This window comes from Megascapheus bottae, chromosome 15 (assembly GCF_031878675.1).
Source record: "Megascapheus bottae isolate mThoBot1 chromosome 15, mThoBot2.hap1, whole genome shotgun sequence".
NCBI lineage: Eukaryota > Metazoa > Chordata > Mammalia > Rodentia > Geomyidae > Megascapheus > Megascapheus bottae.
The window spans coordinates 43,719,690-44,008,047 of record NC_143523.1 but is presented as its reverse complement, the minus strand read 5'-3'; the positions used below and the strand labels follow the sequence as shown (position 1 = coordinate 44,008,047).

At 46.1% G+C, this 288,358-nt stretch overlaps 6 protein-coding genes and 3 pseudogenes across 11 annotated transcripts in view; 6 read left to right on the top strand and 3 right to left on the bottom strand.

The window, feature by feature from the left end:
- The first annotated feature begins 50,998 nt into the window (after window positions 1-50,998).
- LOC150054253 (splicing factor YJU2 pseudogene) lies at window positions 50,999-51,916 on the top strand (annotated as a pseudogene).
- A 15,722-nt stretch (window positions 51,917-67,638) lies between these two features.
- On the bottom strand, window positions 67,639-93,913 carry LOC150054252 (sphingosine-1-phosphate lyase 1-like). The gene is given in 16 exon segments (XM_090346495.1): window positions 67,639-68,098; window positions 68,101-68,200; window positions 69,226-69,346; window positions 70,293-70,442; window positions 71,145-71,383; window positions 72,684-72,833; window positions 73,874-73,972; window positions 75,386-75,491; window positions 77,667-77,755; window positions 80,630-80,758; window positions 81,657-81,733; window positions 83,361-83,508; window positions 87,218-87,285; window positions 90,816-90,981; window positions 92,966-93,037; window positions 93,806-93,913. Coding segments are annotated over 15 exon segments (1,707 nt in total). The 5' UTR covers window positions 92,993-93,037; window positions 93,806-93,913; the 3' UTR covers window positions 67,639-68,060.
- A 550-nt stretch (window positions 93,914-94,463) lies between these two features.
- On the top strand, window positions 94,464-96,188 carry LOC150054251 (crooked neck-like protein 1 pseudogene; annotated as a pseudogene).
- A 3,747-nt stretch (window positions 96,189-99,935) lies between these two features.
- On the top strand, window positions 99,936-104,566 carry Pcbd1 (pterin-4 alpha-carbinolamine dehydratase 1). Its single transcript, XM_090346494.1, has 4 exons — window positions 99,936-100,005; window positions 102,291-102,422; window positions 102,890-102,970; window positions 104,054-104,566. Exons 1-4 carry the CDS (start codon window positions 100,003-100,005, stop codon window positions 104,150-104,152), a joined length of 315 nt encoding a protein of 104 aa, XP_090202620.1. The 5' UTR covers window positions 99,936-100,002; the 3' UTR covers window positions 104,153-104,566.
- A 3,976-nt stretch (window positions 104,567-108,542) lies between these two features.
- Sgpl1 (sphingosine-1-phosphate lyase 1) lies at window positions 108,543-164,185 on the bottom strand. The gene is made up of 14 exons (XM_090346493.1): window positions 164,092-164,185; window positions 137,424-137,589; window positions 134,153-134,220; window positions 131,303-131,450; window positions 129,880-129,956; window positions 127,371-127,499; window positions 119,584-119,672; window positions 117,445-117,550; window positions 116,794-116,892; window positions 115,930-116,079; window positions 113,681-113,919; window positions 113,085-113,231; window positions 111,809-111,929; window positions 108,543-111,175 (listed from the first exon to the last, which is right to left on the bottom strand). Exons 1-14 carry the CDS (start codon window positions 164,173-164,175, stop codon window positions 111,035-111,037), a joined length of 1,764 nt encoding a protein of 587 aa, XP_090202619.1. The 5' UTR covers window positions 164,176-164,185; the 3' UTR covers window positions 108,543-111,034.
- A 7,731-nt stretch (window positions 164,186-171,916) lies between these two features.
- Window positions 171,917-172,372, top strand: LOC150054248 (small ribosomal subunit protein uS13 pseudogene; annotated as a pseudogene).
- Window positions 172,373-180,014: 7,642 nt separating this feature from the next.
- Tbata (thymus, brain and testes associated) lies at window positions 180,015-195,422 on the top strand. Of its 6 annotated transcripts, none has more exons than XM_090346486.1 (12): window positions 180,015-180,118; window positions 180,981-181,126; window positions 182,462-182,551; window positions 183,819-184,048; window positions 185,912-186,067; window positions 186,871-186,950; window positions 189,034-189,207; window positions 189,293-189,419; window positions 190,492-190,573; window positions 191,450-191,591; window positions 194,264-194,310; window positions 195,214-195,422. In XM_090346486.1, the coding sequence occupies exons 3-12, from the start codon at window positions 182,505-182,507 to the stop codon at window positions 195,251-195,253; spliced, it is 1,125 nt and encodes a 374-aa protein (XP_090202612.1). In that variant the 5' UTR covers window positions 180,015-180,118; window positions 180,981-181,126; window positions 182,462-182,504; the 3' UTR covers window positions 195,254-195,422. The 6 variants fall into 6 exon arrangements, with proteins under 6 accessions (XP_090202612.1, XP_090202616.1, XP_090202618.1 ...); XM_090346490.1 differs by lacking the exon at window positions 195,214-195,422 and adding an exon at window positions 194,520-194,549; XM_090346488.1 differs by having other exon boundaries at window positions 180,018-180,118; window positions 180,985-181,126.
- A 9,145-nt stretch (window positions 195,423-204,567) lies between these two features.
- On the bottom strand, window positions 204,568-263,419 carry Adamts14 (ADAM metallopeptidase with thrombospondin type 1 motif 14). The gene is made up of 22 exons (XM_090345535.1): window positions 263,341-263,419; window positions 261,281-261,720; window positions 244,294-244,450; window positions 240,370-240,560; window positions 230,678-230,761; window positions 229,917-230,073; window positions 227,533-227,638; window positions 225,846-225,989; window positions 225,230-225,362; window positions 224,036-224,149; window positions 221,624-221,772; window positions 219,239-219,414; window positions 216,907-217,040; window positions 216,417-216,540; window positions 215,649-215,726; window positions 214,046-214,209; window positions 212,505-212,673; window positions 211,966-212,098; window positions 210,173-210,380; window positions 207,655-207,784; window positions 207,197-207,247; window positions 204,568-205,441 (listed from the first exon to the last, which is right to left on the bottom strand). The coding sequence occupies exons 1-22, from the start codon at window positions 263,417-263,419 to the stop codon at window positions 204,945-204,947; spliced, it is 3,618 nt and encodes a 1,205-aa protein (XP_090201661.1). The 3' UTR covers window positions 204,568-204,944.
- Window positions 263,420-288,328: 24,909 nt separating this feature from the next.
- Prf1 (perforin 1) overlaps window positions 288,329-288,358 on the top strand; it is a 2,332-nt gene continuing 2,302 nt past the window's right edge. Inside the window, exon 1 of the mRNA XM_090346975.1 lies at window positions 288,329-288,358. This exon is cut by the window's right edge and continues 526 nt beyond it. Coding sequence (XP_090203101.1) covers window positions 288,349-288,358 — 10 coding nt within the window. The 5' untranslated portion in view covers window positions 288,329-288,348.

The following is a 288,358-nucleotide window of genomic DNA, read 5'->3' as shown; positions in this document are numbered from 1 at the left end:
GGCAGTGGCTGAACCAGAGGAAATGTCCACCTTGGGCAAGCTTCTTCTGGCCTCTATTTTACTCATCTGTAAAATGGATGTCATCTCTTGTCATGCCCATTTCTCAGGGCTGTGGAGAGGATTTGATACAAGAAAAAAATCATTAGAGTTTGAATATAGGGCCTCATGCTTGCTGGGCTTGCTTGAATATGTCTCTAGGCTGGTTTTCCCCACTCCCCCCACAACTCCCAGATAATTGAATAGAAGTTTCAGGGAATTTTCTGCCTTGTCTGGCTTTGAACTTCAATCCTCCAGGTTTTATGCCTGTAATCCTAGCTATTAAGGAGATTAAGCCACTGGTGCCCAGCTTAGAAAGGTGTTTTGTATGTAGTAGAGAGTTGGGCATGTGTGGGAAACCAATTAAAGGAGACCCCTGCCCCCTCTGCTGACTGCCACTCTTAGGAACCCTCTAGTACCCTTCCACTCAGCTGACTGGCACTTATAGTGAACAGGCCCACACAGCAGAGCCTTTCCCAGCCACTCTGCCCTGCCCCAGGCTGAGCCTGGCACTGAACTGGAGGAACCTGAGAGCCAGCCTAGCCTTGCTGAGCTCTCCATTTAGGACCACTGAGTTCAAATCACCTACGCCAGTGCCCCTCAGTTCCAATGGCAGTCCATATGCAGAAATCGCCCTGAGAGAGGCAGAGGTACTCATACCACAGGGGCCTTCCCCAAACAAAGCACCTGCCCTCTCCCTCCCTCCTTCACTTAGCTGTCACTAACCATTCTTTCTACTTAGTTCCATTCTCAGGGATCTGCACCCAGAGACATTCAGCAACTCACCACAGGCCATACAGCATGGTGAGCCATCCAAAAGTGCTGTCTCCCTTTACTTTCCTGAGCTGAAGGAGCAGCCGTTCCCAACTCATCCTCTCAGTTATTCAGTCACTCGACATTTACTGAATACCCCACACATGTCAGGCACTCACGGGGCTCACAGACTAGGAAAAGATAAACTGAAGCAAATATTTACAGTGGTTGCTTCCCATACACTCTCCTCAGCAACACATACCAGGCTGGACAGAGGCATCATGGGTGGGCTGTGGGAACAGGGAGTGTTGGCTTCGAGTCTTGGTGAGCCAGAGGGTACAGTACATCATCATGTCCCCAAGCACATGGCTGACCCACAGCGACCCACACAGCTCACATCTCTACAACCTCATTGGAATGGCTTCAGACAAAGCCAGGTTGGTCAGAAGCAGAACTACCCACCTGCTCCCACACACGTGGGCAACCTAGAAGAGCCCCCCACATTATCTGTGGCATGTGGCAGCAGCAGATCAGAAGACCCTGTGCCTTTGCTTCTTGAAGGATGGAGTATTTAACCTCACGTTGCAGCTCCCCACACTCCCCCAGAAGTCCAGTCAGCCCCTAGTTGGCGGATTCCCTGACCTCAGGGCCCTCAGAATCCCCACAAAGCAGCAGCACTGTCTGCTAGCACCTCACCCACAAAACTGTGGCACCCTTGGCCCTTCCTGGGCTTGGCTTGCAGACCAGTACAAACCACTAGGCGCTTTCTCCATTTTCTCTCCCTACTACAGAGCCAGTGCACCAGCACAAGAGGCCCAAGGACACAACCCCTAAAATTCCTGTTCCCAAAACTGCTCTTAAAGTGCTCTTCTGATTTCCCTTTATAAGCCTCAGAGGACACAATCCTTGACTTTCTGAGGCGGGATTCTGAGGCAGTTCTGTGCCTCCCTAGGCCAGCCTCATGTCAGGTAACCTGCACCCTTCCTGCCTCTAGCCCTTGGGACTCCCACACCTGTGGCTGGCACCTACACTCCAGGTCTGAGTCCTGATTTCGCTGGGATTTTCACCAGAGGGAAAAAGCTTAAGTCAACTCAGTTTCTCCCCTTCCCTATACCCTGCTATCTGCCCAGCCATCCCCATCCCTGGCCCAGAACTCTTGCTGCATGGGGGCCTGTGCTGCACTCCCAGAGAACCAGAATATTGCAGCCCTAACCAGCATTCCTAGTCTTGCAACTCTGTATTTTGGAAGCTGGAACTATTGACCTGAATTCATCTGAAAGAATGACCTCCTAATGGTGGAATTATGGACAGCAGGAAATCATAGCCACAGTGAGATTTGGGGGTGAAAACCTTCTTCTCATTTTCCAATCAGCCTCCCCAGGTGTGAAATGAAAACTTTTTCTATCCAAAGCTAAGAGATCTTGAGGGGGCCACTCATCAGCCCCACACGAGCTGAGCTTCTCAGCCTGCTCTTCAATAGGAGGGCTGAGCCAAGCAGTCGGGAGAGCTGCCACTTTAAGAATACAGAGGATTGATTTTTGGGTCTTCCTGGAGAATGGAATCCAAAATCAATGGGGGCAATTACCAGACAAGGTGTGAAGTGGCTGCCTAGCTCAGCCCTTGCCCCCAGAGTCCTCTGCTTTCCTGGAGGGGGCTGCCTCTGGGCAAACCACTCTTCACCAAGCCCCAGCTTAAGCTACAACTCCTACGGATGCAAGGCTTTGCCACCTGGATACCACCACAGAAAAGATGCATTCAGCTACAAAAAGCCCACACCCCAGGCCCATAGTTCAGCTGGGTCCCATGGCTGAGGCTTCTAAGCCTGGTAGATGGGGCAAGTGGGACCATTTAGTTTAGTACCCCCCGCCTTGAAGGGGTCCTCATCTCATCTCACACACATGCTTGGGGGAAGCCTGAGAAAGAAGAGGCTGTAGAGATGGAGGAGCTATTCTTGGACACTTTTCAGGAGGCTCAGGAGAATGGAGCTCTGATTTGGGTTTTCATTGTTGTGGTTCCTCTACGGGTTCCGTATGCTGTTGGGTTGCTACCTTTCCCTTCCCTGGCCTCCAAGTCTCTTGTATACTATGAGGATTCCCAGCGAATGGGAGCGTCTTTGAGGCCTTGCTTCGCTCCAGTTCTTGGGCTCCATCTCTCTCTGAGCTGGGGCATGGGCCAGTACCTGGAGCAGCAGTTCAGTTTCGTCCAGTGCTGCTGCACACCAGGACCCAAGGGCACTGTACTGAGTCTGCTTTGGGCCCAGAGCAGGGTGGCTAGACCTGGAGACTCCACTCCCCAGCCTTCACTGAAGTAGTTCAGCAGGAACAGCCCGAGGAACCCAGCCCTCCCCAAGGCCATGTAGTTAGGGGGTAATCATTGCTTAATACTGTTAGGAATGTTAATTTCCTAGGCTTTTCTTGTCGACACCTTTTAATGTTTTAAATGGGTGAAAGCTGTCAGGAGCAAATCAGTTGGCTGGTCAATTGACAACCGACAGATTTCTTTCCTTCTGCCCTGGTTCCTTGAGCTGGGTGCCCTCAACCAAGTCACCACTTCTTTGGTACCTATTCCCACTGTTGTCATGGAAGCACAGCTGCTTTGAGCATCTCAGTAGGTCTGAGGAAGCTTCACCTCCACTGCCACAGCAACCACAGCTGCTATGGAAGCCATGACTCCCGTTTCAGGAGGTCCTGCTCCAGTCACGACTGCTCCATGACAGGCAACAGGCCTCACTGAACTCTAGACGACCCTGCCTGTCCTGCAAATAATCACACTTGTCACTTCCTTGGTGACGCAGCAAACAGCTTGCGGCTAATGATTGGTGCTAGGTATGGTTTGTGATTGGTAGAACTAGATGACATGCACATCTGAGATTGGTAGAATTACCATCCACGCACGAGTATGACATGGCCTTCTGATATATGAGCAGGCTGTTTTCCATTCTTCTTGCTTGAATCCGAGAGGTCTCCTTCCTGTACTACTTCTAGTGTGGCAACATTAGGCCTACTAAAGACTTCTGAGTGGTTTGCTTTGTCTACTTGTGGTCATAATCATGGGTCTTACAGGTTGCTCTTTATGGTTGCATAAAGAGCAGACAGCTTCTAGCCCCAGTTCTAACCACAGAAGCAGTAGCAGCAACAGCAAGGAAATTGTTCCTGGGCCTTCCTCTCTGGAAGCCTTCAACCGAGATGATAGCCAAAAGTATGGAAAGCAAGGGACTTCAAAAGAACTCAAACAGCCCAGTAACTAGAAGAGGTTCATACTGCAGCCTGGGGTCAAGAGCCAAGGGACATGACACATAAAGCCTGGGAGCTGTAACACTAGCAGCTGCTAATAATCAAGTATTCTCAGGCCCAGTGTTCAAGGGTTTTAACACTTGCTGCTGAGTTCTGGGTGGCCTGAGCACTTACACTTATAACAGTCTGGCTTTAAGAGCATGGAACCCTAAGCCTCTAGTTCAAGATCTAGAGCTGTAAGCCTCTGAGTTTTAAGGCCCAGAACTTGCTCAAACATAAACACGTAGGTCTATAAGTCTCTGATCTTTGACGCTTGGACATACAAACTCTTAAGTGCAGAGTTAGGCCCATAGAGCTAAGGATTTATAAGCCCAGCTTGTAAGTCACCTTGCAAACTTGTGACTGCCATCTGCACAGAGCAGTGTGCACATCTCGTCATTCGTGGCACTTCTGCTGGAGGACTGGTGGTAGCACTCCCCAGACACGTCAACTTCAGGCTCCTGCTTGGCTTCAAGTACAGACCCTCTTCAAGTGCCTTTGACATACTCTTTGAACTAACTCCCAAATCTAACCTCTGGATGAGAGCCAAGAGCTAAGGAGCCTTACCTTGAGAAGAATTAGAACGGGAGCTGTCCTTTGCTTCAGGGACAGCTCAATTCTGAGCAAGAAACATCCCCACACAGATGGCATGAAAGTGCACAGATGGATGTCCATCCACACAGTGTGCCCTCTACTCACAGTGCCAGATCAGGGACTGAGGTAGAACAGAAAAGAATCTGCTGGAGCTCCTGGGGTAGAGAAAGAACATTAAGACACTCAGGCATCCATCAGCTTCTCTTTCCAAAGAGGTAAGAGTAAGATTGCTGGACACCAATGACTCATGCCTGTCATCCTAGCTGGTTCAAAGCTAGCCCTGGGCAGGAAAATCCATAAGACTCATCTCCAATTAAGCACCAAAAAAAAAAAAGCAGGAAATGGAGCTGTGGTTCAAGTGGGAGAGCACTACTCTTGAGCAAAAATCTCTCAACAGCACCCAGGCCCCGAATTCATGTCCCAGAACCAGAGTGAAAGCCACTAGTCACTCAGTGGTGGAGGTGGGACCAGCAAGAGAATTCTTTGTGGCCTGTCAATAGGGGTGGATCACCTTAGATGGCTCAAATTCCTGAGAACAGGTAGTTACGCTGAGCGTCAAATGGGTAGCACAAACTCCAGCTGCTCAGAACTGTGTGTGAACTTTCAAGGCATGCAGCAGGAGACGGTGGCTCTAAGTGCTGCCATCGGCATCGTGTTAGCCAACCCCATCTGTCCTGCTTGCAATCCGGGGTCACCCCACACTCACCTATCTGGATCTTGCTCTGTCCTCTGAAAGGCTAGGTGGCCCCACTATTGATACTTTCACAATCCCCATTGCCCAAACTTCTTTCCCCTGTTTTTCTTGAGACTCCCTGAGCTCAGCCTTTTCTCCAGCCTCGTTAATTCTGTGCCCCAACCCATTTGTTCTGAGGGCCTACTTTCCCCCTCCCTGCTGCTGCCTTTCCTCCCGCCGGCTATATTCGGGTTTCAGCTCCGTCCTCAGTAACCTTGTGTGCCACTTAGAGTTCTGCGGGTGTTATTCTCTGCCACGGATCTCTGGATGCAAAGGAACCACAGGTCATCTACTCACATCCAACCCCTTCTTCATTCCCAAACCTGCGATCCCTTTTCCTAATCCCAGGCCTAAGGTGACTGGGCCTCCGTGGCATTTCTCCAGGGCCAGGCTGCTCGCTGTCCATATGCAGCCGAGACTGGTTTCTTCTAGACAGGTGGGACCAACCTGAACCTCTTGGTTCTCTTGGTGTCTGAAAGATGGGCTTTGGATAAAACACATTAAAAAACTTTCTGGGAAGCCTTTGGACCCAGTATTCTTTTAGATGAGCAAGATATGTGACAAAGCTCTATCCTTTGATCCTAGGATGCTAAGACCTTTAGTTCCCCTTCTGATCCCTCTAGTAGCCAGCAAGGGACCGTGAGAATTAGAAACTTCTTCCCCATTGAGCTGGAACTTGCCTCTGGGTTATCCCCACCTCAGCAACTAGCACTGTCTCAGGAACCGCCTGGAAGCATCAGGCTTTCTCCTCCCTAGGCCAAACCCCAGACAGAACAGCCGGTGTGTTGGTGGCCCCTCACCATCCTGCGCTCCCCTCCCCAGCTCTGCCCAGTGGCCCACACATCATCCACTTCTCTTCAGGAGACAGTTGGCCTTTTGTTTGGGAGTAAGGTCCTTGAGTGTGGTCTCCACACAGCAGGACAGCTGTCATTGTGAATGCAGCACAAGCTGGCACCAGAGCCCTGGCAGTTATGAACCAATGGTAGGAGCACATGAAGTCAACAAGAGTCCCCAAGTTGATTTGCATACATGCAAATTAGCTCTATTCCCTGGACAACAGACTGAACCATGCATCTGTGGAAGCCCAGGTCTTCATTTTATCCAGGTGTCTCCATCTGTAGAAATTCTTGGGGATTCTCTTAGAAGGGCTGTCTTCACAGTCTGCTGATTAACCCAAAGCTCTGTAATTCAGAGGCTGTCTCAAGGAGAGCTGTGGAACGGAGTGGGCCCTCAGAGATAAATTAATATTCTCACCCTACTGCCCTGGCTTGCATGGGGAAGGACTCTTCTGTCTTGTCTTTTTGTGGCAGTAGTGGGGTTAGAGCACCTGCCTAGACTGCACAGTCCTGAGTTCAACCACTTGAGTAGGGTCTTGCCTTTATGGCTGGGTTGGACCATGGCCCTGCTATTTGGACTCCCCATATAACGTGAGAACTCAAAAGGCTGAGGCCTTTTATATACTCGTGCTATTTCACGCACTTTTTGCCAAGGCTGGCCTCAAATTAAGCCTCCTAATCTCAACCTCCAAGTGGCTTAGACTATAGGCCTGGTCCTCCATATCTGGCTCAAGTTTTCTGATTTTTCCGTCATTTCAAACGCCGTGGTTCAGAGAAGAGGAGACCCAAACAAGGATCCATAAACCTCACTACTGCTACAAAATGAGCCGAGCTCTCTAGGTCTGATGCCGTCCCACTTTGGTTCTCCCACGCTCAGCGGGCAGATGGGGGTTGAATCTGAGCCTTGTTCCTTACCACCTAATGACTCCACAAGACCTTTTTGTTTGCCGTGGCATTTCTAGCTGCAATGTACCCACCTATGTCCGCCAGCTAGTGAGCAAACTATAGTGGTAAGGGGGAGACACAGGTTGTCTGTGCCCCATCACGTGGCTGGTACCCCATGTTCTACCCTGTAGGGTGGTAGACCATCAGACAGGGCCTGAAGGATTGCACTGAGTATGTGTACAGAACTAGTGCAAGTGTGCATAGTGGGAAGGGTGGATGACAAGCAAAGGAAGGCCCAGACCCTGGAGAGGGAAGGAGGAGATCATTTACCACCAGAGAGACACAGTCCAGAACTGCCTGGTTCCTAGTTCTCTCACTTTCCTCTTAAGATTTCTAAGAGGATCCTCAGGTCTTCCTGAGAAAAATGTTCCTGTGCTCTGGGCAGAAGGCCTCCTGTGGGCTCCTCCACAGTCTAGTTGTCCTAAGGGAGCTGGCTGGTGGGGACATCTGCACTCTTCATGGGACTCCTGCCCCAAGGGCCTTCTGTGCAGCCAGGCCCCCCTGCAGCACACAGCCTGGGAGAGTGACCGCCCATGAGCACCCGGCAGAACCACTGAGGAGGGTCACATCTGGCTTTGTCCCAGAACTCAGTTTTTCTGACCTTGAAGTCCCTCCCCTCCACCACATACCCAAGGACACACAGGAGTCCTGGCCAGAGAAGACTCTACAAGAACGGAGGCAGGTGGAGGTCGGAGAAAAGGTTTGAGACGTGTAGCTGGACCAAACTCCATCATTGACAAAGGAGGAAACTGCGGCCCAGGGAAAGGGCTGGAGCCAGAGGTGGAAAAACCAGGGCATGGCAGATATACGATTGCCCTCCTGACGGACACTCTTCCTTGCTAGTGCATCTGGAAGCCTCTCTGGGGAGATCTGGTTTCCTTCCAGGTTTCTATGTGACCTTGAGCCAGTCACCTTCACGCTTCCACCTCAATTCCTCGTGCATTTTAAAGAGGCTAGCAGCTGTGCTCTGCCAGTGCAGGCCTGTGTGTGAGCACAGCCACTGTGCAGAGCCAGGCTTTGGGCGGGGGAACAGGGTCAGGAGGCCTTTCAAGACAGATGCGTCCTCACTGGGCAGGCCGGACTGGTTAGAGGGAGACCAGGTCACTGGCCAGGTCAGAAGTAGGAAATGGGAACTCAGTTCTCCTCACTCACCAAGCAAGGGTCCTGCCTTCTCCCCAGAGTCTCTAAACCCCACTGCCACTCCCTAGCCAAGCTCTCCAGCAATCCCTCATCCCGACATGTCACCTCTTCTTGTCACTGAATGGTTGTCCTGGGGGTGAGGGTTGTGAGTGTCTGGAGGTGTAAGTGAAGGTGGGCGGGGGTGTGAAGGCGAGTGTGGGTGTCAGAAGGTACGTGTATGGTTGTGGGTGTATGTGATTGTGTTTCTAGGAGCATCCATCCTGGGTATCTCTCACCCCAGGTACCAGGCATTCATCTGCAGGAGCACAGCTTCAGATGAGACACCTAGCCGTATGATGTGAGGGCAGAGCTGCTCACAGAGCTACCACAGCCTGGGTACTGGGCTGCCCCTCAGCTTCCTCCTGGTCTGTACCCCATCCTTTCTGGACATGAGAAATGCTCAGCTATGGGGGGTTTTAAGCCCCTCTGTCCAGCAACCCTCTTGAGGATAGATGCTGGGAGCCATGAGCAGAGAGGGGCCCCATGGTAGCCCAGCCCTCTCCTACTCCTGCTGGCTGAGGCACAGCCCCCGGGATAGCAGTGGCAGAGTGTTCCTGGGTCTGGCTGAAGATGGCCTGATGGACACCTGGGGCAAGCAAGCCAGGGTGATGGTAGAAGCACACAGAAGCCATCTCTCCAGTTACCAGCCATGGACCATCACCGTAGAGTCCCAGAGTGTAGATGAAGGTGATGGGAAGGCCAGGGGAGGAGCCTCCAGAGGCCTGGCTCACCACCCCCCAGGATTCCAGCCCCCAGATTCCATCTATTCACACTGCCCATCCCCCACGCCCCACAAGATCAGCTACATTCCTGGCAGGTGAGGCTGGGGAGAAAAGCCCAGAGGCCTTCTGCCCACCTTGAAGTTCACTGTAAGGGCCACAGCCACGTAGCTTGGGAGGGGTGCACCCTGCCAGATGTTCTTAGGTAGGGTAACTGACTCATCCCTAATACATGCCTGGCTTCAGTCCTAAAAATTCCATATTCCTAGAAACTTTTAGTGCCGCGCCCCACCCCAGGAACCTCTGAAGGCTCACTCCCCCTCCCAGCCACTCTCCACCATCCCTTCCTCACCTCTGCCCCACTCCAAGAGCTCCTGGCACACTGCCCACCTACTTCTTTATCACTGTTCTCCTACCATGAAGGCCGTGAAGACTGAGATCGCACTTCCTAGGGGCAGTTTGGGTAAGTCTTTTCTAAGAAGTAATGTCCCCTCTGCATGTGCTGGTGACAAGCAAGAGAGTGGACATCAGGGGACATGTCACAGCCCCACTTCCCTGCTGCATGCCTGGAGCCTCTGTCAGAAAGCAGCAAGCCTGGTGCCCCTTCCTGAAGAGGAACAAATCGAAGGCCCTATGAAGGAGGATGGTAGGAGAAGTGTCTGAAGTGCAATGGCAGCCTTTAGGGTGCTATGAGGCCTAGTTTTTGCTGGTGTTTACTGTGGCCAGACTAAACATCAGCAAAGGCCAGACTAGAGAAAACATTAACAGGGAGAAGGGTGGGAACAGGGACAAGGGACAATTGTCTAACAGGGAGAAGCCGAGGTGGCTGGCAGGAATGATAGAAAGGAAGAGGCACAGGCCTAGACACACCTAGAGGGTGGCTCTATGGGGCTTGCAAGATTAAACAAGGAGGTAAATGCAGTATGGTGGAGGTGGTAGGGAGGAGGGAGGCCCCTGGCCTCCAGGTGCCACTGGACACTTCCAGCTGAGGCTGTTTGGTATTGGGTCTGACACAGATGGAGACCGGGCTGGATATGCTCGCTGTCCTTCTCTACTTCTGGGCAAGATGACTCTGTCCCCAACACAGCTTCAGGCATGAGGGCAGGACCCCAGGTGGCACCTGGCGCTCGGAGGTCCTCTGTCCGCAGAAGTGAACCTCAGCCCAGGCTGCCCACCTCAGGGGACCCTGTCCTGAATGCCACTGTCCCAGAGCTACCGAGTCAGAAGCTCTGCCCTGGCCCCATGGCAGGAACCTGTTTGGGGACTGGTGGTTTAGGGTGGTGCTTGGCAGGAGTTGAGAAGGATTACATTAGACCCAGAGAAACTGAAGGTCTAAGAAGAAAATGGAGCCACTCGCTATGGCCAGGATTCAAGACAGAGGCTCCAAGACACACCCTGAAGACACTTCTGATCCCTAGGAAGCTCTGGGCTAGTGGGGGTGGGCAGAAAGGCTCTGAGAGGAATAAGCTGCCCCCAACTTCTCGCACCAGTCTATCATTGAGCCCCAAAGGGAGACTGCCCTCCCCTTCTCCCTGTGTCCTGGTCTCCTCCACACTGTAAACCTGTCATAAATGCTGGTGAAAGGCCTGGCTGTCAGCCACAAAAGCCTTCTCAGGCCTCCACTCTGTCTGCATGTGGCTCCTAGAGCAACCAGGAGGGAGGAGATGCTGGCATTCGGCTGCCTGGTGAAATCAGCAATTTTTATTGCTTCCCGACATCCCTCTGTAAAAGCCACTGCATATACAAACCATGGCCCTCACTGGATCCTGGAGACCTGACTAGCAGCCTAGGTACATCTTGTAGGAGTGCAGGGGTCCACCCTCCTAGCTCGCCCCATCTAACTAGGCAACCTTCAACCACCAAGTCATGGAATTTCAACCTCTGCCTCCCGTCTGTAAAGATGGAGTGCAGGGCAGCCGGGAGGACTGATGAGATGCTGAAGGCTGTGGGTGTGATTCGAGCAGTAGATCAGGCAGTGGAGGCCTTGAGTTCTTAGCCAAATACCACCAAAAAAAAAGAGTGCGGGGTGATTCCGAGTCTACTCCTCAGTGCTATCAGCTCCAAGAACAGCCTCACATCTCCTTACTGGGCAGACAGACAGCAGGACAGCCATCTTTTATTCCTCAGTATAGAAGGGCATGGCGCTGGACAAAGTACCTGCTGTGGGCTCTTCCAGCTGTTGCCCGCCTCTACCATCTCAGTCAAGGGCCTTCCACCAATGCCACTGACAGATGAGGCTTTGGGCTCTGAGTTCTCACTCAGACTTCTGGGAGCCAAGCAGCAACCAAGCACCCAAGAGCAGGTCCTGGGGCAGCATGGGCTGGAGGCCCCAGAGGCAGGGGTGTTATCAGCTGGCAGGAGGCTGAGGGGGCCTCACAAGAGGAGTGGGCAGCTCTAGCAGGGATGGCTATAAATGGAAGATTCCTTTCACACCTTCTTTCTACCCTCTGAGAGAAGACAGAGCACAGGGCCCAGCACTGGTGGCTCACACCTGCCATCCTAGCTACTCAGTTCAAAGCCAGCCTGGGCTGAAAGTATGTGAGACTCATCTCCAATTAACCACCAAGAAGCTGGAAGTGGAGCTGTGGTTTGAGTGGTAGAGTGCTAACCTTGAGTCAAAACACTCAGGGCCAGGATCCAGGCCCACAGTTCAAGCCCTAGGAGGGGTATGCGTGCATGCACACATGCGACACACACGAGCTGGGCAGTGTAGTCCAGATGTCCTCTGCCCAAGCAGAGCCAGGAGCTCTCAGTCCCATGACTCTGGGAAGCTCTAGGAAAGTGGGTGTGGTAGATGTGCCTGTCCCATTCTATAAAGTAAGAAGTGGAGACTCTGGGAGCAGCAGCCTTGGCCTAAGGCCATCACCCAGCTCCCTAGCTCCTGGAAGAGCTTGTGGTGATCCAGGCTCCCTTTCCTGTGAGGTGAGGAAAGACAGAACCATAGTCGGCACTTCTCTGCTGCTTTCCTCTAGAGTCCCCCCAGCTGCCCCCTCTTTTCAGATGAGGGACCGCTTCATCTGACCTACTATGTGCCCGCAAAATGCCAGGGCTTTCTGTGCCATCGTCTCACTGAAGTCTTTTGTGGGGAGGAGGGGAAGGCCGGGGGAAGCACTCAGAAATGGAGGACCAGAGCCTTGAGGGTTCCATGCCAAGAATGCACCTCCAAAAGCTACCTTGAGCTTCCAACTGCCTGTGTTCAGCCACAGATGCACCTGCTGTGACCAGTGACCAGTGTCCCTGGGGCATTGTGAGCCAGTTTCTTCCACTGAAAGTGGAGGTGCTGGTGAGAGCCCCTCCCTCCTGGAAAGCAGAGTGACTTGGGGCATGAATGGACGCCCAGCCTGACAGGCAGATCCACGCTCTACTAGCTTCGTATTCAAGATGCTGCCAGGGGGCTGGAGCGCATCCGCCTGCTATAGCCAACACAGGAATGAAGAGCCTGGGCTGTTGCTATGTAGATTTGAGGGATCAAGGGCCCAGGGGAGGCAGGAACATAGAGGTGGCTAAGATTTTCTGTTTTCAAGCAGACTTTGGTGACAGAGCCTGGGAGGCATATGGCTCTGAACTAAATTCCAAATATCAGAAAGGCCAGGTTCAGTGGCTCTGCCTCCCACCCCAGATCCAGCCCAGCCACCCAGGAGCCCATCTCTCAACAGCATAAAACAAAAGAACCCAAGGAGACAGTGTGAAAGAGGGTCTTGCTATGTAGCCCAGACTGTGACCTTGAAGTCATGATCTTCTCAGAAAACCGAGGTTATAGGTGCACTGGGACTTAAAAATCCAAATGGGAGTGTGAGTCTGAGTTTAAGGCTGGCACTCTGCCACAAACCACAGCTCTACTTATGGCTTTTTGCTGGTTAATTGAGTATAGAGTCTTACAGACTTTTCTGTTGCCATCAAATGGCGATCCTCAGATCTCAGCCTCCGGATAGGCTAGGATTACAGGCATGCTCTTGGCTTCCCTTAGCAAGACTCCAAAAGCTGACTGGATTAAGAATCTAAGTACAATGTCCACTCTGCAAGGGCTGCAGGCTGTCCTCTGCCTACATGGCTGCTGCTCAGAGGATTAGACTGGCCCTTATTTGACTAGAAGCTTAGCTCCTTCCTCTCCCATCATGGTCCTGCATAGAATGGGTTCATATCAGCTCCTTCCCCCGCCCCCAGCATGGTCAAGCATGGCGTGGATTCATAGTAAAAACTGGAAGATTCTTGTCCAGCACACAATGGGTTCATAATAAAGATGGGAGGACTCACGACTGACTGCTGGGAGTTTCAGAGTCTGCCTGTAGTACATCCAGCACCAAGCATGCTGGGTGCAGTGTGCGCCGATAAGCAGGAGCTCTTAGTGTACGCAAAAGCCTTTGCCCTTCAAGAATCATGAGCTAATTGCCTCTCCATGGTCGGCCCTCACCCTCAACTCCTGCGTGAACCATAGGTCAGTCTCCAGCCCCCAGAACTCAATCACTGTCTAATAAAATCCCAACACACACACACACACACACACACACACACACACACACACACACACACATACCCCTTTGGGAGCAGATGTTATGGGAAATCAGCATGCCTTGGATTTGAAAAATCCTGCATATATTTCAGAGCTCGAAATCCTGCATATATTTCAGAGCTCGATTTCAACCAATGAAGTCATCCTGGGTGACACAAATCGCTATCAGCATAAATGTCTGCCATACTGGCCAGTAGTATGAGAGGTCATCTTGCCATCTCCAAAGTCCCTCCAGTAGGCCTGCCATTCCACTCCTGGTGAATGTTTAATAAAGGCCTATTATGTACAGAGGGCCTCTGTCTGGTACAGCCACAGGCTTGAAGGGAGCAGACCTCTCCGATTCATGATGAAATCAGTCTGGAGAAGGATGTTGAGCCAGGGGCACACCTCTCAGGGGCCTGACCTCACTGGAGTAGGATAGCTCATGCAGAGATTGATGGATGACTCCAGGGGATACAGAAGTAAGCAGGAGGCAGAGGAACAGCATGTGCAAATGCAAAGTTCCAGAGATCTGGGACAACAGGAAGAAGCATTATGCTAGAGTGCAGAGGATCAGACACAGACCCCTCCGCAAGAACCTCAATCCCTCAACTCATCTGTGTACCTCTACTATGCTCAGAATTTCACGTGCATACTTCCCTTACAGGTCAGTTCTTGAACACGGGACCAGAAGCAGCCTTGGGGCACCCATCTAGTAAGTCCCTGGTCACATTCACCTCAGCTGGGACTTTCCCCCAGGTACAAAGCCTGTCAGCCTCACACACACAGCATTCATACTTGGGGTACTCATACCAGCTCCACCAGCAACTCTCACTCCAGGCCATATTGCCCAAGTGCAGTAATGACTCCAAAGCCATGTATGCCTTGCAATTAATGAACTTGGCAGTGGGCACAGGGCTCCCCTGGGGAAAAGGAGTTGTCAAAAGCTAAGCCCCTGCAGCTCAGATTTCCTACCAAAAGGAGATGCTTCAAGTCTATGGGTTAGAATCCATTGTCCCATTCTAGAACCAGGGAAGGGTGAATACAGCTTGGGTCCAGACACTATGGATTGACTTGAAGCCCACTGCTACCTCCTCCTCCTCCGCTTCTGTCCCCCTTCCCCTCCATGGCCATGACTGCCAATTCAAGATGAGCTCAGAGGCCTTCCTATCTCCTATCAGGAAAGAAAGGCTTAAGAGAAAGTGATGGAGGAAATATCTACATCCCAAAAGGCATTTGTCCCCCTCAGCCCAGAACAAGAAATGACCCAAGGGGTGGAGAATGTGTGGTAAGTGAAGGAAGGAAGCCAATGATGTAGAGAGATTCTCACTGGCCTCCACTACCCATGTGCAGAAAAACAAAGTGCCCATGTAGGTGTGTATGACTTATGGCTTTAATCTCCCTGATAGAACCCTTTAAAGATTATTTCAGGGATGAAAAAAAATAATCCTGGGTAATGAATCACAGCCTTAAGAAGCTGATAAGCAGCCTGGAAGGTGGCAGGGCCCGAGTTCCTGATTTAATTAAAGTCTTACAGATACTCCCTGAAACAAAATCCATCGTGGCCATCAAGGTGATAAAAGGGCTGCAGGTCTCTTTAAACCAACTCCCCTGCCTCGTGAATCTCCCTCCAATTGAACAAGGTGAGAAGAGGCTGAGGCTCCACCACCCAGGGCAGTGATTCTGCAGGTAGCCTGGCTTAGGGCCAGTGTGGACCCTCTAGCGGACAGGTACTGCATGGAGCCTGCAGACTGGAGGCAGATGAAAGTCTAGACTTAAAGGCAAGAGCAGGGAACCGGATCCTGTGCATTCATGGCATGTCATCCTTCTTACTCCTTGGATTATAAATGGGGAAACTGAGTCCCAGAGAGAAACTGTTCTCCCAAGGGCATCCATGGCTGGACTCTCCAGTATTCTGTATCCCATATGACCAGAGTCCTGTGCGGGGCCTCCCCTCCTCCCTGCTATATTCTCAGGGCATTGCCCCCAGCACCAGCTGGTGTCCTTCCTGTTCCCACCCAGGCCCACACTGATGTGCTTCCCATCCCCTCAGACCTTGGCTTGCCCATGCCCTCTGAACTCGGGGCATAGTTTATGGAGAATATAATGTCCAACCAGAGTGCACCATGTGAGTATGTAAGGGGCAGGCAGAGCTGTGAGTGACATCAGCTTTGACACCCAGCTCTGTACAGGCTCCAGAGTGAACAAAGGTCTCTATCTTCAGATCCTTGCTCATCCTTAGGCAGGATGGACAGATAGGAGGACAGTGTCTAAGGGAGGTGACCATGAGCTGACCAGCCTTCAGCCCTATCAACCTGGGTGCTCCATAGAGGGGTATTGGGAACTCGCCTTATCCCCCACCATGAGGGCCAGCACCTCACGAGTAGGGTTGATATATAAATTTGAATTTCCAAGTGATGAATAACTTTCAGTGTAATTATGTCCCCAAGAGTGCATGTATTACCTACATGGACCCACCCTATACAGGTACAGAGAGAAATGCCATGAAGGCTGTGGGGACAAAGTATGCCACCCTCATGGTCCACTCCTCCTGATTTCTGAGGGTACAAATAAGATGGTAAAGAGAAGATTCTATCCAGAGAAACTGGGGCTGGAATAGGCCAGTCCTGAGCTGGTTTCTGCACACACACAAAAAAACCCCAGTCCTCCTGACCCAGCCCCAGAGTAGCAGTCATGAAGCCTGGTACTGACTGCCACCTAGTGGTTAAGAACCAGAATAGCAGGGAGTTGTCTACCTGGTCCTTACATACCAGGAGCATTTTGAGTTTTTTAACTTCACTTGAAGAAAAAAGAAACAGAAAAGGAAACTAAAACTTCAAGGCAATCTCACAAACATAGCACAGAACAGGCAAGTCCTATTCAGGCACTCATGTGCCTCTGAAAGACAGACAGAAAGCCTAGAAAGTCAAGTTTGGACTAACTTCCTAAGCCCTGAAGCCCCTGCCTCATCTTCTGGAAAATTCCATCCCTCCTCCCCTCCAGGTGTCCTGTTGCTTCTCCAGGCCTGAGCTCTTACTAAAGCATGCTCAAGTGTCCTTCTGAACTCATCTGACTTCATGGCTTCAGAGTCTGGTACTCAGCTTCCAAGATCCCTGCATGGCTGGTTCCAGCCACACACCTTCCCATCTTTACCTAGGAAGAGATATATAAGGACGACTTGATCCCTGATGGTCTTTCCCAAGACTCGGAAGACCTCCAAGCTTGGGAACCTAAGGCCCAGAGATCAGCCTGAGTCAGAGGTATCCAGCACAGCTGCAGGTTTGGAAACCTGAGGTCAAGCCAAGAAATGCTTACCACGCTCACATCCTCATACCCACGGTGCAGGCTGAGCAGGAAATGAAGTCTGTATGAGGATTTGCCACCTGAGTCTGACCAAGTATTTTGTGTCTTCTCAGTCTCCATCTCCCACTAAGACAGAAGGCAGTGACTTCTAAGGGCCTTCCCCTCTGATCAGCAACTCTGACCGTAGTCACCTGGTTTTCAGATTCCTCCCCTGCACACTTTTCCTCAACCAGCTTTTGTCCCAGGGCATCTTTGAACTTCATTCCCAGGGAAGAATCCTCATACCCTCATGCCTGCCCACCCACCAAGGAGCAGAGTCCTGAAGGTGTATTCAGGTGGCATTCTGCACAGGGAGCCCACTAGGGTTTAAAGCTAAACCCAGATGCAGGTGAAAGGGACAAACTTTCACTCAGACACCAGATCCGTTACAGCACCGGTGTCTGATATATACCAAGCTTCAAAATTGTTGAAAGGAGATCTGAAATATTCTCTTTACAAAAAGAAACACTAGCTGGACAGTAGTGGCTCATGCCTATAAGTCCCAGAGAATGTAATTAGAGATTTCCTCCTTGAACATTGTTTGTTAAACTTGTTATTTAAAATATGATGTAAACGTAAGCCATATAATCATTGTTGTTCTTAAGGTACTATGTTATCTCTCATCACTTCTACTGTCCCTTGGTTATCTCATATTGTTACACTATCTCACTTTGTTATCTGATATATCGGATATAATTGGTTATCTGAAATTGGATAGGGAACGGGGAAAACAAGATGAGGGGTGGGGGAGGGGGAAGGGAAATGGGGACCATGACATGTGAAAGGGTATCAATATGTGGGAATTAAGGCACCATTTATCTGGCAAATATCATGTAACCCTTCTATTAATTACAATAAAAAATATATTAAAAAGCAGATACACTGAAAACTTTACAAGAATAGGAGATACACTAGGTCTCCTTGGCACAGGTCAAAATTTTCTTAATAAGGACCAAGAAAAACAAAGAGAAAGTCTGGATAAGTGGGACTGCATTAGACTACAGAGCTTCTGCATGTCAAAGGACATAGGCAGCAAATTAATTAGAAACCCTACAGAGTCGGAGAAGATCTTCACTAACCATACAGCGGACAAAGGCCTCATATCTAAAATAACAGCTCAAAAACTTGAATCACTCCAAAACTAATCTCCAAAGTAAGAACCATCCCATTAAAAGATGGGCCAAAGGCTTAAAGAGTCTTCTCTGAAGAAATAATAGCCTATAGACACATGAAGAAATGCTCAACATCTCTGGCCATAAAAGAAATGCAAATCAAAACAACTCTAAGATTCCAACTCATTCCAGTTAGAATGGCCAGGATCAGGAAAACGAATGACAACAGGTGCTGGAGGGGATGTGGCCAGGAGGGATCACTACTACACTGTTGGTGGGAGTACAACTGTTCAACCACTATGGAAAGCAGTATGGCAGTTCCTCAAAAGACTAAACATAGAGCTCCCCTATGACCCAGCAATTCCACTACTTGGCATTTACCCAACCATCCAGAAACAGGGACATACTAAATCCACTAGCACAACAATGTTCATTGCAGCACTATTTACCATAGCAAAGATATGGAACCCAGATACCACATCTTGCTGATCCACTCATCAACTGAGGGGCATTTATACACAGTGGAATTCTATGCTGATGTCAGGAAGAATGACATCGCCACATTTGTAAGGAAATGGAAAGACTTAGAAAAAATCCTATTAAGTGAAGTAAGCCAGACTCAAAGGCACATAGGTTCAATGGTTTCCCTCATTTGTCATAATCAGTAGAAACCTTGGGCTCTCCTAGCAGAGATTTGCAATAGAGCAAAACCTTGATACAAAAGGCCATATAGTAGGACGCTAAATGAAAGGACCTCCAGGATATAGAAACAAAAGCCATATAATGAATGATTGTTGTCCTTAATGTACTATGTTATCTCTCATCTCTTTTGCTGTCCCTTGCTTCTCATATATTTACAGTATTTTACCTTATTATCTGATATATTGTTATATTATATATTGTATATATGCTTATTTGAAATAGAATAGGGAAAGGGGGAAAACAGGATGAGGGACAGGGAACCAAGACATGAGAAAGGGTATCAATGTTTGTAAAGTAATGCATCTTCTATCTGGTGAATATAATGTAACCCTTCTATTAATTACAATAAAAATATATGGAAAGAAAATAACAAGTGCCTGGCTCTCTACACTCTGGTATAAGCTGTGGCTACCACCTTCTGGTGGAAAGGGGATTTACAGCTTTCTTAAAGCAACAAGCTACTGCCACTGTGTGCGTGGTGGTACACACCCTGTGTGCTGGCCTGGAGAGACACGGCTGTGTTCAGCCATCCAGCTGCAGCCACTCAGAGAGAAGCTGGCTTCCATCACTGTCCATCAGGACCCAGTGCAGAAGGACAAAGACACTGGCATTGGCCTGAGATTTCTCTCTCCCTCCTCTCTTCTGTTCTGTCACTTTTTGTCCCTTTCTAAACTATGGGGGAATTTCCTTCCATCTTCATCTTATTCTCACTCTGCTCTCCCCTGGATCTCTATCCTCCATCCCTGCTTGCCCTCTATTTCTTCCTTCCCTCACCCCCCCCCCCAAGCTGGTTTCCTCCCTCTTTCTCCTTCCCCTTTTCTCCTGCTTTACACCCATCCCCTCAGCCTGCACATTCTCTGGGAAGTGAATGCTGAAAGGTGGAGGTAAGCCGACAGCCACTGTCCCTGTCTCTCTCCCAGCTGTTTCCTTGCATTTCTACCTCTGGGTTTTAACCTCTCCTAGGCATGTTCAGCCCTAAGCCTGAGCCCAAGGTGGGGAGGGGGAAGGGAGAAGCCACTCAGCCAGAGAGAGCAGCTAAGCTGCCATCAGTCTGCCTTAAGGCCTTTCTACATGTTGTCCTGGTCATCTTTGATCATCCAAAGTGGATTTGAAACCCTCTGATGCTACATATAAGGAAACTGAAGCAGAGACAGGGAGCGGCTGATCCCACGAGGCTGTGGCCCCCACCCAGGGCTGTCAGACTCCTCTGTCCACTTTGGAGCTCAGAGTGGACAGGTAGGATTTGACCCTGGCCTTCAAGCTGCACATGGGCTCATTCTGAGCCTGCTCTCCTGCCACTGTGCCATTGTGTGCCACATTCAGACAGGAAGCTGAGGCTGCACGCCTGGGAAGAGCCATTTTCACCAAGACCCAGTCCACCCCCAAAGCCAAGGCCTACTTCCTCTGTTGCCCTTGCCTAGGCAAGGAGCCATGTGCATCAGCCACCTGGAATGGAAGGACAACACAGCATCCCCCTGTCTTCCCTGGCCCTGAAATTCTCCATCCTGGAGGGATTCAGACTGGCTCAGGGTGGGGACCAAGAGAGTGAGCTGAGCAAAGGCCCTGGGGCATTTGGCTGTCTGATACGTTTCCCTCCCCCCCCCCCCGCCCCCGCCCTCCAACAAGAATTCCCTCTATAGACAGAAGGGGTTATCTAGAATGGCCCCCATGTCTAAAGACACAGTAAGCACTAGAGAGGGTGCTGCCCTTTCTAGGGGAGCTGGCCACATCAGGACCCTGATTGTTTCAAGAGATCTCTTAGTATCTCTCTTTGTTTCAAGAGATCTCTTAGTAAATGTTGCACAAAGAGAGATACTGAGTCTGGGTTGAGAGGGTGAGAAACCAATCACAGCCTTGGCCCCGTATTTGCGGACACCATCTCAAGAGACCTGCCCAAGGCCTGCCTGCCCACCAGGCCCTGCATGCTCATGCAGGGTTCCCTAGCAGGGGCCCACTGAGAGGACAGGGGAATAGGCCTCAGACTGCTACTGTGAGCTCAGAAAGATGTGGGGCACCCTACATTAGGTCAAGTAAGAGAGCCAGGCCAATTTGGAAATGACTTGTAGAGCTAAAGTCCACCAGAGGAGGTGACAGGGAGACCAGAAGTGTGAGAACAGGAGGATGACTCCCACATCTGCGGCCCGAGCAGCAACTGATTCTGCCTTTTCACTCACTGCATTATCAACTCTTGTCTGAGGGAGGGCTGCCAATGCTGCCAATTGTACAGGTTTGTTTTGAGAGTTAAAAAGAATTCAGACATGTAGCCAGATGTCACACATAGTGGCTCACACCTATGATCCTAGCTACCCAGGAGGCAGAGATAGGAGGATCACAGTTCAAAGCTATCTTGCACAAATAAAGACTCTTAATTCCAACTCACCAGCAAAAAAGCCAGAAGTGGAAGTGTGACTGAAGTGGCAGAGCACCATCTTTAAAAAAAAAAAACAAAACACCTAAGTATCATCAGGAAGCTCTGAGTTCAAGCCCCAGGAGTTAGGACAGTAGCTGTCCTACGAAACCCTCAATACATGTGGGCACCCTCGTTATATGGAAAAGAAAAATGATGGATGATTGGAGGGGGTGTAAGGGTGATAAGGGACAAGAACAGAGGAGTCTCAGAGGCAAGAGAGGAGAGGCAGGCAGGACAGGAGGGCCATCAAGGGCTGTCCCTGGGGAGGATGGGACAGAGCCCAGGAGCCCACCAAGAAGAGTAGAGAAAAGGGAAAAGAAAGTGGCAGGGGAGAGGGAAAACTCACTGCTGGCCACCCTCCCTCCCTCTCTCCCTCTCCCCCCCCCCCCACCCAGGCTGAAAGTTAAAAATAGGCTTCTGGTGAAAGGAAGACAGAATGGGAGCAGTTGTTTAAAGAGGGGTGAAGAGGCCAGGCCAGAGGAAAATCCCCATAGCAAGCACACTAGGCCAGGATGGAAAATGCACAGGCAGCAGCTTTCCCTGCCTGGGGGTTCAGGGTATCCTGCACCCCAGGCTGGGCCCTGCAGTGTAATAAGGTGACTTCATACAAAGCCTGTGGAGCCCAGTACCAGCCCAGTAAGAGCTGCAACTCCACCACGCAAGGGAAACAGACTCAGTCACTCAACATCACTGACTCCAACACACAGAACCCTGGGGGTCCCCAGGCTTAGAATTCATGATCCTGAGGTAGTGTTGGCTTCCATTGCCACAGGGCCTGGCATCTAGAGACACCAAGGAGAAAGGGTGGGAAAGCTAGTGATCCTGCTTGCATCCCATGATGCCTTGCTGCCTCCCTTCAGGGGAAACTGAGGCAACCCACCCACAAAGGAGTCCTAGCTGCTAGGAGCAGGGGGAGAAATGGGTGCGGAGAACCCAAGAAACATTCTATTCCCATCCCTGCCCCACCCTGCCCCCTTCCTCTGCCCACCTCCCTGGCCGGGGTGGAAGAGCTAATTAGAGATCAGTTCACAGAGGGGAAACCCACATAGTGCCAGAGTTATTAGCCTCAGCCTGTGAGGAAGTCCAGCTAGGAGCTGGCCGTGCTGGAAGGCGGCTCACCCCACCCAACCTCAAGGCAACATTACATTTGTCAGCAGAGAGCCTGGTTATTGGATATTGTTATCATGTCCATTTATGGATTACTTTTCTCCCAAGGACCATAAAGCTCTTCTGCATTTTGCCTGTTTTGTTGTCTATGCTCTAGTACCCATTTTCTGGCAAGGGGTTCTCTCCATGAGTCCCCCATGAGACTGATTTTCCAGTTAACCACCAGAAGTAGAACTGTGGCTCAAAGTGGCAGAGTGCTAGCCTTGAGGAAAGAGCTCAAGGGCAGTACCCAGGCCCTGAATTTTGGCCCTACACCAAACTCCCAAAGAAAAATTCACACAGCTTAAAAGTTTTGTACCAACTGTTTGGAAACCCATTTTGTGTTTATTTTTTATGGTTTTGGTTCTGGGTTTTTTTTTTTGGCAGTACTATGGCTGTAACTCAAGGCCTTAGCTGATTCTCTGGCTGTAACTCAAGGCCTTAGCTGATTCTCTGCCATTTGATCTAGAACACCAGCCTGACTTTCAGTCTTATGCTTGTTTTATGTTTGTTTTCTAGGGCTTGGGTGCTCTCCCTGAGCCTCTTCGTGTTCAAGGTCAGGCTCTACTACTTGAGCCACAGAGCCAATTCTAGTTGTTGTAGTTTTTCAGAGATGGCAGTCTTAGACTGGTGTCAACCCATGATTCTCAGATCAACTGACCAAGTAGCTAGATTTACAAGGCATGATCCAACAGCTCCAGGATCCACAGCCTTTTTTAGTAAGGACTTAAGTAACCTAGGATTCTGGTGCCAAGTGGCCTTGGAGATAATCCCTTGTGGCCACCAGGAGACAGACTTTGCTCATTGTTCCTCTAGCTATGAGCTTTTTCCAGTTTTATATCTTCTAGGTAGAACCAGGACTCTTGGATATATTTGATTTTTTTTTTCCCTTCTTATTTCAGTACCAGGGCTTGAACTCAGGGCCAGGAAGCTGTCCCTGAAATTTTTTGCTCAAGCCTAGGCTTCTACCTCTTAGCCACAGCTCCTACTTTGTCTTTTTTTGGCCAGTCTTCAGGCTTGAACTAAGGGCCTGGGCACTGTCCTTGGGCTTTCTCAAAGCTCGTACTCTACCACTTGAGTCACAGCATCACTTCTGGCCTTTTCTGTGTAGGTACCAAGGAATCAAACCCTGGGCTATAATGCTAGCAGGCACTCTACCACTAGGTCATACTCCCAGCCCTGTCCAGCGTTTTCGGAGTAGTTTTAGAGATAAGAATCTCATGAACTTCCCTAGTCAGCTTTGACCTCAATCCACAGACCTCAGCCTGCTTAATAGCTTGGATTACAGGCATGAGCCACCAGTGCCCAGCTACCTAGCTGATTTGAAATCCTTCCTTCCTTCTCCTGCCACTTATCCAGAAACTAATACAATGCACCAAGTCACCAGGAAATGATTTGACAGGTTCTTATGACCACATTGTCTAAGTTATGGGGTTCAGGCTGGCCTCAAACTCTCACTCCTCCTACATCAGTCTCACAAATGCTAGGATTACAAGCGACAGCACAGCTTATAACAAAAATTACTGTTCCTGGGCCAGGCGTTTGGCCTAGTGGTAGAGTGCTTGCCTAGCATGCACGAAGACCCGGGTTCGATTCCTTGGTACCACATACTTAGAAAAAGCTGGAAGTGGTGCTGAGGCTCAAGTGGTAGAGCTCTAGCCTTGAGAAAAGTCCAAGGACAGTGCTCAGGCCCTGAGCTCAAGCCCAGGACTGGCAAAAAAAAAAAAAGATTACTGTTCCTCATGGTTCCACGAGCTGACTGGTCTCCCTTGGGACTTGCTGCGGGGTGGCAGTCAGGTGCCTGCTGGGGCTGAAGGGTTGGCAGGTCAGGACATGCACATGGCTGGCCAGTGATAAGCAGAAGCCTTGTTTGGGTCACAGCTCCTTAGTCAAGCCAACCAGGCATAGGACAAGGATGCTAGATGTGACATTGAAAGAAAACCAGAGGTGCTTACAATGAAGGCCTATGATGAATAATGTCCCTAATTCTTACATGCCTATTCTCTAGTTGGTCAGAGCTGTTTCCTCCAATTATCTTCTCTACCACTGGGTGAAAGAACCGTGGCATTTTCCTAGTAGTTTCTAAATACACACCTGCATAGGACCAGGAAATCCCTTCCTAGGTATCCAACCAAGTAAAATGAAAACATGTGGCCATCCAAAGTTGTTCCTAACAGCCTCAGGTGTCCCAGCCCAAATGTCCATCCATCCAGAGTGAACTGTTAAACACTATGCTATCACATAATTGATTGCATTGCTACCATTTCCATATGAAACTATTTTGATATCTTCTATTATGAAAACATACTTTTGACTGAGCCTATAGATATGCTGGGCCATCTTTATTTCCACTTGGGACTGTTTCCACAGCTTCCCAAGTCTTCTGATCATCAAGGTAGTTCTAGAAAACTTCGCCAAACTAGTTGAAGCTCTCATTGATGCGGACTGTCTGCAGTCCTCTCCTGTCAGTGGCCAGGCATTTGTCTAGTGGAATTGTGTGCCCCTTTGCATTTTTCCCATTGGAAATACAAGGAGGAATCTTACTCTTGCTCCATCAGTCATCCTTTGCTCCTGAACCTGTCATGTACCTTCCAAGCCAGAAGGTGATCCCCAAGGAATCTTCTGGTTGATCCTCAATCTTGAGGGCATCATTGGATCTTTCTTCATCTCTATCAGCTGAATCACCCTCTGTGACTCGAGTTAAATGCCACTCTTTGGCAGAAGGTTACTGTGGCCATGCCAGTTCGGGCAGCTGAGAAACTGGCTCCTGCTCAGTAAATATAATATACTCCTTTTCAGACACTTCTCAGGCTATTGTCTTTTCTGTGATCTCTTCGTCATGTCTCTGCAGGTCTGGATTATTGGCATTCAGCCATTCAGCACCTCCTTTGGAATATTTGCAGCAAATTTGCTGTAAATGACTGGCTTTGGCCTGTCCTCGTGGAACAATTGTGTTGTACTTGATTCTTCCTTCAGGATCTGCCTGAATGACCAGGGCATTTGACCTGGTTTTCTCTGGTCTCATGTTCATTGGATACTGGGCCACAAGCACCTTTGGAGAAGTACCTCCATCTCCAAAATCCTCCTGCAAGCGAGGAATCCTGCCTTACTGGTACTTTCTGGCATGAGGGAGGTTTTCTGCGGGAGGAGGCCAGGGAGGTCTGGCAGGATCTGGAAGATCTGTCCTCTCCAGCCTCAAGCTGGTCCCGAGTTAGCCGAGTAGGTACAGATAAAAAAGCTGGTGAGCACAATCTTTGTAGAGAGGTTGTATGGGGAGGGCAAGAGCAAACTGCACACCTCCAGCTTGGGCAGGCTGGCAGAGAGAAAGCTTAGGGTGGAGGAGTGGAGAGAGATTCTATAGGGGAGGGCAAGGAGGAGGTGTGTTACAGCAGATGATAAGACCTCCGAGCCCAGGGACCCTCTTACTGGGATGAGGGCGAAGCAGGGTATGAACTCAGAGGATGAGTAGTGACCTCAGAGCCTAGAGCCCTTTGTGACTCCCAGTCAGGGGATTGCCACTTAGATGAGATTGGTTGCAGGAAGGCGATTTGTGATAAGATCACTCAGCTTTGCCTGAAACCCTGAGCCCTCCACTGAGATTCTCCCACTAGGGGTTCTAGACATTTCTACACTAACTCCAACTCGCTATAGATACTTGGGACTCCAACATCCTGCTAGAAGAAGGGAGCTGAGAAGCAGTGTTGTTATATTCCAACCATTGCTGTCCTCAGCCTCCCTGGATGGCTTGGCCAGAGACCCATCTTCTGAGACCCAGGTCCTGCCTAAACTAAGTGTCACTAAAGGGAATGCTGGCTTTCCTGGAAGGCACCCAGACCTTCTAAAGTCACAACTGCTTTTTCTTCACAAGTAGAGCAGCTTATTTTTATTCCTTCATACAATGGGCGGGTCCATGAGATTGGCAGATTTTAAGAACATGACATCATGTGTAGGGCGCCATCTTGTGGTTCTCAAAGAGGAGTCCCGAGGTCTGGGCAGATGTGGCTTACAAGGGGACTCTTATGGCTGAGCTAATCAGCAGAAATCAGACCGAGAACCACTGGGGAGATTTTACGAATAGCATTGGTGACATAGCTGGGGCCTAGGCACTGGGCTAGGCACTGGCTACAGAGAGAATATCATACCAAACATGGCCGAGAGAACTCAGGAGTTCAAGAGGCATGTGGAAGTGAAGAAGAGGTCCTTGGGATTATGGAAATATACTCCAAGATGAAGGTACTAGACTATAGAAAGAAAAACCACACACAATATAAGAAAACTGAACACATGATCCCTGGACCAGAGTGCTGCCTAGCGGAAGCAGGCAAGCCAGTTACCAACAGTGGCACTCACTCATATACCCCAGCTTCCTGCTCTCCTGGAGTCTGCTTCACATGGCCCACAGGATGAACAGCAGCCCATCCATCTAGTCTCACTCCCCACCAATAGAATCCCAAACATTTTCCATGGAGCAGGTAGGTTCACAGTCACCTATGTAGGCCATGGAGACAAAGGTTTGTTGAAGCAGGCGTCCAATGACAAGTCAGAAGAGTTATTCAGACCTTTGTCTCTGTTAAGGCACTAATTCAAGTGGGCATCATCTGGTTGACTTTTTCCAAGCTTGTAGACCAGTCATTGAATAAATATAAAAGCCGTATAACCAATGACCATCTGACTAAACAAAGGCCAGAAGAAGCTCTATCAACATCACTGATTTTTTTGGTACTTTTTTCTTTGATTAAAGTTTTTATTAGCCAGGCACAAGAGCTCATGCCTGTAATCCTAGATCTTGGGCTCCTAAGTAGCTGAGGATTGTGGTTCAAAGCCAGCATAAGCACTAAATTCTGTGAGACTCTTATTTCCAATTCACCAGCAGAAAATTAAGTGACACTGCAGCTCAAGGCTACCACCCTATTCCTTGAGTCAAAGGGCTCAGGGACAGTGCCCAGGCCCAGAGTCCAGGACTGACCAAAAGAAGTTTTTATTAACACTGAGTTTTTACATCGTATTTCAAATGTCATGTTATACAAACAAGTATTCAAGAAGGGAATCTCTATATGTAAACACTGGTACATAAATTTAAGAACAAAATTAAAATTAAGCTCAGTCTTTGTCATTCATATTTATATATCAGTATATGTCTGGAGAATATATCCCATCCTAGACTTATATGTCTATATAGATACATTTATATCTCCAAGTTCATGTCAATGACCTTGAGTACCCAAATATTGAGTCATCGCTCTTGTACTGTTTGGATCTAATATATCAAGGAGACCATGTGCCTTTTGTTCCTTTGGTCTTGGTTTATCTCACTCAACATGATTTGCTCTAGTTCCATCCACTTCCCAGCGAATGCCATTATTTTAGCTTCTCTGGTGACTATGTAGAATTCGATTTTATATATGTACCACATTTTTTTTGTAACCATTCGTCTGTAGTGGGGCATCAGGGTTGTTTCCATTGCCTGGCTATTGTGAATAGCAACGAACATGGCTGTGCAGGTATCCTTATCATATTCTGGGTTATGATGCTCAGGGTAGATACTTAGGAGTGGTATGGCCAGGTCATAGGGAAGGTCTATCTTTAGTTTGAGGAACCTCCAAACTTCCTTCCAGAGTGGTTTATATTCCCACTAGCAGTGCGGTAGGGTTCTTCTTTCTCCACATCCATGCCAGCATTTGTCCGAATTCAGAATACTGGCCATTCTGAGTAGGTTAAGGTGGTATCTCAGGGTTTTTATTTGTATTTCTTTTATGGCCATGGATGACAAGTATTCTTATGTTTCTTTGCCATTTTTACCTCTTTCTCTGATAAGTCTCTTCAGTTCCCTTGTCCATTTAGCAATTGGTTTGTTGGGTCTGGGGGGATTAGTTTCTTAAATTCCCTGTAGATATTGGATATTAAGCCTTTGATGTATTTACCAACAATACCTTTTCCCAGTTGGTTGGCTGTCTTTATTTTTAGGTAGTCCCATTTGTCAAGTCTCCAATCTGTTGTGACCCTGGGATTCTGTTCAGGAAGTGTCTCTCCTACTCTGTTGCCAACATCACTGATTCTTAATGATGCATGCTTTCCTATAAAGAAAACTCAATGGAAATACTTGACTACTCTGCCAATCACTGAATGTTACTAATGAAAAATGTTTGGCATGGTCCCTCGGAGGGCAGCCTCCGTGAGTCAAATCAAAATGCTAAAGGTAACCCCAGATGCATGGTTGCTTTTATGTTTCACCTCAAATGCTAGAGATTTAGCACAGAACTTCAGAGCTAGCATGTTCCATGTAGATGATCACAGGGTAAGATGGTACTCTGGACACAGGAAAGTCAATCCAGCCAGGGTTAAGTCTTTCAGTGTGCTGAGCCTCATCCAGCAAGAACTTTTGATATGGAGGCGTGCAGAGGCAGAATTTAAATCCAGTATCAGGACAGCCTCAAAAGTCCTACAGCCTGGAAAGCTACCAAGAAATGGGCTTTTAAGTCACATCTGTCCATTAAGTTTACAATATCCTCAGCTTCATCCATCTAAGAAACAGACCTATCCTGCATCTCTGCCGTGTCCATTGCTGCAGACATGTCAGTGTAGACCTGACACATAGCAGTCAGCTGTGAGCTCTATCTAGGCCAAGCAGCCTTCTCCCCAGGAGAATGCTCTTGGGACTGCCAATAGAAATATAACTTTAATACATGGGAGCTACTGAGTATTAACCAGAGCCCCTTGAGCAGGACCCTGACAACAAACATACAATCTGAGCAAACTCCCGAGTATTACTTCAGTATCACCAAGTGAAGTGGCTTCTGCTCACTCAGGAGGCATGGAAGAAAATACCCCAAACTAGAAGCTACTTCTCACTGCTTTGCCTCTAAGAGACTCTGCGTTCTACATGTGGACAGCAAGGATTGTTAATCTTCAGAAATTATCTTGAATCATAATTTACTAGCTAATATCCAAGGGGTACTTTGACTTTTTCCTTGTGAGTGGCAAGAAGAGAAAGAAACAAACTGCCATTGAAATGTCATGGAAATACTATCACTAATAGTAACATTTGCTATTATTCAACATGGAACATTATCAACTTGACAATTTCTTTGGCTAGAATAGGTCAAGCATTTAGGTGCTTCCAGATACTAAAGACGGAGGCTTACTCAGAAATGGAAGCCAAACCATCCTAGAAAACAAGGCATCTGTAAAAACAGATGAAGAAAGGCTATACTAAGAGTAGACTTAACCAGATACAAGGCTTGTCACTAAGTTTGTAAACTTGGTAAACTATGAAGACTACTTTGGGGTGGATAGGACAAACTCTAAGATAGCAACACACATTGGCTTGAGGAGATGGAGCTAAGGAAAGAGGTTATAAATCAGTATGTGGAATCTGAGCTCATTTTCCTCTGTAGAGGAAACTAGAAGCATAAATAATCTTGGTAACCATCTCCAGAGATCAAACCATGAAGTCACTCATTGCTCCCCTGCTTTCCTTAGTGGCAGGATACTGCTCTGTTCAAAGAGAAAACCTGAAAGCAAAGAAGAATCTGAAGTGCACTATGACTTAACTAAAGCCAAAAACTTCATAGACATGCACTTCTTAGGAATGGTCCTCACAGACTCTGCTGCTCTGTAGGGAATGAGTGCTTGCAGTGCTTGCTCAGGCCCCAGAGATGCTTCAGAAGACACCCCCATAGTCTCCAAAGGGATAGGAGGAATGGATGCAGTGCTCCATAGCCAGACTTGGTTACACTTCTGCTGACAGGAAGCCAATCATGACTGCCAAAAAATCTGCCTAGAGTGCATGTGCAGAAACCGGAAAGCATACACTTCTTTTCAAGTTTGGTTATGTCAAGACATTCCACAAGTGTATCCTATGGCCATACTTTGTGACAGAATGATTGTTGTGATGGAAAGCCCTAGCCTAAAAAGGCACAGGCCCATTCTAATTATGTATACAAACCATTAAAAAGTTAAGGGAATTACAATTCTATCACGGTGGAGTAGTTTTTACTTAAGGTGTGTGTTGGGCAATCAGTTCAACTTTGGAGGGAGGAAAATCACATATCACATTTTACTGTGTAATATTTTGATAAACTTGACTATCAAATAGTCTGCCCATTTAGGATTTAATAAATTAGACATTGCTTTTCCTGGCCTGTTAGCTATGAAGTTTCTAGAGATTAGTTTACAGATCTATAAGGGTCTCAATGAACTTGTTCCTTCAGGAGCAGGAATTCCAGATCTTTGAATTTCTTTAAAAATTCATGAATTCAAAGTAATTCACATGTTTCTTTCCCTTAAACTGGAACATAACTTACTGTAAACATTTATGTGGAAGTTAAAAAATTATCAGTAGTAAATCAAGCTAAAACCCGGGCTTATACTTTCAAGAGGCCCTATGTTACATCTTCTGGATCCAGTAGTATTCAAATCAAGTACACCTTCATTTTCTCCCATCCCTAGAACTTTCTTGGTATTTATAACCAACAAACAAGGAAGGCAAGTGTGTCTGTGTGCCTTTGTTTTTATAGATCACTGATTTTAAGGCAGCAGTAGAACTTCTGTCACCAAGCCTACATGCTTCAAGCAACATTGAGGTAAAAGAAATGCGAATTATCCAATCGTGCATCTTTTTACTAAAAAGGTGGTACATTGCTTCCATTAGTAACTAATGAGGCTGAGGCAGAAGGGTCACAGATTCAAGGTTACCCCATTTCCAAAATGAAGGGCTAGAATTGTAGTTCATCTAGCATTTTCCATCTCCAGAACTGGAGGAAAAGTATCTAAAGGAAGATCATTTTATACCTTTATAATAGGTCACGGGATGAATGGCCAGTAGAACTTTCAGGTCAAGTGATCCTTCCATTCTACCGAGTTAAGGTAGGAAGTTTTGTCACTCCTTTTCCATGTCTTCTGCAGTTCACAGTATCTTCATTAGTTGTTGTATTTCAGTTTTACAAAATACTAAAATACACCTAAGTAGAGCATTCTTGATTGGCTTCAATGGAGAAGAGCTTCTGCAGTTATGGAGTTCTCAGGTGTACAGTTTCTCGATAATTCATACTAGCTACACATGGTTGGGGCTCATAAAGGTGTGGCATGGAGTCCAGAGGAGAAGACTAGTACTCCTGGTTATAGACGGGTAATTTGTTTTGAGAATGGAAATGTTTGAACGAGAAGGGAATGAGCCATGACCAGGTTGGGCCAAGATTCACCAGCACATTAGCATAGCATATGTCTGAGAAAAGTTTGGACAGGAAGATAATTCAATGTTGCTTGGATATCATGTCTTTCTCAAAACCCTGGACCCTCTGGATTACATCCTAAGTGCACAGGTCCTCACAAGCTCCTGCTGACCACTCCCACAGCACTTGAGCTCAATTGACAGTGAATGATCGATGGTCAGTGAATGCTTTCATCTATGAAGGATAAAAAAAGACTGGGGGTCAGGGGAGAGGACTAGTGGTAGAGTGCTCACTTAGAAGGCACAGAGCCATGGGTTTCTAGGTTCTACATACACAAAAAGCCAGGAGTTACACAGTGGCTCAAGTGGCAGAGTACTAGTCCAAAGCAAAGAGTGTCCAAAGACAGTCCCCAGGCCCTCAGTTCTAGCCCCAGGATTGGAAAAAATAAGTACTCCTGCTCCTCTCAGACCTACTTCGGTAAAACATTCACCCATCCCTGCAGATGAGTGTAACACTGAGCTGACTACTCTCCTCTGCTTCCCCCTTCACCTTGTTCCTTTGTCATCTAAAAAAAATTCTGCCCTTGATGGAGGGCTGCCTTTCCTTCTGCCATTTGTGTGCCATCTAATAACTTATTGTTCAAAGAAGATTTATGAGTCAGGGGATTGACAGACACATGCATATTGACAACCAGAGTGGTTGCTGCTGCATTGTCTAGGATCAAATGACATGTTGGCCTTCTACACCTAAAATTGACACCCATGTCTCAGTGGACACAGCCAGAAAGAATGGACACCCTTCAGAACTATTAGAAGGCTGGAAGATTAACTCTGCTTGGAAGAACAGCCACACATACAGACCCTTCCTGGAAGGTCAACACCATTGCCTGACCAGAAACCATCTGCCATAAGCCAGTAATCACCTATGTCACTCAAACCATTGATTCAGCAAAGAGCTGCAGGCCCTGAGGAGTCTTCCTCATCCTCAGAGGTGGCACTAAACACGAACAAATGTGTCCAAGACAATTAGAGTTCAAGAGGGATGTGAAAATGAAGAGATCCTTGGGACATACCTTAAGAAATATATAGAGGAAAGCATACAACATAGGATGAAAAAAAGGCATGATTTCAGGACCAGAGTGCCACCTATCTGAAGCAGGGAAGCCAGCCAGTAACAAAGAGGAAGACTGGAGCACATAGGGTCAAGCCAGAGTCCCTAAGCCACAGGACCCCAGCCCCCATTCGACCACTGCCATCTGCAGTGTACTGATGAGAACATGTGGTCCTGGGTCCAATAGAGATAGTGTTTCTACTTCTAAAGAGGACCCCAGCAGGGTAGACCAAGCATTAAGCAACTATACATGGGGCAAATACATGCTTTTGCAAAGACTTAGTCCTAACACCAGGGCTCTCAAGGCAGCTGTGTGGACACCAGGCAGTCCACTGTGCCCTTTAGGCCTCTCTGAAGACCAGCAACTGAGCTCAGGTTCAAAGGCAAAGGAAAGCTTCCAGGCCACTTTAGGCTTCAATCCAGTCTGTGCCACTGCAAGGCCCTGGGCAGTCACAGATCACCTGACTTGTTAAGTCCTACCCTGAGCAACAAATACTAACTTCTCTTTATCCCATGTCTCAGCAGAGAGTATACACTATCCTCCTAAGAAGTTACTAGAGCAAGCGAACCTCCACATACACTTTGGACTGGAGGTCAGCACACCCGTAGGGGACATGACATGTTCCAAGGCGACCATCACAGTAGGCTTACGGACCTCTTAAGTCATCTTCCTAAGTGGCCTTGACTATTCATTGTGAACAGTGCATCAAGGCTTAACACCTATGAGGAATAACTATGGCTGAATAGCAGTGACCCAAGACATGGGCCAATTCTCATCTGTACTCAAGGGCAAATGCTCCTCTTAGGACCTCCTAGAAACCTCAAGGGGATGCCCAAGTAATGCCGTGAACTTTGAAAGGCTTTGGCCTCTTCACACTTTCCAGTACCTTTAATCCATGCCATATAAAAATTGGATTGTTTGGTGTACACACATATAAGGTTTTGTGACAAATGCTGGGTCTTTCTACATAAGGATTCTGGAGAATCTATTGCTCCAATTTTTTGAGTTGTAAAGATTTAGGAAGACAGGAAGGAAAGACACTTGGATAAATGAGTCAGTCACATTTGACTAAGATAGCCATGACAAGGTCAAGTCACTATACTTCTGTGGGCCAGAACAGAACACATTTAACTATAGTGAACAGGAAAAAGGCCAAGTTTGACTAGATAAGATGCTGGTGCCTCAGTCCCAGGCTTGGGAGGAAGAACATCCAGAGGGACAGGAAGCCAGACACTGAGTTTGGAAGACAAGAAACCAGGCCACTTGGAATAAGAACAAATCTGAGGAAAGCCAGTCTAAATCAAAGCTATCACCATCCTGGTTTCCATGGTTGGCAGGAATGGAGGAACCAGGTGGAAGACAGTTTGACAAACTAGGAAATAAGGTTCTCAAGCTTTAAGTCCCCAAACAAAACACTGAGCATGTCAAAAAGCCAGGATGGGCACAGAAAGAGCCACAAGATGGTACCACCTGCTATGGCTACTGCCCCTGAAGATGAGAAAAGGCATTGGGTCAAATCCTGAGAACCACAGCCAGAAATGAGAGCATGCTTTCCAGCTAGATCCTATGACAGTGTGACTTTCTAGTACCTCACTTTTCAGGGCACTCACTTTCTACCTGGGAGGTGAGTCAGGAATGGGGAAGAAGACTTTTCATTCTACAAACGTACAAACATTGGTCTTAACTTTTATTGCCATCCCCAGAGATCATGGGTTCTCAGGTACAGATGGTACTGAAGCATCCTACTGAATCATCCTACTGGATCTTTATCAGACATCAGTAACCGCTTTCCATCCCTTCTATCTGACATTGACCCAGTGATTGGAGAGGTGAGAAAAGAGCAGGGAGGCTCGTATAACTCCTCCAGATATCCCCTAGAGGATGCCTTTCCGTACTTCCTTCAGTTTTCATGCCACAGGTGCCTTCCCTCTCTGCTCTTTGACCTTTTTATATTTCTTTACATCAAAACATTATCCACTTTACCTACCTCACACTGACAGCCCAACTTTACCCACATCTTACCAACAGTGGGTCTCCGAAGAGTACATTCCTCATCTTCCTAAGACTGTTTTGCTGCCCATCATAACTCACCATGTTCTAGAAAACTCTTTCCTCCACAATGTCATCCTTCCAGCTCTGGAGCTCAACCTCATGACAATCTTGAGCAGAAAGGACACAGTCTGCAGCCCACAATCCTTAGCTTACTTCTCAGCACAGGGTCACCAGATCTGCAGTTCTCTAGATCTACAGCTATCAACAATGACTAACAAGGTCATCGGTTGGCACTTGGTTGATCTCTTCTCACCAGCCAGCCACCAGAGGCCATTGAGTCATTCATACCAAGATCAGGACTCTAGAGGTAAAACTTCTCTGCTAATACCAAGTGGTTGTCTCAGTCAACAACATGACAACTAAAAGCTTCCACTTCTCTTCCATGTAGCTAACCCTGTTCAGTTCCATCTCCCCACTATCTTTTGAGCTCATCCATTTCAAATCTCCCTTAATCCTGAGCTGTGTCTTTTGACTAATGAGCTGAAGACTTTCTGACCACTCACTCACCAGTAGCCCTTCTCTTCCATGATTTCTAAGCCTTCTAAGGCCTCAAAGCCAATCTTAACTTGACCCAAGTAGCCTTAAGTGGTTTGATCAGTCATCTCATGGAAGTCTCCAGAGTAAACCTCTTGCCAAGTAATCTTTACACCTGAGACATCTGTTCACCCAGCATCATAAATATTTTAACATTGAGATCAATGATTAGCAATTCACTTCCCAGGCAGTCTGACAAGTCATGGAATTAGAAACATCCAGAAAGCTGGAATAATGAAGTTGCCATAGAGCATTCATTTAGAAGCTCTCAAGGAACACCATGTACTTGAGCAACAAGGTCAATCTCCTTGAGGGTCATGTGCACTGAAAAATACAGCAGTCTCTCTCTAATCCCATTCCCAATTTTTCTTTCTGTATCTGCTAGGCCTACTTTTACTACAGAGCTTCTCCAGCCCTGCCATCTACATCTGATAAAACCCTCCTGGACCCTAGAAGAGAACTTTGATGCCTCTTAGGTGAACTGGGGCCTAAGTGCTTATGGGGTCCCCTGGGTGCTTGGCCTACAATAGCCATGTGTCAGCTTCTAGGATATATGTATAATACCTTACCTAGTTGACTGGGCCATCCACAAGGACAGGTAAGACTCTACCTCCTTTCAGCTCAGCCCATTATTCCCCAATCCATACCCATCTTATGAGAAGCCCAGAAGTATATGGCAGAACAGGCTAGATCTCTAGGCACAAAGTATCCTATGCAGATGTTTGGAAGAAGGTGGGATAACATCAATCCTTCCTGACTACAGCTATTCATTTACCACCGTCACACAGCACAGGTTATGTCATCTGACCCATAAAAAGTAGGCCATACAAGTTATATAGGATACACAGCACAGACCGACCAAATACATTGAAATCAGTTGTCTACTGACCTTTAGTATGGCTATTTGTTAGATCCAAAGAAACCCCACAATCTTTCTGTACCTGTCAATGAAGCTCTGAGTTACTTAGGTTTACCCTACAGTCTTGGGCTTAAGATAGACACTGTCATTTAAAGGGTAGAACTCTCCCTCAAACCTTTTGAAATCATAAGCCAACCGTAGCCAAGAAGAGTGAATTTAAAGACAGCCTTTTCAGAAGTAATTCAAGTTACAATGGGGTCATTATGAACAGCTATCATCCAGTGGAACCCCCAGAGCAATCTTGAGGAAAAGCATAAAACTAGAGGTATGCGTGATCTCAAAATATACTACATGATCACAAAATATACTACCAAGTTATCAGAACACAAACAGTATTGTCCTGACAGCAGAACAGGATCAAGACCAGAAATACAAATATTTATAGGTAACTAATTTTCAGAAGTAAGAACACAAGAGAAGGCTCTCTTTAATAAATGGTTCTGGGAAATCTAGTCATACTTAGAAGCCAGACCTCTTAACATATGAAAATGTAAAACCCAAACACTGGGCTCAAAACCATAAGATTCCTACAGGTCGAGTCATCCTTCTCCAAAAGCCTTGAGTCAGAAATTTTAGATGTCAGAGAGCAAGGTATTGGAAATGATCCAAATCTTAAGGGAAAAATGAAGTTCTTGTATGTTGTGTATGTGTAAGATACATATACCTAAAGCTAATCTTGTACAGTTTGTAGGCCTTCATTTTGACTACCTCTCATCTATGCTCAAATTTTCCATTTCTGGCACTGGGTGGGCACTCAAAATTTGAGGTTCAGGAGCATTTGAATTTTCTGGATTATACTTAAGGGATAATCTATATCACTGGTCCAAATAAGGATTTTTAAAAATAGGATCTCCAAGGCAAAAATAGATGAATGGGCTTACATCTAATTGAAACATTTATGCATGGAAAAAAACCCTAGAGAGAAAAATATATGTAAACTTCCTAATAAGGGCCCAGTACCAAGAATATATAACCTTGACATTAGTCAGGCGTCAGTGGCTCACACCTGGAATCCTATTCAGGAGGCTGAGATCTGAGACTCATCTCCAATTAACCACCAGAAAAACAGAAATGATCTGTGGCTCAGTTGGTAGAGTGCCAGCCTTGAGCTGAAGAGCTCAGGGCAATACCCAGCCCCAGAGTTCAAGTCCCACGACCACCACCACCACCACCAAAAACCTTGATAGTAAGAAAATATACAATTATAAGTGGACAAAAGATTTGAATTGACATTAAGAGATAGGCAATACAAATTACCTAACTGGCCTATGAAAAAAATACTTCTATTTAGCATGATGTAACTCTAAGAGCAACAATTAGGTATCACTTTACCTCAATTAGGAGAGTGCTTTAAAGGTTTTTTATGATGTATATAGTATATACTGTTGGTACACTAACAAGCATTATGGAAAGCTGTATAGAGGTTTCCTAAAAGACAACTACCACGGGACCCACCACTGGGTACATGAAATCCACTACTGGGTATATAGTCAGAACAAAGTCCTGCCTGCACTCCTGTGTTTTACTGCATCATTACTCTTAGCGAGAGTAACTCACAAGCTATGGAATCAATTTAGGCATCAACTGACAAGTGAATACCAAAAATAAAGTTTGCATACACAATTGAATACAATTTTTCATCTATAATGAATTCCTGTCATTCATGGCAATGTGCATGAATCTGGAAGTGCAATTAAGTGCCAAGGCACTGAGTAATATGTGGTCTCCATGATGAAGCAGGTTACCTTAGAAGATTAGTACTAAGAAGCTAGGAAGCAAAGAAAGAAAATAGAGGGACCGGGAGCTTGGCCTAGTGGTAGAATGCTTGCCTGGCATGCATTGATACCCAGGTTTGATTCCTCAGTACCACAAACATGGATAAAAACCAGAAGTGGTGCTGAAGCTCAAGTGGTAGAGCTCTAGCCTTAAAAAAAGTCTGAGGACATTGCTCAGACCCTGAGGTCAAGCCCAAGACTGGCAAGAAAAAGAAAAAAAAATAGCCAAAAAAGTACTGAGTCAGTAGAATGGGTCAATTCTAGTGTTCTGATATCTGGGAGAGAATTCATATTGCACAGTTCCAAAGTTTAGGAGAATTTGTGGGGGGGGGGTTGTTTTGGTCGGTGGTAGGGCTTGAACTCTGGGCCTAGGTGCTGTACTTTGAGTTCTTCGGCTTAAGGCTAGCGCTCTACCACTTTGATCCACAGCACCAGTTCAGGTTTTCTGGTGGTTAGAGATCAAGGGTCAAATGTATTTTCCTGCCCAGGCTGACTTTGAACCACGATCCTTAGATCCCAGCCTTCTGAGTGGCAAGGATTATCCGCATGATCCATTACTGCCCAGCTATTTTTAGGGTTCTTAAAGAATTATGAAGTATTCGACATGTTACTAAGCATGATAGCATGCATATATGTATCAAACCCTACCCCATAGGTATGCAGTTATGTCAATGAAAGTTTTGAACAATGTTTCATTAAGAGCAGTAATTTGAGAAAAAATTGAATTACACTCAATAGTTTTCATCATGGTGCATCAATATATGATTGAGATCGTTTTAAGGTGTTAGAAGTCCACTCCGGTTTATGCCTCTCTGCTGGGAGTCCTCTATGATAGCATCCGACTACAGGTACTACTCCACCAGCCCTCCTTTCCTCCCATATTAGGAAGGTTGCCAGCTATATCCAAGGCTGTCCTTTTACAACTGACAACCGGAAGAACAAGGGAAAAGAATGGGAGGCTAAATGATTGGAATTTACAGGGTAGAAAGGGGAAACCATCTATATTATTGGACCAGAGACAAAGAATTTCACGATGGATTTTTAGCCTCCAGAGTAGCTTAGGCCCATAATTAGCCAAGAGAATCTATTATATGCCTGTATATTCCAAGACAAATAGAATTAAGACACATCAACTGGCAACTTGAGAGGCTAATAGAACCCAAGAATGTGACAAACCTTAGCTGCAACATGAGAACAGTGCTTGACCACCCTGCAGCAGAAGACTTGCTGCAGGACCCTCTTGGTCCTGAGACTTTCTAAGGACTCCACGAGGACCCCATCCAAGCTACTGCAGTTTTAGGAAGCACACCATCCTTGTGTTCACCTATACCAGACTTCAGCCTGTTTTTGATCATGTAGATAAAGGGGGAGGTAAGAAGTGGGACAAACACAGCGGGTATCCATGTCCAGTAACATACTACCTTATGTACCTCACCCTGACAAAGTTAAAAGTAAAAGGTTTCTCTATAGACATGTTTTTTTTATAGACATGTTTTATCACAAGCATTCATAGGTATCTACGACATATAAAGCCTCAGTTTAATTTTAATAAAGTTCTAAAATCGATGTGCCAGTGATTGTATGGAGATTCTCTTCTTGAATACTTGTTTAACATGACATTTGAAATACGTAATTCAACATTAATAAATTCAATAAAAAAGGTTTCTCTCCAAAGAATGACATTGGAATGGGGTGAGGAAATGATCCGTGAGGGCAGGGAGCTGCCGAGTATCAGAAGCCACCACTTGGAGTTTGTTCTGTAGACCAGGGCATACTGGTCATAGACTGTAGGCGCAGTGCAGTCTGTCAACGATTTGTTTTTTAGGGGGGTGAGGGGGATGAGCCAATGGTTTGAACTCAGAACTTGGATGCTGTCCCTGAGCTGTTGTGCTCCAGGCTAGAGCTCTACCACTTAGTGGCACAGCAATCAACTTCTGGCTTGCTGGTGGTTGCTGGTGGTTCCTGGGACATAAGAGTCTCATGGACTTTCCTGGACTTTCCTTCCCTGGCTGTCTTTGAACACCGATCCCCATACCTTAGACTTCCGAGTAGCTAGGATTACAGGTGTGAGCCATCAGTGCCCAGCTTCTACAGCGTATTATTCCTAATGAAGTCTCCCTGGCACAGTCATACCCATTCTAAAACAACCACTCAAAGAAGTGCTTACCAGTATCCTAGCCCCCAGCACCAGAACCAGGACTAAAGAAAGTGAAGGGGAAAGACAAAGCCTCCCGAGGAGGCCCTGCTTGGACCTGGTACAAGAGGGTGGCTCTAGCCAAAGCTGGAGGTAGCTTGGTACAGCAGAGAAGGGAGCAAGGCAACTTCTACTTCTCCCCAGATAGATTAGGACATAGCTTCCTTCCTACCCGCCTAGCTGAACCGATACCTCTGGGTGTGGTTTCTTTAGGAAGGCGGCAATGTAGAAATGTTAGGAAGGCGGCAATGTAGAAATGTCAGAAAGCCTTCAGCTGAAGAAAACCCAGGTGAGAAATTCCCACGTCTTTACTGGAGGAGGAACCTGCCCCAGCCACTTCACCCTCCTGTTAACATTCACTTCCAAGGCCAGCGACTTCCCATCCCATCCTGGCCGGCAAGGGAGGCTCTGCCCAAGAAGTCCTTTAACCTGTTTTCAGGATGCTCTGACACAAAACTGCTCATCCCTTTCTACTTCCATTCCCTGGGGACCAGGGTTGAGGTCTGGCCCTCCTCAGAGACATAGCTCGACTGGAGAAAAGTTCTGCAGGAGAAAATGAGCTCAACCAAATTCAGACTCCCTTGGGATAGTTAACTAGACCAGCCACTGGAGGAGAAGCATTGGAGATATGTTAAGGGCCTCAGGGCTGCAAGCCAATACTAAATAAGGCCTGAAAAGCCATTCTAAGATAGCCTACGGAGACTCTGCGAGTAGACTTGATCCAATGGGAAAACAACCGAGTTTCACTGAAATCTGGTTGAGCAGAAAAGAATCCCAGATGAGTTGAGAGGAAGAGGTGGAGGTCTGTCTGGAGGGACCCTTTTAAATGGAAACCTCTAAAGAGAGCACAAAGGGCCACACCCTGGGTCAGCTAGCTGACTCTGGTATGCACTTCACTGTGAAGGAAGATCAGAAGTTGGAAGGCTGACTGACACGAGAAGGGCCCTGGAGAGTGGAGACCAGGCTCTTTGGAGGCAGTGCCCTTTCAGAGAAGCAAGGCCCTCCTGCCAGGACCACACAGGAAGTTGCTTCAGGATGGGGAAGCGACTTCCTGAGGAGGCAAATCACCTCCCCCTCAGAATGACAGAGTGAGGAAGTCAGCTCCCATCCAGCTCCCATCGGGCTTCAATTGAGCCAGGACTTTAGGGATCACCAACAGCTTAGCTCAGTTGAAGAGTCAGAGGAAAAAAAAAAATCAAATCCAAAGTTTGGATTCTGATCTCTCCAGTAAGGCAGTGGAAAGTTAAGGAAGAGAGCTAGATGTCAGTACAGAACAGCTGCATAAGTTTGTGCACTTAAAATGGGGGTTTTCATCTTTAATACGAAGTATTAGACGTGCTTTTCTTTACTGGTACTTAGCAAAGACTGCAAAGTCTTAGCTCAGCAAGTCAGTACTTTCTTTTATCTCTTCAGTCCAAGGTTAGACCAGAGAAGCAAGTCCCTACTGCTAGTGTCATGCAGAAGTTGCCCTAACCTAGTGATACTACATCCTGAAGAGACCATAGAGAACAGAATGGGTTAGGACAAATACCGTGATGTGTTCTCTGGAACAGGGCAGGCTGCTCCACAAGCCCTAGCTCCTTGGGAGACACCCAGGAGGGCCATGGCAACCCACCTGGATCGCCACATCCACTGGGTATTTACACAGTGCCTGCTTCCAATTTTATGTACGCAGCTGCCTACACTTAGCTTGGTGCTACTTAGCGCTTTTGGTAACTTGGTAACCCATTCTCCCTCCCTTGGTTTCTTGTTCCTCAGGAGCCTCAACCTGGTCACCACTTTCCGGCACATCTACTCCACACCTGATTGGTATTCTTCCCTTGGAGGCAGATATTCTTCACCTGAGCTAGAAAGGGGCCCATCATGCTCTTCTCCCTCCTTGCTGTGCCATCTGAAGCCACTTGTGCCTTTTCTCCATGAGTACTCATCCAGTGTTAGGTCTCCCTCTTCACCAGAGCCAGAAACCTGTCATGTTACCATGGAGGCCTCAAATTAGGGCCCTGTCCATGCTTGTATCAGGAGACCGGTCATGAGCTCCAGTTATCTACACTGGACTTCTGAGGTCCAGCTTAGGTGGATTCCTCCCCTCCTGTTTCCTAGCATGAAGCCCTTTAACACATGGGCTCTGGCCTATCCCTGTCACTGGTGGGTAATGGCCCACACATGCTAGGTGACATAGCAAACAGCAAATTGTCCACACTCAAGCCATGGGCTCTCACTGCTTCCCTGAGCCAGCAGGCAAGCCAGACTCCAGCACTGGAGCTGAATGTCCCCAAAGTTTCACAAGCAAGCAAGGTTATTTCCTAGCACCTGATAGCCAGGTCCCTGATTAGTCAAGTCACTGTTTAAGAACCCTGAACTCCTTTCTAGAGCCCAGCCCTCATTAACAAAAAAAGCCTGGGTTTCAAGCCGAAAGTACCCAGGCATGGATTAGGAGAGGCCGTTTTTGGGGTCCTGCCTATGAGATATTTGCAGTAACTAGGTGGCATTCAGCATTTCTGGGAGCTACACAGAGGACCACTCTTCACTTTAGGAATTGAGGCCAACTTTCTCCCCTCCAAACTCCCAACCCCCACAGCATACAACACAGACCAGGGAGCCTCAGGAAGGACCCAGTCCCAGTTGCTTGGAGTCAGGTCTCACCAGGAGCAGTATTGGCAGTCCCTCCCTGGGCTCCCTTGCCAGCTAACCCAGTAGCCAACATTAGGCTCCCTCCAGGCCAGAAGCTGCTAGAATCCCAACTTCCTTCTCCCTCTCCTTCCACCTTTCTCTAAGAGAAAGCCTACAGTACACCACCCAGTCTGAAGATGTCTTGATTCCTCTGCCCCCCTCAATTCTTTTTCTGCAAGTGTCAGCTTGGCTGAGGACCCCCCACACCTCCGCTTCAGGCCTGTGCCCATAACTCCATGCTGAAGTCAGTCTGAGCATTCCCCACCACAAAAGGCACAATTGGTCCATCGAGTAATTTGTCTTTTCCCTGTTTGAGAAAGTCCATCTCCTGGGGGGGAGGACCAGCCGCTGTGGAGGAGACGGGCCCCACTGACCATCAGCATTCGCATGTTCATAGCTTCCCTGCAAGCCAGGAGTCCTCCCACAGCCAAGTCTATTCCTTCCCAGCCCAATCACTTCCTCTAGTCCAGCAGAAAAGGTTCAAGAGACCCAGTGCCCCAGTGAGAGAAAAAGAATTTCAGCTTCTTCCTGAGATTTGCCCGGACCTACAGAACGGCTGGCTGGATAGAGCTGCGTCCCTAAAGGGCAGCAGTCGGCCCTGTGGGCGGGTTTTTATAGACCGGATTGGGTCTTCTTCTAGATCAGCTGATCTCAAGCCGGCAGCCTACATTAGAATCACTTGGACAGCTTGTTGAACACTCAGGGGCCCCATCTCCGGAGGCCTGGATTTGTTAGGCCTGGGCTAGAACTGGAGGATTTGCCTACAAATGTGGCTGCTTCCCAGGTGGCACTGGTTTTACTAATCTATTGCCCCCACATTGAGTCCCACTGTTCTCAAGTCTCCAGAGCCACCGAGTCAGTGGAGGATTATCAGCCAGGAGCTGAATGGGTGGAATAGCTTCTGGATTTGGGGACTGGTTCCTCAGGCATGGGTTAGAATTGTCCACTTCATTTTCTGGGTTTCTTAATGATTCTCTGTGTGTGTGTGTGTGTGTGTGTGTGTGTGTGTGTGTGTGTGTGTGTGTGTGTGTGTGTATGTGTGTATGCATGAAGATTCTGGGGCTTGAACTCAGGGCCTGGAATTGTTCCAGAGCTTTTTTGCTGAAGGCTAGAGTCCTATTCCACTTCCAGCTTTTTAGCAGTTAATTACAGATAGAGTCTGACAGATTTTTGTGCCTGGGCTAGCTTCAAATTGTGATCCTCAGAGTTCAGCCTTCTGAGTAGAATTACAGGTGTTAGCCACAGTGCCTAGCTAGGTTTTAGTTTTGATTAACAGCAATTATACCTATTTATTGTATACAGCAGCTGTTTACTCCATTATATAGATTTTACATATAGATTATTCAATACATACATCACATAGTTTGATGCTATATTTTTTTTTTGCCAGTCCTGGGCTTGAGCTCAGGGCCTGAGCACTGTCCTTGGACTTTCTCAAGGCTAGAGATCTACCACTTGAGCCTCAGCACCACTTCCGGCTTTTTTCTATGTATGTGGTACCAAGGAATCGAACCCAGGTCTTCATGCATGCTAGGCAAGCACTTTAACCACTAGGCCAAACTCCCGGCCCCTTGATGCTATATTTATATAGTAATGAACAAATTAAAATATTTAGCATACCTGTTACTTAAGATAGATGTACCATTTCTTATTAGTAAGAACTCTCAGAATAATTTCTAGTTTTTTGAAACTGTCATCTCCCTTTCATGCAATAGAACACAGAACTGATTTTGGAACCATAGTAATTTTGAACTCATTGATAGATAATCTTTCTGGTCTCAGGGGTATTGCTGGGGAATGGGAAGATAATGTGTGCTTCCTGGGACGGGATACAGCCTGGACTGCAGGGAAGGAAAGCAGCCAGTAGGGTAGGCTGCTGCAGCCATTATGAGTCAGGTCCACCCAGCTTTCAGAGACCACACTCGGGCTCTCAAAGGACAGAAGTGATGCTTAGATTGAACGCAAAATCAACCTTTGAAAATGTCTGTCTCTGGCACACCAAGCTCACTCTGAAGCAGACTGGGAGCCTGAGACAGCCCCACTGTTTCTGTGTGTGTGTGTGTGTGTGTGTGTGTGTGTGTGTGTGTGTGTGTGTGTGTGTGTGTGTGTGTGCGTGCTGTTTTGGATTTTTTTCGCCTATTGCTCAGCATGGCATTGGAGAAAACACAGGATACATCCCAAGCAGTTAAGCAGAAAGAATCTCTGGGAGGGGACTCAGGCAGCAGGAAGTTTGGTGCATAATCTTTAGATGAAAGAGAAATAGCTGATACAGTTCAGAAAGGAATCTTTTCAACAGAGCAACATCAGAGGGGTCCTGGGAAGCAGAGCATGTCATGAGACTGCTGGAGAGGAAGCAGTAAGAGTCAGGATGGGAAGCTGCGATGAGCTAGACTTGCAAGGGAACTTCCTTATAAAGCTGAAGGAATAGTTAGACTCTTCATCATGGGCAAGGGGGAACATGGAAGGTCTGGGAAGGGAGGCATGGTGTATAACAGTTGGTAACAACTACAACAGCCTTTGACTCCTCCTGCTGTCTCTTTGACTTTTAGAATTTATTATTTATTTTTGTGTCTGTCCTGGGGCTTGAACTCAGGGAATGGGTACTGTCCCTGAGCTTTTTTGCTCAAGGCTGGCATCTCCACCTCCAGGTCACTGGAGGTAAGAATGTCATAGACTTTCTGAACTGTCTTTGAACCATGATACCCAGTTCTCAGCCTCCTTAGTATCTAGGTTTTCAGGCATGAGTACAGACACCCCACCTAGACTTTATTTCTATCATGTGATATGAAGGAGGAGACTGTGGCCTCAGGACCCATTGCAGGAGAAGGCAACGTTAGACAAAAGTAGAGATGGAGACTACAGATAACCTGAGCTAGGAGATTAGGGACTTGTCAGAGCCAACTCCTGCTCCTGCATAACATTGGCCTTTTCATTGTGGCCTCCCAACAAGTAGGTTAGCCCCAGAGGTCAAGCAAGGCTCTTGCCTGTGGAGGAATACACAGAGTATGTTAAAGTGTGCTTGGAATGAATGAAAGGCCGACCTAGAAGGAAGGTGCATCTTAGCATCCTTTGCTGAGCCCAGCAGGCAGTGCTGAGGGGGGCAGAGAATTGGATAATTGGAAGAACATTTGAACAAGACACTTCCTGTTAAGTCCCAAACCTGAACAAAAGCACCAAGGCAGGAGGAGTAAACCCATGTATTTTTTCATGCTCCTGATCTCAAACCCAAGAAGTCAGTAGCAGGGGTAATGTAGAATAGAAAATGGATAAAACATTGATAAGAACTGGATTAATATTGCAGGAGGGGCCAGGCCACGAGTGAGTGTTGGAAGAAAGAAAGGGCTTCTTGGGCAGCTCTTCCATGTGTGTCTAAGAAAGAATGGAATGGGCACACAGGTTTTAAGGGGTGGGCAGGGCTGTGGGTGGGGCTCTGAGGGGGGGCTCTGGGACTGCCTGGGAACTAAGGAGCAGGATGGGGGAGAAGGTTAAGAGGAGATTTCTCCTCTGAATTCAGGCCCCAGTTTTGCTGTGTGACCTGGAAACCTTCTGCTGATTCTCCAGGCCTCATAAGTGCTCAGGCACCCGTTCTTCCATGTTAGGCTAAGACCTGGACCTTTGTTCAGGTCATTAACACCTTGGTATGGTCAGGTTGGAATGAAAAGCTGGGAGGCAAGCTTTGGAGAGGTGAGACCTAAAAGGAGTTGAAATAACAAGAACCGTCCAGTCCTGGCTCACTTTAGCCCCTGATTTGCCCCTCCTCCTCTTTTATTCCTTGACCCTTCCTCAAGCAGTGGTTGGTTGGCCCTGTCTTACCTGCTCCATTCCAGTCCCCCTGGGGCCCATGTTCTGAAAACTAATTGTCCCCTAGGGACATCCATGGGTTGGGAAGAGGTCACTAGAGTCTGCAAGCTCAGGAGAGAAGCTGCAGCTATACTAGAGTGTCCATCTACAAGGCTTATGTCTCCAACCCTTGTGTCCACACCTCAGGGCTCTGGCAGTGAATCTGGGAACTCAGGCCTCCACTCAGTTCTTGCTGCTCTTTCCTTGTTAAGCTTGATTTGCAAACAGCATCTCCCACAAAAATGTAATTGAATGCAGTGCCTGCAGGCAGTTCCTTCATTTGAACAATTGCTAACCAAGAGCCAGGGCGATGGAGTGGTGATGGAGAAGTTTTCTCTTTTTCACACATGTACTTTTTGAGGGTACAGGCGCCAGGCCTGCTACACAAGCCATGGTGAAGCAGGAGCACCAGACCTGGAAGTGGCTTCCCTAAGGCCTCCAGGCTACAGGAGCTCAGCATCACCAGGGCTAAGCCAGGCTTGGGCCCCAAACCTCCTGAACAGTGGGTGGCTTTTGCCCTGCTCTATTCTCATGTGTTGGTGGTGAGCTCAGGATTGAACCCTAAGACTTTTACTGGGTTCCTTATGCTTCTAACTCAACTCTGCAGAAGGCACAGATGTCCCCTGTGTCATGGGACAAGTGCTACAGCCTGTAGAGAGTCACATGCCAGAACTTTGTACAACCCACTTTGGGGCAGAGTTTCTGTGAGGCATTTGTGATTTGAAGTACCACAAGCTTAGGTTTGAATTGGTATTCCCACATTCATTAACTGGATGACTTCAGGCAAGGTACTTAACCTTTCTGAATCCTTGTGGGTTTTTTTCTTTTCTCTCAAAGGAGGCTAATGCTATCTTCTGGAGTTGCTGAGAGGCTTTAGTATGATGGTAAAATAACAAATTCACCAAGTTGGAATCCTGCTGCCCCTGCCCACAGCAAGTCTTTGCCGGGGATCGAATTCAGCTGTAGAAGTCTGGCTTAGGCTTCCACAGAGGGCCATAGTGTTTAAGGCTAAGAGACTCTTGGCTCCAAGGGTCTCACTGTGAGAAGCTTTCATAGAATGACCACAGGGCTGTGTCCTGTAGACCTGTAGGGCCCCGTCTTTTAGTTCTGAGGGTGGCCTGATTTAGGCTACCTATTCTTTTCATGTCCCAAGCAGCCTGGCCTGCATCTTAGGCTGAAAGCCTACCCTTGCCTGGAGCTGACAGGAGGCTTCCTGTCCACCGAAGATCCAACACTCAAGCTGCCAGGAGGCAGCCTCACTCCACAGCTGCATGTAGATGGACCACGCCCACATCTTGTATGGGGCAATCGAGGCCTGACTCCAGGCCAAACCTCCTGCTGCCTGGAAATGTCCTTTCTTAGAGAACCACTGAAAAAAGGAATCTGATTATGAGTCAAATTCATGGCTGAGTCTAATGACCCATCAATGGAATGTTTTGCCTTCACTCAAAAGAGACATGCTTGCACTATTTCTTTCTCTTTTTCTTTCTTTTCTTTTTTCCCCCACTTGTATGTGTTATACTCATGAGCATGGGCAATGTCCCCGAGCGTCTTTTGCTCAAGACTAGCACTCTACCACTTGAGCCCCAGCATCACTTCTGGCTTTTTCTCTAGATGTAGTACTGAGGAATTGTCTCCAGTGCATGCTGGACAAGCATTCTACCCCTAAGCCACATGCCCAGTCCACTATTTCAATTTTTACCTCATGTTTAAACATCAGCTTTTAACTGCGATCTGGTGGCTCACACCTGTAATCCTAGCTACTCAGGAAGCTGAGATCTCAAGATTGTGGTTTGAAGCCAGCCTGGGCAGAAAAGCCTGAGAAACTCTTATCTCCAATTAACTATGGGGGAAAAATAAACAACAACAACAAAACAGCGGTAGAGCAGTGGCTCAAGTGGTAGAGTGGTAGCCAGGATCTGTGTGACACTCACACTCATCCTACATATAAACAAATAAATAAGTAAACAAATAAATACATAACAGAGTATTCTGAATAAAAAGGCACTTTCTAGTTCTTGAGAGGCAAGTGAGTGCAGCAGGTATCCACTTGGTGATGTCTGCTAATGTCCAGTGCCATCCCCTATTCTAGGTAGGATACAGTCCCTATCACCCCCACAGCCTCCCCTCCCACTGTCTCAATCCACAGTGGATCACTGACCTGTCTACACAAGCCTTTCTAGCACAGATCTGTGTACCTCTGCTTTCTGCCTGCTTAGACACTGCTTGAAAGGGATTAATGACCCTTCTCCAGGCCCCAGCCCTTTGTCTCATCTCTGAAGGCCTCGAAGACCCTCTGTCAGCTTCCTAGACAGGCTCCTACCTGCTTCCTGGCAGCTGTCGTGAGGCTTGGCATGGATACTGTTGGTCACTTTGGAGGTGGAATTGGGACTAAGCACCTAGAAAGCTGCTTCTGGGTTAGGCTTTCAGATAGAATTGCGCTTGGATCTAGGCCTATTCCAGCCCTTGGGATGGACAGAAGCAACCAGGCAAGAAGAGCAGATCCAGTGACTCTATACACTCCCTCCGTGGCCCGCCAGGGCTTCTCCTAAGCCTTCGGAATCCTGTTTTGGGAAATTGACTTTACTGGGAAAGGGATGTGAGAAGGATCCAGCCTTGCACACATGAGGTGCAACGTAATTGTGTGGAAAGTTGTAGAACATGATTGGCTGTACATTCTTCATAGTTATTATACCTGAAGTCCATAAATTATTGAGAGGACTGAGAGGATGACAAGGTGAGCCAAGACTGGGCCTAAGGACAATGGCAGAGGGGTAGGGTAGGGGACTGATGTGGGCAGGTGGACTCAGGGCAGGGAGGAGGGTAGACATCAGTATTCTCTCCCCTACCTGCAAATCCTCCACTTTTCACCCACTTCCACTCTCTTGTCATGGTCACTTCCCTGCCCTTACTTTCTCTTTCCCTCAACTCCCCTATTTTTCCTCCTCATAATGTCAGATTTGGAAGAGAAATTCAATGAACTGGTGGGCAGCCAATAAAAGCCCAAATGGTAACTCCATGTGCTTGGATATTAAAGGAGAGGCATTTTTTTTTAATGAGACATGAGACTAGTAGATAACCATTTACATGGGAGCAGTCGGACTACGACTCCTGCTCAGGCAAATTAAGCGTGAGGCCACTATCACACACCCAGGGGCCAGGTGGTCAAGAGGTCACTTGACACTCCTGTTAACTTTCACTCCCAAGGCCAGCGACTTCCCATCCCATCTTGGCTGGCAAGAGAGGCTCTGCCCAAGAAGTCCTTTAACCTGTTTTCAGGATGCTCTGACACAAATCTGCTCATCCCTTTCTACTTCTGTTCCCTGGGGATCAGAGTTGAGGTCTGGCCCTCCTCAGAGACATAGCTGGACTGGAGAAAATTCTCCAGGAGAGATGAGCTCAACCAAAGGCAAACAGACTCCCTTGGGATAGTTAACTAGACCAGCCACTGGAGGAGACGCATTGGGAATAGGCCAAGGGACTCAGGGTTGCAAGCCAATCCTAAAGGAGGCCTGAAAAGCCATTCTAAGATAGCCTATGGAGACTCTGCGAGTAGAACAGATCCCATGGGAAGACAACCGAGTTTCACTGAAATCTGGTTGAGCAGAAAAGAATCCCAGATGAGTTGAGAGTAAGAGGTGGAGGTCTGTCTGGAGGGACCCTTTTAAATGGAAACCTCTAAAGAGCACAAAGGGCCACACCCTGGGTCAGCTAGCTGACTCTGGTATGCACTTCACTGTGAAGGAAGATCAGAAGTTGGAAGGCTGACTGACACGAGAAGGGCCCTGGAGAGTGGAGACCAGGCTCTTTGGAGGCAGTGCCCTTTCAGAGAACCAAGGCCCCCCTGCCAGGACCACACAGGAAGTTGCTTCAGGATGGGGAAGCGACTTCCTGAGGAGGCAAATCACCTCCCCCTCAGAATGACAGAGTGAGGAAGTCAGCTCCCATCCGGCTCCCATCGGGCTTCTTGAAGTGAGCCAGGACTTTGGGGATCACCAACAGCTTAGCTCAGTTGAAGAGTCCGAGGGAAGAAAGCAACTCCACAGTTTGCATTCTCTGATCTTCTTCTTTCTCCAGTAAGTAAGGCACTGAAATGTGTCCAGGCAAGAGGCGGTACAGAAGAGCTGCAAAGGTTTGTGCACTTGACAGTGGGTCTTTTCATCCATCTTCCTTTGGGATGTGCTTCTGTTCACCGGGATTTCCAAAGACAGGGCAAAGTCCTAGCTCTAGCCACTGTCTAATCCTTCCTGGAATCTCTTGTGCTCCAGGGGAGACTTGGTTCTAGCCTTTCCTTCAGATGCTTGGAGCAAATAGGAGAGGCGGACGGGCGGGCGGGCGGGCGGGCAGGCAGAAGTGATTGGTGTGTGCGCCAGAGCGCGCGTGCCGGCCCTGGCATAAAAGGCTTCCCAAAGCGGGCACCTCACCACTTCTCTGAAGGTTGGCGCAGCAGCGGGAGGACGCGAAGATGGCAGAGCGCAGAGTTGTCAACAAATACTACCCGCCAGACTTGGACCCTTCCAAGATCCCCAAGCTCAGGCTGCCGAAGGACCGGCAATACGTGGCGCGGCTCATGGCTCCCTTCCACACGAGGTGTCAGACCTGCGCAGAGCACATCTCCAAGGGGAGGAAGTTCAACGCGCGCAAGGAGACCGTGCAGAGCCAGGCCTACCTGGGGCTGCCCGTCTTCCGCTTCTACATCAGGTGCACGCGCTGCCTGGCCGAGATCGCCTTCCAGACCGACCCCAGGAACACAGACTATGCCACGGAGCACGGGGCCACGAGGAGCTTCCAGGCGGAGAAGCTCCTGGAGGTGCAGCGCCAGGAGGAGGAGGAACAGGAGGAGGAGAAGGAGCTGAACAACCCCATGAAGGGGCTGGAGAAGCGCACGAGGGACTCGAAGCTGGAGATGGAGGTGCTGGAGAACCTGCAGGAGCCGCAGGAGCTGCAGGCGCACGTGGACTTGGAGGCCCTGCTGCACCAGCACCGCCTGTGCCAGGAGCAGCTGGGACGGCAGCAACAGGAGGAGGACAAGCGGCAGGTGGTGGCCCTGCTGCGGGAGGCAAGGCGAGGCCACTTGCTGCCTGACTCGGACTCACAGGACCGGGCTGGTCCTGCTGCCTGTGACGCCATGCCCTACCCCAGGGCCACCCAGCACCACCGGCTTCCTAAGGCCAAAAGGAAGGCACATGGCTGGATGCAGTTGGCGGGCCTCGTGGGAAAGAAGCCCAAGGTGCAAGCAGAGGGTGACTTGGACCACACCAGGGCTCCAGGTGCCCCACCGAGCTGCACAGAGGCTGACCCTCTACCCCAGACGCCCGGCACCTCTGCCTTGAGCCAGCTGGGTGCCTACGGGGACAGTGAGGATAGTGAGGGCAGCATCTGAGCCTCACCCATGCCGAGACCCATCACAGGTGTAGCCCTGGACAGAGCAGAAGCCCCAGGAGCAAAAGCTCAGCACTAGATCCCTGGCACCAGCCAGAGTCACACAAGACGCCTAGAAATCCTGGCTGCACCTGCCCTTTGGGCCCCCCTGACTGCCCTCCCAAGCGCTCCACATCCCCAGCGCCACCTGTGCTAGCTGTGAAAGGGCCCAGCCAGGCGGCAGAAGTCTTGCTGCAGGACCTTCTGGTTCCGGAGACTTCCTGTGGACCCCACCCAGGCTACTGCGGGCTTGGGAAGCACCCCATCCTTGTGTTCACATATATCACACTTCAGCCCGTTTCTGTTCATGTCAATGAAGGGGGAGGTGAGACGTGGGACACACACAGAGGGGGTATCCATGTCCAATAATATACTACCTCAGGTTCTCACCGTTCTGTACATCACCCCGACAATAAATTTAACATTTAAGGAAAACTGATTTCTCTGTAGACGTGTTTTATCACATGTATCGACGACATACAACCCCTCAGCTTATTTTTAACGATGTTCTATGTGCCAGTGTTTGTATATGGAGATTCCCATCTTGAATCCTTGTTTGTTTAACATGACATTTGAAATACATAACTCATCGTGAATAAAATCTTGAATAATAAAAAAGTGGTTTCTCTACAAAGAGTGGCATTGCAATGGGGTGAGGGCAGGGAGCTGCTGAGTGGCAGAAGCTGCCATTTGGAGTTTGTTCTGTAGACCAGGACATGCTGGTCATAGACTGTAGGCTCAGTGCAGTCTGTCAACGATTTTTTTTTTTTTGGAGGGGTGGGGAGGGCGTGTGAGGGGGATGAGCTCTATGGTGTGAACTCAGGACTTGGGTGCTGTCCCTGAGCTGTTGTGCTCCAAGCTAGTGGTGAGGCTCCTGGCTCCCTTCCACATGAGGTATCAAACCTCTCTTATCCGTTATTCGTCAAATGTCTAGTCGGGAAGAAGAATAAAGTTATGAGGGAAAGGCGGAAATAAGGTAGGAAGGAAAGAAGGAATGAGAAAAGAAAGACAGAAGAGGAAAGAAAGCCCAGGCTCCACCATTAAAGCACAGGAGGCTCAATGCTGGTGGCTGTAACACAGACCCTGCAAGGAGAAGGCTCTTGTGTGGGATTTCATTTGCACATCCAGTTCAAGCAAAGGCCATCAGGTAAAAGTCTCCTGCTTCCTATTTCCTGTTTGTAATTTCTCCATTCAATAAACATTTATCATTAAAGATGCTTGGCACAAAGCCTGAAACACACTAAAATGTTTCCTTCTCTTCATCCTTTGATACAGATACTTAGCATGTTCTGCCATTTGGAACCAAATCCTTTCGTAGGATGAACCCTCAGTACTCCCTCCCTGGACCCTATTGACTTGGGGATGAGGGGCTTCTCTCTGTTGCCTCCTCCACCTCTCCAATGTATGAGCAAAGTGTTCCCACATTTAAGGGAAACCTCTGTAAATCTCACCTTCATCCAGTGACAGTACCACAGGCAATTGAGGCCTGAGAGGCAAAGAGCAACTTGGTCACTAAAGCTAACCTCAGGAAGGACACCTCAGAGCCACCCAAATTTTTCCTATCTGGTGTCTCATCTCTACTCACCCAGCCACTCCACTGAGATTCAACCCATCTACATCCAGCCACATCCAGCTCTATGCTAGACACAACTGGAGGAAAAAGACAAGAAAAATGTTTGCAAGCAAGCAAATTTTTTGCTGACTGAGGGTGACACTTTTAAGTGTCACTGGTCACTGGGTGGAGAGGAGATGTTAAGGATAGTAAAGGAGGCAGAGCCATGCCAGTTCTGAGCATTCTGTTTATGCCTCCCGAATAGCTGGGTTACAGGCCTGAGCCACCAGTGTCTGGCTTCTCTTTGGTTTCTTAGACAGACTGTCATTATTTAGTCTAGCTTCCAGCTTGTGGTGATTTTCTTGCTTTAGCCTCCCAAGGGCTGAGATTGCAGGTGTTTGCATCTGGCTCCATTATCTCTGATTTTTGGTTTAAGGAAATGACTATAACTTCAGGCATGAGACTGCTGTCTAAATGAAACCTTTACAGAATTATAATTCAAGATAGAGTTTTGTAAATAAAGTTGATTTAAAAATGCAATCTCCTTGGGGCCGGGAGTTTGGCCTAGTGGTAGAGTGTTTGTCCAGCATGCACGAAGACCTGGGTTCAATTCCTCGGTACCACATGCATAGAAAAAAGCTGGAAGTAGTGCTGAGGCTCAAGTGGTAGTAGAGCTGTAGCCTTGAGAAAGTCCAAGGACAGTGCTCAGGCCCTGAGCTCAAGCCCAGGACTGGCAAAAAAATGCAATATCCTGAACCATATTGCATGCTTTAACTATCACTCACTGGACAACTATTAACAGTCATTATCACAAGAACAATATTGGAAGCATCACATTATGTAACCTCAAAATTTGGTGTGTTTGGAATGTTTTTCTGTAAAGCCAAAATCATTATCATATTAAAATATACTTTTGTAAATTAACATCAATTTTGAGCCAGTCATAGTGGCTCAAGCTTATAATTCCAGCTATTGTGAGGCAGAGGCAAGTTTGGGCAACTTTGTGTGTGTGTGTGTGTGTGTGTGTGTGTGTGTGTGTGTGTGTGTGTTTATACTGGGGTCTGGGCCTGTCTTTTTTTTTTTTTCTCGTCTAGTGCTCCATCACTTGAGCCAAAACTCCACTTCCCCCTCATTGGTTCTTAGTTGGAGCAAAGATCTCAAGGATTTTCCTCCTTGGACTGGCTTCACTGTACACAACCTTCCACAAATCTCAGCCTTCTAAGCCACTGACACCAGGCTTCAGTCTGGACAACTTAGTGTAGCGAGTCTCCTCATCTATAAGGGAAAAAAGAATAAAATGGAATTTTGAGAGGCAACAGCAGATACAATGAGTAAATTGTCCAAGACAGAGTCAGGTTTGAACCTGGATACGGCTGACCACAAGGCTTCTGTGACTGTTTACATTGTACAGTACAAGGCACTCTCTCCGGGGGGGGGGGGACAGGGGGAAGGTGGGAGAGGGGGTAAAAAGATGATAGAGTAGGATGAAGGTGGAAGGTTGTCCAAAACCTTAGCAGAAGTGAAGAATCCAGGTTTAATGACTCAGGCCACATGCTGTATAATTCCATTTCTATGAGATGTCCAGAACAGACAAATCCATGGAGACTCAAAGTAGTTTAACTGTTGCCAGGAGCTGGGGGAGGGGAAGGGAGTTATAACTGCTGAAAGGTACAGGGTTTCTTTTGGGGGTGATGAAAATATTTTCAGATTAAATAGTAGTGATGGCTGCCCCACATCGTGAATATGCTCAAAACTTTCAAGTGGTTAAGAATCAGATGGTACATTTTATATTATGTACATTCTGTCTCTGGGTGGTGAACACTGCTTTGCGCCCCCTGGTGGCACCAGGCAGGACCCACGAAGGAGACGCTAAGTGGAAGACCCTGCAGCTGCTTTTAATCTTAACTGTTGTAAGTAAGAGAAGATGGGTACACATTCCTCTAGTCCTTGTGAGGTAGTTATTTGTGCCATGTCCAGGAGTGGCTCAAGATCTTCCAGCAGGCTAAGAGCCACTGCCTTCCCCCTCGTCCTAGCCTAGGACCATATCTGTTAGCTGGAAGCCAGCATCAAGCTCTTCACGCTGCACTCTAAGGAGAAATGAGGATGATCTGCAGACGCCTGTGCTTTGCTGGCCAGCAACAGCTCTGAGATTGATTTCAAAGCAGCAATATCATGCAAGAGGCTGCATGGACCCCGAAGAAATTGAGAAGTCTTTTTAAGGCTCCTCACTTGGCCAAGCTGTGTCTCCAGTTGACCAATAATCTCTTTTTCTAACTCACCAGGACTACGGGGGTGGGTGGGGGGGGCTTTTCCCGGCCTTCTGTCTCTGGGGACCCACTTCCTGGCCCCAGCTGAGTACCTGGGCTCAAGTGTCTGGACAGGGAAGAACCATAGCTGCCTATTGCAGAGGGTTGCTTAGCTGCAGGTGTCTGGGGGAGGGTCTGTGTTTGAGACTGGGTACAGGAGAATCACAAGGGGATTATGGGAGATTCCTAAAGGGATAAGGGCCCTACCCTAGTGCTGAAATCCCAGGAAAGCAGGACCTAGAACCTTCCACAAGTAGATGGCAAGGACAGGAGAGTTTTCAGGCTGAGAGAAGTGGGGTAGGAATTAGCCACAGATGGGGAAAATCTCTATCTTCCTTTTGTCTGTCCTCCCCTCCTCCCCAGGTTGGAATTAAACGAAGTCCTGAACCCTGATACTTGGGCTAGCTGGGACTGCTGGGTAGCCAGGTTCCTAGAGCTGGAATCTTTTTTCTTTTTCTGTCTTCCTTCCTTCCTTCCTTCCTTCCTTCCTTCCTTCCTTCCTTTCTTCCTCTCTTTCTTTCTTTCTCTCTCTCTTTTTCTTTCTTTCTTTCTTTCTTTATCTTTCTTTCTAAAAAAAGTTTCCTAGATAGCACTGGGGGGAGGGTGGGGAGCAGGGGTAAGGATGACTAAGACTGGAGTCCCCCCAAAGTCAGGTCTCTGTGAGGTCCATGATGAACTCTTCAGCATAGTGACCTCTCTAGGGACACCAGGCCTGTTCTGCTTCTCTGCCTTCACCCTTCTGGTCCCTTTCTAGCCAGTGGTGGCAGTAGGCCTGCCCCCCACAACCCTTTCTCTCTTGGTCTTGGCTGGGGGTGCCTGATCCTATGACAGGCCCCTTCCCACTCCACCGCCTCTCCTCCCTGGCCCTCTTTTGGATTTCCCTTACCTAAAAAGCAGCAGGCTTCTCCTAGTACTTGAGAAGTGACTTGAGATCCCAGCTGCAGAAACAAGGAAAATCCTAGGTACTCAACAAGAGAGGTGAGGTGAGAAGGAGCAAGGTGGTCTAGATATTCTTGCTGGTCAAACTAATCTCACAGCCAATCCAGCCCCAGGGAAACTGTCCCAGAACAGCTCCCCCTTCCCCATCTCAGGGAGTATCTGTAATTCTTTTTTTCTGGCCCCTCCACTCTTACATCTGTGCCTTCGTTCTCACATCTGTAAAATGGGGATAATAAACGGTCAGAGAGAGGTGGAAAGGAGCTAAGACAATGAAGTCAAATTGCTTAAATATGGGACCAGCACACTGGAGCTCTCTATCTGTCCATGTGAGCAGATCCACTCTAGTTTTCTCTGGATTTCGGGGGGAGCCACTGCCCATCCTTCCAGCGTCTCCTAGCTCCACTTTTGGGTGGTCAGAATTTTCTGCCTGAAACTGGCTAGGAAGGAAGAACTGAAGAAATAGGGACTACTGGCATTCATGTTATGGCTTCCAAGTATATTTTCCCCCACTCGATGCTACATTCTCTTATGAAGCCATTAATATTAACTGTTAAATGATTCTCCATTTTGAGATGAGACAGTTAAGTAAGTCATCCAAAGACACAGAAAAGGAACACAGCCTATGTTTACAGTGAGCCAAACAGGAATGTTTAGCCCCACTATGATCTGGGGTTGGGATGGCCACATCCTACGCTCTGCTATGGGAGAGGCTCCAAGGGCCTGGCAAACTCCTCCCTCCAGGGATCTACAGACAAGTAGAAGCCAACAGGAAGACCATAATCCAATTGATACCCATATGCACACACTGTAAAATTCGTGTGTGTGTGTCTGTGTGTGTGTGTGTGTGTGTGTGTGTGTGTGTGTGTGTGCGCGCGCGCGCGTGATGGGGCTTGAACTCTGGGCTTAAACTTTGTCCCTGAGCTCTTCAGCTCTACCCCTTAAGATACAGCACCACTTCTTATTTTCTAGTGGTTAATTGGAGATAAGAGCCTCAAGTTCATTAGTGCCCAGGCTGGCTTTGAACGCAAATCCTCAGATCTCAGCCTCCTGAGTAACTAGGATTACAGGTGTAAGCCACCCGCCGCACCAAGCTATAAACCCTTTCCAAAACAAAGGGCTATAATTGTAGTTCATCTAGCATTTTCATCCCCAGGATTGAAGGTGGGAAAGAATCTAAAGGAAGATCATTTTATACCTTTATGATAGATCACAGGATGGATAGCCAGTAGAACTTTCAGGTCAAGTGATCCTACCTTAACAACTCGGTAGAATGGAAGGAAGCTCTTTGTCAAAAAGCCATCTACACTCCATTTCCATGTCTTCTGCACTTCACAGTATCTTCATAGTTAAGTTATATTTCAGTTTTAGAAAATACTAAAATACACCGAAGTAGAGCATTCTTGATTGGCTTCAATGGAGAAGAGCTTCCGCAGTTATGGAGTTCTCAGGTGTACAGTTTCCTGTTAATTCATGCTAGCTACACATGGTTGGGGCTCATAAAGGTGTGACACGGAGTCCAGAGGAAAAGACTAGCATTCCTGGTCATAGACAGGTAATTTGTTTTGAGAATGGAAATGTCTGAATTATCTTCCTGTCCTAACTTTTCTTAGACATATGCTATGCTAATGTGCTGATGAATGCTGGCCCGGCCTACACAGGACCCATTCTCTTCTCTTTCAATGTTTCCTGGATATCAAATCTTTCTCAAAACCCTGAACCCTCTGGTTTACATCCTATGTACACAGGTCTTCACTTACTCCCACGGCACTTGAGCTCAGTGGTCACTGAATGCTTTCATCTGTGAAGAATAAAACAAGATTGGGGGCCAGGAGAGAAGACTAGTGGTAGAGTGCTCACTTAGCATGCACAGAGCCCTGGGTTCGATTTCTCGGTACTACATACACAGAAAACAGCCGGAAGTTGTGCTGTGGCAAAAGTGGCAGAGTATTAGTCCAGAGCAAAAAGTGTCCAAGGACAGTCCCCAGGCCATGAGTTCAAGCCCCAGAACTGGCAAAAAAAAAATACTCCTGCTCCTCTCTCAGACTTACTACGGTAAAACATTCACCCATCCCTGCAGATGAGTGTAACACTGAGCTGACTGCTCTCCTCTGCTTCCCCCTTCACCTTGTTCCTTCGTCACCTCTAAATCAACCCATTTTAAAATATCTGCCCTTAATGGAGGGCTGCCCTTCCTTCTGCCATTTGTGTGCCCCCTAGTAACTTTTCTTATTGTTCATCCCCTGCCTCATAAGTCTCCTTTGGACAGACATATGTACACATTCACAACCAGAGAGTGGCTGCGGCTGCATGGTCTAGGATCAAATGACATGTTGGCCTTCTACACGTAAAATCAACACCCATGTCTCAGTGGACACAGCCAGAGAATAGACACCCTTCAGAACTATTAAAAGGCTGGAAGATTAACTCTTCTTGGAAGAACAGCCATGCTCCCCTCCCCAGGCCCTTCCTGGAAGGTCAACACCATTGCCTGACCAGAAACCACATGTCATAAACCAGTAATCACCTATGTCACTCAAACCATTGATTCAGCAAAGAGCTGCAGGCCCCGAGGAGTCTTCCTCATCTCTAAGGTGGCTTTGCCAAATACCAATCCGCCCTCATCCACTCTGGGAGGCCCGGTTCATGCCCATCAGATGCACTGTGTCCCCAGAAATCCTGGCTGCAGCCGACTTCCAGGCCCTGCCAGGCCTCCCTGACTGCCCTCGGAGTGCCCCACCTCCCCTACACTACCTGTGTGACCCATGAAGTGACCCTGCCAGGTGGCAGAGGCCTTGCTGGGGGACTCTCTTGTTCCAGAGACTTCCTGTGGCCCCCATGTGTACCCTACCCATGGTCTCTGGGCTTGGGAGCCTCACCATCTTTGTGTTCATTTACACCAGAGTTCAGCCTCTATAACGGTCACTTTTATGTTACTGTGTCAAAAAAAAAAATGCGTGTGTGTGTGTGTGTGTGTGTGTGTGAACAATGTCCCAAGGAAATGTACTCACTACCCTACTTATGGCACTGTAACCCTTCTGTGCATCACTGTGACAATAAAATTAAATTAAAGACAAAAACAAAAAAGTTTCAGGGCCAGGAGTTTGGCCTCAGGGCCAGGAGTTTGGCCTAGTCGTAGAGTGCTTGCCTAGCATGCACGAAGACCTGGGTTTGATTCCTCAGTACCACATACATAGAAAAAAGCCAGAAGTGGTGCTGAGGCTCAAGTGGTAGAGCTCTAGCCTTGAGAAAGTCCAAGGACAGTGCTCAGGCCCTGAGCTCAAGCACAGGACTGGCCAAAAAAAAAAAAAAGTTTCTCCCCAGAGAATGAAACTGGAATGGGGAAACTTATCAGGTTGAATGAAGGCAGCCATCTAGGGTCTGTTCTATAGATCAGGAAATGCTGGGCCACAGCCTGTAGGCTCAAGGCAGCCTGCAACGTGTTGTTGTTGCAGTTGATGCTTTGATGGGTCCCATGGTTTGAAGTCAGGGCTCGGGCTAGAACTCTACCACTTGGGGCCACAGTTCCACCTCTGGTTTTCTGATGGTTGCTTGGACATAAGACTCTCATGGACTTTTCTTTCCTGGCTGGCTTTGAACTGTGATCCTCACAACTCAGCCTCCCCAGTAGCTGGGAGTATTAATGTGAACCATCAACTCCCTACTTCTGCCACCAGTTTTGGCTATCAAGTCTTTTTAGCAAGCAGCTATGTCCATTGCGATAAAAACCAAATCATTCTCTTGGCACAGTGGCCTAGCCTCCACCAGTAGGATCAGGACTAAAGAGAAACTGGAAGGGAAAAGGCAAAAAGCCTTCTCTGGAGACGAGGCCTTGCTTTCACCTGGTACAAGGCGGGTGGCTTTCCCTCCGCCAATGCTGGAGGTAGCTGGGTACAGCAGGGGACCCGGGCGACTTCAACTCCCGCTCATCCCCATCTGGACATAGCTTGCTTCCTACCCGCCTATCTGAACTGCTACCCCTGGGTGAGGCTTCTCTAGGAAGGCAATGTAGTCAGAAAGCCTTCAGCTGAAGAAAACACAGGTGAGAAAGTCCCACATCTGTCCTTGAGGAGGAACCTGCGCTGCCCCTCCTTCAACCACTCTGCCCCGCCCTGGTCCTCCCCGCCCCGCCCTCGTCTTCCTCCGCCACACCTCCTTCCAACCACAGGCCCCGAGTTCGTTCCCACGTCTGCTGTGGCCACACCTCCTGGCCCTCCCCTATATAAACCCCGTGTCCCCGCTCGAAGCCTCACGACTCCACCAGCCTCCGACGCCTGCCTGCAGGTGGTTCCGAGCTCTTTCGGAAGAAAACAAGGCAAGAACCAGAGGAGGGAGCCAGGAGAAAACGCGTAAACACGCGTAAGGACAGAGACCGCCGGACGGGCTTCCCTTGAGCAAAGGAGGTGGAGGGACGGGAGAATGGAGCAGGCCGCCCGCCGCGGGGCTCCCGGGGCGGAGGGGCCCCCGCCGTCCCGCGCACGTCTGGGGGCCTGCTGCAGCGCGGGGATCGCGCGCCCTCCTTCCAGACGCCGGCGTGGGAGCCTCAGACCCCCGAATAATTCGGCCCAGAAGCTCCGCGAGGATATGGCCCGCGATGCCCTCCAACGCCGCAGGATGAGGGGCGCGGCCTCTGCCGGCTGGGGAAGCCCGGGGGAGGCGCGCGCGCGCCCTCACCGCGGCGCGCGCCCTCACCGCGCAGCGCTGGATCCCTGTCCTCACCGGGCACGGCATCCGCGTGGAGAAGCCACGTCCCTGCCCCCCGAGCCGCCCCGCCGACGTGTACCCACGTGTCCCCTGGTCCCCACACCAGCCCGATTTCAGAATAAACCGGAGTGTGAAATCAAATGTGAATAATTCCAGCCTATGGTTGGAAGGTGGTGTGGCTGAGGAGGATGAGGGCGGGGCGGGGCGGACAGGGGTGGAGCGGGGAGGGGGGGCCCAGGGCGGGGCAGAGTGGTTAAAGGAGGGGCAGCGCAGGTTCCTCCTCGAGGACAGATGTGGGCTGCAGGCTGCACTGAGCCTACAGGCTGTGGTGGGACATTTCCCATCACAGACTCTAGATGGCTTCTTCTGATCTTCAGCCGCGCCTGCCCTTATTCAGTCTGTAAGCAAGCCTCTTCCCAGGAGAGGAGAGGGGAGTTCTGGGATGACCCGGCCCCCGCCCAGGTCCACTGCTCTGTGGCTACTCCATGAGTATTGGTTCATCCCTGTAGCCCCCAGTACCCACGAAGTCTTATTAGATAGTTTAACGCTGCCAGGTTTCAGGAGCACTGAATGGTGAGCACCTGTATCCACGAGGAACTCGACTGGAGTCTCCTTCACTTTGAGGGTTACCCTGGGTTCAGTGAGGGGGGCCGAACCCCACCCCCACCCCCAATTACTGAGGTTTCCTGCTTCTGTGACTAGCACATGACAAGGGTCCTGCCCTTTCTCACATGATTTCAGTTTAGGGTTTTTAGGGTAATCTTTAGCCCAGTGTCCTATTCCCTTTACTGATTTCCACATTCAAATCATGAGCCTTTTCCTTCAGGTCCCTAAAGTTACCAATCCTCAGAAGGGAAAGAGGACTAGTCTGAGTCTGTCCCATTTCGTCCGTCTCAAAACAAAATATGCACACAAACAGGGTCAGCAGCCACAGAGACACACAGGAAGACAAAGAAAATCCCTCTTGTCAACCAGAGGCAAAGCTGAAAATAGGAGCTGGCTATGGCCTTCTGTGAGAACAACCCGCCTCTGTTGTCCTGTCAAAATATCCAAAAGAATGAGGGGATTCCACGTTCCTCCAAAGAGGTCTGGAACATCTTCCAGGACCCCTGGTTGACAACCCACCAGCGAGTCTGCTTAGGTCTTATGCCAACCTTTACAAATCTGACACCCCCTGGCTACTGATGGGATTCCACATCCACCAGTGGGACTAGAACCCATACAGCATACAAATATTAGGCCTCAGAGACAAAGCAACAAAAACGAAAGAAAGGAGACAACGAGGCTCACCCATCAGTAGCCGACTCTCCAGTTCAGGGGTCTTGGGGCCTGGGGGGGATTGCAGATGAGCCCCCAAATGTTGTGCCCAAAATTCGGGGTCCCCAAAGACCACGAAGGAGCCGAAACTGTTGTGAAAACAAAAGTCTTTATTACAAGCTCAAGCCTGGGCTCACAGCAGGTCTGAGTTGAGAGCCCCTGACTCTCCTGTCAGCAGGCTTTCTATACAAAGTCAGGTCTTGGGGGTTTCCAGCTGAGTCACTTCATGATGGGTTCAAATCACGAAAGGCACAGTTTAAACAATTACTATGCTCGCTCGCTTACGTCCAGGATTCTGATGTTTATCACACGGTGACTAGTCAAAACGGCTTCACTGTGGTTAGGGCTCTACACTGCCTTCCTTCTAGTTCTTCCTTCTTGTGCTGGTACTGGGGTTTGAGCTCAGCTTGCTTACTCACAAGTACTACTTTACCACTTGAACCATGCCTCTAGTCTAACACTTTGCTGATTAATTGGAGGGAGAGTCCCTTAGTCTTTTCTGCCCAGGCTGGCTCTGAAGCTCAGTCTTCAAAGTCTCAGTTAGGATTACAGGTGTGAACCATGAGACTTTGCCCACACCATTTTTTCTTTCTGTGAGTCACGGGGCTTAAACTCTGAATCTGGGCATTGTCCCTGAGCTCTTCAGCTCAAGGCTACCACCCTACCCTTGAGCCAAGCTCCACTTCTTATTTTTTAGAGGTTAACTGGAGATAAGAGTCTCAGGTCCTTTTTGTGCCTGGACTGGCTTTGAACCTTGATCCTCAGAGCTCAGCCTCCTGAGTAGCTAGGATTAGCCATAGTGCACAGCGTGCCCACACCATAGAAGAAAACGCCCTCAGATTTTAGTAGCCAAAGTGGTCCTGAAGCCAATCCCTTGTGATCATCAGCAGGCAGTCTTTGCTTGTTGTTACTGTGGGAATAACCATTTCCAGTTTTCCACCTTGTAGGTAGGTGGTTTTTGGTTTGATTTTTGTTTTTCTTGTTCCAGTTTTGACACTTGACTTCAGGGCCTACGTGCTGTTCCCGAGCATCTCTTTGCTCAAAGCTAGTGTTCTACCGCTGGGTCACAGCTCCATTTTCTCTGAGTAGTTTAATAGAGATTAGAGTCTCACAAACTTTCCTGCCCAGGCTGGCTTTCAACCTCAGTCCTCAGATCTTAGCTTCCTGAGGAGCTAAACTAACAGGAGGCTTATCCAGGGCCAGCTCTGGAAAGGAGACCTGCTATTGGGCCATGGAGGATCCCTGTCTCTGCTGTGTACTCTGTAGTTTTCCACAGCCAGTGCAGGAGAGGGACCAAAGTTCAGGAAGAAGAGGGAAAGAAGGGGCCCCAAGAGCACAAGCATCTGTGCTCATCTAGGCCTCCTTGCCCTAGAAAGGAGTTGTTTTTTTTTTTTTAATTAAAGGATTTTTATTAACACTGATTTTTTACATCATATTTCAAATATCAAGTTTAACAAACCAGTATTCAAGAATGGAATTTCTATATGCAATCACTGGCACATAAGTTTAAGAACAAAATTTAAACTAAGCTGAGACTTTGTATGTCATAGATATGTGATATGTATCGATCTATATATCAGCCTGTAGAATGCATATCCCATCATGGATTTATATGTCTATATTGTTATATGTATATTTCCAAGTTCATGTCAGTGACCTGGAGTACCGAGTACTGAGTTATCGCTCTTGTACTGTTTGGATCTAATATCCACATATCAAGGTGCCCATGTGTCTTTTGTTCTTTGGTCTTGACTTATCTCACTCAACATGATTTGCTCTAGTTCTATCCACTTCCCAGAGAGTGCCATTATTTTATCTTGTCTGGTGGCTATGTAGAATTCCATTGTACAATACCACATTTTTTGTATCCATTCATCTGTAGTAGGGCATCTGGGTGGTTTCTATCGCTTGGTTATTGTGAATAGTGCAGAAATGAACATGGCTGAGCAGGTGTCCTTACCATATCCTGGTTCATGATACTCAGGGTAGATGCCTAGCAGTGGTATGGCGGGATCATAGGGAAGGTCTATTTTTAATTTTTTTTTATTTTATTGTCAAGATAATGTATAGAGAGGTTACAGTTAATTCATCAGGTAGTAGGTGCATTACTTCTCGCACACTGATAACTCTTCTCATGTTTTTGTCCCCATTTCCCCCCCACCCCTATTTTTAGTTTTTTGATGAACCTCCAAACTGCCTTCCAGAGTGGCTGCACTAGTTTACATTTCCAACAGCAGTGCAGTGGGGTTCCTTTCTCCACGTCCCTGCCAGCATTTGTTGTTGTCTGACTTCAGAATATTGGCCATTCTGATAGAAGGTAGTGGTTTCTTGAGTTTCCTGTAGATATTGAATATTGAGCCTTTGTCTGATGTATTATTGGTAAATATCTTTTCCAAGTTGGTTGGTTGTCTTTCTACTTTAGTAGGTATGTCTTTGTCTGTGCAGAAACTTTTTATTTTTAGGTAGTCCCATTTGTCCAGTCTCTTTCCAATCTATTGTGACCCTGGGACTCTGTTCAATAAGTTTCTGCCTGTACCTATGAGTTCCAGTATCTCTCCTACTTTGTTATGTAGCAGTTTCGGAGTTTAAAGTCTGATATTGAGATCTTTGATCCATTTTGAGTTAGTTCTTGTTTTCTAATCAATTCTGCAATTCTTCTTTGATTGGAGAGTTGAGTCCATTAATATTTAAGATAATTATGGAAAAGTGATTAGTGTCTTTTGTCATTATTTATTTATTCCTTCTGTATTTCTTTTCTTTTCCTTTATGATTACTACTTTGGTCTGTAGGTGATAGCTTTTTGATGTGATTCCCTGCTGTTCTGCTCTTTGTTCTTGATTACTTAATGTTTTTTGTAATGCTGACTTAGTGTGCATGAATTCATATATTTTTCTAGTTATGGAATATTTTTGTTTCGCCATCAAATGTAAATGCTAATTTAGCTGGATATATCAGTCTAGGTTGGAACTCGTTGATTTTCAAACCTTGCATGATATTTCTCCATGCTCTTCTTGCATTAAGGGTTTGCATGGAGAGCTCAGTGGTGATTCTAATTTTCTTTCCTTTGTAGTATAGCTCTCTTTTTAGTTTTTGCAGCATTTAGAATCATCCCTTAACTATCCAGGCCCTTTGTTTTTACTATAATATGTCTGGAAGAGTTCCTTCTGGGGTCTTGTTTATTAGGTGTTCTATAGGCTTCTGCTATATGGGTGAGATTTTCTCTTTTGAGACGGGGCAAGTTTTCTGCTTGAATACCAGTGAAGTGTTGCATTCCCTTTGTAACTCCTCCCCTTTATTGATTCCAGGTGCTTAACTCGTGGTTTTGTTTCAGGTCCACATCACCTTGAGCACCCATGAGTGTGCGGGCCTTTCAGAAAGGGACATAAACCTGGCCAGCTTCATCGAACAAGTAGCAGTGTCCATGACGTAGACGTGGCTCCACTCTGCAGGCCTCAAGGGAAGAGAGTGACTCAACAAGGCAGCCCATGTTCCCCAGTGGTTGCTACAGTCAGATGGCCATGTTGACCCTGCTGCCCCTGTTTAGGAGTGTCCTTGCTGCCAAAAGATGCCAGCATTACTGCCAGCTCCTCTTCTCACCCTCACCCCCTCTCCATCCTTGGAGCTCTGCTATACCACACCAATTCAACAAGTGATTCCTTTATTTCCAACTTCCCAACAACAGTAGTGGTGTCCTGTCCGGGCTGTGTCCTGTTAGCTAGCTAATTCATTTCCACGGCTAAAGGTGAAATAAAGTCCCATTTCAGAAGCCAGGATCTTAACAAATCCCATCCTGTGTGACAGAAAGCTTCTAATAAAACTACTGTATCACTTTAACTGTGGCTCCAGAACCTGCTTTTCTTTCTACCCATATTTGGTTAGTAGACATGGAACTGAAACAGTGGATAGAATATCCACCTTCAAGCTCATTATCATGCATCATGCGGGGGAATCAAACACTAAAACCACTGAGTTGTTAGACAGGATGGATCAAGCCAATGTCAGATGGTATGAAAACAAATGAACCAAGAGCTAACCTAGCTACTCAGGAAGCTGATATCTGAAGATCTCAATTCAAGGAAATCCAGCCAGAAAAGTCCTTGATGCTCTTTCTCTGATTTACACCCAGAAAACTAGAAATGGCACAGTGGCTCCAGGACCAAAAAAAAAAAGATCTAAGGAAAATCAGAAAGCACTGGTGACAAGGGTGCATCTGAGATCCAAGGATTTAGCGGGGAGGCATAGCGACACAAGGAATGGTGTGTATTGGGACCTATGTGTAGAAAGAAAGGTCATCAGGATCATATTTTCTTCTTTCTATTCTGATGACTGATGGCTGGGACATGGAAAGCATCATTCTGGATGCTGTCTGTGAAGGTATTTCTCAAGGTCAGGCCCCTAACCAGGAACAGAATATACCTAGGTTATACCAGACTGGGAAGAAGTGCATTGGGTACAATCTCTCACACAAGCCACAGCACACAAACAGAGGGCCACTTGTGTCTTGAGGCAGTCAGGCTTTTCCCAGAAGTCCTCACTAATGACCTAAGATGTGGTCCACTGTCTGGGGGCTGTGTAGACTGGCAACTGCCATGATCATTGAAAAATAAAACAAGTCAGGGCCGGGAGTTTGATCTAGTGGTTCAGTGCTTACCTAGCATGCACAAAGACCCGGGTTTAGTTCCTCAGTACCACATACACAGAAAAAAGCCAGAAATGCTGAGGTTCAAGTGGTAGAGCTCTAACCTTGAGAAAAAGACCAAGGACAATGCTCAGGCCCTGAGTCCAACCCCAGGACTGGCAAAAAATAAATAAAATAAAACAAGTGGCTATGAAAGAGATTCCAAGAGACATAAACAATACTCATAAAATGGTCTTTTTCTCTGTACACACCTAACACCCATCTGGAGGGTGGCCACCATAACATCTGCCTGAGTAGCAAAGATTCCTTATGCTATCTCCTGGCTTCCCTAAGGAATCAGGACAGGACAGAATGGCCTTGGACTAGAGGTGAAAGCTAGAAAAGTCAGAGAAGGAAATGGCTCAAACAATCCCTAATGCAACATTTACATAACAAGGGCAAATTCATTATACCACAAAGAATCCATTTGGGTCTTCAAACTGAAAATCCACAAAGGTAACAAAAAAGGAACCAAATCCTGAGGCTGAAACTGTTTTATGATCTATGATGCCCTGCGGAGCAGGGCCAAATGTCAAAGTTGTGTGTGGCCTGCTGCACATCCTGTGAACCTTCGGAAGGCCAGAAACCCCTTGGGACCAAAAAGGGCCCAAGTTCAGTGGGGTTTCGGAGAGCCATTTATATGGTTGCCTGGGTTACAGTGTCCGTACTGTACAGGCTGTCCAAGAAGACGGAGGAAAGTTCTGCAACCAACTTCCTGTCAACAGTTGCCTGGGCCATGCCATAGATGGCACCCTGCGAATCCAAACAAACATGGGTCATTAGTGAGGTGGGCACTGGAGCAAGGACAAAGCTGGGAAGGGGATCCCCTTCTCCCACTAGTCTTAGCTCCACACCTGTAAACCACGGCCCTTGCCCTGCCCATTTCCTGCCCAGACATCATTTCATCAGAAAAACAGCTGGCATGATTTATTTTTACAGCTACTTTCCAGCTACTTCCTGCATAAAGGTACTAGCTATGGGGTTTACTCTGTGTGTGTGTGTGTGTGTGTGTGTGAGAGAGAGAGAGAGAGAGAGAGAGAGAGAGAGAGAGAGAGAGAGAGAGAGAGGGAGGGAGGGAGGGAGGGAGGGAGGGAGGGAGGGAGGGAGGGAGGGAGGGAGGGAGGGAGGGAGGGAGAGAGAGAGAGAGAGAGAGAGAGAGAGAGAGAGAGAGAGAGAGAGAGAGAGAGAGAAGCTTCTTAAGCCTTTCCTGTGTCAAAATTTTCTTGGCAAATGGACAAAACCACCTCCTGCCATGTATATTAATGCGTGTATGTGTATACATTTATGAGTGTGTGTGTGTACGTGTATCTCCAGAGGAAAATGAATATTGACTTTCCTGTGTCAAAATTCCTTGCAATAACTGGGCACAGTGGCTCACGCCTATAATCCTAGCTACTCAGGAGGCTGAGGGTCAGGCTTCAAAGCCAGCCCGGGCCCTAATGTCCATGAGACTCTTATCTCCAATTAACCATTAGAAAATGGGAAATGGCACTGTGGCTTAAGGGGTAGGGTGGTAGCCTTGAGCTAAAGAGCTCAGGGACAGTGCCTAGGCTCAGAGTTCAAGCCCCACAACCCACCAAAAAAAAAAACATTATTTTCAAATGGACAAAACCATCTTCTCTTTTATTATTGTTGTTATTTTTTAGAGCAGTTTCTAATTCACAAGGTACATCTCATCTGAGATGCTAGACAACCCCAGAAGAACCAACATTCACAGCAACATCTAACCCCCATGCCAGCCCCTAATTTCTATGGGAAAGTTCTCCAGGTGTTCTTACCATTCCTTTTACCATGGCTTTAGGGTTCTTCATGATTTGGGTAACAGATTCCCGGATGTCTTTTAAGAACTGGACAGCAACTTGCTTTTGGGTATGCACCAATGTGATACAGAAATTAATGCTGCAGAAGAAGAAATAGACAAAACAACACTCTAAAATGAAACAACCCTGGGTACAGGAGTTTGTCAACTGTCTCTTCACATTATTTTTGCTGTTCCCAGTCCTGGTCATCAATGTTTTCATATACTTGCATTAGTAAGTCTGAGTGGTCTTAAGGTTTCTCAGCATGATCAAAAACCACCCTCTGTTTTGCCTATCCCAACTGTCAACCACGATTCCTTCAGCCATGACCTCCAAGTCCCTGGTTTTGTTTTAGGCAAGTACTAGGATTTCAACTCAGGGCCTGCATGTTGTCCTTGGATTTTAATGCTCAAGGCTAGCATTCTAATATTTAAACCACAGTGCCACTTCTGACTCTTTTGGTTATTAATTAAAGAAAAAAGTCTCATGGACTTAGGGGCCTGGGCTGGCTTCAAAGCATGATCTTCAGATTTCAGCCTCCGGAATATCTAGAATTAAGGTGTGAGCCAAAAGCACCTGGCTTTATGAGATACTTTTAACTCTGAGGACATGCTTTCATGGGAAAAGGACCATAACCCCTGGAGTCTCAAAGAACTGAGACTTTTGGGCTATAAAAAGAACTTAAGTAACCTGGAGTGAAGGTAGGGTATAGAAAATTGTGAAGAGGAAAAGAGAGTTCAAATGGAGCTGGCAATGACAGCAATCTTTGAAGAGAAAGTTGTACATAAAGGACATGGGACAGACCCAATGGCATCATGGCAGGTTAGATGAGAAAAGCATACTGAAGAACATAGGAACATGCCTGAGTGATCAGACACCTCTGACAGAGGTTGCTCTTTCATTAACAATTTCCTGGCTACGTACAAGAAGGATCAGAGTGTGAGGTTGGGTGGGAAAACCTGCATGACCAATCACTTGTCACAAGATGCTGACACCATGTTATACCAGTCTGAGGTTAGAATCTTGTTCCTTATAGGTAATGTCACAGGATGGCAAAGAATTGCAGCAAGTTCAATTTCCACCCCTTATTAGTCATCATATTAAACAGATGGCCGATGTCAAATTCACAGGAGCCCAGAGCAATGACTGAGAGCTGGGGATCGCCCAGAACGAAGATGCCATTGATATTTTCCAACCTAAACACAAAAGTCAAATAAAGAGAAAATTCAACAACGTTGATTCTATGATCTCTCTTTTTTTCCTTTTCTCTCTTGCTTTTCTTTACTTTTATCTTTTGCCCAGTCCTTGGCTTGAACCCTGGGCCTGGGTGCTATCCCAGAGGCTAGCACTCTACCATTTGAGCCACAGTGCCACTACTGGCTTTTTTTTTTTTGAGCAATTTATTGGAGATGAGAATTTCACAGACTTCCTTCCCCAGGCTAGCTTTGAATCCTGATCCTCAGATCCCAGCTTCTTGAATAGCTAGGATTATCAGAGAGAGCCTGCGGTCCACATTGGCCTTATCTTGTAACCACCCAGTTTTTATTTTACCACAGTCTAACCTTCTTGAGCTTGGTGTTCTCATCTACACTAAGATGGACAGGCTGGGAGCTGCAGTCTTTACAAAGAACAAAGTCACACAAAGAACCCTAGAAAAACCCCATAGCCCAAATGTATCAAAAACTAACCAATGAAAACCACTGGCTCATACATCTCTTCATCCCTCCCAAGCCAGAGCAGAGAAAAAAAGCCCATCTCCTTCCCCAGCACCAATTCCTGAACTGCTGGCCTCAGCCTCAGGCACTCAGAAGGTGGCAAATAGGTTAGGGCTAGTACACAGTCAAGCTGACTAGCTGACAAAGCAAGAGACAAGACAGATCCCCATCTTCCACACATACTCTGACTTGAGGAAGCGAGTGGTTTTGATGATCTGTTTGGTAGCTTCAACATAGCCGTTCTCCCCGAAGTACATCAAGGCGGCCCAACAGGCTGCAACAATGCCACCAGGTCGTGAGCCTGCAATGGTTGGGGAAGCATAGATGCCACCCTGCCAATAGATGTCAATGAAGAACTGGTATCTCCTATACTTCTTGTCACTGTACAGCAGCACTGAAGAGCCTTTGGGGGCGTAGCCATACTGAGGGGGAAGCAGATGGATGAGAGTGTGGCTGTTCCTGGAAAGCCCAGTCACCCTCCCTTTCAAATGTACAGGTGCATGTATATGTACGCACACCCACACCCACCCACACACCCACATACACACAAACACACCCACACCCACCCACACCCACACCCCCAAGCCTCCCCCCCCACACACATCAGAATCTCCTAGATGCTTCCCACTAAATGAAAAGTTCAAGCTAGAGTGTTGATGGGGAGAAGGAAACTGGGGAACAAAGTTCAGATTCTCAGTGTTAGGAGCTAAGAATCTAATGTTAGGGAAGAACAGTCTGTTCACTTGATGGAATTTCTTGACTACTGCCCAGCTTGTGGCCCTCCTTATTTAAATTTTTTCCCTGAGATAATGGGTTAGGATAGAACTAAGGACAGGTATCTACTGGAAGCCAAGAAGAACAGGCACCAAATCACTGGGAGAAACTAGAATCACAATCTGGCTTTCATCTCATTTTTTTTTTGCTTAATATTACACTTCCTTTTGAGAACAAAAGGGTACTCAGAGTCTACCCAGAAATCACACTATCTAGTTGGTTTCCTCCCAGCAAACATGGCCTCCTAGATAACTCTTGCTGAGCTAACTATGTAGAGCTAACGCACTCCCAAGTCTATACAGAACTAGATGGTTAAGGAAAAGGGCATGAGAGCTGACTGGGCAGGACAGATTCTGATTACAAGTTTATTGTAAATAACTGGGGAGGCTGAAGAATAATCTTGACTATGCTCTACTTCATAACAGTTGCGAAAATGTGACCAGAACCAAGTGCACAGTCTGAGCCGCTGACACGTCTTCCACTGCTGGAATATTTAAAACGGAGCTGCTAAATGATCCAGACTTCTACCTCCTAAATCAAGGGTGGTGAACACAGACCTTTCAAACTTTGTGAGCCAACTGTCCTAAGTGCATGGGTGTCCTTTCCCCAAAGGCCTCTCCCATTAGCACTGTCACTCAGGTTCCCGGCCCCAGCAGCACAGGAGCTGAAGCACCAGCAGCCACCCTCTTTCTCACAGACTCCAGAGGACTGGAGGGACCTTTGTGAAAAAGGCCCCTTACTTACAGTCAGCTTGACTCTCAGTCACTATGAGGTAAAGGCTCTTTTCACTATTGCTGTTGATCATGTGTCACCTAGATCCTGTCATCTAAATGCCTGGCCTACTAAGAACAAAGATCCTGATTTACTTTTATAGACGGTCCATTTATTTTATGGCAAGCAACCCAGTACACACGCACAAGCATTTAATTTACCTCCTCCTCAGCTCACCTTATGGGTGTCTGCTGAAATGCTGGTCACACCTTTCACCCGGAAGTCAAACGGCTTCTCCAGCGGGTATCCTGCTTTCTCCATAAAGACGATGAGGAAGCCTCCCAGACAAGCATCCACGTGAAGGGGTATTTTGTATTTGACAGCCAGCTAGTTCCCGAAAACAAAGAACATAAAAGAATATAAAATAATACTTAAGCTTTTACAGGACATGGATTGCACAGGTATGCTATCAACACAAGGCTATTCTGAATCATGTCCCTCTATGTTAAAAACTCATCTCTGACATTCCTAAAAATGTTTTCTTTCCATCATATTTAGCCTTCAAAACAACCCAACTGAAATGTGACATTTACTGTATATTAAAAAGGCACCATCTCAAGCTCCCAGCACCACCAAGCAGCAATGAGCAGGGCTGTGACTTAGGGAGAGTCCTCCTTTGCTGCCTTAGATGAAAAGTGTGTGAAATGCCACCTGCTGGTGGGAATATTCCTAAATGCCAATTCTTCCTGATGAGACTATCCAAGTCAACACTATTTCAGAACACCATCTCCTGGGCAGGCCTGCCCCAAGCAGTTGCAGTGACTTCAGAATCTCCAAACAGAGCTGCAGGGCTTACTCTAACCATTCATCACTGCTGTAGTCAAATCTAAAATCAAAACTGCCTCTAATCTGGTGTAGTGGCTCATACCTGTAACCCTAGCTACTCAGGAGGCTGAGATCTGATGATCAAGGTTCAAAGCCAGCAAGGCACAAACGAACAAAAAAATCTGAGACTCTTATCTCCAAATAACCTCTGAAAAATGGGAAGTGGGGCTTGGCTCAAGGTAGGGCCGCATCCTTGAGCTGAAGAGCTCAGGGACAACACCCAGGCCCTGGGGTAGGGTGGTAGCCTTGAGCTGAAGAGCTCCTGGACAGCACCCAAGCCAGAGTTCAAGCCCCATGACCCACAAAAAATAAAATAAAAAAATAAGAAATAAATTTAAAAAAAAAACTTCCTCCAAGGGCTGCATGTGTGGCTCAAGTGGTAGAGCCTAGCAAGTAAAAACCTGGAGAGTTCAGACTGCAGTACTGCAAACAAACAAACAAAACCCAACCAACCAAACCACTTCTGTGTGCCAACTGCTGTGCCATTAGATTCTATTGTAAATTTCAATCTGAATGCCATGGTAGCTTAGTTCTCTCATCACCTTGGCCACTTCGCAGACAGGATCTATCACACCATGAGGAAACTGTGGGGTGGAGCAGACAAGCATAGCAGTGTTCCTGGAGATGGCTCTTCTCATCGCCTAGGGATTTAAGTTGAAGGGAAAATGAGAGGCCATGTCACAGATGTTCTTCTCTTTTCTGCCCCAAGAGCAGAGTCACTGATACTCTTGGTCCACTAGTGGCTGATAGTAGCCTGTCAATTACTGCCACCTAGAGGAAGTCACCTGTAGCTGTAGGGCAGGAGATCAAGACACAGACACTGTACATAGGTGCATGAGGGAAATTTGGGATTGCAAAATGAGGACAATGAAAACACTGTGGAGACCAATACTATACTGAGATAAGGTCCATAAATCCAAATGTGAGCCTCTGCCCCACAAGCTACTAACAATCTAACTCTGACCTAGTAAGGACTCACCCTCATCTGTACACTAGACTAACATAATAGCTTTAGCATCTTTCCAAAATATGAGGCACACAAACTGTAGGGAAAGCCAGGCGTGGTGGCTCATGCCTGTATTCCTAGCTTCTCAGGAGACTGACATCAGAGGATTGAGGTTCAAAACCAGCCTGGGAACTGAAGAACTTGAGACTCTTATCTCCAATTAACCACTAGAAAATGGGAAGTGGGGCTGTGGCTCCGCGGTAGTGTAGAAGAGCTTAGGGACAGCACCCAGGTCCAGAGTTCAAGCCCTATGACCCCCCAAAAACAAACAAACAAACACAGTAGGGAACTCTGAAACTGAGTTTTAAGACCAGGAAAGGGTTAAGAGGTTGGAAGACTGAGAAATAGATCCTGGGAAGGTCAAAACAAATAAAAGTAGGATAGACATCTAACTAATGTCTAAATTGCAGTCTTCATCCCCCCAAAAAACAAAACGGGAGGTAATTGTTCAATATGTGTACAAACTGCTTCATGTCAGAGATTGTAATAGCAAAACAGGTTGATGTCTTGTTTTCTACGTACTTCTGGTAACATTCTCTGTACTAAACTAAATAAATAGGCTTGCTTATGGGAATATGGTGTTCAAGAGCCCGCAAGCCTTGAATCCCCTACTTCCCCACTTGCTTAACTCTTATCATCCTGTCCCTGGTTGTAGAGAGCAACAAAGAACACTTGCTGTTAAGATGACAATGAGGATGTGAGGGTGATCTGGCCGAGATATCTGTCACCCCCATTGATCGCCAGGGTTGATTTGGCTGATCTGATCGGCTAGGCAGGTGTCCCCTTCCTCCCTTCTTGCTCCATGTGTCCCTCCTGAAGCTGCGCCCTGCCAGAACTTCCAAACAAGCTCTCAAGATGACAATGAGTCGTGTAGCTAGTTCATTCATACCCATTTTTACAAAATCTAAACGAGTGCACTCCATCAGTACAGCCAGTGATAGTTTTACTGCTTCAGCTGTTATACCCCTCAGAGGCATGGAGGTGGAGGTAGGTTGGCTGCCTGTCCATGTTACCAGAGAGCAGTCAGTGTGGCAGAGAAGAGACTCACCCGCACATCCACCTCCATCAACTTGTTCAGCGGGACCCGTACGATCTTCATCCCGAAGTAACTGGCTGCTTTGTCAAAAGCAGCGTGGGCACTCTGGGGAGCCACACTAGAGGATGAGGAATAATGAAACGCAGAGCCAAACAGGACTCAAGTGAGGACGCGTTAATCTAAGTCACTAGGAGGAAGTTCTGATTATTTCCCCTCAAATATAGATATATATATAGTGTATATATTTTGTGTCATTTGTATAAATATATTGTTCCTATGTTGCTTTCTAAGTATAAACAAAAAGAGGTCAACTGAGTTTCCACAGAAAGCTTCTTCTCCTACTTAGAAAACTGTTTTGACAACAAGAGAAAGAACTTTAAAAAGCAATTCCACATAGATGGGATGCCAGGTATGAATTAAGACTGGCAGGAGAAAGTCCAGGGCCAGCAGGTTCAGACCAGGGTGGAGAAGGGTTGGCTGCCCAGTGTACAGTAAGAAGCACGCTCCTGACCCGTGCACTAGTAGACCCACGAAACTGTTTGCAGGGATATGAGAGCAGGAGTCGTGCATAATCAGACCAGTGGGTCCTTCCCAGTCAGAGGCCATAGCCCTACAAGAAATTGAAAGCCCCAGCAGGGTGCAGGTGACTCACACCTGTAATCCTAGCTACTCAGGAGGCTGGAATCTGAGGAATGTGGTTCAAAGTCAGCTTGACATCGAAAGTCCCTTGTTGGGGGCCAAGTAACACCATGTCTAATAACTTTCTGCTGAGGCTTATAGGCCCCTTCCTCTCACGGCTTGGCCTGGTCGGGGTGTGTTTTTCCCCATCCCCCCTACTAGTAGAGAGGGACCAGGGACGAAGGACCCCCGACAGTCCCTTTGACTCTTATCTCCAATTAACCCCCAGAAAACTAGAAGTGGAGCTATGACTCAAAATGAGAGAGCACTAGCCTTGAATGCAAAAGCCCAGGCTCTGAGGTCAAGCCCCATGAATGCTAAAATAACAGTAGTAGTAGCAATAATAATAAAAAGGAATCGAAATTCTCATTTTCCTACAGGTTCAAAGTACTATTGTGAGTACTGTTGAAAGAGAAACACAGTCACAGGTACATATTTACTTTCTGACCTCCCTTAGTTATTCCACTCCTATCATTACTCTTTTCTCTTAAAGGGAGCAATTACTCTTCACGGATAAGTACCATCATCAAAAACTCACATGCAGGGCCGGGAGTTTGGCCTAGTGGTAGAGTGCTTGCCTAGCATGCACGAAGACCCAGGATTGATTCCATGGTACAACATACATAGAAAAAAGCCAGAAGTGGTGCTGAGGCTCAAGTGGTAGAGAGCTAGCCTTAAGAAAGTCCAAGGACAGTAATCAGGCCCTGAGTTCAAGCCCAGGACTGGCAAAAAAAAAAAAGAAAGAAAGAAAGAAAGAAAGAAAGAAAGAAAGAAAAAAAAACCTCACATACAATGCAAATGGCAGCCTAGTATATTTTCTTAGGATAAATATGAGCCATACACTGGAACCATGAACTATCTTAGGAATTGATGCTTGCAGTAAAAACATTAACCCTAGCTGGGTGCAGTGGCTCACACATGTAATCCTAGCTACTCAGGAGACTGAGATCTGAAAACCAAGGTTCAAAGCTAGCCCAGGCACTAAAGACCATGAAACTCTCCAATTAACCTCTAGAAAATGGGAAGTGGGGCTCGGCTCTAGGGTAGGGGGGTAGCCTTGAGCTGAAGAGCTCAGGCCAAGTTCAAGCCCTAAGACCTATCAAAAAGAATTTAACTCAAAATGTGCACACTTTACAGGAGACAATCTAGTGAAGAAAAATGTAACCAAATATCTAAATTATGTCCACAAGTAGCAACATGAATAAAATACTTGCTTCCAGAAATAGTTCTCTACAGTGTTCCCTAGGGAGCACCTAAGGCAACTTATAGCACTTAAGAAATATTCAGTGAACTAAAAATAAGTGAACAGTTTTCCTTGGGCTCCAGATAACTTAAAACACAGGATTCAAAGTTGTGGCTCCTAAGCCTGTCCCTCTGGAAGGAGGATCTCATTCTCAGTCTGGCATATACACCATGAGTACAGGGCTAGGCATGGTCTGTAATAGCAACCTAAGGCTCCATTTAGAATTCTGCTAGATGTGAAAGCATTGAGCAGAGGGCCAAGGCAGAGGGAAGAAGACTAGAGGGGCTGGAGGAAGAGAAGCAGCACAGAAACATGCACAGGCTATTTCATACAGCAGTACTGCATGAAGGAGAAACAGCCACATGTACATACATTTCTGGAGTCTTGATCCCTTTCTCGTAGGCCAGGTCCCGATAAGCTTTGCAGGCCATCAGGATGCTTTCTGTTCCCCCAGAGGTGACCTACAAGAAGACATGCACTTTCTGCCACCTTGACCATCTCTGATGAGGAGACAGACCAGGGGGTTAGGTGCATGCAGCAGAGCAGATGCTTTCTCTTTCAGAAAAGGGAAACTTGACTTTGTTGCTAAGCCCAATTTTGATTCAGAAGAACGAAGACTACTAAACGAGTGGGTGCTCAGTGCTGTCTAAAAACACCTACATTTGCCCACATACAACCTGTTCACCATCCACTTATATTTTTGCATTGAATCATTTCCTTTCAGATAGGATAGGGCATTTTATGTAATTCAAAAATATCACAATTAAGCCGAGTGCTAGTGGCTCACACCTGTAATCCTAGCTACTCAGGAGGCTGAGATCTGAGGATCATGGTTCAAAGTCAACCCAGGCACAAAACAAGTCCAAATTATCTCAAATTAACCGCCAGAAAACCAGAAGTGGAGCTGTAACTCAAGTGGTAGAGAGGTAGCATTTTGCTGAAAAGCTCAGGGACAGTGCCCAGACCCAGAGTTCAAGATGCAGGACCGACAAAAAAAGGCGGGGGGGGGGGGAATCACAATTACAATTTCTCTCCCACTTTTGAGGATCAAACCTAAGGCCTGTACATAATAAGTACAGGCTTTACCACTTAAGCCCCAACCCTAGTCCAGGATTATTCATTGTAAGTATTTGAATGGGGTGATACTGGGGTTCACACTCAGGGCTAGGCCGTAGCTGGAGTGACTGGCAAGTACAACCACACTCATCTTTTTAATAGTTGAGCCACATCTTACAAACATTTTCCCTATAAAATGTTGATAGCCTAGAACTTTTATCTTCCTATTGCCACCTCAGAAGCTGCTAGAAGTAAAGCATGAGCAACTTCATTTAGCCTTCTTCTTTTTTTTTTTTTTTTCAGTTGGTTGTGGGTCTTGAACTCTGGGCCTGGATGCTATCCCTGAGCTCTTCAGCTCAAGGCTACCACTCTGCCACTTGAGCCACAGTGCCATTTCTGGTGGTTATTGGAGGTAAGATTCTCATGGATTTTTGTATCCTGGATGGCTTTGAACCACAATCCTCAGGCGTCAACCTCCTGAGTAGGTAGGATTATAGGCATGAGCCACCTGGCTTAGCCTTCATTTAAATTTAGATCTCTATGACAGCCCTACCCGTGAGACTAGTTCCTCGTAGTTTGACATTTAAATATATACATACATATATATATATATATATATATATATATATATATATATATAGCCTTTGCTCCTTTCTGTGCCTAGATAGCAACCAAAATAATGGCTTATGAAATGATCCAAGCCACAATAGCCCAATAGCGTGAGGCTCATCTCTCAATATTAAGCATATTTGACAAAAATCCATCAAGTCCTAAATCATTCTAGCCCAAGCCTAGGTCAAGACTTTTGGTTGAGTTTGGATCTGCAAACTTCCTACTACATAGGGGTCAGGACTAACCAGACCCTCATTCCTCTTGAAAATCAATCAGCTTGTAATTGTGACCATCTCTGTCCATAAGTTACCACATGCATAAAGGAATCCATTGCTAGATTAATGTTGACTCAGTTTCCCACAATTTTGGAACTGTGTTTTGAAAATAAATGCCGGAAATACCACTGTGAGAAAACCCGACTTTTCTATCCAAGTATATTGCTTGAAAGTTTCTGCTTTAGCCTTGTGACTTGACTCTTGTTAAGGAAGAGAGGACCTGCTTTGGGATGAAAAAGAATTTTTGAAATGTATGGAGAGGTCTTAAAGTAGTTTCTTTTCCAGATGGAATTAAAGCATTGCCCCAAACCTATTGTGAAATAGCAAAGAGTGTAGGTATATTTTTGGATGATTTGTGAACTGTTAATCTTATTTTAAAATCATCTTATGTAAACACATTCTATGTCTTATTCAGACTCTCCAATTAAGAACATACTGTGAGCCTGGGCCTAGGGTGGCACCTGCTGCCTAACCTGTGTGCTTGCCTGCCAGATTTTTTGGCTGATAACATACCCTTTTGCACAGAAGTCAGTTTGGACTTGCTGAGACAATGCTTTATTTGTGACTCCACTGGTACTTAGAGAGCATGTTTGTAACATCATTTTTGTTAGGTACTGAATATTTCAACATGTTGATTTCCATAGTGAAATGTAATAGTAAAATGAAAAACATTACTTGCTGTAAAATACAACAAAGAAATTTAAAAAGAGAAGCTAATGAGCCCACCCATAAGTAAATATGCAGACTTTTTAATGACTGTCAAGTGTAAGATAGGATCTCTAGGTGACCATACTCAGCATACTGAGTCAAATATGAAGTTCACTTTGTTCTACAGGCAATCATGTAGCAATGACAAATGTAAGCAGAAGCTCATCCATCATAGTTTAGGAAAACTAACCATGTCTACTCGAAAGAACAGGGAGCACTAACTCCTGTGTGTGTCGCGAGACAGGATGATAACTAAATCAGAATCCCTTTATAGCAAAATACTGAACGTCTGGCTCAGGAAGAGTGAGAGGACATCAGAAAGACTACTAGGCGTTTCAACAGAGCTACAAGTAAACACAGGCATGGGAGGAATAGGTGTGTAGATGGGAGCGAAAGAAGTAAATAGACAAAGCAAAATGCTGACATTGTTCTCTATGCTCTCTTTACAGAGGTTTTAACATTATAAAATAAAGACGTGAAGAGGGGGGGGAAAAATGTCTAGAAGAATCTACACCCAAATGTTGGTGTTCTAGACTACAAAATGGTAAGTAATATTTTTCAACTGTACTTCATCTAAATTTTTCTACAATAACTATGAATTACTTGTAATAAAGTAGTTTTAATAGTCTTCTATTTTAAGGCTTAAAAATGTCCTAACATTTGCTGGCACCTGTGCATACTTACACAACCACAGCAATCTGGTCCCCCATTGAATAGGGAGCAACTCATTCTTACAACTTCTGCTTCTAGCTTACGTAGTCCTGGGAAGACGTCTGGATGCAGTGGGTTACTCCATGCAAAATTTCCATAAGCCTGAAAAAATGCAAGGAGATGCAAGATAAGATTATTACCTTGCACAGAACAAAGAGTTAAACACTAAAAGTTTCCAGATATTAAGCCCAATGTTAGAAACTAGACAAAAATAGAAGATAACATTTAAAGATTAAAATGTAATAAGCCGAATCCCCAGTGGGCAAAATCCTGCTAAAGAGTGCGGCAGCAGCCATAGATCATACTCAGAGGAAGGGAGCCAGGCCGGTTACTTCTTCTTTTTTTTTTTTTAATTTAAACTTCCTGCCTGCCCCATCCATGTTCTGAGGGGTTTGTTGTCATTATTGTTATGGAAATTTTTTTTTTTTGCCAGTCTGGGCTTGAGCTCAGGGCCTGAGCACTGTCCTTGGACTTTCTCAAGGCTAGAGCTCTACCACTTGAGCCTCAGCACCACTTCCACCTTTTTTTTCTATGTATGTGGTACCCAGGAATGGAACCCGGGTCTTCGTGCATGCTACACAAGCACTCTACCACTAGGCCAAACTCCCGGCCCACTAAAAAATACTTTAAAAAAATGTTTGACTAGAATAAGCTAAAGACACTCAGTTCATGAAAGAATAAGAGCACTCAAACATCTAAGAGAAGCCACTGCTTGAGTTCTAATTTGAGGCTCTCCTATAAATGTCTTTATCAAACAAAATTTGTCCTACCATCCAAAATCTCAAATGACAGGATCCCCCTTATAGGCATCTGCCTTCCACATGGGGCTTTATAAAACCAAGGAGCATAAATTTTATTTATATGCTGAGAGAAGCCATCTTTCACAGTATTATGTATATCTGCTACATCTGGTCCATGAGAAATCTTCTAAAACTGTTTTCTATCAGCAATAAGAAGTAAACTGGCACAGAGCTCAAGCATGCACCAGCATGACCCTCACCTGCACCAGCAGCTCTGTGAGCTTCTGCTCCCCACTGTACACTGTTCCCGAGGCTTTCCCTTCTTGCCAGAGGACATCTGCAGAGAAAGTCAAGGTCATTTGGTCAGCAAGCAGGTGCCTCCACAGTTAAGTTCTAATAAAGAAGATAAAAGAAGAAATCTTCTGGACACAGAAGTTGAACAGAAACCTAATGCCATTCTTTTGTTTGTTTTTGGTTTGGGGTTTGGGGTTTTGTTTGTTTCTTTGTTTGCCAGTCCTGGGGCTTGAACTCGGGGCCTGGGCACTTGTTTGAGCTTTATCAAGGCTAGTGTTCTACCACTTAAGCCACAGCACCACTTCAGGCTTTTTTTCTGTGTATATGGTGTTGAGGACTCAAACCTAGGGCTTCATGCATGCTAGGCAAGCACTCTACTATTAGGCCATGCTCCTGGCTTTCAATGTCAATCTTACATTAAATCAAGAAAGAAAAGTATTTTAATAAAGTTCTATTCCTGAAAAATAAAGACTAGATCATGAACAAGTGTCAACAACAACATGAAAAGTTTAACAGCATTATACATCCCTTAATAATGATAAAAGTTAATTTACTAAAAACTAGGTATCTCAAGCAGTAGAGTACCTGCCTAATAAGCATAACACCCTCTCAAACCAATACTACAAAAAATGAAAAGAAGTACTTAATATAATTTTAAAAACTATAATAAGCACATGTGTGATTGTGTTCATAAACAAAGTAAGAATAGGTAACATTATTTAAATGCCTACTATATGTCAGATACTGTACATTTCCATGTATGGTCTCTTTTAATCTCTATAATCATTCTCCTGAGGAAGTCAATGTTATAGAAGGTAAATATTCTCCCTAAAATCATAATTTAAGTTGAAAAACTAGGCTATGGTCTCAGGCTGATTCCATGGGTTAAGTATAAGCTATCTAGTATACTTCTCCTTCTAGTATTTGTTCATGTACACCACACAATACCCTATTAACCTTTTGATATAGATAGTAGGGGGTAGGTGGCAGGTAGGTAAGCTGGTAGATATCTCTCTGTAGTTATAGTTATTGACCTGTACAGGCTTATCTGCCTACACCTATCTAGATATATGCCATCTGTTTTCCTCTATTGATGATAGAATTGATGAGTTTTTATTTTGTGCCTTCAACAAATTTTACAAATACTGGCATTAAATCTATATCACACTTCTATTACATAAGTACTCTTTTTTTAATTTTTATTTTATTTTATTTTTTTTGCCAGTAATAAGCTTGAGCTCAAGGCCTGAGCACTGTCCTTGGACTTTCTCAAGGCTAGAGCTCTACCACTTGAGCCTCAGCACCAGCTTTTTTTTTTTTTTTCTATGTATATGATACCGAGGAAACAAACCCAGGGCTTCATGTATGCTAGGCAAGCACTCAACCACTAGGCCAAACTCCTGGCCCCATAAGAACTCTTTTAAAAACACAAATTTATTGGTTTTATTCATTCTGACAAAACGAAATGGAATCAAGTTCCACTGTCTATGAGATTTGCTTGCTCCATGGGTAAAAGGTAAGTCAAAAAGTATGAGATTCAGCCTTGGAAAGCTGGATAGATAAGACCTCCTGAACACCTCCTCAGCACCAGGGATGAGTCACTCTTCCCCTATGGGAAACACTGAATGATGACCGAGAAGAGACAAGAGTGCCTACACCAAGCATCTTACCCATGGAGCTGTATTCCTTGAGTTTCTCCAGAACTTCAGGTGCGCTCAGACCCCGAGAGGGCAGAGCTTTCACATACTCTTTGTCCACTTTGAAGAACAAAAAGGTTTTGTTCATATCTTCCTTAGCCTTATTCAGCTTTTCTTGGCTCTTCAAAGGAAAAAACAACAAGAAAGCAACAACAATGACAAAATTAGCCGAGCACTGCTGGCTCATGGCTGTAATTCTAACTACTCAGGAGGTTGAGATATTAAGATGAAAGTTCAAAGCCAGCCCATGCAGCAAAGTCTATGAGATTCTCACCTCCAATTAACCACCGAATACCAGAACAACAGCTGGTTCAAAGTGGTAGTCAAGAGCAAAAAAGGTCAAAGACACCGCCCAAACCTGAATTCCAGTCCATGACTACCAACCACCACCAACAAAAGACCGAATTTACAAGAAGAAAATGAAATGTGGGCGCAGAAAAGGCAGCTAGGATGCCCAATGAACTGCTCAACAGTTAGGCACAAGAGCTACTAAGCAAGAACCTCTTTTTCTTTTTTTTTTTTTTTTTTTTTTACCAGTCCTGGGCTTGAGCACAGGGCCTGAGCACTGTCCTTGGACTTTCTCAAGGCTAGAGCTCTACCACTTGAGCCTCAGCACCACTTCCGGCTTTTTTCTATGTATGTGGTACCGAGGAATCGAACCCGGGTCTTCATGCATGCTAGGCAAGCACTTTAACTACTAGGCCAAACTCCCGGCCAAGAACCTCTTTTTCTTTCTTTTTTTTTTTTTTGCCAGTCCTGGGCTTGAGCTCAGGGCCTGAGCACTGTCCTTGGACTTTCTCAAGGCTAGAGCTCTACCACTTGAGCCTCAGCACCACTTCCGGCTTTTTTCTATGTATGTGGTACCGAGGAATCGAACCCGGGTCTTCATGCATGCTAGGCAAGCACTTTAACCACTAGGCCAAACTCCCGGCCAAGAACCTCTTTTTCTTAAAGAGATGTGACAGATATCAGAGACCATGCCCCTTTTTTGCTGAGATCACCATGGTTTTAGTTAGTTTTCATTTTCTGATATAAGTGTTGATCTGATTGCAATATTTGGCCTCGCTATTGCCTAAGCAGAAGCTGTAGGTGTCAGAGAAACAAAAGATAAAGCCATGAAACCAGCCAAGCCACAGGAAAGGGGGTCCTGGTCAATGTACAAGCAATGAGCAATTTCAATCAACAAGCAGGGCAGTCTCACACAACTCCCTCTGAACAAGCAGAGATGTTAGGATTATTTCCTTTCCATTCTCATAGCCACAACTTTTGAGTCATCCATTCTCTCTTTTTCAACAAGTATTTGCTGAACAATTGCTGCAGACCACAGATACAAGTAAGCTTAGGCAATGGAATACATGATGTAAAACCCCTCCTGTTCCCATGTAGCTTATATGTAACAGGAGAGACACACACAGTCAGATGATCAAAAATGCTAGGAGATAAAAACAATGAGATGTGTAGGCAGAATTGTAGAGCTGCTATTACAAGAAGCTTGAGTGGCAAGTGTAGAGAGAAAGGCCATATGTCATAATTGGTGCACAGCATAGTACTGGGGCTTTAGCAACATATGTGGTAATATCTGATGTCCAAGATTTTATTGCAAACAATAAATATGATTAGGATACAGGAGGATCTTCTTAGATGTGGCCTTCAGTGAGACTACAGAAAACCACACTGGCCCTGGCAGATAGCAGAGTCCATGCTATTAAGCAATGCTGAGGCATACTACAGACATGTAAATTAAAAATTATTCAGGGCTGGGAGTTTGGCCTAGTGGTAGAGTGCTTGCTTAGCATGCATGAAGACCCAGGTTCAATTCCTCAGTACCACATACATAGAAAAAAGCTGGAAGTGGTACTGAGGCTCAAGTGGTAGAGCTCTAGCCTTGAGAAATCCCAAGGACAGTGCTCAGGCCCTGAGCTCAAGCCCAGGACTGGCAAAAAAAAAAAAAAAACCCAAAAAACAATTATTCTGCACTGTGACAACCGTACAATAGGAACACACTGTGAAAACTGAGTTTCCATGCATAGAACAGGCTGTCCTAAATAAAACACAAAAATTAAATAAATTATGAAGTGTAATAAAAAGCACAGCAAGTGCTTTCTCACCTCTGATTATTTCCTTCACATTACCTAATTTCAATTTCTTCATAGTACCTATAAATTATATTCATATGCATTGGTTTACTGATGTGTTTTCTGTGATTTCTACTCTCAATCATGAGAGCAAGGATATGGTACTATTGACTATTTTCTTTCTAGCACCCAGGAAAGTATCTTACATTGAACAAATGCTCAATAAATATGTTCTCTGGGTAACTGAGATGTGTGAATACAGAGAAAGAGAGAGGAAGAAAGAGAGAGAAAGAGAGAGAGAGAGAGAGAGAGAGAGAGAGAGAGAGAGAGAGAGAGAAAGAGAGAGAGAGAGAGAGCGCACAAATAACATTGTCTCTAAACCTAAGAATCTACTGAAAAATGAAGGTTATATAACCACTAAAGATTTTTTTTTCCAGTTCTGTTCTCTTACAAATTGTATTTCAGAAGGAGTAAAGTGTGAAGGACAAGATGAAGAAAAATACAAGGAAAGCTAGGGGAAATCCTATTTTCCTTTCTCATAGTGTGTCCACACTTTATCTTCAATCACCTCCAAGTAACTGAAGGCAAAGTAAAAAAATACTTGAAGGCAGCTGAAGTGAAGTTAAGCGCTGGGGGCAGTAGGATACCAACCTAGCCAGGCAAGGAACCTGCTCATATCCCTACCAGTGATTTTAAAAAGCCAGAGTGTTGAGGTGGCTCGTTTTATGTAGGGAAATGGTGGCCCGAACCTGCTTCCTATTTTGATTTATTAAAAAAAAACTGATGGATGCGGCAGCATGTGTACATGGTTGTTTGTTGGTAAACTATATAATGTGTGGTTTTAATTCAGCTTCAAAAATAATCTCACTCCATGTAACAGTACATTATATGTTCATTATGTGTAACGTTAGTATTTCTACTTTGAATTCTTGGTATTGCAATGGAATTTCTACTTTATTAAATGTATTTGATATGCTAGTTATTGTGTGTGGTTTAAACTTCTTTTGCTTTCTCCCTTTTCTGGTGTGTATTTCCTTTTACAACAAGCCTCTAGAAACAGATAGTTTCTGAGAATGACGGAGCTATGTTTCTAATGCAGATGTACTTAGGGAGTATGTAAAATAATCATTTTAACAAAAGAAATAAATATTTAAATTTAATACTAACTACGGGGGAGAGGGTCCATTGTGTAAAACATAGTATATCTTTGGATTCAATGTTTGTCTTTGTTTTACAAAGTAACTTGTATTTTTAGTATTTTCTACATAATGTGGTAAAATGCATCAATAAAATGGGTAAATTTTCTGAAAAAAAAAAAAAGCCAAAGAGGCACGATAACTTAGCCAGGTATGAGAGAGGGCAGAGGAGAAACTCTGTCAAAATAGATACAGAGAACAAGAGAGATCTCTTCATCTCTTTATCTTTCTGTGATCAAGAGGTAGCCAGGAACCAAAGTTGTCTTCCTGCTGTGTTTGTAATTGTTTACCTGCAACACAGCCAGGCTCACTCCTTAATCTGTCCATTTCTCCCTACAACATACACAGTATAAATATTGCCTTTACACAAACTTCACTAGCCCCCACAGGCCCCACTCCACACCAATTAGAGTCAACCATAATTGTCTCCAAACATTGCTAATGTATACTGGAGGTGGAAGACAAAAATCACCCTTCCTCTTGAGGACATCAGGCTTAGCAAACAGAAGGAAAGAGGCCTGACTCCCAGGGGAAAAAAACCTTTGCAGACCCCACCTACCTTGCGACCAATAATCGGCATCTTCCTGATGAGTTTAAAGCATTTCCTTTTAAGCCTTGACCACAAACCTGTAAGAAATAAGTTTCTATTAGTCCCATGAACTTTCAGGAATGGGAGCTGCTCATCAATAGTGAACAGACTACATTATAAATACAACACTGTGAAGAAAATCTATTTTGAGTTGTTCTCACCTCTGGGGGGAAAAGGAAAAAAAAAGGTGTGTAAGCTAATGAATATGCTACTTAGTCTGCTTCAGCCAACCCATTCCATACGCATCCTTCCAACATCATGTCATACGTCATAAGTATGACCATTGTCAGTTAAATTTTTAAAATTTAAAACAGCACTAAATGCCGCCATAAAAACAGTTCATGGGTCTTCACAGTTCACAAATGCCTCTCACAGACCAATGCTCATGTTACCACTGTGATTATTGTGACTGAGATTCCTATGTCTGCCCGTTCCATTGTGGGGGAGCAGGCTAAGAGAGATTAGGGTCCTGCCCACGGCCCCCACACAATTTAGAGTTTATCCTCCCCTGACGTATCAAGCTAAGTTCTGATGATACACTACGGACAACCTCACAGTTAAAACCAGCACCCAAGCGTTCAGGAGCAAACCTTGAGCCCGTGATCAGAGTGCAACCAAGGAAGACAGTGCCTCATCTGCTGCCAGACCTCCTCTAGCTCTGGGATCTAGCTCAGCCACTTCTCCCCGACTTTCACCTTTTGTTCCAGAACTACCCTCTCCACCTCAGGAAGGGATTCAGAGGTGAAAGCCAAATTTAACACTAGTCTAGATTTCAGCCTCCTCTAGTAAGATATACTAAGCACAACTGGGTTGTTCATTAATTCACAGATTACTACTAGTTGAGTAAGATACTGGAAAATACGCAAGTTTATTGAAATGATCCCTAATCTTGGGAGAAACGACAACTTCACATATGTCTGAAATTCAATTCTGAAGTTACAAACTAGAGACTTTTTATATGCATGTGTAAAGCTGAAGGAAATTGTTAATATTCAACAACTTTTGTTGGGAAGAGGCAGTACCGGAGTTTGATCTTACAGTCTCCAACTTTCTAGCTGACATGTTACTACTTGACTTCCAGACCTGAATTGTGTTGCTGTTGTTTTTGAGATAAGATCTCAGAACTGGCTGTCATTGTACACCAATCCTCTAGGTCTCTCACACACTTACCCCAAACAAGCTAGGATTATAGGTGTGAGTCACCATTACCAGCAAGCATTCAACAGTCCTTGGCTTTTAGAAACTACACTCATCATATAGGCACCAGTGGCTCATACCTATAATCCTATTTATTCAGGAGGCTAAGATTAGAAAATTGAGGTTTATATCCAGCCTAGGAAGGCAAATCAAGAGACTCTAATCTCCAAATAACCAGCAAAAAGCTAGAAATGGAGATGTGGTCCAAGTGGTAGATTACTAGTCATGAGTGAAAAAATTATGGAAGAGCACAAGGTCTTGAGTTCAAGCCCCAGCACTAGCAACAAAAAAGGAAAATAAAAGCAAATTGTATATTCACATTTGGACTAGACATAGATACAAATTCACAATCAGTAGTGCCAAGTGGCAAAAAGATCATTTGGTAAATATGTACTGTTTACTAGCAAAGAATCCGTATTATTAAAAACAAACCAACAGAAATGGCTTATGTTTCATCCCAAATAGATTAAGATGGCACACCTCATTAGAATACTGCTGCTAACAGTTTTCTCCTAGAATGCTGGGGGCAGCAGATAAGTAAGCACCAGGACACAAGACAGCCACACTTCAGCTAGCAGTTAACACAATGAGCTGTGCAAGTAAAGACAAGGAAATTCCTAACCCAACACCTGTAGAAACTCACTCGAGCAGTTTCACAAGATATATGTATTCCAAAACATCAGGTTCTACACACTAAGGACAACTGTCACTTGTCAATTAAATAAAAAGAAGTGCCAGGCTCAGTGGCTCACACCTGTAAGCCCAGCTACTCAGGAGACTGAGTAGCACAAAAGAACCTGAGACTTTTTCTTATCCCCAATTAACCTATAGAAAATGGGAAGTGGAGCTTGGCTAAGGGGTAGGGTGGTAGCCTTGAGCTGAAGAGTTCAGGGGCAGTGCCCAGGCTGAGTTCAAGCCACATGACCCACCCCAAAAAAGAAAATCTTCAAGAAGTAAATACTTGGGTCCAGGAGTTTGGCCTAGAGGTAGAGTGTTGTCTAGCATGCACGAAGGTTCGATTCCTCAGTACCACATACATAGAAAAAAGCTGGAAGCAGTGCTAAGGCTCAATTGGTAGAGCTCTGGCCTTGAGAAAGCCCAAGGACAGTGCTCAGGCCCTGAGTTCAAGCCAGAATTAGAAAAAAAAAGTAAATACTTAGAAGAAATGCTAATCATAACAAATGAATACAAATCTCAACAGCACTAACTTCAATGACTTGGTTTCATAAATTTATCATACTACACAGAATGGCTGTTTCTAGGGGTTAGGAAAGAAAGGGGGATGGGAAGAGTTTGGTTTTTTTTTCTCTCTTGGCTTCCTTTACAGTTGTCATACTAGGCAGGGTTTCACTATGTAGCTCAGACTGGTGTTCACAGCCTCCAGAGTGCTGAGACTGAAGGCCTACACAGATCATGATGCCCGGCTCAGGAGTTTTTGTTTAATGAAACACAGTTTCAGTTTGAGATAAGAAAAAAAATATCTAAGAGGAATGGTAGTGCTGATTGCAAAACAATGGGAACTGACTTAATGCCACTGAACTGTGCACTTAAACTAGGGCTAGAGACATGGGTCAAGGGTCAGTGGTAGAATACATGTTGAGAAAGTCCAAGTGCAAGGCCCAGAGTTCAAATGACAAATGTCTAAATCCTCTGTAATGTTATTAGTTTGTCATACCAAGGAAGTAAGCCCTGACCCACTAGTGAAAGTAGGCAAGGAGTAGAACAGGGTTACAGAACACCCACCCCAACTTCTACTACTGAATGTAGGGGTAATCAAACAAAACTTACCCAAACAAAGACAGTCCCGGCAAAATAATTCACAAGGTCACATTCTGTCAGGTTTCCTGGTGAGGAGGAGATAAGGAGCCAGAGAAGAGCTTAGACCTTAGGAAGGGTGCTGGATTTACAAGTAGATCATTAAGACACTTGAACAGGGACCCTGTCCTGTTTATGCAAATGTCCCAGAGCCCAGTGCATGTATGTACACAGCAAACGGGGCAGACGGAGTGCTGGGCCAATGTCACCTAATCATTACTAAAAAGGATGGCCCAAAATGAAAGCAATGAATTCCTGCCCCATAAACAACTGCTACATTCTACCTAGGACACTGGTACTGATGAGGCTTCACACACACTGAAACATGCAAAAGACTGAAAATGCAAAAGAAAAAACTCAATGTAAATAATAATCAAGACACATGAGGGCTATTATAATTCATCAACATGAAGACAAAGTACCACTGCCATTTAAACTATATTTAAAACAGAACCAAATCAAAAGGCAAGAAATTAGTCCAAACCCATCAGTCATGAGATCCAAGGCCAAGAGCATCCACTCCACTGTACTTTCAGAGAAGAGACAGCATACTTACTCTCTGGTTGGAAAATAAACTCATACATCCAGACTACCAACAGGGTCCACGTGACACTCCATGCAATTAGCTGCCAGGGCTCGTATTTGGTGCAGTGTCCATTGATATAATTCTTGGCTTTGGTGGAGTATGCTTCCAAAATCTCAAAGTAAGGCTCAAAGGCCTTCTAGAAACACAGGAGAAAAAAGAACAGAAACATTACACTCAGAGAGGAAAAACAAATCAACTTTTAGTTTTTCAACTCTCAGTTTCAAAGGCAAGGCCATTTCACAATATGGTGTCACATCAGCAATAATCTTATCAAATCTCTGTGCCAGTTGCTTCCATATTATACCACCACTTATGGCTCATGAGGACTTTGATATGCTTTTTGATCTTCTGCTTATTTTGTAAAATAAAAAGGGCTATACTTATTCACATCAGCCTAAAGCTTTTATACAGCTGTCAGTTTACTCTGTGTTGTATAAACATATACAGGCACCTCAAACACAAATAACTAATCAGTCCCTCAATTATGAATGTCATTTCTCTTATTCATTTAGGTTTTTCTGTTACATACAGTCAAGCCTAATTCTAATTGATATAGTCAGTGATCTGGAAAAACAGGAAACTTTGTAAGGGACTCTGCAAACAATTCCTATCAGCAAGAAAGTTGGGACTTCAGGCTTCTAAAGGCCCTTTAGGAAAGCAATGAAGATTCTAAAGATACTTCTGGGACAAAGCAACTCTGGGCTGTGCCCAGAGCTCTGGCAACAAATACTTTAGGCTCCCCTAAAATTTCATATCAAAAACCCTATGTGGAATACTATATGGGCCAAGAATAAAAAAGCATTCTAGTAGACATGAATTTGGCGAGCTAGCTGGAAAAACAGAACAAAACAAAAACAAAAACAAAAAAAGACCACGAATATTTCAAAAGCACCTTGGGCACTATAGCTCAGGTTTGTGTGCTTCTAGCTGCTTAGGAGGTAAAGATAAGGAAGTTGTCAATTTGAGGCCAGTCTGGGTAAAATGTTTAAGAGACCCCACCTCAACCAATAAGAAAAAAAAAAAAAAAAAAGGAAATGTAGGCCAGTCCCAAGTGGCTTACCTCTGTCATCCTACATACTTAGGAGGCCAAGATAAAAGAAAGATAGTGGTTCTATAGCAGCCATAGCACAAAAGCTTTTCCACAAAAAGAAACTGCGCATACTAATACAAAACTATTACAACCGCTTTGAAATGGGAAGAGAAAAAATAGGAAGGTCAAGGTTTCAGCATATGCCTGAGCAGAAAGAGAGACCCTATCTCAAGAAAAAAAATAATAATAAAAATGTAAAATGGCTAGAGGTGGGGCTCAGTGGCAGAGGGCCTGCCTAGCAAACATGAAGCCTTGAGTTTAAATTGCAGTACAGTCAAAGATGTCAAAAGGAGAGAAAACCAACTTCCAACAAAGCAGGAAGCAAAAGCACTTAAATTCTCACTATCTGAGACCTATATTAAAGTTACTATATTCAGAGCACCATAAAAAGTGTCTACTCAAGTAAGGTAAACTATTTGCCTTCCAAAATTCCTAACTGTAGTCTAAAAGGTAGTATATTAAAAACTAATACATGGTAGGCCCTGATAAAAAGTGATAATACAAGTTTTAAAACTGTTCTAGTAGTATAAAAGATTAAAGCCCCCCCTGCAATAATTTTGGGGAAAAAAAGGTTTCAAGAACAATTATTTGTGTGTATGAAGAGGAGAAGTAGAGAGGTCCTGGGGTTTGAACTCAGGATCTATACACTGTCTCTTAGCTTTTTTGCTCAATGCTACCACTTGAGCCACAGCTCTACTTCTGGCTTCTTGGTGGTTAGAGATAAAGAGTTTTCTAGACTTTCCTGCCTGGGCTGGCTTCGAACTGTGATCCTTAGATCTCAGCCTCTTGAGTAGCTAGGATTACAGGCTTGAGATATGTGCCAGGCGTTGATTTCAGAATTTTTAAGTTCTACAGATAATCTATTCACATAATTAATCCAGCCATCTATTCATCTGGTCATTATCCCCAAATAAAAGGTGGCAGAAATGCTCAGCCACCAGAAGCAAATATCAGAGGGTGAAACGGTCACCATCAGAGCCTCTGGACTAAAAAAAATCCAACTTAAGAACAAGGGCCTTCTGAGACTCACCAGCATCGCAAGGTCTGTTTCTGGCATCTTCCTCTCCAATGTCCCAATCCTGAGCCTCTCCTTGGACGGTGTCTGTAAAAGGGGAACAGGTCTGTTTACTTCTGGAGTTTTAAAGAGTCTCAAGAGTCTCCCCGGCCTGCCTCCATACCCAAAGCAGCCAAAAAAAAGGTTGTTTTCCCTCCTTGAACACTTTATTACTTCTAGATACCACACTCCACCCCAAATCAGAAAGTCAGAGTTCTGCTGCTTACTTGCTTCTTTCTCATGCCAGAGGATACCAACCCAAACCCAGATGCCCACAACATCAGGGAGCATCCCAAACCCTGGTCCCCCTCAAGCTGGGCATCTCACACCGTGGGCTAAGGGAGCAGGTCCTTAGTCTCAAGAGCTCTAACCAGCCTGTTCCTTTGACACCGCCAAAGAGCACCAGTGAGCCTAGTGGTCCAGCACACCTACTTTACCGCACAGCCAGTATGGGGCTCTCTAGAAGCTCTATTCATAGTGGCCTCTCACCACCCAGACCGGGTACCCCAATCCACCAGACATGAACCACCTTCCCACCTCACCCAGCCACCCACCTCCACCTTCTCAGGACAGGAGCCACTGGCCTGCCTCAATCACCTAGCAAACTGACCTCCAGTGTGGCTCCTATTAGTCCTATTGAACCCAGAGGTGCATGGCACAGGCTCTGCCCACTGCCTCAGACATTGAGGGTGGCCCAAATCCTACCATGCCACACTCTACCGTTGATGGCCACACCCACATACCAAAGCTTGTGCCAGGCACTCCCTTCACTTCCCGTTCCCACAAAACAGCCCTCTGTATTCCCCTGAGGGTTACCTGCTTCTCTTCCAGTCAACCATGTTGAAAGCTGACTTTCTGGATGCAGATTCAGGATCAATCGAGGATTCCTTGGGGACCTCCTTCTCCTGCACCTGTCATGCAGTCTCCAGTTTGAAGGATCAGTGTAAAGGAACAACAAGAGCAGAAGACTCTTCCTTGTATTTCCAACTGGAAAAATGCAGAGGGGTAGACCATTCCATTAGACAAGCACCTGACTGCAGACCATCCACATCAGTGAAACATGGGCCATAGAAACATGGCCAAAGTGGAGAGAAAGATGGCTCAAAAAGAAAAGCAAAACCATGAAGACAAATGTAGAGAGCTGACCCAAAGGCAAGAGAGAGGAGAGTTGGAATCCAAACCCAGGTAGACAAAGAGGATGGGGAGGTACTTGAGAAGGATGAGAGACAAACAGAGAGAAGGCATGACCGGACTCTCTCCAGGGCAGCTCCTGAGAAGAGATGGAAACTGCAGAGAAAGGCACAGCAAGATATCACCGTAGTCATGGCTCTTGGTGTCTCCAATCCTTGAACATCAAATGAAGTTCAGTGTGACCCAAGGCTCTTCAAGCAGCCCAAGGATATGGACTGGATTTGCAGGTGGAGAAGATGAACTTTACAACAATTAGGATCATGCCATGACAGGAGGAGGAACCATGGCCCAGTGTATCTCTAGGCCTAGTCAAAATCTGAACAAGGACATGTTTGGTGATGACCTAGAAGCCCAAATAATTGCCAACAGGATTCTCCAGACAGAGAGTTTTCTGGTTTGGAACATAGGCAGACAGGAGGAGAAGGACCAGTTGAGTTTGAGGAAGATCATTTTGGTTTAGACCAGTTTATGCAAGAAGCTAAACAGCATGGTGCTTCTAAAAGACCCTCAGAGAGCAGCTGACTCAAGGAACTTGAGCAGGAAGGCAAGAAGAGGAGGAAGGAGTAATTACTCCTCTCTTCCCACTCAATGAGTTTTGTCCAAAACCCTAAGGATGCAACTCATAGGGTATGCCTTGTAAATGGCCAGGATGAAATTTAAATCTGGGTGCCAGATCCCAGTGCTAGTTTTATAATGAGATATAGGGGAATTGAAAACGCAATTTTGAATTACTTCCTTTTTTTTTCAAGAGTGGGCTGTGTTTGTGTTTCTCCCAACTTGTGGAGAAACATAACTGCCCCCTATAACTCCAGACACAGTCAAAGCCACTTCTTCTGTGGGACATTGGTAATCAAGGACTAATATTTTAGGTAAGAATTCCTGTTTCTCAATTATGTTTCCCCAATCACAATGAGGAGGACGTTCACAATTTGGAAATGTGCTAGCAAGTGAAGTTTTCCTTTATCTGCTGCTTGACGTTGGAGAGCCATGCAGAAGCTGAAACAGTGGGAGAGGTTCATGAGAGAGCCACTGCCAGCACCTCCCCCATTCAGCAGAAGAGGCACTTGAAATGCCACATCTACCTCTGGATCAGTTATGCACTCTATGAAAAATTAGAAACAAAGAATACCAAAATGACAGGGTAGGTGTATCAAGACTCTTTGGGATTACTTCCTCACCCAAAATTCACATTTGCCAAAACATGGCCCTTTTGTGCACAATTTGAAATAAGACAGAAAAATGTACCAATTGCCAGAAGAGCTCTGGGGACTTCCACAGGCAAATATCAAAGAATATATTACTTAAAGGATATATAGAAGAGGGACTTCAGCTTTGAGAATTTGACAGATGCTGGAAGTTGTATGACAAGGTGTTAGAATTTACCTGAAAATTGTACCTCCCGGATTAAATTTTCAGAATTTAGAGACAATCCTTGAGAGAGCCCAGGTGCTTTATGAGTTAGCCATCAGCCAGCAATGCTTAGACATGCCAGAGCTGCTTTGGAAATCATACATCAACTTGGAAACGGAGCAGCAACAAACTGAAAGAACACAAAATCTTTACCAGCAATCTCTCAAAAGCACACAACATATCAAGGTATGGATCAGTTTGGCTCAGTTTGAGCTGCCTGCAGCAGAAGAAGGACGTATGTCCACATGCAGACAGATTTGAGAGATGAACGAAACTATGAAGAACTGTCAAGAAAAGCACCAGAGGCTTACGCTGCTGGGATCCTGAAGCTTTGAAGATGAATTTGGAACAGTATCAGATCAGAAAAGAGTAGACAAACTCATTCCAGAGAAAGCCAAGAAGAGAAGGAAGGTACAGACTGGTGCTGAATCTGATGCAACATGGGAAGAGTACTTTGATTAAATCTTTCCAGAAGATGCAACTTCCAGCCAGCCTCAGCTCAATCGATGGCTAAACTCTAGAATAAACAAATAACAACAGGCAAAAAGAGGCTGCTGAGCAAGATGATGATAAGGACACTGATGAGAGTGAAGCTTGAACATTGGGTCCATTTAAGAGGTGTTTGATGTTTTTGTTTGTTTCGGGTTTTTTTCCTATAAGCTTAGCTTGACTTTTATATATTTCACTAGAAAGGGTTTAAACTCTTGACAGACAAACTTATAAATTCTTTCAAAAACATTTTGAGTTAGTCAGGGGTATGGAGTTGCAAGTAAAGTAATTTTTAACTGCTACAAGAAAATAAATGGAAAGAAACAACTCTTTCCAAAGATGGCGGTCACTCCCTTCTTACCTGCACTTACGCTGCTTTCTCAGAACCAATTTGAAGCTGAAGAGGAGGCAATATCTCAGAGATCATGGCAAACCTCCCTTGCCTCCTACTGTAGAGTAGCTCCCTGATACAGGGACCTGAAAGGTAAGACACCTCCCTTGTTGGACGATTTTTCCTGATGGAGGTGCTTTTCCAGACATCCATGTGGCCCAGTGTTCACTGGCTGTGGGAGGACAGAATGCAATGTCAGATGTGCTGGGAATTCGGGTAGATGTTGAAGGAAGAAGCAAATAGAATGCAGTTGCTCAGGAAGGACACTCAAAAGGCGAGATAGTTTATAGCTAATGCTGAGCAACAAGCGATTCAAGAGATCACAAGAAAGACAAAGGTATCCTTAAGAGAAATCAGTATGGAAGAATTTTGTTGCCAACATGCCAGCTGGAGGAGCTGATGAAGTGACCCCTGACACCCTCTCTCTCAACAAGGAGTGCGTTTCATGCTGAAGGTACACAGATGGTTATTGAGCTGATCGAGATACAGAAAGATCCAATGGAGCCTCCAAAATTCAGAATCAATCAGAGGATTTCCCAGGTACCCCCTTTTCCTCCTGCAACGGTTGTAGTGGGTTCCAGAGGTGGACAAACTATGAAACCACTTCAGAACACAATTGAGATGTTAGAAGTTTATTGAGCAGGGGAGGAGCTGACATGCCAGGACTACACCCCAAGGTCTTGGGATCTTGGAGTGCAAAAGCAAGCAGTTTTTAAAGAAGGCCAGCCAACATGCTGGGAGGGTTCACACCATAAATCTCCTTCTTTATCTATACAGTCAAGATGCATCTGGTTGTGGGGCAATTCCATTAGATAAGTTCATATGTACAGAGCCAGCATCCTTGGAGACTCTCCAGGCAGCAAGCCAGTAAAGTTTGTTACCAGGATCTTTCTTATCCTTCCTTCCTCCATCCTTTCCTTTCTCCCAGTCTTCTTTTTTCCTCCCCCCTTTTATCTTTTCCTCATTCCTTTCTATGTCCTTTCCTTTCTTCCTTTTTTTCTATCTTTTCTTCATTTCTTTGAAACAAGAAACTAGAGCAACTACGACTTCCCCTCAAATTTGTGATCCTCCAGTCTCCACCTCCCAGGATGTTGGAAATATAGACCTATACCATTATACCTGGCTGATAGCTTTCATTTTCTTTTTTCCATTCTGTCGTTTTATTATGATTATTAGTATTTTGGTGGCACTCACTGAGATTTTTTTTTTTGCCAGTCCTGGGGCTTGAACTCAGGGCCTAGGCCTGGACTTGGGCTTTCTCAAGACTAGACCTCTACCAGTTGAGCCACAGCATAACTTCTGGCTATTACTGTGCATGTGGTACTGAGGAATCCAACCCAGAGTTTCGGATATGCTCGGCAAGCATTCTAACACTAGGCCACGCTCCCAGCCAGGCACTGGGGTTTTTAGTCAGCCCTGAACCCTGTTTTAATTTCACAACTAGTAGGTTACTCTTGACTCTTTTTTTTTTTTGTGGTCACAGGGCTTGAACTCAGGATCTAGATACCATCCCTGCGCTTTTGCACTTAAGGTTACTGCTCTACCGCTTAGAGCCACAGTACCACTTACTGTTTTCTGGTGGTTAACTGGAGATAAGAATCTCATGAACTTTGCTGCCCTGGCTGGCTTCACACCATGATTCTCAGATCTCAGCACCCTGGGTAGCTAGGATTACAGTGGAAGCCACCACCACCTACCTTCCTGTTTCTTTTCATTTTCATTTCATTCTTTGGACATAGGGCATAAAACTATCCATTCTCCTGCCTCTGCCTACTGAATGCTAGGATTACAACACTGCACAACCATACTTGCCAAGCATAATGCTTTTGAGAATCTCTCATGGGTTGAAGGTGACAGTGCCATGATCCTTTATATTATTGAGTGCTTGCCAGCAGGTTAAAGTGCCACCCTTTGTTTATTCCTTTCCCTGTTGAGGACATTTGGGATGTTTTCAGATATAGCTGTAGCACATAGGCTGTTGGTGGACTTGTGTTTGCCAACTTGAGTTGGAGGTTGAAGCTCCATGAAGTGTGTACTTAGCTTTACATTATTCTCCAAAGTATCTAAGCCAAACTTTGTTCTTGCTGTATATAAAATACCAAGAATGTGGTGACTTAAACAATAACACCAAACACATACCTTGGTTTCTTTCTTTTTGTCAGTTGTGGGGCCTGGGCATTGTCCCTGAGCTCTTCAGCTCAAGGCTAGCACTCTAGCACTTGAGTCATAGCACCACTTCTGGTTTTCTGATGCTTAATTGGAGATAAACGACTTACAGACTTTAGTCCCTGGGCTGGCTTTGAACTGCTATCCTCAGATCTCAGCCTCACGAGCAGCTAGGATTACAGACCTGAGCCACTGGCGGCCAACTCAAAACAATATTTTTTAAGCTGGGCCTGGTGGCTCATGCCTATAATCCTAACTACTCAGGAGGCTCAGATCTGAGGATCAAGGTTCAAAGCCAGTCTGGGCACAAAAGGACCTGAGACTCTTATCTCCAATTAAATGGGGAAAAAATGGGAAATGGGACTTGGCTTAAGGGTAGGGTGGTAACCTTAAGCTAAAGAGCTCAGGAACAGAACCCAGGCAGAGTTCAAGCCCCATGACCCATACACACACACACACACACACACACACACACACACACACACACACACACACACATATATATTAAAACAAGGTCTAGCTATGTGGCCCAAGCTGGCCTCAAACTCTTACACCTTAGTCTCACAAGTGCTAGGATCACAAACAATCACCATCACAACTTAGAACCAAAAATTATTCCTCAGGGTTCCATGTGTTGACTGGTCTCCCTTGGGACCTGCTGCGGGGTGGCGGTCAGGTGCCTGCGGAGGCTGAAGGGTTGGCAGGTCAGAACATACATATGACTGGCCAGTGATGAGCAGAAGCTTTGTTTGGGTCACAGCTCCTCACTCAAGCCAACCAGGCATAGGGAAAGAATCTCTCAGAGGTGACATTTAAAGAAGAAAACCTGAGAGGTGCTTACAAGGAAGACCTATCCTATGATGGAATCCACGTGGTTAACCTGTTCCCTCTGATGAAAGCACTGTGGCGTGTTTCTGATGGCTTCTAAATAAATACACACCTGCTATAGGACTCAGCAATCCTGTCTTAGGTATTAAACGGAATACAATAAAAGTGTGTGTGTATCCGAAGTCTGTTATGCAGTTGATCCTAACAGCTTCAGGTGTCCCAGCCCGAATCTCCAGCCACAGTGACTTGTTAAACACTATACATGTAGTAAGGAATGCTGGTTTAAAGAAAAGGTGGGGTGGCTTTGCCCCCTACCTCTATCGGCAAACAGAGCTGAGCATGGGTTGGGGGGCGGGGGAGGCAGTGCACCTCTGCCCTGCTTGGCGCTTAATGGGCTGCGCAGCAGCGGCCGAGTGATGTAAGGATTCCTGGCTAGGTCCACCCGCGGTTAATCATTAAGGGGCGCCTAGCTCCGCCCCGGGGCGGCCGCCCAGCGCGCTTGCGCCTCCGCTCTGCCACCTGCTGCCGGTGTGCCAACATGGTGAGTTGCTGCCTGTTGGGCGCGGGCGACTGGGCCTGGGGAGCGTGGGGCGCGGTGGAGGGAGGCAGGGGGGGAATCCCTGCGAACTCCCTGCGGAGCGCGGTGCCGGGGGTGTGCGGGCTTGTAGAGTCCGAGCCTTCACCGCTGGCTCTGGGGCTCTCCAGGAAGCTGGGCCTCAGAAAGGGGCGGTGGCGGGTGGGGCGGGCCCTGCGGGACAGGCAGGCACCCAGGCCCGAACTGGCAGGGCCCTGCGGGCCCCGTGCGGGCACATTGCCTGGAAAGATGGATGTGCGCGTCCTCTATGTCTTCTACGTGCCTGCTCGCTGCTTCCCCCACCACTGGCCCTTCGGGTGCCAAGTTTGGAGAGACTTGGGGCTCTTTGCTCACCTGGGACACACTCTGCAGTGTCTGCACCCCTCTGGGAGGCCGTGGTGGCTCCGGATTGAGGTGTTCAGGGCCTTTCCACTGCGCATGCAGGAGACCCCTAGACCCACAGCTTTACCAAAACAGCCCTGTATTTCTGGCCTACCAGGAGAAAGCAGCAAGGGCTTCAAGGGTGACCTGGATGGCTGAGGCTTGGGAAAGGGCTCCAAGGTCTCCATGATGCAGGTTTTGGGTAATCAGTAACCCCTCTGCACACATGGCTGGAAGCTGACCTGACTTACTGAACAAACAGTCGCTTCCCCCTCTAACTCTGGAGCTGAGATCATCAGTCAGCTGTGAGATTTGGAGGCTTTAGAAGAGTCCAAAGAGAAACCACCCCTCCCTCCTCCCATTCCCCACCCTCCTTCAAGCCAATCTGAAGCCTTGGCTGAGGTCTGGTTGCCCTGGATACAAAGGACTTATCAAGGGCCAGCTCTGGAAAAGAGACCTGCTATTGGGCTATGGATGATGCTTGTCTCTGCTGTGTACTCTGTAGCTTTCCACAGCCAGTGCAGGAGAGGGATCAAAGCTCAGGAAGGAGAGGGGGAAAGAAGGGGCCCCAAGATGATAAGCATCTGTCACAGCAATGCTAACCCTAACTACCCCACTGCCATCCTAGGCCTTCTCGCCCTAAGAAGGGCTTTTAAGATGCAAGTGACATGAACTTGATAGCCATTGCCCCAGTGGCCCCCCCTGATCTGAGAGGTAGAGGTTCTTATGCTTCACCCATGAAAGCAGATGTGGATGCCACACGAATGGTAAATAGCCAAACTAGGGCCTAAGCCTGTCCTGCAGTCTTGCTCTGTTTGTGAGTTGCTTACAAAAGCTCAGCTCCCTCCCTAGACCCAGCTGATATATGTGGAGTTTGGTATTGTTTGGGGTACATGGGTGGGGATGTGTGCCTAATTTTGGAAGCCTGAGTTCCTAGGGCCTCTAAATCTGGATAGCGTGAGAGGCAAGCACTGACCACTGCTTCTGTGTCTTCTTTTCTGGTCCACCGTGGCCTGAATTCGGCCATGCAGGGGCTATCGTGAGCACTTTCCACAGTGGGAAGATAGGATAGGCAGCTGGGTGAGCTGCCAGCCACCTCTGGACAAGCTATCCTCAGTTTGGGACAGAGCCCTATGGCTTTGCTTCCTACACTGTGGCAAAAGACAGAAAACCTGAGTCTGGCAGCAAGGGAAAGAGGGGATGCATGGGGTGTGATCAGATACCTGTGGAGATATGCTTGTGGCAGCCAACTCCAGGGTGGCTAAGATATTGTAATGGCCCTGTGAATGCCCCAGGCCTGTGGAGGCACAGATCATATGTTGACACACGGCCTGTGCTGACATGGACTAGGGGTTGGGAGCGAACCCTGTACACAGTATGTTCCCTCCTCTGCCCACTTCCTCTCCAGTAAACCTGAAAGCTCTGGGTCAGGGAATGGAAATGGACAGGAGGATGATTATAGAAGGCAGGCCAATGTGTCTTCCTGACAGGTCTTCATAGCAAGCTGGATCTGGGACAGATTTGTTTTAGGCCATCTTACTATAGCAGAGCTTATTTGGGGAGTCAGTCTAGTGGTGGGGAGAATGTGGTTGCGGTTTATCTATTGAGTGATTGGCACTTGGGGAGGGGATCTTCTCTAAGGGAAGTATGAAACCCAAGTTCTACAGCCTTACAGTCCACCACCACCTGAGCAGAAGAGCACCTCCCTAGAGACCTCTCCATTTGCCAATGGCCCCTGTACTGTTTGAAGACCAGAGCAGCTATAAGAGGCTGACAAAATTCCCCCAAAGGTGTGCAGTGATCTCCTTTACTAGCCCAGACCTAATTCCCTATACAAAGGAATGCCCTTGGGCCTCCGTTTTGTCCTCTAGGCTGGCAAAGCACACAGGCTAAGTGCTGAAGAGCGGGACCAGCTGCTGCCAAACCTGAGGGCTGTAGGGTGGAATGAGCTGGAAGGCCGAGATGCCATCTTCAAGCAGTTCCACTTCAAAGACTTCAACAGGGTATGTGGGCTAGGAGGCAGCCTGCCTAGTGTGGAGCCACACTCCAGGCTTCTTCCTCCCTTCCCAGTGGGGGAAAATCACTTGGCGATCACTGGGCAAGGACCGTTCTCTGGTAGTGGAGAGCTGGAGGATGGGCCCTCCTTGCATGCAACTTTTAGAAATAATTCTTAGTGGAGATAGTTCAGGCAGCAAATGGATGTATATACCCCTGAAGACATTTTACTAGCTAGCCAAATGACTGGCCAAGACTAACCCTCTTGTGCATCTGCTGTGGTAGTAAGACTAGCTTCTCTTCCTGCTTCAGAGACAACCTCTAAGTCATCCTCAGAACCAGGTGACAACTCTGGATGTCACTCAGGAAATGACTTAGGTTCAAGTCATAGAAAGCAAGGCCTTAATTGGCCATGAATAAGGTACCAGGAGTCCTTGTCTCAGGACACTTAAAGGGTCTCTCTTTCCTGAGATAGGCGTTTGGCTTCATGACAAGAGTGGCCCTGCAGGCTGAGAAGTTGGACCACCATCCTGAATGGTTTAATGTGTACAACAAGGTGAGCGGTCATGTGCCTCTAATGTGTTTTTCCTGTCCAATTCTGAAAATTCTCAACTCATTGTGAAGGCTCTCCATTGGACTTGAGCTGAGCTCTCTCCGCCCACAGGCAGACTGTCCCCTCATTCTGTTCATCTCTTCCCTAGAACAAACAAACATCTCTGGAAATGGCCAGTCACTCTACAAATTAAGGAAATGCAAATTAACACACTGAGATGCAGAAAGGACTGTGGGATTGGGGCTTACGTGGGCATTGTTGATAGCTCTAAGTAATATTTCTGGAATGAAAAAGCTATTTACCTTTGCCTACTAAACCTATGCACATCCTACAGATCAGACTACTTAATGAATTGAAACCATCATTAAATGGTTGCCATGTGCCAAGAGCTCTCTGCTGGACTCTATAAAAAAAAAACAAAAAATTCAAAAGGGGGAGGTGCAAGTGGTTCATGCCTGTAATTCCAGAAACTCAAAAAGCTGATATCAAAAGAGAGCAGTTCAAAGCCAGCCTGGGCAGGAAAGTCTCTGAGACGCTCATCTCTAACAGCAAAGAGCTACAAGTAGAGTTGGGGCTCTAGTAGCACCAGCCTTAATTGAAAAAGCTAAGGTACAGCGCCCAGACCTTACCAGTACCAGTACAAACAATAGCAACAACAACAATCTCATACGTTACGGGAGAAGAGGCTATGTGTAGGTGGGGAGTGTTTAGGAATCTGTGACAGATTTTGCTCTTGCCCTTAACAGTGAGGTTACCCTTGACATCTATGTGTTAAGGTTTTATTTTCATAGCTGACATTCCCATTATTTTTGTGGAAATCATCTAAGGGGAGACAGAGGATAAGTTTTGCATTGTTGTTACAGGGAAGTGGTCCTTAAGAGGGACAGCATTGCCTGGCTACCTCCCCCAGGTTAGACCAGTGACCAGCTACTATCCCCCAAAGTGATTTTAGTGACTGGCTGCTATCCCCAGAGTTAATGGCAGTAACTAGCTACTGTGCCCTGACTAGACTGGAGCAGCTGGAGGCTGATCTGCTCTTCAGAGACTCAGTGGGTTAGAGGTGCTTAACTCGTGGTTTTGTTTCAGGTCCACATCACCTTGAGCACCCATGAGTGTGCGGGCCTTTCAGAAAGGGACATAAACCTGGCCAGCTTCATCGAACAAGTAGCAGTGTCCATGACGTAGACGTGGCTCCACTCTGCAGGCCTCAAGGGAAGAGAATGACTCAACAAGGCAGCCCCTGTTCCCCAGTGGTTGCTACAGTCAGATGGCCATGTTGACCCTGCTGCCCCTGTTTAGGAGTGTCCTTGCTGCCAAAAGATGCCAGCATTACTGCCAGCTCCTCTTCTCACCCTCACCCCCTCTCCATCCTTGGAGCTCTGCTATACCACACCAATTCAACAAGTGATTCCTTTATTTCCAACTTCCCAACAACAGTAGTGGTGTCCTGTCTGGGCTGTGTCCTGTTAGCCAATTCATTTCCATGACTAAATGTGAAATAAAGTCCCAACCCAGAAGCCAGGATCTTAACAAATCCCATCCTATGTGACAGAAACCCCTGTGCTTTCATGCTTCTAATAAAACTACTGTATCACTTCATCTCTGGCTCTAGAACCTTCTTTCCTTTGCACATGTCAACCCAAATTTGTTCAGTAGCCATTAGTCGGCTTTTCAGGTTGGTTTGTTCTTGTAGCTCTGAGGATAGGACTTGCTAGATGAGTTCTGTACCCTGAGCTACACCTTAACCAAAAGGCATTAAATGGAAAAGTACTTGCTATGTGTAAACCATATTCAGGGCACTCAGAGTAGACAGAACACCTACCTGATATGTAAGGCAATCAAAACACTAAACCCACTAACTCATTAGACAGGGTTGACCAGAGCAACGCCAGATGGTATGAAAACAAATGAACCAAGATCTGGCCTAGCTATTCAGTAAGCTGAGATCTCAAGATCTCAATTCAAAGCCACCCAGGCAGGAAAGTCCATGAGGCTCTTGTCTCTGATTAACAACCAAAACACCAGAAATGGCACTGTGGCTCAACTGTTAAAGAGTGCTAGTCTTGAACAACAACAAAAAAGACCTCAAAGACACAGCCCAAGTCCTGAATTCAAGCCCCAGGAACAAGAAAAAAAATATGAACCAAGGAAAACCAGAAAGTAATGGTGACAAGTGTGAATCTGAGGCTCAGGGGTTCCCAGGCCACAGCCGGGAGGCATGGGAACGCAAGGAAAGGTGTGTATTGGGACCTTTGTGTAGAAAGAAAGGTCCTCAGGGTCATGTTTTCTTCTCTCTATTCTGATGGCTGAATTTACCTGTCAGCATTGCTGGGTCATGGAAAGCCCAAACATCATTCTGGATGCTGTCTGTGAAGGGATTTCTAGATGGGATCCACATTTTAATCAGTCCCTAGGAAGGCCCCCTGCTCTCCCTAATAGGGGTGGTCCTCTCTCAGTCAGGTGAAGCCCTTTATAGAGCAAAAGGACAAATCTTCCTTCAAATAGCAGTGAACTCCTGTGTACCCTGAGCTGGGTCATTGGTCTCTGCTTCCACGCTCAGAGGGGAACACCCTGACTTGCTGCAGCACTCTGGACTGACAAATCAGCTCTCCAGGGGCTCCTGCTGCTGTAGTCATGGAAGCTCACTTCTTTAGAAGTTTCCTTCCTTCTGTGTAAATAGGTTGCTTCCCTAGAGAACCTTGACTGATACTGGCTCTGGTGTCAGAGGGGGCAATTTCTAATCCATATGGATTTCTGTTCTGCTTCTCAGGGTAGGTCTTTACAGAGAGGACACAGTAGTCCATCACACAGGCCAGGTGCTATCCAGGCAGCTAGGTACTGTTCTCAAAGTCAGGCCCCTAGCCAGGAGCAGAATATACCCAGGATGTACCAGGCTGGGGAGAAGGGTGTTAGGTGCAGTCTCTCACATAAGTATACAGCACACAAGCAGGGTGCCACTTGTTTCATGAGGCAGGCACTCACTAGTGAGGTAGTCCTCACTAATGACCTAAGATGTGGCCCACTGCCTGGGGGCTGTGTGGAGTGGAAAGCGCCAGGATCACTGTGGGAGCCATTTAGCAATGAATGTCACAACCAGGTTGACTTGGGTTAAAATGGAAGCAGCGTACTGTCAAGCATCGTAGCTGGGCCTGTTCTAGTTATTTGCTAATCAAATCATCAATATCCCACTGACAACAACTCCTCGGCAAAGGTGAACAGACACAAAAATGTGGACATTGACTTCCTCTGTGCCATTTCTGACAAGATTTCTAAGTGTGTTCTGATGGGATGGCTGAGAGTTAAGGACAGTCACATGGAAGTATAAACTACACTGTCACATAACCTTCTGCTCAAAAATATACCCTAGATCAACAAACAACAAAAAGAAACAGGCAGTACTACTCAGAAACAACTTTAAATCCAAATACTGATAATCCTAAAGGAGGACTTATAACAAAGTGAAAGTAGGGGCATTCAAATTCCAAGTCAAGAAAAAAAGACTGTGAATACCTGACTGCTGTGGCTGTTACATTAGGCCACTGTTGCAGCTAACCAAATCCCAAGGAAAGCAAGCAGTGTACAGCCAACAGGGAAGCCAGCAGCATCCTTATCACTGTGAGAGATAGGCCATGCAAGCACACCCTAGCCTCTCAGGCTGTACAGGAATGCAGGGAACTAGGCCTTTTGGTAGGAAGTATGGCCAAATAAAGCATTCCTTGCCTTCATTCTGGCAGTTGGAATACACTGAGAGCTAGAACAAAAACTGCATTACCTAAATGACAGCTTGCTGATGGAGCCTAATCTTTCTTCAGGAAAATTTCTCTTATCAAAATGGACCAAGGTGCATGTGAGGATCATCCACACAGTTCCATCAGCCCCTAAACAAAATGTCAGGTTTGAAGTCAGTATGCTTTGGTCAGAGAGCCACACTGCCCAGCTGGTGAGAACCACTAAAACCAGGCTAATCTATCAGCAAGATGTAAGCAGAAGTGGATGATAAAGATGGCAGAAAGCATAAGAATAATGGGTCCTAGACCACAGAATGTAAGGCCCTAAATTCCAAACCTCCACAGAGGTCTGCCATCACTCCTGGTATAGAAGACTAGCCTCTTGAAAACAAATCTGCAAAAAAACCAACCATCCCATTAAAAGATGGACCAAAGACTTAAAAGAGTTTTCTCTGAAGTACTAGTATGAATTGCCTGTCAACACATGAAGAAATGCTCCATATGTCTGGCCATAAAAGAAATGCAAATCCAAACAACTTTGAGATTCCACCTCACTCCAGTTAGAATGGCCATGATCAAGAAATCTAATAACAAGGCCGGGAGTTTAGCCTAGTGATAGAGTGTTTGCCTAGCATGAATGAAGACCCAGGTTCAATTCCTCATTACCACATACATAGAAAAAAGCCAGAAATGGTGATGTGGCTTAAGTAGTAGGGCTCTAGCCTTGAGAAAGCCCAAGGACAGTGCCCAGGCCCTGAGTTCAAGGCCCAGGACTGACAAAAAAAAATGAAAAAAGAAAAGAAATCTAACAATAGATGCTGACAGGAATGTGTCCAGGAGGGATCACTACACTGTTGGTGGGGGTGTAAACTCGTTCAACCACTATGGAAAGCAGTATGGCGGTTACTCAAAAGACTAAATATAGAGCTCCCCTATAACTCAGCAATTCCACTCCTTGGCATTTACCCAATCGTCCAGAAACAAAGACATACTAAACCCACTAGCAAACGATGTTCACTGCAGCACTATTTACCATAGCAAAGATATGGAACCAACTCAAATACCCCTCAGTAGATGACTGGATCAAGAAAATGTAGTATTTATATACAATGGAATTCTATGCTGCCAATAGAAAGAATGACATCGCCCCAATTTGTAAGGAAATGGAAAGACTTGGGAAAAATCATATTAAGTGAGGTAAGCCAGACCAAAGGTACATAGGCTCAATGGTTTCCCTCATTTGTAATAATTAGTACACACCTAGGACTCTCCTAGCAGAGGATTACAATAGCACAAAACCTAGATACATAAGGCCATATAGGGTAAGGCTAAATGAAAGGATCTCCAGGATATGGAAACAAGAGCTTTATCTTGTGTGATTATTGTTCTTAATGTACTATGTTATCTCTCTTCTCTTTTGTTGCCCTTTGATTAATCTCAAACTGTTACAGTATCTGACTTTGTTACCTGTCATATTGTATATATTGTTTATTTGAAATAGGAAAGGGAAGGGGGAAAACAAGATGATTAGGAAGGGGTGAGGGGAGGGTAATGAGGACAAAAAATATGAAAAGGGGTATCAATATGTGAGAAGTAATGCATCTACTATCTGGAGAATATAACTGTACCCCCTCTATACATTATCATTTAAAAAAAAAAAAGACTAATGGAAAGACCTATGAAAGCATGGGTTCCTGCTATGCCCATTAGCGGCAGTGTCAGGGACACACACAATTCGCCACTAGGGGGAGATCCTGCACCAGCAGTCCATTCAAAGGCCACCACTATGTTTGTTACCTCATGTGTACACCTAAGTAAACAACAAAGAAATGCACCATCCACAGTGGTTACAGTGTGGGACATTTAATTATTTAATTGCTTCTTAAGAAATTATTGCCGTAATTAGAAAGGGGGCATAGGGAACAGGAGGTTAGAGAAGACAAAACAGATTTAAAAGACGCAAGTACCATTTTCTAAGTATAAAACTGGTAATAGTAAAAGTGACATGGTAGTACATTCACAGGACTACTACTCTGCTGTTCTGCCTGGGGATGGTACCCATGGTCTGGCACATGCCAGGCAACCACTCCACCAATGAGCCACATCCCGCAGGAACGACTTCCTTCTAATGCAGTAAAAAGACAGTAAAGACTTTTACAGACTTTGCAGAAGCTAACGTGACTTCTGCTAACATGATATCATAAAGTTACTCTACCCACTTCTGCCACAGACTAGATTTATGTGCACACATAAAATCACATACATAAAATAAAGAGCCCACAAAACTGTTTAGTCAAACTAAGGCTCTGAATAACAATTAAAAGTGGCTATGGTAGGTCCCTCTGAAAAACACCATCATCATCCCCCTCCCTCCCTTCCCCTCCCCCACAACTGCACCAGTGCTGTCACAGCCACAGCATAGAGGAAATGAGTGGCTCAGGAAATTGAAGGAGAGGTGATTCTCTGGGTTAGCTGCTGGTAAGCCACAGTGGTGCCTTCTGGGTGGCTCTGGGTTCTTGGGCCTATTCTAACATGATGCACTGGAGACCCGAGACAACCACCACACAGTTCTGACCACAGCAATTCTCTCAAGGCTCTCTTCTTGAAGGAAGTAGGTAAGCTACAGATTTCAGCTTCTCCCTGACACCTGTACATAAGAAGAGCCATCACTCCTGAACCCCACAGTATACTGTAAGGCAAACAGGAGGTAAACAGACAAAATAGACACACAATACACACCCACACGAAGCCATGGTCAGCTAGTCACAGTTCTTGGTGAGAATTACAATGCTAAAAAAAAAGACTGCTTGTAACAGATGTGCCAGAGGGAAAGCCTGGTATAGGGTCCTCTTGCCTATATTCCCAGTAAGCACACCTAGAGAACAGAAGCCAGGTGAGGATAAGCATTCAGGAGCCCTGGGCAGGGGAAGGGAACTCAACACAGTTCTCCAAATGAGTGGCAAGTTCTCTCCTACCCAGACAGAAACCTCAAGACTGGCTTATCCCCAAGGGCCTGGGTCAGAAACAGCTCACTGCTGAAGGAAAAGGCACATGGTATGATGTCATGAGATCAGGACAGTAGCTCCACTTGGATCAAGCCCACCAAACAGAGTAGGAAGTGGACCCAGGATTTAGGACTGTCCTGTACCACCCTGAGCAACATTCTTCCTTCCAATTCCAGGCTGTGGCATGGCCAGGCCCTCCTACAGCTACCTGTGGCCATATTCTTGTAGTGCAAAAGGGTTATCCCATCCTACACAGCTCCATCAGCCAGGGCGGAGGAAGGAACAGTACCTTAGGTAACTTGTAATGGTACCTCTGGAAGCTGAATGGAGGGTGAAAGCAAGAAGACTGTACTATGGGAGAGAAAAGTGTCTCCTGCACCCTCCTCATTTTCACCTAAGGTAAGTCAAGGCAACTTATAGAGGTGCTTCAAGCCTTTCCTTCAAGCAAACATGATGGCTTAAGGCAATGGGAGGAGGCCCACCACTGACACACACATGAACCTGGGTACTCAGCTATGCCACTATTCAGTAAGGCATGGCAGAGTCTGACTCATCACCCTCCTGGAGGAGACCCATCACCACTGCCACTACTGAGCCAGCATATCCTTAATTCTCTGGAACCGATGTTCCTTTCCCATTCCATGACAAGAAGAACAGCAATGAGCTTATCTGCGAACAAGCATCTACAAAGATGGTGGCAACCAAGGAAAAGCAGGGCTGGAAGCACTCCCAGCTGTGCCATAGGAGACTGAGCCATGTGCTCTGTTGCTCATCCTGTACCACAGGGAACACACACTTTGCCTACTTGGGCCCTGGAAAAATAAAACAAGTGGCAACAAAAGAGATTCTAAGAGACAACTGACCTACTCATAAACAGAGGGCTAAAAAGGCCTCCTTCCAGAGCATACCTAACACTCACCTGGGAGGTGGGGTGTTAAAAAAAAGCCTCCCATCTGACCACCAAAACATCTGCCTGAGTAGCAAAGATTCCTTATGCTATCTCCTGGCTTCCCTAAGGAATCAGGACAGGACAGAATGGCCAAGCAGCCATGGAACAGAGGTGAAAGCTAGAAAAGTCAGAGAAGGAAATGGCTCAAACAATCCCTAGTGCAACATTTACATAACAAGGGCAAATTCATTATACCATGAAGAATCATTCTCGGTCTTCAAATTGAAAACCCACAAAGAGGAACCAAATCCTGAGGCTGAAACTGTTTTATGATCTATGATGCCCTGTGGAGCAGGGCCAGATGTCAAAGTTGTGTGTGGCCTGCTGCACATCCCGTGAACCTTCGGAAGGCCAGAAATCCCTTGGGACCAAAAAGAGCCCAAGTTCAGTGGGGTTTCGGAGAGCCATTCATATGGTTGCCCTGGGTTACAGTATCCGTACTGTACAGGCTGTCCAAGAAGACGGAGGAAAGTTCTGCAACCAACTTCCTGTCAACAGTTGCCTGGGCCATGCCATAGATGGCACCCTGCGAATCCAAACAAACATGGGTCATTAGTGAGGTGGGCACTGGAGCAAGGACAAAGCTGGGAAGGGGATCCCCTTCTCCCACTAGTCTTAGCTCCACACCTGTAAACCACGGCCCCTGCCCTGCCCATTTCCTGCCCAGACATCATTTCATCAGAAAAATAGCAGACGTGATTTATTTTTACAGCTACTGTCTAGCTTGTCTTCCTGCATAAAGGTACTAGCTATGGGGTTTACATTGTGTGTGTGTGTGTGTGTGTGTGTGTGTGTGTGTGTGTGTGTGTATCTAGAGAAAAACTCCTTAAGCCTTTCCTGTGACAAAATTTTCTTGGCAAATTGATAAAAACCACCTCCTGCTTCATATATTAATACATATATGTGTATACATACACACGTGTGTATGTGTGTGTGTGTGTGTGTATACATATAAATCCAGAGGAAAAATGCGTATTGACTTTCCTGTGTCAAAAATTCTTTGCAAATGGAGAAAAACTGCTGTTTTAGAGCAGTTTCTAATTCACAAGGTACATCTCATCTGAGATGCCAGTCAACCAGGAGAGCCAACATTCACAGCAACTTCTAACCCCTACGCCAGCCCCTAGTTTCTACGGGAAATTTCTCCAGGTGATCTTACCATTCCTGTGGTCTTGGCTTTAGGGTTCTTCATGATTTGGGTGACAGATTCCCGGATGTCTTTTAAGAACTGGATTGCTACTCGCTTCTGGGTATGCACTAATGTGATGCAGAAATGAATGCTGTGGAAGAAGAAACAGGCAGAGACAACATTCTGAAATAGAACAGACCTGAACATAGGAGTTTGCCGACTATCCCTTTACTTTATTTCTGCTGTTCCCAGTCCTGGTCATAGTGTTTTCAAATACTTGAATTAGTAAGTCTGAGTGGTCTTAAGGTTTCTCACCATGATCAAAAACCATCCTCTTGTTCTGCCTGCCCCAACCGTTAATCACGATTCCTTCAGCCATGACCACTGAGACTTTGGTTTGTTTTATACAAGAACTAGGACTTGAACTCAGGGCCTGGGTGCTATCCTTGAGCTTCATTGCTCAAGGCTAGCACTTTACCACTTGAGCCACAGCTCCACTTATGAGTAAAAGTCTCTTATCTACCTGGGCTGCCTTCAAACCATGATCCTCAGATCTCAGCCTCCTGAGTAGCTAGGATTACAGGCATAAGCTACCAGCACCTGGCTTTAGGAGATGCTTTTACTTTTAAGAGAAAAGGACCATGCTGAGATCTCAAAGAACTGAGACTTTAGGGCTATGAAGAAAACTTAAGTCACCTGGAGAGAAGACAGGGTACAGAAAATTGTGAAGAGGAAATGAGACTCTAAAATAGAGCTGGCAATAGCAGCAAACCTTCAAAGATTAAGCTGTACATAAAGGACACAGGACAGACCTGTTTAGCCTGAGAGGAGGATTTCATGGCATCATGGAAGGTTAGGTTAGGTTAGAAAAGCATACTGACAAACATAAAAGCATGCCTGAGTAATCAGACACCTCTGAAAGAGTTTGGGCTAAATACTGCTCAGGTAACATGTATCTTACATGAATAATTTTATGGCTGTGTACAAGAAGGATCAGAGTGTGAGTGAGGTTGTGTGTGTGTGTGGGGGGGGGTATTTAATGGCACGTGGAAGCCTACATGACCAACCACCTGTCTCAAGATGCCAGCACCTAATTATACCAGTCAAAGGCTAGGGTCCTGTTTCTTATATCTAATGACACCAGGTGGCAAGACAGCAATCCTACACACCATATTGCTGCTCTTGCAACTGCTACTTAAGTGCTGGAGCTGAGTGGCTGAACTCTGGCGTGTCAGCTCTTCTCACTCCTCAAACCTCCAAATGTTCAGGAGCAAAGGGTGAGGGAAAAAGACTTCCTCACACATACCTGGGGGGGAACTGCAACTGGTTCAGGTTCCACCCCTTAGCAGTCATCAAATTAGACAGTCGGTAGATATCAAAGTCCCGGGAGCCCAGTGCAATGACTGATAGTTGGGGATTCCCAAAAACAAAGATGCCCTTAATATTTTCCAGTCTGAAAACAAACAAAAAGAAAATTCAGCTACATAGATTTTAATCACTCACAATCATATATTTTAATTACCCAGTCTTTCTTATAATACAATCTGACTTTCGGGTACAGAACCTTCTCATCTTATAACTAAAGAGAGACAGGATGGGATCAGTGGAAATTATGATGATCAGAGTTACAATCAGAAACTAAGAAACATCCAATGGCTCAAACTCGTCAAGATCTAATTAATCAGAACCACTGGCTCCCACCTGTCTATATCTCTCCCAAGCTAGAGCAGAGAAAAAAACTCCCATTCCTCCCCCTGGCACCAACTCCTGAACTGCTAGCCTCAGCCCTGGGCCCTCAGAAGGTAGCAAATAGGTTAGGGCTAGTACACAGTCAAGCTGAAACCTTGAGCTGACTAGCAGATAAAACAAGAGACAAGACAGATCCCCATCTTCCACACATACTCTGACTTGAGGAAGCGAGTGGTTTTGATGATCTGCTTGGTAGCTTCAACATAGCCGTTCTCCCCGAAGTACATCAAGGCGGCCCAACAGGCTGCAACAATGCCACCAGGTCGTGAGCCTGCAATGGTTGGGGAAGCATAGATGCCACCCTGCCAATCGGTGCCAACGAAGAACTGATAGCTCCTATACTTCTTGTCACTATACAACAGCACTGAAGAACCTTTGGGGGCGTAGCCATACTGAGGGGAGAAGCAGATGGATGAGAGTGTGGTTGTTCCTGGAAGGCCCAGTCACCCTCCCTTCACTCATGCACACAGACACACAGATGGACAGATGGATGGACAGAGAGACAGACAGACACACAGACACACACACACACGATGCTTCCCACTAAGTGAAGAGTTCAACCTAGAGTGTTGATGGAACCAGGAATCTGATATCAGTCAGGAAGAGTAGTCTGTTCAGTTAATGGGATTGATCCTACTCTTGACTACCATATGGATCTTATTTAACAATTTTTCTGGGTCAATGAGTTAGGGTAGAAATAAGGACAGGTGTCTATTGCAAGTCACAACGAAAATCACAATCAGCCTACATGCCAATTCTTTTTTTGTTTGTTTAATGTTAAAATTCCTTTTAAGAATATAATGGTGGAAGTAGCACTGTGGCTCAAATGGCAGGGTGGTAGCCTTCAGCTGAAGAGCTCAGGGATAACTCCCTGGCCGAGTTCAAGCCCCACGACTGACCAGAAAAAGAAAAAAATGATTTTGGTACTTGATATGTTGTATCTATGTTTATTTGTATATTTCAAAATAGGAAAGAAAGGGAACCAAAAGACAATTGGGAGGGAGTGGGGAGAGAGAAAGTGGGAGAAAAACATGGGAAGGAGTAACAATGTTCAAGAAATAATGTACCCATTACCTGCTGAGTGTAACTATACATTTCCTAGATGCTTCCCACTAAATGAAAAGTTCAAGCTAGAGTACAGATGGGGAGAAGGAAACTGGGGAACAAAGTTCAGATTCTCAGTGTCAGGAGCTAGGAATCTAATGTTAGGGAAGAACAGTCTGTTCACTTGATGGAATTTCTTGACTACTACCCAGCTTGTGGTTCTCATTTAAAATTTTTCTCTGGGATAATGGGTTAGGATAGAACTAAGGACAGGTATCTACTGGAAGCCAAGAAGAATGGGCACCAAGTCACTGGGAGAAACTAGAATCACAATCTGGCTTTCATCTCATCTTTTTTTTTGCCAGTCCTGGGCTCCAGCTCAGGGCATGAGCACTGTCCTTGGGCTTTCTCAAAGTCAGAGCTCTACCACTTGAGCCACAGCACCACTTCTGGCTTTTTTCTATGTATGTGGGACTGAGGAATCGAACCGGGCTTTTAGTGCATGCTAGGCAAGCACTCTACCACTAGGCCAAACTCTGGTCCTCCCCCCCTTTTTTTTGCTTAATATTACACTTCCTTTGGGAACAAAAGGGTGATCAGAGTCTACCCAGAAATCACACTATCTAGTTGGTTTCCTCCCAGCAAACATGGCCTCCTAGATAACTCTTGCTGAGCGAACTATGTAGAGCTAATGCACTCCCAAGTCTATACAGAACTAGATGGTTAAGGAAAAGGGCATGAGAGCTGACTGGGCAGGACAGATTCTGATTACAAGTTTATTGTAAATAACTGGGGAGGCTGAAGAATAATCTTGACTATGCTCTACTTCAGAACAGTTGTGAAAATGTGACCAGAACCAAGTGCACAGTCTGAGCCGCTGACACGTCTTCCACTGCTGGAATATTTAAAACGGAGCTGCTCAATGATCCAGACTTCTACCTCCTAAATCAAGGGTGGTGAACACAGACCTTTCAAACTTTGTGAGCCAACTGTCCTAAGTGCATGGGTGTCCTTTCCCCAAAGGCCTCTCCCATTAGCACTGTCACTCAGATTCCTGGCCCCAGCAGCACAGGAGCTGAAGCACCAGCAGCCACCTTCTTTCTCACAGACTCCAGAGGACTGGAGGGACCTTTGTGAAAAAGGCCCCTTACTTACAGTCAGCTTGACTCTCAGTCACTATGAGTAAAGGCTCTTTTCACTATTGCTGTTGATCATGTGTCACCTAGATCCTGTCATCTAAATGCCTGGCCTACTAAGAACAAAGATCCTGATTTACTTTTATAGACGGTCCATTTATTTTATGGCAAACAACCCAGTACACACGCACAAGCATTTAATTTACCTCCTCCTCAGCTCACCTTATGGGTGTCTGCTGAAATGCTGGTCACACCTTTCACCCGGAAGTCAAACGGCTTCTCCAGCGGGTATCCTGCTTTCTCCATAAAGACGATGAGGAAGCCTCCCAGACAAGCATCCACGTGAAGGGGTATTTTGTATTTGACAGCCAGCTAGTTCCAGAAAACAAAGAACATAAGAGAATATAAAATAATACTTAAGCTTTTACAGGACATGGATTGCACAGGTATGCTATCAACACAAGGCTATTCTGAATCATGTCCCTCTATGTTAAAAACTCATCTCTGACATTCCTAAAAATGTTTTCTTTCCATCATATTTAGCCTTCAAAACAACCCAACTGAAATGTGACATTTACTGTATATTAAAAAGGCACCATCTCAAGCTCCCAGCACCACCAAGCAGGCAATGAGCAGGGCTGTGACTTAGGGAGAGTCCTCCTTTGCTGCCTTAGATGAGAAGTGTGGGAAATGCCACCTGCTGGTGGGAATATTCCTAAATGCCAATTCTTCCTGATGAGACTATCCAAGTCAACACTATTTCAGAACACCATCTCCTGGGCAGGCCTGCCTCAAGCAGATGCAGTGACTTCAGAATCTCCAAACAGACCTGCAGGGCTTACTCTAACCATTCATCACTGCTGTAGTTAAATCTAAAATCAAAACTGCTTCTAAGAGCTGCATGTGTAGCTCAAGTGGAGCTTAGCAAGTAAAATCCGGGAAAGTTCAAACCCCAGTACTGCAAACAAACGAACAAACAAATAAAACCCAATCAAATAAAACCACTTCTGTGTGCCAACTTCTGTACCATTAGATTCTATTGTAAATTTCAATCTGAATGCCATGGTAGCTTAGTTCTCTCATCACCTTGGCCACTTCGCAGACAGGATCTATCACACCATGAGGAAACTGTGGCGTGGAGCAGACAAGCATAGCAGTGTTCCTGGAGATGGCTCTTCTCATCGCCTAGGGATTTAAATTGAAGGGAAAAATGAGGGGCCATGTCACGGCCATGAGAGGAAATGTAGGCAACTGACAGAGTCTGGTCCGCTAGTGGTCGTTAGTGTCCTGTCCATCACTGACACCTTTAAGACGTAGGTAGGTATATGACACGGAAAACTGGCTAGGAGCACAATGCAACCATTGTGGAGCTAAGGTTCATAAATCCAAATGTGAGTCCTGCCCCACAGGACAACAAACTAAGAAACTCTGACCCAGTAAGGACTCACCCTCATCTGTGCACTACACACTAATACAAAATAGCTCTAGCAAATGTGGTTCTGAAGGCATTCTAAAAAATGCTTTTCTAAACTATGAGGTATAAAAACAATTACTATTAAGATGACAGTGAATCCTGTAACAAGTTCAGCCACGCACATTTTACAAAATCTAAACAAGTGCACTCCATCAGCACAGCCAGTGACAGTTTGACTGCTCCTGCCTCTGTACTTCTCAGGGGTAGGGGTGGGAACTGCCTGTGTAACCACAGAGGCTGCAGTCAATGTGGCAGAGACTCACCCGCACATCCACCTCCATCAACTTGTTCAGCGGGACCCGTACGATCTTCATCCCGAAGTAACTGGCTGCTTTGTCAAAAGCGGCGTGGGCACTCTGGGGAGCCACACTAGAGGATGAAGGAATAATGAAACGCAGAGCCAAACAGGACTCAAGTGAGGACGCGTTAATCTAAGTCACTAGGAGGAAGTTCTGATTATTTCCCCTCAAATATATATTGTGTATTTTGTATATTGTTTATATATTGTTTTCTAAGTGTAAACAAAAAGAGATGAACTAAACTTCCATAGAAACCTTGTCTTTCTATTTAGGAAACTGTTTTGGCAATAAAAGTGAAAACTTATAACGTAATTCCAGGGCTGGGAGTTTGGCCTAGTGGTAGAGTGCTTGCCTAGCAGGAAGACCCAGGTTCAAGTCCTCAGTACCACATATATAGAAAAGTCCAGAAGTCGTCTGTGGCTCAAGTGGTGGAGTTCTAGCCTTGAGAAAGCCCTAAGACAGTGCTCAGGTCCCTGAGTTAAAGTGCCAGAACTGGCAAAAAAAAAAAAAAAAAAAAAAGACAACAACAATAAAAACCCAAAGCAGTAATTCCAGATGAAGGGGATCCAAGGTATGAATTAGATGTGACAGGAGAAAAGTCCAAGGCTAGCAGGTACAGATCAGGGTAAAGAAGAATTAGTTGTTTAGTGCACTTCAGTAAGAAAAATGCTTCTTGATCCATGCTCTAACGTACATGTGAACCTGCCTGACAGAGATGAGAGAACAGGAGTCAAACACAATCAGGCCAGTGAGTCCTTCCAAGCCAAAGACCACAATCCTCCAAGAAATTGAAATCCCCATTTTCTACAGGTTCAAAGTAGTATTGTAAACAGTGTTGAAAAAGAAACACAGTCAAAGGTGCATATTTGCTTTCTGGCCTCCCTCAGTTACTCTACTCCTACAATTACTCTTTTCTCCTAAAGGGAGAAATCACTGTATCATGAATAATCAAGAACTTACAAGGGTACAAATGGCAGCCTGGTATGTTCTCTTAGGGTAAATATAAGCCATACCCTGGGACCACATGCTACCTCATAGTCATTGACACTTGTAGTTAAAAAACAAAACAAGGGGGGGAAAACCAAGATGGGAGGGGGGGTGGGGGGGAGGGTAATGGGTACCAAGACATGTGAAAGGGTATCAATGTATGTGAATTAATGCACCTTCTATCTGGCAAATGTCATGTAACCCTTTTATTAATTACAATAAAAAATTAAAACAAAACAATACAAAAAAACCAACAGTAACCCAAAATATGTAGTGTGAGTACACTGTACGGAAACAATCTAGGTGAAAAAATGTAGCCAAATACCCAAATTATGTCCATTGGTAGTTAAGGAGACTAGATAGATTTATGCTTCCCCTAGATAATTAGCCATTGATTTCCCCTGATTGTTTCCCTAGGTGGTTTGCTCTTCTATTAGGTTTAAGTGTCCTTATCTGGTCTGCTCGATCATGTCTGAACACTTTTGCTGGGTTTAATTCCACACACTTTGTGTGGTTTTGATCTATATAATATTTGTGCTGGTTACATTCAGGGCTGCTGGTATTTGAGACATAAGTCTACCAGCAGTCCTTCTGCTCTCCAATAAAGACTCACAATTTGGCCTCTTTAAAGGGGTCACTTCTCTGTTTCTCATGTCTGAATTCCCTTAGAACAGAGGCAATGTGAGTAAATCACAAAAAGAGCATTAAAATATTTTCTCCCAGAAACAGTTCTCTGACAGTGTCCCCTATGGCAACCTACAACATTTAAGAAATTTATAGTGTTATAATGAACTGAAATAAGTAAACAATTTTCCTTGGGCTCCAGATAACTTAAAAGCACAGGATTCAAAGTTGTGGCTCCTAAGCCTGTCCCTCTGGAAGGAGGATCTCATTCTCAGTCTGGCATATACACCATGAGTACAGAGCTAGGCATGGTCTGTAATAGCAACCTAAGGCTCCATTTAGAATTCTGCTAGATGTGAAAGCATTGAGCAGAGGGCCAAGGCAGAGGGAAGAAGACTAGAGGGGCTGGAGGAAGAGAAGCAGCACAGAAACATGCACAGGCTATTTCATACAGCAGTACTGCATGAAGGAGAAACAGCCACATGTACATACATTTCTGGAGTCTTGATCCCTTTCTCGTAGGCCAGGTCCCGATAAGCTTTGCAGGCCATCAGGATGCTTTCTGTTCCCCCAGAGGTGACCTACAAGAAGAAGACATGCAGTTTTGAGCACTTTCTGACACCTTGACCATCTCTGATGATGATGAGACAGACCAGGGGGTTAGGTGCATGCAGCAGAGCAGATGCTTTCTCTTTCAGAAAAGGGAAACTTGACTTTGTTGCTAAGCCCAATTTTGATTCAGAAGAACGAAAACTACTAAACGAGTGGGTGCTCAGCGCTGTCTAAAAACACCTACATTTGCCCACATACAACCTGTTCACCATCCACTTATGTTTCTGCATTGAATCATTTCCTTTCAGATAGGATAGGGCATTTTATGCTATTCAAAAATATCACAATTACAATTTTCTCCCCAGTGTTGAGGAGCAAATCCAAGGCCTATGCATACTAAGGTACAGGCCTAACCATGAAAATCCCAATTCTAGCCCAGGATTATTAATTATAATTATTTGAGGGTGGAGGGAAGTACTGAGGGCCTTCTGCTTGCCAGATAGGTGCTCTACCACTTGAGCCATACCTATTTTTCGAATAAGGCTCACATTAATGCTGAGGCCATATCTAGGATGACTGTCAAGTACAACCATAGTCATCTTTTTATTGGTTGAGATGGATTCTTACACTTTCCCTGCACTGCCCTAAACCTTTATCTTCCTGATCTCCACCTCTTCAGTCGCTACAATTAAAGCATGAGCTTCATCCAGCCTTCATTTTAATTCAGATTTCTACAAGTGAACTAGGTAAAGTGAGCATGACCATAAGTGTCTGTGTATATAGTCCCATCTACATGGAAGACTAAGGCAGGAAGATCACTTGGACCAGGAAAAGCCGAGTCCACAGTAGACCACACTGTAAGACCCCCATCTCAAAAAAAATTTTTTAATTCAATAAATGCAGAAGAATGTCCAATTCTAAAGAATGTCCAATTCCCAAAATGAACTTGTAGCTTCAATAAGTTTGAAGAGAGAAAAAAGCAGAAGTTAGTACTCAGTTTGTTGCCTTATATATTTAAAAGAAAATTCCTAATGTTTTAAGTGTTTAAGTTTTCCTAAAGCTAGGACTAATCTTCTGACGGAGTCTGAATTCCACTAGAGCTGAGACATTAAGATGCTTTCCTAACTAGATAACAGACTTAGGCAGGCAGGTAGAGGCCAATCTGTTCCTGACAACATTCCTTATACTTCCCTAGCAGCTGACATCTAACAAAATCTCAATCAACACTCCTTTTTGTTTCTTTGAGAGAGAGCCTTGAAATATGTAGCTCCAGATTGGCCTCAAACTCAAGATGTTCCTGCATCTGCCTCAGCAATGCTAAGATTATAGACATGCTTTATCATTCAGACTAGCAACAGAAAGTATTCCTATGTAGCCCAGGCTAGCCTGGAACTCATTATGCAGTTAGGAATAGTTTTGAACTTATGATGCCTTCCTTGTCTCAGCTTCTCTAGTTTAAGAATTACAGGTATGTACCACCAGGCTAAAATCAGCATTTTTTTCCCTAGCCATGGTTCCTGAACACAGGACCTGGATACTGACTCTGAGCTTCTTCACTCAAGGCTAGCACCCTCTACCACTTTAAGCCACAATACCACTTCCAGTTTTTTGCTGGTTAACTGGTGATAAGAATCTTAGACTTTCCTGTCTGGGCTGCCTTTGAGCCACAAATCTCAGATCTCAGCCTCCAGTAGCTAGGATTACAGGCATAAGCCACCGGCACCCAGTTAAATCAACACTCCTAAAAGCCTACTTTACTTTCAATAAATCGTGACTCATACAGGCATGTCATAGCTAACTGGCTAGCTTTTGGTAATATCTGAGAGCAAATAATTCTAAAATAAATAAAAATCTATAGCACTGAGTTACATTACCATGTATTCATAAGAAGTGAATTTTCTTATGTTCTAGTTTCTTGTGTAGCTTAATATGAGATGGATTGGGAAAGAGTGATTATGAAGCTTTTCTACTATCTACATATAAGACAAAAATAGCATTGGATACAGAATCCCAGTGGCCAGCAATTGTATGGGAGCTTAGCTCAGTAAAGTTGACTCATTTTCTTTTGTTTTTTAACCTATGTAGACTTCATGAAACTTGTGACCATGCTAGAATGGGACCCTTGTTTGTAGATCTCTGCATTTCTATGTTGGTGAAGACGATGTGCTTACAGCTAAGATGAGCTCTGTAAGTCATGCATATGTCCTGTGTTCAAAACCACAGGGTGTCACATGAGAAGCTGTCTTCACAAGACAGATGTTAAGAAAATTAGGGAAGACCCAAAAAAGTCAAATCTCTAGCATATCAATCTCTTACTAATAACCTAAGCAAAATATTCCCCACCACAGGGTTTTCTTACCTTCTTGTGGCTAGTTAGTTGGGTGAAATAAGCAATAGGTCTGACTCTGTATATTAGAATTACTTCAGGAGTAGAATGCAGATGAATACAATAGTTAAAGCTTGAAGTATGTATTACTTTCTTCCAACTGGGAAAAAAGAACTTTTAATTGACTCTCAGAACAGACCCAGAAATTCTAACATAGAACACAGATTTCGAGAAGCCTTGCCTCCAACTAAACTGGGATAGAGAAATGACCCAACAAGTATGTCAGAACATATTAACTATCTGGAAAGAGCCACTTCAGGATACATACCAAGGTAAAGAAAATGGCAACCATGTAAATGTGGGAAGAGGGTAGGGGGTTGTACACAAATGAAATAAAATCTCAACTCATAAGGAAATGTGCTGAGGGACAGAATGCATTTCTTCTTAACTGTTCTTTACTCTAGGACACAGCCTACAAATCATCCTTCAAGAGTTCAGACTGGACAACAAAGCAACAAAATGAGACCAAAAAAAGAAAAGTAGCAAACAGAACTTCAATCATAGCAGAAATAGCAAGAAGCATAATAAACATGGCTAAGAATGAAAAAGTCTTGACTTGAGGGGGGAAAAGTCTTGAGATAAATTTAGAGAACCCAGATTAGAAAAAGAACAAGCCTGAAAGACCAATGGCATTCCCCACGTGGAGAGCTTTGTTCATCTGTCCAGAGATGAGCACGGGCACTCAAAAATGACTGGGATAGCTGCACACTCATGAAATCATACTAGCATCTGCACGTAGAGAAGATGTGGGGAATGAGAAAATCTGAGGCACAGAAAGACCTTTCATATGAGGGGAAAAAACAAACAAACAAAAAATCACTACCATGGCTAGGTGAGGCGGCTCACACTTATAATCCAAGCTACTCAGGAGGCTGAGATCTGAGGATTATGATTCAAAGCCAGCCATGGTACTACAAACCGGTACTACAAAGCCCGTGAGACTCTTATCTTCAATTAATCACCAGAAAACTGGAAGCGGCGCTTTGGTATTGTGGTTCCCTGAGCTGAAGAGCTCAGGGACAGTGCCCATGCCCAGAGTTCAAGCCTCATGACCAACAAAAACAAAAAACAAAACACTACCATGGAACTTATACATCCAGCAATATAGATTAATGCTGCAGCAACTGTTCCAAGTGAAATAACAAAGAGCTTGTCAAACAGTAAACTGTTACCAAAGGAACAAAAAGCACATGATCTCCTTGATATATGGATATTAGATCTAAACAATACAAGAGCAATTACTCAATACTCAGGTACTCCAGATCATTGACACGAATTTGGAGATACAAATATATCTATATAGACATATAAGTCTATGATATATATCTTCTATAGACATATTGATATGTTATATAGAGTGATATGTATCTAAGACTCAATTTTAATTATGCTTTTAAATTCATGTGCCAGTGATTGCATAGAGATTTTTTCTTGAATAGTTGTTTGTAGAACATGACACTTGAAATATGATGAAAAACCTCAGTGTTAATAAAAAACTTTTAATAGAAAAAGCAGTAAATTGTTATAGCCATCACTGAGCTGGAACAAAGAAATATACCAAATGCTAGAACAGAGCTAAATCCTACCAGATAAAGTGTCTGCCAAAGCTAAATGTTTCCCTGAGGGGCACCAAGCCTAAAGACACCTGACCCAAGACAGAAGGGACAATGAGGATCTGCTCAAAGTCAAAGTCTAATGAGGGATGGCTAATATCCCACACTCTTCCAGGTGCAAGAAATAAACCACAAGAAATGCAAAGTTTATTTTCTCAGCCTGACACTCAGATGAAAAAGTCTCTCAAAAATGTACAAAATAATAGCACATAATGTGAGTGTGGTATCTGAATTCACAGTGCCTCCATGGTACAACATGGCAAATGAAGAATTGGGCTTCAACCAGTTCCCATGTGGTAGCAATTTCCAGTAACTTCCCAGCAACTGGAAAAAGTAATAAAAAAGAAAAAAAGAAAAAAAAACAAATGTGCCTTGTAACTTCAGTCTTGGCTCAAAGAATTCCTTTAAGGTGAGTTCTCAAAAAAGGAGTGGCTTATATTGCAATAAATTAATAGCATAAATGTAAGGAAACCCACCCCAAGTGAAAAGTAACAAATCAGACAGGTAAGGCCCACGGACATTGGAATTATCATACACTGAATATAAAGTATGTGCAATATAGTAATATAAATAAAATATAACCCAAAGAAAGGGGTTATAACCAATCAAGCCAAAAGATATTTTATTATTATTTATTTTTTGCCAGTTCTGGGGCACTGTCCTTGGGTTTTCTCAAGGCTAGAGCTCTACCACTTGAGCCACAGCACTACTTCCGACTTTTTTCTATGTATGTGGTACCGAGGAATTGAACTCGGGTCTTTGTGCATGCTAGGCAAGCACTCTACCACTAGGCCAAACTCCCGGCCCTTAAAATATATTTTAAAGGTGCGTTCTCACAAAAAGCATAGCACATGAAATTTTTTTTTTTTTTGGTGAGTCATGGGGCTTGAACTTGGCCTGGGTGCTATCCCTGGGCCTGAGGGTTGTCCCTGAGCTCTGCAGCTCAAGGGTACCACCCTACCCTTGAGCCAAGCCCCACTTCCCATTTTCTAAAGGTTAATTGGAGATAAGAGTCTCAGATTCTTTTGTGCCCGGCTGGCTTTGAACCTTGATCCTCAGATCTCAGCTTCCTTAGTGGCTAGGATTATAGGCGTGAGCCACCTGCTGGCTAGCACATGAAAAACCTTGGTGAATGGAACCTTGGGATTTGAAGTTGGCAGAAGGTTACAGGCCCCCTGGTCCCCCAAACCCTAATTTCATGGTCCCAACTCCGTTATTGCCTTGCTCCCAGTCTCTGATTAAGGAGCAGGGGAGCAAAGCAGTGGGATGCAATAGATACTGCAATAGATAACTCATAAAATCATCTATGTGTTATCCAGCTGAGATGCTTCAAGTCAAAAGCAAATCTTTTATTTAAGTCATGCCTTCCTCAGCATCTGCTGCTAAAGAATATCTGTGCTTCTGCCAGTCATCGCCTTCATATTATCCATTTTCTCTGGCCATTGTCAAATACAATGGGCTGGCTCTTATGAGGTACCTCTGAGCCTCTCTTTCGTACTTTTATCTCTCTGGATTGTTAAGTGTTTTCTTCTTCTTCCTCTTCCTCTTCCTCTTCCCCTTCCTCTTCCTCCTCCTCCTCCTTCTCCTCTTCTTTTTCTCCTTCTTCTTCTTCTTTGGGGGGGGCAGAGGGGTAGGTATGAGGAAAGAGTCTGTCTTGTTCCAAAAATATGACTTTGAAACCATATAAATATTTTATAGAATTTTAACTCAATCAGAGCTTCTTAGAAAAAGGGGTGACTAGTTCTGGAGTAAAATAACCCTGGAATATTTTGTCCAAAAGAAAAAGAAACTTTCCAAGACTATTTGCATAGTTGGGACATGAAAAAGTACCTGGAAAGCAAAATGAAGGCAGTCCTAGTGGCCAAAAATGGAATAATTTGAGCATCATGCAGACTGATCACTGCAATGGCCTGAAGTGCATGGTGTCTATGATTTTTCTCTGGATACATATGTAAATTATTTCCAGTTCTGGCTCTCATAAATTAATGCTACTATAAGCTCTCATGTATATACATCCTGATGGACACATCTTAATTTTTCTATAGCTTATTTGTAGTAAAATTTCTAGGTAATAATTTACTAGGTATCTTCCATTTACTAGGGAAGGCCAAATTGTTTTGTGGCGATTTAATCTGTGACCTCTTTGCTAGGCCCGCCTGGAAGAAATGACTTCTTCCCTTGGCTTTCTCCCCCTGCACCATGGAAATCCCCACCCAGCACCTGTAACCCTGGCAACTGGCATGCCTAGGGGCAGTGGGAGGTCCCCACTGAGGTATTTTCCCATCCTCTGAGATCACATCTACTTCCACTGTGGCTATACCCCTCCCCCTATATAATCTCTCACTTCCCACCATAAGCTCTCTTACTTGCCCGACTCCATCTTGGGTGGCAGGAGTCTGCTCTTTCCTCACGCAATAAACCCACTTCTCCTGAATTGTGTGGAGTTTCCTTTTGGCAGACCTTACACATTTAAAGTTTATAAAGACCGACAAAGAAAAAACCATGTGCAATGTAAGCCTATCACCATCTCTGTTGCCACGGGCATAGGGGAAGTCATTGTCAGATTAGTGTTGGCTCAGTTTCTCACAATTTTGGAATTTGGTTTTGAAAATAAGTGCCAGAAATACAACTTCTGTTAGGTACTGAATTTTGGAATGTTAATTTTCATGGTGAAATATAGTAAAAAAAATTGTTTTTAATTACTTGCTGTAAAAAAAAGACAGCCAGGGGTTTGGGCCAGTGGTACAGTGCTTGCCTAGCATGCACGAAGACCCAAGTTTGATTCCTCAGTACCACATACATAGAAAAAAGTCGGAAGTGGTGCTGTGACTCAAGTGATAGAGTGCTAGCTTTAAGGAAAAGCCCAAGGACAGTGCTCAGGCCCTGTGTTTAAGGACCAGGACTGGTCTTCTAATGGGCTCACCATAATTAACTCTGAAAACTTCATAATTACTGTAAAGTGTAAGGATCTCCAAGCTACCATACTCAGCATGCTGAGTCAAATCTGAAGTTCACTTTGTTCTAGAGAAGGCAAACCTAGGCGGAAATTCCTCCATCATGGTTTAAGGAAAACTAACACGTCTACTTGAAAGAACAGGGAGCACAAACTCATGCATATCCGAGACAGGATGATAACTAAATCAGAATCCCTTTACAGCAAAATAATAAACTTCTGGCTCAGGAAAAGTGAGGGGACATCAAAAGGACTACTAGGTGTTTCAACAGAGCTATAAGTAAACATATTCATGGGGGAATAGGAGTATAGGTGAGAATGAGGGAGGGAGCAAAAGAAGTGAATAGACAAAGCAAAATGCTGACATTATTCTCTATACTATCCAGGCATCTTTATAGAGGTTTAAATATTATAATATAAAGAAATGAAGAGGGGAGGGAGGATGGAAATGGGGACAAAAACATGAGAAGGGGCATCAAGGGTGAGAATTAATACACCTACTACCTGGTGAATATAGCTGTAATCCTTCTATACATTATCCCAACAATAAAAAAGAAAAAAAAAAAAGAAATGAAGAGGGGAAAAAATGTCTAGAAGAATCTACACCAAAATATTGGTGTTCTAGACTACAAAATTATAAGTAATATTTTCAACTGTTCTTCACCTAAATTTTTCTACAATAACTATGAATTACTTGTAATAAAGTAGTTTTAATAGTCTTCTATTTTAAGGCTTAAAAATGTTCTAGCATTTGCTGGCACCTGTGCATACTTACACAACCACAGCAATCTGGTCCCCCATTGAATAGGGAGCAACTCATTCTTACAACTTCTGCTTCTAGCTTACGTAGTCCTGGGAAGACATCTGGATGCAGTGGGTTACTCCATGCAAAATTTCCATAAGCCTGTAAAAAATACAAGGAGATGCAAGATAAGATTATTACCTTGGGGCCAGGAGTGTGGCTTAGTGCTAGAGTGCTTGTCTAGCATGCACAAAGCCCTGGGATCAATTCCTTGGTATCACATACACAGAAAAAGCTGAAGTGAGGGCCGGGAGTTTGGCCTAGTGGTTAAAGTGCTTGCCTAGCATGCATGAAGACCCGGGTTCGATTCCTCGGTACCACATATAGAAAAAAAGCCAGAAGTGGTGCTGAGGCTCAAGTGGTAGAGCTCTAGCCTTGAGAAAGTCCAAGGACAGTGCTCAGGCCCTGAGCTCAAGCCCAGGACTGGCAAAAAAAAAAAAAAAAAAAAGCTGAAGTAGTGCTGTGGTTCAACTGGCAGAGTGCTAGCTTTGAGCAAAAGTGCTCAAGGACAGTGCTCAGGCCCTGAGTTCAAGCCCCAGGACAGGCCAAAATAAATAAATAAATAATTACTTTGCACAGAATAAAGCATCATGCACTAAAATGAAGCTTTTATGCATTAAGCCCAATGTTAGGAACTAGAAAGAAAAAAAATATTATTTCCCTGTACTTAAAGCTGGGCATCAGTGACTCACACTTGTAATCCTAGCTACTCAGGAGGCTAAGATCTGAGGACTGTGGTTTGAAGCCATCCCTGGCATGAAAGTCTGTGAAACTTATCTCTAATTAATCACAGAAAAAAAACAGAAGTAGCACTGTGGTTCAAATGATAGAGCATTAGCTTTGGGCAAAAAGGAAACTCAGGGTCAGTGCCCAAACCCAGAGTTCAAGCCCCAGGACTAGTGCGTGCGCGCACGTGCACACACACACGATTAAAATATGATGGAAGAGACAACATGAAATTTTATGATGTGGTAAGAGGAGTATAAATATAAAGGCAGACTATAAAAATGGATCAATGGGCCACTTTGCCTATTATATCCAACTAAACTATCCAAGGCTCATTCCTAATATGCAAAACGGTAGCTACTTTATAGGATTCTAATGATAAAAATTAAACACACTGAATAGAAAACACAGCACAGGGCAGGGAGTTTGGCCTAGTGGTAGCGTGCTTGCCTAGCATGCATGAAGACCTGGGTTGGATTCCTCAGTAGCATATACATAGAAGAAAAAAAAAGCTGGCAGTGGTGCTGTGGCTCCAGTGGTAGAGTACTATGACAAAGCCCAATGATAGTGCCCTGAGTTTTAAGGCCCAGGACTGGCAAAAAAAAAAAAAAAAAAAAAAAAGTAACAGTGAAGCTAGTATGGAGTACAATACAAGATAGAGATGCATAGTGTTAAAGGATCCAGCAAAGAAATAGCTAATACCCTGAGTACTTCAGGGGGTGTTTGTTTAGTAGAAATTGAGAAATGGGTTCAAATTTATCATCTAGAACAAGAAGACCAACAAGATTGAGCAGAAGTACTTAAGTTAAAAAAAATGGGAGCCAGGAGTTTGGCCTAGTGGTTAAAGTGCTTGCTTAGCGTGCATGAAGACCAGGGTTCGATTCCTCGGTACCACATACATAGAAAAAAGCCGGAAGTGGTGCTCAGGCCCTGAGCTCAAGCCCAGTACTGGCAAAAAAAAAAAAAAAATGGCAGAATACTTCATCTATGGATGATGGAAATTTGTGAAAGACTTCAAGATAGAAAAATACAGCCAAGCAAAATCACTAACACTGAGTAAGGTACATGCAGTTTTATAAATATCGCCACAAAGACTTTAAAAATCATTACTTAAATCCTTGATTTTATAGGATGATCAAATGCTTTTTTTAAATTTAACTATAAATAAGCTAAAGACCATTCTAAGGTCACCAAAGAATAATACATAAGAAAAACACTGCTTATCATGACCTGTCTGATTTGAGTCTCTCCCCTGAAGCTCCTTATCAAACAAAAATTTATCCTAGCATCAAAAATCTCAAATAAGGGGCCAAGAGTTTGGTTTAGTGGTAGAGTGCTTGCCTAGCATGCACAGACCCAGGTTCAATTCCTCAGTACCACATACATAGAAAAAGCCAGAAGTGGTGCTGTGACTCAAGTGGTAGAGCTCTACCCTTAAAAAAGCCCAAGGACAGTGCTCAGGCCCTGAGTTCAAGCCCTAGGCAAAACAACAACAACAAAAAAACCCTCAAATGACAGGACTTTCTTATCTAGGAATCTGCCTTCTAGATGGGGCCTTGTAAAGCCAAGAAGCTATTTTTAAAAGCATTATATATATTTACTGTGTCTGCAGAAGGAGAAATCTTCTAAACCTATTTCATATCAACAATAAGATTCCCTGAGGTAAAAAAAGAAATATTAATTACAGAAGGAAAGAAGAAAAGTAAGGGCAAGTAAACTGGCACAGAGCTCAAGCATGCACCAGCATGACCCTCACCTGTACCAACAGCTCTGTGAGCTTCTGCTCCCCACTGTACACTGTTCCCGAAGCTTTCCCTTCTTGCCAGAGGACATCTGCAGAGAAAGTCAAGGTCATTTGGTCAGCAAGCAGGTGCCTCCACAGTTAAGTTCTAATAAAGAAGATAAAAGAAGAAACCTTCTGGACACAGAAACTGAGTAAAAACCAATGTCATTCTTATATTACATCTAGAAATAAAAATATTTCAATAATGCATTACGCAGCAAAACAAAGGCAAAAAATCATGAACTAATGTCAACAACAGCATGAAATGTTTAGCTGCATTATAGTGCAATAAAGATAAAATCTCAGTTAATAAAAACATTGTGGCTTAAACAGTAGAGTACCTGCCTAGCAAGCATAAAACCCTGATTCCAGACTCTAATACTATCAAAAAAAAACCCCAAATAAGTATTTTAGTAAGATGTTAAACAAGCATGTGTTTGTTCATAACATCAATAATAATTAATATTCATCAAATGCCTACTATATACCAGATACTATACATTCCCATATATGATTTCAATCACTATAATCATTCTGAGGAGGTACAAGTTACAAAAAATATTCTTCCTAACATCATAATTTAAGTGGCAAAACCCAGCTATGAACCCAGGCTGACTCCATAGGCTGTGCTCTTCAACAGTCAGCTATCTGGTATACTTCTTTTTTTGCATGTGCTTGTGTACCTAGGTGCATATACTATACAAAACACTTTAGCATTTTGAGATAGACGGTAGGTAGGTAGGTAGGTAGGTAGGTTAGTAGTTGGTTGGTAGATAGACAGATATATCTATATGCATAGTTATTGACCCATACCAACGTATCCATCTAGATATTCCTGTTTATGACTATTTTCTTTGTGCTTCATAAAAATTTGCAATATTGATATAAATCTATACTTTACTGTATTACATATGTACTCTTTTTATTTTCTTTTTTTTTGTTGTTGTTTGCCAGTACTAGGGCTTGAACTCAGGGCCTGAGCACTGACCTTGGGCTTTCTCAAGGCCACTTAAGCCACAGTACCACTTTTGGCTTTATATATGTGGTACCAAGGAATCGAACCCTGGTCTTCGTGAAGGCTAGGCAAGCTCTCTACCACTGGGTCAAACTCCTGGCCTCCACACATGCACTCTTTTTAAATCACAAATTTATCTGTTTTATTTACACTGACAAAAAGAAATGGAACCAAGTTCCACTGTCTATGAGATTTGCTTGCTCCATGGGTAAAAGGTAAGTCAAAAAGCAATTTTTAAAGTATGAGATTCAGCCTTGGAAAGCTGGATAGATAAGACCTCCTGAACACATCCTCAGCACCAGGGATGAGTTACTCTTCCCCTATGGGAAACACTGAATGATGACCGAGAAGAGACAAGAGTGCCTACACCAAGCATCTTACCCATGGAGCTGTATTCCTTGAGTTTCTCCAGAACTTCAGGTGCGCTCAGACCCTGGGAGGGCAGAACTTTCACATACTCTTTGTCCACTTTCAAGAATGACATATTCTTGTTGATATCCTCCTTGGCCTTATTCAACATTTCTTGAATCTTGGAAGATATAAAAAAAGAAAGGCATTCTCACTTTGATTTTTAAAATTTATTATTGTTTATTTATTTTGCTAATTCTGAAGCTTGATTCCTAAGCTTCTTTTGCCAAAGGCTAATGTTCTACCACTTGAACCACAGTGTCACTTCTGGCTTTTCTTGAGTCCTGCCTGGGCTGGCTTCAAACAACAATCCTCAGATTTCAGCCTCCTGAGTAGCTAGAATTATAGGCATGAGCTGCCAGTGCCCGATTCCATTTGATCTTTTTTTTTTTTAACATGATGAACATGAAATGCAGGAAAGAAAAAAACAAACAAAATCAGATATAAAATGTTCTACTGAATTAGGACTTTTTTTCTTAAAGAGATGTGACAGTTATCAGAGATACATTCCATTTTCTCCATGCCCTTTCCTGGTGACATCACAATGGTTTTAGCTGGTTTGCATTTTCTGATATAAGTGCTGATCTGAGTGCAATGTCTGGTCCCCGCCATTGCCTAAGCAGCAGCTGTATGTGTCAGAGATAAAAGGTAGAGTCATGAAACCAGCCATGCTGCAGTAAAAGGGATCCTTCCTGGTCAATGTGCAAGAAATGAGCAACTTCAATCAACATGCAAGAAGGTCCCACACAACTCCTTCTGGACAAGCAGAGATGTTAGGAACTGCCAGTGTAATGGTACTGTCTGAACCTGAAATGCAAGGGGGAACTAAGGTTCTTTCTGCTATGTAAGTTATTAGTTAGGATTATTTTCTATTTTCCTCGGTATTCATATTCATTCTCTCTCTCTCTCTCTCTCTCTCTCTCTCTCTCTCTCTCTCTCTCTCTCTCTCTCTCTCTCTCTCTCTCTCTCCCTCCCTCCCTCCCTCCCTCCCTCTCTCCCTCCCTCCTTCCCTCTCCCCCCTCCCTTCCCCCCCCCTTTATATCCCTACCTCCCTCTCTCACTCTTTCTCAACAAGTATTTGCTAAGTAATCGCTATATGCCAGGCCACAGATATATGGTAAATAAGCTTAGGCAGTGAAGTACATGATGAAAAACCCCCCTCTTGGTCTCATGAAGCACAGCAAGAGAGACAGAGAGGAAGGCAGGTAATCAAAAATGCTAGGAGAAAGACAACAAATGTGTAGGTAAAATAGCTGCAATTATAAAAAGCTTAAGTGTAAAGTGTAAGGAGGAAGGATATGTGTCATAATTAGTGCATGGCATGGTTCAGCAATATATGTGGGTACTGTCTGATGTCCAACATCTTATTCTAAAAAATGTCTGATTAGAATACAGGAGGATCTTCTTAGACGTGGCCTGAAGTACGATTACAGGAAAGAAACTCCTGGAAGGCACATCACCCCTGGAAGGAGCAATGCTGAAGCATGCTATGAACATGGGTATATTTCTTAAGTTGTAAATTAAAAATTATGCTGTACTGTGACAATTATGCAACGGGAGCAAACTATAAGAGCTGAATTTCTATGTAAACACTGGACATTCTAAATTTGTTTTAAATACATGAAAAGTATTAAAAAACACAGTAAATATTTTCTTACCCCTTAATTCTTACCTCTATATTACCCAATTTTAATTTATTCATAGTAATTTATTCATTTAAACATATGTACATGCATTTGTTTACTTGTTTACTTTGTCCCTTCTATCAAGTCCACAAGAAAAAAAAAAACAAACATGGAACTGTTCACTATTTTCTCTCCAACACCCAGAAAAGTACCTGATAATTGATCAAGGGCTCAAGAAATGTTCACTGAGTAATTGAGCAAGTGATCAAGAAATGATCACTGAGTAATTTAGATGTGAGTTTACAGACAGACAGACAGAAATACACACAGAGACAAAACAATACTATTTTGTCTCTAAACTTAAGGATCTGCTTTTGAAAAATGGAGACTGAATAATCTTAAAGATTTTCCAATTTTATTATCTTACAGACTTTATCCCAAAAATGTTGAAACTAAAGAAAAGTGAGAAGAACAAGATGAGGAGGAAAAAGCAGGGAAGGATAAGGGAGATTCCGTTTTCTTCAGTTTGTCCTCCATATTATCTTCCCTTCACCCCAAGACACTGAAGGCAAAGTAAAAGAATACTTGAAAGCAAGTGATGCTGAGGGGCAGGGCAGAACACTGGGGAAGGCAGGACACTTCCCTAGCCTGGCAAGGAAGCCTGCTCAGTGTTATCGCCACCTGTGATTTGAAGGGGGGGGAAAAAAAAAAAAATGCCCAGGAGGACACAGAGGAGAAAATCTGAGTATAAGAGAGGGCAAAGAGGACACCATGGCAAAACAGGCATAAAGAGCAAGCTGTAATCAGGAACCAAAGCTGCCTGCCTGCTATGTATATGACTTTTCCAGTAGAACAGTCCAGGCTCACTCTTTTTTTTTTTTTTGCCAGTCCTGGGCTTAAGTTCAGGGCCTGAGCACTGTCCCTGGACTTTCTCAAGGCTAGAACTCAGGCTCACTCTTTAACCTGCGCGCTTTTCACATAACATCTCCAGTATATTGCCTTTACACAAACTTCACTATCCCTCACAGGCCCCACTCCACACCAATTAGGGTCAACCATAATTGTCTCCAAACATTGCTAATGTATACTGGAGGTGGAAGACAAAAATCACCCTTCCTCTTGAGGACATCAGGCTTAGCAAACAGAAGGAAAGAGGCCTGACTCCCAGGGGAAAAAAACCTTTGCAGACCCCACCTACCTTGCGACCAATAATCGGCATCTTCCTGATGAGTTTAAAGCATTTCCTTTTAAGCCTTGACCACAAACCTGTAAGAAATAAGTTTCTATTAGTCCCATGAACTTTCAGGAATGGGAGCTGCTCATCAATAGTGAACAGACTACATTATAAATACAACACTGTGAAGAAAATCTATTTTGAGTTGTTCTCACCTCTGGGGGGAAAAGGAAAAAAAAAAGGTGTGTAAGCTAATGAATATGCTACTTAGTCTGCTTCAGCCAACCCATTTCATACGCATCCTTCCAACATCATGTCATACGTCATAAGTATGACCATTGTCAGTTAAATTTTTAAAATTTAAAACAGCACTAAATGCCGCCATAAAAACAGTTCGTGGGTCTTCACAGTTCACAAATGCCTCTCACAGACCAATGCTCATGTTACGACTGTGATTATTGTGACTGAGATTCCTATGTATGCCAGTTCCATTGTGGGGGAGCAGGCTAAGAGAGATTAGGGTCCTGCCCACGGCCCCCACACAATTTAGAGTTTATCCTCCCCTGACGTATCAAGCTAAGTTCTGATGATACACTACGGACAACCTCACAGTTAAAACCAGAACCCAAGCGTTCAGGAGCAAACCTTGAGCCCGTGATCAGAGTGCAACCAAGGAAGACAGTGCCTCACCTGCTGCCAGACCTCCTCTAGCTCTGGGATCTAGCTCAGCCACTTCTCCCCGACTTTCACCTTTTGTTCCAGAACTACCCTCTCCACCTCAGGAAGGGATTCAGAGGTGAAAGCCAAATTTAACACTAGTCTAGATTTCAGCCTTTTCTAATAAAATATAAGCACTACTGGGTTGTTCAGTTACTCACAGTTGTGGGGCTTGAACTCAGTACCTAGGCATTGTCCTTGGGATTTCTTAAGGCTAGCCCTCTACCACTTGAGCCACAGCACCACTTCCAGCTTTTACTTACAGAATATTTTTACTTGAGTAAGATGGAGGAAAAGGGTGAGGTTAAAAAAGCTAACACTAATCTTTGGAGAAAAAATATCCCTACATATGTGTGGATTCAATTCAAAAGTTAATATTTTGTTTGCATGTATGAAGCTGAAGGAAATTGTTAATATTCAACAACTTTTGTTGAGAAGAGGCAGTACCAGAGTTTGAACTCAGGGTCTCCAGCTTGCTAGGCTAGAATGCTACTACTATTTAAAGCTCCAGACCTGACTTTTGCTGCTGTTGTTTTGAGATAAAATCTCAGAACTGGGTGGAGCTATACAGCAATCCTCCATTTCTCACACTGCCACCCAAACTAGCTAGAATTACAGGTGTGAGTCACTATTACTACCCAGTATTCAACAGACTTTGACCTTTAGAAACTACACTCATAAATCAGGCATTAGTAGCTCATACCTATAACCCTAGCTACTTAGGAGACTTAGAACTGAAGACTGATAGCCTAGGAAAACAAACCAAGGGATTCTAATCTAAAAAGAAACCAATAGCAAAAAGCTAGAAATGGAGGTGTGGCCCAAGTGGTAGAATGACAAAATCAAGGCACAAGGACCTAAGTTCAAGCCCTAGCAATAACAACAAAAAAGGAAAATAAAAGCAAAGAATTTTGTATCTAGGTTCAGACTATACACAGATATAAATACACAATCAGTAGTGTCATACAGCAAAAAGATGATTCGGTAAGCATGTACTGTTTACTTGCAAGAATACATATTATTAAAAACAAACCAACAGAAATGGCTTATGTTTCATCCCAAATAGATTAAGATGGCACACCTCATTAGAATACTGCTGCTAACAGTTTTCTCCTGGAATGCTAGGGGCAGCAGATAAGTAAGCACCAGGACACAAGACAGTCACACTTCAGCTAGCAGTTAACACAATGAGCTGTGCAAGTAAAGACAAGGAAATTCCTAACCCAACACCTGTAGAAACTCCCTTGAGCAGTTTCACAAGATATATGTATTCCAAAACATCAGGTTCTACACACTAAGGACAACTGTCACTTGTCAATTAAATAAGAATATTTAAGAAGTAAATACTTAGAAGTAATGCTAATCATAACAAATGAATACAAATCTCAACAGCACTAACTTCAATGACTTGGTTTCATAAATTTATCATACTACACAGAATGGCTGTTTCTAGGGGTTAGGAAAGAACGGGAGATGGGAAGGGTTTGGTTTTTTCCCCTTGGCTCCCTTTACAGTTGTCATACTAGGCAGGGTTTCACTATGTAGTTCAGACTGGTGTTCAACTTCTGAACTTCCTGCCTCAGCCTCCAGAGTGCTGAGACTGAAGGCCTACACAGATCAGGATGCCCGGCTCAGGAGTTTTTGTTTAATGAAACACAGTTTCAGTTTGAGATAAGAAAAAAAATATCTAAGAGGAATGGTAGTGCTGATTGCAAAACAATGGGAATTGACTTAATGCCACTGAACTGTGCACTTAAACTAGGGCTAGAGACATGGGTCAAGGGTCAGTGGTAGAATACATGTTGAGAAAGTCCAAGTGCAAGGCCCAGAGTTCAAATGACAAATGTCTAAATCCTCTGTAATGTTATTAGTTTGTCATACCAAGGAAGTAAGCCCTGACCCACTAGTGAAAGTAGGCAAAGAGTAGAACAGGGTTACAGAACACCCACCCCAACTTCTACTACTGAATGTAGGGGTAATCAAACAAAACTTAACCAAACAAAGACAGTCCCGGCAAAATAATTCACAAGGTCACATTCTGTCAGGTTTCCTGGTGAGGAGGAGATAAGGAGCCAGAGAAGAGCTTAGACCTTAGGAAGGGTGCTGGATTTACAAGTAGATCATTAAGACACTTGAACAGGGACCCTGTCCTGTTTATGCAAATGTCCCAGAGCCCAGTGCATGTATGTACACAGCAAACAGGGCAGACGGAGTGCTGGGCCAATGTCACCTGATCATTACTAAAAAGGATGGCCCAAAATGAAAGCAATGAATTCCTGCCCCATAAACAACTGCTACATTCTACCTAGGACACTGGTACTGACGAGGCTTCACACACACTGAAACATGCAAAAGACTGAAAATGCAAAAAGAAAAAACTCAATGTAAATAATAATCAAGACACATGAGGCCTATTATAATTCATCAACATGAAGACAAAGTACCACTGCCATTTAAACTATATTTAAAACAGAACCAAATCAAAAGGCAAGAAATTAATCCAAACCCATCAGTCATGAGATCCAAGGCCAAGAGCATCCACTCCACTGTACTTTCAGAGAAGAGACAGCATACTTACTCTCTGGTTGGAAAATAAACTCATACATCCAGACTACCAACAGGGTCCACGTGACACTCCATGCAATTAGCTGCCAGGGCTCGTATTTGGTGCAGTGTCCATTGATATAATTCTTGGCTTTGGTGGAGTATGCTTCCAAAATCTCAAAGTAAGGCTCAAAGGCCTTCTAGAAACACAGGAGAAAAAAGAACAGAAACATTACACTCAGAGAGGAAAAACAAATCAACTTTTAGTTTTTCAACTCTCAGTTTCAAAGGCAAGGCCATTTCACAATATGGTGTCACATCAGCAATAATCTTATCAAATCTCTGTACCAGTTGCTTCCATATTATACCACCACTTATGGCTCATGAGGACTTTGATATGCTTTTTGATCTTCTGCTTATTTTGTAAAATAAAGAAGGCTATGCATGTTCATATCAGCCCTAAAGCTTTTATACAACTGTCAGTTTACTGGAGTGTCTGTATAAACATATACAGGCACCTCAAACACAAATGACTAATCAGTCCCTCAATTATGAATGCCACTTCTCTTCTTTATTTGAATGTTCCATTCTCTGAAACAGACATCTGCAGACTACTTCTGTATAAGTAGTGAATATTTCAGATGATACAAACAAAACATTTTTATATCTACTCACCTCTCTTGCAAAATAGTGCAAAGTAGTCATAAACATACTTATTTTGTGCAAATGAAGTACAGCTGCATTCCTGCAAAATTTATGCTCACGGGCCAGGAGTTTGGCCTAGTGGTTAAAGTGCTTGCCTAGCATGCATGAGGACCCGGGTTCGATTCCTCGGTACCACATACATAGAAAAAAGCCGGAAGTGGTGCTGAGGCTCAAGTGGTAGAGCTCTAGCCTTGAGAAAGTCCAAGGACAGTGCTCAGGCCCTGAGCTCAAGCCCAGGACTGGCAAAAAAAAAAAAAAAAAAAAAAAAAATTTATGCTCACTAAAATCAGATGATTATGAAGTTCTCCGATGTCATAGAATTACCTTTTTTTGTTCTTTTTGGCCATTCCTGAGGTTTGAACTCAAAGCCTTGGCTCTGTCCTGAGCTTTCTCAAGGCTAGTACTCTACCAGTTAAGCCACAGCACCACTTCCAACTTTTTCTGTGTATATAGTACCAAGGATTCAAAGCCAGGGCTTAGTGCATGCAAATCAAGCACTCTACCACTAGGCCACACTCCTGGCCCAGAATTTTCTTTTTTTAAACTATATGTATGTATGTATATATATATATATATATATCTCCTATATATTATATATTTTATATATTTATATATATATATGTATTTTTTAAATCTAGAAACCAGTCAACGGCCAGTGGCTCTCACTTGTAATCTTCTCACATAGGAGGCTAAGATCCAGACAGTCTAAAGCCATCCAAAGCAGAGAAATCCACAAGACTCCATCTTAAAAAAAAAGGAAAAAAGCCGGGTACTGGTAGCTCACACCTATAATCCTAGCTACTCAGGAGGTTGAGATCTGAGGACCACAGTTCAAAGTCAGTCAGGCAGAAAAGTCCCCAGGAGGCTGTTATCTTCAATTAACCACTCGAAAACCAGAACTGGAGCTACAGCTCAAAGTAGCAGGCCCTGAGTTAAGCCCCATGATTAAAAAACAAGCAAGCAAGTAACAACAACAAAAATTCAGCAAAATGTAGGGCTGAAAATGTGATTCATGTGATGGAATACCAGACAAGCAAGCAAGCATCAGGCTCTGAGTTCAAACCCCAGAAACACCAAATTGATGATGATGATGATGATGATGATGATGATGTAGAAGTGGAAAGCATTCTTATTTTCTAGGCCATACAAAAAAAAAAAAAAAAAAAAAAAAGCAGAGGACTCATTCGGCCCTCAGGCTAAAGTCTTGACGATCCTTACTCTAAGAATCAACTTAACTACAAAAGTCAGGGGCATTATTTATCATCATTGCATAACTCACAACTCCTCACACAAAGGAGATAAGCAACCTCACATCTGTAAAATTACTAATTACAAGAACTCATCTTTCCCTGTAAAGTCTCAAGTACGCACTTGTGATAAGCTTTATATGGAACAAAGCTTATCATGATGTCCTATAGTCTACTCATCCATTTCTTTTTTTTTTTTTTTTTTTTGCCAGTCCTGGGCTTGAGCTCAGGGCCTGAGCACTGTCCTTGGACTTTCTCAAGGCTAGAGCTCTACCACTTGAGTCTTAGCACCACTTCCAGCTTTTTTCTATGTATGTGGTACCTAGGAATCGAACCCAGGTCTTCATGCATGCTAGGCAAGCACTTTAACCACTAGGCCAAACTCCCGGCCCTACTCATCCATTTCTTATCTCTCTGACTATATAGTAAGATCCTTCTATTTACTACACCCATAGAACTGTGCAAAACTAGCTTCATCTGACAGCTTGGTATTCAATTCACTTTTTAATTTTTTTCAGTGCATTCTCAGCCCATGCTGCTTTATTGCTAAAGGTATATACACACAGGTGCAGAGTTTCCAAACTCATACAACAGTTCCTTTTTACATGAAGGTCAATTCACTTTTTCAACATTTTTAAGGCACTAAGTTGGGAAGCACTCAGGTAAATATCATAGGTCCCTGTCCTTACTGAGTGTGTGAGTATACACATACACAGGTGCATCATACACAAATGACTAGTCAGAACTCTTCAGGGAGAGACTATAGGAGAAGGCCAGTACATACTAAGAGACTTCTGAGGGAAGCTCTAAAATTTAAGCTAAAGGGAAAAAAGAAATTCTCTAGGCAAGAAGCAAAAAGCACAGCAGGATGTCAGAACAGCATATTGCAAATTCACAAAAGGGATGCAAATGTGCGAAGTTCAGTAAAGCTACATGGGGCAGGGAGGGACCATTTCTACCTTATTCAATGCTAAGTCCCCATCACTTAGCAGAGTACCTGCAACACAACTTATTACTCAACATAAAGCTGGGCAGTGGCTGATGAGTGCCCAAGTAAATGAGGAAACAAGTCAGAGAACTGCCTGTAAAAAGGATACTAGATATACATTAAAACTGGGCTTGGTAGGAATGGGGAGTAGAGTGCCGTCTAGCAAGTGTGAGGTCCTAAGTTCAAACTTCAGCAACTGCCAAAAAGAAAAGAAAAAAAAGGCAGAGAGGGAAGAGTTGGGAACGCAACTCAGTGGTAGAATGTTTGCCCACAAGCAAAAAGCCCAGGGTTCAATCCACAGAACCACACAAAAAAATAAACTATATAAAGTGAGAATGTAGGGGAAAACTTAAAACTATGAGGTATAAATTTGGTGGAACTTTTTGTGAAGCAATGTACTGGCATCTACCAGTATTTTAAATGAATGTTCATTTTGACACAGAAATGCTCATTTGTCAAGCACCTACATGTGCATGGAGACATATCAACTAGTTCCTTCAGTATTCTCTGTAACAGCAAAACAAAATTTTTTTAAATCAATGTCTATCCATAGGGGAAGGGCTAAACGCTAATACACATAGTATTTTATGTACCTTGCACTATGAACCACTAAAAAGAGAGAGGATAGGCTATTTTACATAGAACATTTTCCATAACATAAAACTGAACAAAAGGAAGCAAACCTCACAATAAAAAGATATAGATTATTAAGCATAACTTTTTTCCTTGAAGATAATTTCATAGAAGATGATGACAGGGACACAGATTACAGACAAAAATTTTGGTTGCAAGATTGGCTGGCAAGAAAGTCCACGGAGAAATAAACTAGAGATTTTAGAGTAATAAGAATTTCCAAGACATTTGTGGAGGCAAATAGAATTTAAAAATTTATTAGACATGGAATTAACATAATACAGATAACGCCACATTTTTAAGCTTAAGTTCAAAAAACTAGTAATGGTAGCACCATTAACTATGGTAAGACTGGAACAGAAACGCAAGCTGAGAAGAGATAATATGGTTTGGATTATGCTGTCTTAGCTATCCATCTGTACTGCAGGAGTATGAATGCAAAAACTTAGGAGGAAGACAGGTGCTAAACAAATGCATTTTGAGTCTTCCATGGATTGAATGTTGGTAGTCCCCCAAAACTTCTCTGGTAACATCTATCTTGCAAGCTTATGCTATTAGAAGGTGGAACCTCTGGGAAGTCAACAGATCATGAAGATGCAGCCCCCATGAATAGGATTAGCACCTTTATAAGACACCTCAATTTGGTAAGAATAATTTGTTGTTGTTATTTTGGCATTTTGTTATGGCAGTCCAAATGGACTACAACAATACCCATAGTAATTAGACTAAGGTAAAACATAATTAACACAAGAACTGGGATCCCATGAGGGCTGCCCATGGAAACAGCTTATCTGTAGCACCTCTGCCACCACCAAAAGTTCTTTAGACCATTCCCAAGAGCCCACTGTTGCCATCAGCAACTTCAATTTTGCAAAGCAGTGGTAGTTCCAAATGGAAACCTGGCCAAGACCAGAGACAAAGTCTGCCATCATCAAAGGTATGCCCCAACTTCCATTAACTAAAAAGTCACCTGGTGTAACAGCTGTGGTCATACTCTATAGTTAAGCAGTATGTATGCATGGAAAGAATCATCACTCCAATCAGTTTTCCTTCTGCAAGTATTAATTTCTAATTCACACAGATTAAAAAGTAACCATGTCAATAAATACCTGAAGATATCAGAAACTTTTTATGGCACTGACTGAAAAATAATAGAAATAGTATTACAGTTAGCAAAGGATCAAAAAATACCTTTTTTGGGGGGGGGTCATAGGCCTTGAACTCGGCCTGGGCACTGTCCCTGAGCTCTTCAACTCAAGGCTACCATCCTACCCTTGAGCCAAGCCCCATTTCCTGTTTTTTTAGAGGTTAACTGGAGATAAGAGTCTCAGGTCCTTTTGTGCCTGGGCTGGCTTTGAACTTGATCCTCAGATTTCAGCCTCCTGAGTAGCTAGGATTACAGGTGTGAGCAACCAATTGTTAAAGGCCGTTAGCGTATATGAAGACATTCTTCATTAGGATTATAAAATTAAATTCAGCGAGAATTTTTTCATCATTGGTTTGACTCCTAATAGAGGAGCCCTGGGATTCAAAAAATATTTTAAGAAGAGATAGATCTCTAGGTGTTCTAACTCAGGGGCAGAATAATACATCCAATGTAGGTGATGGGCCTTTTGAGTCAATATCTAATGGATCACAGAAATTTCATCTGCTGGCATCATTCTAAATCCTTCTAGGTTACTACAAACAACCTAGGCTCAGTCCCCAAAGAAAAAGCACCTCACCACACCAACAGCTCATTGTACTCACTGGGCTCTGAGGGTGATGCAGCCTTTCTCCTTGGGAAAAAAAAAAAAAGGATGGGGCACATATTGGGGCCTGGTATTGCAAACAGCACAAACCCCAAATTGGGCCCTGATGCAATTCTCAGCCCATGGGAAGGACAGAATGTAGCTGCTGAACAGAACCTTAAATATCAAGTGCAACATTTTCTCTTTTTTCCTCTCACATTTTTTACTTCTAACACAAATGACTTAACCCCCAACTTTTTTTCTAGAAAAGCAGAAGTCTAAACTTTAAAGCAGGAATGGGGGTAGGCAGGGAGGGGAAATTGATGAAAAGCAGTTTTACCCAGTTCTTAGAAGACTCAAGATTAGTTAAAATAGATGAGAATCAGTCACAATATTTATCCTGATACTACTTCTGCAACAAAACACAAAAACCAAAGACTGTGGTTTTCTTTCATAAAGGACATCAGTACAGAGTCACTACTGTCTTTGGTGACTCAAACAACTTTAGAGTTATCAGCAAAAACAGATCACAAGCCCAAAGGGAAAATTCCCTTGGGTCATTAAAGAAGAAGTGACAATTGAGCAACAAAGCCAAACAACTATTCCAAGCAACCAGTAATGATTATGACAGAAAAATGTTTGAAGCCACAGACTCATCATACTTCCCTCTAAAATTTCACTATGTGGATCAAAATGCCCAGTATCTAAGAGTTCAAATCAAAAAGCTTAATGATCAACAGGTTCCCTTCCAAATGCACTTGGTCAAAATCAAAGCTGTCACTCAGTACTATTCCACAAGCACTTCCAGCTTCACCTGCTCAACACCTAGCATTGGAGTACTGGAACAATTCACCTTTCACCACTAACAGGAACCCATCTGCCTCAGAAAGAAGGAATACCATGTTTTAGGTCATCAGGCGTATACTCACGGAAAATCAAAGCGTTTACATGAATAAAAGCGGATGGGAACAAACTTTGTATCAGGGCAAGGCATCAAGTAAGGGCAGACGCTGATTCCTTTAACAATTCTAAGTACTTGTAGAATACATCAAACAAGTATTGGAGGGCTCTTAAACAAGATGAGAGTAAAATGCATAAAACCAAGTTCAATAAGTGGAATTGCTATGAGCTGTAGAAGTTAACAGGAACTATAGGGTTTTCAGATAAATACACTCTTTACCTAGCCAAGTAGGCAAGAAAAAAGGTTCCTTAGATAATAAGCAACATCTACTGAAAAACTCACCTATTCCTCCAAAGGAAAAGTTTATTCCTCTGAGCAATTGGAGAAGTAAGCTTAAGCTTCTCCTTCATACCCTTACCTTGCAGACAGGATTATGTATCTTTTCAGAGTTTAGAAACTTAGCCTTCCCAAATTTGTAATTTTTTATACAAATCCCTTCCCTTTAATAGTCAATCTGCTATCAGATATAGGAGATAGATATTGACAGAGATAGGTACTGAAAATATATAAAACCTAACTAAGATTTCTGACAAGTAATCCTGTTCAAAAGAATAAAACGGACCCATTCATTTCTCTGAAAGAGTTCAAAGACCTCAATATCCTTTGGAAATTCTGCCTTCCAAATCCAGACAGCAGCAAATGACTTTCAGAAACTGAAGTAAGCAAAGGAGAAATGTAAACATTGGAAGGTTTCAGAGTTTTTTCTCCATGTTTATTTTTTTTAATTGTCTAGGTAATGTATAAAGGGGTTAGAGTTACATTCGCCAGGTAGTAGGTGCATTACTTCTCACACATTGATACCCCTTCTCAGGGTTTTTGTCCCCATTACCCTCCCCCTACTCCCTCCCGATCACCTTGTTTTCCCCCCTTTCCCAGATGTTTTGATAACATGTTGAGAGTGAAAGGCAAGTGTGTACCACCAATGGGAGAGTAGCTTTATCTAGGACACCCAGTGGGTTATCTGATTCTGACCTGTTGCTAACTCTCCTAAAGAGTTTACAAGTTGAAGATAATTGATGGAAATGCTAACAAATTTTCATCTGTAAATAAGCCAATCCTTCAAATCTAACAGTCCAGCTGATTCCTTCCTCAGTAAGGAAGAAACTAGTTTTGTTGACATTCATGAATTTATTTCAATATTCCTTACATAAAAACCTTTTTATGGACTTCTTTCAAAAAGTTTATACTATCTGCCTGAGGAAATTCAAATCTTTAACATGATGATTTTTATCTATCTAGGAGTCATATTTTGACCTTATTAAAATTATCTTTTAACAAAAGCTTGAAATCTTCGCAATCCCTAAGTTCCCATCAGCAAATACTCCTGAGCAAAAAAATCTTGAAAACGGAGCCAGGATTTTGGCCTAGTGACAGAGTGCTTATTTAGCATGCACAAAGACCCAGGTTCCATCCCTGGGTACCACATACATAGAAAAGCCAGAAGTGGTACTGTGGCTCAAGTGGTAGAGCACTAGCCTTGAGAAAGCCCAAGGACAGTGCTCAGGCCCTGAGTTCAAGCCCCAGGACTGGCACCAAAAAAAAAAAAAAAAAAAAAATCTTGAAAATGAATCACAAAGAGTTCAGGACATCTGGGTACACGTTTGCCAGTCAATAAGCCCTCTCCACTGAAGCCTTAGTAGGTAAAAAGGTCCTATTACATGGAAACACAATAGGCTACAGGAACTACTGAAATTCCTCTAGGAAAGCTCTGCAATTACAAGACTACGAAGCACAAAGATCCACACTACAAAAGGATGCACACTGAAAACATTACAATGAGGAAGAGGAAAAACCACGAGACCACATAAGCTCATGTGAAATTATCAAACACTTGCATGAAAAGCACAAACATCTATAGGCAGAAAGGAAACTGGTAGTCTCCCGGACTGAGGAGCTAAGGAGAAACAGAAAAGTGACTGCTGAGTACAGGTTCCTTTGGAAAATATTCCAAACCTGGCTGCAGTAAATTGAGCACAGTGGTGCAAGTTTGTAATCCCAGACCTTAGGAGGCAAGAGGTAGAGAGGCAGACAGATGGACTAGGAGTTGAAGCCAACCATACACAGCAAGTTTCAGGACAGCCTTGGACTACACAGAGATCTTGCTTCAAAAAAGTTTTTTTTGATTGTGGTGCTAGCCAACACAGCTCTGTAAATATACAAAAATCACTCAGTTACACATTTCAGAAAACATTAGCCTAGCAACCCCATTTGTGGTCACCAAATCTTTTCTCAGTTAAAACTAACCATCTAAGATGCTTTCTTTGTATGCACGGATAATCTCATTATTGAGATTCTCTCTCCCTCTCTCTCTCTCTCTTTCCCCTTCCCTCCCTCCCTCCCTCTCTTTCTCTCTCCTTCTCTCTCACTGAAAAAAAGGTCTGATTTTTTTAAGTTCTAAAAAAAAAAAAAATGAGCCAAAGACAATAGAAACTGAAATCCCAAAAATACAGAGTAAAATACTGAACATATAAAGGCAACAATAAGTATCTAGACACAAAAAGAGTTTATAAACAGAATTACTAACTGCTACAAGGATGAAACTTTGTAAAAACACATTTGCATGGGCAATTACTGAGTACAGGAACTGAGAGGGGCAGTGACCTCTAAATCCTCTCTCAGCACAAAGGCAGCTGTGTGGTCACAGAAAGTCACCACTGGTAATAAAAAGCTTTCACTCTAACTCAAACCCTCAACTACAGGCTGTGACTATTAACACATTAATGAACTTCAGTGTGACTGGATTTTGCTCATTTGTAAAAAAGAAAGAATTAAAAAGAAAAGAAGGCTGCTGTGAAATATTAAAGTGAAAAAATGACTGTAGATAATAAGCTCTTATTAAGTACTTGGTGAATCTGAAATTTCTGATGATAAATATTCTTCTTCATAAGAGAAAGCAATTTTAACAGAGTCCAAGCCAAGTCACAAAATGGCTGGAAAAGGCCTTAAGCAACTGACTTCAATGTTTATGTTGTATCTTGTTGTATCTTCTTGCAAATGGCAGAATGAACTCTTTTCAGTTTGGTAAGAAGTGTGCAAAAACAACACAACCTTCACCAATCTACTAAAGCAGAAGTGCCCTCTTACCTACACAAGAAAACAAAACTAATCATCTGCTATGTTTGGGGATCATAAATTTGTATATTTCAGTCATCCAAATAGATTGCTTTTGACTACTACGATCAAGACTCTCGAGAACATCAGAAAATGCATGTAGAAAGGGCTGGCTAAGGGCTAGGAGATGTGGATGAACAGTGAAACACACCTAGCATAAGACCCTTTGTTCAAACCCCAGCAGAGGAAAAGGAAAAGATGGGAAATAATAAACTGTCCCATTTTAGACCTATCTACCAAAATACACTTTAAAATAGTAAAGTGAATTGTTTCAGAAAGTATCCAGAAAATATACCTCTCTAATGCTGGATGTAAAATATAAATAGACCACAAGTGTCACTAAGATTCTAAAGTGTCCCAGAGGGATAATGACTATGAATGGTATTTCGCAACTCTAAATTCACTCAATAGAGCCTAACAACAGAATAAGAACCAAAGGTGATGAAGATCCCTAGTACTTATAAAGTGACATGTTTAATTGACACCCCTCTGCACAACTATTTAAAGATAATTAAAATAAATTAAGTTGAAACTATGATGTCTCAAAAAAAGAATAAAGGGGGCCTAGTGGTAGAGTACTTGCCTAGCATAGACAAAGACCGGGTATGATTCCTCAGTACCACATACATAGAAAAAAGCTGGAAGTGGTGCCGTGGCTCAAGTGGTAGAGCTCTAGCTTTGAGAAAAAAGTCCAAGGACAGAGTTGAGGCCCTGAGTTCAAGCCTCATGACTGGCAAAAAAAAAGGTTACTTTGTTCCCACCAAATGTGTATAGAGACTAGATAAACAAGAATATGGTAAATGTTGCTCTCTGAGAGAACTACAGAAAAGAAAGGGCCATTTCACACAACATGCCTATACTCCTTCACAAAGAGTCATCAATGCTCTCTTCAATATTTGGTGTATAAACATCATAAAATATTAATAACATTTATTGCGCAAAGCAAAATCCAAAAGTTGGGCACCAGTAACTCACCCTGTAATCCTAGCTACCCAAGGAGGCTGAGATTCAGAAGATCACAGTTCAAAGCCGGCAAAAAGTCAGAAAAGGAGCTGTGGTTCAAGTAATAGAGCACCATCAAAAAGCCTTGGGCAGGGGCCGGGAGTTTGGCCTAGCGGTTAAAGTGCTTGCCTAGCATGCATAAAGACCCGGGTTCGATTCCTCGGTACCACATATAGAAAAAAGCCGGAAGTGGTACTGATGCTCAAGTGGTAGAGCTCTAGCCTTGAGAAAGTCCAAGGACAGTGCTCAGGCCCTGAGCTCATGCCCAGGACTGGCAAAAAAAAAAAAAAGGCTTGGGCAAAAAAACTAAGGGACAGCACCCAGGTTCTATAAATGACATTGGCAAGAGTGCATACACACAATCTTTACTACTTAAGGTTTCTCTGTTACACATAGTCAAATCTAATCCTAACTGATACTGTCAGTGATTTGGAAAAACAAGAAACTTCTTAACAATACCATGCAATAGGAGGAAGTACCTCCCTGAGAAGGGATTCAGTGCTCATTCCTGCCAGGGCACTGTGCAAATGATTCCTATCAGCAAGAAACTTGAGATTTCAGGCTTCTAAAGAAGATCCTTCAGGAAAGTAATTAAGAGTCTAAGGATACTTCTAGAACAAAGCAGCTCTGGGCTCTACCTTTGGCAGAGCACACTTTGTCTTGTGGACCTATGCTTCTGGTATGATCTTTTCTGTAAGAATTCCATTCTATTCATTTTCAAGATTCTGTTCAGACACCAACTTATCATTGTGCCTTTAAAAACTAACTGTTGCTGGGAGTTTGGTAGAGTGCTTGCCTAACATGCACAAAGACCCAGGTTTGATTCCGCATACATATTTAAAAAAAAAAAAAAGTTACATAAATTGGGTAAAGAGTGCATTTCGAGAGATTGGCAGAAGATGGCGGCAGTTCAGTGTGAGTCTTTCTGAGCTTCACCAAGAGACCAGGTCTAGCATCGTAAAGGAAAGTTTATACCCAAAGATAGATTCTAAATAAGTTTTAGCACCAGAGAGATCTCAATCAGAGAGCAAAAAGGCAGGAAACCGGCGTAAGGACACAGCGTGGAGACAAAGTCTCCCTTTGGCTCCTGAGCAAATGGAGCTTCTCAGACCTACGGGCTCCATACAGAGCCAGACAGAGCCTGCCCAAGCTCAGAGTCATCATTCGGCCAGGGTGCAGACCTGCCAGCTTCATGGAACCAGAAAACCCTGCAATTTGTGAGTAAACTCCGTGGAGACTTTCCACATCTGCTCTCGGAATGGCACTGGGAAGGAATCCCCTCCCCCACCAGCTGAGAGCAGCGCCATTTTGACTGCTGGCAAAGACCCTGCCAAACCAACTGGAGACTGAGAAGTGGTGCTGGCAGTGCCATCATTCAAAAGGGCAAAGGTTTTCCCAGAGGCAGTTTAGCCAGACATCTGCCACCAGTGCTAAAAGAAGTTCCTCCTCCTGGGTGGGGCCTCGCTCCTGGTAAACAAATCTGCTGGCGGCTCTACCAGCTCTTCTTTCTGCCCAATCAATCAGACTGATCAGAAAAACCGCAAAGCCAAATTGGAGGAGAAAAAGACGTTTTAAAGACTTTTTTTGGATCCCGAATTTAGTGGAGATATAAGTTTCTTACCCTGCCCCCCCCAAAAAAGTAAAGCTGCTGAGCTAACCACTCAAATGGAAAACAAAGAGTTAAAGAAGTCCATACATGATCTAAAACAAGAAATGCAAGGCATCAAAAATTAGCAATTGGAAGGGAGGGAGATGAAGAATAAAGTAGAAAGTATTGACAGCAGGTTAGACAATGCAGAAGAGAGAATCTCCGGGGTTGAAGATAATCTAGTTGTTATAAAGAACAGAAAATGAGTCCAACCAAATCTAGGAAATATGAGAGAATGCTTCAGGAGGTCCAAGATATAATTAGGAAGCCTAATTTAAGGCTAATTGGTATTGAGGAGGGCCTGGAGAAAGAGGCCAATGGTACTGGAAATATACTTCAGGGAATGATCTCAGAGAACTCCCCAAATATCCAGAAGGGCAGGCCCATCCAGATACAAGAAGCTCTTAGAAACCCAAACAGACCTGACCAGAAAAGAACATCCTACCGCCACATAATCTATACAGGACCAAAGAAAGGATCCTAAAAGCAGCCAGGGAGAAGAGAACAATCATCAACAAGGGAAAACCAATCAGAATAACCACAGATTTCTCAGCACAGACCATGCAAGAAAGAGATTGGAAGGATATATGTCATGCCCTAAAGACAAATAACTACCAACCAAGAATACTGTACCCAGCTAAGCTCTCATTCATAACTGTGGAACAATCAAAACTTTCCATTCCAAGGAAAAGTTGCAACCATGTAGCAACCAAACCAGCCTTACAGAAAATTCTCAAAGATGTTCTACACACTGAAAACAAACACAAACGTGGTACTGACAAAGAAATGGCACCTAAAAAATCATAGCAGCTAATTACCACAAGAACTGTCAAACAACAGGCCCTAATGAAAGCTTTTAAAAATGGCAGAAACTAGTAAATATTTTTCAATCCTAACCATCAACATCAATGGACTTAACTCTCCAATTAAACGGCACAGACTGTCTAGTTGGATTAAAAAGCAAGATCCATCGTTCTGCTGTCTTCAAGAGACACATCTTGCCTCAAAAAACAAACATTTTTTGAAAGTGAGAGGTTGGAATAAAATTTATCAAGCTAACGGCCCCCATAAACAGGCTGAAGAGGCCATGCCATCCTCATATCAGATAACTTAGGCTTCAAACTAAAATTAGTGAGAAGAGACAAAGAAAGTTATTATATACTAATAAAGGGATCTCTCCTCCAAGAGGACATAACCATCCTAAATATCTACACAACTAATCCCGGAGCTCCGAACTTCATCAAGCAAACTTTACTTTCACTAAAACCATACATACATCAAAACACAGTGATTGTTGGTGACTTTAACACACCACTCTCACCTATGGACAGATCAACCAGGCAAAAACTCAATGGAGAAACCTCAGAACTGAACAACTGTATAGATCAACTATATCTAACAGACATCTGCAGATTATTCCACCCAGCAACATCACAATATATGTGTTTTTTTAACAGCACATGGAATAGTTTCCAAAATAGAGCACATTTTAGGGCATAAAACAAACCTGTACAGATTCAGAAACACTGAAAATATTCCCTGCATTCTCTCAGACCACAAGAGCATCAAATTGGAACTGAACACCCATCTCCACCAATGAAAACCTTGTAAATCATGGAGATTGAACAATACATTGTTGAATCACCAATGGGTCATCGAGGAGATCAAAACAGAAATCCAACAGTTTATGAAATTTAACAAAAAGGAGCACACAAAATACTAGCTCCTTTGGGACACAGCAAAGGCAGTACTCAGAGGAAAATTTATAGCTCTAAGTGCCTACATTAACAAATTGGAAAAATCACAAACCAACAATTTCATGTCACACTCTAAGCTATGGGAAAAAGAGCAACAAACCAACCCTAATTCCAGTAGAAGGAAGAAATTATTAAAATCAAAGCAGAATTAAATGAATTGGAATCCCCAAAAAAATGATAGAAAGAATCAACAAAACAAGGAGTTAGTTCTTTGAAAAAATTAACAAAATTGACAGAGCCTTAGCAAATCTTACCAAAAAAAAAAGAAGGGAGCACACCCAAATAAACAAAATCACAGATGAGAATGGTAATATCATGACAGAAATTACCAAGATCCAGAGCATCATGAGGGAATACTTTTCAAACCTTTATGCCAACTAATTTGAGAATCTAGAAGAAATGGATGAACTTCTAGCCAATATTAACATACTCACACTGAACCAATTAGACCTAATCCAACTTAACAGACCTATTTCAAGCACTGAAATAGAACTGGCAATGAGACACCTTTCATCCAAGAAAAGCCCACCGCCAGATGGATTCATAGTTGAATTCTATAAGGTCTTCAAAGCAGAGCTCACACCAATATTCCTCAAACTCTTCAACGAAATTGAAAACGAAGGCTCTTTGCCAAACTCATTCTACGAAGCCACTATAACCCTCATCCCAAAACCAGACAGAGATTCAACTTCTCAACAAAATACTGGCCAACCATCTTCAGCAATTCATCAAAAAAAATTTACACTATGATCAAACAGGATTCATCACAGGGATGCAAAGCTGGTACAACATACGCAAGTCAATTAATATAATTCAACACATCAATAGGAGCAAGGACAAGAATCACATAATTGTCTCAACAGATGCAGAAAAGGCATTTGACAAGATCCAACACCCTTTTATGCTAAAAGCTCTGGAGAAACTAGGAATCCATGGAACATTCCTCAGTATAATAAACGCTATGTACGACAAAACCACAGCTAGTATTATACTTAAGGGCAAAAGCCATTTCCTCTAAAATCAGGAACAAGACAAGGATGCCCACTCTCTCCACACCTCTTTAACATAGTATTAGAATTCCTAGCCAGAGCAATAAGGCAAGAAGCAAGCATAAAGGGGATCCAAATAGGGAAAGAGGAAGTGAAACTTTCCCTCTTCGCAGATGACATGATTCTGTATTTAAAGAACCCTACAGACTCCACTCCCAAGCTGTGTGAGCTGATTCAAAACTTTGGCAAGGTAGCAGGGTATAAAATTAACCCTCAAAAATCAACTGCCTTCCTATATGCCAACAACAAGAGGAATGAGACAACAATCAGGAAAGCAGCTCCTTTTACAACAGCCTCAAAGAAAATAAAGTCCTAGGAATTAACTTAAATAAGAATGTAAAGGACCTTTTTGATGAAAATTTTAAAACTCTGAAAAAGGAAATTAAAGCAGAACTGAAGAAATGGAAAAACCTCCCATGCTCCTGGATTGGAAGAATCAATATCGTGAAAATGACAATCTTGCCAAGAGCTACCTACAAATTCAATGCAATATCCATCAATATCCCAATGTCATTCTTTAAAGAAATAGAAGAGGCAACCCAAAATTTCATATGAAATGATAAAAGACCCCATATAGCAAAAACAATTCTTAGCAGAAAGAACAGTGCAGGAGGAATTTATATACCAAACTTTAGACTCTATTACAGAGCTATAGTGACCAAAACAGCTTGGTACTGGCACAAGAACAGGCCTGAAGACCAATGGAATAGAACTGAGGACCCAGATATTAACCCATAGACCTATGGCCTCCGAATCTTTGATAAAGGAGCAAAAAAAAAAATAGAATGGAAGAAAGATAGCCTCTTCAACAAGTGGTGCTGGCAGAACTGATAAAGCACCTGCAGAAAACTCAAGTTGGATCCTTCTTTGTCACCCTGCACCAGGGTTAACTCCAAATGGATCAAAGACCTTGAAGTAAAAGCAGATACACTGAAAACTTTACAAGAAGGAATAGGAGATACACTAGGTCTCCTTGGCACAAGTCAAAACTTTCTTAATAAGGACCAAGAAACACAACAAAGTCTGGATAAGTGGGACTGCATTAAACTGCAGAGCTTCTGTATGGCAAAAGACATAGCTAGCAAACTAACTAGAAAGCCTACAGAGTGGGAGAAGGTCTTCACTACCCATACAACAGACAAAGGCCTCATATCTAAAATATACAACAGCTCCAAAACTAATCTCCAAAGTAACAACCATTCCATTAAAAAATGGGCCAAAGACTTAAAGAGAGTCTTCTCTGAAGAAGAAATAAAAATGTCCTATAGACACATGAAGAAATGCTCGACATCTCTGGTCATAAAAGAAATGCAAATCAAAACAACTCTGAGATTCCACCTCACTCCAGTTACAATGGTCAGGATCAAGAAAACTAGTAACAACAGATGCTGGAGGGGATGTGGCCAGGAGGGAATCACTACTACACTGTTGGTGGGAGTGCAAACTCATTCAATCACTATGGAAAGCAGTGTGGCAGTGCCTCAAAAGACTAAACATAGAGCTCCCCTATGACCCAGCAATTCCACTACTTGGCATTTACCCAACCATCCAGAAACAAGGACATACTAAATCCACTAGCACAATGATGTTCATTGCAGCACTATTTACCATAGCAAAGATATGGAACCAACCTAGATGTCCCTCAGTTGATGAGTGGATCAACAAGATGTGGTATTTATACACAATGGAATTCTATGCTGCCAATAGAAAGAATGACATCACCCCAATTTGTAAGGAAATGGAAAGACTTGGGAAAAATCATATTAAGTGAGGTAAGCCAGACTCAAAGGAGCATAGGCTCAATAGTTTCCCTCATTTGTCATAATCAGTAGAAACCTTGGGCTCTCCTAGCAGAGATTTACAATAGAGCAAAACCTAGATACATAAGGCCATATAGGATGACCCTAAATGAAAGGACCTCCAGGATATAGAAACAAAAGCCATGTAATGAGTGATTGCTGTCCTTAATGTACTGTTATCTCTCATCTCTTTTGCTGTCCCTTAGTTATCTCTTATTGTTACAGTATTTCACTTTGTTATCTGATATATTGGATATATGCGTATTTGGTTATTTGAAATCAGATAGGGAAGGGGAGAAAACAAGATGAGGAGCAGGGATGGAGGAAGAAAATGGGGACCAAGACATGAGAAAGGGTATCAATGTTTCTGAAGTAATGCGCCTTCTCTCTGGTGAATATAATGTAACCCTTCTATTAATTACAATAAAAAATATATGAAAAAAAAAAAAGCTGGAAGTGGCACTGTGGCTCAAGTGTTAGAGTGCTAGTCTTAAGGAAGCCCAAGGAGAGTACTCAGGCCCTGAGTTCAAGCCCCAGGACTGGAAGAAAAAAAAAAAAAAAACAGGCTAGACATTCTCCCTTCTCTTGTAGATCCTCTACCCATCTTTTTCCATCTCTGCCAAGTGTCTCCTGAGACTAACCTGTAAGAATTAATCTCTCTCTGGTTTCTAGCTCCAGTAAGAAATGAGAGGGTGGAAAAGGTCTGATTCCCTTCCAGCTGGGTCACTGCTCCCAGTGGCTACAATTCTCCAGGAGCTTCACCCCACATTTAGCTAAGCTTTCAAGGTTCCAGATAGTATTCCTTCCTTGCCCTCTCAAGCCTAAGTGATAAAGGCTTGCTGGCTGATGGATGTCCTGCCACCCTTCAGTGTTCTTCAGGGCCTTGAACAGGCCTTTAATACCCCTGTCACACTGCTAGAGTGTGCCAGATGACTGACACAAACCTTCCCTACTCCTTCCCAGATGGTGCCTCTCTCCCCTCACCCCCACAGCAGTTTTCTCTCAGTAATTGGGCCCTGGTATGTTTATACAGACTCACTACAAATCAATCCCCTATGGGAAATTTTAACCCCAAGCTACCTCTCAATTCTGCCACCCCTGTGTGCAAACTGTATGTAATATTAGATTGAACAAAGAAAGCCCAATTAAGAAAGCAAATGTTACTAAAAATTCCTGACACACAAGATTGCAAAGCTAAGTCAAATAATGGGGTTTGCAGTTTTATATATTTCTAACTCTCCTTTAGCCTAAAGGCTGGATATGCTGATAGTTTCACTTCATTTATGCCATGTTCCCTCTCTAATGGCCACTCAAATGAGAACAAACCATGTCCCAACGTATTTTCCCTTTTCCTTAATCTTTTTTTTTTTCTTTTTGCCAGTCCTGGGGCCTGAACTCAGGGCCTGAGCACTGTCCTTGGGCTCTCTCAAGACTAGAAGTCTACCTCTTGAGCCACAGCACTCCTTTCATTCATATATGTATGTATGTATATACACACATATATATGTGGTACTGAGCAATCAAACCCGGGTCTTCGTGCATGCTAAGCAAGCACTCTACCACTAAGCCAAATTCCCCACCCAAACTCTTAATCTTACAAACAAGAAACCAGGCTCAAATAGTAGAAATGAGTTTTCAATGTTCATCTTCCTGTTGGCTGTTTAAATCCCACTTAATAGTCAGAAAGAAAGCATTCCTGATCTGGAAAGATTAGAGTTTTAGTCAAAACCCCAAACTAAGTGAGGTTTGCTGTTTTCAAATCATGGAAAGAGTATTGGAAAAAAATGTTGAAAAGCATTTAAGAATTTTTCACTGGTTTTGTTTTCTTTTTGTCTTGTTCTTTTATGTCTTTGGGGAGACAAGGGAGCACAGAAACGGAGGGACCAAGGATGAACCAATGCAGCAGTGGTACTCAGTATACACTATGTTGAAAATGAACTGTACAACTTGTAAGTGGAGATGGGTGGGAAAAAACATCAGAGAGCAGGGGGAGAGATACTGTGCAAAAAGAAATATATTCATTACCTGACTTATGTAACTGTAACTTCCTGTCTATCATCTTTACAGTAACAAAAAAAAATTAAGGCTCACACCTGTAATTCTATCTCAGGAGTCTGCCAACCCAGGCAGGAAAGTCCATTAAGATTCTTATTTACCACTAACCATTCAAAAACCCAAAATGGAGCTGTGGCTCAAAGTGGTAAAGCACTAGCCTTGAGCAAAAGAGCTTGGGAACAGGACAAAGGCCTAGAATTCCAGACCCATGATTGACAAAAAAAATTGTTTTAAGAATCTTGCACTGCCACTAAAGGAGAAACTCAAAGGTGTAACTTTTCTAACATTTATTAAAACAAACTCCAAGAAACGCAAGCATGTTTTTTTTTTTCCTTGTTGTGGTTATTGCTGGTAGGAGAGTTTGTCTTTTGTTTTGTTTTCCTTTGGGAGGGGGGAGACAAAGGAAAGCACAGAAAAGGAAGAGGGGTAGCAAATGTGATCATGCTATTCAGTATACATTACAAGGAAAACGACTTCTAGACCAGGATAGAAGGGAGAAACTGGAGAATAGCAGAAAAAGAGATGATGTTGGTCCAGAAAAAGAAATGTACTCTTACTTGACTTATGAAATGGTAACCCTTCTGTGCAACACATTAATAATAATAAAATTATACTTTTTAAAAAAGAATTTGGGGCCAGGATTTGGCTTAGTGGTAAAGTGCTTGCCTAGCATGCATGAAGACCCAGTTTCGATTTGTTACCACATACGTAAAAAAGTGGCTCAAGTATTGGAGTGCTAGCCTTGAGAATGCCCAAGGACAGTGCTCAGGCCCTGAGTTCAAGCCAGGACTGCTAGAGAAGATTGTGCTGTATACTCTCTGACATACATTTGCAAAGTAGCAGGACTTGATCTGTGGGCATAACCTTAAGTAATACTGAAAGAGGCCCATTAAACATTGACTCATTCTCCCGGCCAGAGGAAAAGAGGACCCTCAGATACCCAGTATCTATGTTACAGACTTTGGACTAAAGTTTCTCAATCTTGGCAGTACTGACATTCTAAGAAGCCAGATCACTGTTGGCTACGGAGGACTGTGTGCACTACAGGATCTTTAGTTGCATCCCTGACTGCTCATAGCATTTCTCAGGTGTGTCAACCAAAAATGTCTCCAGAGATTTTTTACAAGTCTCTGGAGAATAACACTGCCCTTGGTCAAGAACAACTGCCCTAGATAAACAATTATTCTCAATTCCAACCAGTAATATTAAGGCCCAACACTAACTATGATTCATCTACGAACTCTAGCCAACTCATTTATCTACCATCTTCAAATGGGAAAAGTACCTTTTCTGTCTTATAAAAATGAGTATTGGGCAACTTGCAAAGTGATACCTCTCCACAGAACTGAAAATATGGATGAAGAGAATGGCTGCCAAAGTAGAGAAAAGCTGCCACACAAATGCCTGCTTTGATTCCACTGTGGAAGCATCCCACTCTCAGTTGGTGAACATAGTCATGAATGACAGTCTCCCTAAGACGTAAATGGAAATATCACACACCATGACATGTCACATACGCACACAAACAGGTAAATCACCTAAAATAAACAAGGCCAAAACTCAGCAGTAGGAAACAACCCAAGCTCCTTGGACTCGATGGACGCTGTTACACGTGGACTCCAGGTCGTCTTCATGTTCTGCAATAGGCAGTGTAAACACGGTGGTTTTTGGGCCGGGAGTTTGACCTAGTGGTAGAATGCTTGCCTAGCATGCACGAAGACCCGGGTTCAATTCCTCGGTACCCCACATACATAGCAAAAAGCCAGAAGTGGTGCTGAGGTTCAAGTGGTAGAGTGCTAGCCTTGAGAAAGTGCTCCGGCCCTGAGCCCAAGCCCAGGACTGGCAAAAAAAAAAAAAAAAAAAACACGGTGGTTTTGAGCCCTATCAGACACAGTGACTTTTTTTTTTTGGGGGGGGGGGGGCGCCAGTTCTGGGCTTGACCTCAGGGCCTGAGCACTGTCCTTGGACTTTCTCAAGGCTAGAGCTCTACCACTTGAGCCTCAGCACCACTTCAGCTTTTTTCTATGTATGTGGTACCGAGGAATTGAACCTGGGTCTTCATGCACTAGGCCAAACTCCCAGCCCCCAGACACAGTGACTTTTAAAAACATAAATAAATATCAAATGCCCTTCAAAGACTATATCTAGCTATAGACACAAATTATTAAATTTTGATATAGAACCCTAGTTTCACATAAAAGAAAATAGACAAGATTTTATAACAAAATATGCCCTTTTCAGAAAAGACTAAACTATGGTGAAGAAAAGAATCTTTTTCAAACCAAAACTCATTTTTCCAAATTGATCTAGGGAAAAACAATTCTACCCCTCTGTTCTATCCAAACCCTGTCCTATTAGTCACAATATTCAGCAATCCCTGACACCTACCAGAAATTTGGCCCAGGGGCAGTGCCACAAGGTAGATGGTAGAAAGGTGGGAAGGATCTGAAGTCAGACAACTTCAAGATAACTCCTCCACTTAACTGCAACAAGTCACTATAAATCTAGTTTTTCATCTATTAAAAGGGGATACCAGCAAACTTCTCAAGAGTTTTATTTTTATAAAAGTTAAACGAGAATGTAGAGCAGCTACTGCTGCACCTAATGTGCATACACTTGATAAATGTTAGCTAGGAGTTATATTATTACTCCTGAATCCATATTGTTCTCTGACTTTTGCTCATCATATTCTGCTAAAAGAAAAGATGGGTGACTGAATATCTATCAGAGGCAGTTTTCATTTGACTTCTAAGACTGTTATCAATATTAATTATTCTATAAGACACTTTCCTGCACATGCCCATATGAACTTTCTTCCCAATTGGAGAGCCAATCTGTTTTACACATCATAAAAGAGTAGTTAGATAATCTTGAGCTCAGATTATGGTAGTTTCCTGTACAACTCAATACCCAGCTATGGTCACTGTCTCTATGCAATTTAGGCCCATAAAGCACATTAGCCAAGAAAAGATGGAAGCCCTTCTAGTAAAAGTATTTCATGCAACCTGAATGTTGTCTCAGGAAATGACTTGGCAGGTGTAGGTGGCTCACACCTGTAATCTTAGCTATTCAAGAGGATGAGATCAAGGATCACAGTTCAAAGCCAGCCGGGCACTTATCTCCAATTAACCACTAGAAAACAGGAAGTGGCTCTGTGGTTCAAGGGGTAGGGTGGTAGCCTTGAGCCTAAGAGCTCAGCAACAACACCCAGGCCCAGAGTTCAAGCCCCACAACGGGAAAGAAATAAAGAAGGAAGGAAGGAAAGAAAGAAGAGAAAGGGGGGAGGGAGGAAGAGAGACTACTCATATCTGTGATTTAATTTCTTACAGTAATAAACAGAACCCCTAAACATCCTAGATAATGAAGTGAGAAAGTTTACAAAATACGGCAACAAATAAATACTTTAAAATAAAACTGAATCCCAAGTTAAATACTCTGAATAAATATAATTATGGCACAGACTTAAAGTAAGTTCATGGGCCTCCTAACTATATATAGAAATGGAAGCTGTAATTTACATAAACACCAATCTATAAGAAGAAAACCAGAAACTTCCAATTGTTACCAGTCATCCTATATTAACCCTTCAAGATGCTAACAACTTCTGCTGAGATTACTGAGGGATTCATGAGAGGTGGGCAATGAGATGGGATGACTTGATTCCTTTGCTTATTTACAGTTTCCAGTGTTCCTAACAGTGCTCTTGTAAATAAAATTATTAGCTTCATGAAATTTGGGACAAGAATCTATTTTAGGTGAACTTTTCCTTAAGCTCTGAAGGATAAACCAAGTTATCTCTGTCTCTCATTCATGGCCTAAGATTATTCTTGCTCCTCTCCTTAAACCAAAAGAGCCCACAACTTAGCTTCTTTCTTCTTTATCCTTCTGCAGACCTCACAGGTTTGCTACTAAAAGAAATCAGAAATCAGGGGAAGTGGCTCATGTCTGTAATCCTAGCCACTCAGGAAGCTGAGATCTGAGGATCGTGGTTCAAAGCCAGTCCAGGCACTAAAGTTCATGAGACTCATCTCTAATTCACCACCAGAAAACCAGAAGTGGCATTGTGGCTCAAGAAGTAGGGTGGTGGCCTTAAACTAAAGAGCTCAGGAACAGAACCCAGGCCTAGAGTTCAAGCCTCAGGACTAACAAGAAAGAAAGAAAGAAAGAAATCAGAATGGGATACAAGAAAATCTCACCACTAGTTCTGCTAATTCCCCAGGAACAACAGACAACTTTCTGTAGTTAGATAAACAGAATTATTTGCTAAAACACTACATAAGGGGATACAACCTCAGAGAACTATTAAATAAAAACAAACCCAGAAATTTTTTCTATTTGAAACCTATAGAGTCCCCTAAATTTTCATACCAGGAGCTTATGTGGAATAGGATATGTGCAAAGAATAAAAATCCATTCTGGTAGACATGCATTTGGTCAGCTGGAAAAAAAAAAAAACAAAACACCATGAAGATGTCAAGAACAAGCTGGGCACCATGGCTCAGGTTTGTAATCCCAGCTGCCAAGGAGGTGAAGATAGGGCAGAAAAGCTTCTCAACAAAAAGAAGCTGGGCATAGTAGTACACAGCTATTACACTAACTACAGGGCAAGAAGAGAAAAATAGGAAAGTCAAGGTTCCAGGACATGCCTGAGCAGAAAGAGAGCCTATCTTAAAATAATAATAATAATAATTTATAATTAAAAATAAAAAAAGGCTGAGCTGGGTGTGGTGGCTCACGCCTGTAATCCTAGATACTCAGGAGGCTGAGATCTGAGGATCACAGTTCAAAACCAGCCTGGCACAAAAGAACCTGAGACTTCTCTCCAATTAACCTCCAGAAAACAGAAGTGGGGCTTGGCTCAAGGGTAGGATGGTAGCTCAAGAACTCAGGGTCAATGCCCAGGCCCAGGGGTAAGGTGGTAACCTTGAGCTAAAGAACTCAGGGACAGAGCCCAGGACGAGTTTAAGCCCCATAACCCACAAAATAAATAAATACAATTAAAAAATAAAAAAGGCTGGAGTCATGGCTCAGTGGTAGAAGGCCTGCCTAGAAATCTTGAGGTGCTGAGTTCAAACCTCAGAACTGTCCAAATAAAGATGAAGAGGAGACAAAACTGACCTCCACCAAAGCAGGGAGCAAAAGAACTTAAGTTCAGACTATCTGAAGCCTTCATTACAGAGGTCTTATATTTAAGAGCATCATAAAAGCTTATCTATTCAAGTAAGATATACTATTTGCCTTCCAAAGAAGCCTGACTGTGGTCTAAGGATGACTATATTCAAAACGAATACACGGCAGACCCTGACAAAAAGCAATAATACTAGTTTTTAAAACTGTTCTAATAGTATAAGAGATTTTGAAAAAAAAATCAAGAAATATTATTTGTAGGTGGGGAAAGGAGTGGTAGAGAGGTCCTGGGGTTTGAACTCAGGATCTGTACACTGTCCCTGAGCTTTTTTGCTCAAATTTAGCACTGTACTACTTGAGTCACAGCTCTACTTCCGCCTTCTTGGTGGTTAGAGATTAAGTTTCCTGGACTTTCTTGCCTGGGTTAGCTTTGAAAAGTGATCCTCATATCTCAGCCTCCTGAATAGCTAGGATTACATAGGCTTGAGACACGTGCCAGGCTTTGATTCCAGAATTTTTCAAGTTCTCCAGATAACCTATTCATATAATTAATCCAGATGAATTCATCCGGTCATTCTCCCCAAAATAAAAGGTGGCAAAAATGCTCAGCCACCAAAAGCAAACATCAGAGGGTGAAAAAAAAACCAAAACCCAACTTAAGGAACAAGGGCCTTCTGAGCCTCACCAACATCACAAGGTCTGTGGCTGGCATCTTCCTCTCCGGGTGTCCAGCCCCGAGGCCCCCGCTTGGACGGCGTCTGTAAAAGGGGAACAGGTCTGTTTACTTGTGTTTTCAGGAGTCTCCGGAGTCTCCCGGGCCCGCCTCCATACCCCAGGTTCTCTCCCCTCCTCCAAGGCTCCCGTCTCCTCCGCCCCAGAGAATCACAGTCCTCCCGCTGGCTGGCTTCTTTCCCACGCCAACCCAGACCCGGACGCCCACAGGGTCGGGAGGGCAGGTCCGGAACCATGGTCCCCGCCCCCCCCACTGCCCCAGGCCGGGCATCTCCCACCGCGGGTCCTCCAGAGCTCGGGGCCACCCCGCTCCTTTCACACCGCCCACGAGCACCGGCGAGCCCAGCCGACCCGGCGCACTCCTCCACCCCTCCGCGAGCGTGGAGCTCCCGGAAAGCTCGCTCCTGCCCATCGCGCCCCCCCCCCCCGGTGCCCCCTCACCCCGTCCACCAGGCCTCGACCACCCATCGCACCTCGCGCCCCAGCCGCCCCGGCCCTCCCAGAGCCCCGAGCCGCGCCTCCACCTCCGCGAGGCAGCCGCCGCGGGCCCGCTCCTCCCTCCCGGGAAACTCACCTCCCGCGCCGCTCCCCTCAGCACGACTGACCCCCCCTCCCCGCACGCTCCGCCCGCCTCCCGCCGTGATTGAGGGCGGGCCGAACGCAGGCCCCGCCCCGTCCCTCCCGGAAATGGCACCGCACGGCCGACCCGGACTCCCTCCCTGCGTGCGCGGCCCCGCCGCTGACGGGCACGCGCACGTCAGGACGCTAGTGGTGGCCACGCCTTCTCCGTCCAGCCCCCGCAGCGCGTGTGCGCCGCCTGCTGGCGGGGCTGGAGCTCTCTGGTCCGCCCGGGAAGGTCTCTGGTGGTTTGCTTCCCTTCTCTCAGCACATCATGTTGAAAACTGACTTTCTGGGTGAGCCCCTGGCCTACAGAAAAACGGACCCCACCAGCTGCTGAACCCGGTGTATCTAGAAGAGGGCTTTGAGAGGCTCAGGGTCTATGGGCCGGGAGTTTGGCCTAGTGGTTAAGGTGCTTGCCTAGCATGCATGAAGACCCGGGTTCGATTCCTCAGTACCACGTGCATAGAAAAAAAAAAAAAAAAAAAAAAAAAAAAAAAAAAAAAGCTGGAAGTGGTGCTGAGGCTCAAGTGGTAGAGCTCTATCCTTGAGAAGGCCCAAGGACAGTGCTCAGGCCCTGAGCTCAAGGCCCAGGGTTGCCCCCCCCAGAAAAGGAGGGGGTCCATGAGGATCACAGAAATCACCTTTCATTTCCAGGTGAAAAGCAAAAAACAACTATCAAATAGGTTTACCACCACTGGTTCAGGTTGTCATGCCATAATTTAATTACTTTAATTTTAGGCGAAACAGAAGGCAGTTATCTTTGTATCAGTGACCTGCTTACAGTATGTTTTATCATAGATTATAAAAAGGCTAGATGAAATCTTAGAATCCAAACAAGAATTAGCTACCTGGTTCCATCCCCTTATGAAAATTGTTGACACCCAAATAAGGGCCTTAATCATCACTACTTTCATGTTTGTCTGGTGCTTTTAGGATGAAATTCCTTGTTATCGCACCTGCTCTCCTCTGTACATTGCGCCAGCACTTTTATTTCCCAGACAGAAGTGTCAAAGCAGAAGGACCCAAGAAAATCAGGTAAGGCATCACTGGTCTTCCTCATCTGCTTATTCCACCGGAAATTCCAGATATCTGTACCCTCCAGATCTTCCTGAAGTCAACACTAACACACCATACACTTGCCCCTCTCACTGCTGTTTCTCCACAAACTTGGAACCTCAGTATTACACAATCAGAAAATGTTCAGAGTCCTCCTACAATGCCTGCTCATCCGGAGGTACATTCAACATGCCTTCCCTTCCCCACCCCAACATTTTATTTCTTTTCCTGATTATAGGAAACCCCTCCTAGTCTCCTTTGCTTCCACTTCCTATTGTTTGATCTAGAATACACCCACCCTGATTGGCAGCATGAAATCTGGTTCCTTTCTGACATAGGACAGGCAATCTAATTCTTCCAGAAGTGCAAACCATAACAAACATATTGATTGATCATGACTTTGCCAAGAGCTATGTGAGGCAGGTTTAGGTGCAAGGTTCTATTTATACTTAGTTTGTCCAGATGAGGTGACTCTCCTTACCCTGGAACTGGTCAATAAGGGCATCAAGACCTGAGAAGGTAATGATCTTCTGAAGTCACACGGTAAGATGGGATTGGGTTTCATGCAGGAAGCTGAGGCCTCAGACTTGATATGGCAGTCTTCAAATATCCTGGTTGATAAATTAGAAACAAGGAATAAGAGAGATAGAGAGATCTTCAACTATTTGTCAGATCAGCAACAGAGGGGACGCATAAAGACACTGGAGTCCAGGGAGGGAGGCAGGTCCCAGAAGAGCTCAGACTGCATATAAGTCAGAGATTGCTTCTCTGTCTCTGAAGTATAGATGAGAGGGAGAGAGACAGAGAGAAGGAGAGATACACAAACAAACAGACAGACAGAGATCCCACCATCCTTCTTTCTGCAGAAGACTATCCAGAGGACTTCACTGCTAGTCTCAGGCAGAGGTGGGGCTGCCTAGTGCTTCCATAAACAGAATCAGCTTCCCAGGAGTAACTTTGTCATAATATGTGAGCTTATGATAAATGTTTGTTTTGGGAGTCCTGACCTAGACCTCCTGAGTGGGAATCTGTATTTCAACAAGATCCTCAAGTGATGTATGTACACAGTAAAAGTTGAGAAGTACTTCCCTAAATTCCCTATTGGCTAAGGCAGTGCAATGTTCTTATGACAGTGCGTGTTCAAGGAGGCTCATGAAGGAAACATACATGTGTGAGAGGGGAACTAGTGCTCCCCAAGCTGAACTTTGTACCGTCATGTGCCTTCCAAGATAACACGAGTGGAAGAGATTGCAAGTGACTGTGGGGAACAGTAAAGAGCTAAAACTCCTCCAGATGCAGAGGGCTGGTGAGCAGGTGTGTGGAGAAAGATGCTCTGGGGAATCTTTCCCTATGTGAATTCTTTCATTGAGGCTGGGAGCATCTCAACACAGTGTCTGAATCAATCAATTAAAGAAATACTCAACCAGGCCTATAATCCTAGCTACTCAGAAGGCCAGGTATGAGGATGTTGGTTCACAGAAGACAAATCAGAAAAGTCCTGAGACTCTTATCTCCAATTACCCACCAAAAAGCCAGAAGTAGAGGTGTAACTTAAGAAGTATAGAGATTCTGCCTGGATTGAAAAAAAAAGCCAAGCAACAGCAAAAAGCCCTGAGTTCAATCCCAGCACACACATACACACATACACACACACACACATACACACGTCACATCAGTAAATCTGGCTTTAATTAAAATGACAGTTACCTATGACCAAGTTAGTGACATCCTACACCTCATATATAGGCACAAACTTCCACTTTACAAAGTGTGTACCCTTCCCATGCCTCTACTCCTGTTCTTGACACCCCTGGCTTAGCTGGGGTCCTTCTTGGGTGGCTTATCTCAGGTCAGGATGGTAGGCAGATCTGAGGAGGTTTGAAGTCTAATTCCTGTGCTACAAAGGCTCAGCCCCCAAGAGAATCCTTTGCAGGAAACCAATGAACAGACAGTTCACAGAATATCAGAGCAGGTGCAGGAAAGCAGCAAACAGCTCCAGTTATGACCTGGGTGTATCACAACAGAGCTAGTCATTAGTGGGGAATGAAGCAAAGGGAACATCCACAGCAGGAAACAAATGCCCAGAAATTGCCATCGGGCAAGCAGTAGCAAGACTTGAGTCTCTGTATACGGATAGCTTGCATGAAACCCTTGACCTTCCCAGATATATGTTCCAGGTGCCAGTTCACCAAGTCACTATGACCAAGCTCTTACAGAACCAAAAAGTATCTCCCCAGGAACTATTTCCCAAAGACTCTCACCTTTGACTGCTCTACCATGCTAGCAAGACATCAAAAACAGAGGATGACTTTATCAAAAAGCAAACCAACACAAACTTCCTTTGGCAGAAGGAAACCAGCAGGAACCACAGGGCAGCTTTGAAGGTGAGCAGACAAGTCTCTACTCAAACAGTATTGTCTTGGACTCATTTTCATCCAGATTTGTTTGGGTGGTACTGGGGATTGAACTCAAGTACTCTCTCTCTTTAAGCCACACCCCTAGCCCCAAATTTTCACTTATGTACATACTGAAAAAATTAAAAATGATTTGAATATAAAGCTGGCACTCAAATTAAAGTGTATTGCAGCCTGCAGGACATCTTGTGTAGCTTGAGTTTTAGGTTTCATTCACAGCCCTCTGACCAGCTCTTCCTTTATTGACATACAAGGTTTTTTTCTCTGTTGCCAACCAGCCCAGGAGGTGGGAGGAGGTGAGTGCTGTGTTCTGAGGTTCATGAGTCTTCAAGATCAAAGGGGAAATGTGTCATTTCAGCTAGATGCAAGCTGGGTATCCTGTGAAGGTAGACAGCTGACAGAAATCAAATAAAGCAGTGTTTGCCTCATTCTCCTGATTCCTACCGCTTGCTTCTTCTGTTCCCTTATTTTCTTTTGAAGGCAGTGAATTTTCCTCCTGTTTCTATTGTCTTCAGTTTCAACTTACTGGATTGCCCCGGGTAATCAGACATGGCTAAGGGGGAAGCAGAGCAAAGTAAAGGTGTTTGGGTTTTGCTTAGGTGCTGGTTCAGGGGCTTGAAGTTAAGATCAAGGCTGATGCACTACCACTTGACACACATGTCCTCTTCCAGCGTTCCGTTGGTTAATAAGAAATAAATGTCTATTGGATTTGTCTTCCTAGGCTGGCTTCAAACCTGGATCATCAGATTTCAGCATTCTGAGCAGCTGGGGTTGCAGGCAGAGACACTGATTACCAGCATCAAGTTCTTTTGTCTGAGGTGGCCCACTGGCTGCCAAGTAAGGGGTAATAATATCTCCCTTGGTACCAACTGTTGTGACAACTGTACTCATATGCATGTGTTTGTGTGGCCTGCCCCACAATTAAGTTCCTTGTCAGATTGTCTATCTTTAAGAAAATCCTAAAGAGAGTCCTTTTTTTTCCCCTTTGTCTCAGAGAGGAAAGAGGGGCAAGAGACTGGAGAGAAGTTCAGAGAGACCTTAGTTCTTTATTTCAGAGCCCACATTCAAACATGCCAAGGCAGTAAGGACTCAATTAGAATTGCTCCATAGCCATGCACAATCACACAATGAGTAAGAGAGCTACAGGCACAGATCTGTCAATGAGCGTGGCTTGGCTGACAGTGGGCACAGAAACCTGAAATAAGTCAGGATCTTTCTCCTTTCCTGCTTTGCAGGGTACATCCCAGCAACCAAGAAAACCAGCCATTGTTAAAAATCAGCTTGACCAGGACAAGCTGATTGAACTTTAGCTTCTATAACCACCCTTGCTTTCTGCGTTATTTCCTACACACCCTATAATTTCTGAGAAACTGACATATGTATATCTGCAATTTTCTAAAATTGCAACTTTTGGGGGAAGACTGAAACACACAGCAACCAAAATTTCTGTGTTCTACTCCTAAACCTACATCTACCCTTTGCAACACAAGTTCTTCTGAGGAACTCACTCCCTATGTACATTCCTTTCCCAACCTAAACCTGCTTACAAATACTCTGTAAGCCCTGCACTCAGGGCTTAGACATTGAGGCTAGCCTAATAAATCTAAGTTATTTCCACTGTCTATTCATTTTTCTGTAACACTTCAAGACAGAGGTGTTGTCTTGGTGACACAGTCTATGAGCAGTCTTCCACAAGGAATGCAATTTTCCAGAACTATAGGTAAAGAGTTGACAGTTTCAAATACAGCAACCATGGCAACTACATGCAACCATACTCTCCTTTACTCTAGGAAGAGTGTACAATAAAACCTGGACTAACAAAAGGAAAATTTCACTTGTCAAATTGTGTGCCTAGAGACATGTTTTGGTGGGATGGAAGACGCTGTGTCTTGAGACAATTCTTCACTGTGAGTGTCTGCACTCCACGGAATACTGGAACTTGTTTATGTCAGGTACTGGAGATTTGCACCAGTAATCCTACCTACTCAGGTGGCTGAGATCTGAGGAGCATAATTCCAAAGCCAGCCTGAGCAGGAAAGTCTGTGCCCAATTAACCACCAGTACCTTGAGCTGTGGCTCAAGTGGTAGAGTGCTAGCCTTGAGCAATAAAGCCAAGGAAAAGTCCCCAGACCCTGAGTTCCAGTTCAATATTCGCACATAATAAAATACTAAATAACAATAACATAATAATATTAATAATTCCACCTGTCTCCATTTTCCAGGAAGGGCTGTTTGTCACTTGGTTATTTGGTTGGGGAAGTGTCTGTCCTGGTTTGCTGTTGGGGCCAAGCATTGTTACTGGAATGCCCTGGGATGCCAGGCCTACTTGTTGACACAGATGGGACCTACCTAATACAGAGGCTCAGAGAAACCTAAATCCCAGGTAAACAGAGGACTGTGGAGTAATTACAAACCTGGTAGGTCTCTCCTTGCCTCATCCTGTAAAACCGGTTCCCAGATTGAGTTAGAGGGGCTGGGCTTGGAAAGGCTGAGCAGACAGCATCTCTATCCCCAGTTGAGATCACGGGAGTCAAGAAGTGTCCATTGCCATATCTTTAAAAAACAAAAAAGAATTTTGCCTAATAGGCTTTTGGAAGTCTAAGGGCACAGTTCTTCTGGTACATTGACCTAGGCAGAGGGGTCAAGGATGGCCTGAGCCAAGAGCAAATTAGTCAACTGCACAAGCTCCAGCCAATGAGACAGGGAGAGGCAAGAGGAAGGGAGGATGTTCTCAGCGGCTGTAGGTGGATGGGGACAGGTGTGGTAGATGCACGTGCCTTCTAGCCCTAGGAAACTCATGTGACTTACCACCACCTGGGAATCTAAGTCTCCAGTTCAATTCATACGCTCACTCAAGTCTAGATTACAATATCCTGGATGTACGATGAATCACTAAGCAAAACAAAAATCTCAGCCCTTGTTCAACAAAGCAAACATAATAAATAAGTGAATTATAGAGCAAGAAGGGGCTAGGGCTAAGAAAAAGGAAGTCAAACCAGAGTACAAGGAGTAAAGAGGCTAGATCACAGGTCATGGATGCTGCAGTTTTAAACAGAATGATAGGAAGACCCTCGATATTCTCTCCTCCTCCTCCTCCTCTTCCTCCTCCTCCTTTCTTCCCTTCTCCCCTTCTCTACCCTCCCTTCCTTCCTCCTACCTACCCTCACTTTTTCCCTCCCTCCTTTCTTCCTTCCTTCCTTCCTTCCTTCCTTCCTTCTTTCCTTCCTCTTTTTGAGACAAGATCTCACTATGTAGCCCAGGCTGACTTCAAACTAATAATCCTCCTGCTTCATCCTTCCAAGTGCTAGCATTACTGTTGCATGTCACCATACCTAGCTTGAAATTTTCCAAGAACCAAATCTATTTTTCTCCATAAGTTTTCTCTTTGGGCCTGGGCACTGTCCCTGAGCTCTTCAGCTCAAGGCTAGCACTTTACCACTTTGAGCTGCTGCAGCACCACTTCTGGTTTTCTGGTGGTTAATTGGAGAAGAGTCTTGAAACTTTCCTGCCTGGTATGGCTTTAAGATTCTCAGATCTCAGCCCCCCATGTGGCTGGGATTACAGGCATGAACCACCAGAACCCAAGTTTTCTCCATTTTATTTTTTCTTCTTGTTTTTAGAGATGCTGAGGATCAAATTACATATGCACTCCACCATTGAGCTTCAAATTACAAGCACTGAACCACAGAGATACATGCCCTAGCCATGTCTCAATCTAAAATGCTCATTGTACTGGGAGCTTGTTAGCATTAAGAGCTAATCTCACTGTTTTTGCTAGACTTACTTTGGGCTCTTTATGTTAAGCAATGGGAATGGTTTAGACACTCCAAAACAGAGCCCAGGTAAAAGGCTATTCCCACCCCACCCCCATAAACACTTTTCAGATATTACCACTGATGCTTCTTCAGCCTATTGTAGAGGGGACTTCCTTTTTCCCTAGATGTTCAGAACTCCTGTTTTCTATTGTCTCATTTTGTTTAGGCAGGGCCTCACTCTGTAGCCCAGGCTGGCTCATACTCTCTCAACTGTTTGATTGCGGGCATGTATACTGCACCTGGGTTTGAACTTCCATTTTTCTCATAGCAGACAGAGAAGTTTCCTTCAGCTCCCCTGCTTTCTCAAGCACCAGATCTCATCTTCTTCAAGTGCTGGGAGCAGAGTCAACATACAGGCCATACTTGGTCAGCAACTGGAAATGGCAAGTCAGCACTGTTTCTGGGCAAAAGAGAGAGATTTTGGTAGGTCTGTGTTATTTTCTTATTGCAATCTGCATAGTGCAACTTGTGACCATGACGTATTGCCAGAATTACATCTGTTTGTTAAGTCCCCTTAAAATGAGGAAAGAGGGGAAAGGCACTCTATAAATGTGGTCAGTAGATCTAAATAGTCATAGAGGAGAAAATGACCAGTGAAGTTCCGGAACTTTGGGCAACTCAAGCCAACAGTTTTAAACAGTGTTTTGTTGTTGTAACACAGGGCCTTGTGCATACTAGGTAAGTATTTTCTCATTGAACTCTATCCCCATCCCTGAAAGAGGTGGTTTCTTTTTTTGTTTTGTTGTTTTTGTTTTTGCCAATGCTGGGCTTGAACTCAGGGCCTGAGCACTGTCCTTGAGCTTTCTTAAGGCTAGTGCTCTATCACTTGAGCCTCAGCACCATTTCCGGCTTTTTTCTATGTATGTGGTGCCGAGGAATGGAACCCAGGTCTTCGTGCATGCTAGGCAAGCACTCTACCACTAGGCCAAACTCCTGGCCCAAAAGAGGTTTTTATTTAAGTTGTTTTTGTGCCACTCCTAGAGCCTGAAGTTAGAGCCTGGATACTGTCCTGTATTTTTGTGCTCAAGCTAGCACTCTACCACAAGTCACAACTCCACTTCTGGCTTTTTGGAGATAAGAGTCTTGTGGACTTTCCTTCCCAGGCTGGTTTTGAACTGTGATCTCCAAATCTCAGTCTCCTGAGTAGCTAGGGTTACAAACTTGAGCCAGTGGAGCCCTGTAGAGTTTGTTTTTAATTGCAAGTCTACTCCTTGTACAGGTAAGTTCACACATCAAAGGAGGGCTAGATGAGTATTCAAAGTGATTACCTTTGCTCAGCACAACCCAGATCAAGAATCAGAGTATCATCCCAGATGTGGTGGCTCATGCCTATAACTACAGCAAAGATAGGGAGGACTGAAGTTCAAGGCTAGCCTAGGCAAAACATTCTTAAGACTTAAAAAAAAAATCTGGGCATGTTGACACATACCTATCATCCCAACTATACAGGAAGCATAAATATGGAAATCACAGTCCAGGCCAACCCAAAAGTTGACACTAGATCCTACCTAAAAAGTAACTAAAACAAGAGAGCCTAGGCCTGTGTCTCAAGTGGGAGTGCTTGTCTAACAAGTGTAGGCGACGTTAACAACCAACTTCCACCAACCAACCAAGAAACAAAAGTGAAATACCACCAGTTAACTTGCTTTTAAATAAGCACAAATGAAGCAGACGTGGTGGCAACCTTCCTGTCTGCGACCTCAGGGTCCACACGTAAGGATATAGTTTGATGATCTTCAGCCAGTCACAAGCAGCCATTAAGGTCATTTGTATCAAGGGGCTACAGTACCAATATTCAGTCAAGAGTGGCGAGTGGGGAATCACATAACTCAGAGCAAAGGAACCCTATCTATTGCATTACATACCTTCAGCTTGTTATAGAGTTAGGGAGCATCTCCATTCACCATCAGGTTTCTTTTGACCTCATGGTGTCCTATTAAACATTAATGTTGGTTACTATTGGTTACTACCAATAGAGATGGTTGTTCTTACTGATGCTGTGTCAAGCTAAGTGTCCTGGGATCGATTCATGTGTTAAAAAAAAAAAAAAACTCCCCAAGTGGCTGGTGCTGCCACCATGTCTCTAGTGATTCCTGAGAAGTTCCAGCACATTTTACAAGTATTCAACACCAACATCGATGGGTGGTGGAAAATAGCCTTTGCCATCACTCCATTAAGGGTGTGGGACGAAGACATGCTCATGTAGTGTTGACAAAAGCAGACACTGACCTCACCAAGAGGGCTGGAGAACTCAGAGGACAAGGTAGAACATGTAATCACCATTATGTAGAATCCACGTCAGTGCAAAATTCCAGACTGGTTCCTAAACAGGCAGAAAGATGTAAAGGATGCAAAATTCAGCCAGGTTCTGGCCAACTGCCTGGATAATAAGCTCTGTGAAGAGCTGGAGCCGCTGAGGAAGATCCGAGCTCATAGAGGGCTGCGCCACTTCTAGGGCCTATGAATCAGAGGCCAGCACACTAAGACTACTGGATGCCGCGGTCGCACTGTGGGTATGTCCAAGAAGAAATGAGTCTGTAGGCCTTTTCTGATAATAAATAGTTTATATACTGAAAAAAAGCTCCCCAAGTCCTAGTTCCACAGAATGTAATTTTTTGGGGAAATAAGGTCACTGTAGATATAATTACTGGAGTAGGATGGTCTCTTCCCCAAACAACAGATGTCCTTACATGAAGGGGAAATTTGTAAATAGAGATTGTCAAGATTAATATATGTGTGTTTGTGTGTGATGATGATAATATACATATATATACACATATATACATATATACACATATATACACACACACATATATATATATCGTCAGTGGTAGGGCTTGAACTCCGGGCCTGGGCATTGTCCCTGAGCTCTTCAGCTCAAGGCTAGCCCTTGAGCTATACCACTTGAAACACGGCACCACTTCTGGTTTTCTGGTGGTTAATTGGAGATAAGGGTGCTATCCTCAGATCCCAGCCTCTTCAGTAGCTAGGATTACAGGTGTGAACTACTAGCATCCTCAATGATGATAATTTTAAAAGTCAAAGGACACTAGATCATCAGCAAGCCACCAATAGCTAGGGAGTGACATGGAAGATGTGTTTCTCAGTCCTCACAGAGAACTTCCCTTGTAAACATCTTGATCTCAGTCTTCTATCCTCCACAGCTGCTAATCAGCTTCTGTTGTTTATACCTTGTGGTATTTCATTGCAACAGCCTAATTAGCAGACATCTAGATTTCCAAACCAGTCTACTATGTCTGAATACTTCCCCTATAAATGATGTGCTGGAAATTTGATCTGTGACATTATGGTGTTGGGAGATGGGAACAAAGATACTTTAGTCAGGAAGTCCTGTCCTATGAATAAATTAATACTGCTCTTTTTAAACTGGATCTCCTCTTGGACTCTTTTATTCTCTTTCCCTTATGCTTTAGTAGGAAAGAGCAAGAAGGGCCTCAAAAGATAGTAGTCCCTCAGTCTTGGACCTCTCTGCTTCTATGAGCCAATAGATTTCTGGTCATTATGAATTATGCAGCCTGTAGGATTCCATTAAGGCAGCACAGAAAGGACCGAGACTTAGCCTAAACCTCAGTAGGCAGGCAGAGGAGATAGAGAAAATCTATCACTTTGAGCATCAGTAGTGGGTTGAGATGGGGTTAGGAGGCATCCAGAGTCCAGTCTAGTAGCAGCATGAAGCAACCTGAAGGCCATCGGGTAAATTGGCTACTTTGAACTATTGGAAGAAAACCAACAGCTGCTGCTTGGAGACAGATGTCACAGGAGTCTCTAAGAAAAATACTGTCTCAGACATATTTCAAATGTTCAGTCTTTCTACTCTTATCTGCCACCCTTTCCATCAAGTATTTCAAATGTTCAAATCATCCCCACTGACTGCCCATTCAAACATCTCAGTTAGCACCCCTAAGTGACACACCACCTTATAACCAATTAATCATTCCCTTTGTCAGTTCATCCAAGTCTCCACAATGCACAAGTCATACCAGGGTTAGAAAACAAATCATTTGCAGCTAGTAGGCCTGTTCTGGCCTCCGACGACCCCCTCCACGGAAGACTTTCAGAATTTCTGGTTTAAATGGAAGTTCCTGTGGGAATTGCCTAATATTATCACTGTATGCAACCACGCAACCATAAACACAAGCCTAAACCCTGGGCCTTTTGGCAGATTCAGTTACATTGGCAAAGGTGGGCAGAGGTTGTCTGAGTCTCACCCTGGGCCCTCTTGCCTGATAATACTCTCTACTAAGTGTTAACTCACAGCAAAAATCATCTGTCAGTGGGGTACAGATCTGACTATGAATTGGATCATTTTGGAGACGACAAAAGGAAAGATACCACATTAAGCTCAGCTCATTGAATGTTCTGCCTGAGCTTGGTAGCCAAAGCCCTTATGATCAGGCTCTCTCTCCCCTCCCCAGGTCCACCTCTCATCCTTTGACTTCAGCCATACTTGAATATGTCATGCAATTTATCATCCCACTAAAGAAATGTGGAGGCTGAGGACAGGTTATTAATTATTATGGGATAGTAAGATGTAAAGTGGGCTATACTTCTATCAATAACTATATGGAACCACCTTCCCCCTTCCCCGGCCCAAACCTGCCATGGGCTATTCCCTCCCTTCTTGGTCTTCTTGGAACAAATGCTGCAATGCTTTCTCTTGTAGAGACTTTCTTTTTTTTGGGGGGGTGGTGGTTGTCATGAGGCTTGAACTCTGGCCTAAGCATTGTCCCTGAGCTCTTCAACTAAAGGCTACTGCCTTAACCTTGAGCCACAGCCCCACTTCCTGTTTTCTGGTGATTTATTGGAGATAAGAGTCTCTCTGCTTTGTATTGCCCGGGATGGCTTTGAACCTTAATCCTCAGATCTCAGCCTCCTGAATAGCTAGGCTTATAGGCATGAGCCACTGCGTCCGGCTTCCTGTGGAGACTTTCCAGGTAGATAGGTTTGGACTTAATACTTATCACTCTTAGATTCCCTGGCTCCCAGTAGATCAGTAACCATTAGATTAGTGATTATGTTTTTTTACCTTTAATTCTCTAGCTTATTCCAGGTTACAGATGCTCAGCAACTGTATGTCTAGGAAATTATTTTTAATTATGCGGGAGAAGAAATGGATATGAGAACAAACTTCAAATATCTGAAGGATTGTCATAGTAAAGATGATTTTTCAGTTTCATGCATATGGCCATAAAGATTAGAATGGAATATTAATTGAAAGCCCAAAATACTTCAGCTCAGTGCGAAGAACTTTCTCATGGGTAGCATTCTTCCAGATCAGCCATATCTCCAGTTTGTCAATGTAAAGAACTTTCTAGCCAACAGAACTACATAGAAAATAAACTACATAGAAATGGCACTGTGGCTCAAAGTGGTAGGGCACTAGCCTTGAGAAAAAGAGCTCAGGCATAGCACCCAGGCCCTGAGTGCAAGCCCCACAACCAACAAAAAGAAAAAAGAAAAAGAAAGGAAGGAAGGAAGGGAGGGAGGGAGGGAGGAGGGAGAGAGGGAGGGAGGGAAGGAAGATAGAAAATGAACAGGAGACCTGAGCTACACAGAGCTTCTTATCATTAAGATATGATTGGTTGGCAAACACTAGCAACATTTGGAAATGAGACAAGGATCCAAGCATGCAGTTAGTGAATAGTCTAGGTTAATATCCTTGACTTTATGGCTGACTCATTCATTCCATTGATTTAACAAATACCAGATGTCAAGGACTCTACTGAGAGCTTTATCAATTAGCACAAAATAAACATACCATGTAAGCACTATACAGATCAACACTTTTTTTGAATTGCCTTTCAGTAGTTGTACAAAGGAGTTGCCATTTAACAAAGCAGTTTATGAATTTATCTATCACTGTTACCCATTTCAACATTCCCCTTAACCATTACTTCCCTCATTATTATTATTTTTTTTTTTAATTTCCAGTCCTGGGGCTTGAACTCAAGGCCTGGGCACTGCCCTTGGGCTTTCTCAAGGCTAGCACTCTACCACTTAAGCCACAAAAACCACTTCCGGCCTTTTTTCTGTATGTGGTACTAAAGAATCGAACCCTGGGCTTTTTGCATGCTAGGCAAGCACTCTACCACTAGGTCACACTTCTGGCTCCATACTTTTTTTTCTTTTTTCTTTTTTTTGGTCAGTCGAGAGGGCTTAAACTCTGGGCCTGGGCATTGTCCCTGAGCTCTTCAGCTTAAGGCTAGTACTCTACCAGTTGAGTCACAGCCCCACTTCCACTCTTCTTAAATTAGTAGGATATTCACTGGATTCTTGACCGCATTCTCCCACTTCTCTTCATTTGTCTTCCCCTTTACCCTTGACCCCACCCCATTCCTTTTGAGGACCCACTTTCTGATTTTCTTTTGCTGAACTTTGACTTAGTCTTTCTAAGGAATTACACTATCTGAGTTCTCCCTCGAATCTACTATATTTCAGTTAATACATCTGTAAATACTTGCATACCACTCCACGTATTTATTTACAAATTTATTAGCTAAATGTAGCTTCCACATATAAAGGAAACATGCATCCTGAACCAACATTTTATGCTTGGTAACAAACAAGACAATGTGGTCTTTGAATTCTTAGAACTTATGAGTTTGTGAAGAGAGAATGTGACGGGAGACAGTCAGAAGAGACATTTAAGTTGAAAGGTGTTCATTGGCCTTTTTAAGCACTGACTCAGATTAGTGTGTACCTGTTAGTCCCAGAGCTGTGGGTGCTGCTCAGATGACAGAAAAGTAGGCAACTTTGGTCATTCCAGGTGCTAAGGCATGTGGGACCTTTCGTCACGCTGCTTTCTTTGCTCCACACTTCTTTCTCTGCTACTCACAGAGTCCTCAGAGACAACAAAAGTGTGGTAGTGATATCACAAGACTCTGGCAAAGACTCAACTCTCGAAGCAGCCAGTCCTCACCAAAGCAGGCAACAGTACTGGCCACAGTCCAGTACAAGCAGAGAAGACATTGCAGTTAGGCAGGGAACATAGTCCCAAGATTTTTTTTTCCTTACTCACTAATAGGGAATAATATCTCAAATATATTCATACATAAGATTTGAAAGCAAAAGAATGGGCAAAGCTCAATCATATAAAATTAATTAAAAGAAAGAAGGAGTGTGAATACACAATCCTTCCAAGGGCCTATAGAATCTATGACAATATAGATCAGATCCTGGAGTATGAAACAAACCAGCAAACTATAAAGAATTTCAATAACTCAGAAGAATCAAACTAGAAATCAATAGCAGAATGATAACCAAGGGAGATGTGAACATTTGGAAACTAAATCATAACTTCTCAAACAATCTACCCGTCAAAGAGAAAGCATCAAGGGAGATGAGGGAACTAAGCTGAACAGAATGGGAGGAAGATGTAGCATATAGAAATTTGTGAGGCACTACAAAATAGTGCCACTATTTAGAAATTTAGAGAAGTTAGGGAAATTTAGACTACTAAATGCATATATCAACAAAGAAGAAAAGTCTCAACCATGAATCTAAGTGATGTGAGCATCAACAACCTAAAGAAAAACAAGAAACAAATAGAGAAGCAACAGAAAAAAAAAAGTGAATGCAACAAATAACCAATTCCTTGAAAAAAATCTATAAAATTGACAATTCAGACTGACAAGAAAATCCACGTATGACAAATGAGCAATATCAAGAATAAAGCAAGGACTATTACTACAGACTGTACAGGCATTTAGACACAGCAACGAAGCATTATAAACAACTCTGCACAAATGTATTTGACAGTTCAGGAAGAATAGACCACCTCTATAAAAACACAAACCATTAGAACTCTCAACATGAAGTAAACTGTTAGAATAGCAGTATTACTATCAAGAAATTGAACTTGTAAGTCAGGCACTGGTTACTCAGATCTCACTTCAGAAGGCCGAGATCTGAGGATTGTGGTTTAAAGCCAACCAGAACAGGAAAGTCCATGACCCTCTTATCTCCAATCAAGGCCAGAAGTGGAGCTGTGGCCCCAGTAGTAGAGTGCTGGCCTTGATGGCAAAGAAGTCCAGGGACAGTACCTAGGCCCAGAGTTTAAGCCCCAGGACTGGTGACAGTGGAGGTAGGGCGTGGGAAGAAAGGAAGTCCCATAGTTTTCCAACTCCAAACCAGCTGCAATCTACATGCAGACCCCGTGCTCAGCTCTAAATACAATGTAAGCACTAAAAGGCATCACAGGGAGAGGGTCAGCGTGGGTTTTCCTCTCAGCTGTGTCAGCTCACATGATGGGAAAGTCCCCTAGAGAGCTGAAAGCCATCAGAGGAGCTGGTCATGGGGAAGAAAGCCTTCTCTTCTTTCAAACACAATACAATTCATCTCAGTCATCACCAAGCTACCAGCAAGAGGGGATTTCACAATCGTTTCTAAGACTCACATCAGTCATGCACAGACAGGCCCTGACCTCAGGCAGGGAAAATCGTGAGTGAAGGGATGGACAAGTATCTGGAGCTAGGCCAAGATGGGAGGCCATCCCCATGGGCTGCCACAGTGGTGTGAATTGCCACCATAGGTGGGAGAGGCAGAACTTTAGAACGATTTGAGATTTCCTCTAGCTTGCCACTGTCCTATTTTCCTTTTCTTGTTCCCCAGGGGCTAGTCACCAAGTCTAGAGGCATTAGAGCACTTACAGGAAGCCAGGATGCTGAGGAATAAGACCCTGAGGACCATGAGGTCCAGAAATCTCATTCCCAGGATAGCATGCAGACAGCATGTCTCTGTGGCATGTGGTGTGTGTGTGTGTGTGTGTGTGTGTGTGTGTGTGTGTGTGTGTGTGTGTACCAATAATGCCAATAATGATGGGGAGGATCACCAGCACTTTGTCATTTTGCTTTTTTCCCCTTTTCCTTTCCTTTTCTTTTCTTTCCTTATTTTAATTTTTTTTTCATGGGGTTTGAACTCAGGATCTGGGCACTGTCCCTGAGCTTATTTTGCTCAAGTCTAATACTCTACTACTTTAGGCTACAGAAGTACTTCCAGTTTTTGAGTGGTTGAGAGTTAAATGAGAGTCTTATGGGAACTTTTCCGCCCTGGGATGGCTTTGAACTGTGATCCTCAGATCTCAGCCTCCTGAGTAGCTAGGGTTACAGGTGTGAGCCACCGGTACCTGGCTTTTGTTGGTGGTGGTAGTGGTTTTTGTTTTTGCTAAAGTATGCACTCAGAGCCCAGCATTCTGCTGCTGATCCATATTGCCAGCCCTGTTGTGTATTGGTTGTTTTTTTAGAGAAGGTCTTTCTTTCTGCCCAGGTACATGCCGGGACCATACTTGACTATTTAGGCTTCGTGTGGTAGCTGGGGATGACAGGTATATACTACCATATTTAGTTTCTGTTGAAATGGAATCTCATGGACTTTTCTGCCTGGGGTTGGCCTTGGAATCACAATCCTGTTGTCAGACTCCTGAGTAGCTAGGTATGAGCTGCCATACCTGGCTTGTTCTAAATATTTGAATATGTATTAACTCACCCAGTTTTAAGGAAGAATAAATGAGCGTATCATCTCTGTTTCAGAGACATAGGACTGAGGTTCAGAGGCATCTGAGTTAATTGTCTGAGGCTACCGAGCTAAGAAGTAGCAGAACAGATATTTGAACAGAGGATTCTTACCACTATTTTGCATCGTGGCAGTACAGGCAGCTTACCCAAGGTGACACATGGAGGAGGTATCAATTTGATTGGGATTCCTGCCCAGGTGAAAATCCCACCAAAGCAAGGCTAGAAGGACATTGTAGACATTCTTGTTTCCTCTGAGAGACATCCCTGTGAACACGACAGAAGCAGAATGTATGGCGGCAGACTCCTCCATGGTGGCATCTGGCTGACTTGGGTTGAAAAAGACTGGTGCAGGGAGGGCTAGCTCCACTGGCATTCTTCATCAGCTTTTCTCTTTCTGCCTGCTGTTGGCTGGCAGGAGCAGATATTCAACCTTTTCTCCTTTAGTCCTTATTGGAAGTGCTGAATAGCAAGTGGAGGTGATGGAGCTTGGAAGAACAGGAAGAGACCCTTAGTGATCTGTCTGACTGGGAGGGAGTAAGGGGAGCTGGGTTTGGGGGGAGGGGTACTGGGGAGCAGTTCTGGAGTTGTGGGGAAGGAGTAACCTAGCAACCACAGGCTCTATGCAGTCACAAAGTGGCTGGCTTGTCCACAGTTTCTTCAAGCCTTCCCCTTGGTTGGTCCTTTCCGTGCTCGCCTGCCCAAACAGCTGGGATTCTTCCCCTATGCTGTAGTGGACCTCTTCCTCGGTGAGTCCAGGGACTTTCTGGGGGTGACAAATTAACACTGGAAGCAGTTTCTTACCAGGAGAGGGCCCTGAGGGTCAGAGGTAGAAAAAAAAGACCTATGACTGGACTGGCTGCTACCTATGGACCTCTTGTGCTTGGCTTCTGGGGCCCAGGTACAGAGAGAGATAGGGCAGGGAAGGAACAGGCTGCAAGAGTCCCAACCTGCCTCACACTAGAAAAATGGACACCTAAGCCTGGTACAGTGGCTTACAACTGAGATCCCAGATCCTCAGGAGGTGGAGGTTGGGGAGACCACAGTTCAAAGCCAGCCTCATGATTCCTTCTCAACAGATAATCCAGATGTGGTGCTATTTGTGTTATCCCAGAGAAAGGAGAGATGTTAATAGGAGAATTTTGATCCAGGCCAGCCAGGGCAAAACAAATGAAAACCCTGTTTGAAATATAACTAGAGCCAAAGGATAAATGATAAATGGATCAAATGATAAAGTGTCTGCCTTGCAAATATGAAGACCTGAATTCAAACCCTAGTTCCACTAAAAAAGAAGACAAAAAGAAGGAACGAGAAGGAAAGAAAGAAAGAAAGAGTAAGAAACAAAGAAAGAAAGCCCCTGCTACTATGGTTCATGACTCATAAACAGATTAATGAGACACATCAAATGTTCACAAAATGACAACAAAATTTAGCATGAATGCTAGGTTTATTACATGTAATGCAGGTGAATACTGCTGTTGAAATTTGTTTCCATTGCACAATACATGCATGTGCAAGTGCACACGTATGGGAACTGGGTCCTGATGGAACAATGAATTTCTTACAGGCATCATGATCAAAGCCTGTTCTAAAGACTGCCTTTTCCTGTAGGTAGGTGGACTTCAGTCTTCCAAATGCCCAGTTGCCAATAGAGTGGCATCTAAGAATCCAGAGCCCGGTCCCTGCCGTTGAGGATGCTCCCAAGAAGTTTCCTGAAAAGGAATCTCAGCTCATTGTTAGAAAAAGACCAGGAGTCTGTGAGTTGGTTGTCTGGGCTCTGGTCCCTGATGTGTATTTGTCCTCAGCGAGTCACTCCCCTTCCCGATCATGGTGGTGGTGGTGGTGGTGGTGGAGTGTGTGTACTGGTCTTGGGACTTGAAATTAGGGCTTGAGTACTTTCCTTGTGCTTTTTAGCTAGTTGTGGTTTTGTTTTGTTTTTAGCTAGCTTTTTAGGCTAGTGTTTTCTACCACTTGAATGACTTTCAATTTGATTTCTTTCCTTCTCTCTCTTCCTTCTTTCCTTCCTTCCTTCCTTCTCTCTCTCTCTCTTTCTCTCTCTCTCTCTCTCTCTCTCTCTCTCTCTCTCTCTCTCCCTCTCTCTCTCTCTCTCTCCCTCCCTCCCTCTCTCTCTTTTTCTTTTTGGTGTTTAATTGGAGATACAGAGTCATAGACTTTTTTTTTTGGCCTGGCTTTGAACATTTATCCTCAGATTTCAGCCTCCTGCATAGCTAGGACTACAGACATAGCAACTGTTCTTGGTTTTCACACCTTCAATTATTCATTGTTTCCTTAATTATTTTATTTATGAGTATAATGAACCCTAGTAAGTATATTGCCCACACCAAGAGCTAGAATGGCCTCTACCACATCTCCTGTGTGCTCTTCTGTTCCTCCCCCATTTGGAAATATCCACCTTGTTTTGGAATCAAATGTCCTTGCTTTTTGTTGCTGCTGTTGTTTTTGATCCTGTTTGTGCTGATTTTGCTTACCTTGGGACTGACTCTCTCTCTCTCTCTCTCTCTCTCTCTCTCTCTCTCTCTCTCTCTCTCTCTCTCTCTCTCTCTCTCTCTCTCTCTCTCTCTCTCTCTTGCCAGTTCTGGGATTGAGCTCAGGGCCTGAGCCCTGTCCTTAGACTTTTCTCAAAGCTAGAGTTCTACCACTTGAGCCTCGGCACCATTTCCAGCTTTCTTCTATGTATGTAGTACAGAGGAATCGAACCTGGGTCTTCGTGTATGCTAGGCAAGCACTCTACCACTAGGCCAAACTCCCGGCCCCGGGACTTCTCTTTTTTAAGAAGCAGTTCATGCTAGGTGATTTTCTGCAACATGCTTTCCTTGACCCAGTATTATATTTTAGAGAGACATACACGTTAGACATCATATATTTTCATAGCAGCAAAATGTCCCACTGCCTGAATGTAACACAGTTGAACATTCTGTCACCGGAAATGTGACATCTACATCTACAAGACTTTCACTTACATCTGGGACAGAAGTTGCTGGGTGATATAGCACACGAGGCTTCATTGTTAATGTTGTCTCTTTTTTTCCCCTTTAAAATGTCTGCTTCCACCACCAATCCGTCGTGAGCAGAAGCATCATATGTGCTGGTCTTCATCCTGTTAGACACTCTTCAATGGCTACAGAGGCAAAGACTCAATTGACTGGCCATTCACTGATGAGGTAAGGCCCTAAGTCCCCCTTGCTGACCAGCTGGCGGCCAGGGTAGGAGACAAAGGCGGCCTTGACCGTGAGCAGTAGACTGACAGGCAGCCCCTCCTCACCTGTCCTCATCATCCAGGACCCCACAGCTCTCAGGCTGTTAGCACAGTCTGTGGGCTGGGCCCCTCTCTGGGTATGGAGAGAAAAGAAATGGAGGGGATGGGTAGGAAAAGCCTGGAGCACAGGCTGAGAAGGGGGGAGTTTCAGGTGACTGCCTATTAGTTGGAGACAGAAGAGGTAGCTAACTGTTACTTTCAGGGAAGATTTGCTTTATTTCTTTAAGTCCCAGATTTCCTAGAGGTGAATGCAGAATGGAACAGGAAGTTCAGGGGTCTGATTAGGGAAGTTCTCACAGGGCCCAGGGGCAGCATGACTTGCTTAGCATATCCAGAGTTCACCTGTACTCCTCCAGAGGGAGTCCCTTCAGCCAGGGCCACCTGGAAAAGGGAATGCAGACAGCCACCAGGCAGGTGGTTGCATCAGACCCCCCCAGTGGCCCATGTTTGGATCCATACTGGTTCAACATCTTCCATCTCTTCTTCCAGGGGCACAGGCACAGCAACAGGGTGCAGGGAACCTGAGACAGCCTGTCTCCAGGGAAGCTCAGTGAGACAAAGCTTGATGCTTCCTGCAGCAAGCGTGGCATCCCACAGCTTTGCGTCTCCCAGGGGCGGGACTTTACCAGAAAGGACTTGCTTACATGGCTTGATCTGGCCTTAGCTCCAGCTCTGCCTCTTGGGGCCCTGAGGGCACAGGGGAGGGTGATAACCCACAGCTGGCTTCTCAGGGTTGCCAAAGTTTGGCTTAGGGAGAAGCCCCTGCTGGGGCCAGCCTTGTGCCCTTAGGGGAATGTATATAAGGGACCTTTGCTCTATCTCAGGTATGTGAAGGACTAGGTAAGTTTGAGGCTTCTTTTTTTGGTTTTAGATTTGATTCAGGGGAGAAAACACAGGTCTTGGAGAATCCATCTGAGCTCTCACACATGAATCCTAGCCAAGACATCTCAGGAAAACAGAGGCTCTCTGGGACTGGATTGCACCATTGGGAAAGGAGTGGGGGAGCTGAGCACTGGGTGTCATTGGTTGGGGTTTGAAATCCAGAAAGCTGGATTCCAGTGCTTGGGAATAGGCTCTAGGATAGGGATTGAGCTTCAGTTTGGGTGGGCATCGCTGGTGGTTCCTATGCCAGAGAAGACTCCGTCTGCCTTTCTTTAAACCCTCTCCTTCAGTCCAAAGGCTGAGCTGAAACCGGAGAAGAAACCAGGGCATGGGCCACGGAGCCATGGGGATGGTGGGGCACAGAAAGAAAAAGTAATCCCACGCATTGTGGATTTTGAGGTGATCCGAGATGCACTGAAGTCCCCCAAGCCACTTGGCACCTACCGCTTTGGCCGTCTCAGCCACCATTCTTTCTTCTCCCGGCACCATCCCCACCCTCAACGTGTGACCCACATCCAAGGTAGGCTCAGGTCTGCAAGGTCCAGCTGGGGGTGAAGGGAGGGTGAGGAGGTCCAGGGAGGGCCCAGAGAAGATGGGACCTGGCCAGGGTCCCAAGGCTGCCAAGTGACTATACCAGGATTGATGTGGGGGACAGAAGGAAAACACAGGCTCCAAAGGTGATCAGGGCACCTTAAATGATTCCCTTCTCTGCCTGATCCTCCTACTCTATAAAGGAATAGACAGTGTGTCCCCAGACTGTGCTCATCCTCTCAGCCATTGATCCACTTACTGCAGCAGGTGCTTATGGAGTGTGAACAGTTGCTGAGGGCCTGGAGCTCATACCCAGCAGGGAACGGTGTGATAGGCCTGGTGTCTGGGCTACAGAGGGAAGATGCTGGCATTTCAAACAAAGATCATGCAAAGACCTAGCCAGTAATGTGACATCAGAGCAAAGAACTAGCAAGGGCAGAAACATGTAGATACCAGGGACAAGGATATCCCAGGCACAGGATCAGCCAATAGAAAGGGTGGATGTGTTGGAGGGACACCAAAGAAGCCTGTGGATGGCTGGAGAAGAGTGAGGAGAGAGAGACAAGATTGGATGCCAGATCAGGACGCTGGTGTCACCATTATGTTCATCGAAAAGTTGAGAATATGGAAAGGATAGGTGTGATAAATTTGAACACAATCACCCTAGCCTTTATCTTTCTGGTGGCTGTTACTGAAGCAGCAGAAAAGCCGATAGCCCAAGTCTAGAGTCACACAGAACAAAAAGCCCACCTACTGACTGATTGGAAGTGGATCATGAAGGCACAGAGATGTCATGGCTCACTCTGAGTCACTAGAGAACCACAGGGCCCTGATTGAGACTAAGAAGCTACCAATGACCAACAAGGAAAGGAGGAGCCAACAGAGCCAGTCCTGGAAGTGGGAGAGATAGAATGCAAGCTAACCCTTAGAGGACAGGAGGACAGACATTTGAGGAGAGATGGGTGCTCCTGGGCAGATATAAGAAAAAAGAACCTGGGGGCTATGCCCTAGATCCCCAAGATTAAGAGGATGAGAGGATAGAAAGAAATCTGCAGGGGAGACAGAAAGACCAGTGAGCTAGGAAAGCCAGCAGGGTGAGAGTCCTGTGATCAAAAGGGCTGTTTTCAGGAAAGAGACAGCAGACATAGCGAGATAAATTCTGAACGACTGAATCACAATTACCCACACTCTGGATGGAAGGAGTCTTCATGTGGAAACTACTTTCCTTTGCCTCCAGAATGCCAAACAGCAGAAAGGCCTGTCACAGTGTACAGTTCAGTCTCTCCCACTGTGACCCCTCCCATCTTGGACCCTCACCTTTAAGGCAACAGCCATTGCCCTCTCATAGGATGCCAGAGGACCTGAAAACTTGTTTTTTGTCAGTCATAGGACTTGAACTCTAGGCCTGGGCATTGTCAAGGCATAGCTCAAGCCTATCGCCCTACCTCTTGAGCCACAGCACCACTTCTGGTTTTCTGGTGCTTAATTGGAGATGAGTCTCACGGACTTTAATGCCCCAGGTTAATTTTAACTGCGATCCTCAGATCTCAGCCTCCTGAGTAGCTAGGACTACAGGTATGAGCCACCAGCACATGGCTTGAGACTAGGGGTTTTGTCTCATCTCTGTTCAACTTACTGGGGACCCTGAGCTGGTATCCTTCCCCTGCTCATCCTCAGTGCCTGTGGATTAGATGATTGCTGCTCTGGGAGGTTACAGAAGCCTCTTTGGCTCTGATGAACCATGGTGCTTCTTGGAACTAAAGGACCCAGAATTCTCCCTGCCTCCCCCTCTCCCCCCTCCCCTGCTTCTGGGATTCACCATTCCCTGCCTCACAGCCTCTGCTCTCCACAGATCTCACTGGAAAACCTGTCTGCTTCGTCAAGGACGAGTTCTCTCTGGCTCCCTTTTCTCGGTCTGCACTCTTATCCAGATATCTGATGGGAATGCCCACATTCCCTGTCCCCGTTGGGGACCCACAATCCAATCGGGATCCCCAGCTTTCTAGTGGTGAGTACTGGGACCACACCCTTCTGCAGGGCCCACACCTGTCCCCAAGGGCTACATGTGAGATACCTAAGAAAAAAGGGCTCACTGTTCTTAGATTGTGGGTTCCCTAGGCTGTCCCAGGGCACCTCATCTCTGTATTACTCCCTACTTTGTTTTCAGGTTCTAACCCTTAGAAATGTGCCCTTTCTTGGATTCAAGTGGATTTTTGGCAAGTCCTGTGACTGACAGTTACACAGGAATGACACTTATAATGTTTAGTGACCTGTAGGTTCTAGCACCTGCCCGTTAGACCATGAGCCATGATGCTCAGAGTGGTCAATGAAGGCCTCTGCTCTGCAAAGTACTGCCTCTCTGCTAGTGGGGAATGGGAGAGTCAAGTTGGTGAGGGGCAGCCAGTATAGGGCAGAAAGATTTGGCTGGCTGGCTGGCTGGCTGGCTGCAGAATGTTTGGGGGTAGCAGGGGGAGTCTTAAAAAAAAACAACCCTCTTTATCTCATGAATTTCAGGCCTGGTTCCAGGTACCTAAAAGGAGGTGATCAAACCACATCCAAGTAGATACAAGCAGCCCAGCAGTCTTCATCATCTCCCAGAAATACCATAGGCAGAATAGCAACATCCCCAGTATCAATGCCATTCCTAATCTTTGTCCCTCCAAGACACCCTTCCTGCTTTTCCCTAAGACTGGGACAGAAAGACATGAAAAGAGGAGGGCATTTTCTACCTAGAGCCTTCCCTGCCTTCCCAACCCTGGTGCCGTAGGGAGAGTAAGCAGGTTCCTTCACAACCTTGTACTATCCTCCCAGAGGCCTGGAGAAAGGAGCTGAAGGAGCTGACTTCCCGAGTAAGTTGTTTCACCAAGGAGACTGAGCAGAAAAATGAAGAGGTAGGTACAGAACAAAGGAGTCTGGAGGCAACCCGAGTGGAGAAACAGGCCTGGTTTCTCATTTCACTTTTCATTCTTCAATGCTCAGAGCTACTTAAATAAAACTATGTGGTTATGGATTTCTTTTTTTTTTTTTTTGCCAGTCCTGGGCTTGAGCTCAGGGCCTGAGCACTGTCCTTGGACTTTCTCAAGGCTAGAGCTCTACCACTTGAGCCTCAGCACCACTTCCGGCTTTTTTCTATGTATGTGGTACCAAGGAATCGAACCCGGGTCTTCATGCATGCTAGGCAAGCACTTTAACCACTAGGCCAAACTCCCGGCCCCTGTCGTTATGGATTTCTTAACTTTAAAACAAGGAGAAGTGGATCACACCTGTAATCCCACCTTCTCATAAGGTAGAGATTGGTAAGAATGAGTGTAGGTTCAAGGTTAGGCTTGATAAAAAAAAATTGACAGCCTATCTCAACAAATAAGCCAGGCATATTGATAATGTAATTAATCCCCCCAGCTATATGGGAAACTATAGGTAAGAGGATCAAAGCCAGTCCCAGGCAAAACCTCAATGTCTTATCTAAAAAAAAAAAAAACTAACAACAACAAAAAATATGGTAGAGTACCTGTCTAGCAAGCAAGAGGCGCCGAGTTCAAACTCTCGTACCGAAAACACAGAGAGGGCCGGGAGTTTGGCCTAGTGGTTGAGTGCTTGCCTAGTATGCACAAAGACCCAGGTGTGATTCCTCAGTACCACATACATAGAAAAAAGCCAGGTGTGGTGCTGTGGCTCAAGTGGTAGAGCTCTAGACTTGAGAAAACCCAAGGACAGTGCTCAGGCCCTGAGTTCAAGCCCAGGACTGGCAGAGAGAAGGGGGGGGGAGAGAGAGAGAGAAAACAGGGAAGCAGAGAAGGGAGAGAAAAGGTTAGGACTTAAACTTAATCTTAACTGGAATTGAAGGGCAGGAAGCCTAGTTTCTCAGAGCAAAGAAAGAATGCCAAGCAGTAAGGGACAGATTTGTGGGCAGCAGCACTGGAATGAAGGAAGCAGTGGGACCTTGGTACAGGACACTGTTTCAGATCTCTGATAACAAGCTGGGTGCCAATGGCTTGTGCTTGCCATCCGAGCTACTCAGGAAGCTGAGATCTAGAGAGCTGAGGTTTGAAATCAGCCTGTACAGAAAAGGACATGAGACTCCATCTCCAAAATAACTGACAAGAAGCTAGGCTAGAGGCATGGCTCAAGTGGTAAGAGTTCCAGCCCTGAAAGCAAGGTAAGCAAATGCAAGGCTCTGAGTTCAAACTCCAGTTTGATCGACCTGCCTACCTACCTACCTATCTGTTATCTGTCAGTTATACATGTCTGATAGCCTGAGGGGAGCCTGGGAAGAAAAGCTCAAGATACTCAAAGACACTCATCCACATTCAACCCTGAGAAGCTGAGTTGGACGAGGAGGAACAAGGAAAAGGAGGAGGGACAAATTGATGGGTGTGACCTAGCTTCCTCTTCCTCTTTTCCCTTTTGCTTTCCCCCTTTCTTTTCACTGGTTCCTGAGGTCTGTGCTCCTTTTTTTTTTTTAATTTAATTTTTTTGTGGGGAAGGGGCGTTGGTCGTGGGGCTTGAACTCTGGGCCTGGGTGCTATCACTGAACCTTCTGCTCAAGGCTAGTGCTCTACCACTTTGAGCCACAGCACCACTTCTGGCTTTCTGGTGGTTAACTGGACATAAGAGTCTCAGGGACTTTAGTGCCCAAGCTGGCTTTGAATCATGATCCTCAGATCTCAGCCTTCTAAGAAGCTAGGATCACAGGTGTGTGCCACTAGCACCAGGCTTAACCTTCCTTTTTTTTTTTTTTTTTTTTTTTTTTTTTTTTTTGCCAGTCTTGGGCTTGGACTCAGGGCCTGAGCACTGTCCTTGGGTTTTTTTTTCTTCTCAAAGTTAGAGCTCTACCACTTGAGCCTCAGCACCATTTCTGGCTTTTTAAACTATGTGGTACCGAGGAATTGAACCCGGGTCTTTGTGCATGCTAGGCAAGCACTCTACCACTAGGCCAAACTCCTGGTCCCATCTATGCCACTTTTATCCCAACAGAAACAAGAGCCTCCTCTGAGGGATCATGGAGCAAAGTACTCAGCTGAGACCGGTCGACTCATTCCTGCTTCCACTCAAGCTCTCCAGCGCCGCAGCTACCACCAGGGGCAGCGGAGCCATCTTTTGAACAATGATGGACTCCATGCCTCTGTCTTTCGTGACCAGGAGCTACTGGTAAGATCTGAGGTCAGAGGCTGTAGTAGTCACTGTCCCTCTGGCTCCTAGCTCTCCCAACTATCACCCTTCCCAATGGCTTTAGGGTATGGCCTCTCCAGGTACACTGGGACCTGTGACTATAAGACAGGAAGACCCTGGCCTTCGAGTCAGCACTGGACTCCAGTCCTCTCTGCCTCTAAAGGAGCCTGTGACCTCCGGTCCCTTTCTATGTAAGTCCTTCCTCAATGGGCCTTAGTTCCATGATCTGTCCTAACTGTGCATATAAGCACATTACCATGGAGACCCATCCCAGCTAAAGCATCCAATATTAATCATGGGGCGTGATGGAGGAGGATTGAGATGCCCAGAAGTGAAGGCTTGCCCAGTGACCTCTCACACTGCACCCCCAGGAGGCCGCACCAAGCAGCCCACCAGGCCAGTCCTAGCCTGGTTTTTTTCCACGTTTGCCAGTAGACTAGGGATTGACATTTCCTAAGCCAGTATCCCACTGCCTCCCTAAAAGGTCCAATGATGTGGATAGAGCAGACAGGGACCAGGAGGTCCATCCTACTCATGGATGGGGAGATTGAAAACCTGCCCAGGGATCCCTAGATGAGAAGCAACATAGCCGGGACTAGGACCAATACTTTCTCCACTGTCAGGTAGTCTTACTACACCTGGAATTAGGTTCTCAGGTCCTGTGGGGAGGGCCACCCAGGGCAGGTAAGTTGGACATTAAGAATAGACAAAGGGCCTAGGGGGCATGTCACTGTGGGTCGGGGTTGACGGTGAGGGTTGTCACCCGAGCAAGTGCTGGGGAGAGCTCAACCCAGTTCCCACTCTACCAAGGATAAGTTCCTAAGGTAGTTTCCACTCTACCTAGCCTGCCAGGTTCTGACAGGCTCCTTCAAGTCCTGGGAAGAATAACTGCTCAATGCTGAAGGAACCCTGCTTTTCTAGGACTCCAGGGGTTCTACCTTCCCACATGGGCTCCAGTTCCAGTCCTTCTAGCTTGCCTTTGCCTTTAAGTTCCTGCTACTAGGGCTCTTTCCCACTCAAGTGCTTAGATTCATTACCTAGCTGGAAAGGAAGTCTAGACTTCCTGTAGGACCATTGTGGGAGTAAGCTCTTCAATAGAATGCAAGCACCCACACAGAGTGGAGACTTGGCCAGTTTGGCCAAGCAGATGGCTCTGGGAGCTCACTTTCAGGGGATGAGCCCTTGGTGTCCGTAGACCTTGGTGTCTACAGCCCTGGCAGGTGCCAGACATGGTCACACTGACTCCAGATGTTCTGCCCACAGATCCTGGAGCTTCTTTGTCAGATTCTGCAGACAGATTCTCTAAGTGCCATTCAGTTCTGGCTGCTTCATGCTCCCTCGAAGGGTAAGGACATTGATTGGCTCCTTCCCCAGGTAGAGGCTGCTAAGATCCGGCCCTTGTTTTCTGGTTCTCAAGGTCTCAGATTTCTCTTGGCTTTTATACCAGGACCTATCTCTCTTCTCTGTTTTTTGGATGTCTTTTGTCCAGCTGGACAACTTCCCTGCTCTCTCAATCCCACTGCCACCTCAATCCCATGGAGGGATTTCTCTGGCCCTGCTCCTTGGAGGGAACCCCTTCTCCATGTGGACATGAGAACTAGCCATTGGAAAAGAAGAAAGCCACAATTCATCTTCCGCTGCTACCGTGGGAAACACACACATACACACACACACACATACACACACACACACACACACACACACACACACACACACACACACACACACACACCACGTGCATAAACCCAAGTGCAAATTGGAGATCATGAGTGCTTGTGTAAGAATACACACAGACACACAGTGGACAACGGACAGAGTATATCAATGGGAGATTAAGTAATGATGAGAGCTGGAAGATAAAGATTTCATTTTTGTTGAGAGAGTAGTGGCCATGGAGGACGAAGGGAGAAGAAGGGGAGGAAAGGATAAGAGGGAACAAAAGAGGAAGTTCTCCAAAGGCTCCAGTGGGCAAGATGAGGCCTGAACAAGGTGGGCATGTTCTTGGGTGGTGGGAAGAGTGTGGAAAGGCTTGGTGCCGTCTACACGGTGACCAGGAACACTCTGGGACCCTCCTGAGAGGATCTGTGGGCAAAATGTGGGATGGATGGAGAGCGCTGCCCTTGAGCTGGTTTGGGGAGAGCTGGAGGCCCTGTTTGGACTGAAGTCTAACTTATGGTCGGGAAGTAAGTAGATGCTGAGGATTTCTGTGCTGTGCTTTCAGAAAAAGACGTTGCTCTGGGGCTCCTACAAACTGCAGTAGCCCAACTCCTCCCACAACCCCTAAAATCCCTTCCAGAAGAAAAGCTCCTAAATCATCTCCAAGAAGTTCAAGAGCCTCAAAAGAACCTGCAGGCATCATACAGGTGAGATCTGCACCCCTCACCTGCCTTTCTATTCCCAGGACCATTCTCCCAGGATCAGGCATCTGTCCTCAGGTGAATGAGGAGGGGGTGCTAGTCTGAGCCGGACAGGTCTGTACTGACCAAGCCTGCCCTAGATGGAGCAAGAAGCTCAGGACTGTCTCCTCACCTCCCCAGAGACCTACCATCCCAGGTGTAGGTATGCTTGCTGAAGGTCCACATTGCCAGATGAGACCCCTGCCTGATGGAGGGGAGGGTGTTAAGTTGTAACAAGACAGGGCTGGATATGTTCATCTAGGAATCCACAAGTTTTTGGTGCATGGACACAGGAAGGAGCAGCCAGCACAAGCTAGGAAAGCTAAAGGAGTTCATGTGTGCCCCAGATGGCCAGAGGGAAAACACAGTGGTTCTATGAAAAGCCTTTGAGGCATGTAGATAGAGCCTGCCTGATGCCAAGAGAGCCAGTGCTTAACAGATAACATGCTACACTTGTCTGAAACTGCTGGGCAGCTCACATATTTTTAGACTAACAGCCCCACTGAGGCAATACTATTTTTTTTTTTTGCCAGTCCTGGGCTTGAGCTCAGGGCCTGAGCACTGTCCTTGGACTTTCTCAAGGCTAGAGCTCTACCACTTGAGCCTCAGCACCACTTCTGGCTTTTTTCTATGTATGTGGTACCGAGGAATCGAACCCGGGTCTTCATGCATGCTAGGCAAGCACTTTAACCACTAGGTCAAACTCCCGGCCCAGCAATACTATTTTTTTACCAGTCCTAGGGCTTAGACTCAGGACCTTGGCACTGTCCTTGTGCTTTCTCAAGGCTGGTGCTCCTCTACCACTTGAGCCACAGCACCACTTTTTTTTTTTTTTTTTTTTTGCCAGTCCTGGGCTTGAGCTCAGGACCTGAGCACTGTCCTTGGATTTTCTCAAGGCTAGAGCTCTATCACTTGAGCCTCAGCACCACTTCTGGCTTTTTTTTTTCTATGTATGTGGTACCGAGGAATCGAATCCGGGCCTTCATGCATGCTACCACTAGGCCAAACTCCCAGCCCCACAGCACCACTTTTTCTGTGTATGTGGTACCAAGGAATCGAACCAGGGCTTGGTGCAGGCCCTGTAACACTAGGCCACACTCCTGGCCCTAACTCCATCTTACAGATGAGAAACCTGAGGCTCAGGAATGAGACTCAGAAATGATCAAATGATTTGCTCTTAATCACCTGACTGGCCAGTGGGGAAGCTGGGATTTGGCCTGTCCAACCCTCAGTCAAGCAGCACTTAAGCTCATTCAGAGAACTAACTAGTTAAAAGAGCAACTGCTCAGGAGGTACAATGTAATCTGAGCATGTACAAGGTCGTCAGTCATGAGGCTGAGGATCTGCCTTTCTAACAACCACCCCAGTATTTCTGGCAGTGTTTTGGAAACACTGATAAAGTATGTGTGCGCGCGTGTGGGGGGGTGTTATTGGTCCTTTTTGTTGGTAGTATATTTTTTCTCTTTCTTTCTTTCTTTCGAATGTGCCCATTCTAAAGCTTGAACTCAGGACTTGGTCACTGTCCCCTAGTTTTTGCTCTCAAGGCTAATGCTCTACCACTTGAGTCACAGTTCCACTTCTGGCTTTTTGGTGATTAATTGGCGATAAGAGTCTTATGGACTTTCCTGTCTAGGCTGGCTTTGAACCACGATACTTAGATCACAGCCTTCTGAATAGCTAGGATTACAGGCATGAGCCACCAGTGCCTAGCAACTGATAAGGTTTTTATGAGCAAGTGTGAAGATGAAAAAAGTCCTGGAAGTAGTAGGAAGTGGGAATTCTTCAGGTAACAAGGATTCTAGGAATTAATACCCAATAAGCAATGAAAAGTTTGAGGTAGCTAGGGAGGCATGGGTTTGAGGAGCAGAGTAGGAGTATGGAAAATGGCTAAAGGTTGTTATTCTATTTGTTGTTTTTTTTTTCAGTACTAGGGGCTTGAACTCTAGGAATCAGCCTTTGTTGTTGTTTTTTTGCTTTTTGGTTTATGACTATTGCTCTACAATTTACAATACACCACTTGTGGCATTTTATTGGTTCATTTAAGACAAGTCTTTCAAATTTATCTGCCTGGCTGTCTTTGAACAGCAGTCATCAAGCAACTCCTCAAGTGGCTAGGATGGCAGATATGAGCCCCCAGCACCTAATGTGACTTAGGTTTTGGAAGATGTAGTCTTGACTCTCTCTTCTTCCTGGAGAGACCAGCCAGGATGGACACAGTGATGAAGGCAGTTATCATTGTCACCTTTGACAAAACATCCCTGTGGCAGGGCCTCCGGGCTTCCTTATAGGAAGTGCCTATAAGTATGACAGGACTGGGCCATGTAATATCCCGGACACTCACTCACACTTACCTGTGACCCTCTACCAGAGGCAAGGGCTCTGTCTTCCTTCATGCAGATGGAAGGCTTTCCCCTCCTGACAGGAGGGCACGAGAGACAAGCAAGTATCTGTGGGGGAAGGCTGTAACAGTCATGGTCCCTCACAGCATCAAGGGCAGGGGGAGGGCTTTGCTTCCCCATATCCTGGGGCGACCCATCACCCCTCCCTGGAGAGGTCACACTTGTCCCACTCTACCACCCCCTAGTTACATTTATATGCACCCCTGGTGTCACCAGCTTCTCTTTTGTATCTGATTATAGTCATTCCCAGAAGAAGATACCATCTACTTTCAAAAGCAAAAGTCCAGGTAAGCCCCTGTGCCTGGGCTATTCTGAAGCTCACTGGGGAGTAGGCCAGCTTGGGACCCTCAAGGCAGCTTAGAGATAGGTTCTCAACTGAGGACGCTGGTCCATTCACTCATTCATTCATTCATTCATTCATTCATTCAACAAATGCTTACTGAGTACCTAATGTGTGCTGGGCTCTGGGAAGGACTGACACAGTCTCTGTATCAAGGAACTAACAGGAAGCCACATAGAATCACCCCTGAGGAGCTGTAGGAAAAGTGAGGTAGGTGGATATGGTGAGTGGAGAGGGCTCCCAATGAACTGAATCACAGGGAGGTACCAGCCCTAGGTGTATCCAGGAAGAGCCCAGAAGCAGAGCTCCTAACAGGCAAGAGTGGGCAAGACCCTGTGGGTTAGAGACAGTAATAAGAGGTGACACGATACAGGTATATAAGGGCCAGCCAGCCTGTGGGGAAAGGGAAGTGGGTGGGATACAAAGAGGACCTGGGGTGCACTGGAGGATTCTCTGTGGCCACTGTGTGGAGCGTGGGATGGAAGGGGGACAAAAAGGGATGAGGAAGCTGAGAGGAGGCCCCTGCAGTCATCCTGGTGCCTTAGACCAGAGTGGATATGGGTGAGGGGAATAGTATAGGGAAGAGACGAGGGCAAACTGGCAGTAGACATACAGGGTCCTGAGTACCTGTGGAACATCTGGCTTGGCGTAGACATTTTATTGATCTTCATGACCTGGATGAGAAGGAAGGAGGGCACTAGGGGCAGAGAAGGGAATCAGCTGGTTTCCAGGACCTCAGAACAGCAGAAGGTTGAAGCTGACCTTGTTCTCACAATATTCCAGGAGGAGAGGTCAGCAGGGAGCTGAGCTAGCTCCTCCTCTCCTGCCCACCATCTCTACCTCCTTCCAGAGTGCATTGGAAAAGCTCAAGTCCTCAAGGTACATCATGAAAACACAGTGTCCAAGGCAGCTAAGCCAAAGGCAGAGAAGAGCAAGAAAGTCTAGCCTGCCTGATTCAGAAGCTGTCCCTGAACTACGTGGGCTCCTGACCCACCACCTCCACAACAAATAATGCTAAATAAAATCCTTCCCTTTCAGAGGACAATTCACACTCCAGAAGCAGTGGCTTTGCTTGTGTTGTTTGTTCTGGAAGGAGGGAGGGGCTGAAATCTTGAAGCAAGTCCTGGTGTATCCCTCTCAATGAGTCCATGTCTGGCTCCAGAATCTGCTTAAAGCCATGCATTCTACTGCCTTAAAAACAGCCACTTTCACGCCTGTAATCCTAGCTACTCAGGAAGCTGAGATCTGAAGATCATGGTTCAAAGCCAGACTAGACAGAAAAGTCTATGACAGGGACAGTACCCAGGCCCAGAGTTCAACCCCCAGGACTGGAGGGGGAGAAAACCCCCAGCAAGTCCCAGCCAAAGTTATAGTTACATGTCTGAAAATGGCAAAACAGTGATGAGCATAGTGAAGGAGGCTGAGGACATCATATAAATGTGACCCCAGGGGAAGTTGGGGTGTGTCTGGTCTTAAGATCTAGAGAAGATGGTCTTGATCGTTGGGGAAGTCTAATGTCTACCTGGAGACTTCTAAAAATTCCCTGGAAATCTGGGGTAGGAGATCTGTGCACTTGTGGCTCTCAGCTCCTCCTCTGAAGGCATGGTTGATGGGCCTGATTGATGTGGTTCCTTGGGGTTGGCTCCATTCTACTCTTGCAACACCGTGCCCCACCTCACGTTCAATCATAGGAATGCTGCCTCTGCTTTTCCCAGCTACTAACCTTTCCAATGTAACAACATTCCAAGACCACTGGCGTGGCAAGGCCATGGTGGCACATGCCTGTAATCCTAGCTCCTCAGAAGAGTGAGTTCTGAGGATCATGGTTGGAAGCCAACCCAGGCAGAAAAGTCTGTGAGGTGATCATCGCCAATTAATCACCAAATAGCCAGAAGAGGAGCTGTGGCTCAAATGATAGAATACTAGTTTTGAACAAAAAGAACTTAGGGACAGTGTCCAGGCCCTGGTCCAGGCCCTGAGTTCAAGTCCCAGAACTGGGACACACACACACACACACACACACACACACACACACACACACACACACACAGCATCCTTCCATTCTTCAGTGTTTTAATTCACACACAGGTCTTAGGAGGTAAATACTATTGTAATTAAAAGAAGTCACACGATAATACAAGTAATAGATTCAGGATTCGTACTCTGGCTAGGGCATTAAATGGGCAGAGCACATCCTTAGGCCTGTACATCCCATAATAACCACAAGTCATAGGTCCATTCATGACACAATGCTATAAAAGAACAGAAGTGTCTGAGCCATCTGTTGGGGATGAACATCTGGGAAGCACATCCATCTTTTGGGAAGGTGGTCTACTGGTCCACTGCCACTACATTTTTTTCATGTCTTCTGCATCCTATGGGATGTGCATTCCCATGCTTTGGATTTCAGCTACTTTAATTGAACCTTTTTTAATATCTCTACAGTGGTGGTATTTTTACCCTTTTTTAGTCCCTATTCAATCTCTTGTTTCAGAGTTCAAGGTATATTTAATTTCTTGACAATACAAAGTATTTTCTATTTACTGGCTATGTCTCCTTCCAAAATGTATACTTTCTCTTTCCTTTGCATGCAATCCATCTCTCTCTTTCCTGTACAGTCTGTTTGTGCAGCTATAAAAGAATAGCTGACAATGGGTAATTTGTAAAAAGTGGATATTTCTTAACATTCTGGAGAGTGGGAATTCCACAACCTGGGGGTCTTAGAGCTGTGTCACCCCATGGTAGATAGGGAAGAGTAATAGTGCACAAGTGAAAGAGAGGAGGGGAAGAACCTGTCTCATTCAGGAGCCCAGAAGCCACTCCTGTGTTAAAGGCATTAATGCAGTCTTGAGGGGAAAACCTTCACAATCTAAATCCTTGCTTGAGTCCTATCCCCTGAGTACTGGTGGCATTGGAACTAAGCATTGGTTGACATGTTCAAACCATAGTGTATTTCTTTGCTTCTTCCTCTGTAGTTTGTGTAAGCTTGCCACACAAGAGTATGCCTTCCCACTGCACTTCTTTTATGTGGCCATGTGTTCTCCCTCAGCATCTCCTTGGGGATCAGAAGTTCTGTTTCACCCTCCAGATCCGGGGTCTGAGGAAACACTGAGTGAACTAGGTTTCCATACTCTCACCTTGCAATTCCTTTTAAAGAAACCTTGACTCTTAGAACTGTTTCAGGATCATAGAAAACCTCTGAAAATAGCACAGAGTTCATGCATTCTTCTACACCCAATTTCCCCTGTTTTTAAAATATATGACAGCTTTTATGGAGACCTAATCAATACCCGATAAAAATCTAGCCATTTAATGGGTACAGTTCAATGGCGGTTAGTATTTAGTGGGCAACACAAGCAGTTTCCATTCCATCATTCCAAAAAGAGATACCCATGCCCATTAGCCAGCACTCCCCTTTCCCTCCACTAAACCACCCATCCATTTTCTGTCTCTATAGCTTTCTTGTTCTGGTCTTTCTACATTGGGTTCTTTCATTTCATGTACGAAATGAAACATTTACCAGAAGCTCAAATCCACAGTCCTCGTTTCTTTCTCCACCAAACCAAGAGGACTATGATGTGTGTAGACGTCTTTTTGCTGTTTTCTATCCTTGCACCATTTGGGGGGAATAAGGCACACTTTCATTTCTACAGCCTTTATCAGTTGTCCCCAAATGGCTAATTCCATCTCTAGTGAGTCTCTTCCAAAGCAGGTGCTTTGATTGAGACCTTTCCTGGTTTTCATGTAAGTGACCCCTTCTTTGGCATTGTATTTCCTCTGGGTCAATTTAGTATGAGAAAGGAAAGAAAGCTAGCCACAAAAATGCTATAACAGTCATTGTGGGTTGTTGCTGGTGGTGGTGATGGTAACTCTGTGTGTGTGTGTGTGTGTGTGTGTGTGTGTGTGTGTTGATACTAGGGCTTGAACTTAGGGTCTGAATTTTATCACTTAGCTTTTCCGTTCAAGGATGGCACTCTGCAACTTGAACCACTGCTCAACTTTTGGCTTTTGAGCGGCTAATCAGAGATACAACTCTCATGGACTTTCCTGTCCAGGCTGGGTTTGAACATTGATCCTCAGATCTAGCCTCCTAAGTAACAAGGATGACAGGGGTAAGCCATCAGCATCAGGCAGTAATTATGTTGTGGCTATAACTTGGTTGTAAAGAAGCAAAAATCAACCCAGACTGCTCTCCCTCAAGCTGGAAGATAGCCAAGGTCAAAGCCAGCTATAAAATGCACAAAGCAGATCACAAAGACAATAACAAAGTAAAGTAGTAATAAAACACCAGTCATCAGCTTTTTTTTTTTTTTTTGCCAGTCCTGGGGCTTGAACTCAGGGGCTGAGCACTGTCTCTGGGCTTTCTCAAAGCTAGTGCTCCACCACTTGAGCCACTGCATCACTTCAAGCTTTTTCTATGTATGTGGTACCATGGACTCAAACCCAGGTCTTTGTGCATGCTAGGCAAGCACTCTGTCACTAGGCCAAACGCCCGGCCCCCACCACCTCTTTTTGTGACCATTAACTTTCTTACCAATGGGATCCCAGGGCCATAGCTATTTTAACTTGTTCCGGGGGCTATCCAATTGCTTAGTCACCTTGGCTTTTGGCAGCACCAACTCCTACTTCATCCCTGCTTTGCTTCTGCAAAATTGATCCTTCCTGCCTTGACCCTCCCCAGACCACACCAATGAGACTAAAAGACTTGCACCCTATTCCTCTTATCTACCATATGCCACAGCATCAATACATTCCATCAAACATCAGGCTCTGTATCTGATACCTTGAGCTTGTTAGACTTGAATAGGTGGCATTAGATGGGCATATCTTGCTGCTCAGGTTTTGTCCATTTGGGTAGGTGTTTGTTTGCTGTCAGAGATGAATCAAGGGCTGGGGAAAGTTCTTCGAGCAGAAAGGGGAAGGAAGATAGCAGTAGTTGTCTGAGTCCTGGTCATCTCCTTTACCTCAGAGTAGATGTTAACATTGCCAGTATTGGACAGTTTTGCTGCCCAGGGGGAATCATAGATAGCTATCCAGCCCAGGCCTTGAATGAAGGGCTGGTAAGTTGTATGAGCATGTCAGGCTTCCTCCCAAAGCCTGCCATGGAAAAACCTCCAGGAACCCATTCTCTCTCCAGCTAGCTATCTGTCCCTGGGCAAGCCCTCTCTCTTTTGGGAGCTCAGTCTACTGCTCAGTTCAGTGGCATGCTTTTTCTTTCCCTCCTTCCCACCTCATCTCCCCTCTTCCCTTCCTTTCCTCCTTCCCTCCCTCCCTCCCTTTCTTCCTTCCTTCCTTCTTAAACATTTTCAGTGTTAAGGACTTAACCTAGGTCCTCATGCCTATGAGGCAAGTGCTCTATCTCTTTGTTACACTTCCAGATCTCAGGCCACTTTTTAGTGATCTATGATTCTAAGTTCAAACTATAGAGTCATGTTGGGTTCCAGTAATGAAGTCACTATGTAGGTATTACCCTTTCCATCGCCATGCCAGTAAGATGATATTTCATTATCATGCCCATTTTAGACAAGAAAATTGGAGCAGAGAGAGGTCAAATGATGCCAGCTAGTAAGTGACCCATGTATCTAATAAACACAGCACACCACGTGCTCAAGTGTCATTATGAAATCAAAAAGAAACAGGCACAGAGGGAGATATGACTCCTCTCAGATGTATTGGCAAAACCTAGGTCTCTTGGCTCCCTAGTCCAGCTGCTCTATTTCCCGAGCTGTGCACATCCCCCTTTCCTGTTGGTCCAGGCAGAGCCAGAGAGAATTCTCTTTCCACATCCTGGCCCATTAAGGTCATTCCACCTGGACTTGAAAGTCAAGGAGAAGGCCAAGGATGAGAGGTTGATGTGCTCTCTTGGATAGGAGAATCCTTTACTGTGCACGCCCAGCAGACCAATGGTCACATACAGTGGCCACAGGCCAAACCTACTGAGTTGATAGGTTTCAGTTGACTTTTGGAGTACTTATTCAAACCTGTGAAAATCAATACTGAGTGATCTCTCAAAGCAACAGAGAAACCAAATCTTTGGTCCACTTGACTACAGCAATGTGTCTGTAGTTCCCGCCCTCATTTCCAGGGTTGCCTGGAGTTGGTCAGCCTTACATTGTGCACCTGTAATCCCTTTATATATGCTGTGACTTCCTCTGCTTATTCAGCTGTCCCCTACCCTATACCCTGATGATTTTCATCCATGCACCAGTAGCCTCCGGGCCAAGACCAACTGAACTGCTTCCCTTTCCCTTAGTTGGACTATTGCCCAGTAAGTCTTGAGCTCAATTGCCTGTTTAGTAAACCAAGTGGAGCTCCAGAGGGGGAGGGACTTGTCCAGTCATGGAGTAAGAAAAGTTCTGTGTTAAGTGTATTTTATTACATTATAAGCTGCAGACACTTAATGGTAGGGGGTGTCCTGTTCCATCCACTACAAAAAGTGTTTTCTGACTGCTTAGTTTTTTCTAGTGGTCAGTTCCATAGTTCCTTGGCTAGGGCAGGGGCTGGGGGATGGGAGAGAGGAAGACAAGGGAAGAGCAGACATATGACTTGTGACAAGACTTTTCTGAGTCTTGGCTTCTTCATCCAGTTAGGAACTGTTCCTAATCAGAACTCTAGCTTGGTCAATAAACAGATAGAATAGTGGACACTGATTTTAATAGGCAGGGCCTAAGCCCTCTCCAGCTTCTCATCCCCTTTTATAAATGCTATCCAACACTGATCTCATGGCATGACTAGAGAGACTTCAAAGATAAACAATCTTTTGGGAAGTATTTGGGAAATGTGTATCCAGTGTCTTTAGGACACAGTTTTATTTTTCTTTGTGTCAGTACTAGGGCTTGAACTCTGGGACTGGGCGCCATCTGATAGCTTTTCCGCTTAATGCTGACACTGTACTACTTGGGCCACAGTTCCAGTTCTAGCTCTTAGTTAATCAGAGGTAGGAGTCTCATGGACTTTTCTGTCCAGGCTGGCTTCAAACTACCATCCTCAGATCTCAGCCTCCTGAGTAATGGGATTACAGGTATGACTCTGGTACAGAAAGATTTCCAAAGTGTAGTTCATAACAAAATTAAAGTACAGAGATGTGTATTATTCTTCCTTTACCTTTATGTGTGGGAACAAAATTGAGGAACTAAAAAAATTGAAAAGAGGGGCCGGGAGTTTGGCCTAGTGGTAGACTGCTTGCCTAGCATGCACAAAGACCTAGGTTCAATTCCTTGGTACCACATACATAGAAAAAAGCCGGAAGTGGTGCTGTGGCTCAAGTGGCAGAGCTCTAGCCTTGAGAAAGCCCAAGGACAGTGCTCAGGCCCTGAATTCAAGCCCAGGACTGGCAAAAAAAAAATTGAAAAGAGAAAAAGGAAAACAGTGGATCTAGGCTGATAAGATGGAAAAAAAGCAGAAAGAAGATACAGAGAAAAGCTGTTCATTATGCACTTATTTTTGCGTGTGTGTGCTGGTCCTGGGTCTTGAACTCAGCCTGGGTGCTGTCCTTTACCTTTTATGCTCAAGCTAGCACTCTACCATTTAAATCGCTGTTCTACTTCTGGCTTTCTGGTGTTTCACTGGAGGTAAGTCTACCAGACTTTCCTTTCCTGGCTAGCTTTGAACTGCAATCCTCAGATCTCAGCCTCTGGAGCAGCTTGATTATAGGCATGAGCCACTGGTGCCAGTGGGTTAGTTTTTGTTTTCACAGACAAGCAAGGCAAATATATAAATGCTTTTCCTTCCCATTTCTGAGATGAACAGGTAGGCTCAGGATACTGAAGCCTGGAGGCTCCCCAGAGGTATCTGACGCATTCTCCATGGAGGGTCCTTGGGCTGGTGTCCACATCTTCCTTCTTCCATTCAAGTACTAGGATCATTCCTGCTTATGGATGTTGCCCTACTTCCTGCTCAAGACAGTGCCTGAACAAAGGTTCTAGAGTTATAAGACGTTATCATCTTCAATACAGCCACTCCTCCTTGTCTCCATGGTGGTACTACCCAGAGCACTATGGGAAAAGATTCACAGGGAGAAGCAGGGCTCAAGGGGAGAGAGCAGAGATGCACTGGCAATGCCTGCCATGGGTACAAGATAGGGAGGACACATCAGCATGTGTTTGCCATGTGCTATTCCTGCTCCATACAATGGGCCGGGACTGCTGGGAGAGCTGGGGTGCTGGGGCTCTTCAAGGGCCCCACTCTACGCTTATTGCCTAGGCCAAGGGAAAAGTATCTGCCCAGGGTCTACCTAAGATCCTCTCTGTAGGCTCTGGAACCAGGATCCACAGGATTTCCTGCCTGACTTCTAATTCTACTGCTGGGGCCTGTGCTAGCATCTCCCTGGTCAGTCTTCAGTGGTGTGGCAGGATTCTTATGTGTGCACTCCTAGGGCCATCTGGCAACTGTTTGCAAAAGGGGGCTATGTGAATTAGAGTGGAGGAGGGCAAGATGGAGCTTGACCTGACAGGGCTGCTCCGTCCACACACAGGCTAGTAAGGACCTTGCAGGAAGGAAGAGAAGTAGTCTCCATACTCCTTCCCATGACACAGATGCTAGGGGAAGACCTGGATATGCACACTGAAACTGCAGACATAGATTAGTGATATCTGATACAGGCAAAGAATGAGGAGTGGATCTGATCTTTGTCTTAGGTTAAGATAATCTCATGATGTAGCCATGCACTTGCTATGTAGACTAGTCTGGAAACAAACAAACAATTTTACTGCCTCTACCTGGTGACTACTGGGATTGCAGGTGTTTGTATCACACCTGGCACACATGGATCAATAGGCAGTCTTAAATTGCATTCTGTGATTTTGTATCAGCCTTCCTTATTCAAAGACACATCCAGTCTTACCTGGGATCCAGGTTCTGTTTAGTGTCTTCCTCGGAAGGAACTCACCACCTTCCAAAAAAAACACCTCTAGGAAGCTCTGATCTCTAACAAGCCTTTCAGGAATCCCAAAGCTACTTCCTATGTGTCTCCAAGACCATACAACCTCTGTGTCCCCTCTCTGCCAGCTCCTACCCCCAATCATCTTGCTAGTATAGCCCAGTGCAGTACCTTAGTGCTCTGGCTTCATTGTCTTCTTCCTCTGAAAAAGAGACAGGAAATGCATGGGAGTGTGTGAGCACACGTGCGCGCATACACACACACACACACACACACACACACACACACACACATCACTTTGGAGATTCAAAACAAAATATCAAGGATAATGTGAATAAATACATAACATTTAAAATACCAAGATTTCCAATTCACAATATGTGTATTCTTATCCCAAGCCAGGCTGTTCCCATAGGAACCTGCACAGTAGAGAGATCCCAGAACCCTCAGCCTCCATATTCCCTCAAGGAGGCTGCAGGCCTGTGGTCTATTGCACCAAACCTCCAGCCTGGGGAAGGAAGAACTGATAGCACCTCTTCCACACCACAAGTGTGACCCGGGTCACTTCCTGAGAGCCAGAGGGATGAGGACTGCTCCTTGGCAGTGACAGGAAGAGCTAATGAGCCCGACTTAACTCAAGCCCAGCAGTGGGGCAGAGGCTGATATCCTGCCCTTGACCTCTCTGGTCCTCAGCCCTGTGCCCCAACACCCGTCACAGGACCCCATACCTCAAACCCAGCTCCAGCTCCAGCTTGCTGTGAGGGCCCTGACTCTAGCAGGAGTGGGATTTGGTAAAAGGGGGTGGCAGAGGGGCACAGCTTGAGAAATCACATCTCCTCTGAGCCCCTATCACCTTCCAGGGAGCCCCTCTTCCAGCCCAAGTGACAACAAAAGCTGCAGTTCCTGGAGCAAGCGGGGGTCAAGCACCAGTCTAGAAACTCCTGCATGACAAGAACGTGGGGTCCAGAGTGTCTGGGTCCCCTCCTCTGGTAGCCTCCTCTGGGAGGCTAGCCTGTAACCTGCAATAACTAGAAGTGACAAAGGTGACATGTTAAAAGGGCAGGTGGAGTTGTGGGCACAAGCTCTGCTAGTCAACAAAGGAGAGGTGGCCTCTGGCCTGGCGCTAGCCAGCAGAGCTGTGTGGGGATCTGTATGGAGTTTACAGCTAAGGAGATCTGGGCCTGAGAGGTTCTTACCTCCTCCCAGCTCTGTAGCAGGGAAGCCTCACCTCCACATTCATCTCAGCTCCACTTCTGGACCTGCCCTGTAAGCAGCCCCCCACCTCCCAGCTCTACCTCTGAGCCCGCCCAGCCCTGCTTTGCATCTGGGGTCCCTACTAAGACCTGGGAACATAGACAGCCCTGACAGCTCCTAGTGTGTGTTTCAGATCTGTCCTGACCGAGCGGCTGTGGGGAGGCAATGCTGGATGGTCTTCGGTCATAGTCATAGTCTTGGGCATGGCAGGAAAGGCCTCAAGGGCCCCTGAGAGGTCAGGTCTCGGGCTGCTGGCTGAGGTATCTCTGGTTAGGGCTTTCCCTGATCTTTCTCTCCTTGCCACACCCCCCTTTCCCCATCATGGGGTACAGAGCACCACAACCCCAAACAAGAACAAGAAAGCAAATAATTTAAAAGGAAGTCTGTCCTTGTCCCTGCCCCACTGTCACATGGTGAAAAGGTGACTGGTGGGAGGGGCATGGTCCAGCTCAAGTCACTGGGGAGGTGGTGGGAAGGCTGGTGCCCCAATGCCTTGAGTCCTCCTCCCAGGGCTGTCCTTGACCCTTGGAGGTTGGCACAGCTGCCTGGGTCCAGCCCCAAGGTGGTCCCTGAGAAGTGGCAGGAGAGGGGTCCCTGAGTGATCTGGAGCTCGGTGTCTCAGGATCCAAGTGAGGCTGGGTAACAGAGGCACTTGTGCCCAGTGGTCCCGGGAGTTGCGTGGGCTGGCCTTGCTGCTGGTCAGTGGATCCTGCTGGCCCTCTGGTAGGCTCTGTGGTCTCAATAGTGGCCCTAGGTTCCAGTAAGGGACTCCCAGGAGTGGAGAAGGGAGATAGTGAGGCCAGACTGGGGTCCAGGCTAGCGTTGAGGCCTGAGGCCTTCTTGGTACAGGATTCACAGCACAGTCGGTAGTAGCCAGGAACGGCACAGTAGCGATCGAGTACTTCCATCTGGCAGAAGATGGACCTGTCCCCCACGCAGGGCTCTGCTGCACATAGCACAAGGACCAATGACAGAGGCGATGCCAGCACATAGGTCTAATTCCCACTCACTCTACCCATGGCCCATCCGCCCTCCTCTGCTCCCGCTGGCCTTGTTACAATGGTGTTTCCCAGAGGTGGACACAGGCCACCTGAAAGGAAAGAACTCTTCCCAAAGGAGAAGGAACTAATGTCCCTTAGAGTAGTGGGTCCCTAAGTAGGGAAATCCACCTAGGATCTGCACCACTTGAAGGTTTAGAGACAATGCAGATTCCCAGGCCCCACCCAGACCTGGTGCACCTAAAACTCTGGAATGGGGTCCTTACTGTTTTTCAATAAATCCTCCAGGGGCTTCCAGAGTGAGGGATCTAAGAACCTGTATCTATGTGATCCATTCATAGATTCAGCTGTACCCTGGGATCACTATAACCTGTACCCACCCAGGTCCTCCCGCCAGAACCTGGAGGGGGGCCCTGGTGGCCAGGGTGCCAACGTGAGAACACTGTTCCAGGTAGAAGTGGGAATCCCTCCCCCTCCCAACCCACCCACAGAACTGTAACCCCTGCATCAACAGTCAGGCTGTGGCTGCAGGTCGCCCACGTATATAACACTAGTCAGGGCCCATCTAGATTATCACATTTTCCACCACTAAATTTGAATTAAGAAGATGGGGATTCAGATCCAGTTTCTAGCCCTTAAAAACTGTGAGGCCTTGAAAAAACAAAACCACTTACATTCTCCATGCCTGTTTCTCCACTTGTAAAATGGGGATGGTGCTGATGGGTACCAATAAATGCTAACAGTATAATTATTAACTGCATTTATAAAGCGCACAGGGGCTGCTCATGATTCTAGTTGTTCCTTGTTTCAAATAGCATCTACAATGTTTCTGTGATTAATTCAATCAGAGCTCTCTAGACTGAGCTCAAAGGCTACTCATTTTTTTTTTTTTTTTTTTTTTTTTTTTTGCCAGCGATGACTGCAGGGTAGAAGAATTGATTTCACAGAAGGAATACCAGTAGCCTCTAGGTGGCACCAACATCCCAGAATCAGAATCCCTTGATTTTGGGGAAGGATAGAGGAAGGAGCCCCAGTAACTTAGCTAGCCTCAGAGTAGGGAAACTGAACAGCTCAGAGATTTGCACAAGGTCACACAACCTGCTAGCCCTCTAACTAGGAGTTGAGGGTTGACTTTTGGTGGGAGGGAAAGAGAAGAAACCTAGGGAGGGGAAAGAAAGGTCAGTGTAGCATGGTACTCATGGGTGGATGAGTGGAGAGATATGAGGATGACCTATGGAGCGACTGTCACTTGTGGTTAACTGGCCACTCGGGACATCAGAGCATAAGCTCCGTCATTATTTCATCCCAGCAGACCTGGGAGCATAGTTCTATCTTTAGCTAATCCAAAATGGCTTGGAACCAGGTATGGTTTCCAAACTTTGGGGTCAGAAGAGTAATAGATATTACAAAATGTCCTCAGTGGAGACTGGGAATGGCACGTTATTGCCAAATATGGTAGCATTCTGCAGCCAAAGCATAAAAGATCTCATTAGTCCAGGTCAAATTTTTGTCACCAAAGATGAATGTACTACATTTAGGAATAAAGTTCTCAGTTCCCAGCACATTGTAATTCTAGAGACTAGAACAGGCTGGGGAGACTGAGGCCACCCAGATAACATGGCAGCTCTGTTCCCTGCACAGCTCACGTTGGAACACAAGCCTCTGAAAGGTTTGAGGAGGGAAGGTTTGAGGAGTCCACTCACTTGCTGATATCCTGTTGGTGGAGTCCTTCACTGTGGAATTCTGGAGAGCTCCTGCACATAAGGAGAAAGGTGAGCATCCCATATCTGAAATGCTTAGGACTGGAAGAAGCTCAGTGCAGACATTTGCAGCAAGGGGATGAGTTATTTTGGAAGTTACATGTAACATAATGAGGCATTTGGGGGATGAGACCTAAGTCTAAATATGAAATTCATTTATGTTTCTTGACACCTATTATGAAGGTAATTTTGTACATTTTGAGTGATTTGAAGGAATGACAGTGACGTATCCTGTAAGCTCAGACATAGAATTCTGTATTTTTTCATCTTCAAAGTTATAGATTTCAGATTCTTAGATATTTAGAATTTCCAAAGGCCAGGATATAAGGCAGGCCCAGACCCAATGTCCAGATGAGTGACAGCAGACGCTCTGGGCCAGGCCTCCCACCCCATCTGCTCACCTGAACAGGCAGGCAGGCTGCAGGCCTGCATGGTGTCTGGCTTGTTCCCATCGCACTGCCCGAGACTGTTGGCATTAGTCCTGCACACCACCTGCCGCTGCTGGATGCCTTCTCCACAGGTGGTGGAGCACTGCAGAGGAGCAGAGCCAGGCCACAGCACCCAGCATCAAGTTAGGTGGACACAGAGACAGAGGACCGGCCAGTGAGCTCAGAATTCAGCCAGAGCACAGGGACAGGAAGGGCAAAGAGGAGGCGCTATGTCTTTACTTAACCACAGTGACATCAGAGATTGCTCTCAATAGCCCCATCAGGACACCCCATCCCCCACTGACAGGTTCTCACAAATCAGTGCTGAAGAACTAGAGACCTATAGGCCCTCCCACAACCTGAACAGTAAGCCCTTGGCTCTGGAGCAGATCTGCACCCTATTCCAGCCACTGACACTAGAGTCCAGTGTGTATGTGCTCTGTGCCTGCTTCTTAACTATTTCACGTAGTGCTCCAGCTAGCTCCCTGTCTGGATCCACCACATGGCGTGACCTAGGCTATGTAGGTGTCTGGTTTGTGGCATTTGCTACCCTTCCCGTCCCCCCCCCTCACAACTGTTTCCAGTTCTGTAAAGTAGGAGAGTTGGGGCATAGGTTCTCCATGGACCCTTCTGGTGTGACAGTATTGATCCAGGGATCCGACAGATCCAGCACCAGAGGTGAGTGCATGAGCTCTTCCTCCCTGATTGGAGGACAAAAGGGAAACAATGCTGTGCGCTAGGGTTGCCACATACACCTTCCCCTGCACCTGACACTCGGACAAGTGGATCAGCTCATGCTCACTCAGCGGTCATTGCAAGCTCCTCAGAAAGGCAAGGCTGCCCAAAGTGGCTGGGTCACTTCCTAGACACTGATGATGATGAGGAAGAACTCATAAAACTCCACTTGTACTAGGGGGACGGGGGTAAGGGGAGAGAGGACATGACCATCAAAGGACTCAAGGAGACAAACAAGGCTGATCCTCTTGTGAGAAGGAGAAATTCCAAACTACAGCCTTGAGAGGTCGTCAGTCTTACAAGAGACTACATTTCCACTGACTACTGTTAGTGTTGTAATAGGGCCTCGGAGGACCTTCAACCTTTCTGTCTTGTGTAAAAACAAACAAAGCTATGGTATTCAGAATATAAAATCTGCATGAGCTGAGAGGGGATTTTTATTTATTTATGTATTTATTTTTGCCAGTCCTGGGCTTGAGCTCAGGGCCTGAGCACTGTCCTTGGGATTTCTCAAGGCTAGAGCTCTACCACTTGAGCCTCAGCACCACTTCCAGCTTTTTTCTATGGATGTGGTACCGAGGAATCAACCTGGGCCTTCATGCATGCTAGGCAAGCATTCTACCTCTAGGCCAAACTCCCAGTGAGAGGGGATTTTATTCCCTCTATTTTTAAATGCTGGGGATTGACCCTTGGGCCTCTAACCTGCTAGGTAAATGCATCACCACTGAGCTATACCCCCAAGTGGGGAATTTTGGTTCTTCCTTTTTTTTTTTTTTTTTTAAGAGAAAAGAAGTACTGGGTTTTGAACCCAGGATTTCATGTTCACTCAGCTTGCTTCCTCAACTGGTACTCCTAACACCTGACCCACATCTCAAGGCTTGTATTTTAGAGTTTTGTTTTTTCCTCGAGGTTAGTGTTGTATCACTTGAGCCACAGCACCACTTCCAGCTTTTTTTCTATGTATATGGTACTGAGGAATTGAACCCTGGTCTTGTGCATGCTAGGCAAGCACTCTACCACTAGGCCAAACTCAACCCTTTTGTTTTTTTTTTTTGAGATAGAGTCTCCTGGAATTTTCTGCCCAGCCTGGACTCTGTTTCTCAGCCTCCTGAGTAGCTAGGATTAAAGGCACTAGTGCCCAGCTCAGGAATTTTAGTTCTGTTATAGGGTTGGAGTATAGCATCTACCTAGCCAGTATAAGGCCCTGAGTTCAAATCCCAGTACCACTCAATTTTTTTTAAATTCTCTATTATGCACTATTGCAAGCAGCCCCTACCTGATTACTCTCTATCCGTGTCCTTGATCACATTCCCCATCGCCTTGCACAGCCCCAGCCCGGATCTGAAGCTCTACTTCTGCATTGGTTGATGGGCCTCTTGCATCCCTTACTGAACCCTAAGATCCATGAGGTCAAGGACCAGACTGGTGGTTGATATGGGGTTCCTTGTTCAACCCCTTAGCCCACAGCTGCACTAGGTAAATATGTCTTATATTTAAGAATGTGCTCTCGTTTGCTCATCTGAATTCTTGGTATTAACTCATGCCTCCTGGTGCTGTGTGAACTTGGTAGCTATGTAAATGAATGTAAACTCTAGCATAGACCCTCAGTACAGCATGTGGGAGCTACTCTCCTGTATTTCCAGAAAAAATGAAACAGCTCAGATGCAGGGAGATATTCAGACACGCCAGAAAACCCCTCAGATCCTTCCCATCGCCACCTCTGCCCATGTACTTCCCATCCCTGAGGACTCCTTACCTGGGACCAGGCTCCTGTCCTCCACTGTGCTGGGCAAGGCACGCGGTGGCAGGGCCTCCGGGCTTCTGGACGGTCCCCAGGGCAGGCCTTGGCCGGCATGGCCTTGTGAGTACCATTGGAGGTGGGCAGAAGGCACTGTACTCCCCGGGTCTGTACCCCCAGCTTCCCACAGCTCCGGCTGCAGGCACTCCACTCCTCCATCACCCACCTGGACACAGATAGGACAAAAGGTGATGGAAGTGGGACCCGGGGGACACCTGTCTACAGAGTGCCCCAGTTCCTGACACAGCAGCAGGCTTGGACGTTTGAATGTTTCCAGCAGGATAATCGGTCCACCTCAGTCTGTGTGGCCTCAGGGATGTCTCCACTCTTTCTGCTGTTTCCTATTTACAGTTAGTTCATTATACGTTTCAAGTCCTGGCACCCCACTTGTCCTTTAGCAATGTCTCAATCCTGCTAGGCCTCTGTTATTCCACTGTACATCAGGATGGCTTCAATATCCCATAAATATTCCTTTGTGACTGTGTGCAGGTGGTTCCACAGAAAGGCCCGGTACCGCTCAAAGTCATACTTTTTTCTTTTTGCCGGTCCTGGGGCTTGTACTCAGGGTCCGAGCACTGTCCTTGGGCCACCTGAGCCATAGCACCACTTCTGGCTTTTTTTCTATGTATGTGGTACTAAGGAATCGAACCCTGGTCTTCCTGCATGCTAGGCAAGCACTCTACCACAGGCCAAACTCACAGCCCTCAAAGTCACACTTGTGAAGGTGTCACTTCTATGGGGAGGGGGTTGGCAAGCGTCTTGGGGGCAAAGCAACTTCTACTGGCATCTAACTCAGGCCATGGATGAGTTAGCAGCCAAATGTGCTGGTGAGATGGGGGTGAGGGAAGCTCCTCCCCATTTCCTGATGTTTCTTTTGGTAAACCTGGGTTCTCTGAGCTACATCCCCAAAGTCAGCCTGTGTCCTTCAGAAAACAGGAAGCCCAAGGTTGAGAGTGGGTGGCACATCCAAGGTTCTCAGGCCGACAGGGCCCTGCACATACATTTGGGAATCACTGTGGCAGGGAGGGCGGGAGGGGGGGAGGGGGCAGGGGGCGGGGGGAGTGAATGACAATGCTAAGTGGTAAATGGAAGAGAAGTGCTCAGAGGGAAGGATGAAGCTATCTCAAGCACCAGAGAGCTGGGTCTGAAGGTCTGGTCTCCAGCTCTAGTCATGGCCCCTGATCACATATCTAGTCCTGGCTGGGCCTTCTCCAGTCCCAGGGCATAGGGAAACCTAGATAGTGTCCTTGTGCCCTGCCCAGGAAGATTCTTTTGCAGGAGGGCCTCTGCAGTTCCAGACGGGGCAGCTACTCCTCTTACTGCCTAGAGTGGGGACCAGGGAAGCTGGGTAGAGATTGAGGAGGTCCTGGGGTTGGCTATGCAGCAAGGTCAGAGGCTTGACCTTGAGTCTTCACTTCTCGGAAGCCACTCACACTCCCCTCAACAATCCAAAGAACATGACCATATGATCAAAAGAGGCTAGGGAATGCCAACCCCGGCTAGCCCATGCTGTAGACTGGCAAGCTTGGCATTGAAGACTGCCAATGATCAGGCAGAAAAGAAGCAGTGGACAGAATCCTGGCCAGGGACTGAGGCCAAGCAGTACTGATGAAGAGTACTCACAGGGGCTGGAGTACTCATAGGACTGGGAGCTCTCATCCAGGATGTGAGAATTCACACCGAATGGGAGCACTCAGGGGGCTGGGAGCACTCACACAGGCTAGGAGCACTCACAGGCTGGGAGCACTCACGCGGGCTGGGCGCACGGGTGCTGGTTGCAGCGCCGGCGGATGGGCTTGGGTCTCTTCTTGTGGTCGCACAGGTGTCGCTGCACCATGTGGTGGTCCCGGCGGCGCCGGCAGCCGTATTTGGTGAACTGGATACCTGTGAAGGGCAGAGTGTTGGGGATCATTCCAGGACCCGCTCGTCTAGACATCCTTGGGGAGGAGACCTTCTGAGACACCTAGAGGCACATTTCTACCTTCTATCTGCCTCCATGGCACCCAAGCCACCTACTGCAAAACACCTTCCACCACTGACCGCTCCCCGGTGAAGTGCCGGCTCTGGACAATACCCCTCCCCTGCCAGGAGAACTCTTACGGGCAGCAGTCCTGCCCTGGACCCCCAACCCAAGACCCTACCCAGAACAGCTTTCACACACTGGAGTTCTTTTAGGAGAAACTGAGGCAGGGTACATATCATATGGAGACATCAGCCCCCCTCTGGCTTCTCTCCTCCCCAGAGGCCATGCACAGCCCTTCCCAGGCACTGGAGAGCAGGACAGACAAACCTCCTCCGCAGGTCTTGGTGCAGGGGGCCCAGCTCTTGAGCGCCCACTCGTAAGTGTCCGTCTCCTCCAGGAGCACGTTGTTGCTCCCGATGAGGGGCAGCAGGTCCTCGTGGATGACATACTTGTAAGCCAGGCTACCTCGGGGGCCGCCCTCAGCCGGGGGGAGCACCTGAGGGAAGACAAGCAAGAGCTGACATGGAAGCAGGGAAAAAAAAAAAAAAGCAGGGAGCAGAGTAGAGGAAGGCAGGGAGGGGAAGGGTAGGGGCAGAGGCAGGCATGGATGGGGACTGAGCTGGGTGTGGCTGTAGATGTAGGACTCTCTCATCAGTAACCACCTTTACAAACTCCTGTGCCCTGTACTAAACAATTGCTGTGTGCCAAGCCTAAAGCAACCCCTATGCTAGGGAATGCACCACCTCCCTCCACAGACCTACTTTTTTTTTTTTAGGTCAGTTCTAGGGTTTGGACTCAGGGCCTGGGTACTGTCGCTGAACCTCTCTGTGCTCAAGGCTAGCACCCTGCCACTTGAGCCACAGTGTCACTTCAGGCTTTTTCTGAGTAGTTTATTGGAGATAAGAGTCTCACACGGATTTTCCTGCCCCAGCTGGCTTCAACTGCAATCCTCAGATCTCAGCCTCCTGAGTAGCTAGGATTATAGGTGTGAGGCCACCAGTGCCCTGCCAAACCTACATTCTGACAAGGGAAGGAGACATGGCTCTTGCTCATAGCAGCTAGGTCTTACCTGGGGGCAAGAGGTGGTTGCTGGCCAGGAGTTTGGCCTAGTGGTTAAAGTGCTTGCCTAGCATGCACAAAGACCGGGTTCGATTCCTTGGTACCACATACATAGACAAAAAGCCGGAAATAGTGCTGAGGCTCAAGTGGTAGAGCTCTAGCCTTGAGAAAGTCCAAGGACAGTGCTCAGGCCCTGAGCTCAAGCCCAGGACTGGCAAAAAAAAAAAAAAAGAGGCGGTTGCTAAGCAGCCTGTCCTCTAGGACCTCCCTGACTGGAAGAGACTACACTTGGAACAAAGCCTGTCCAGGGTCCCCCAGTGGCCCACCAGAGCCACAGGTGGCAGATGGACCTCTCCTGGCCTTAACAACCCTGCTTTATGAGCCCTGGCCCAGGCTTGGTTAAACGGACGGGGCAAAAATACGCCCAGGCTAGGACAATAGCTCTGTCCCCTTCTCAGAGACTGGCACTGCCAGGTGGTACTGCAGGTCAGTTGCCTTAAAGGCCTGAAACAGACACTTGAGGACTTGGGCCTGAGCCATATCATGCTGCACAATGATGCTGGATGTCAGGATGAACTTCCAAATCAGCCCTGTCCCCTTGCCAGGCCCCAGTTTTGAAGCCTGCAGTAAAGGAGAGCATGGGCCCTCCTGACAGTAAGGAGACACCACTCCCTTCTCCTGGCCATCCTGCCAGTGCTTGGGCACAAACAAAGAGCTGCTTCAAGATGGAGTGCACCTTGGCCTCCTACAGATGATGTCAGACTGGCCCTCGGAGACAGTAAGCAGGGACAAGAGTCAGGAGGGCTCACCAGGACAGCGATGGCTTCGGGCAGAGGTCCACTGGTCTTGAGGCTGTCCTTGGCATCCTCCACCACGTGCTCCCACTCCAGACCCAGAGCAGTGAAGGTCCGGCTAGAGGCTTCCTTGCCCTTGGGGTTCAGGATGAAGCTGCCAGTGACCTGGTTCTTCACCGCTGGCCAGGGAAGAAGGTCACACAGGTTTCTATTCCCCTTGATTACAGGGGCCCACGAATATGACAATAAAGACCTTCCCGAAGGGCCCTTGGGCCCAAGCATTCCTCCCCTACCCTCCCACCACATGGGTTTATGCAAAGCCCCCTAAATAAACGTGACCTGCCTCTGGACACTGGTGCAACACCACTACTCCCCCATCAGAGCTCTCCCTCCTTCCTGACCAGCTAATTTCCATTCGTTGTTACTGCTCAGCATGAGGTCCTCCTCCAGGAAGCCACCTGAGATTACTCTGCCCTCAGGGACACTGCCCTCCCTGCAGCTTCTAGAGCAGAGCTGAGAGGTTAGTACTTCCTGCTCTGGAGTTGGGCTGGTCCTAGCCAAACTACTCAGATAGTCCCACATGTGACTATCTGAGAAGTGTGATTGGTCGCTGTAGCCAGCACACACAGAGAGGGAGAAGGAAACAGCAACCCACCCTGTGGGGCACTGCTAAGTGAGAGGAGCCCGGTGTACAACAGCGTCCGTGGAGAGCATGTCGTGACAGACTACCATCGTGAAAACAGAACATGGCCAGCTCTGCACACTTTCTGTGATTATAAACACCCCAGTGTTCTCAGCAGCCTGCTAGCACAGCTCCCTCTTGGGGACCTTGCCCAGCATGGGGCTCAGCTCAGGACTCAGATGTACAAGTCTCCAGAGATCTTGATCCCTTAACATCCTAGGGGGTGAGCAACTTGCAACTGGGTACTGAGAAGTGGTAGCAGGACGTCCTGTGCAGTGAAACCAGGCAGCCAAGGTCCTGGTGCACCCTCAGCCACCCCAGAAATAGCCAAGGCTGGGGGAAGGATGACAACCTGGGGCCCTTGCAGCTAAAGGAAGAGAGGGGCAGGGAGGAGCCCTGGGTGTCCAGGAGGAGTCCTCCCCATCTGGCTGTGAAGATGTTCCATCTAAATGCACAAGAAATCTGAGTCATCACTGTCTCCAGCAAAGAAATGAGTCCAGGCCTCAGGGGTACACATGGGGCTGGAGCTAATCACTAGACCTTTTCAAAGGCAAAGCATGGGATATGCGAATCACTCAGCATACATTTAAAAATAAAATAAAGCCAGGTACTGGTGGCTCATTCTTATGATCCTAGCTACTCAGGAGACTGAGGAGTATAGTTCAAGGCCAACCCACCTCCAATTAACCAGAACATTGGAAGTGGTGCTGTGGTTCAAAATAGCAGAGTGCTAGCTTTGAGCAAAAGAGCTCAAGGACAGTGCCTGGGTCTTAAGTTCAAACCCCATGACTGTCAAAATCAAAACAGAAATAAAACTAAAATAAATTAAAGGAGTTCTCTGCCCCCATCCCATCCAAGCCTGTGAAATTCCACTTGCCCTGGATTCACACCGGGCTCTCCCTGCCCCTCAAGCCTGCAGGCAGGCCTGGCACTCACCAATGCGATGGGGAGCCTTCTCTAGCATGTCGATCTGGATATGCCTGGCACCCGCTGGGATCTGCACAAGTTTGGTGGCTGCTGACACAGGAGGATCCAGGAAAAGCAGTGAGTGTTCTTAGCAGATGGCCCTAGCAGAGTATCCTACCTCAGTCCAATGGGGAATCAAGAACAAAATCAATCTGAACATGTTTGTGCATCTGTAAAACAGGGGTGGGACCTTCTTCTACAGGCTGGGGAGGCCAGGACTGTTTGGGAAAGCAGACAACATGTTATTGGTCTAGGTTCCTGGGAATCCAGGGCCACTGTAAGCATTGCCCTAGGTGCTATTACCAGCTCCCATTTTCTTGACTTTTTCAAAGTAGATCTAATTTATACTTAAGTATAAAAGACTCATATCTGGCCCCGTGAAGTAACTCACAACTACCAGGAGACCAAAACAGGGTATGCCACCGGTTATTTTAAAGGGGGGGCGGGGCAAGGAAAACTACCAGTGTTGTCTCAGCCACATCCTCAGATCACTCTGACCCCTTGATCCCAGAGCCAAAGAGAGGGTTAGGTTCCTTCCTGTCATAAGATGTCATCCAGATGGACACATGGCTCACAGTTCCTGAGGTCTAAGCACCAGCATACAGGAAGATGGGGTCACCCATGTCTAGCTGTCTGGGAAAGTCTGGGGACAAGCTCCTGACTCCTGGTCCCATCTTGAACTCTAGTAAACCTCACTCAAGGAGGGAAACCCATCTATGGATGCCCTAGCCTGCTTACCTGCTTGCTTGGAAGGCTTGCCCAGTGTCCCCTTCACAGTCCTGCAGTGGGCGTTGTCCCCGCCGCAGACTCCACACTTGTCATCTGCCTTCATGGACCCCACCTCTTTGTCACAGCCTACAGGCTGAGGCCAGAGCAGAGGTCAGTGAGAGGAGGCTCCATCACCCATCACCCCGGACCAGGCCAGAAGCCTGACTCTCTTCCTCGTCCTCAAGCCCTGGCCAAGGCAGGAACTCTGGTCCAAGAGGGCTCCAGAAAATTTACCCCGCAGCATTGGCCAGGTCTTGAACACAGTGTGGTAATGAGTCTTTCCACCTCCTCTCCCCTCAATAAGGCCAGCAGTAAGAGACACCTTCCCAGAAGTCCTGGGCTGTGGTGGTAATGAAGTGTAACGGGAGCAGCCATCCTTCTCAGAAAGCAGAAGATAGGTAGCCCAGTCCTCCAGGCCCCAGGAGCAGGCAGAGGATGGGAGGCTGGGCAAGGCACTCACCACACACTCGCCTCGGGCACAGACGCTGTATGGGTCCCTGTAGCTGCAACGTGTCCCATCGTGGACCACCTGATTCATGAACACCACATCTCCTGTGTCCGCTGACTGGCAGATCAGCTCACATTTCTGGGCATCTGTGTGGGGAGGAGACACCTTACTGAGCCCTGCTGGACTTGCAGACTGCTCTCCACTGCCAGTGGGAAGCAGTAACTTATTAGCACAGACAGAATGCCCACGGCACCTTAGCATCTTCACAGGTGTACCCAATCAGAAGACGGAGTGAGCATGAGACAAAACAGTGCCCTGTATTTGGAGTTGGCAGTGGGGTGCCAGAATGCAAAGAACAAGGGTCCTTTCTGCTTCTAACAATGGAATGTTCTCCTCTTTTGCTCTCTGTAGGCTTCTGATGTCCTTAAAAGGAGGTGCCAGAGAAAATATAAACATTTGCTGTATTTCTTAGAAAAAGCGAGGTTGGGGGCTTAGCTAACTTCCTGGAATTTATCTCGCAATCCTGGGAAAAGTCTGAAATCTAGCCACCCCAAGGGCCTTCCTGTTTTCCCCTCTTAGGCTGCTGGTTTGACTTCAGAATGGTTCTAGAAGGCTTTCAAAGTAAGCCTCTCCCATAGCCATTCCTAGGGACCCTGTGTGGTCCAGCTCCCCAGGTACCTGATACCAGGCTTCTTGCCTTCAGTACTCAAGACTGCAGTCTGGATTCATCCCATCCCCAACTTCCTGATTCCCATCTGGGGGCTCCAACTGTCCAGAAGACAGGCATGTCTTGGCCTGTACCCGGCAGCAGGAGCTGATGGTGAAGAAGAGTGGTGAGCTCTCCAGAGTGTGAGGAACTCAGGCAGAGAGAAAATGTCCCCTGCAGTTGTGCACAACCTCCCCTTCCCCAAGGAAGCTGGCAATGGTGGGCCTCTGTCTGTCCCTCCCAGTGTCTGTCATTGTGAACAGGAGTTGAGGGTCTTGAGGGACTGTTCTTACTGGGGCACAGCAGAGGGTCTTTTAAAGGACACAGAGAAGCTGGGTGAAGGTGGATTACGCCTGTAATCCTAGCTACTCAGGAGGCTGAGGACTGCAGTTTGAAGCAAGCCTAGACAGGAAAAGTCCATGAGAGGCTTATCTCTAAACAACCCCAAAAGCCACAAGTAGAGCTGAGGCTCAACTGGTAGAGCACTATCCTTGAGGTAACAAGCTCAGTGCCTAGGCCCCGAGTTCGAGCCTCAGGATTGGTGTGTGAGCTCGCACATGCTTGAGTGTGTGCGTGCACAGGCATACGTGCAAGCATGTGTGTGTGTGTGTGCGTGCACATGCGAGTGCATGTGTGTGTGTGTGTGTGTGTGTGTGTGTGTGTGTGTAGCAGGTGTGGCAAGATCAGAAGATGGTGAAAGCCTTCCAGCTGGAGGCTCTGAAACTCCATGTGCTCTGCCCCATGGGTCTGCCCCTAACAGAGCCCAGAAGCAGGCCAGAAACACAGCAGCTGATGTCAGCTAGTCCTCAAATCCTGACCTTGTGCATGAGTCTGCCCCAGGGTACTCTGAAGAGGTTAGTATGAGGACCCCACAGGCTCTGACTCGTGCAACTGCTGAATCAATGATGGATTCATCACCTCAGATGTTGATTTCATAAAATGAAGAGTGCCTAAACCCCTGGGAGGGGCTGGGAAGTGGACAGGCAGTAAGATTTTGAGACAAATTCCAGGAAGTTAGCTACTTCCCCCATCTCACTTTTAATAAACAGCACGAGTTTCTGGATTCTTTGGACCCCATCTATCTATCTATCTATCTATCTATCTATCTATCTATCTATCTATCTATCTATCTGTCTGTGCTAGTCCTGAGTCTTGAACTCAGGGCCATGCTGTCCCTTATAGCCTTTTTACTCAAGGCTAGCACTCTACTGCTTGAGCCATACCTCCAGCTTTTGGTGTCTCAGCAGTTAACTGGAGATAAGAGTCTCATGGGGGGACTTTCCTGCCCTGGCTGGCTTTGACTTGTGATCCTTAGCTCTCAGCCTCCTGAATAGCAAAAATTACAGACTTGAGCTACTAGTACCCAGCTAGACCCTCTTCATAAGGGCAGATGTCAGGAAGGCACACAGTTCTAACCGTGATATTGCCATACTTCTATAGTCCTTCTGGGTGAAGGGCTCTCGTTGAAGCTGTAAACCAGGGATGGCCTTATAGAGTCAGTGTCCCCAAAGACATGCAGAGCACCACGCCTACACAAAGGTATATGGCAATTCCCCTTTTTTGCACCTCTCCATCCTTCCACTTCACTAGTAGCATGGGAAGGAGGCCTGACAGCCATAGACAAAGAGGCTCACTCACCATCCTCAGGCTCGTAGGGGATCCAGCTGTGCTTGGCATTCTGGTGGATGTAGTAGGAGTTGCGCTTGGCACACTGCTGGGCCCGGAAGTCCTCATAGGGCCCTGGACACTCCTCACTGTTGCAGATCTGGTACTCAAATGTGGGCCCTGAACACTGGCGGCCTCCATAGGCTGGGCTGAGATGACACAGAGAGGCCAGATGACCTGGCTGGGAAGACTGGAAGAGGGGGAGAAGTGCCCCACATGGTTGCAAGGGGCAGCGGATTCTACAGGGCAGCATCATAAGGCTCCACTAACTTATCAGCTCAAAAGTGAGCACAGCACGGGGGCTGCTGAGCTCAGAGACTTCCAGTTTTCTTTCCTGACTGTGCCATCCTTCAGATATACCCCACCTGCCCCACTGTATTTGGAAAGAGTCAGATAGAGACAGATAGCCAAACAGCCAGACACAGGGACTAGATACCATCTCCAATTCTTGCTTGTATATTACTCCAGAAATTACACAAGTGCCTGGCATATAGTAGGTACTCAATGAATGACTTCTGTTTATATCCACTTCCATTTACTGTCATAATAAACTATGTAAGAGGGAGTCAAAGAGATTTGAACTTGTATTCACAAAGCTAGTATCTAAGGCCTGACCATGAAGATTTGGCCCAATGGCTTGGCTTTGCAGTGTCTTAACTGTCCATTAAAATGGGGGAAGGGGCGCACAGCCTGTAAACTATTACATCTCAAATCCCAACTACTCAGGAGTCAGAGATGGAAAGGATCATGGTTCAAGGTCATCCAAGGCAAAAAGTTAGAGAAACACTATCTCAATCAATAAGAAGGGTATAGTGGTGCTTGCCTATGAACCCAGCTAAGAGGGAAACATAGATAGTAGGATCATAGCCCAAGCCAGTCCAGGCATACCAAGAATCTATCTGAAAAATAACTTTAAAATGCGTGGCTCAAGTGGTAGAGAGTTTGCCTACCAAGTTCCAGGCCCTGGGTTCAAACTCTAGTACTGCTAAAAAAAAAATCTATCATAGCTTATTCTATGTGAATAAGAGCTATGAGGCTATTGTAAATGCCTTTCTCTCTCTTTTTCTTCCTTACTCAGAAGGATGGGTAAAACTAAGTATCCAAGTACCCTAGGCTAACAATGCCCTGGGTTCATGGAGACACTGGAACTATAGGGACTAAAGCTTAGCGTCCTGCCTAGCTCAGAGTGCTTTGTACACTGTTACTTACTAAGCAACTGTCACTGTCACTTATTAAGTGCTTAACCTGTGCTGAGGGTACATATATTGTTTCCTCTAAACCTCAGAAGGTAAAAAAAGTTGTTATTATTGTAGAGGAGTTTGATAAACAGTAGCTTTCATCAGGTGATAACTGTTGGCCATGATTGCCAGATGACATATCAGGGCCAATACCACTGACTCTTCCCATCACCTCAGCTTCTGTATCTACAATACAGGAGAATTAATGCAAGGCTAATTTTGTAGAAGGTTCCCACTTGCAGACGGTAAGGACGGTGTAACAAAAGAACACATGGCTCCCATTTGTAAAAGATCAGGATAGCTGTCTAAGAAAGAAACAGGGTAGTGGGCTTCCAACCTCTATAGGCAAACAACAGAGCACTACCGATCATTATTATTTTTTAGGGTGCTTGAACCACTATGGTCCTGTTGTCTGCCTTTCTAAGTGTTCAGTGCCCAGAGAGGCCAGGTCAGGCCCTGTTTGTGTAGAAGTTCCTAGGCCAGCTGAGCCCATGGTGGATTTAGCCAGTTCCTGTCTCTCATGAAGCTGTCCTAAGCCAAATGCTTCAGCCTGGAGAATGGAGGGTATGGGGAACTGTAGTTTGGAAGTTCCAAAAACATGGAGTAGGGATGGAGATCCTTCAGAGGGGTAAGAAGTGATAAGCAAGGTTTCTTAGAATGTTTAAAATATTTCAGGGTGGCTTTAATGTTAAAAAAGAAAAAAAATGAAAGGAAGCTTTGCACATGAGGTAAAAAATAAACTTGGAGGTGATATACAGCACACTGAGGTCAGTGTTTACTTGAAGTTTAGCTGGAGGAGTGGCATCACGGGAGGTCTTGCTGAACTAGCAGAGGCTCTGAGCCCACCCAGACTCTCTGGGAATCTTGTGCACAGAAGAATTTCGGAATCACTAATCCAGCCATATTCTCAGAAGTCAGAACTGATGGGAGGCTAGCCAATGCAAGAGGATTTGTTGCACCCCAATACCCCAACAGTTTGGGGTCCTCATGCATAGAACTCATAATCACCTGTAGGAACCACTCTCTCCTGCACCTTGCCCCTATTGTCCTCCCCTCAAAGAACTTCAGCCCTCAGGAGTTGGGGTCATCTTCTCTGCCCACCCAAGCCAAGCACACTCACAAGGGGTTGTCGCAGCTCCGGCTTCGAGATCGCACTCCACCCCCGCAGGACCGAGAACAGGACCCAAACTTGGTCCAGGAGCTCCAGCCTCCATCCTGGCCATATGTCTGCTCCGGTGACTTCCAGATGCAGTGACCTTTGAAGCACCACTGGGTGGGGCAGAGGGTACAGGGTCACCCTGGGCCACTGCAGCATAGCCTGCATGGAGGGTGCTAGGGGGGCACAAAGAGCAGCTGTGGACCCTATCAGGGAGCCCAGAGACAGACTGGGAGAAGGAGCCTGGGGTTAGACAGAACCTTGCACTTTCTAGGAGCTTAAAATAAACTACTGTTATTAAAAACTAGTATCTTTTTTTAGCAGTCTCAGATAAATGACTCGTCTCCTCTGGCCTCCTCATCTGTGAACATGGATAACCCCCTCTGTCCATGACTTTCTGTGCCTGGCACACAAAGCCCTCCAGACATGGCAGATGTTAGTTAAAAGACTAATAATGACAATAAATGAAGTATTATTTCAGCACCCCAGGAGAAATAAAGAGCAGAGACCAGAGAAAAGCCATAGTCCTCCCAATCCCTAGAGTTCTGCCTCTTGAATCACCTTCCTAGGGCCACAAGCAGATGAGTCCCTAAGGAAGACAGTCTAGCACATGGAGATCTGTCCATGCAGAAGAGGGCGCATGTGCATGGAGGCAGGAAAACCTGAGTTTGAATCCCAGCTAGCCTAGTTCTAGCTATATGTGGGAGGCACTTCTCTTTGCTGAGCCTCAGTTTGCCCATTATTGTTATTATTGTTATTGTTGTTGTTATTGTCAGTCATGGGACTTGAACTCTGGGCCTGGGTATTGTCCCTGAGCTCTTCAGCTCAAGGCTACTGCCCTACCCCTTGAGTCACAGCACCACTTCCAGTTTTCTGGCGGTTAATTTGAGATAAGAGTCTCATGGAAGGACTTTTGTGCCTGGGCTGGCTTTGAACCACAATCCTCAGATCTCAGCCTCCGGAGTAGCTAGGATTACAGGCGTGAGCCACTGGTTCCCGGCCAGTTTGCCCATTATTAAATGGGACTGTTGTAAAAACCAGAGGCTATAGGAGCCTGAGCACAAGGCTGGCTATTCCAAGGAAGACTCTACTAAAGGCAACTCCCTTCCCTTTCACTATAACGCATAAGAAAGCTCTCTGTCTTTCTCTGGAGGTGAACTCAGTAGTTCACTTGGAGACCAGAAAGTCACAGTCTCTGGGCTTTTAGGAAGCTTCAGTGGGGTCAGTTTACCCCACAAAGTCAATTGTTGGGAGTGCACAACTTTTAATGCCTTTTTAAGAAACAGGTTCACAGAGTTGTGCAACCTTCACCACAGTCCAATTTTAAAATATTTTCACCACCACCTTTCCCAAAAGAGCCTCTGTGCCATCCGTAATTACCTCCTAGAGGTAAGGATAATTTCAGCTCCTAGATGAAAATACTTACTACTGAGTAAGTATTTCTGTAAAACTATGACTGGGAATGGCCAAGGACTCTGAACACCTGGAGGGTGAAAGGAGGGAACGACCTGGGGCAGATACGAGTGCCTTGGGAAGAGAGTCTGCCAGGGCTGGCCAGGTCCACAGGAGGCCCTGTCCATCCATAAAGGTACAAAGCCCAGAGATGTCTAGCAGGACAGCTGAAAGCAGAAGGAGCCTGGCACATGAGGGGTCACAGGTCAGAGGACAAGATGTCCTGTGGCTATGCCCATAGTAAATCCCTCTTAACACTTGCTGCCTCCAACTCTTGCTCTTGCTTTGGTCTAGTCACTGCAAAGCCACCTCGTGGGGTAGATGGTCAAGAAGAAGCAGGGTTGGTAGAGCTGCTCAAGTTCATTGAACGGTCTAACTCACAACACAGCAATCAATTGCACAATCAGCAATTAATCAGAAGTACAGCTCAGGGCTCTTCAGCCATTGAACCCACTCAGGCTGGAGGGAGCAGAATTACTCAGAAATCGGAGAAATGAGAAGCACAGGATGGGGCAGAGGAAAGATCTGGGGTATGAGAAGGACGGCCTGGGGGTGGGGAAGTGGGCAGGACACCTGGAGTCTTCCCTTTATCCCCATATGCTAATCCCTTCCTGGGTGGCCATAACCAGTCTAGGCTTCATTCTTCTCATCTGTACAATGAGAGAAACTTTCTGCTGGTTGGGCTTGAAATCACGCAAAGTAGCCAATGTTGGAGCACAAGGCCATGATAAGGAGAGAAAGCCCAGGGAGTGTGTGAGGTCGTGGGAAGGCTCCAGGAACATCTGCCACACACTGGGCTGCTCTCATTTTGCACTGTCCCCATCTGCACACACACAGCCAGGGGGCCCTGGCACCTGCGCCCATGCTAGTGCCCAATGGCCTTCATTCGGCCACAAAAGGCACAGCTGCAGCCCCAGCAGGTACCTTGCCTGGTGAGCACTCTGTCCCATCCAGCGGGGGCCCCTTCTTGGTCTTGCAGAAGTAGGGGTTGTCAGGGTGGCTGCACCAGAGCTGCTTACAGGGCTCCGATGTCCTAAACTGCATGGCAAAGGGAATAGGTGATTAGTCTGATCTCCAGCTCTGACAAGTTGCCTGGGGGCAAAGGACAGTGATGAGGAAGAAGGTGTAATGGATGCTGAGGAAGCCACTGTCCCCCACACCCTTCAACTCTACTCTATAGCAAGTACAGGTGGCCCCAGGCCCTCTCCCATCAGGTACTGAGAGGGGGCTGGGCGTGGTACACTTGTCTCTTGTTTTCTCACTGTAGAAGCTACTATAGTTTGAGGCTCTGGGGAGGTGTGGGCCTAAAATGCTCCCCAATTCCTGCACACAGGATCTTAAGGAGACCTAGAGGTTGTGACCTCCATCTCCTTCTAATGTCCTCGATAGTCTGGGACAGGCTCAATATCCTTACTGTTCTCTCAGCCAAACATAGCATCCAGAGCCTGTGATCCCACACTCGGTTCTTTTATCCCCAAAACAGTGTTGTGTAAGACCTCACATCCCACTGTGGCTGGGAGAGTGGAGGAGGTGACCTCACACAGGTTCCTCTGGGCCAAGTGGGTGCCTTGGGCAGTGAGGAGGGCTCCTTCCCTCCTGAGGGTGGTAAACACTCAGGTCACCAGGCTTGCCCTCAGAAAGCCCCACCCTGATGTGTCCCCTTCTCTGAGCCCTAGTCTGGACCCCTACAGTTAGCCCATTTGCTTCTCTTCTGGGAGACTCTGCCTGCTTTCCAGCATCAAGAGTCCTGCCGTGTCCTATCCCACAGGGAAGGGATGAGGAGTGTTGCTTAGTGTCTGTGATCTCAAGTATGAGATTGGGAATGTGGAAGTAACCCTCGGAAGAAAAGTGACACACAGGTATAGGAGTGAGGAGGTAAAGCAAAATGACCCACCAAACCCAAGGGGCGAGAACTTTTCCTTCCCCAGACCCCAAGGCCCAGCACCTGAATCATCCCTCAGGTAACCCCAGGCAACCAGGCAGCCAGCGCCCTATTTATCATCCACCCTCTCTCCCACCCCCCCCCAGGAATAAAGCCTGTGATGAAAGATGCTTATGAACCAACTAGCCTGGGTCATACAAGGCCATACCCTGGTCTGGCAGAGGCCAGCTACTCACTGCCAAGCAGGTGTGATACCCAGTGCCGAAGTCAAAGCGGCACTGCTCATCCATGGAGTAGTTGATCCCAGGCAGTTCCGAGGACAGGGGCCATATGCGCTCAAATGGGTCATCCAGGAGACAGTCATAGGATCTGTGGTGAATGCAGGGGAAGGTGAGCCAGCCTGAGGGTAGCAAGCCCAAAGCCCTTCCTTCTCAGGAACTGGGGCTTCTAAGGAGCAAGGAAGGACAGCAGGAGTCTACACCAACACTCTGGGCCCCAGCTATGCTTTCCAAGGATAGGCTGCCTTGGGTCCTCCACTATCAGTGACTGGGAGTGTCTGATCTCCAGCCAAGGACAAGGTCATCCAGGATCAGACTTAGCTCCACCATAAATGCCTTAGAAGGCATTTGAAAGTATATGAAAGTATATACTATGGCAAAGATTAGGAGGTGATTCGTGGACAATCTGAGAACTCACAGCCCTGAGACACCGTGTGCCCAGTGTGTGTCATGCATACTGGGCAGGCTGCTGTGGGAGGTCAATGCTGTGTGTCTGCCTCCAACTGTGCCCCCATCCACTCAAGGCCTTGGTGTGCCACTCTCTGGGGCCCCAGCCCTGACACAGATGACTTACGGGAGATAGCGGCTGAGCTCCAACTTGCTGCAGCGGGACCAGTGAAAGCGGTGGAAGGCAGCCTGCACCAGAGGAGCCATGACACTGCCCAGGCTGGTTTCATCTGCACAGCCATTCCCCTGACCATCATGCTCCATGCCCAGCCTGAAAGATGGGGGGTACAGGTGTGAACCCTGAGACATGCTAGGGAGCCCAGCCTTGAGAAGGCAGCCTGAGACAAGAGACCCTGCTCCAACTAGAAATTCAGACTGCATCTCCTGGCCTCCATTTCCCAACAATACATTAAGGCTGTTGAGTAGGTGCTGCCCTATTGTGGGGAGGGGGTTGGTAGGGGAGTATCTCTCTTGTTCTACAAGTCTTTATTCCCCTCTTCTTTCCTCCTAGCTACCAGTCCCCATCCTCAAGCTCCTGAGGCTAGCCCCAAGCCCTGCTCCAGGACACCAGCCCTTGCTGTACTCGCTTCCAGAGCAAGGACCACCAGGGCTGCCATGAGCAACTCTTGCATACACACACTATCTTTCCACCAAAGAGAAAGCCTCTGAGTGCCAAGACAGGGTCTCATTGGATCCCATTCAACCTCATTCATTGCACCCCTCTGCATGCCAGCCTCTTAAACTCTCCCAGATCCTACAGGATATAGCACAGAGCCCGGTGGAGGCACCTTCTCTATAAACTTTGTTCTTTACAACTAATATTTAGTGCCAAAGCTGGATATCCTAATTTCTTAAATAGTCCCATCTGGTGTTGCCCACTAAGTGGATACTTGCCCTTGTTTCTTCCCAGGGAGAAGCCTCTGCTCTTTGCAGGAAGGCAGGCTCCTGGCTCCAAAACAAATAGAACTATAAGTTCCCAAGCATGGAGGGGCCTCAGAAGTTTCTCCAGAGTAAGCTCCATGTCTCAGAAGGACACAGAGGCCCAGGGAAAAGAAGTATTACTGCTGGGCAAGGGACAGAGAATGAGTAAAATCCAATGGAGCTGATGGAGTCCCTTGCTTAGCTCTGTTCTTGTAGATAGGCAAGGCCAGAACAGAACTATGGTCTGTGTACAGCCTTACATGACACAGTGGACAGAATCTCCTGGCTTTCTGGCCAGCATGTAGCTTCCTGAGGATGTTCTCTGCCCTGTTCTTACTGGAGCCTGGCATGTGACAGGTGCCTAAGAACTAATGGTTAAATGAATGAACAAATGAGTGTGCTGTAAACAACATCCAAACCCACAGAACCAGAGGCCAGTCTCTACCTGGCCTGCTGCCTGGACTCTAAGTGAGCCATTTGTGAGGGTTCAAACCAGCTCCTCAACAAGCAGCACTGCCAGGATAAGCAGCTGAGGTGATGACAAGGTAGAGAGAAGCCAGGGATAGAGACCCAGGCAGCAGGCCTGCCCTGTGACAAAATAGCCACCGAGCTGCCCTTTCAAAGGCAAGGTACGTCTGATCCCCATAATCTGCCATTGGGAAACTGGAACCAAGGCAGGTATAGAACTACTACAGCCCCCTTAAATTCCTCCTCCTGGAGGCTGGACCCCACTCCCTGAGCTCTAAATAGCAAAAGGCCAGTGCTCAGGTATCTCTTGGGACTCTGGAACCACAGCCTGACATGAGAAAAGCCTTTTTACACAGAGGACTCTTCGAGTTGAAGGCACAGTCACAGAGCCACCACCTGGTGCCCACCCTCCTAGTACCACTTACACATGGCCAGTCTCATGAGCCACCACAAAGGCTGAAGAGAAGCCATCCTCGTGGTTTAGAGCACAGCTCCTCAGGGGGTGGCACATGCCAGTAACAGGTGCATATCCTGCCAAGGAGAGGAAAAGAGGGCAGACAAAGATCACAGGCAAGTGAGGTAAGGTATGCTGAGGTCTGTCCAGTCCTGCCCACACAGGATCATCGTAACATCAGAGCAGCTGCAGAGTCTCTATATGCTTGAGAAATTCCCTCTTGGTCTTGAGTTCTTTATGGTGAATAAGTTACAGAACTTCCAGGCAGGATCAGAGTCTGCACACACTCTAGTTCTCTCTCTCCCTGTAGTTCTGCGTCCAGTCAACGAATAAGCTTGAAATGCTTTCTCTCTGAAGGTAACGAGTGTGTGTGTGTGTGTGTGTGTGTGTGTGTGTGTGTGTGTGTATTCACTGCAGGGAGCCAGTGGAGATGGACAACAGTAACCCCAGCTTCTCTTAGCCTGTGATTTTTTTTCCCCTAAGTTTTAAAATATTTTTTTGTGCCAGCTCTGGGACTTGAATCAGGGCTTCAACATTGGACTTTTTCACTCAAGCCTGGTGCTTTACCACTTGAACCACAGCTCTACTTCTGGCTTTCCAGTGGTTAGTTGGAGATTAGAGTCTCATGGACTTTCCAGCCTGGGCTGGCTTTGTACCATGATCCTCAGATCCCAGCCTCTTGAATGGTTAAGAGTTTTGAGACCAGCCTGGAAAATCTAGAGATACAGTCTCAAAAGTAAGTCCTTCTAAATGCCATGGAGCAATCAGATAACATTTTCCACTCCTTCCCTCCAGCACAGCCCACTATGAAGGCAGGGGCAATTGGGCAGGGAGATTAGATGATTAGATTCAGGGTGGGCCTGAAGAGGCAGAATTCAAGGAGGAAGAAGTGTCAAAGAGAAAGGAGAATAAGAGAAAATGGTTTCTACTGGAGGATTCAGGGGAGGAATGGTTTATGGCAGTAGCAGAGCTCCATCCACCTAGAAGACAGGTGAGACAATTCACCACCAGAGATGGGGGATACCAACCAAGGTGCAGACAGGCCACACAGGACTGGGACAGGGCAGCAGGGCTGATCTGGAGCAACAGCCATAGCCACCGCACACTAATCAGTGTTGTGAGTGAGACCTGTGCTGAAGACCTGCTTTCAAAAACAACCCAGGCTGGGATGTGGCTCAGTGGGAGAGCATGTATTGAGCAAGCATGAGGTCTTGGGTTCGATTTCCAGCACCCTCTGCCCCCAAAAAACTCATTTTTAGAGTAGGAGAGCAGCCTGAGCTGGGAAAAGCCTCTGAGTGACTGCCAATAGAAAGCAGTTGACTAGAAGGAGCCCTCTCTGTCTGAGTCGTGGTTGAAAAGGTCTTTCATTAGGCATTGTTTAGGAGAATTTAATGAAAGGCTGCTGCAGGAAAGGGTTTAAGGCCTTTATTGTCTTAGAACCCTGAGGTTTTGCGTTACATAGTTATGTCATTACATGCATAAGTGTGTGGTTTTATCTGTGTGGTTGTACATTGTGCATATGTGTCTGGGAATCCATATCTATATATATGCGCAAGTTTCACATCTGCATGTGAGCGTTGTGTGTGTGTGTGTGTGTGTGTCTGCATACCATATTTGGGCTTCGTGGTTCAGATAAAGGCTGGGTAGATAGGGCTGTCTGACTCATTTCCAACACTAAACCAGAAAAACCCACAAAGCCCTCAACATGAGGTCTGGAGAGTCAGTTTATTCTCAAGTCTTTCACTTGTTTGCTGTAGTCATGAGCAACCCTCTTCACCAACCAGTGCCTCAGTTTCCCCTTAAAGGAAAGCTGTGCAAGTTTGCAGATGCTTACAGTTGTCAATACTCTGTCACAGACATTTCACGTATTCCCTTGGCCCCATAAGCAGCTTCGAACTAGAAGAAGGCAAATGTTACATACAGTCTTTCTCATCTGAGAGCTGGGAAAACCCAGGAGCTGAAGAAAAGTTGAATCCCTGGGCTAGTGAGGCATAAAGTAGGGGCGAAGCATGGGTTTCCTTTTCTGCAACTGACATAACCACACCCCAAGTGCCCACAGTGTTCCATGAGGACACAAGGATATGATGTGGGCAGAAGAACCTTGAAGACCTCCCTGGGGCATAAGGCCTAGAACCCAAGACCTGGCCACTCACAACTACTGGAAGGCTGGACCAAGATAGCGGGTTTATGAGTAGGCACTTTTTCACTTGTCCTGGTCCCCAAGAAACCATCCCAATACTCATCCATCCATGTGTCCATACAGGTCCCGTCTCCTCCATCTGCCCCACCGCCCAGCCCAGAGGCTCTACCTGTGCCCAGCAGGCTGCATATACCTGGCTTTGGCAAATACAGTACCTTGCATACCTGAGGGCCCAAAGTTCTGCCGGGTGAGGAAGACCACGTGGTCATGGTGCTCAGCATGGCTGGGGTCCTGGCGCTGCTGGGAGTGTGCCCAGCGACACACCTGCTCCAGGCTGCGAGCTGGGTTCCCTCGCTCAATCAGGCTCAAGGACTACAGGTACCAGCAGAGAGATCACAACAGAGTGGTAAGGGCCCGAGACACTATTGTGAAGCTCCAAGTGGGAGCTCCAAGGCCCAGAACTTCAAGGCAGGCCCCAGAGATCACCAGCTGTCCCCATCTGGAACACTGCTGGCACATAGCCCTGTCTGCTTTAGGGAGTACTTGTATGCCAAGCCAAGCACTATGCCCTACATATATATTAGAAACCACAACTAATCCACAAGGCAGGTTCTGTGCTGAGTACTTACCTGGATCTGACATTAATCTCATTTATAGTAGACTTAGGGGAAAGAAAGCTCTGTGCCCCGCCTCCCATTTAGACAGAATAAGTGCCTGCACCCCCAGGCTCAACCATGCAACCATGCCAGGACTTGTCTTGGCTATGGCCTCCTCTAAATCTGTTTCCCTCTCAATCTCTTAAGAAAAGGGGTCCCTTCTATCAGGACACTAGATGTCAATTTTTCCACTGAAAGAACCTGGAATTTCTGCTTCCACCTCCAATGCCTACACCACAGATGCCTTGATTCTGATTTTGGAGATAAGGTTTCTGATCCCAAGCTGGTGGCTTCCCAGCCTGCTAGCAAATAGGCCTCACCTGTCGGTATCCCACCATGATCAAGCGGACAAGGGCAATGTTCACGTGGGCCCCCAGGGATTCGTCGTGGTAGATCTCGTCCACCTGCAAGAGGAGTGGCACATTTTAAACAGAAACAAGCATGGACTGGCAGCCTATGGTGTTCCAGGTCTTGAGGTAGATTCTTAACAGACAGTGGCCCATTTTATCCACTATGTCCTTCTCAAGCAGATGTTCTCTATAGATTCTCCCTGCTTTATATGTGAGGAAACTTGAGGCCAGTAGGTACAATGATTTGCCCAAGAACATGCAGCAAACAAAATTCAGAGCTAGGATTCAAATCCTGAGCAGTTCAATCTCAATCCTGAGCTCTTTTCACAAAGCCAAAGTCAGCTGGGATGGAAAGGGTCTGGTCTCACACTCAGCCCCTGACCAAGATGCTCATCTTTGCAAATCTATGAAGTTCCTTTGCCAGAAAGGTCACCTGACTCAGGGGACCTCTGCTCAAGCCACTTGTCCTGATATCCCTGTGTACCTCCTATGCCTTTCCAGGTACCTCTGGGATGATGTATGTCCTATGTGCCCAGGCCCTGGCCTCTTGTTGAGGAAAAATCCAAAGGCTGTGCTTCAGGGCCTTGGAGCAGTAGCTTCCTATCACCTGGAAACGTAAAAAACTGTAAAAAAAATGAAAATATACAAGCCATGCACCAGTGTTTTACAACTGTAATTCAAGCTATTCAGGAGGCTGCGATCTGAGAATCGTAATTCAAAGTCAGCCTGAGTAGGCTTTAAATTATCTCTAATTACCCACCAAAAAAGCTGGAAAGGAAGCGGTGGATTAATGGTAGACACTAACCTTCATCAAAAAAAATCAAGGATACCACCCAGGCCCTGAGTTAAAGCCCAACAATCTACACAGAAGATGGAGGAGGAAGAGGAGGCAGAAGAGGAGGAGGAGAAGAAAGAGGAACACAGAGGAGGAGAAAAAGAGGAAGAGGAGGAGGAACAGAGGAGAAGGAGAAAGAAGAAGAAATACAAAAAAGGAAGAAATACTCTAAACTTCTAGTAGTATCCAAATAGAAAATGTACACAGTTAGCTTCGTGTGTGTGGGGGGGGGACTGTTATTTTACAAAGCATGCTACTCATAATCTGCTTGCTTTGAAAATACCAACAGCATCGTTGACAGCTTCCCTGATGTCTGTCTGGGCTGTACCATTGCATTTGTAACAAATCCCCTGAAAGAGCTTCAGAGTATTGAAGAGAAGAGACTGCCCAAGAAGAGCACTCACTTGCTTAGCTAGTCAGTGTTAGGACACAGAAATGCAGAAGCAGATCTGGAGGAGAGTTCAGGGTTCAAATCCCAGCCTGGCCCCTTTATGAGCTGGCTGGCTTGGGTTACAACAGAGAACTCCTCAGAACCTCTGTTTCCTTTTCTGGAACACATAAGTCTTGGACATAGTCGGTAGAGTGATGGAGGCAAAAGTGGAGGACAGCCTTGTCTCCTGCCCACACAGCTTCCTGGATGCCAGGATGGAATTTTTGCCTGTGTTTGTTCTTACCACTTCCACCTTCCCCTATGCCCTTTGACCATCAATTCTTTCCCATACACAGAAGCAAAGCAACCAACCTGTAACCCACAAAGGATTACAGCGTTACTGTCCACCAAATGAAACACATGTGTGAGTGCGTGGGGAGAGGAGCTGGACAGCCGCTCCTGGGCTGACACACCCCTGCCAGGCCAGCCTAGGACATGGCCAGGCTGTGGGCACAGAGGCACACATGCCCCATAGTGCCCAAGACTGATAGCAATGCCAGTACATGAATATACACAACTCAGAGAAGCCTGCATCAAGCTTCCACCATGAGCCTTCCCCTACCACGGGCCTTCCTAGCACCCATGTCTGGATCCAGTCAAATATTAAGAACAAAGCCTAGTACCCCACTGTGGGCAAACAGACTCTGCCAGTTCCCACTACAATGCATAACACATAGACCCACAGGCACAAGGGTGCCTCCTCCCTCCTCTCCTCCTCCAGCACAGCAAAGACTTCACAGGAACCAAGTGCTCCACAGCACAACACTTCCTCCTCAACCTGCATGCCCCACTCTCAAGTCTCAAGGAAGGCTTGGCCCAGGAAGGCTACAGGTCTAATCAGCCCCAGGCACCCACGCCTATGCTCAGGATGCCCTGCCACAAAGTGACTTAAACAACCTGGCCTCCCAGCCCCTCCAATGCCAGCCTATGGCCTTCCTTCCATACAGGAATGTGGCCAGCATTAGGGGCGGGAAGGGAGGTCTTCCAATGTGTTTTGGAGAACAGAAAGAGTCTGGCTAGGTAAACAGGGCAAAGGCCTCCTCCCATAGAGGTTCTCACCACGGCCGTGAGCAGTCATATGTGTGGACGCCTGGAAATTACGTCATGGCCCAAGGCCCTTGAAAGACTTGCACATGAACAGTGGACTGATTGGACCTGGAGGTGTATGCCAGATAGTACTCTAATCAGAGTGGCTGGACAGCACACGAAGAGCTTTGCAGGAGACCTCAGTGGCTTTAACTTGGCTAGAACTGCCTTGTGGATTTGCAGAGAAGCAGACCAGGGAAATGGCTGGACAGGGCTGCCAGGTTGGCTGTAATTCCAGAGTATCACAGCCAGGAGGTGTGCCTACCTTGGAAGCTCAGTGCCCCATACCCTCTGAAGCACATCTATAGGGTTTCCTGACAGGCTCTAGCTTGGCTGTCCCCCAAATCTTGGCCCTGACAGCCACCTTTTGTGGCTACAAATGCCAGAGGGGAAGCCAAACAGCCAGCTCTGGGGTGATCAGGATTTGCTTCCTGTGATTGGGAACAAGGCAGAATGGCAAGACACACCCACAGGGCAGAAAGAACAGTGTGTCTGGCACCCTTGCTTCTCATCTCTGAGCCAAATTCAAGGTCACTTCTGCCAGGACCCCTAGGCTTCAAGTTTGACATCACACACTGGCCTGAGATAGCCACTGGGTGTGTACCAGAAAAACAAGCAAAGGTTGGGATTCTGGCCAAAAGGTGGCAAAGCAGCGAACAAAGAGAACAGGTACAGAACGCTGGGCTTGGAGGTATGGCCAGCTACTCTCTGAGTCCCTTCTATGTGCCAGGCACTGTGTGAAGGCTTTAAACACAACTTCATGACCAGCTTACAGAGCAGACTTAGTCTCATCTCATAGGTGGGAAATCCAAGGTTTAGAAAGATTAAGTCACTAGGTCAAGGCTCCTTACCCCCAGCTGGGAAGTGGCAAGGCTAGGATTTGAAATCAGATCATTGACTCTACAGCCCCTAATTTTATACTCAGCTGCTGTCCAGTTCTGAGCTGGGGTGACAGAAGATGAGGATAGCTCAAAGGAGGAAGGCCAAGCCCTTCTCCTAGCTCCAAGGCCTGACTTAGCTGATAGAAGTATCAGCAGGAAGTAGACTAAACCTTAATGTCAGGACTCCTGGCCTTGAACATCTTGTCATTCTGTCCTAGCAACACATGGTGTTCCTTACGCTGTCTCCTCATCCTCACTTCAGAACCATTCCCTCTCCCTTCAGGAAGGGTGGGGACACAGACTGATCATTGTGGTCCAGTGATTTTTACAGTTTTACTGAGACGATGGGCTGCACTGGTGGAGGTGACCAGGCTCCCCTGAGGTCAGCTGAGGCCACCCAGAGGACTGGAGCGCTGAGCCTCACATGAGGGCTCCTGACTATAGGTGGCCTATGAAGAACAGCAAAGATAAAGAAGATAATGTCTTCAAAGACGAGAATGAAGTGAACGTGTAGGAACTGAGCCAGGCAAGGCAGGCGGCACTCACCAGGAGAAGGAAGAAGAAAGGCTGGCCCCCATGCTCAGGACTTTCTGGAACCTGAATCCCACGTGCTCCTCCTGACATCCATGCATTTGACGTTTAGATCACAAAAACATCTTTTGTGAGTCCAAAGGTGTGTGCAGGTAGGTCTCCCTGGCCAATAACAACACAGACAGCCAAGCAACTGTCACAAGAAACCTTTCCTTTGTCCTAACCCCCCAGGAGGCCCTAGGGTCAAGCTCCCTTGGTGTGAGCTCAGCATCAGTTTTCATAACCAAAGTGAGGTCTTGCTCACCCTGGCACTCAGACGGATCCACCATACAGTGGCCAGGCCTGGGCCCTGTTACTCCCAGGTTATGTTGGAACATAGATCTGGCCAGGGTACCAGGGCCCATCCATCAGAGGCCACACTGGGCAGGTCCTGCCTCCACCGTCACCAGGGAGGACTTGGAGGCTGAAGCTTCTCTCAGAGCAGAACAAGGTTGATGGTACTGAGTATCCATGCATCTTTCCTGGCTTCCTCTTGCCCAAGTTCATGACCATGTAACCTGGTATGTCCACTGCCTCTTTACCATGGAGCCTGTGGGCTAGCCCCTGCTGTTCCTTAGAGTTCAAGCTGCTCTGTTCCCCTCATGCCCAGGTTGTTTGTGCAGAGTAGCTCCAGAGAGCACAGTCCACATGTCCACAATGCTCAGCTTTTATCCCCGATGACCTACTTGCAAAACGCAGCAGCCTTTATGCCCCAGGTTGGCCTGCCTGAGTGTAATCAGAGCCATGTGGACCTCGGCACTTCCTGCTGCCCCATGAGCTCACCACTCTAAGCCCCCTGCACTCATCTATGCTGCAGAGGAAATATACCTTGGGGAGACAAGAGGATGAAGGCGAGGGAGATGTGGAGCACTGGGAGTAAGCCTGGCACAGTCTGTGCTCCATCAGACCCATGTCAAGCAGATAATTTCCTGAAAAGCCAAATCATTCTTTCTGTCTCCCAGCTGTGAGCCGGGGTCTTCCTTTTCTCCCCTCCGCCCTATGTCCCCTGAGATACTTGTCCTCACATTCTGCAACAGAGGCAGTGGGTGGGTACAGAGCATAAATTTCGGAATCAAGCAAATACAGAATCAAAGTCCTACTCTGTTACTTAGGAGCTGGTGGATTTGGAGCAAATCACTTAGCAACTCCAAGCCATGGAGGCAACAGGGATGGATGGCCAAAGGGATTCAAGCTACACAAACTGCTCAGCTCCCTGGCGGACATGAGACCTTTCCACTCCTGGACCTTTCCACTGGCCCAAACCATCTCCACTGGCCTCCCGTCTGTCCTCTCCTCTTTCACCATCCAAAACCGTTCCGCCTACGTCTTTATGCAAGAGCCCATGCCACTATCCTATGGACTTTTCTTCCATAGGTAGACCTCCAAGACCCCTCTGTAGCCACCTGCTCCATATCCTCCTGCTAGCTCCTCACCTAGCCATTTTCCCCAAGGCTGGCTCATCACCTCTAGCCCTATCCAGAAAGCCTTCCCCTAGCCCCACCTGCAGGATGGCTACTTCCTTGAAGCCCTTTCAACATCATCTTCATGAGTCCCTGATTATGCCAGGGGGGCTGAGGCTTGTTTCTGATGTCAGACCAAAGCTTCCAGAATGGGTGCCTGGGGGCCGGGAGTTTGGCCTAGTGGTTAAAGTGCTTGCCTAGCATGCATAAAGACCCAGGTTCGATTCCTTGGTACCACATACATAGAAAAAAAAAAGCCGGAAGTGGTGCTGAGGCTCAAGTGGTAGAGCTCCAGTCTTGAGAAAGTCCAAGGACAGTGCTCAGGCCCTGAGCTCAAGCCCAGGACTGGCAAAAAAAAAACCCAAAAAACAAAAAACAGAATGGGTGCCTGATAACAGGCACCAAAAAGTGTTCACTAACTACTTGAAATAACTTCTCTATGTGCTTTAAAGTGCTCAGGTGGCCAGGGACTACTGTCTCACACCTGTAATTCTAGCTACTCAGGAAACTGAGATCTGAAGATCAGTATACAGCTAGACCAGGCACACAACACCTAGAGACTCTTATCTCCAATTAGCCAGCAAAAAAAGCTGCAAAGACAAGACGGTTCAAATGGTAGCCTATCAGTCACGAGTGAAAAAGCTGAGCAGGAGTGAGAGGTCCAGAGTTCAAGCTCCAGTACTGTTAACAATAAAAAATAAATAAATAAGTTAAAATAATAATAATAATAATAATAATTTAAAAGTCTTAGATGGTTTTCTAGTCCTAAGATTTGAAAACATTTTAGGGAAAGTAATCCTGTAACATGGATAAACTGAGGCAGAAAAAGATAAGTGAGGATAAGTCTTAAATTTATTTTTACAACACATCCTCAAATTAGTATACATGAAACATGGAAGACAGGTCAGCCCTCTATGCATTCACACCCCTGGGCCACAGACCTTATCAGATAACTGTTAGCAGTTTGCTTTTGTAGGAAAGTCATGATTTCATCTTTTTCTGGAAAGCATCTAGGGCCTGGGATGGGTTGAGTTGAGGTAGAGCTTCATACGCAGGCCCAACTCCTGTGAGGAGAGCTCACGCCAGGATGGACTGTACTTTAAGGGACTATTGCATTAGACACTGGGGTAAACGGATGGGGCTAGGGCTTCCTGGGCACAGAGGACAACCAGACAGATGGTGAGCGGATGGGCAGCAGACAGCCTCTCCTACCGAGGAGACCCCCAGCTCTTCCTGTCCATTGTGTGAGGCTTTGGTCTTCATGAAGCACAGATTCCCCTGGGAACTCCACAAAGCCAGTGAAAAGGGTATCTCTTTGCTCCTGCCCATCTGCCTGTGACCACATCTGATCCTGATTTCTGGGGCCAGGGATGGCCTGGCAAGATCAGAGAGGATATCTGGTTGCAGGATGGACAGTACCATTGTGCAAGCCCAGGAAGGAGGGGCAGAAACCATGGGCAAAATATTTACAGTTGTCCAATGAGGTGCAGCCTGGAGCTGCCACCCACCCTGGCTCACATTCCTGCAGCTTCAGCCCCAGCTCTGGATGCAAGACAAGGTCCCCAGTCCTCTCAGGCATCTCCACTGATCTGTTCTTTATGGCCCAACCAGGCTCTTAGCTTGACCAATGAGATTAGAGTCAGCTGTGTGGCCCTAGGCTGGGCCTGAGTTTTATAGAGTCCAGGTGGGTGGTCAAGTGCTCCAGGGATGAAGGCATGTGCACATTCATGGCCATCTTTCCCTTCATCTTGTCCCCAGACAGCCCCACAAGTGAGCCTTTGCTCTAGTGTCCCAACCACAGGTTAGACTCTAAGGAGGGAAGAAGCATCCATCCACACAGAGACATGCCAGGCCCCGACTTGTCAGAACCTGCCCCTCTCTGGAGCTTCTGTCCCTGTGGCTGATCTTGAGCCCTATCTTTTTACTCATGCCAGCACTACAGACAGAACTCTGTTTCCTTTTCCTTTGCCCATGTATGTGGAAACCAGCCACCTGCTTCTCCTAGACACTAGTCTGAGACACCTATCAGGTCTCAAGACACTGTGATGGGTGATGTTGGGGTTTTAATAGAAATAAGACCAAGTCCTTTCCCTCAAAGGACTTTACAGAGGCCTTCAGACTAATGTACTCACATATACACAAAGACAAGAATATTACGATAGACAGACAGACAGACAGACAGACAGACAGACAGACAGATAGATAATTTTTTGTCAGTCCTGGGGCTTGAACCCAGAGCCCAGGTGCTGTCCCTGAGCTCTTTCTGCTCAAAGCTGGCACTCTACCACTTTAAACCACATGACCACTTCTGGCTTTCTGGTGGTTAATCAGAGACAAAAGTCTCTCTAACTTTCCTGCACTGGCTGGCTTTGAACCACAATCCTCAGATCTCAGCCTCCTGAGTAGCTAGGATTATAGGCGAGAGCCACCAGTGCCCGATAAATAATATTACCCAATGCCAGGCATGTTCTAAATACTATACACATACTTAACCTCAGTGATAAATCCAAGAAAAGATATTACTATGAAAAAGCAGCAGCACAAACCATTGTACTCCACATAAATAGGAGTATCTGCCTATGTCTATACCCCATTCCTCATCTACCTTTACAAAACTGTCTTATCCTGTTAACATACAGTGATTGGTCTAATGGTTGATCATGTGACCCAAGTTGTTGGGGGCCGAGTAACCCCATGTCTAATAACTTTCTGCTGAGACAAGGAAAGGCGCATGAGACAGGGCGCAAGACTTGATTACCATTGGATACAAATGTGTTATTGTTTATCACTCTCTGCTGGGACCTAGAGTGAGGGTATATTAGCTGGAGGGACTTCCTCAGGACGGGGGTTTTGGAGAGAGATTTTCCTGCCTTGATGAAGCTTCGTGGCGTCTCTGTTCGTGGTCTGGGGAAGGAAGGCTGAGTGCAGGAGGACAGTGGGCCCTCTCCTCTCGCGGCTCATCCTGGTCGGGGCGTGTTTTTCCCTATCCCTCCTACTAGTCGAGAGGAACCAGGGACGAAGGACCCTGACACCAACTTAGGCCAATAAGAGTCTTCCTGCCTGGAGATTCTACTTAGGACCTGAAGGAGAAACTCCTTTTGTCTCTGGGCACAGAGCTATGGGAATAGGAATCAGCCTCATGTTGCTAGTGCCAGAACTGGTCCTACAGAACAGTCAAGTCAGAATTAGAATATCATAGAACAGGGGGCCGGACGTGAAGCTTTGGCTTAAGTGGTAGAGTGCCAGCCTTAAGCACAAAAACTCAGGGACAGCACCCAGATCCTGAGTTCAAGACCCAGTACTGGCACTTAAAAACAAACAAATTTAAAAAAAAAACCATTGAAATAACAATAAAACCAAAGTACAGAATGGTAGACATGAGAAGGTTACAAAGGCAAGAAGGGCATGGTGAGGGCTTGGGCTCCAGCTGTGACACCAATATTTTCCTTTACACAGCTTGCAATTTGTCACATGTCCATCAGAGTCTCCAAAGCCTGTCTGTGTTACACTGAGGATGAGCTGATTTTGCTGTAGCACTCACCCATTTGAAATTATCTTTTGGTCTGCATGAGAATGCATTCAACCAGCTCCTTTCTTCTCTTCCAATAGGTCAAGAGAACTCTGGCTTGAAGGTCAGGAAAGGCCCATAGATAGCCAGAAACTTTAGCTTCCTAAAAGGGCACCCTTCAGATTCTTTAGGTAACCCCCATGCATGAATGTGTGTGTGTGTGTGTGTGTGTCCCCTCTCTGGTCTCAAATTCCAGATGGACTTATAGGACAAGTCATCCTCTTCCTCTGTACAGCACCTCAAAGGAAAGGACCTTGCCCTACCCACTTGCTGATGGGCCTTCTGCCCTTCCATGCCATCACTCACCTCCTTCCTGTCTGGACTCCACATTATCTCTGCTGAGCCAGACTCCTCACAACCTTCTCCTCTGGGCTTTCTGTGGGAGGGCCTGGGTTGCTGTCCTCTCCCCAATGTTGGGCCTGAACCTGTGCTATTTTTACCTAAGGTCTCATTTCCCATCCTTCTAGAATCCCAGAGGCTGGCACCCAGGTACAAGCATCAGCCAGAAGAGCAAGGATGCAAGTCTTCCACCCACCCTCCCCCTGTCCCCTCCTTGCTCTCCCTCCTCTCTGCCCTTGGGCTGGGAGGGGTGTCCCTGGAGCCCCCAGGTCAAATGTGGCTGTGGCTAGGTCCTGTCTGCATTCATGGTGGTCCTTTCTTTTAACCTTTTAGAAAGTAGGAGGTTTAAAGTTTCCACCACACCTTTCTAAAACAAATCTTTTTTAGAAAGCTGTGTTTCTGAATTTCCTTGAAAAACTGGTGTGCCTGTGACAGGGTGGTGAATCTGCAGAGTGCTGGTGGCCGCCCTGCCCAGGGACACAGGGACACTCACAATGTTCATGAGGGTGAGGACGTAGTTCTGCACGTGCTCCCTGCCATGGAAACGGACCACCGAGTCGTCCACTGCCAGCAGCACTTCAATGCTGTAGCTGCCTGGCTTGGCATGTCGCCGCTTCCGCTCTGTGTCACCCAGCTGCTCCTCAACCTCGCCTAGCAGGTTGGGAAGGTCACCCAGGCCAAAGGCTGGAACCAAGACAAGAAGGGAGACATCATGAGAATTTGACGGTAGCCACATAAAGATGGAGGATCCCTTTACCTAGACTCTTTCTTGGAAGCAGTTTTTCAGATTCTAGAATATTTGCATAGACTTCGCCAATGGAGCACCTTAATCCAAACCTTTGGGACATGACAGGCTCAATGGGGAGCCCACAGCTCAGACAAATCCCTAGGGAAAAAGAGAAAGGTTCCTCAGTAGGGGGCAAAGGCTCACCCCCCCCCCCCGAAGCAGGAGAATGAGTAACAGTCGCCCCAACGTGTAAGCAGCGCCTGGTTACAATAGAAAACTGAATCTGACTTCTAGAAGCCTTCCATGCCAGATCTGTCAACGGAGGCTCAAAGAGGGCACCTGACTCCTCCTAGATCCCTTGGGGGCCAATGCACCATTCCCCTCCTCCGTTACCACACCCAGTGAGTGAGGGCTCGGAGTTCTTTCTTCATAGCTGTGGGGAATGGAGGGGGAGAAACCCATCCTAGAAGCCCCAAATGGGTGGACAATGATGCTGCTGCCTTGAAGAAACAGCTGGAACACCCCTAAAACCTTAAACATCAAGTCACCATATGTGTTCCCATGAAGCTCACATGTGAGCATTCATAGTAGGTATTGTGATCACCTATAGCATGATCATAATCACAATAGCCCCAACATAGGAACCACTGCAATATGCATACACACACACACACACACACACACACACACACACACACACACACGTATAGGGGGGCATGGACAACTAACAGGTGGTGGAATATTACTGTGTCATAAAAAATGGATGTAAGTATTACTGCATGCCATCACGTGAACTTTGAACACACACTAAGAGGAAGAAGCTAGCAGCTAACAACTCACATTACATGACTCCATTTAAAGGAAACATTCTGGATAGGAAATCCACAGAAATAGGAAACTGACTAAGGGTGGGGAAGGGAAAAAGGAAGGGACTACTAATGGGTACAGAAAGTTTGGTGGAGGTGATGGAAATGTCCTGAAATTAGATACAGATAACGTTAAATAACACCACATTATCCCCAAACTGCCTACTTGAAAATTGTTAAAATGGTATATTTTATGTTGTTTTTCTCAAATCTAAAAAAAAAATCACCACCATCAGTAGTAGCAGCTCTGAGCTCCAGCTGGCAGAGAGCCAGAGGGCATGGGCCCTGCTCACACCCAGTTCTCTCTAGGGAGGGGTCTGGGGGAGGGAATGGAGTAAGTCAGAGCAAGTCTGGGTTGAATGGAGGGTGGGGGGAGCATCCAGAACATAGTCTGAGGCCAAGGCAGGGCTCAGGGAGCCCCTGAGGACCTGATGTGGAACAGTTTACACTAAAGTCTGAACTCTGCACGCAGATGGGCTCTGTCTCTCACCAAGCTCTTCTTTAAGGCCCAAGGATGTGTGTGAATGAGCGTGTGAGGCGTGTACTAACAAGAAAATAGATGGATGTGGATGTGGGGTGAGTGTGAATGTGTGTGGGGAGGTGTGTTAACAAATGTGGGTGAGTGTGTAAGAGTATGTGCGTGTGTAGATGAGTAGGGGGTGAGAACATGGAGTAGGCAGGGATTGCTTGTGTGTGTGTGCTTGTGTATGTGGGGATGAGTGTATCTGCACACTTATGCTCCATTTAGGAAGCAGGTATTGAAGCTAAACCTGAGTGTCCACAGGACAAGTGTCCTCCAGCCCCAGTTCATGGTAGGCATGGAAGCTCTTCACAGCAGAGCCCAGAGTCAGGCAGCCCCTCCACTGACACAGCTCCGTTAGCAAGCTGTATGGTGGAGTCTCTGTGGCAACTCAAATTTTCCCCAAACAAACTAGACACCCTCACAGGGAGAAGGGCCCTGTGGCGAGGTGACCTCTTGACATTTATCCTTTAGGACCCACAGAGGGAACTCTAGGAATAGTCAGGGTGGTCAAGACCTGGAGAGAATGAGATGTCCAGGATGGGGCCAAGTAGAGAGAAGAGCCCAGGATGAGCCCAGCATACAAGCAAAGCCTTGTACTCCGGGCTACAAGCCAAGGTAGACCCAGCACACAGAGCAAAGCCTTCCATGCCAGGCTGCTTTCCCTACCCCCACCCCTGCTGTCTTCCATCAGAGGTGCCATGTTCAAGAACATCTTCTATTGTCTTTTTAATAAGGGACCACAGATGGCCAAACCCCAGCCACACAGGCTGGCACACAGGAGCTTCAGCCAGGTGTCTTGAAATGCAGACCATCTGACATGTTTCCCCTAGACCAGGTCCACCTCCAGGCTCACAGTCAGGGCCCCACCTCAAAAGCCTACAATTCCCCAGGACCTCTCCCCAGAAAGGGAAGTCAAAAAGGTCTTGTGAGCTGGCATCAGTGGCTCAAGCTCAGGGACAGTGCCCAGGCCCAGTGGAGTCCAAAGGAGACATATCACTCTCTCAGTCATGTGGAGGGCACGAGACCTACCACCAGCCAACTCTCAAACCCACTCCCATCCTCTGACTCTCCTCCCAACCTTTTGCTTCTATCCCCAGTGCCTCCACCCCCTCCACTGCTCCTCTATGAATGACACTTGAGGAGCAGCTGGGGCTCCAAAGAAAGCACTGTCTAGGGGACACCCAGCTTCCAGGCATTCCTTCCAAAGAGGCCCAGCCCTGCAGGGCCCTGGCACAGGGTGTGTCCACTCAGGATCAGATTCCACCCCACCCTCGTCATACCTCTTGTTCAAAGGGGCCTCATGACAGAGCTAAGTGTGCTTAGGAAACTGGCCTAAAGCCAGCACCTGTCACTTACCCTGTCTTCTTCACTCAACCATGGTCTGCCAGGCTGTGAGCCCCTGCCGCTGGCCACTGGGCACATAGCCTCCCTAACTGCCAGTAGTTACCCCCAATAACTCTCATGAGAGCTCCTATTTATCAAGCCCCATACTCTATGCTGGGAGTTTTCTCTACACCCTCATCAAGACAAAGCGGCCTTATCAGGTAGACCCTTACCACCCCTACTTCACTGGCTGGAAATATGAAGCTCACAGATGGTAAGGCACCTGCCTCAGGTCACAGAGTAGACAAGCTATAAAGATGGCTCATGCCTATACTCCTAGCTACTCAGGAGGCTGAGATCTGGGGATCACAGTTCAAACTTAGCACAGGCAGGGAAGTCTGTGAGGCGCTTACCTCCAATTAGCTACCAGACAACCAGAAGTGGTGCTGTGACTCAAAGTGGTCATGCCAGCTTTGAGGAAAAAAAACCTCAGGGATAGCACCCAGGCCTTCAGTTCAAGCCTTATCACACACACACACACACACACACACACACACACACACACACACACACACACACACAGATGATCCATTGAGCCCCAGGCTGCCTGGACACCACAAAGGCCTCGACAAACCTCCTTGATGCATATTTGATTTTTAGTGGGGAAGAACAAATGGTAGCCATTCTACTCTCCGCTCCCACTCAGAGACAACCTTGAAATCAATACTGAACCTCCCTTCCCTCTGCCCCACCTCCCATGTCACTGGAGGCTTGAGGACTATGATTCAGGACTTATATGGTCCTCTACCCCTTACCCCCAGCCAGTTACAGCAGGCTCCATTGAGACTTTTCTGCTGTCTGGAGCTCTGGGTTAACTAGGCCCATTTTGCATGGGCACACTAGGGCATGCACTGAGAGCTCAAGGTCAAAAGTCACCCCAGCAGCATGGACAAAAGTGAGCTTCTGCTCACCACCTACCTTCATTGTGAAGGTCCTCATGAGGCTCTGCCCACTCCCCCAGGACAGCTTCCCTGCGGTACACCACATGTGTCCTCCCGCTGGCCTCCTTCTCCTGCTGTCCCCACTCCAGAGGTTCAATGAAGTAGTCGGTGCTGTCTGTGCGAATGAGGCCAGCCTGCAGGGATGTAGTGGGCAAGCAAAAGCAGGGAGAGAGGAGAAGAGTGAGTGCATGGCACAGGACAGGCAATGCAAATGTGTGTACACGCATGGGGCTCTTCCTCTAAGGCCTGGGGTTTCACGCTTGGGAACCCTGGGATTCTAGTAAATTCTCAGGCAGAAAAATGAGGGGAAGGGGCCAGGAGTTTGGCCTAGTGGTTAAAGTGCTTGTCTAGCATGCATGAAGACCCGGGTTCGATTCCTCAGTACCACATACATAGAAAAAAAGCCGGAAGTGGTGCTGAGGCTCAAGTGGTAGAGCTCTAGCCTTGAGAAAGTCCAAGGACAGTGCTCAGGCCCTGAGCTCAAGCCCAGGACTGGCAAAAAAAAAAAAAAAATGAGGGGAAGAAAAAGGGAGGCTTTGTTCATTGCAAGCTCACAGCTTTCAATCCCATTTTGCCTGCATCAAAATATTCCTTTCAAAATCATCATGTGGTTGGCTTTGGAAATAAAAACATAAAAAAGTAAAACCTTGGCCAAGCGTCCCCCAAAAAGTCTTGTTAGCCACCAATGAAGACAATAATGAAGGGGGCCAATGAAACACATAACTAGACGTGTGCTCATTTATGTGTGCCTGAGTACGCATAGACACACACTGGCCCATGTCATCTTTATGAAGCAGAAGGCCAACCCCCCTACCACAGTACACAGAAAATAGCAGGCGATATTTAATAAATAAATATCTGTGGAATCGGTTCATTCATTCAACAAATGTCTATTGAGTGGCCACTGCGTTAGCAGTCTCTGGATAGGCAGCTGTGAACACACAGCCGGGCCTAAGGGAACTGTTTATGAGCTCACCAAACCCACTCCATTTAGACTCCTTAAAAAAAAAAAAAAAGCAGTCACTTAAAACAGCTCAATCCCACCCACTTCCAGAGCTCAGCCTTCTCTTGGGTTGCTCCTCAGGAAAGCCCCCTGAGGCCTCTGAACACCCATTCTGGCAATAGCCAACCCTGGTCATGTCTCTTCATATTTGCTGATGAAACTGAAAAACATCACTTTGGATCACTCTACCAAGAGACCACCTTCTGTTCCCCATACAGAGGAGGTTGAGGAGGACTCCAGGGAAAGATGGCAGCAACACTGTGATGCTTCCCCAGGAGCTGCATAATCAGGTGATTTTCCATGGTCTGCAAAGGTTCTGATATGCTTGTTAAAATTGGTTCATGAGCCCTGGGTAGGCGGAGACAAGGAAGTCAGGCCCAGCTTTCAGCTATGAGTTGATCAATTTCTAGAGGGGTCAAGGAGCAGGCATATCCTGCCCCGTGCTGTGGTGGGTGTGACCAGGCACCTAGAGATGGTCCTGAGGGATACATATGCATCAGGACCCTGGCTGCAAAAGCAAGAAATTCAATCTGAACTCTCCAGCCCAAAGGAGCATGTGTGACGAATTTTGGCAGGAGCAAGGAGTGGAAGAGAGGGATCTAAATGCCCTCTGCTCCCTTAACACCAGCCTCATTCTCATCAACAAGCTGCATATGCCCTATGCTTACAGCACATCTCCACCCTACCACTAGCCATCAGAAAGACCTTCTTTCACTGGCTCATGTACACAGTCCAACGGAAAGCTTATGTTTGATCCAGACTGTTAGAGCACCATGAAATGGGTAACTGCTGCCAGTTCCCTCAACCAGAAGGGCAAAAGTGTGGAGGCCCAAAGGATAGCGTTGAGAACCAGACAGGACTTCAGGCTCAACAGCACAGGCTTCGCCTGGGCAAGAAGTAATGGTCAAATCCAAGAGCCTCTGCTACTCTGGCCCCTGCAGAACCCTCCATGGGAAGCATGTCTTCCAGGTACACAGCATTGCACACAGTTACTGCAGCTCTGTGGCTGCATCTCTTCCATGTCCTTCTTGCACCCCTGTCTGATCCACAGTGGGGGCTAGTCCTGCCCCTGGGACAAGCAAAACAAAGACCCTCCCAGTACAGTGCCGCCTAGGCCAAGTTCACACACACAGGCTTGCCCAAGCTAGTGATCTGTGCCATCCTGGCTCCTAATACATCTTGAAGCAGCCTGGCAGAGAATTCCCTAGACCAGAAGGCAGAAAACTTTGGCCAGTCTGCCCCTCCTACACTAGCCTCTTTAACCAAGGCCCTCCCCTATTCTAGAATTTGTTCAATGGACTGCACAGAGGATCCATCAAATCCTGGCATTCTGAGCTTTTTTTTTTTGCCAATCCTGGGACTTGAACTCAGAGGGCCTGAGCACTGTTCTTGGGTTTTCTCAAGGCTAGAGCTCTACCTCTGGAGCTGCAGCACCACTTTCAGCTTTTTTCAATGCGTGTGGTACCAAGGAATTGAACCTGGGTCTTTGTGCATGCTAGGAGAGCACTCTACCACTAGGCCAAACTCCTGGCCCACGTTCTGAGCTTTTTGGCTTGATGTGTTCACATGGTTCACAAGAGACAAGCAGCTTCCAGAATGATCTCAATGATGCAGAGTCAAGCTGTAAGCCACAATCATGGACCACAGACCTGTCAAGTACATCATGCCTGTCCCACAGTCCTGCCTCAGCAACAGAAGCAGCTGAATTCCCCCGTAACAAAAAATACCCTTCCTCAGGCAACATGTTTTGCATCGAGACACACCAACATTTTATTAAGCTGAAACACATGCCCCTCCATTCTACCCATTGTAAGGCCTATTACCACAGTTAGCGTTAATAATAGTGACTGCCCTTAGGTTTGCATATTTTATCTTAAGGTATTTCATCTTCATAGCACTGTGATACAGATACTGATACTAGATTCATTTCATGGATGAGTAAACAGAACTTAGAAAGATTAAGTCACTTTGTCAGAATCATACAAGTATCAGCACTATAGCAAGACATGATACTTAACCACTAAGCTTTATTGCCTGGAACAATCTCTGGGCCTGCATTTGACCATGGGAACAAGGAAAAAGCCTTCTTCTGGGCCTATGTTCTGATCTGACCTTGCAGAGCAAGGTTGCTCACTTCCTACCTTCGGATAAAATCTCCTTTGAAAGCCACACCACCTCCACAGATGGGAGAATAGAGGAGATTGAGCACAGCAGTACATGGCCCATAAAAAGAACAGAGCAGAACATCTGTCATCCCTGGTACATAAAAGGCTAAGATGAGGAGAATCACATTTCCAGGCCAGCGTAAGCCAAAAAAAGAAAGAAAGAAACCTTCATCTCAATGAAAGAAGCTGGGCGTAGTATAGTGGTCCATGCCTGCCTGTCTTCTCTATTACGACAGGAAACAAAAGGGGGGATTACAGTCAAGACACATTCCTGGGCAAAATGTGAGACCCTATCTCAAAATAACCAGGGCACAAGAGGGCGAGAGGCATGGCTCAGAGGTAGATTAATCTCCCTAGGAAGCACAAGACCTATTTCAAATCCCAGTGTAGCCACACGCTCTCCTTATCTCACCATAGTGGATGCCACAGGTGCATAGGGTCAACTGCCTCACCCCCATGCCTCATAAGGGAGTGCTAAAGATCTGCCTCCCTAGCCCAGTTAACTGTTACAACAGGCAAGCTAGACCAAGCAACCAGGAGTTTCTCCCTCTGTGACTGTAGGTCCCTTGAGCCTTCAGGGATCAAGGAAAGAAGCTCCTCAGAGATTGTCCTTGTCCCTTTTATTCCTGATGTCTGCACCTTGTCCAGCTCTGGGCTTCCTCCCCATGGGGCTCAGAGACCTCCTCCTGGTGAGAGGCCTCGACGCTGGCCTGCATCTCTTCCTCCAGTTCCAAGGTCTGACCTACCTGGGCAGGACATGTCTGGTCACTTTCCCAAGGACCTGGGTCTCCCCTCTGCATAATGAGTTTTGGCCTAAGTTCCCTTGAATCACTGCCCTGGCCAGGAAACCAGGCACCATGCAAGGCAGACAGACTGGCAAGCAGACCTTCTGGCTCCCTGCCTCCTCACCAAATTACTCCAGTCTCTCAATTTATGAGATGTTTATATTTCTGAAAAGTGGTGGCTAATTTTAAAGTACTAAAATCAAATCAAATTTCTGGATAAGACATCAAGGGAAAATAAATTCTGGTAGGCTGGAAAATAAATATCAACCATATCTTTTTCCCATACCTTTTTTTTTTGCGAATAGTACATAAGTAGGAAATATATACAAGAGAGAGCTTCTTCATGCACTAAAATCAAAACAAAGAAGCACTGGTTACATCCAGGGGGCCTCCCACACCACATGGGAAGCAGCACCCCCCCCAACAGAAACTCTCCAACAAGCAGGCCTGGCCACCCAGCTTTGCCCTAAATTCCCTTTAATGTGGTTGCTTCTGAACAGTCCTTCCTGGGAGGTGTGTGGCTTAAGGGGGTGTAGGTGGGGGTGGTACAGGGAAGATGGCTTGAATTTTCCAGTGTGAATGGTGACATCATTTTAGTGGCATAGGCAACAGCTTCTCCCTTCTCTTCATCCAGAGGTTTACAAGCCATGCTAAGTGAGGTTTTGCTATGTAGGTTCCCCTCCAGGAAAGCCTCCAAGTCCAAGGTGAAATCCCAGGACTTCTGAAGAAGACATAGCTTAAAAATCACCTTCATGTGAGGCCTAAATGGAGCATGTTCAGTTAGTCTTTAGAAGCTATCTACAGTCAGGGCAAGCTCACGAGATTTTAGTATGTAATCAAAGCCTGATTAGTTTGAAATTTGTACATATGTGAGCATGTGTATGTGTAAGCATGTTTTTTCTAAAACTGTATGGACATGTATGTAGATTGGGGTTCACTAAGCCAACAGAGGAAGCTACAGGAGGGCCACAGGCCCTAAAGACTGGAAAATGTTCTATGACAGGGAAAAATGCAAGCTTAGCTATGGGCAATGCCCCATTTGTGACTTGCCAGGCAGTGAACAAGAACCTAGTATGCAATCTAACAGAGGTAAAGAGCTCTGACACCACTGCAACTGGCCAGGGAGCCACTGTGGCCCACGCCTGTAATCCCAGCTACTCGGGAAGCTGAGATCTGAGGACTATAGTTCAAATGCAGCCCAGGCAGTAAAGTCTACCCTTAACCATCAGAAAACCAGAAGTGAAGCTGTGGCTCAAAGGGGTAGAGCATAAGCCTTGAGCACAGTGCCCAGGCCCTGAGTTCAAGCCCCATGACCGACCAAGCGTACACACAGTGCAACAGGCCTTTCTAGGTGTAATCCTGGGTCTCCTCGCTGCCTACCAGATCTTCTCTTCCTTCTGCTTGCATAGCCAGTTCAACTCCCCAGAGGAGAGGCCACTGCCCAGCCAGCCATCCCAATACCTCTCCAGGATTACAGCCTTGGGTCTGGATACACCTTGGCCAGGTGTGCTATCTCAGGCTCTAGGCTTCCAGCAAATCAAGCTTGAAACCTCAGTCCCCTCTCTCCCATCGCAGCACTGCACATCCAACCCTGCCTTTATTCAACTCCATGGAGACCTCTAAGGCATGGGCTCCTGATTCCCAGCCCCCCCAACCCTCCCAGCCCTCACTCCGCATTTCCCATCTTTGATTTCTTTATCGGATACACTATACTTCTCTTGCAAACACCTATGAATTCTCTCCCTCTCTCTCCACATCTTGTTCTCCCAAAGAAGCTCCTCCGTGGCACAGAAATGGAGGGACAAAGGGTGACCAAATGCAGCAATGATACTCGCTGGACACTATGTTGAAAATGAACCATACAACTTGTGTGAGGGCATGGGAGGGGAAAACTGGGAGACTGTGAAAGAAGGGGTGACACTGTCCAGAAAGAAGTCTGCTCTTTACCTGACTTATGAAACGGTAACTCCTGTGTACATCACCCTTGTAGACACACTAAAAATAAACAAGGAAGCTCCTGGGTCTTGGTCTTCCCCTCCACATCCACACATTAATAGAAATGATACACCATTGCCACTGCTCACTGGAAAGCAGCGGCCACACCTCTCATGTGCCCATGACGCTGCAAAGGGCTCTGCCATATCTCCCTGACATATATCAGCTCCTGACATTCAACACTGCCCCCAGGCTCCCACATCTAGGCCTTCTCTCCTCTGCTCCCCTATAGCTGATACACTCCTCCTTGCTGCTATCAACAGCCAAGAGCACGGAGCCTCTGCATCCTCAGAATCCCTTCCCTGCCGTTCCTGTCCAGCTGCTGCTTCCCTGCATAGGAAAGGGTGGTCTGCACCACTGCCTCTGTGTTCACCTCAACAATCTTCTGCAGTCACCACCACCTCCTGGGCACTCACTGCTCACCTCACTGCCACCTGACTCAACCTGACAATCATTTTCCTGTCCTGATATCCTCTCACCCTGGACCTTCCCTGGATTTTTCCCTAACCTTCCTATTTGCACATCTGCAGTTCTGGCTCCTCCCAGAATTTTTTCATATGATTATCCCACAACTCCCTTGACCAAAAGGCCTGGATCTCCACCTGGCAGCTCACACTTCACTGCAGAGCCCTGGGTTCCACCCTAGATTCGCTCCTCCTCAGCTCCGTCTCTTCAAATGGTGCCTTTCTAAACTAGGTGCTTAAACTAAAACTCAAAGGGAAGAAGTGGATCTAGGATCAAGTCCCACAACCCCTGCTGCTTCCGGAAGTCAACTCAGCTGCCAGCAGCCCCCAACATAAACTGGTGGTCCAGATCCTCTTAATGGGTCATCTAGGGCCCCTGCCTCTGAGCCAGGACAAGGGAGGGACGGCTTTACTCCTATGCTGGAACAGCACTCCTTCGGGACCCTTCATGGTGGCTCCAGATACCTCCCACCCTCAACATATCCTTACGTCTGTTAAGAAGCACCTACTGATGGGATCGAGAGACAGGTGCATAAAGCAACAAGAGACAGACCAGCCTCTGCTCCCTGGTAAGCAACTTGTATCTGGAACACATTTTTTTAAAACCCTCTTACAACTTGATAAGAAAAGATAAATAATCCAATTTAATTCTTGGCAAAGAATCTGAGTAGATATTTCTTTAAAAAAAAAAAGACACAAAGACGGCAATAAGCACATGTAAAGATATTAGTATCGCTGGTTACCAGAGAAATCAAAACCACAATGGAAAGCTACTTTACACCCACTAGGATGGCTAGAATCAAAGTCAGTTAATAACAAATGCTGGCAAGGACGTGGAGAAATTGGAACCCTTATGCACTGTGGGTGGGAAATGGAAAACAGGGCGATCAATTGGAAAAATAGTCTTTCAATCCTTTAAACAAGTTGAGTTACTACACAATCCAGAACTTAACCACTAGGTATACACCCAAGACAAACAAAAATATGTTTACACAAAACCTTGTCCATGGATATTTTTTAGAGGCACTACTCATGGGAAAACATCCAAATGACTTCAACAAAAGAATGGATAAACAAGTGGATAAACAAGACGTGTGTTTCCATACAATGGAATACTATGTAGCCATGAAAAAAAGAAATAAGAGTACACACGTAGCATAGAGGAAAACAATCTACCAAGTGAAAGAAACCAGATACAAAAGATCATAAATTATATGAGCACATTTATAGGAAATGTCCAGGATAGGAAAATTTATAGGACAGAATGTAGAATATGGCCTCAGGGGCTGTAGTAAGGAGAGACATGCATTTTTTTAATGAGGTGATAAAAATCTTCTAACATTGACTGCAGAGAGGTTGCACATATCTGTGAATATAATTTTAAAAATCCAATGAACTATTCACTTGAAACAGATGAATTATATGGTACATAAATTGCATCTCCAGACTATTAATAAAAATCATGATGCATTCAGGGAGAAGAGAGGCATACAAGGCTGCCTGCTACTGGAAGGCGTGTGAGTCAACGTGGCTCAGATGAAAGCCTGCAGACACGGAGGTTCCGTGTAACTCAAACCTGATGGAAAGCCCCAACCACAGAACTCTGCTGGAGCCCTAGGGCAGCCAAGAGCTCAGCCTAAGCCAAGAAAAGTCTGCAAGCTGATTCAGACAGAGCTGCAGCTTTGGGGGTAAGGAGTCATTTGGTAGATGGGGTTGAATCAGCCAGGCTTGCCAGCACCTGGCATACTCTGCCATGCCCCCACACCAGCAGCATTCAGACCCCAGAGCAGGAAAAAATAGCAGGAAGCCAGAGCCTCCATGCAGACTCCCTTCTCAAGGTCGCTGAGGTCTTGCTGGGCCCCCAGCCCATCTGCACCAAGAATTCATCTCAGAGAAGGTGCAATGTGGCAGGTGGGGTGGGTAAATGCAGACTCTACAGCCAGAGAGTCCTGAGGTTCAAATGCTGGCTCTGCTACTCCCATGTCATCTTGGGCAAGTTACATATCATCCCTATGCTTTGAGGTTACAGTGGCACCTATTTTGTAGCATTAATACCTTAAGTACCTACTGTGGTCCTGAGCATGCAGCGAGGGCTACGGAAGTGCTGTGTTCACACTCATGATGGTCATCAGCATGTTTCTAATTCTGCCCGGAGCCCCAGAGGCTCAGGAAGGGAGCAGTGACCTCAGAGTGAGGAGCAATGTCTTAGCATCAGAATACTAGGTTTGTCCCTAATTCCTGGCTCCATTTGGCCTGGCTTTGACCTGTTCAGATCCTCTGCCTATAAATGGAAGATGACCCTGGGAAAGAGATGGCAATGGAAGAAAAACTCTTTACAAGGAAAACAAGACAGGACCGGGACTGTAGCCTAGTGTAAAGAGTGCTTGTCTAGAATGTATGAAGCACTGAGTACCGCATACACAGAAAGAGCCAGAAGTGGTGCTGTGGCTCAAGTGGTAGAGTGCTAGCCTTGAGAAAGCCCAAGGACAGTGCTCAGGCTGTGAGTTCAAGCCGCAGGTCTGGAAAAAAATTTAATGTGTTTTTCAAGGTTAAAAAGAATACATGCAGACAAGAGGGCAGAAATGTACCCAGCCCTTTGGAGTTGTGCTGGGTGGTGAGATCTGTAAATTTTCCAACTTTTCAATGATTGCCTTATCTCTAATGGCATACCCATTCTGCACAGAGCATGAAATAATCATACAATTCCTGTCCCCTGAAGAAGTTCAAAAAAGGAAGTTACCTGTGTCAGGCAAGTTTCATTATGACCAACTATCTGAGCCAATTAGCCTAGAAAGAAGAAAGGTTTACTCTGATTTACAGTTCTAGGGGTTGCCATCAACGGGATATTTGGATCCACTATTTTGGTATCTGATGGCTCAGTACACCATAGCATATGGCACAGACTAAATCAAAGCTGCCTGTCTCGTGACAGCAGGACAGACAGAAACAGAATAAGGCAAAAGGTCCCAACACCTCCTTCAATCCCCCCAGCGACCTAACTTCCTTCCATTGGGCCCCATTTCCCACAGGCTAGTGACCAAGCCTTTAACACAATGCCTTTGGGGAATAATCCAGATCCAAACTGTACCACCAACATAAAGTAGCCCTCCTTGTCTGCTATACATTCCTGTCAAGTGGTATAGAGGCTGCCTTGGTGAGGGACAGGTACCTGGGGTTCCCTCCCAGCTTTGTGACACTGGTCATCTCTAAGCCACAGTCTCCACATCTGAAGCCTAAGGCTGGAGTGGGCCCCCAGCAGCATAGGGTCTTCTTTTCCTTGGCCTAACTCCCTGATCCTCCCTCCACCTGACTTCAGCTTCTCTGTCAGGCTCCTGGCAGACTCTCCCAACATCCATGGTAGTGGGGCCATGTTTGGATGTTCACTTCAGTTGCTCGAGGAGTTTGCAGAGCTACCACTGCCTGGGCCACACCCTGGGGTGTGCAGCCAGTGGTGGGAACCACATTCGTAAATGCCAGAAGCTTCCAACCCAAGGAATAGATGAATGAATCACCTGTGTCTCTTTTCACAAACAGAATAGGAGTTCATCATGATTCAGAGAATGGGGGGTCGGGGGGGGGAGAAAGAAGAGAAATGGACCATCTGTGTGTGTCCTGAAGAGGATGGAATCCGGCAGGCGGCACCTGCACAGCTTCTGCATTGCGAGCCTCTCTATGGCTGAACAAAACCAAGTGACCAAAGGACCACGTATAACTCGGGGCCATCTCAACTTCTCTCTGGATGAAGAATAATTTTCTAAAATTTCCCCATGCAGGATGGAGGCAAGTGAAAGGGCTCAGAAGAGGGTGACCTGCCAGCAGACAATGACAAGTTGATGATATCACAACCCCCATTCTGCAGATAGGACAATTATCGGTAGTACCTCCAGCTAATGATAATAAAGGGGCTAATTAACTTAATCCTCTCACTGGAACTAAAGATAAGTGATCAGGTGGTCAAAAGCTTGGTAAGTGTGCTTAGAAGAGGGACAGATGGACACATTCGATTTCCTCCCTAATTCCCTCTTGCCCAGGAGACCTCCCACAAGCTGCGGTCCTAACTCAGATGCAATGCAGAGCTCCCATCTGCAGGTGGTCAGAGGCTCATCTTCATTGCAAGCTCTGTCCTGAAACGCAGCCAGAGCTAAGGCAGACCTCGCTGGGTCCACAGCCAACCCATTTCCATTCCCCAGTGCCCAGGAGCCACGTGGCTGGAAGCCTGACCCACTTCATCACCACTACAGCCCACCATGCGTGGGCCCGGGAGCTCTGCCTGGTCCCCTGCTTGGCCCTGAGTCTTGGCTGTGGCTTTGGGATGAGGAGACAGGAAGCAGCCCTTGAGTGCCAGGAGGCAGCCTGACTGCCAGGCTCTGAGCTAATGAGCGGCTGCCTGTAAGGAAGACCTGCAGTCTGAAGCCCACAGCTTCAATGCCAGCCAGCTAACAGAAAGACAGCACCAGAGTAAAGTCATATCCAGCCCCTTGACAGAAGAGGGTCCAGCAGGTCTAGGTCCCAGCAGGTCTCCCCTCTGAGCCAACCCCACAGAAGCCTGGATCAGGCTACCTCTCCTCCATCCTTTCCTATAGCACCAAGTCATTTGCTCACGATTGCTCATCAGAGACCCACATCTAGATGAGGGGCATGCAGTTGAAAGGTCCTCATTGCACAGAGCCACAGAGAGGGAAGGCATGGAGAGGGAGAAGCACAGTGGAGATCACAGTAAGACTTTGCAGGGGGGTAGCTGGACTAAGTGTCAGGCCCCAGCAATATCTGGATGTCCCCAGAAGGAGGACAGCAGGGAGGACCGGGAGGAGGGACTACGTGGAGGAGGACGTGTGTACGGGAGGACTTGGATTTTTGCAGGACTGCTCTGACTTCCAGGGGAGAGTAGACTGTGGGACAAACATGATGGGTTTTGTTAGTCATTCCCACCACCGAGAGAACAGGAGGCTCTTAGCACCCTAGTGCTTTGTTACTTTTCTTTTTTGCTAGTCCTGGGGTTTGAACTCATAGTCTGGGTGCTATCCCTCAGCCAATCTGTGTTCAAGGCTAGCGTTCTACCACTTGGACCACAGCACCACTTCTAGCTTTTTCTGAATACTTTATTGGAGGTAAGAGTCTCATGGAGTATTCTGCTGGGGATGGCTTCAAATGTGATCCTCAGATCTCAGCCTCCTGGCTAGCTAGGATTACAGACGTGAGCCTAGCTTCTGTTGTTCTTTTTTCTTTTAGGATTTCTAGCATTAGCTAAATGTAGTGACTCACACCTGTAATCTGTAGGTCAGAAGGATGGTGCTCAAGGGAAAACATTAATGAGACCCTCACATCACTTCAACAACAGCAACAAGAAAAGCTGGATATGTTAGGTGTTCATTTGTCAACTCAGCCACAGAGAAGGTATAAAGAAGAAGACAGAGACACGGCTTGAGTGTCGGGGAGGAAGAGTGGTTTCTGGACAGAGGAAACAGATAAATGGCTTCAAAGCAAAGACTGACGGAGGCCTTCAGCCATGTGCTAGGAACAAGACTGGCATTCAGACAAGATGTGTCCTGACAAAGTCTCACCTTCAGACCTCTCTCGAAGGCAGCCCATCCACAGCTCCCCCTGCTGTGTTACTGGGTGTACATGAGGTTGCAGGGTTTTTAATATTCTAGGACAAGTCATGTGCACACAATAGCAGCCCACAAGTCAGGATGACTCTGGAGTTTGGCCTAGTGGTAGAGTTCTTGCCTAGCATACATGAAGACCCAGGTTCAATTCCCTGGTACCACATACACAGAAAAAGCCAGAAGTGCTTCTGTGAATCAAGTGGCAGATCACTGGCCTTGAGAAAGCCCAAGGACAGTGCTCAGGCCCTGAGATCAAGTCTCAGGACTGGCAAAAAAAAACAAAACCCAGAAGGTTCCACTTGAGCATCAAATCCCACCAACTGGCCCATTACCATGTGTGTTCTTGGTCGGCCTCCTCATTTTAGGGAAGACAATGAAACATAGAGAAGTTGGACAGCTCTCCCCTGGTGGTGGGAACCACATAAACACCTCCTTCAGGACCCTTCCAGGCCCAGGGAGCAGGGGACAATCACTTTTAGCATCCACCACCTAGAGGCAATTGACATAGCTACCCTGTCACTGGACCTCTTGTAGTTTACGGTCTAAAATCCCTGCTCACACAGACTCTTCCCTTGTCCATCATCTTGGGACAAGCCAAAGGATGATGGGAAGAAGATTGTTCTGCTACTGGGTGACCCTGAGTGAGTCTCTTCCCTTTGTCAATCTAAGCTGAAAAATGAAGGATGCAGAGGCCCTGGGGACCTCTGGCCAAGGCCAGAGTGGAGGGTGGGAACCACACTGTGGTATGTGTGTGCCCTCCACAGGGCATGTGCATGACAGGGGCCATCTAAAGACATGTGGCAGCTGTCACAGCAGCAGCAGGCTGCCAGGAGACTGAGGAGCTGGGACTCCTGAGGACTCACTTCCAGGCAGGTGGGGAAGCTCCATCCTCCACATGTCCCAGCCTCAATCCTCCGAGCAGCTCAGCCACAGTTGGAGGAAGAGAAATCCAACCAGCCCTCACTGGAAGGGAAAGCCACTCTATTCCAGAGCAGCAGCAGCAGTGAGGTGATGTCTGGCTTTTATTCCATACCATAAATAAGTTATTAATCCAGGGCAGACAGCAAGGCATAGCCACGGGGAGACAGGGAGTCAAGTCTGCAAGACCAGACAGCCTCAAGAACTGGCTGCTCCTCCGCCGTCCCGGCCCTGGGCTCCACTCACACAGACCACAGCCAGGACAGATGGCCTCTGGGGAGCAGGAGGAAGAGTCCTGAGGTGGGCGTCCAGAGGGCCTGCAAGCAAACTTCAGTGCATCTCAGCACAGTATTCTCCCAGTGACAGTGCATGTTCCCCTCTCTTGTCCCTGGCACTTCAGTGACTAATGTCTATACTAAAGATAGGGCTGAGGCTCAAGGAGGCCCCGTCACTGTGGGGGAATGTCAATAAGGAGGAATGTTTACAAAGATGGCTGCAACAGCCTCTCCTGTCCCTATGCACTGTCTCTTTGCAGTAAGTCTTTGCTGCTTCTCACCCTTCAAGAGGTGAAATCCATGTCCCCACTCTGATCCCGGGGCTCACTTCAGCTAATGAAACATGCAGAAATAATAGCAAGCAACGTCTGAAGCTAGGCCCTAAGGGCTCATATAGCTTTTGTCTTCCCTCTCTTGGAATGCTGCCCAGGGATTGTGGCAAAAAGAGCCAGGCTACCCACTGGAGGAAGAGAGCCATAAGGGGAGAACTGAGGCCACTGGGCTTACAGCCAACACCATACCTCACATGAATGAGGCTAGCTGGGACCCTACAGCCTACCTTTTTAAAAGGAAGCTCAAAACTAACCAGGAGAGGGACCGCCAGGCAATCTACAGAACTGTGAGGAAAGACACCGAGTGCTAATTAAGTCCCTCCATCCTGGGATACTATGTTATACAGCAGTGGATGACTGACTCATTCATGCTTTCACAGGAAAGCCTTGCTGCTTGTATTCCAGGACCTGTCAGGGGCCAAACACCCTTGTGCTGACTCTAGTTTGTGGCTCTTGGGCCTCACTCATAGTCAGGAAGCTATTGCCCAAGGGGAAACTGAGTTAACATCTTTGGAACTGGTGCAGGTTCGGGGGATGGATTCAGCAAAGCAAAGTCTGAAGGCGAGAGGCCAACAGGTTCTTTCACATGGCCACTGGAGGTGAAGAGCAAGCTGCACCCAGGCCTGGCAAGTCTGGGACTGGCAAGGGCTCTGCCTGCCTGGCTAAGCACCCAACAGCCCCTCTGGTAACAGCAATCAGACAAATGGGGTGGACTGGATATCTTCCTCCTTCCTGCCACCTTCCTCAGACCTGTGTACTTATCACTGAGGCCCCACCTCTAAGAGTCACAGTTGACACCTCGGCAGTACCATGACCCTTTACCCACTGACCTCTGTGACGGAATGATTTCTACTGTCTCCATGTTGCAGATAAGGGAACACAGAATGGCTGAAAACTGCCCAAGGTCCTATAACATGCAAATGGCAGAGCTGGAATTTCAACCCTTGTGCTTACAGAGTCACACACTAACCCCAACACAGAAAGCTTCACTGCTAGGAGCAGAGTGAGTCCCTGCTCCCCACGTTGATATACTGAAACTGAATTACCACCAGAACAGATTGAGAGGCGGCGGGGCCTTTATTGCCACATTATAAACCATGCTGCAGGGACTCAGCTAAGCCTCTGATTATTTTACTTTATTTTCTGATTTAGCATGTTAGTAATATGAGGAGTTGCAGTAATCTTGTACAAACAGTGTCTGGTGGGTTTAATTATACTGTCTTTACATATCACCTATACAGTGGTTTTTTTTGGTTCCTCTTTACCACTCAGTATCCTTTTCTCTTTTCCTCTCTGGTTGACCCCTCCCCCAAATTATCTCCCATTTACATTTATGTCTCATCATCATCATCACCATCATCATCATATTAGGTATATATTCTATAAATCAGTGGGAACACGTGATAGTCGGCCTTTTGGGGGATGGATGGGGAGGTGCCAGTATTGGGATTTGAACTCATGGCCTAGATGCTGTCCCTTAGCTTTCTGCACAAAGCTGGTGTTCTACCACGTAAGCCAACCTCTACTTCTGGCTTTGTGGTAGTCAACTAGAGGTAAGAGTCTTGTGGACTTCCTGCCCCAGCTAACTTTAAACCGTAATCCTCAGATCTCAGCCTCCCGGGTAGCTAGCATTACAAAATCTCATCTCCACTTTCTTATTACACTGCAGTTAATACCGTGTACACTTCCTATCTCATAACCATGACAGCAGTGCTTTTCCATGGCCTCCCTGTATCCCAAGCACTTCCTGTAACATTTCACACACTGTACAATCCAGCGTTTAAAGTACGCATTTGTTGCTGCTGTGCGACCACCACCACCATCCATTTTACAACATTTTCATTGAAAATAAAAAGGGGAAAGAGTGTTGCTCACTCTTCAGTCACTGCAGACCCATTGTAAGAATCAAGGCCATGTCTCTGAGGACTTCCTGGACCTAGCAGGGCTGAAATTCTGCCTCCTGCCTCCTCCTACTGCCTGCCAGGGTCTACTTGGAGTAACCCGTTAACAAGGCAGGATCTGCAGAGTGGAAAACGGAACCAGATGTGACAAATCTTACACGTGTGACCACTTCAGCGCCAGGCTCTGACTCACAGAGGCACTGAAGGCACGGAGTGGCGGGGGGGTGGGGATGAGACAGCATGCCCCAGCCTTCACATAGTACAGGACCTCAAGACCCAGGACCCAGGGAAGTAGAGCTTGCCTGTGGTCTGGATGGCCACAATGAGTACATAGTCCCAGTGAGAAATGGGGTTCCCTTTCTGCTGACCTCATCCCTGTACCCCACAGGTCCTCCGAAGAATTGGCTCCACCCTACGTCCTATATTCCTCCCCATCTGGAGAACTGCCAGTGCATATCTTGTAGATGTTGGCTATCAAAGTGTGGGGTTGGACCTTGTCATCAGAGCATCTGCAGCATGCCTGATCTAAAGGTAAGTAAGCTGTCTGGGTCATGGGAAGTGGCCACGCTCCAAGTCCTGGCTGGGCTGGGAGTGAGGAAGTCCCTGTCTCAGAGGCCTCTACTAATGCGGTGATGGGCTCAGGGGAGGGCAGGCCAGGAGTGTCACCTTGGCCTGGAGGACACGTATCCAGACACGGACTGTCAGGACTGACCTCAAGCGGTGGCCTGGTCACAGAGGATGACTAGTGACCTACTCAGCCACTGCTGTGTCAGGTGACGCCCATTTTTGTCCCCCACCTAAGACAGAGAAACCCTGGGAAAGCCAGAACATCTATACAAGGTTCAGAAGACGACTCTGGAAGCTTATCCATGGTCAGCCTGAGACATGACCCAGCCTGGACTGATCTACCTGGGTCAGAAAGCATCCAGTGCAGCCTTTCTTTGGATAAATGAGGAACATGAAACCCAAAGAGGGCAAGTGTCTTCCCCAAAGTCACACAGCTAATGAGAGCAGGTATGAGGAGACTACCAATGCCAGCAGCCTCATCCTAAACAGTCTCAGCCCAGACTCCAACAGCCCCACCTCCACCCCAATACCCAGTGCACGACTTGCCATCAAACACCATGTGCCATGTGGCCACACAATCATGCCTCACAGGGTGCCTGGACAGGGGCCTTTATGGTCCTGTTCCCTTTGGCATGTAGTGGACAGTCACCAGGGGTCAGCAGACTCAAGCTGGTTCCATGCCAAGAGAGGTTCTCAGGGAGCTGCTTTAGTTGAGACATCCAGCCTATACTTACTGAACACCTCTGGCGTACCCCATGCCAGGAGCAAAGTTACACAAGTGCCCCAGGCCCCACAGACATCTGGGTGAGGCCTGAGAGCAGCCCTGACCTGCCCCCATCACTACTATGCCCAGGGGATTGCCAAACCCAGGGAAGCCTAGGAGATGACCATGTGAACTGGGACAGTGGGAAGAAGGGTTGGCAGCTTAGGAGAATGTGAGTTGAGTCCCTTACCAATCCATCACAGTTGCTGATGGCAACAGCTGCCCCGGGCATTCCGGTGACACCTCCAGTATACACACACTCCTGCTGCAAGGGCTGCCGGAAGACCTTCTGAAAATCCTCCTGCCACTCCACAGAGGCCCCGGGCACCACCAACCTCTGCTTGGGCCGCAGGTGCAAGTGTAGCTCCTTCCCAAAAACAGTCACGTTGAAGTAGAGGAAGTGATGCCCAGCCCTACCATGATGCCAGGGCCTTCCTTCTGGGCGCAGGGGGCTTCGAGCCACTCGGTGACTGGAGTGCAATGAGGGGAGAGGTGGCCTGTCCATGTCCACACTCCTTGTAGGGGCTGCTGAGGGACCAGACACCACATGAGAAAGAAAGTGTCCCCGAAAATCTGTACTGCAGGGTATAGTCATTCCATAGCCATTCAGCTTCTCAGAGAGGCGACGCTCTGTGGGAGGAAAACAAAAGGTCATCTCACATGTGGAGGTAACAGGAAAGCTGGAGCTGCCATGGGGACAGGCAGAGACTGGCAACTTTTGAGTATCACCTTCAACCCACCCTTTGGCCTACAGGTTCTTGCATCTTTCACTGGTTACTTCATGAGCCTCTGGATTTCTACCCTTGACAGGATGATATCTAGGTAGCTATAAATTTGTGAACATCATCTGCTCCCTGTAGCCTTCAGGTCCTTTTTATAATTAGCAGAGGAAAGCAAATGATGCCAAACAGAGCCTTATCACTCTAGCAACAAGCTTTCCAGCCTTGGGCATTGCCTAGGAAGGGGCTGAAATTCTCTGAAATCCTCCAGGGCAAGAGAAGGAAAGACCTAATCTGCCCAAACTCTCCCAGGGCCCTGAAGTCACCAAATGAAACTGGGATAGAACCCTCCTCCCCCAGCTCCTAAGAATACATTGCCAAAACAAACACACCTAGAAACCCAAGGGGATCTCAGCCCATGTCAAGGAGAAAGGTGGGGCTGCAGAAGGGTGGAAAGGAATACACGGTTCTTTTTTTTTTCCCACGGTTACAAAGAAAACTTTTTTTTAAAAAAAGCAGCACAGTAGCTGCAAAGATTTCTACATGGCCCTGCCCCAGGCAGGATAAATATAGATCTTCAAAACTAAAAGGAGACATAGGGGGTGACCTGCCCACTTGGGCTGAATTAAGTGTGAGGTCATGGCCCTACGCTCCAGGCCACATGCCAGCCACCTCATCCTCACACAGCTTTCCCGGGGCCCAGCCAGGCCAGGAGGGAATGACAGTTCCCTGGCTTCCAGGCCTGGTGATTCATGGATACAACTTTGAGAGGAATTTTCATTTCCACACAGCTCGATGGTCTCTCCAGTTCCTGGTGCTGATAAAACAGAGAACAATGTCCTGAAACGGCCAAGGTAGTTAGTTACATGTGGGTGACCAAGTGCTCACTCTCCTCTTATCCACTATACCAGGCTACCCGCAACACTAATTCAAGAGGGGGTCTCACTCAACCAATGGAAACGACCAGCGCTTCTCCCCGCTAATCCAGAATCAGCAGGAGGGTACCAACTGCATGCTGCACGGTAGGAGACCGTGTGTCTAGCCTGCACCTGGCTGGGTCCAGGCTGCAGATTCTTTCAATGCTCTGCTGGAGGGGACCAAGGATGCAAAGCTGGGTCTGTGAAGCAGTGTGCACCGTGTCCTCTGCAGTGCGTGTGCAAGGCAATCACCTGCTAGACGGTCGGAATCTGAGACAACCAGATACATATACACAAGTGCCTGCTCCCACACGGGCCGGCCCAAGTTTGAGACCACGGACAAGGAAAATGAAAGACATACAGGAGGAGACAGACAAATGGACACACACACACACACACACACACACACACACACACACACACACACACACACACACACACAGACTCCCTGCTCCCAAATCCTCTCTAGGTTGTCTCTCCATGGTGGTAGAGAGGGAAAGAAAACCTCAGGGGAAATGCAAGAACAGCTCAGCTCCGACGGCAGGCCCTGGGGCTTCCCTCCCCCGTACACCCTGGGGACCCCACGCGGCCCCGTGTACCCGACTCACACGCACCTGGGGCCGGACTGCCCGCGGCGCAGAGCGCGCCGGACAGGGGCAGCAGGCAGCACAGCAGCGCGCGGAGCCCAGCCATGTGTCCGCGCGCGCGCGCGCGCGAAGGGACGCGGGCCGGGCAGGCGTCCGAGGGCCGGCAGGAGGGCCAAGCTGGGACGCACCCGGGGCCGCCCGCGCGAGCGCCGGCCTCGAGGCCTCCGCCTCCTCCCGGCCTCGCAGTTTCCCGCTCCCTGGTCCCCCCTCCCCGCACCGTGCCACCGCCGGCTCAGACCGCTAGGCTGCAGGCGGGATCGAGGAGCCGCCGACGTGCCAGCGCCCAGCGCAGGCTGCGGGACCCGGCCGGACGGGGCCAGGGGCTCGGGGCGGGCCAGGGGTGGGCACAGCGCGCGGGGCGGGGCCGGGCGCGGGTCGGGGCGGGGGGCGCCGGCGCCCGGGGGCGGGGCGGGACCGTGTTGGGCTGCGTCCCGGATCGGAAGTGCCACGCGGAGCTACAGCGGGGGCTCCTGGCACACACACGCACGCACGCACGGGGCGATCGTCCCTTCCGACGCCTGAGCTTTCCGGAGTGATGGCCCCGGTCCGCCTCCGGCCGCTCCGCCTCTTTCTCCGCTGCCGGGCGGCTGGGTGATGCTTCAGAGTTTGCGCTCCGTAGGGTGTCAGACAAGGACAGGACGGGGAGAACAGTGAGTGAGCCCGGAGGAGAAGGCGGCTCTCCTTCTCTCCCAGTGGCTGCGATGCCCCACTAGCCGCCCATCCCTTGCTTTTACCCCTTCTGCAGATTATAGCTCCCTGGCCTCAGCCAAGAGTAAGACTGCGTGAGGCATCCAGAGGTGGGACTTGGAGAGAGTTTAAATAATAATAATAGAAATAAAGAGCGTAAAATGATGCTGAGGTTTGGAGGTCAGTGCATTTCTGAAAGCAGGTTCACTGAGGCAACACGCATATGTCATCCAAAAAACATTGGAGAGCCCAGTTATTTGGAAATGGCACCTCCCCTGAGACACCCCCCACGTCCACCCCCCAGCTGATCTATAGTAAGTACAAAAGCAGAGAACTGCTCTTTCTGGTCCTTTAAGATCCATGAAGTCTCTGAGTAAGGTGCCTCACCTCTGTAATACCAGCTACTTGGGAGGCAGTGGTCAGGAGAAGCACAGCTCAAGGCCAGCCTGAGCAAAGAGTTTGCGAGATCTTATCTGAACCAATAAAGCTACTCAAGGTGGGACACATTTGTCATCCCAGCTATGCAGGTAGCATAAATAGGGGATCCAGCGAGGTTCTGGCTAGCCAGAACAAAACAAGAGCTCTTGCCTCAGAAATAATGAAAGCTGAAAGGTCAGTCGGTGTGTCTCAACTGGTAGACCATCTACCTACCAAGTGTGAGGCCCTGAGTTCAAACTCCAGTACTGCCTCCCCCTCCCTCCTCAAAGGAAAAAAAATATATATATGCAATCAAGAGCCAGGTAGGGTCCTGTGTGGGAGTCTGATAGTGCATGAGTAAGGGCGGGTAGAGCCATTCTGCTCTGGCTCTCTAGAAACCCACCAAATGATCACAAGATAATAACTTCCCTTCTCAGAGTCTCCATCTTCCAAGCTGCAGGGTTCAGCACGTGACATTAGGATCCCTGCAGCAAGGTCATCCCAGAGAAAATTCCCTTAAAAAACTCAGGGGCCCTGGATGCCTCATCAGGCAGAGCAGGGCAAAAAGGATGGAGTACAGCTGGGCCCCCAGCCTCTGAGTCATGAGCTGAGCGCTGAGGGCCGACCCTGCACAAGTCTTGGCAAACAGAAAACATGGCCTCACCCTGCTTCCCTGCCCCCATCCCCTTCCCTGGGGCAACAATGCTTGCTTTTGTTGGCAAGTATTATATATCCAGGCTTTTTTTTTTACTACTGAGGAAACCTTTGTTAGGAAGAAGGGGATGTGGAGGCATAACTCAGAGTCTGGACCCAAAGGTGAGTGAAATGGCTGGGTGGTCCCATTTTCTGGATAGGGAACAGAGCCCTAGCATAGAAATCTACCACCATCAGCTGGAAACCTTCCTGGGAAAGTGAGTACTGACTTTCCCAGGCTCTTGCCTAGGGATTGTTTGCAGAGAAGAATGACTTGGGGTTTTCTCTGGCTACTAGTCTCCAATCACTTCTCAGTGCAAGGCCCTAGGGAGAGGAATGCAAAAATTTGGCACTGTATAGAGCCAGCAACCATAGAAGGACACTTGGCAGGGAGCACTAAGGAGGGTCTGAAAAGGGGAGCACTCGAGTAAACTTCATGGAAGAACAGATCCCAGCTGCATTCTCCATAGGTGAGGTAGAAAGAAGGAAATGTCCTGATTTCAGCACAGTCAAAAGAAGGAAAGACCAGACCAGCAAGAACCTAGGATTCAAGAACCCAGAAAAAGGAAAGTAGAAGGGTCTAAGGATGGAATGGTTGCTGCCACATGTACAAAGCCCCTGCACTCAGGAAGAAAGCAGGCCCAGCCTTTAGCCTGAGCTCCTTTGGGCAGAGTCAAACTCTAGTCCAGCTCCATCTCCATTTTACAGTTGTGTAAACTAAGAATGGACTCTAAACCCGGGATCTCTGGGCACACAGCTAGTTTAGAGTGGAGCCAGCTCCACCTACCCAGTGACTTGGCACCTGAGCCACCTGCTATCACGCACAAAAGCATCGTCTCTAACCAGCCCCACTTCCTTTCCTCCCTTTCGGAAGAACGGCATTTATGATGGGATGAAGATGGGAACGTAAATGACCCCCAAAGTAGAAAGGGTGTCAGTTGCTCCAGGGCTCCAGAACCAATAGCTTGTGAGGGGTTTCAGTGAGTGGTAGAGGCCCAGTGCTGTCCCACTTGGGGACCTGGGGGATGGGGAGGTGGGAGGAAGACAGCAAGTGCCTGTTGTTCATTGAGCTCCAGCGGCTGTGCCAAACAATCTATGGCTACCTGGAAGAGGTGAGGAATCCAGAACAACTTCAGAGGGTCCTTGTCTTATAACCAGTGACCGGCAGGGATCTGAAGCGCTCAGGAAAGGAGACAGAAATTCTCACCTAGCTTGGTGAGAGCCACCACCATGCACCTAGATAAGCTAGTCAGGAGGCCATGCAGCCGGGGGCTTCATTCATCACCTCCAAATCTTACAGAGCAGACTCCAAAGGATTGTCCATATATAGATATCTCTCTCCATTTCAAACACACACACACACACACGCACGCACGCACGCACGCACGCACGCACGCACACACCAAGGTCCGTCGGTATATCCTTCTCCGGGCACACCCATAGTTTTGTCCTTACAAATCTCCTGTTCCACTCCAGCCCCTGGAATCTTCTCCATTGGCATCCAGAGGAGATATCTGAGTCCTACCTCACATTACATGATCCTCTCTGCTGTCAGACCTCCAAAGGCTCTGATGATCTCAGCATAAAGGCCAGACTCCCACGATGTCCATAGTCTAGTAACTTATAGGGGCCATGTGCCCCCTGCCTCAGGGCCTTTGCACAAGCCATTTCTCCTCAGTGTTTCTAGACACTTTCCTCCTCCTCCTCCTTCTCCTCCTTCTTCTTCTTTATCGGTCCTGGGACTTGAACTCAGGGCCTGGACACTGTCCCTGAGCCTCTTTACACTCAAGGCCAGCACTCTACCACTTGAGCCACAGTGTCACTTCCAGCTTTTCCTGTGTAGTTTATTGGAGATAAGAGTCTCACAGACTGTTTTGTCCCAGCTGGCATCAATTAGCAATCCTCAGATCTCAGACCCCTGAGTAGCTAGGATTGCAGACATGAGCCACCCGTGCCCGGCTAACCCAGCCAATTTCTACAGTTTTCAGACATCATCCTTCTCCCATCTTATGAGATCTACAGAGCAGGAACAGCTGCTGAGTAGGTTGGTTGGCTTTGTTTGCTGTTTGTTTGTTTTTGACAGTCCTGGGGCTTGAACTCAGGGCCTGAGTACTGTCCTTGGGCTTTCTCAAGGCTAGAGCTCTACCATTTCAGCCACAGCACCACTTCCAGCTTTTTCTATGTATATGGTACCGAGGAATCGAACCTGAGTCTTCATGCATATTAGGTAAGCACTCTACCACTAGGGCAAACTCCTGGCCTGTTGGTTGGTTTGTGTCATTTGCCCAGTGCCTGTCCTGTATTGGGGAGACAAACAGACTTTCAATGAATGTTCAATTAACAATCAAATGAATAGGAATTAGAGAAGGAGTTGTTTGTAAAAACTTGGTATTTCCCAGAACAGTTGTTCCAGGGGAAATTTTGAGCCATGTGGAAATTACATAAATCTTATCATCAACACCAGTGTCACTGGAGTGGCAAGGATGGGGACTTGAGCTACCTCCTTGTCCCTCTGAATCTCAACGACATTACAAACAGATGTGGGCATCCTTACCCCACTGGCAGACAACAGGAAGGCTGGGGCCTGCCAGATGGGACGGCTCACCCCAGTCCTCATGCCATTAAATGTGGGAACAAAGCCAAGTAGGACCCCCAACTCACAGGTTTCCAGACTCTGACCCTCTGAGATAAACTACGTCACTGTCTTCCTTTCCATTTTTAAGAACTATTTGTTGTTGTGAAAACAATAAAATACATAGGAAAGTACTACTGTCTCACTTTACAGGAGGGCAAAACTGAGGCCCATAGGAGACCATGAGTTTCTTGTGATCACACAGCAAGGTCATTCAGAACCTCTAAAGCTCCCCTGATAGCTCCTAGTCAGGTCATCTCAGAACCATCGTGGGCCAGCCACCACTATTTATTCCCACCTAGGTGGGAAGGGAAGAGGAAGACAGCCTTCTGCCACCTGAGAGCTATGGCCTGTACACGTGGTCCAAGCCAGTGTTCTCAAGTCAGGAATGTTTAATATACTGACCAGCAGGGGGCAGCACATAGAAGTTTGCTGCTGGGCCCCATCCCAGACCTCCTGGATGAGCCTGAGGAGGGGCAGCCATGTTGTTTAACAAGCCCTCCAGGGAATTCTGAAGTATGTTCAAAATTAAGAATCACTGTTGTAAGCAATCCCAGAGGCCAATGCCAGAGACTGCTCTGGACTCTGGGCAGGAGTATACTGAAATCAGAATCACAGACATCCAGCTGCAAGAGAAGGAATGGAAGATGCAAAACACATAGCTGGGGGATGAGACTTGTGATTAGGGTCAAATGAAGATGAAGAATAACCACAGTCTGAAACTTGGTCCTCACTCAAGCTTACCAACTCATCCGTGACAGTCTTCAAGCCTGAGCTGGAGCCTTATCTGAGCTCTAGAATCTTACGTAGGCTCTAGGAGTACCTCAAGAGAGTCCATGTTTTGTGGCCTTTCTCCATATCCTCCTTCCTCTCCCCAGTGTTCCTGCTGGACATTTTTGGCACATATCCACTGGCTGTATCTAGGAGACCCAGATGGGATAAGCTAACCACAGTGACTTGTCATGCATATTACAGAGCAACCCCCCTCCCCCTCCCCCAGGGACCAGCTGAAGTGTGAGATCATGAAGAAACAATGCTGTTTGTGCCCTGTGTGTCCGGTTGTGTGGTGTGGTTGCTGCGTGTCGGATGGACAGGGAGAAGAGGGCTCTTCACCCTCGTAGGAATGTGGCCAGAAAGGCCAGCTGTCCTCCCCAGCCATGCTTCCACCATTCCTTCTGCAATTGGAGGGCTGCGATTGCAACACCCAGCACCCTCCCACTCAGAGCCCAGGACAGCCCCTGACATTGGCCTGCAGGGTTCAAGAGAGGTGAAAGCAGAAAGCAGAGCCTTCCCCTGTTTCCTGGAACCCCTAGAGTAAGACAGAATGGATATTAGAGGGATCCCCACATTCCTCACAAAACTTTTCTTTCAATTTCCAAGTCCTTTAGATTCTGTGGTTATGCCTACAGTGAGAGGGCCAGGCCTCAGCCAGGCATTGGTGATACTTCACTCCCTGAGTTCAAGTTCTAGTACAAGCAAAAAAAAAAAAAAGGGGGGGGTGGGGAAATATCTTTGTGAGACTCCATCTCAACCAACAGCTGAATGCCATGTCCTGTGTCTGTCATCTCCCATAGGCTGAGGGAGGCACAAATAGGAGGATCAAAGTGTAGGCTGGCTTGAACATAAATGAAGATGCTACCCTGAACTAACCAAGGCAAAAGGGGGCTGGAGATGTGGCTCAAGGGGTGGAGTACAGGGATTGCAAATGTGAGTGCAATTTCCTCTACAGGCAAAGAGACCATGTCCTTTGTGGGGAATTTCCTACTGAAATACTGAGAAGGAACAAAAGTTAGTGAACAGAAACAAGGAAAAAATGTATAAATGAACCAAAATATCAATTAATCAAGAGTCCAGTAACCTCTTTTTTTTGAGACTGGGTCTTGCTATGTTACCTAGCCTGGCCTTCAATTCCTAGGCTCAAATGACTATCCCATCTGAGCCTCGTGAATAGCAGAGATGCCAGGCAGGCATCACCACACCCAGAAAGAGTTCAATATTCTTGATAGGCATCTTCTTTTACTTATGTTTGTCTCTTGGCTAATGCTAAGATGAAGCCCAGGGCTCCACTATGCACTCTACTACTGAGCTACACCCCAGTCCTTGATGAGTACCTCGAGCCTCTGACACAATACCATTCTCTGGTTGCTCCCAGGGCCTGTGTTCAAAGGGTAAAGATGACCAAGGTACCATTCAGAACAGCAGCTAGAGTCACCCTGCCTCAGAACGGACTCCCAACTTCACATTGACCGTAGTTCCCCCGTTACCTGCACAATTACCCACAATAGAGGGATAGACCCATGAGGACAAGGCCCTGAAGCCTTGCCACCGCGGTAGCAACGTTTCCCTTCATGCAAACCAATCTTGCTCCAGTAGGTTAATTCAGACCATGGTTCCCTCATTGGGATTCAGGTTCCCACATCCAGAAGACAAGATGGCAGAATCTAGCCTCTAAAACCAAGGCCATAGCACACACATACATGTGCACACATACAACACATACACACATGCACGTACACACATACACACACACACAGTCACACACACACACACACAGCTCTGCAAGAAGCAGGAGCAGAAAGGGACCCAGAGCCATCATTGTTACCTTGGCATCCCCCCTAGACCTATCAAAAGGAAAACCCCAAATGACTGTGAAGCACCCCAGCTATCCACACTTAAATGGCAGCGGTCCGAGGTGGAACCTGGTTATTTCCAGGCTGCCCTGCCCCTCTCAAGCTGAGTAACACAGGGTTTGGAGACGCTCACTCTCTATGTGTCTCGAGCCATCATTAGTATAAAGGGGTCAGCTATGGGTCCTCTGGGGTAAGGAGATGCCTTTTCCTTCCATCCAGCCATGAAAGGACTCTGGGCATTTATTGAACACCTGCCATGCACTTGGCACCCTGAAAAGCACTAATTCCCAATAAACATCCAGATTTGGTTACACTTTTAGAACTGTACTGAGATGGCTTGAACATGATGAGCCTTCTAGATCCTAACAAGTGACAACAGTGGCACTGTGTGTGATGCTCTGCACTAGCCCTGTGAGAGAAAACCCCTCTAGGAAATGAGGATGCTAAGTGCCAAGTTGAAGCTGGAAGTCTGTGGCTAAGCTGCTGGATGGCTCTAGGCTGTCCCTTCCATCCTGCGTATCCAGTGTATGGGTGAGGTCACCTCCGCAGTGTCTCAGGCCAGACAGTGATGACTCAGCTCCCAGGCCTTTGTACAAACTCACTCTTCACAATGCTGTTCCCCATATCCCATATATTCTCTGAGCGTTCCTGTAAACCCTTCCCCCCCGACACACACCATATACACCCAGTGGCCACTTCCCCCAGGCTTCACTCTGCTCTCCCATAAACACATGATTTCAGCTCCATCTTTTGATCTCTCTGTCAATGCCTTAATCTCCCTGGGCTGAAATTATCCATCAGCTAAATAATCACGAACGACAGGCCTCACCTCATCTTTAGTTCCTGTCTACCTTGAATATGATAGAGGTGCTTCAGATATTTGATGGACTAAAGAACAAGCACATGAATTAATGCTGTATGACTTCCTGATCTGGCTACAATGTCAGAAGATTCTCATTGCTAGATAAACACAAATCTCTTGACTAAAGCATTTCTTACATGTTTCTTTTCCCCTCCTTCCCTTCCTCCATCCCTCCCTTCCGCCCTTCTTTCTTCCTCTCCTTTCCTTTCATTTCATTTTTCCTTCAATTTTAAAGACATGCTCATTCTCTGTGGCTCAGGGGCTACACTTGAATGCCCAGGTTTAAGTGACCCTTTTGCTCTGGCCTACAGAAAGCTGAACCAACAGCACACTGCACCTACATCTCTTCTACATTTCTGATCAAACCTGGGACCTGGTACATGTTAGGCAAGGGCTCTGACATGGAACACATCCCTTTTTTTACTGTTCTTCTTGTTGTTATAAAGGTGATGGGCAGAGGAGTTACAGTTTGTTAGGTAAAGAGTAGATTTCCTTTTGGACAATGTCACCCCTTCCCTCATTCTCTCACAGTTTTTCCCTCCCATCCCTACCCACAAGTTGAATAGTTTATTTTCAACAGTGTCTAGTGAGTACCACTGCTGCATATGTTTACTCCTTATCCTTCCATTTCTGTGTCCCCACTTCCCCTCCCAAAGACAGATAACTAAACAAACAAGACAGAAGAAAAAAAATTAAAAACCTCCTTTTGCTTGCATGTCCTGGCGTCATTTCTTTGATTCACAGTAAAAAAAAAATCAGCTTTGCCAGGAGTTTGGTCTAGTGGCAGAGTGCTTGCCTATCATGTGCAAAGACACAAGTTCAATCCCTTGGTACCACATACATAGAAAAAGCTGGAAATGGTCCTGTGGCTCAAGTGATAGAGCCCTAGCCTTGAGAAGGCCCCAAAACAATGCTCAGACCCTGAGTTCAAGCCCCAGGACTGGCAGAAAAAAGAAAAAAAAGCAGATTTATTAGGAAGATGAAAATGACAAAACCAATTCAGAAAATGGATTGTAGAAGGGTCTGAAATTTTCCTTTACTATTCCCTGGGGTTTATTTTGATAAGTATCATTTTGTACACTCAGGGGCACAGATGCATTGTGCCTATAGGAACACAGGTCTAGAGTGCAAGGGTATCCCCTGCCTGCCTCTTGACTCATCAGGCCTTGGCATACAGAGGGCACTCAGTAAGTATGTGTTGTTCTCCCACAGCACCTCAGTTCTCCACACTGGGCAAGCAAGCTTAGCAAAGGGGTGGACAAGTCCTTTTGTGCTAAAAGGTGTGAGACTGGGGATTGGATTAGGACAGAAAGCATGCCCACAGGCCTTAGTGTGAGGACCTGCAGGTGAGGCTCCAGGGGGCAGAGCTTCTCCAACAGCAAGCCCATGAGGACCCTCTCTCCATAGTCAGCCAACCTTTACTGAAGGGAAAAGTCCCCAAGGAGAGAGCCTCCCTACCAGCAAAACAATAGTAACAGGGGCTGGGAGTTTGGCCTAGTGGTTAAAGTGCTTGCCTAGCATGCATGAAGACCCGGGTTCGATTCCTCGGTACCACATACATAGAAAAAAGCCGGAAGTGGTGCTGAGGCTCAAGTGGTAGAGCTCTAGCCTTGAGAAAATCCAAGGACAGTACTCAGGCCCTGAGCTCAAGCCCAGGACTGGCAAAAAATAAATAAATAAATTAGTTCATACTTTAAAAAAAAAAACAATAGTAACAGTGACACTTGGTGAAATGAAGGAGGGGTAGGGCTCACTTAGGCTCATTCATACTTGTAATCCTAGCTACTCAGGAGACTGAAATCTTAGGATCCAAGATGTTCAAAGTCAGCCTGAGCAGGGAAGACCATGAGGCTTATCTCTAATTCACTACCAAAAAGCTTGAAATGGAGCCATGGCTTAAATGATAGAGCACTGAGCCTTGAGTGAAGAAAAACAAAAACAAACTAAGAGATAGTACCCAAGCTGAATTCAAGCCCCAGTACCAGCACATTAAAGGTGGGGGAGAGGGCACACGTGGGGAGAGCAGGAGAGAGAGAGAGACAGAGACAGAGACACAGAGAGAGAGGGTCTTGGCTTCATTGGGCATGGTGGCATACATGTATAATCCCCGCATGTGGGAAGCTGAGGCACAAGGATAGAGTTCCAAGCCAGCCTGAGCTGACGTGTGATGCCCTGCACTGCAGCCTTAGTCACCGGGCCTGCTGCACAGCACCAGTTTCTTTTTATAACTCTAAGCAGCTGGACCTAGCCAGGCCCTCCTGCTGCCCCCACGTTTTCAGCCTCCCCGCCCCCCACAGGGCCTCAGGAATATGTTTTTGGCAAGGCTTCTAGCTCAATTAGCCAAGTGAACATTGGGAAGCTGGGAGATGGTGGGGTGGGAATAGGGTCAGAAGTTCCTCCCCAGGGCCACTGACTCAGCCACCAGATGGCTACTTAGGGCCGGTGGAGCTGAGCAGAGGCCTGGGGTGGAGCTGTGGGAACACGAGGTCATCGATCGCACCAGCCTTAAAGTACAGTGCGAAGACCCAAATCTGGATGGAGCTAAAAATGACCTCTAGATTGCATGTTACCAGATGCAAAGTCAGGCTCCAGAGCTATGAATGCCCACAGCCCGCTCCCGCTGGCCAGAGGAAGCGTCCTCCCACTCGGAAGTAACTGATGTCCACTGAATTTCCCAAATAAGCCCTCACAACCCCCACCCACCAGCCCCACTGCGCAGAGAACAGCAGAGATGTAGAGATCACACCTCACAGAGGCGTGAACACCTAGACAGTGAAAGAGGTAGAGTCAGACATGAAGTCACTGGCCAGTAACTTAGTGATGCAAGTGCACTGGTCAGGATGCAGAAGAGTATCATAGGAAAACCCCCGCCCTGTCACCCCCAGTCAGGCTTATGGGTCACTGGAAGAAATATTGGCAGTAGAGCTTCCTGCAGTCAATGGCTGTAAGAAGCAGCATTGTCCTCAGTTGGGCTTTGTCACAGACCTCACTGGACTTGGCTTAGACCCACCTGGAGTTCTTCAATGACTCTCTACTAGCTCTGAAGGTTAGCCATTGAATATGGGGGAGAGCCCTACATTTCAAGGGGAGAAAGTTGCTGCCTTGTTAAAAGACCAATAGCACAGCTCCTTTTGTTTCAGTTAAAGCTCTCTAGAAAAATCATATAAGGAAGCCAGGGTTGGTAGCTTGTGCCTGTAATCCTACTCAGCTAGCTGAGATCTATAGATGGCAGTTCAAAGCCAGCCTAGACAGGAAAGGCTGGGAGATTCCAATGAACCAATTAACCACCAGAAAACCAGAAGTGGCATTGTGGCTGGAAGTGGTAGAGTGCCAGCCTTGAGCAAAAGTAACTCAGGGACAGCATTAGGCCCTAAGTTCAAGCCCAACAACCACCACCACCAACAACAAAAATTTACAAAGCAGCAGCTACGGTCACCACGTCACTCTGATTCATTCTATTAAGCAGTCTAGAGTAAACCTGGTTCCTGATGATGTTACACTGAGCATGCCCAGTAGCACTGGTATGGCCGTCTTGCCTTTTTTGTTTCTTTGTGCTAGTACTGGGGCTTGAACTCAGAGTCTCACACTCTTGCTTAGCTTTTATTGCTGAAGGCTGGCACTCTGCCATGTGAGCCCATGCCACTACTTTTGGCTTTTTTGCTGGTTAATTGGAGAAAAGAATCTCTCAGACTTGTCTTCCAGGGCTTCAAACCATAATCCTCAGATCTCAGCCTCTTGAGTAGCTAGGATTACAGGTGTGAGCTACCTGACTGCCATCTTGCCTTTTTGATGCTAGGCTGAGGATGCTCAGAAATGTTCCCACCCTTCTATTTACTTTCCCATATAAATATATATCTTTCTCTCTATATAAATATCTGTTTCCAAAAAAAACTATCCCGAGCTTCTTTGAATCTGGACAGCAGTGTTTAGCAGATAACCCTGGAATGTTTCTCACTTTCCCTAAATAATAAATAAATCATCTCCATTTCTTTTATCATTCAGTTGTGGTTTGGGGCTTTGCACTTGCCAAGATTAGAACCGCTTGCGTTAAGTTGCAGGAGGATCCCTTGATCCTCCCCAGGAGAGTAAACACCAGCCTAAAAGTTGCCATGTGGATAGCTTGTGTCCATCTGGCTCTTGTCCCACAGCCTTGCTGACAGGAAGGTCAGGGAAGGACCCTCATTCCTCAATCCTCACACAGCACATGGGAGACAGATCCGTATCTCCGCTTCACAGAGTTGTCCCAGAAACCTTCTCTTTCCTCCATGGCAAAATCCTATGGAGCTGTGCAGGGCGTGCTCTATAACGCTCACAATTCCTCTTCTAACCCAGTTTCCTGGCATTAGACACTACGATCCTGGACTTTGCTTCTTCAGAACAGCAGACAATATGAGGCTCCTGTTCCCATCAAAGCCCACAGTACCACTCTATGATTTTTGATGGCTGAAGGATATTCACACCCCCATTCACAGATGTGGCAACTGAAGTCAGAGGGCCAAGATGGGGAAGAGCCAGAACTAGAGCAGGGACAGCAGAGCAGCCCAATCACTATGGTCCAGGCCAGGGAAGGCCACCGCTTCTGTGCTGGAACTCTTGGGTCAAAGCCCGACCAAAGGTTAGCTGAGCACCTGATGAAAGAGCCTACTTGTTCCCAGTTTGCTGAAAGTTTTTTCCACTTAGTGCAGAAGGCACCTCTCCTAGGTGCTGGTGGTCAGCAGCTTCACTGCCCTCTGGCTCTAGAGAGGATCATATTCTATCCGGAAAGCCCCTGAACATTCTGAGATGGGCCCCATTCTCTCAGGAGATGGAGGTGCTGGGAGGAGGCTGGTGTGGCTGGGTCAGGGGTGTTTGAAGGAGAAAGGAGGCCTCAATTTGTGGAAGCTCGTCTCTCATCCCTCAGGCTCCTTGTCTGTACTCCATGCTGCCTACCTGTCCCTCTGGGCATCTTGTTCTGCTCCTGCCTTACTCACCAGCCCCGTGGCATGTGGCCAATAACTCTAAAGTCCATTGTGCAGGCATGGCTAAAGAAGGTATGAGCATGGCCAGCCTCTACTCTCATTTTCCTTCCCCGTGAACACATGCAAGTGTGTTTAGAAAAAGTGGCCAGGATATGGCTCATGAGGGCTTTTACACTCATTCCCTGGAACCTGGAACCTGGTAAGAATTTCTATGTTGTCTTCTCAGGTGGGCACTTTGGGGGTTTGTTTGCTTGCTTGCTTGCTTTTCTCTGTCTTGGGGCTTGAACTTCAGGCTTGGGAGCTGTCCCTGAGATTTTTTTTTCAAGGCTAGTGCTATACCACTTTGAGCTATAGCCCCACTTCTGCGTTTTTGGTGATTAATTGGAGATAAGAGTCTCACAAACTTTCCTGCCCAGGCTGGCTTCAAACCGAGACCTTTAGATCTCAGTCTCCTGAGTAGCTAGGATTACAGGGATGCATCACCAGCACCCAGCATGGTCTGTTTTTTTTTATGCAGATTGTATTTTCTTCTGCAGCTTCTGCACCCATCACTGAAGCCAATTAAATGGCTTAACTTTTTTAGCTCCTCCATATCTGTTTTCCCAGTGTTTCTGTTTTGCCTCACTCTCAAAATAATCCAGGGGTAAAGTCAGTCTTGCATGAAAAAGAAAAGATCTGCTCTCTTTCTGAAGGTTTACAGAAGCCAGACACATCTGGAATGCCTGGTTACTATCTAATAGACAATGTCAAAATCATGTCAACTGAAATGGTTACCATTCTCTTTTCTATCCATTTATCTAGTGATGTTATTTACATAATTAGTTAATTCAATCTAATTGTTTTATTACCCTTTTTTCAATGAATATTATTGTATATGCTCTGAGGCACATAAGCACTGTATGTGTGCCTCTCCTAGGATTATTCTCCCATAGTCTCACTGTGTGTGAATATTTAAGAGTCTTATATAATTTATCATGTCCCATCATATTTTGAATCTAGCTTCTGCATATGAGAGAAAACATATGCCATCTGCCTCTCTGAGCTTGGCTTACTTCCTGTTTCCATTGTTTTTAAGGTTTTTCTTGCCAGGTACTAGTGGCTTATACCTGTAATCCTTCCGACCCAGGAGGCTGAGATCTGAGGACCACAGTTCAAAGCCAGCCTGAGCAGGAAAGTCCATGAGATTCTTATCTCCAATTAATCAAACAAAAAGCCATAACTGGAGCTATGGCTCAAGTGTTGGTGCACTAGCCTTAAGCAAATAATCTCAGGGACAGTGCCCTGAATTCAAGCCCCAGACCTGGCACACACACACACACACAGAGAGAGAGAGAGAGAGAGAGAGAGAGAGAGAGAGAGAGAGAGAGAGAGAGAGATTTTCTTTACTGAAATCTGTGACATTAAATATGTCTTTTTGTCCAATGATGTCAACTTCTAATTTTTATAATCCTGCCTCAGTTTCTCGGATCCTGTCATTTAAAAAACTTCATTTGCTTTTGAAATATTAAATTAATATAACCTGATGTGTGGAACTGAAACCTGTGTGTATAACTAAATAGTAATAGTAATAATAATAAATTTTAAAAAGAAATATTAAATTAATTTTTCATGTGAAGATATGTCTTTCTGGAGCTATCCATTTCCTGACAACTTGTTCTTCTGCACATGAGGCTCTTTATTTGCCAGTGCTCTGTGTAAGCCTGGGTTTCCTCTCTGCCACCCCTGCAGTTGCTCTGGGTATAATTGAGATTGGCCTTCCTGCACCCTCCATGGAGAGAAGAGCAGGTTCTCTTGGCCAAGATGCTCTTCTGTGTGAAGAGAAGTCTTTAAAGCCTCATTTCCTGAGACCTACCAGTTACCCTGCCCCACTTTTGCCCAGCCCTTGGCTTGACTGTCCTCCCTGCTGTCCTGTTCAGTGTGAGGTCTGCCCCCAGGCCATTTCTCCTCAGTGAAGAGTTTTTCCTAAAAAAGATGTCAGCCTACTTATCCAAGATTTGATGGGATGATTTCTTAGCATTGTAGGGAAGATTCATAGTTGAAAGCACAAGAACAAGTACCTGGCAGGAAAAAAAACTTCAATACTAGGTAAATATAATAGGTATAACTCTTGAAAGTGGTGCTGTGGCCCAATTGGTAGAGCATTATCCTTGAGCTGAAGAGCTCAGGGACAGCACTCAGGCCCAGAGTTCAAGCCCCACAATGAGTGGGGGGAAAAAACTATCACTTATTCACCAACTCCTCGAACACCCCTGCAGAGTCCCTGCCACCTGCCAGCCCTGCAAGAGCACTGATGACATCATGGGGTTTACCCAACCCCAAATCACCACTCCCTCTCGCTCCACACTACTAATGCCTCTCATGAATAAGCCCCACATCCCATTCCTACACAGTTTTATGCAATGACCTTTAACTCAGAGCTTTTACTCAGTGTCAAACCCTTTCCACTGATGACTTCATATAACCCACAGCAAGAGTGGAGGAACTGTGGAAATAATAAAAAGTATTGGCTTTACTGTGCACTGGTGGCTCATACCTGTAACTATAGCTACTCAAGAGGCCAAAATATGAAGATTGTGATTTGAAGCCAGCCTGGACAAGGATGCCTGTGAGACTCTGACTTCTAATGAACCAGCAAAACAAAATGTGGAAGTGGAGCTGTGGCTCAAGTGGAAGAGTGCCAGCCTTCAGTGAAGAAGCTAAGGGATAACACCCAGACTGTGAGTTCAAATCCCAGTGCTGGCATACACTGCATACACACACACACGCACACACACACACACACATGCATTAACGTTATTTCACAGATAAGACACAGGCTTAAAGGGCTCAAATACTTACGCAAGGTAGGTAGGTTGGATGTGGGAGGGATAGAGCAGGGGTCTGAATGAGGAAGCCTGAGTCTGCCATGGTACTAGAGCCTCTATTGTCAGCTCCTCTGAGGACGGGGTGGAGCCCTTCCTCTGTCCTTAGATCCTCCTCTCCAATCAGCAGTGCTTGGCATGTAGCAGGTGCTCATTAAAGACTCTGTCAGCAAGCAACATAATGGGTAGACACCCACAGGGCTTTGTGCTGCCCAAATGCCTGAGCCCCACAAAGCAGGGGGAAATTTTTCTAGCTGAAGAATGGATGAAAAAGCCACAGCCACCCATCAATTTTTCCAAGGAGTCATTAGTAAGTCTTACTCAGTTCTTGTGAGATTTTTCCATTCCGGTTTGAGTTCAGGGACCCATTTGTGTTTTCACAAGTCCTTGGTCACTAGTTACAATTAGAAAACTCCTAGCTATGCCCAAATATGGCAGGACAGCTAGACCAAGTGACAGATGGACTCTCAACACATTCACCAAACCAATACCAATGTTTTGTGCCAGTACACGAACTTGTACTCAAGGCCTGAGCTCTTGCCTGTTGGTTTGTTTTTGCTTAAGGATGGTGTTCTACCACTTGAGCCACATTTCCACTTCTGGCTTTTTGCTGGTGCCAGGATTAGCTTCGAACTTCAACCCTCAGATCTTAGCCTCTTATAGAGAATAGCTAGGATTACAGGTGTGTGGTGCCAGTGCCTTCCCAGGCTTCTGTTTTCTTAAACAAATAAAGTTGAACGAAGTGAAGGTCACAGAAGACCTTATTTCGCTGCTTTAGTGGGGCTGATGAAATGTGAAAATATTGTGTGCATGGATCTGTGAGAGCTGTGAATTCTTTCAGTCACACTCACCACAGGCCTACATCCTGGCACTCAAACAGGAAAATGTGTCCCCTGTCATATAACACTGTGGACAAACTGGGGTTGCTATATTTATCGGCATGTTAGGAAATAAAACAGAACAGAGGCAGGTAGCATTGTCTCATGCCTGTAATCTAGCTATCAAGGAGGCTGAGATCTGAGGAGAGTGGTATGAAGCCAACCCAGACAGAAAAGTCCTTGAGACTCATATATCCAATTAAGTGTCCAAAAGCTTGAAGTTGGCTGTGGCTCAAGTAGTAGAGTCAGCCTTGAGTAAAAAAGCTAAGGGACAAGGCCAAGCCCCAGTAATGGCAGAAAGAAAGAGAGAGAGATGGAAGAAAGGAAGGAAGGGAGGAAGGGAAAAAGGAAGATTTAAAAATTAGATAATGCTTATAAAATTACATACCAAACTTAAGCTTCTTAGAGAACAGGTAGAACATCTCTTTCCAATGCTTCTTGAAAGTTAATGACTCATGACTTCATTGTGAGAAACTAGAAAAAGAATAATAGCTGGATGTTGCCAGTGGCTCACACCTGTAATCCTAGCTACTCAGGAGGCTGAGATCTGAGGATCACAGTGGAAATCTAGACCAGAAAGGAAAGTGTGTGAAACTCTTATCTCTAATTAACCACCAGAAAACCACAAGTGGAGCTGCGGATCCAAGTGGTAGGGCACTAGCCTTGAGCAATAGAGCTCAGGCCCTGAGTTCAAGCCTCACAATCAATTTTTACCAAAGGAGAAGAGTAGAAGAAGCCTGAGGAATGTAAAAAGGAAAAAAGGAAGAAAAAGACAAGAATGAAATAAAATGAAAAATAATGCTGCAATACAGAGTATGAGTAAAGGCAAGAACAGGTTCTTTGAAACATTACTACAAATGTATTCTAGAACAAGACTATTCCAGAAACAAAAAGTCGGAAAAGAAAAAGAAAAATCATCTTTAAAATCTGTTATCAGTACTACGTTATCTCATCACTTCTACTGTCCCTTGGTTATCTCATATTGTTACACTATCTCACTTTGTTACCTGATATATCGGATGTATTTGTATTTGGTTATCTGAAATTGGATAGGGAACGGGGAAAACAAGATGAGGGGTGGGGGAGGGGGGAAGGGAAATGGGGACCAAGACATGTGAAAGGGTATCAATGTATGGGAATTAATGCACCATTTATCTGGCAAATATCATGTAACCCTTCTATTAATTACAATAAAAATATATTAAAAAATCTGTTATCAAAAAGAGGTTCAGCAGGGGCTGGGAGTTTGGCCTAGTGGTAGAGTGCTTGCCCAGCATGCACAAAGACCAGGGTTCAATTCCTCGGTACCCCACATACATGGCAAAAAGCCAGAAGTGGTGCTGAGGCTCAAGTGGTAGAGTGCTAGCCTTGAGAAAGTCCAAGGACAGTGCTCAAGCCCTGAGCTCAAGCCCAGGACTGGCAAAAAAAAAAAAAAAAAAAAGAGGTTCAGGGGCTGGAAGCATAGCCTAGTGGTAGAGTGCTTGTCTAGCATACACAAAGCCGTAGGTTCAATTCCCAAGTACCACATACGCAGAAAAAGCCAAAAGTGGCACTGCGGCTCAAGTGGCAGAGTGGCCTTGAGCAAAAAAAGTGTCCAAGGACAGTGCTCAAGCCCCCAGCAATGGCAAAAAAAAAAGATGTTGAATTATTAGTGTGGTTCAGAAGAAATTTTTTTAAAGACAGGGCCAAAACATTATAAACAACTTCACATCCACAATGTGAAATTTTAGATAGGCTAGCAAAGAAGAAAAACAAATCTCTTGCCAAAACTGACAGAGACAGAGAAAAAGAGAGAGAACTTGAACTGAATAGAGATGTAACTTCTGAAGATATGGACTCAGCATTTTAAAAACTTACATATCATAGTACACTAAGGACAACAATCATTCGTTAATGTACTATGTTATAGCTCATCTCCTTTGCTGTCCCTTGGGTATCTCATATTGTTACAGTATCTCACTTTGTTATCTGATATATTGAATTTATTTGTATTTGGTTATTTGAAATTTGATAGGGAAGGGGGGAAAACCAAGATGGATGGGGAGGTGGGGGGAGGGTAATGGGTACCAAGACATGTGAAAGGGTATCAATGTATGTGAATTAATGCACCTTCTATCTGGCAAATATCATGTAACCCTTTTATTAATTACAATAAAAAATATTTTAAAAAATAAAACTATGGTAAGTAAAAAAAAAGAATTTAATCAAATATGCCTGAAATAACAGAAGATCAAATAAAGCTGCAGTTTTATTAGGATATATCAGTCAGGCAGTTTTAATAAAATTAATGTTCACATTAACAAAACATGAATAAAGATTGTAAGTTTTAAAACAAATGTAGATGATTATACACATAACTATATAAGATTTGCAATACATCTGATTCTCTAAGTCAGCATTTCTGTGTACATAACATTAATAAAGATGATCTTTTTAATGCCAAAAAAAAAACCCTTACATATCAACAGTCTTCATGGAATGGAAAAAAATGGAGCTGTTCTCCAATGCATTTTATAACAGCATGGGCAGGGCTGTAGGTGACATATGAGGAAAGAGGAGAAAAAAATATCTAAGTTTTACAAACATATAAAGAAAAAGAAATCAAGGAAGTATCACTGAGTACAGAAAACAGCATGTGTGGCTGCATTGTGGACATACGTACTTTCATAGCGTTTTGAACACTTGTTTGCTAAAAGACTCCTTGATTCCCCTTTATGTCTGTGATTTATGTGGCAAATAAATGCAATCTGGGTCAGTCTCTCCTTTGTATGTTCTATTCATTTCCTTGCTCTGTTCCTCCTTCTGTAATAGAATTTTCTAGACTGGTGTCTTAGTCAATTTTGTGTTGCCATAATGAAATACCAAGACCAGGTAACTTCTAAAGAACAGGGGTTAATTTGCTTCACTCATGGCCAACCCTGGGAAGCCCTAATGGTGTTGGTATCTGCTCGGCATCTCGTGAAAGTTTTTTTGTTTTGTTTTTGCTGTACCCTCACCTGGCAGAGGCATCACAAGGCGAGACAGAGCAAGCCAGTCAGCTCTAGTGGCTCCTTTGCTTATAAAGCCATTAATGTGGTCATAGAGACTCCACCCTGATGTCCTTATTTAATTCTAGTTACCTCACAAATATTATTAATATGTTGATTCTGAAGATTATGTTTCCAACAGATTATTTCTGAGAAGCAAAAACAGTCAAACCATAAACCATAGCAACGTGTAGTTCGTAAGTAATAAAATAGACTTGTCACAGTTGTGAGGCTGGAAACCCAAGATCCAGGCCCCAGGTCAGTAGCTGCAGAGGGCCCCACAGATGGTCATGGGCTGCTGGATCCTCACTCAGCAGGATGGACAGAAAAGAACAGACTCCCTGCAGCCCACCAGCCCTCACTACAGAGTTAGGAAGTCTTTTTTTCTGTGTGTATGTGTGTGTGAGAAAGAGAGAGACAGAGAGAGAGACAGACAGACAGAGAGAGAGACAGACAGACAGAGACAGAGAGAGAGAGAGGGAGAGAGAGAGAGGGAGAGAGAGGGAGAGAGAGGGAGAGAAAGAGAGACAGAGAGACAGAGAGAGAGAGAGAGAGAGAGAGAGAGAGAGAGAGAGAGAGAGAGAGAGAGAGAGAGAGAGAGAGAGAGAGAGAGAGAGAGAAAGAGAGAGAGAGAATCTGTCCTGGGGCTTCAACTCAAGGCCTAGGCACTGTCCCTGAGCTTTTCTGCTCAAAGCTAGTGTTCAGCCCCTTGATCCACAGCTCCACTTCTGACTCTTTTGTTGTTTTTCAGAATTGAGAGTCTGAAGGACTTTTCTGATTGGATTACCTTCCAACCTAAATCCTCTGATCTCAGCCCCCTAAGTAGCTAGGATTACAGATAGGAGCCACCAGTGCCCAGCCACTTTTTGGGGGTATGTACCAATTCTGAGGCTTGAACTCAGGACCTAGATACTGTTTCTGAATGGTTTTGTTCAAGGCTAGCACGCTGCCTCTTGAGCCACAGCTCCACTTCTGGCTTTTGTTTTTGATAGTTAATTGGAAATGAGAGTCTCTTGCTCTAGTTGGCTTATAGATCTTCAGATCTCAGCCTCCAGAATAGTTGGGATTACAGGTCACTAGTGCCCAGAACCTGGCCATATTTTTTTTTTCTTATTTGGGGTCATGGGGTTTGAACTCTGGACCTGGGTGCTGTCCTTGAGCTCTTCAGCTCAAGGCTACCACTCTACCCCTGGTCCTGGGCATTGTCCCCGAGCTCTTCAACTCAAGGCTACTGCCCTGCCTCTGAGTTACAGCTCCACTTCCCATTTTCTAGTGATTAATTGGAGATAAGTGTCTAGCTGTCTTTAGTGCCCGGGCTAACTCTGAACTGTGATCCTCAGATCTCAGTCTCCTGAGTAGCTAGGATTATAGGCGTGAGCCACCGTGCCCAGCATGGCCTTATTTTTTTTTTTTTTTAGCATCAGTTAGTTGTACAAAGGGGCCTTTTGATATGTCTGTGTTTGCAAGTCATGTACACTGAGCAGACTCACCTCCTGTCACTCTAAGACTAAATCTTTATAAGAATTTTGGAGCAATGCAGTCAAGTCCCAGCTAGAATCTCAGGACTGTTATCTCCAATTACCCAAGAAAAAGTCAGAGGTAGAGATGTGGCTCAAGTGGTAGAGCTCCAACCAAGGAGCTCATCAGGCCCCAAGTTCAACTTTCAGTACTGGCACCAAAAAAAAGGTGTGGGGGGGGTGGGGGGTATAGGAAGGCCAGGAGCATGTGTGGAAGGCCAACTATGTGGGAAGTCTAAGCAAGAAAACCCCAGTCTGAAGCCCACCTAAGGCAAAAAGTATAAGACACTGCCTGAAAAATAAAACAAAAAGGCTGAGAGAGTAGCTCAAGATCACTTATCTGATAAGACCTTGAGTTCAAACCCCACACGACCAAAAAAAAGAGAAGGCATTTTTCTGAAGAAAAAATTTAAAAAAATGTCCTGTAATCACATGAAAAAACATGCATTTATTTTTCATTAGGAAAGTCCAAATCAAAGCCATCATGAGTTACCATTATATACCAATTAGGATGATAGAACAAAAAAGACAGGTGGTACTAAGGGCAGAAAATAAAGAGAGAAACTAAAATTATCATGCACTGCTGGTAACAATGTAAAAAGCCATAGCCACTTTGGCAGGTAGTTTCCCAGAAAGTCAAACCTGTAGCTACCAGCAATTCCACTCCTAGGTATAAACCTAAGACAACAAAATCAATATTTCTACAGCTTGCTGGGCCCCATGGCTCATGCCTATAATCTTAGCTACTCGGGAGGCTAACATGTGAAGGGCAGGAAAGCCTATGAAACTTCATTAACCAGCCAAAAGCTAGAAGCAGAGTGCTAGTCTTGAGTGAACCCAAGGCCATGGTCAAGACCCAGTACTGACACAAAGAAACAAACGAACAAAATCTAGGTATAGTCTAGCAATCAAACATGTACACTTATGGCAAGTTGTGTCTCTGAGGAAACACTGGCACACATCAGGCACACGTCACCATCAGTTGCACAAGCTGAGCACAGCCGTAAACCTGGAGGGCTCTCCTGTAGTCCCTCACTGGCCACTCACAAGCTGCTTGATGCAATCAGGAGGACTCTACATGCCTCACACTGGCTTTCCTGGCAGGTCCCAGACTAACTACCTTCCTTCCAGCATCCACTTTCCAGGGAAAGCCATAGGCAGGGACTGAAAGGCCCAGGAAGCTATGATTTAAGGGCAAGATGAGAGAGCTGAGTTCCAGGAAGACCACCCAAGTCCTGGTTCTGGAAAGGATGAGTCGTGGCGATGCCCCCGACGCGTGGTATCACATGTGGTCACCTGTTCCCATCATAGATGTCATTGGAGGTCATGGAGACATAGCCCATTTACCCACTTGTCCCCACCCAGAACCAGTGTGATTGTTTTTGTTTTGTCCTTTGGGGTGGGGGGAGGGTTGTTGGTTTTGTTTTTTTTTCTCTAGAGGGGGTTGTGAGTCACTCCACTCACGGAAACTGTCCACACCGGGCAGCTGTGTGGCAGAAGACCCTTGGACCCTTCCGCTTGCTTCCTGTGGCCCGTCTCAGGGCCGGATGAGGAGGTGAGGAGGGTAGGTGCTGGTGGGACGTGTGGCCACAAGATGGAGGCGGGGCAGGAAGCAGAAGTGACTTGAATGTGGCCCGGGTGGGGTAGACCAGCCTGCTGTCTGATACCACCATTTCAGGAGCCGGGGGCGGGGAGCAAGGCTGAGTTGGCAGCGGCTGATCCCATAGGACTCCAGGTAAGGACTCCAGGTGGGGGGCTAGGGAGGCTGGGGACTCCTAGGCTACAGGAAGTGGGGGTGCCGCTTTAAGGGAAATGCCCGATGGAGCAAAAAATGCCTGACATTAAGACAAGAAGCCTGAGACTCAGAAAGCCCTGGTCCTTCATCCATCAGTAGCTCACTAGGCATCATGTGTGTATGAGTGGGTACAGTCTCAAAGGTCTCTCAAGGGCTGACAGTTAAAGGTCCTTAAAAGCTGGAAACAGGTGTGGTAGCACATCCCTGTAATCCCAGCACCCAGGAGAATAGCAAATTTGATACCAGCTTGGGTTGGTGATAGGCTCCCTAGAATGATAGGAGGGTTGCCAGAAAGGCCTGAACTCCCTGGGATGCAAGTGCCAACAGTGTGAGCGTCCCAAGAGGGTTGATGGAAAGGACTAGAAAGGTGCCCCTTCCCCTATCACCCTCCAGCTCTGCACGGTGCCTAGCTTCTACCTCCAAGTTACTCCTTGGGTAGTGAGTGGAGGCTCCAGCTAGAAGGGGACATTCCTGGTCTCTGTAAGCCCTAATCTCAAAATCTACACCCCATAAAGGCACCGAGTGGGGGAAGGACTCTGAAGAACTTAGTTTGGAGGCAGAGGGAGAAGATTTCAGATCAAAAACAGGCCTGGAGGAGGCCGCTGAGCCACCACAAAGCATGGGAACCATCTTGCCAATTGACAATCGATGCCCAACAAATAGGTCTCTCACACTGACGGGAGTCGCCAAGACTGGCAGGCAATGCAGAAAAGGAGGCCTGGGCACCAGACAAAGCTTAAAAGTCCCTCCACACCAGAGCCCAGGGCAAGGGCCAGGGCATACCCCAACTTTCATTCATTTCACAGTTTAGGCCCAGAGGAGACCCCTGCACCCACCCCCCAAAATGGGGAAAGTTAGGACAATGTATGATCTCATTTCCTTCCTCATTCTATAACTCAGTGGGAAAAACAGATCAGAGCCAGAGACAGAAACAAACAGAATAGGAAGCAGGCAGGAAGAAGATGACTTGTTCTGGGATTCAAAATGACACTTCTCCAGAACCTAGGCTTTGTCCTGAACCCCAGGCCCTCCCCTAAGCCTACTACAGCCACTCTGCCCCTTCTTCTGTAACCAGACACCCCTCTTTACCAGCAACAGCAAGTCCTAGAGACAGAGCCAACATTCTAAATACCCAGGATGCCTTAGATAGTGAACTATTAGAAAAGGGCTCTTCTTGGTTCTATGACTCTGGGCAAGACACTTTCTCTCTCTGAGCCCATCTGCACAATATAGAGGGTAGACCTAGCCCCTGAGGGACAAGCCAGCATTGACATTCATTGATTTAAGAGAATTTCAGTCCCTCTCCTGTCCTCCCTCCCCCATTTTTAAGTTTTTTTTTCTTTCAGTACAATGTCTTTTTTTTCTTTTTTTTTTTTGCCAGTCCTGGGGCTTGAACTCAGGGCCTGAGCACTGTCCTGGAGTTTTCTCAAGAATAGCGCACTACCCCTTGAGCCATAGCACCACTTTTGGCTCTTTGTGTTTATGTGGCACCCAGGGCTTCATGCATACAAGGCAGGCACTCTACCACTAGGTCAAACTCCTAGCCTAAGATGTCTTCTTGAACAGGAAAATATGGACATATAAACCTTGAACTTAGAATTGAAAAGTCTCTTCCATAAGCTACCCGCTAGCCTATGTGTTTACTAACATGTGAACACAACTTAGGGAACTTCAAAGGGCAAAACTGAACACACAATGACTCTGGCAAGATACATCATAGGGCCGTCGCAAACCTTTGCGACGAGGCAGCTGGATTATTTAGGATGTGGCTTTTGTTACAAATTATATTCTGAAGCATTTTCTTATTTTTTTTTAAATTTGGCTTATGGAATTTTAGATTGAAAAAAAGATTTACAAAAATGGTCCAAAGCACTGCGAGGTAACCCATATTCATAACTCTTAGCCAGATGGCAACTACCCAATTTCTCCTTGTGAAATCACCGTGGCAGGCAGAGAAGTGAAGCATCTCCTCCATCTCTCTGCCCACAGCTTCCCAGAGGGCCCTGAACCAGCAGCACCATGGCCTCAC

Bases quoted from the DNA above. Each gene is read 5' to 3' on its own strand.
- Adamts14 (XM_090345535.1), bottom strand. From the start codon at position 263,419: ATGGCTGGGCTCCGCGCGCTGCTGTGCTGCCTGCTGCCCCTGTCCGGC. The intron at 244,451-261,280 runs GTAAGGGACTCA...ACATCCCTGCAG, and splicing joins TCAGCAACTGTGATGGATTG to GCTGGCCTCATTCGCACAGA. The intron at 216,541-216,906 runs GTGAGTGCCTTG...CTCTGGCCTCAG, and splicing joins GTGCCCGAGGCGAGTGTGTG to CCTGTAGGCTGTGACAAAGA.
- Pcbd1 (XM_090346494.1), top strand. The intron at 102,423-102,889 runs GTATGTGGGCTA...TTCCTGAGATAG, and splicing joins ACTTCAAAGACTTCAACAGG to GCGTTTGGCTTCATGACAAG. The intron at 102,971-104,053 runs GTGAGCGGTCAT...GTTTTGTTTCAG, and splicing joins GGTTTAATGTGTACAACAAG to GTCCACATCACCTTGAGCAC.
- Tbata (XM_090346486.1), top strand. From the start codon at position 182,505: ATGGCTACAGAGGCAAAGACTCAATTGACTGGCCATTCACTGATGAG. The intron at 189,420-190,491 runs GTAAGTCCTTCC...TTCTGCCCACAG, and splicing joins GACCTCCGGTCCCTTTCTAT to ATCCTGGAGCTTCTTTGTCA. The intron at 191,592-194,263 runs GTGAGATCTGCA...ATCTGATTATAG, and splicing joins AACCTGCAGGCATCATACAG to TCATTCCCAGAAGAAGATAC.
- Sgpl1 (XM_090346493.1), bottom strand. From the start codon at position 164,175: ATGAAACCCAATCCCATCTTACCGTGTGACTTCAGAAGATCATTACCT. The intron at 116,893-117,444 runs GTGAGTCTCTGC...TTAAATCCCTAG, and splicing joins TGATGGAGGTGGATGTGCGG to GCGATGAGAAGAGCCATCTC. The intron at 113,920-115,929 runs GTGAGCTGAGGA...TTCTCCCCTCAG, and splicing joins TTTCAGCAGACACCCATAAG to TATGGCTACGCCCCCAAAGG.